The sequence below is a fragment of the Sus scrofa genome, chromosome 11 (assembly GCF_000003025.6).
Source record: "Sus scrofa isolate TJ Tabasco breed Duroc chromosome 11, Sscrofa11.1, whole genome shotgun sequence".
Lineage (NCBI taxonomy): Eukaryota > Metazoa > Chordata > Mammalia > Artiodactyla > Suidae > Sus > Sus scrofa.
In genome coordinates, this window is record NC_010453.5 from 77,314,370 (window position 1) to 77,593,608 (window position 279,239).

Here is a 279,239-nt window from a genome sequence, read left to right on the forward strand (position 1 = left end):
ACTGCCTGAGCGTGGGGTCTCCCTGGACACCCCACCTGGGACTGCCCCTCTTCCTGACCTTGACAGGTTGGGAGAGTCCTGGGCAGGCGTTTTTCGGCTCTCTCTCCCTTTGGGTTTGTCGGATCCTTCCTCAGGTGCAGATGGAGGTCAGGCATCTCCTCGGCAGGACCCAGGCGCGGAGGGAGGTTGTGTGTCTTTGGCAGGAATGTCCCAGGGGGATTCCTCTCTGCCCCTCGTCCCGGGGCCCCCTGACAGCCACGCATTCGCTGCTGGAGACGTTAACCTCCCCTCCCGGCTCAGGTCTGTCTGCCAGGTCTGCCCCCTAAAGTGCTGTGGGTCCTTCTGTCACAAGCAAGCATCTGTCAGAGACACTTGGAGACTCTGCAAGTGTCTTCTTTCTTTCTCTGTTTTTTCTCTTTATTTTCAGGGCTGCCTCCATGGCACATGGAAGTTCCCAGGCCAGGGGTCTAACTGGAGCTGCAGCTGCCAGCCGACACCACAGCCACAGCAATGCCGGATCCTTAACCTGCTGCGCGAGGCCGGGGATCAAACCTGCGTCCTCACGGAGTCAGATTCGTTTCTGCTGAGCCACGATGGGAACTCTCAGAGTCTTCTAATCCAGGTGTGTGTATCTAGTACTGACACTGTATTCTGTTTCAAAAATTAAAATGAGAAAAGATCTATTTTCCCCCATGATGTGCTACATATATATATATAAAATAGCTCTTTTATTAAAGTAAGAAGTCTGTAATGGAAAAACTGCCGCCAACCTCCTAGGAAAGGAAAGGCCCTGGGTTAGCAGTTATTACGACACGTGAGGCTCGTTCACTGTATCCGCATGAGTTACACAAATCAGAACCTGCAGCCACAAAGCGTAGATGTCACCACTACGCTTACGCTGACTTAGAAATAAAAACACAAAAGAGTACCTATAGCACTTTGCAATGAGGTGAGGAACGACCACAAACATTTTTGGGGGGTAGCAGAATTATTCTGGTTAAATCGTAGCAGGATAATTAAAAGAATATTGACCTTAAAGAGGAATTATACAGGACTTCCTGTTGTGGCTCAGCAAGTTAAGAACCGGACAGAGTATCCTTGGGGATGTTTGATCCCTGGCCTCTCTCAGGGACCCGACCCGTCTACACACATCACACCCGGGGTCCCTCCCGAGGGACGGCGACAGGTCTCCTCACGTCCCCCCCCGGGGTCCCTCCCGAGGGACGGTGACCCGTCTCCTCACGTCACACCTGAGGACCCTCCCGAGGGACAGTGACGCCTCAAGTCCCCCCGGGGTCCCTCCCGAGGGCCGGGGTCCCTCCCGAGGGATGGTGACCCGTCCCCTCACGTCACACTTGAGGACCCTCCCGAGGGCCGGGGACCCGTCCCCTCACGTCCCCCCGGGGTCCCTCCCGAGGGCCGGGGACCTGAGCGTGTCTGAAACGCTGCCTTTGGCTAAACCGCTCCGCCCGCCGTGCGGTGACCGCGGGCAGCAGGCTGCTCTCCCACTGAGTTCTGCTGATTCGGCTGAGCTCCGACGGCGCCACGACGGCGCCCGCTCCTCCCGAACCGCTCGCGTTCTCCCCGCCGCCGCGCGTCTCCGCTCGGGAACAGGTTCCCGCCGCCAGCGGGTGACGGGCCCGCTTCTGTCCGCTCTCCCTCATCACCGGGGCCCGGCGGGGCCGCCGTCCCTGTGCCCGGCGCCCGGGTCCTGCGCCCGCGGTCCCCCCGCGGCGTCGGTGCCAAGGGCGCCGCCCTCCCCCCGGGGCCGTCCCGCCCGCGTCCCCGCCGCCGCCCGCCCCTCCCCCGGGAGCCGCGCCTCCGCCGCTCCCGCTCGGCCGCCGTCGGGGCGGCGTCTCCCGGCGCCGGGCTCGGGCGGGGCTGTGCCCCCGAGAGGCCGCAGTCGCGGCCCGGGCCGCGGGGCCGCCGGTCCGTGGAAGCCGAGTCTCCTTAGACGGCGGAGCGGCGCCGGAGGAGGGGAGGCCGCAGTCCCGCGTTCTGACCAAGGGCACCCGGGCCCGGACGGAGGCGGCGGGCGACGCGCCCCCGGGAGGCCGCCCCCTCGCAGGCACCCGCGCTGCGGCCGCGGGCCTGGAACCGGGCGGGCCCTGGAGGCGGGAGCGACCAGCAGTCCCGGGTGTTCCCGGGCCGCGCACCTCACGGCGGGGAGACCCAGGCCCGGCGCGCCCGCCCCCCGCGGGCCCCGTCCCTCCCGGCGCTCGGGGCCCCGTCCCCCGCCGCGCCCTCCCCGCCCGCCGCCCCGCCGGCTGGAGCCCCCCGGCGCGGGAGGCCCTCGGCCTGAGGCGGCCCCGCATACGGGCGGGGCGGCGCCGGAGGAGCGGGCCCTCGGCCTCCGCCCCGCGAGCCGCGGTGGGCGCCCCGCCGCAGGAAGCGGGCAGGGGCCGGTCTGAGGCCTTCGGGACGAACAGCGGCGAGCGCAGAGGCGAGGTCAGCGAAGCCGCCGCCTCCCGCGCCCGCAGCCCGCGGACTCCGCGCCACAGCCCCACGGGCAGGGCGGGCGGCCCTCGAGACGGAGCCGGGACGCTGCCTCCGCAGCACCTGTCCCCCCGGGCCCCGCGGGGACCCTGTCGGGGGCGCTGCCACTGCCGGGCAGGCTTCCGGGTGCTTGGCCACCTGCCGCCGGCCGGGGGCGGGAGGCGGGCGCAGCCCAGCGGGGGTCTTCGCGCCAGGAGCCCTGGACCAGGCGACTAAGTGAGGACGTCCCCAGGCGCTGTCTGGACCTCTCCTGGGGAGGGGACAGTTCCACCCTGGGAAGGACGGGGCTTTGGCTGCCGGGACTGGCGGTGTCAGCGTCCCAGAGGCCCTGCACCCTCTTGGGTCCGGGTCATGGCACATGCAGAGGGCAGCGTCGCCGTAGGGCCTGAGAACCGTCACTGGGGACACACCTGCGGCGCCATCGTCCTGGTCAAGACAGACGTCACCCAGGAGCACCCCTGTGCAGCCTCCCGGTCACGCAGACCAGAGACTGAAGCTGAACTGTCTTATTTGTATGAGACAGTCCAAAAAGGAGTAAAGAAATAAGAGATCAGGCGAGTGCAGAGCAACAGACGGGCAGGGAGTGGAATCTGAGGCCCGAGGAGAGAGACGAGGGCACAGATGGCGCCGGGATTCGGACAGCTGGACGCGGGCTCAGCGGCAGGGCTGTTTACCAGTGGGGCCGCATCTCGGGCACCGGACGGGACGCTTGGTGGCTGCTGACCACGGGACTGTTTTCTCATCCAAGTTTCTTTTTTTTTTTTTCTAGGGCTGCACCCGCGGCATATGGAGGGTCCCAGGCTGGGGGTCTAATCAGAGGTACAGCCGTTGGCCTACGCCACAGCCACACCAATGTGGGATCCCAGCGGCGTCTGCGACCTACACCACAGCTCAGGCAACGCCGGATCCTTAACCCACTGAGCAAGGCCAGGGATCGAACCCGCAACCTCAGGGTTCCTAGTCGGACTCATTAACCGCTGAGCCACAACGGGAACTCCTCATCCAAGTTTCAAAAGAGTGGGGGAGGGCGGGTCACTGGGACCCAGGAGAGGGTCAGTGGCAGGAGGCAAACTGAGGCAAACCCACAGGGAGGGAGCTGGGGGTCAAGGCAGGGGGGCCCCTCCCCAAGGCCCACCCAGGCCGGTGCAGAGCCTGTGGGGCCACCTCCAGGGCAGTGAGAGGGGGCTGGGACGGAGGGATGCAGCACCAGGCCCCGCTGGGCAACAGGCTGCGTTTCCATTTAAAAAAGCAAACGGTCAAATCACCACACCACATGCATCAGGCAAAACCACCAAGAATCCAGGGAAAATCAGTAAAATCTCAATCCCAGAAACACCCCCTCTCGGAACTGGAGCAGTCAAGAAGGAAATGCAGAGACACTCAGGATTCATATAAGAATCAGCGAGTGAGTGGGTGTGTGTGATACTGTTTAATGAAATGGCAATTTCCCAGCTTCTTAATACCAAAGGAGTTTTTCATAAATTGTGAAGAGGAGAGGTCTTACAGACCACACTGACCTGGAAATTAACACTAAGAAGCCACTTCTTAATGTTAATTAATGTCAACACTTTAAAAAACAATTTCCAGATCAAAAATAAATACCTTATAAGTGACTAGTTATACAGAAACTCTTAGAGTGAATATATTTCATCTTAAAACCTTTAGGATCAAGTTGAAGTCATAATCAGAGGAAGTTTTATAGTTTTACCCACAATTACTTTTAGTTTGAAAAGAACAATTTAAGCATATTCATTGTAAGAAACCAGAAAAATAGTTAAAAAAGAATAAGAAGGATTAAATCAAGAGTGATAAAACTAATGGTGATAAAATCCCCCTGAACTAATGAAAATTCCAAAAATTCCAAAAGCTGCTTATTTAAAAACATATTTAGGAAAGACACGTTCGTGGCAAGCCTGACCTTTAGGAAAACTGGGAGGGAACAGACACACTCCCACTTAGGAATGAGAACAGAGACGTGATGGCAGAGACGCAGGAGATGAAACTGTAAAACAATCTGCCCAACTTTTTGTCAGTACATTTGAAAATACGGATGAAATGAATGACCTTGTGGAAAAAGTCACCCACGGAGTGAGCGTGAGCTGGACAGAGAGCCTCAGCACCACATAAGCCTGTTAACAGGCCTGGCCAAGCCTCACCAAAAAAAAGGTGAAAAGCTGCCAAAGCCCGACGACTGATTTGACCAGATACACAGACCGTCCTAGAACAGAGGAGAATAGAGTACTCATCACTTCATAAAACCTTCGCAAACAACCTAACAAAGGCCCCCCCAGACACATGAGACAGTCCTTCCCCAGGACAGAGCAAACACACCAAGTCCATCAGGAGCAGACCGAAGGCTTGGACATAATAGGGACACACACCCTGTGGTCAAGAGGGTTTTATTCCAGAACGTGGGGGTGGGGTCTGCCCCCCGCCCCGAGACTCATCGACACAAGTCATCGCCCTCCACGTACTCGAGAGGAGACGGAGAATCGTGATTTTTATCAGACCTCCTAATCACGAGCTTGGTGTGAACAGAACCAGAGGAAAGCTTAAAGAATATAACACAAGACTCTCCCCCAAACCAGCAGTTGGTATGATCGTAAATGAGGAAATACTGAAAGCGTTAAAGGTGGGAACCGGAGTTCCCTTGTGGTGCAGTGGGTCAAGGACCTGGCACTGTCGCTCCAGTGGCTTGGGTCACCGCTGTGGTGAGGGTTTGACCCCTTGCCAAGGAACTTCCACATGCTGTGGACGTGGCCAAAAAAGAAAAAAAAAAAAAATTAAGATCAGAAACCACTGAAGAGGAGGACAAATTTGACAAAAAATCTTCTGTAGTTTAAAGACACCAGAGGAGTTCCCATCGTGGCCCAGCGGAAAATGAATCCGACCAGCATCCACGAGGATGCAGGTTCAATCCCTGGCCTTGCTCAGTGGGTCAAGGATCTGGTGACACTGCCATGAACTAGTGCGGCCCTAAAAAAGACAAAGAAAGAAGAGATTCCAGTAGAAATCTGGACAGAGGACACAAGTCACAGAAAAAAACTCAGATGATCCACAAGCTTATGAAGAGCGTAACTGAGACCTTCTTGCACTGAAACTGACTTAAAATTAGTCACGCTTTTGTTTAAGTTCAGTTGAAAATGTCTCATCCCATAAAAAATACTGGTTTTAAGGAAACGTTCCTGTGCACGAGGCCGTTCTTGTGCTGGGCTCCACTGCTACCTGACCTTATTTATTTGATTATTTAGCTTTTTGGTCTTTTCAGGGCTGCACCTGCAGCACATGGAGGTTCCCAGGCTAGGGGTCCAATCGGAGCTGGCTGCCGGCCTACACCACAGCCACAGTAACGCCAGATCCGAGGTGCGTCTGTGACCCACACCACAGCTCATGGCAACACTGGATCCTTATTAATCAATCCACTAAGGAAGGCCAGGGATCGAACCCGCAACTTCATGGTTCCTAGTCGGGTTCATTTCCACTGCGCCACGACGGGAACTCCAGCCAGATCTTATTTTGATCAAGGCTGACAGGCACTGGACCAAGTTGCTTTGATTGTAAATCCTTAATCATTATACGGATCCATCAACTGAGGTGTCCTATGGCTTTGAGGGTGCACTCCTGACTTGTGCAGAGACACGTTCTGTCACATCCCACACAGCAGTCTCAGGGGGAAGTTTCTGAGCTTTCCACTCAGAGACTAAAAGGAGGCTGTGGGGCCTGGGGGGCAGCTGCTGGGTGACCCACAAGGAACTTGAGCAAATCTCGCGGCTCGACTCATTTTAAATTCTTTTTTAGTGTACTCCTAACTTCTTTATTTTTTATTTCTAACTTCTTTTCCGACTCATTTTAAATTCTTTTTTAGTGTACTCCTAACTTCTTTAATTTATTTTTTATTTCTAACTTCTTTTCCATGAGCTGCCTCTTTCCAGGTGAACAGACTGCTCCTTCTCCGGTTTAACAAACAGCCATTACTATTTTAAATACCCCATTCCAACTTTAAAAACGCACACACAGTCAAGGAGCCAGCTCTACCAGGGGTGGTTTCCAGGACTGATGCCTGAGGTCCTCGGGATGGAGTGAGGCCATCAAAGGCAGACCGGGCCGAGGTGGGAACTTGGGGTACACAGAGCGATGGCGTTTCCCCAAGGCTTTCTGGGGAGCGATGCCCGCTCGCTGCCCCTGACAGCGGGTCTTGTCCTTGAAGCAGAATGACGCTTGGCTCCACCTGGTCCCTGACCTCCTATGAAATGCTAGTTTTCCTCTCATCTCGTTCGCCGTCTCTGCGCCGGTTTTTGGCTGCTTTGTGGGAGGCCTCTTCTGAGACTTGGCTGCGAGCACCCTCATCAGACAGCGGAGCCTTTGGAGTGGGGAGGGAGGAGGGCTCCCAGCCCCTCTGCAGGACTTAAACATTCGGGACATACACATCACCTGTGTCACTTAATTTTCAACGGCAAACAGCAACCAGGGGGCTGTGAGGCACTCTGTGACGGGTGTCTGAGAAAGGAAGAATCAGCCATCACCTCGGAAGCACGTACGAGCACCCACAGGCTGGCTTACCATCACGGCCATCTGCAACTTCCACCAAAATCACTGTCTCGACAATTCCATTCCCCCCCCACCCCAAAAAAAAAACATCTTACAAAATGAGTGGGCCTGGAGTTCCCGCCATGGTGCAGTGAGATAAAAATCTGACTGCAGTGGCTCAATCACTGCAAAGGCACGGGTTCGACCCCAGCCTGCTGCAGTGGTTAAAGGAGCCAGCACTGTCACAGCTGCGGCTCGGATTCAATCCCCATGCCGAGAACTTCCACGTGCCTCACGTGTACCCATCTAAAAATACAAGAGTTCCTGTCCTGGCTCAGTGGTAACGTACCTGAGTAATACCCACGAGGACTTGGGTTCCATCCCTGGCCTCTCTCAGTGGGTTAAGGATCTGGCATTGCCATGAGCTGAGGTGTAGGCCGGCAGCTCCAGCTCCAATTCGACCCCTAGCCTGGGAACTTCCAAAAGCCTTGAATGTGGCCCTAAAAAACAAACAAACAAACAAACAAAAACAAAAAAAACCCTTCCCCAAACGCATACGAGGACAGACTAATGTAGCAGTGCTGACGGCTTCTCAGCCCTGATCCTGTTTGAGTTTTGCCCGCTTGGCCTGCCCTCCCGATTACGCTGAAGCACGTTCCAGGAAAGACAGAATCCCAGCAAACAGTTCCCGTCGGAGCTTCTAAGCAGCGCACGCTGGTGACATGGAGCCACAATGTTTCAATCACGCTGAAGTGTAGATGCTGCTCAGGCATAGACTCTGTCCCATGTTCTTACCCCCAAGGAGCAGTCATACTGTCCGATTCCACAAATGACCAAATGTTCTGACCTTTGGTGTATTTCAGAGACTCACTTAATGTTTGCCAGCAAATACTCACTCACCATGAAGTCTCTGAGATGCTTTTAAAAAATAGTCCATGGAGTTCCCGTCGTGGCTCAGTGGTTAATGAATCTGACTAGGAGCCATGAGGTTGTGGGTTTGATCCCTGGCCTTGCTCAGTGGGTTAAGGATCCGGCATTGCTGTGAGCTGTGGTGTAGGTTGCAGACATGGCTCGGATCCCGAGTTGCTATGGCTCTGGCGTAGGCCGGTGGCTACAGCTCCGATTCGACCCCTAGCCTGGGAACCTCCCTATGCCCCGGGAGCAGCCCAAGGAATGGCAAAAAATAGTCCGTGCAGGTCGCAGGTTTGATCCCTGGACTTGCTCAGTGGGTTGGGGATCTGGTGTTGCTGTGGCTGTGATATAGGCCGGCAGCTGCAGCTCCGATTCGACCCCTAGCCTGGGAACCTCCATATACTCTGGGTGCAGCCCTAAAAAGGCACAAATAAATAAATAAAAATAAGAAAAAACAGTACACGCAGAGAACAAGGGGCTGCTATCAGGGTTCCGAGTCAGCTGGGTTCGGGAGTGGCACTATAAAGCAGCGGTGACCCGGCAGACGTTCTGACTTCTGTTCTTGGCACAGAGTGATTTTCGTGACACTCCCAGAGGCTTGTGCTTCCTCTTCATTTGGTCTATAGGATTTTCCATATGTACAAAAAGCAATGGGAGTTTTTAAAGAATGTACTTGAGCGTGCCAGAATGGCTATTCTATGGTCATTTATCAACGGTCATTTGTGTGCTGAAAAGGCTTACAGTTATTAACAGGTGCCGGCCCAAAGAAGTTTAGGAAACGATGCTTGTGGTCTTTGATGAAGATAAGCACACACGGACAATACTGTTAGCTGGCAGTGACTTATCCCCCACGTGCCTACCACGGGGACAGGGTGTCTGTAAAACCAGACCACGCGCACGGGAAGTGGTGCAGGGGCGACCAGAGGCCTGGAAGGGCGAGCCACGTCGCAGACGCAAAGTGAGAAGCAACAGTAAAGCCGACCCGCTTCCTGTTCTTCCCACGGACACCCCCCCCGCCCCCGCCAAGGAAAGAAGGCACACCCAGAAAGAAACCCAGTGTGAGTTTTTTATTCAGTTTGAAAAGGACAGTTTAAAAACAGACGTTAGTGACACGCTGAGAACACGGGTATGTCACCGCCATTTCCTCTACCGTCACCAGTTTTTATTACAAAAATCAGAAAAGTAAAAATTCATGACAATATCTGCACAGTGTAACCACTAGTTGCCTAAACAAAAGCTAATTTCTATAAAACCATGAACTTAATGCAGCTTTTTATTAAGAGAGTTGCAAAATTCCCTCAGTTAACTGGATATATGTATATATATAGGTATAGTGGTATATGTTTTAAAGCAGAAAACCCCAAAAAACAAAACAAGGAAAAAAGAAAATGTAAGTCAAAAGAGCCTGTTAAATGTCTTGACCTGACAGTCCCTACAAAGAGGAACTTCCACTACATACAAAGGAAACCGTCGTCTGTGGTAAAAATCCTGGAGACCGGGTAGGAAAGGCGGAATAAAAACACACCCGCCGGAAGTCCGTGCCAGGCTGCAGGTGCTCGCAGGAACTCCAGGGCGGCGGGGGCACCGTGGAGCTGGGCGCCCTCTGCCCTCCACGCACTGTGCGTCTACAAGACGTCAGCACCGGGCAGGGCGCAAAGTTCCCACGAGAAGACTGGGGAGGAGGACCGCTCCTTTCGCCCGAGAGGCCACTGCAGGACACCTCTGTGAGGCTGTACCTGGCACAGGGACAGAGCTGTCGTCTGTCAAATCCCTACAGGAGCGGAAACGCAAAGCTCTTCAAGAGGATGCCCGCGAGCAAAAGGGTGAACTTCCAGGCACCTCGTGGACCGTCTCCAATTTATCCTGATCCGATGTAATTTAATTTGACGAAAGGAAGCGTGGTCCTTCATGGTGACAGTATTCGACAGACTCATCGAGGCTGGCAGGGGAGAGATGAGGTCCCAAGGGCACCCTGAAAGAGGCCCCCCGCCCGGGCTCCCGAGAGAGAAGGGCCAGGGCGGGGCTCAAGTGTCAGCACAGCGCAGGGCCTGGCGACCCTGCAGGGCACCGCTGCTTAGTGTTCGGACTTGGACCGGCTCGGCGGCAGGACTGCTGCGTCCCGGGAGGCGGCCCGGGCCCTAGGAGCCGTGGAAGAGGTGCATGGTGCCCAGGACGGCACTGTCGTACCCCTGCTCCACCTTCACGGAGCTGGAGTGCTCGACCACGCTGCTCAGCTCGGGGAGGCTCTCAGCCGTGTCCCCGAAGCCGTGGTAGTGGCCGTAGCGCAGGTTCTCCCCGAGGTCCTCCGCCCAGGAAGGCCTGCTGGCCACACAGCTGCTCGGGCTCCCGTTCAGGTGCAGGGACCCGCACATCTCGGGGTTCACGCCCGAGCTCTTTGCTGGCTCTTCGGTCCCGTGAACACAGAGAGAACCCTGGCTACTTGGGAAAGGCGGTGCTGGAGCTAATCCACTGCCAATGCCACCAGGTCCTGCTAAGCACTGGTCACTCCTGCTCTCCGTCCCACTGAGCTGTGTCGTGGAGGGGAAGTCCAAATGGCCATTGCGGACACCTCCATTTGTCAATGTGCTCGATACGGAGCTACTGCTTTTCACATCTGCATCAAGAAATACACCTGTCACCAGAATTCAGAACCGGGGGAGGGGAGGGTATAAACGCTGCGTTGCTGCCACCATTTTAAAGGATTTACTTTCTTTTCTTTAAACAAACCAGTTTCTTTTGCAAGGCAAAACGTGGTGCCTGAGTAGATTCACAAATAAACACAACAGCAGCATTTGCCCAGTAAGAGAGGAGACATTTATAAATTTCGTGAGCGCTGGGGTGTCATGTGAAAAAATTTCAGCTGACAAACGTACTGCATGGACAATTCCAACGGCACCGTACCCGCTCTCGGTTTAAGACTACTCCTGGAGGGCAGTTTTAAAATCACCACCCGTGAAAAAGTCCATGAGAACCAAATGCAAGGGTTCCCCCAAAGGGTTCAAATAAAACCAAAAAATGCCTCCAGCTTCTGAGAAATGAAAACAAGAAAGGCAGCTGATGAAGCCTGTGAATAAAGGAAGCTCTGGGCCGGCGAGGGGAGCCAGGAGGGCCCCAGGGGCTCCTCAGAGTGCCTCCCAGGAGTCAGGGAGGACTCGGGCAGGACAGCGCCGGTTCCCTGGCCACGCTCAGACCACACCGTCCCGCTGGGCGACGCCGTGTGGCAGCACTGGCAGAGGGCGGGGAATGGCGACCACAGGAAAAACCGTGAGCCCAAGGATCGCGAGCATCCAGTCTTGGGCCGAGAGCACAGTTCTGGAGAGTTCTTTCTGCCTTCAGCAATTACAGTGACTGTGCCATCCCAGGCTCCACGTCCAAAACCCACTTGGAAAACCGCGGACAGTTTAATCTGCATATATCAACATCCACTAGAGGAGGCTGTCTTATGAGAAAAAGCGTCCTCACAAAACGTCTGGGCACACGGGACCAGGCAGTTGCAAGGTACGCTTGTGCGTAAGGAAATCCGAGGACTAATATCCACGTCCACAGGAATTCACAGAAGGGTACAGAGAGTGCTCTAAAATCACGACTTGCTGCGTAACGTCAAGTTTTACCCCAGCGTGCTGCCCCATTAGAGTAAGGTGTGATTCTCCACCTCGGGAGTGAGGACACAGCTGTGTCTGTCCCCGTGGCCCTGAGACACCCACGCAGCGTGACCCTTCGCCTGGAGGGCCTGCACGCCGCCTTGTCTACACCCTGGACCTGCACTCGGACACAGGTTTCTGCGCGTCCTGCCAATCTTCCTGCTAACAAAAGTCATTGCGTGTTCAGCGAACAAAACCATCTTCTAAACACTCCATGACTCATCAATTTTCTGGCAGTTTAAGTGACACCGTTTAAGAGCTGCTGTCAATTCTTCAGAGGATCTTGGATTCTTTTCAAATTAAAGGACAGCCCTTCTATTTGGTTAAACTCAAGGCTAGAGAACAAGCACTTCAAGGACTAAACATGAGGTAAAAGTAAAAACAAGTTGTTCCCAGGGGAATACCTTGTATGATTTTTTTCAAAAGTAACTTTTCCTGGGTGACAAACCCGTGAGCAGGATGGTGACCCTGACAGTAACAAAGAGAACGAGCCAGCAAGGAGAGAAACTGCATTTTCAGTTGACTGGGCCCCAGAAGCTCGGTGCACTAGACTTTGTCGTTTGATGCTCACTCTGTGTGTGTGTGTGTGTGTGTGTGTGTTGACTGGGCCTCAGAAGCTCGGTTCACTAGACTTTGTCGTTTGATGCTCACTGTGTGTGTGTGCGTGTGTGTGTGTGTGTGTGTGTGTGTGTGTATTTACCACCGCTGTCCGGTGCCCAGTTAGCGTGAGTGAGTTCCACTATGCAATCTCACCATCACGGCAGGTGTAACCTCCTATCACTATGGACATCTAGTAAAAGTCAGCACAAAAACAGACATCCCAGAGACGGGGCCGCACCCCGCGACTGTCTCCGATGCCGCCTTTGACCCCGTCCCCATCTACCTGCCTGGACGCGGCCTCGCTCTCCCCTCGCCCAGTGACTGCAAGGAACCTCCAGCGTCTTCACTGTGTGCACGAAGTCAGAGGGTGTTACAAGTGAAATGATGGAACATACGGGGAAGCTTACGTGGCACCGGTTATATGGGATGAGCTGGGCTTTAATAAAGAATGGCCTTTTTAATATTAGGTTCAAGCATGGCACTAAATTTTACCTAAAACCCAGGGAATTAATGTTGGAAGATGAAAGAGTGATTACTTCTTTTCAAAAGCAGGCAGCGATGCCATTTTTAAAAAAGCTGGCTTTGAGTTTTGTTATTTATCTTTAGCAGGGTCTTTAAATGTATTATCCAATCAGAATTTCCCTGCAAATCTACCCATTTCATTTAATTATTTGGCAAAATGGTGACTTCACCTATCCATATTCTGTGGCTTCTAGAAAGATGTACACATTTTCATTTTAGTGAACAGAAATGATTTTTTTTCATGGACGTCTGGGAAACAAAATACATGATCTTTTATCCCCAGTGAAGAATTTAGGATACAGACATAATAATAAAACTTTAGGAAAACCAGTATCTATTTCCAAATATATTAACACATTAAGAGAATGGCTAAAATGTGGCCATGATTCCCTAAATAAGAGCGGTAGGAAAAAGCATTAGCGAAATGGATAAATCTTTAAATATTAAAAGAAACGGAGCCCTTACTTTCTAAAAACTGAAAATGACTAACAACTACCTTCATATCTAAAAATCTCAAGATACTAAAACTGCATCTTGTGCGACACGGCGCGTGGCACTTTAGTCAACTTGGAGTGAGTGTCGTCGTACAGCCCAAGGCAGCCGAGAGCACCGAGCCAGAGGCCTGGCTGGTCACACGTCAAAGCCAAACCTACTAGGTCTCAGAGTTTACAGCCAGCCATTCTTTTTTGCTGTTTATCGCTTGGAAGTGACCAGCAATAGATGTCTGTCCAGGATATTTCCCCCCCAAGGTCCTATGTCAGAAAATGAAAAATGGGAAATCTTATTACACAAGGCACATTAAGCAAAAGCTTCAAATCAAAAGAAGAAGATTGCACTTATATCTTTCATATCTGTAAGATGCACCAAACCCACTTATCCTTGTGCTACAAACTTGTCCAAGATACGCAAATCACAGCATAACATTCTTTAGAACGCTGGGCAAAGTGCAAAACCTGTTTGAGAGAACTCCTGTCAGAAATAACACGCATACTGGTTCTTGCAACGACAGGGGGTCTGCATTGCTGACACAGTATAAATCTCTATTTCTTTTGGTCCAACGGAACCACCCTCCTGCTGTTTGGTGTCTTCGACCATTGGACCAGGGTTGCGGCCAACAGGACACGGTCCACTCCCACCTGTTAGGACGGCAAACTCTCTATCCACGTGCATCTTGTCAGCCTCGTCTTCCACCTCGCCGTTCAGGAGCGGCATGGAGTCATCCGAGCTTTGAGCTGCACAGAAAACAGAGGCAATTTCAGGTTCCCCGCACCTAGCAGAGACATTCAGACAAATGCTTCTCATGCCTTGGTGTCCGAGCACTGCATGCTCCACAAGAGCCAAACAACTTCATCATCTACCGATGACTGAGGAACTCGGCACACCCCCGAGACACCCTCCCACAGTAAAAAGTCATTTACTTCGTTCCGATGAAAGGTCATGCATTTCAAACTCCTGCTCTAGACTCGCTTGTTGACACAAATTTTCATTTGACAACAGTTATACAACCCAAACATTTCTAAATACTTTTTAAGGTTCAATTCACTCTAAGCACTTTTTTTGGGGGGGGGGGTCTTTTTGCCTTTTCTGAGGCTGCTCCCACGGCACATGGAGGTTCCCAGGCTAGGGGTCCAATTGGCGCTGTAGCCACCAGCCTACACCACAGCCACAGCAACGCAGGATCTGAGCCGCCTCTGCGACCTACACCACAGCTCACGGCAATGCCGGGTCCTTAACCCACTGAGCGAGGTCAGGGATGGAACCCGCAACCTCATGGTTCCTAGTCGGATTCATTAACCACTGCGCCACGACGGGAACTCCAAGTACTTTTTAAGATTCAAGACACTGTAGTTATGCCCTCAAAGTTGTTTTTCATTAAAAAACGACAATTCTTGAACATAAAAACCTCTAAAATAATCCTCAAATTAAAAAAAATTCACTTATTTCACTGACAGAAAGTAAAAGCCAAGATCAGGTCAGGCTTGTCCAACACCGCCCGAACGTGGCTCCGGCCCATGCGCCAGGATGCGACAAGACTGGGAACACGCTCCAGTCGGCTGGGTTCCAAGACATTTCGCGCTGAAGGTGGGCACCCTCTCCGTACCCCGGAGAGCATCTCGGGCACACCTGGCCTCTCCCCCTCGTGAGGTCACACTGCAGAAACATCTCTTGCAAACCCCAGGGCAACCCGTCAGCAGCAGTCACTCCCATGCAGCGTGTGGCTCTCTAGTCCTTTTTTTCTTTCTCTTCTTTTAGGGCCACACCCGCGGCATATGGAGGTTCTAGTATTAACAAGCATGTGTTTTTAACAAAAGTGGTCCTGAAAAAGTCACTTCCGCGCCCTGCTTTTTATTCATGGTTAATGAATGCATCCCATCAACTAAATTCAAAAAATCTTGAAAGCTGAGTAACGATCCACTGTTCGGCTGGACTACAGCTCACCCCCCACTGCCTCAGTAGCTTCCTTTCTCTCCCATTCTGAACATCCTGACAGCCCTATACCTTTGCATGTACTTCTGGTTCTGGTTTTTCTCTAGGGCCACTCCCACGGCATATGGAGGTTCCCAGGCTAGAGGTCGAATCAGAGCTGTAGCCGCCGGCCTACACCACAGCCACGGCCAACACCAGATCTTAGCCACGTCTGCAACCTACGCCACAGCTCAGGCAACGCTGGATCCTTAACCCACTGAGCGAGGCCAGGGATCAAACGCGCAACCACATGGTTCCTAGTCGGACTCTTTTCCGCTGCGCCACGATGGGAACTCCCACTTCTGGTTCTTTACTCAGATAAACAACTGAGCTTTGCAGCTTCGATGGCTTCCAATCAGCGGCACATGAGTCATTTTCAACACTGGAACGTGAATATTGGTTCTAGAGTACTCCGCAAACTGTTGAAACAGTTTTAAAGGAAAAAGTCTTAATAAAAGAGAAACTCGTATTCTCAATGATTAGTATGTGGAAGAAACAGAGGAGTGATCTGTGTGTCCGAGAAAGACCAGACGTGCACAGGTATGAGGCCCAAGACACCCCCCAACAGGGACGCTTTAAACCGGAGGCAACAATCTAAGGACGTCGGTCTCTGGCGACGTTTCTCTTCATCCTCCACAGGCCCCAAATCAGGGACAGGTGAGGCCCCATCCTCACCACGAAAGAAGGCACTTCCGAGAAGGCAGGGGTCAAGAGGCCGCCTTTGAAAAGGGGGAGGGAGGGAGGGCCCAGGAACCCGCTGATAAGCCCTCTCAGCCAGGCCCAAGGCCGCACGGGCCACGCCTCCTTCCTCCTGCCCCGCGGCACCAGAGGGGCTAAATCGGTGCACTGAGAACCAGGGGAGCTTCTTGGGGCAAAGCCACAAACTCTCGACAGAAAAGACAGCCCTGGGGCTGCAAGCACAGAGAGCTCTATGCATCCATGCTCTCGATGCCTGGTTTTGGTTTGGAACTGAGGGCCAGGGTTCTTTGGGGAGAGTGATATTCAGGTTAGAGCTGCAATTTCAGACCCCTGAAGAGCAAGTTTTTAAAAAGGTGCCATGGAGTTCCCATTGTGGCTCAGTGGTTAATGAATGAGACTATAGGAACCATGAGGTTGCAGGTTCAATCTCTGGCCTCGCTCAGGGAGTTAAGGATCTGGTGTTGCCATGAGCTGTGGTGTAGTTGCAGATGCAGCTCAGATCCCAAGTTGCTGTGGCTCTGGTGTAGGCCGTCGGCTACAGCTCCAATTCGACTCCTAGCCTGGGAATCTCCATATGCCGCAGGTGTGGCCCTAAAAAGAAAAGAAAACAAAACAAAACCATGCCAAACCATGATGCCCTCCCTCCTCCCCCCAAACCCAACAAAACTGGCTTCATAAAAGCAGGGACTTTGTCTCCTGGCTCCCTCCAGCCGTGCCCAGCAGCGTTTCATCAATGAGTGAAGTCCAGGCTCTAGCCGCAAAGGGCACACACACAGAAAGCAACGACGACTAAAAATAACTCACCACCTCAGATGAGACCAGCTCCAAAATGAAGCTGGACATGAGGGTGGACCCGCCGCTAGGGGGCCCGAAGAGCTGGTGGCAGAGCCTTTGGGGACGTTTAAAACAAAGGGAAAGGCTCAATACCACTCTAAGGACAGAAAGTGATCCCTTACCCAGGACCTGGGGCACTAGGGGCTCAACTTGGATGCGCTTCCTTGTAGATATGTCCCTTTTTACATTCAAAAATTGTTTTATTTTAAACATTTTTAGATGTGTCTTTTGTTTATACAGTTCCTCACCAACACAAGGTAAAAATGAACAGACCAAAGGCTTTCAGATTTGAGTCGAGAAACCTTAACGGGGAGGCAGGCGCTAGGGCAGACAGCCTGGAGTTTAACCGAGCTCTCTGCAGGCTTTCCCTGCAGTCTTGGCAGCGCAGCTCCCAGAGGACCTGCCCGCCAGGGCATCCAACCACCTGGCGGCAGACCCAGCTGCCCACAGCCTTGCTTGAGCAACGCACCTGACACGGACGCCTTCATGTCACTCCTCCCAGCACCTGGAAAAGGGCTCAGACAGCTGGATGGGGACACTGAGCGTGTAACCGGACGCCCTGAAGACCGCACCACAAGCCACGAGTGAGAACTGGCTTCTCGAATCCTAAGGACAGAGGGTCTGGACTTGAATTCTCTTCCTGTCACCACAGATCGTGCACCTGCGGTGTCTGTCTCACACACCTACTGCCATCGCCAAGGAACTGTTTAAATATTCCACATTGCACCTGAGAAGGTGGCTTGTAGACATTCCAGAACATTTTTCTTCTAAAATCACCCATCTTGATTCCATTTGTTTTAGAAAAGCAGCTCTTTCCCTTCCTCCCTGTCCCAGCTGAAGAGAGAATTACTGGACACTTGTACACGTCTTGCCTTTCACTCTGGCCGCCAAGCAGGTATGGGCTGATGAGGCAAGACTCCAGGACCTGTCAGTGCATATTTGCGACAAAATCATCTAGGATTGGCTCAGAGGAAGCCCTCCCAGCTCTCCCTCCCCACAGGAGGAGTGCCGGCCAGGTGTGGCCACGGCCCAAGAAGCCCCCCCATGCCCAACCTTGGGGGACCAGGGAAGAGGCTTCATTCGGGAAAGTGCCCGGACCACACAGAAATCTGCACACGAAATTTCACTTAAAACTTGAGAACTGAATAAAGCCCCTAGTTGGTTCTGAGACTCTAAAAATAAACTATTTCTGATCAAGCTTGAAACCGCCAGAAGGGCCTTCCTTTGCCTCTGGCAGAGGTCTGCAGCTTTACAGAAACTGTGCCACCAAGGGGTCAACTGTGGAGCATGAGCCTGCCCTGCCCACAGAAAGGCAGGACTCGTACACACACACAGGGTTTTAAGTGCCGGGCACAATTACAAAGATACCTGGAGCTTATGGAAGCTGCCTCATCAGGCTTATTCTAGCTTTGCAGGCAGAGAAATCTCTTAATGGGGAAAAAGAACCCACACAGCGCCATACAGTACGGAGCTTTGGCGAGCTAACAGGTGTCACTTCCTAGTAAGACCCATGCAGTAAACATCATCTGATGTGTGATCCCTGCCAAGGACTTCCACACAGTGGATCCGAGGGAAGCCTGGGCTCCTGAGACGGACGGGTGGGCTCTCTTCCCCTGGGCCTCCTTAAGGGGCCAGTGCGGGAGGGCCTCAGTGCCGACCCACAACCAAGGACGACACCTCACACCCCTTGGCCTTCCTGCTGACCTGGGACTCTGATCACCAGGGAAACGCTGTCCCTGCGAAAGGGGACGGGGGAGGGGTCTCCTTGGGGGATTCCCTCCATCATGAACTGGAGCTGCTCTCTGCTACCACAGAGCACTTTACCCAGACGACTGGAGGTCCTGTTAAAGCCACAACCTTCCCACCACAGCGACCTTGCGAGGGACTCCTTCCTGCCAAGGTCTCAGCCGCGCAGGCCAGTGGCTGGGGAGATTCAAGAGAGCAGGTCAGTGAAGATGCCAAGGACACGGAGGAGCAGGAACACCTGTGGAAAACACCAGGGAGGGATCTGGGCTTTTGTTTAAAGGACGTGGAAGGGAAGGTGCTTCTGAGACAGAGTGCCTGGAACAGAGCGTGCTAGGGCCCAGCCCTAGCGACTCCCGCTGCACCCACCACCCAGCGCAGACGCCGAACCAGGTGCAGGAGGTTTGCTGGACTCAAGACTACAAGACAATCACTTGGTTCTCAAGTGCAGTTCATCCCGATTATACGGACAAAATGCTGTATCTTGAGGGATTAAAACAAAACAATCACTTATTATTAGAACACAATTAGGAATGTTCTCTCTGGTCAAATTTTTTTTTTTGAAAAGCAAATGTTAACCATTTACCGCAAGTCCGAGAACACTAGGGACACACCCAAAGTTCAAGTCTTCTGTAAACGTAACACACATGGAACTGAACTAAAAGGAACTACATTACGGATGCAATTCCTCTCACCTAAGGGTGTGAGTAATCAGCTAACATGTACCACTCACCAAGCTCATTAAGTCACATCCACCCCCCTCTCTCCTGGTCTTTTTAAAGCCTGGTGAACATGAGTAATTAAGATTAAAACCAGGAAATAGAGTCTTCAAGTTCATCCTGGGGAAAGTGTGCCGAGCAACTTCTTACTGCTCGTTTTAAGCTAAGTCATAACGTAGATACTGTTCCCAAAAGGTGTTTTTGTATTAACCACCTAATGTGATAGATGAGATGCTAAGATCCATAATTTACCTATTTGATAAAAAATATACAGTGACGTCAACTGAGCTTCCAAGATCTGGTCTCACCACCGCCTACCAATAGCAACTGTCAACCCAAAGAACTGCAACTTACTGGTCTGTACTCACGCTGCCTCCCCCGTCAAGACGGGTGATGTAGCCAAAACAATGAAAGATTAGAAACTGAAAAGTTTCTCATGGATGGGCCTGGAATTCTTTTCTACCCTGGACCAGTAATGATTTGGACAAGCTTTCAAGGAATGCATCCGTGAGGAACCGTCTCAGGTGCTGCTCCCAATCACCAGGATGCCAAGATGCCAAGTGAAAATCTTACTGAGCAGCTGCAGCCGAAGGCTCGAGGGCCACCTGCTGTTCCATGCTGAGCAAATGGTTGGTAGGTGGGGAGGGAAGCCACCCTCCGCCCAATCCTAGTTATACACTGATACTTCCTCGCGCCGTCCCACACGGACAAAATCCCATCCCGGGGAAAACACTACCCCGGGTACTTTTCATCAGTATCAGCCACACCAAGAGCCTTGGATTTTGTTTTGCCCTCAGAGGCCACGGCCATGTCTCTCAGGTCTGTGTTAGATGCTGATGTCAATGACTGCATCCAAGGCATTTTAATTTTATTTTATTGTGACTTTAGGACCGCACCCGTGGCACACGGAGGTTCCCAGGCTAGGGGTTGAATTGGAGCTGTAGCTGCCCAGCCTACCCCACAGCAACGTGGGCTCTGAGCCATGTTTGCGACCTACACCCAGCTCATGGCAACGCCAGATCCTTAACCCCCTGAGCGAAGCCAGGGATCGAACCCACATCCTCATGGATCCTAGTTGGGTTGGTTAACCGCTGAGCCAAGAAGGGAACTCCAAAGGCATTTTAAAGTATGAACGTCATACAACTTGCTTCCAAAGGAGTTTCTTTGAGCCATACAAATGATCACTGCCCCAAGTTTTCACATCCGTATGGCTTCCAAGGGAAAAAACCACTCCAGTTATCTTGACTGAAAACATTAAGAGCAGAGAAATACTACTCTATGGAGAAGAGCAGGTAATTTTCACACTCCAACGTTTAAAAAGTTTGAGTCAATTTTATAGGACACATCCACCTTTAAGTTAGCTAAGCCAGAAAACCTTCCAGAATGATTTTTCACCCTTATAGCTGATGTACAAAGTTGTATCAATTTCTGCTGCACAGGAGAACTGCTTTTGTGCATATATAACCCACACTAAAATCACCAATATGTGTAACATTAAATTCTGGGAAGACAAACTAGACTAAGTTCAGGTTCAGGCTATGCATTTTTATGTGGCCAGAATATTTTTTCCAGGCACCTATTTTAAAAAGGTGAAAAAAAAAAGATTTAAAATTTCTCTACTTTTACATTAAAAAAAAACTTTTATATGCATACGTTATACAAGGGGGGAAATATTTTTTTTAAACTCTGCCATGAGAACTAAAACCTTATCTACAAAATGAGTAATTCAAATGAGCAAAGCCTTAAGCTCATACATTTACATAGCAAATCAAAACAAGATGCCAGAAACTAAAGTGAAAATGAACTAAAGCAATGTACACCCCCCGCCCCCCTGCACCCAAAGAACGTAAACTATCCAGCTACTGACTAAGAACTGCTGCCCCAGCCACTCGCAGTGGTGTGTGTTACAGGAAAGGAAAAAGGGAAATCTTTCCGCACGGGGAGAAGTGTGCAGGCACGGGGAGAAGGCACCTGACAGGCACATGCCTTTGCACACGCGGATGCCCGAAGACGGGCGGTGGGAGGGCCGAACCTCAGCACTAGCACTTTCTCCGGGGAGGGGAGACAGTGAGGGCCCTGGGAGCAGCTGGGATTTCAGGTGTGTCAGGACGTCAGGTGTGTCGGCTGCCAGGCCAGCATCTCGCCACCCTCGCCCCTGGGTTGAGATCCTTATCTGCAAACTCAAACAAGCCCCGGGTGCGTGATCCTTTTCTGCAAATGAAGAGGCCAGGCTCCACCCCCATCTTCTTCTCTACGGGCATCCAGGAGCGGAGTGGAGCGGGGCGGCAGGGCCGGGCAGCTGGGGAGAGTGAACAGGAAGGTCACCGCACAAAACCAGAGCCTCTGACCCGGTCACAAGAGGAATGCTTGTCTGGAGGAAGCAAAAAGCCCCCGAAACCTGCCTGGTTCTGCCCAGTCACGGAGTCCTAAAGTTTCAGGAACCCTTGGAAAGGCTCTTCCAGATGCTCTAGTAACGAGATGCTGGCCAATTTAACCGACCTTAAAACCTGAAGACACTCATTTAAAATTCTTCAGGTACATCTGAGTCTTTTTAAAAGTTAAGTGACACCTTAAAAAAAAAACACTAAGACTTTCCCCACAAACTAACACGATGTGGACACACGTGGAATTCTTGCACGAAGGCTCAGTGAAGCAAACAGGACCATTCCAGAATAGCATCCAGGCGTTCAACAAAACAAGGAGCACGTTCTGAAGTTTACAGACACACGTTCACATTGAGAATATGATTCTTATAACATCTCCCTAGAAACCAGTCGGTCCACAACTCACAAAGGTTGTGCATTTTAGAAGCCATTAAAGTTCATACATTCCTCCTACTGAAAAGTCCCATCATCCAGGCTTTTACAGTGACCAGCATTTTAAAAGGTGTGAAGCAAATGATACAATTTTATTGACTCCGTAGGGAAAACGTTTTTGTTTGGATACCCTCTGGCTGCATTAAAAAGGCACAGCACTGGAAGGAAGACTAAGCTGACACACAGCAAACTGCAAGTCAGCCACCACTGGCCGCTCAGGTTTTTCTGACTACAGGGTCTAGCTGATTTTATTTTAAGCCAAAGGTAGACCTTGAATTTGTCCTTTGGCAAATCTCACCTGAGCACCTAAGCGCAGCGGGGTTACTTTCCTCATCACCTGTGAAGGGCGTCACGTTTGCTCAATATTCCTCTAAGCTATTAATCTGTCTTCTGATTATATACTTAACTTTTTTCTGTGTATGAAAGGGAGATTTTTTTCCAACTTTAGAGAGTGACTAGGAGTCCTCTTGCGGCCCAGCGCGTTAAGGATCTGGTGGTGTTACTGCAGCAGCTCGGGTGAGATGGATGGATGGCCCGGGAACTTCCACGTGCTGCGCTGAGGCCAAAACAAAAGCAGAGGGACCAGCCAACTCTGCTGATTTATTTGCAAACCCTGAAATTATCTGAAGACCAAAAAGTGGAAAAATACTTAAAACTACAATAACTTACCGTAGCAACGTAGGTCGAGTCAAAGCGCACACCAGGCCCTGCTGTGACACACAGGCTACCCTCCGGGGTGTGCCCTCCAGCTGAGGCCACGCACAGCACAAGGGCCAACGTCTACCTTCCCAGGTGCGAACTTACGATTTACTATCAGACCAACAAGAGTTATAAGCCCAGGAAGATTCACAGGAAAAAAAAAAATCAGGCACGGGGCAGATTTTTTTAATAGTTATATTTCAAACAGGTACAACAAATGAAAACGCTCCTTCAAGGCCAGTAAACCTGGGTGTGCGCAAAGTCAGAGACACACATTCACGTGTGAGCCGTCAACTGCGCTCTCCCATCCTCCCCCCGGGTTAAACGGCCAATCTTCCGGGTGGCCCCACGGGAAAAACGCCTCCGTCACTGCACCAGAGTCCTCCAGGCACAGTGCCCCTTACGTGAAGGAGTCCTGACGAAGGCGCTTTCAGCCGCAAAAAAGAAAACACGTTAAAAGGAAGGAAACGAGCCTGCTGGTGCCCACCCAAAATGTCTCACCTGCGGTTCTAGCTTTCTTCACTCCAAAGGGCTCCGGATCTTCCAGGCATCTCTTGCGATTTGTTCCCACACTAACGTGGTTGGGAAATACACCCGGATGGCCCCCGTTTAAGGTGCCATTGCTATAGAAACGGTTCAGACGACAGTTCTGGAGGTTCAAGAGAAACTGGGTACACTCTTGGAAACCCTGGGTTTGAGCAATGTCTGCCGCCGTCAGGCCACTGGCATTTCTCAGGCTGTACAACACAAAAACACTGAATTACACCCCGTTAGCGTTTTCACCTGGGCTCTGCTCCTGCCGAACTGACTAACTATCTGCAGGTGACACGAAAGAGCATACAGATTTACACAAGTCTTCATTACAGAAAGGTTACTCGTCCCTGCTCTGAAACTAACTTCTCTTTTATGCACATTTGATTACTAGGCAAGATTTGGGAGAAAGTAATTTAAAAATCAATATACTAAACTTTTAAAAAGGCATTTTCCTATTTAACTTCTCAAAATCATTTTTTATGTTAGTCTGAAGAATGTAAATTTACGCTAACTTCAGACTTAACCTGAAACTGAATTCTATATTATCTGCACTTAATTTTAATAATCCATTCCTTAAGCTTGAGTAAAATCATAACAAACAACATGTAATGCATTGTCCATGGCATATTCATTAACAACTGGCTTCCTAAAAACAAAGGCAGCCGGCTCAGAGACAAGCCAGAATTTGCGCTAACATGCGACACTCTAAGTGGAAGTTTAGAAGGGTGTCCTGAAACTAGTGAAATAATTTCTCACCAGACTGGAGATCTGAAAAGTTGAGTGTTTTGCGTGTGGCCTTGCTCGGGAAAACGTGCAGGCTCAGGTTCTGACATTCAGGAGCACCGGAGCACATGGATCCTGTGGAAAGCCTTCCAACACTGACCTAGAACTCACCCCACAGGCCAAGAGTCCCACCACCAAAGAGAATCAACCTCATCCCACAGGCTGACACCACAGACAAGAGAGGTCTGATGTCCTCTGCATTAGCTAAGCTCAGATTAAATCAGGAAGTGGTGGCAGAACACGAAGGACATACCCGAATACGACGCACAGGACAGAAGCAGCTGAAATCATGACCTTAATTAGGAAACAATAAAAACGGAGGAACAAAAGCAACTGAGGCTTCCCTGGAAGACACGAAAATACACTGCAAAATCTGCAGTGAACTAAATCTGCAAAAAGCCAACCAGCCTGTTAGCTGCAGGCTGACACACCGAAACTGGAGAAGCACCGAAGGGCCAAGACAGCCCTCACCTCTCAGCTGGCTCTGCCAGCGGCACCGCTGGGACCACACAGGCCTCCCCTGTCCTTGAGAACAATGCGCAACCCCGGATGTTTGCTTCCTGGGTTAAGGCTCACGAACAGAAGGATTTCCGAGAGAAAGCTACACAATCAGGGACAGACGCCCTCCACCTGCATTTCCAGGCGTCATACTCAGAGGCTGTCCCCAGACATGGAAAACCTACACGCTTCTGGACACTCACTAAGTGTGTTTCCACTTTTATAAGCATGAGGTAAAGGGATGTATCATACATTTTGAAGAAAGGCAAAGTTCAACGCAGCTTGATCAGATCTATGAGATAAGTCTTGAGAAACCCCCAGATCAACAGTATTTTCTTAAAAATATAAGAGAGCTGTGTGCAGGAAGGACCACTGGGAACTAAAACTGATGTTTCAATTTGACTTCATGGCTATGACTCCTGACGAATATTATCTAAAATCTCGTAATACTTTAATTTCAGTATGTGAATTAAACGGTAAGGAAATACCAAAGTTTGGACAGAGTGAAGTCCATCAGTTAGTGTATTCAAAATGATCATATACTTGATTTTTAATGTCAACATGTTACAGAAGCTTAATATTCAAGTAAGTGTGTAAGAGGTTAATTGTTTAAAATGGTGTATTTTATTTTCAGACGATATCACAAGCAAATGGTCCAAAAAGGTCTACTCTTTCAAGAATGTGAACAGAAAAAGTTGACACATGAAAATGTGAAAAAAACTTAACTCTTCAAAATTTGAAAAGAAGAAAAGACCTGGAACATGAGCCAAGTTTATAAAATGATCATTTCTTTAGATAAATATGAACTTGCTCTCCAAAATCAAAGAATACAGAAATGAGAAGCACTGCTTCAAATCAGGACAAAGCAAGGTGGCAGTAAAGACGACTCTCCAGTGGATGATGGACTTGAAAAGAACCGCAGAGACTTTTAAAACGGCACTGCCCACCACAAAGGCCAGTTCACTGACGCAAGCCGCCTCACGGAGCGGGCCCACTTTTTAGCCACCGAAAAGAAGAAAACCCCCAACACACTCAATTCCTTTACTCATAGTTCAGAAATTGAGCAGTGGACTGAGTCAGGGGCGGAAGAGCGAGGTGACCGTTCCTCCGAGGAAAAATCTAACCTTAAAGGGACACAAGCAACAAACCAGTGCCAGTCTGGACGCCACGGAGACGGAGCGGGGTGCCTGCACAGGCAGGGTCTCCTGCCCACCGCCTCCCAGCAGCGAGGCCCAACACGCGCACATCCCGGGCGGGGCAGAGCCAACCAAGTTTCTGGGCGGTGTGAGGTATCGTCTTCCAGACTCAAAGAAGGGCACTAGCGCCAGCCCGCGGGATGTACTCCTCGCGTGTGGACGAGGCAAGCAGGAAAGCAGTCCCCAGCCAGGCTGAACCTCAGCGGCTCCGCCGTGACTCGGAGGGCCTGAAGTCAGGGTGATCCAAAGGGAGAGCAGAAACCATCCCGCCCGCACACGGGCAGCGGTCAGAACCTGGACAACTCAAGGGACAGCGTCCCTAGGAATCACCAGAAACGGACGGACGGCACCCCCCCACCTGGGCTTCAGCTACGGGAGACTTCAGCTGCCTTCGTCCTCCCGTTGCGGGGCCAGAAAGCAACAGGCGACTTCAGTGTTCATGCCCCTCTAAAGCGAAAGGGTCTGTAAGCCCGACTCTGGCGCAGGACAAAACCTGCCACTCCCCTCTCCCAGCTCTTCCTCCCCCACGCCCGTCCTGCGGTCCCACATTCACGCCCTCCCTCGCTGGCCCTGGCTGAACACGCTAACCCTGCTCTGCTCCCAGTCAAACACCTGCAAGTGGCTGCTCAATTGTGTGGTGCACAAAAGCTGGTGGAAAGGAAGGGCTGGGGCCCCCAAGCCAGGGGCAGGTGCTTTTCCTGCAGAGGGCTGGACAGCAAGGACAGTGAGCCCAGGCCAGGCCCTGTCCTTTCCTCGTAGCCTGGAAGCAGCTGCAGGTGGTACGTGCACCACACAGGGCAGCCTATGTTCTAGGAAACCTCTAGGTGTGGGCTCTGAAGTGTGAATTTCACGTATTTTACATGTCAAGGAATAATATTCTTTTGATTTTTGTTCAACCATTTAAAAATGTAAAAACCATTCCTAGTGTATGGGCCACACAAAAACAAGCACTGGGCCAGATTAGCCACAGGTGCCACCGCTAACTCATCCTCCACGCTGAACAGCTGCCTTTCTGGGAGTTTTACACATTATCCAACTCAAACCAAAAATTAACTATTTTTTTCTTTTTTTGCTTTTTTGGGCCACGCCTGTAGCATATGAAACTTCCTAGGCTAGGGGACAAATCAGAGCTGCAGCTGCTGGCCTACGATACAGCCACAGCAACGCCAGATCCCAGCCGCGTCTGCGACCTACGCCACAGTGCAGCTCACAGCAACACCGGGTCCCTGAGCAGGGCCAGGGACCAAACCCGCATCCTCATGGACACTCACTGGGTTAGTTTCTGCTGAGCAGCAGTGGGGACTTCAAAAAATTGACTTTTTAAAAGCTGCCAAATCTATTAAATCATAAAAAGTTAAACAGCAAGAAAAACATCTATAGGTAAATAAACTTCAGGCGAATGTAAAATAAAAGACTTAGCGCATGTGGAAGTAATACAATCATTCCCATTTATTTGAGTGTTTTCTGGTAAATGTTCTAAGTGTCTTAACACTGAATTAGGCAATGTGCTTAACATGAGTAAGGTGAAAACTATCTTACAGTCTGAATTCCTCACACCGTCTTAATGTTTAACAGGCAGAGAGGCTTTCAAGTGTACTATATACATAGAGGCTGAAAATCATGTGGGCGTCTAGGTAGAGACTCGAATAAATGGTACAGTTCTCAAAACACTTCAATTTTAACAAGAGGTTCAGGTCTTCCAATTCATTTTTTAATATACACTTTCCTATTTGCTAAGCATGCTTCGATGCTGATGTTTTAAGAGCTGAAACAGTTACACGGATTAAAATGTACTACCAACCTATTAACCTGCCAAGCTCTCTTCAGTGTCCCCAGTTTACGCAGCTATCACAGGACTTTCTGAGCCCAGCCTTGCTCTTCAGCCCCCAGGTGCTCACGGCCGGTGACCCGGCCTCGGCACCAGCCCTGGCCGTTCCTATCGCCCCAGGAGAGGGGCTGCTACAGACAAAGCTCGTCCCAACTGCAGTCTCTACACGACTGTCCAAAGGGTGATTTACAGTACCTGGAAGACACCCTTCAAAACTCCTCTCGCCAACTGGATTCTGCATGGAAACTGGGATAGTAATCAAAGCGTACACATTTCAAGCTCAATCTTTGAAAAAACATAGACCTGAATGTAGTGTCTTCAGTTCTGTACTCGGCTAAACAGATTCTGCCTGATCTAAAATTTACCTGTGTCCATTTTGGAAAGTGAGAGGCTCCACGTGGGAGGTGCCCGAGGCCAGTGAAGGCAGCTCTAGTTCACCCTTTCTGGTCCCTACGATAGCCATTCGAAAAGTCTTCGAAATGGGCAGAGGTTCTAAAAATTGGACTTCAGTCAACTTGATGTTCAAATTGAGCTTGGCTGTTGACGTTTTAAAACTGACTTTCTTCAGATGAAAGCGGACACCTCCAGATTCTTATTTAGGCCAGTAAAATCAATTTGCTACAACGTGTCATGGAAGCTGTGACAACTGTGTTTGTATCTGGAGACTCTGGTTCCTGTAATGTCCACTGAAACTACGAAGAGTCATTTTGGGAAGGCTACCCATTTTCTCCCAATAGCTCCTATGGTTGCTTCTTTCTTTTTTGCTTTTTAGGGCCGCACCTGCAGCACGTGGAGGTTCCCAGGCTAGGGGTCAAATCAGAGCTCCAGCTGCCGGCCGATACCCCAGCCACAGCAACACAGGATCCAAGCCACGTCTGCGACCTACACCACAGCTTGTGGCAATGCCGGATCCTTAACCCACCGAGCGAAGCAAAGGACGGACCCCGCATCCTCATGGACGCTAGTCGTGTTTGTTACCACCGAGCCACAACAGGACTCCCCTGCTGGTCTTCCAAAATGGGAATGAGAACAGGGGAAGACAGAGAATGATATTTACTGCGAATTATTTATTCTGCTGAATACCTGGCAAAGTAAATCAAACTTTCAAAAATCTGTACTAAACTTCCAACATAAGTGCTTATATATTTTCTGCAGTAAAATTCTCAATAGAATGTTAAAACTTACTATACCCAAGAATGACTCCTCAAGTAACTTTAGAACAAACCCCTATTCTGCTGCCAACTAATCCCCCGTCTATTTTCCACTTAGAGGGTCACAACATCAGGATGTGAGAAGCCAGTCTAGCACGTTTTTCTTTTTCTTTTTAATTTGAAAAACCACGGATCGGGCAACAGCTGAAACATCCTTTTTAGGATCTGCGTGGTCACATCACCTTCGGATGTTTTCTTTTGGTCAATGCCATGTGACAATAAGAGATAACCACAGTTTTATATAAATAATATTTCTGTTAAAATTCTGATCTCAACTATTGTTAGTTTACAAATAAAAAGGTAGATATCATAAATTAGGGTAAGCAAAGCATGCAAATCTAAAGAATCTATATCTGAATTCCTAGATTAGCATTAAAACCAATCACCGCAACAAATACCTCAACAGTATGCCTCGTGTGGAGAAAGGAAGCCATACTGAACATTCAATGCCACAACCGTAAGGTTTTCGGAGAAGCACCTGTGGCAGTTTCAGCAGTTTCTATATGGAGTGCTCCCCCTTTCTAGGATTACTTGAAAAAATCAAGTCAATTCGAATTACGTAGCTGTAAAACATTGACATGTGTAGTTTTTACAGATTCAGAATCTTCCGTGTGATTTAAAACGGGCAATGGTTCATAAAACAGGAAACTTAATAATAAGGGATCACATATTTGCAGGCAACATTTGGGTTAAAATACATACACACACATGAGGTGCAGAAGCACATTTACTGAGCGTGAGCCACTGTCATGTGACCACCCTGACCGAGAGCTACTGCGCTAAAACGCTGCCTTTTCAAGTACCTCTGATCATTTGTAGCATGAAGCCAATTTAATTAGGTCAGTATTTCAACAAAAGTTTAACAGTATGGACTGAAAACCATTAACTCACGATTCTGGTTACTTTAAAATTTGGTATGCTGTATCTCAAATACATTAGTAACTATTCCTAGATGGAAATAAGCAAATACATGGAATCATTAAAAAAAAAAAAAAAAGATTAAAAAAACATTACTAATTTGTACCATTTGTACAGACAAAACATTACAAACATCAAAATTTCTTCAGTAAAAGAAAAACGTGTATTTTTAACCCTTTGGTATCCAAACTCTTACATACATAATTATGAAGACTTTCTTAAATATATTGTTCAGGTAATAAGAGGAAGAAACTATTTTTTAAAGTTTCTACTTGAATACATTTGGTGCCAAGTTTTCATTTCAAGTTCAACATTTCTGAGAATAGTTTTTTATGTTGCAACTGAACCCCAACTATGTTTGCATACATCAAAACATAACAGCATCGTTCAATGGCCTGAAATATTTAACATGCTTCTACCATAATTTGGCAAAGGGAAAAGATAATCTGAATTTTAAAATCTTTGGTTTTATTTGAAAGCACTATATAGAAAAGCAGTGATTAAAAAATATTATATTAAAACCCATATACTACTCAACCTGTCATGACAAGGCAGGCAGGCAGGCCACACGAGGCGGGCGGGCGGGCAGGACCAGGACGCGCAGGATCCGAGATCAGAAACGACTAATCTCCAGAGCTGCGCTTCCGATCAACTCCATGGTTGGAACTGTTATTCTGAAGGGCAAACAGGTGAGCAAATGAAAACAGACTCCCAATTTCAAGCACGAATAAATGTGTACTAAAGTAAACTGGCACATTCTGCCAAGGGCAGAAGATACGAGCCAATCTCTAAGAGTAAATATGCTCATCTTAGGATTTGCCCCGGTGAAAAAATTCTGCTTCTAGGGAGAGTTCTAAAAGGTTGGTCGTAAACAAAGACCTAAGGAAACAATGCCGTGTGAATTCGGAATTTCTCAAAGTGCAGCAAAATACTTTTTTTCAACATCAAAAAAGCTTATTAAGATCACATTTTAAGACTTTTTTTTTTTTTCCTACGGCCAACTGCGTCTGTTTTCTAAATCAGGCAAGAATTTTTTGAGAGTGAGTCACTGAACTTGCTTATATAAGGCTGAGATGCTTCTCCAGCTAACCGATGATGAGAGTTAAGTTCCTCTTGGGATCAAAACAATTAAGTTAAAATACATTAGCCCACTGAAGATCTGGTTACCACAGAATCAAGGAATTCTGCAGAAATGCTCTCCTACAGAAAGCTATGGGACTTTGTTACAGGGTAATTAAACACTGCACCTGTATGGTGTGGTATTAAAATGGACCAGCAACCTGGCCTTAGATGGAAGCAATCCTGCATGGCTAAATCCCACAAATTCCCTTTCTTTCTACTCTGAGGCACAAAAAAACCTTACTGTAACATCTGGGTGATATGGAAACACTCTCTTTATTTCCCAAGAAAATAAAAGAGAAAATTGGCCAAAATCAATCAGTGCCAAAATACTGAAAGTAAAGACAATCCAAGGCTGGAAACGTGCGCTCACAGAGTCATCCGTGAAAGCTTGTCTTACCTAATCAGCAGCAGGTAACAAATTCTCACAGATCTTTCTCCAAAAGCCACGTGAGGACTATTTTATAGTGTACTTATGTGATCATCCGGAAGAAAAAACACAGTAACAACTTTCTAGTGTACACCCTCCCTCCAATCAAAAACCCCATCTGTGCAGCGTTCAGGTCCTGGGTGTCGTGAAGAGCTCAACCGCCACCTGAGCAAAGTTAAGAATGATGACGCTTAACTCATGAAAACTTCATACTTGAGAAAAAATGAGGATGAGAAGGTCTGCAGAGATTTAGATCATTTAAAGTACATAAACGTTGAGTTTGGTCACAGAATGGACACTTAACCCCATGTGTTTTTAGTTTTAGATGTAAACAAGGGCAAGTGACAATGGCAATAATTTGAGCAGAAACAGAACCTCACATGAAAAAGAAAACTTGGCACCAAAACTCAGGATGTAAAATGAGAGAAGAAAAATAAACTCGGCATCAACATACTCACGTGCGGTGCTAGAAAAAGCGCTACGGGCGCACAGCAGCTGACACGCGTTATCTTACAGACGGAGCCTACATTGACAAGTTGGTTATGTAACAGACCGTTCTAGCCAGACCCCTGGCACGCCTGCCCTCACCGATATCTACCCCGTGACCGAAAGAGCAGCGATTTCAGATTTTGACCGCTTATGTAGCAAATATATGTAAAAAGCAAAGTAGGAATTAGTCACAAATTATTAATTACCACCAAGTGTGATAAAATACCATCCAAGAGAGTGTTCCATCCATTCACAGGAAAAGGGAAAATTTCTACTATGTCCTAAATGCTACAGCATGTCATAGTAGAAGCAATAATCTGGCTCACTCTCAACTGGAAGAAAAATAAGTGACTTTAATTAATTCTATGCCCTTTGCGGAAAAGGCATTTTATGTGCTAGGATACACTTTACCGCAGGAGCAGCATTACGGGAAACAAAGGAGATCTAAGTATTAATTTGGGGGAATCAAACTAAAAACGCTAACTACGAAAGTGTGCAGCATTAAAAAGCAATTGGCACTTGAGCCCACTGGCAAAAGTGGCACTTCATCTAGCCGTTAAGGCGGAATAACCACATACGCCGCCACGGCAATAACAACGAGGACTCGCGTTATCTCCGGGCCAATCCCGTAACTCGTGGCTAGCTGGCTCGGGCCAAGCACTCCTCCTAAAACCATCTCCAAGTCCAGCCAAGGGAGGTCGCCACACGCAGGGTCTCGAGGGAGTGGCCCCCCTGAGGAGGGACCACAAACGGGCACTCGAGGCCCTGCCCAGTCACACTTGGTGGCAAAGAGACACTCGAGGGTCCTGTAACAAGGACAGAATCGTAAATAAAATGATCCCATTGTGAAAAGACACCTATTAAAAAAAGGACAAGGTCAGAGAGAGATTGACTGGCTCAAAGGATTACGCGGCCCATCAACGTGAACAAAACTAACCCTCAGCACCAGGAGGCTCAGGGCCAAGGAGAGCACTGCGTAGAAACACAAGTCCCTGCAAAGACCAACCTCTAGTTATTCGTTACTTCAATAAATGACAGTCGAGGACTGGACCAATTATTTCATGACTCTGTATTTTATAACCAAAGCTTCTGTTTTTAAAATTAGAGTTTTTAATTTAAAAACAGCTAAGAAAATGGCATCTATAACTTTGCTTTAAACAATCCATTGAAAATCATCTCAATTTTTTTCAAGCGTCTAATATATTCATCTTATTTTCACATTACCATTAAGTCATAACTACATATGAAGTCCCTGCAATGTAACAGGTAATACAGGTCATATTCGTAACACTAGATTGCTATATAAGTAAATGATCCAAGCCCAAACTAATGTCTAATCCTAGTCATATTTAATGAAACAGAAGCTAAGATACCAAGAAACTAATGACTGCCCCTGGCGTTAGGCCTTGCATTAACTTACATGGTTCTGCTGACCAGGATTTATTTTCAATATTTATTATAATACAGAGTCAAAACAATGAAGTGGAAACCAAAGGGTTAAACTAAGTTAGTTTTGTGGGTTTTATTTCTCCCAAAGTCTAAATTTTCACATTTCCAATTAGAATAAAGTGGTTTATAATTAATTTTTATGAAATATTCAAGACAGTCAAAGTAAAACAAAAAAGCTGGTATTATTTTGGTTATTATAGCTCTATAGCTTACACTCAACATTTAAGGGTGAAAACCGCATCCATTTTGTTAATGCTGTGAACTGCAGAAGAAAAATTTTTATAGTAAATCTTTAAGAGAAAGTTAATACAAATGAATTTAAAACCTAAAATAAATGTATAATGCCACGGCTAATGATTTGCATACAAGATCACATTTATATATGATTAATATACTTAAACGTTAACACTGCTCTATCAAACCATAAACAAGCCAGCTGATATAAAATGGGCTAAAACAAGGATATTCTAAAATAATGCCATCAGTATCAAAAACTCAGTGAGTTTGAAGCCATAGTTTCATTTTACAATGAATTATAAAATCATTAAGTCATAGGCTTTAAAATCTAAGATCGCCTCACATCTGCTAAAAGATAAGGAATTCAAAATTTAGAAAAGCTAATTGCAAGAATTTTTTTGTGCCAGAGAGGCCTGAAAAGATATTCTAATCCAGTTAAAGGCACTCGTTTTGAAATTAAAACTCGGCAAGAAAGTTTGAAGACTTGCCCACAGTGACACAACTACTTCGTGGCCAAGTCAACAATGCCAGGTGTCAAGTTTAATTAGTGACCTACTCTTTCTACACGAACACACTTTTTCTCTCTCTCGTGGCAAGTGTTGTGAGGGCTGCTGTGATTAAGCCCCCTCCTGCTGGTGCTAACTCAACCCACACAACAATTTGCTAACGCCAACTGCTCTAAAAAGCACAGTCATATTACTAACAGTAAAAACAAAGCTCAGAACGTTTGCTCGCTCTAAATCCTGTCGCTAGACACAACACCCGTGACTCGTCTTTGGTTGGCAAGAATAAATGAAGGTACTTACTCGACGTGAGCCCCGTTAGCCACCAGGGCACTGACGCAGTCCAGGCTCCCAGAGCGAGCCGCCTTGTGAATGGGAGTCTCGCCCTCACAGTCCTGCAAAGACACATACGACACACACACCAGTCAGATCCCACAGACCCGTGCATTGAGAGGGCCTCGCAAAGACCACGTGCCACCCCACCCGCTTTGACAGAAACAAGGGGAGCCGAACTCGCAGCCTAACTGAGAAAGGGAGCCGTGAAGAGAAACTAAAGCTGAGGCCAAGCAAGGAGCGTGCTCTCCTGAATTCGTAGGTTTACAACACAAAGCCCCTGGGGCCCTTCCAGCAGGGACAGCAGGTCCACTCTAGGGGCAATTTAGAAAGCGTGTTTCTGAACGCATTTTAGCACTAGCGATTGTCCTCGGACAAGAAAGAGAAATTGAACCCTAACATCTAAGGCCTGGCAGGCCTGCCCACACTCACGGCCTGAGGACACCTGAGGGCCCCCCCCACCCCACCCCCAACGTTCCTCTTCAACTTGGGTCGGAACCACACCCTAGACAGGACCGCTGAGGTCAAAGGGCCCAGAAACCGGGAGGGCGAATACCAGCGCCACACGCAGCCAGCTTCGCAGACGGGCGACCCGGTCTCCGGCTTTCAGCACCAGCTCCAGAGCCCGGCTGGGGCCCCGGGAAACAGGCTGCAGGACGGGAGGCGGGAGCGGACCCAGGGGCCGCCGTGAGGACCGATGCTGTCATGAAAAAAGAATCCCTTTACCCTGGCCCAGTGGGCAAAAGAATCTTGAGTACAATTTCATCCATAAGCGCGCTGGCAAAGAGAAGGTCAGAAAGATACATGGATCAGGAGAAACTCGCTTCTGTGAAAAAAACTGATTGAGGACTTTCTGCCCGAGAAACGGTGACAGGCTACATGGCGCGGTTCCTGAGTCCGTCCATCAACACCCTGGCATCGCTGGACGTGGACCTGACGGTAGAAGATCGACACAATTAAGGGATAAAGGCATGAAGCCCGAGTGCAAGTGTGCGGCACCTGTAAAACAGGCCATTCATAAATTCAGGATGTGAGCAGTTCTGGCCATGGTGCAGAAGAAACGAATCCGACTAGGAACCAGGAGACTGCAGGTTCGATCTCTGGCCCTGCTCCATGGGCTAAGGACCTGGCGTTGCCGTGAGCTGTGGTGTAGGTTGCAGACGTGGCTCGGATCCCGTGTTGCTGTGGCTCTGGTGTAGGCCGGTGGCTATAGCTCTGAATCGACCCCTAGACGGGGAACCTCCATATGCTGCGAGTGCAGCCCTAGAAAGACAAAAAAAAAAAAAAAAAGGACAATAAATCAATCAATACATCAATTCAGGATTTGCTCCTTTAGCAATGCATATACTCACAGGGGAGAGACACTGAGGTTAGGGGTAAAGAGTGGCAGATGATCTAATACCTAAAATATAATATGAAAGATCCAACTGCTTCCTAGAGGGAAAAATAGGCATATTTAAACATAAGCTCAAAAGTGAGGTACAGTTCCAAACAGAACAGCCCCATTTTTGAAGAAAGAAACCCAAAATCATGAGGCTATCCAGGGACACTACTGAACTCAGACTTACACCCAACCCTCGTCTCTCAGAAGGAGAGGAAGTGGAGAGAGGGGGCACATTACAAGGACAAAGGAAAACACACACACCAGCTGCCAGGAAAAGCAGAACTGAGAATTAGATGAGGTTTGCCAAACAAACCACCAAAAAAACTCAAGAAAACAATAAAGACTTTCAAAATCATCTTTGGAACAAAAGAAAAAAGGCTTTCTATCCTATTTCAGGAAGACGGTGGGATAGCAACAGATGTCAGAGGGAAAAAGCAAAACCCACCCTCCTGTTTGGGTTCGACAGGAGATGGTCTAAGCTGGCAAGGGCAGAACACACACTGTTTAAAGAAAACTGTAACCAAGACGGTGAGAGGAAAGAGCCATTTTAAGGTTACTCACAGATCTCAAGCTCAGACCAGCCCTATTTCAAAAATACCAAAGAATTTGTAATATGATTCTAGAACTACCGCTGGCAAACTCTGAGTCATAAAGGAAAGTGGGAGAGGAGCCAGAAATCTGAAGACAGAGCAGTCACCTTGAGTTTTAATGAAGAAAAATCTTATTTCTAATCTAGTCACAAGAAACTAAAGGCAGTGTCAAATGCCAGCACCACTGTGGAAGGGTAGGAAAGAGATGACTTACCAAGAGTGATACCACGGCAGCCACTTTAGAAGTAAAAATAAAGCACTAAAAACTTCCTCTTTGGATAAACTTAGAACACGGAGCCCCAGAGAGCACATGGGAGCTGCACTAAGCCCTCGTGTAAGAGAAGCCTGAACTCAGAATGGGCCGTGACGTGACGAACACGCCGAAAGATCAAGACTAGAAGGGCATCAAAACAAATGTCATCAAGAAAAGCTATGCCAGGTTCAAAAAACTGTGTGCACACACAGAGTACGAAAAACCTGGACCCGGCTTATGCTGGAAACGAGCAAAACTGCCCGGCTCAAGGTGAGCCAACAGAAAGCCTACTGGGGCCTCGGGGTCATCGGTGCCCGTCCCCGCGGTCCACGTGACAGCCAGCATGCCTCACGGGAGGCCCCAGCCAACGGAGGCCCTTGCAGAAGCGAGGCCGGGACCCTCAGACGTGGGACGCGAGCCAGCGGGCTGTTTCAGCACGAGGGGGGCTGTGAGGAGAGCGGGACCTGGGACTCGGGAGGAGGGGATGCCGCAGAGCCCGATCCAGGGCGGCTGGGGTGGGGGCTCGGACCTTTTGTCTGCGGAAAACAGGGAGCTGCTTTACATCACTACGTGGAAGAGGGGCTTCTAGGTTTAAGGAGATCGAAAAGCAGCCCTAGACACTGAGAGATCTTTAGAGCTCTCCAAATTAGGTGTCACGTGACAGTTGAAGGAAAACCACCATATAGACGTTCTATACTTAAACCCTAAACCCGTCAGTGCTGAATGCGAACCACTCCCACTCACGGCCACTCCTATTTCACTGATAAGGAGACTGACCCTCAGCCAAGTCAAGGACCCGCTGGAGGTCAGAGACCAGGCGCAGGACTGCCCCTCCCCGCGGGAGAAAGAGGGAGAGGGAGACACGGTGGGAACCACAGGCACCAGAGCCAAGGAGCAGGCGGCTCTGTGCTTGGAGCCAGGAGAGGGGAGGGGTTGAGCCCACCTCCCGACGCCAGTTCAGCACCCAAACCAGGACCAAAGCCCTGGGCGCTCCCCGGGCCGTCCTTTCCACTCCACCTCTGCCCTCTTATCCCTCGCTCCCCTCTGCCACGTTGTGAGCCGCTGCTTCAGCGCCTTTCCTCAGTGTGCTACAGGACACCCGGCCACTTCTCTGCGCCTGGTGGTCCGCCCCAACCTGAAGCCACACGGCCTCCCGCTGGCCAACTGCTAATGCTAACTTCAACCACACAGATGGTCACAAAGGATTTCAAAGTCGTGCTCTTGCTGGAACAGTTGCCTTCTCCCAATTATCTGCGGAAATGAAGCTAAGGCAGCTGTGAGCAGAGGCGCCAGGAAGCCCAAGCTGAAGGAAGGCCAGACTTCCCTGTTACCGGCTGTGACCCTGGGCACTCCCTGTGGATCCCAGTAAGTCACAGAACCGGCGAAAGCACTGCTACGTGAAGGGCCAGTTATCTACAAATAACTCAGTAAGCACGGATTCCAGTTAGCCTACAGGTAAAGATCTCAAACTCTAATTAAGGCCTCGATTTAAAACTCAACACCGTGTAATTATAACTGGAGAAAGAAAACAGAACAACCCCGTCCCAGGGACAGTCCCTCACCGGTTTGTTAATGCTGGCTCCTGCTTGGATCAGCCAGACGAGGCACTGGGGATGGCCCCCGAAGGCGGCAATGTGGGCTGGGGTCTGGGCGTAACGCGTGGTGGAGACATCCAGCGTGGCTCCAGCTCGCACCAACTGCATCAAGCACTCCAACTTCGAGAGCAGCAGGTGAATGAAACAGGCACAAACGTCAGTACATTATTACATGTTACACAAGCCATCATTCTAGAAACAAGATGAGCGGCACGTTTTCGTTACCTTTTTGTCTGTATAAGAAAACACGCATTCCTTCCCAGTATTATACAGATTTTAAAAGGCTTACTTAAGAGAACATTTTTTTTTGTCCTTAAAAGAGTTGGTGTACACACACAGAAATAAAGTCAAAATGATTGACACTATACAAATATAAATATTTTGTTTTTCCTAACAGAAAAGGCTAAAATCAATGTGACATTGTCAATCACGATTGTTTAAAAAAGCCCAAATCAGAAAAGGCCAGATTGCACCTTCAAAGACTTTTATCAGAGCTGGGCTATGCCACAAGCACACACTACTCTAATCAATAAAGATGTTACAGTGATTGGTAGATAAACCCTTCCCAGGTAGAGGGTTTTCTGCTGCCAGTGCGGCCAAGAGTGCTTACTTCAGGCGCAGCTGGAGCTGTGTCCTCGGGGAAGGGTGTGGAGCACAGGGAGGGGGCAGCACCTCAGCTTTTCAAACTGTTCGTAGCGAACCCCTGGCCCCAAGGGCCTACAGCAGGCAGAGCTCCGGTCCAGCAGGTGACGAAACAAAGACACATGGGAGTGGAGACTGCAGCCAAGCCCCAGGATCGCACTGGCCTCTAGCTACAAAAATCTATCACACTCCACAAAAACTTGGCAAGTGCCTACAGGGTGCCAGGCACACGGCTCCACCCAGGGTGTCCCCAGACTCCGGCTCCCGGGCCGCCCCGGCTCCCCTCCCGGTGCACAATGCGGTGAGTGAACGAGCCAACAATCCTCCTCCTGAGGACTGACCTCCAGCGAAAGGTAAGCAGCTACACTCGGGTCTCACCTGGTGGCTCTTCTCCTCCGCGATTCTAAGCCTGTCCTTGCAAAGGACAGACCGCTGCAATCAACACACCTGAGAGGTGAGCTCTGACTGTCGGGGGCACCGAGATGCTGGCTGACAAAGAGACGCTTCCTCGGCGTGTTTTCAAATACTGCCTTTACCAATGTACCGAGCGAGAAACCACGGCCAGTGATAAGATGGCAGGTCTCAAGTACAACCAAAATGAAACAGATGAGAATCGCTTAGTATGCCAAACGGCCATTAATCTGCACATCAACCGAGAGCTCCCTGGACTCAAATTTGCTACCCGTGGGTTGGATGTAGGAAACCAGGCTTAGAACCCTGCGAAGGTATTGTTCAATACGATTGCTTGTAAACAGCAAGGTGTAATTAGTTTTTAAATAACATTTAGTCCTTTGGGAGCAAACGAGCCTCATAAAAAGGTTCGGTAACTTGTGCAGTTGGCACATTTCTAGGAACACAGCTTGAGACTGGGGAAGAGCCCACAACATGCTGAATCTCCGCCAGCTCCTGGATGGCCGAGCAGAGCGACGGCTTAAGTGCATACAGAGGAGGGAAGTGTGGGCAGCTGGGGACCGGGAGCCTTAGTCAGGAGTCCTGGCCTCGCTTCTGCCCCAGCCGCCTTTCCTCACAGGCTGAAGGACACTTCCTTTGGCCCCTTCAGTGCCTGAGACTCCGTGGCCTTCAGGGTTAAACGCAACTGAAAGCACGGAAGTTAACTGCCTCCAGTTACAACCTTTGATCTCTGAGGTTAAGCTACTGCTTGGTCTCCAACGTTTATTTACTACTCATGTTCCAGAGACTCAAGAAGGGAATTCAGTTGGCTTTGTTTTGTGTGGTAAAACACACCTGCATGAAACTTACATTTTAAACATTTTAAAGCAGTGATGGCTATTTTTAATCCTTAGAAATACCTAGAGGTACCCTGGGATGAGTAAATATTTTAAATGACCATTTGTAATGGGGCTTTAAGCAGAATGTACGAGACAGCCATACTGTGTCCTTCTCAACCAGGATAGGGAGGATCGGAAGCAACAGGGGAGCTTAAAAAAAAAAAGCTGTCCTTGCCTATTAAAAGGATGTTTTTGCCTGTAACACAAGGGACAATAGATGTTGCCAGCTACCTACAGTTTCACGTAAAAATAGAGCGAGACGCACTCAGCAGGGAGCTCCCTCCCCGGCGGCCGGCCCGCCTGGGGACACCTACGTTCAGGGAGAGCAGGCAGGAGGGTCCTCGCTCAGCCAGTTGTTTGCGGAGCCGGATCTCCCAGGGGCCTCGGGCTCAGCCCCGGCTCCGCCAGCGCGTCCCAGAGCTCAGGCCCGGGGCCGGCGGGCCTGCCTCGCCCCCGCCGTCCTAACGCCGTCTCATTTCTTTCACTAAAATAAATCTGACTTCATTTGACCAGGGGACTCAGAAACTGTTTCCCAAAAGTGCTGCGAACGTAGCACCTTGAGCCAAGTAAAGCCACTCGTCAGCCGGGCAAAAATAAATCTAAGATTAATTCCATTTCAAGACGGAAATACACTTCACATTATCCGGCACGTATTTCCGCAAAACCACTTATTTCAACCCAACCGTATCACCACTTCAGAGGGAAAACATTTTGTAATGTCCCAGAACTGGGGGGCATGAACCTTAACCGTTAAAGTCACTTTGGAAAAGCATCGTCAATCTCACTTTGCGACCACTTCTCCGATCGAATGACCCCTCTCCCTGCGCAGAGGAGGCAAATGCTGCCTTATCTTTCCGAGATTTAAAGCTGCACCTCGCTCTTCCCGATTTTAAGATAAACGTCGCCGACGGTCACTCGGGCGACAGTTTACACAACCCCCCAGCTCTGAGCTGGCAGCATCATCACCCAGCACGCCTTCGGCCGCGGCCCCTGGGCCCGGGGAGCTAAGGGCGCTTCCCTCCGGCGCCCGCCCCTCCCTCAGAGCGGCCCCGGCTCCCGCGCGCCGCCCTGGGGCGCCCGGGCCTCCACCCGCAGGGGCGGCGCCTCCGGGAAGCCGGCGCCTCGGGAGGCCGCCCGCGTTCGAACTCTGCGCCGCCGCACTTGCGCTCCGGGCCTCACGGCCTCCGGGCCTCCCGGCGCCAGCGCCGCCGCCGCCGGGCCCGCTTCCGCCCGTCTCCCGGCAGGCTCCGCGCGCCCCTGGGGCCCCGACCCCCGCGCCGCCGCACATGCGCCCCGGGCCCCTTGGCGCGCCTTCGCCGCCGACCCCGCTTCCGCCCCGCGCTCCCGGCACGCCCCGCGCCCACCGCCCTCTCGACCCCCACAGGAAAGCCGCGGAAGATGGCGCCTTAAAGCGCCCGCGCCCACCTTGCCGAAGTGCGCGGCCCAGTGCACCGGCGTCCAGCCGTAGAAGGAATCCTCGGCAGCCAGGTGGGCGCGCGGCGTCTGCTGTAGCAGCGAGCAGAGCGCGGCCAGGTCCCCATCGCGGCAGGCGCGGTGCAGCGGAAAGCGGAGCGACAACAGCTCTTCGCTGGAGAAGCCCGCCTCCACACCCGCACCCGCTCCCGCCGCCGACATGGTCCGTCACCAGAGAGCGCGAGCTGGCGAGCGGAGAAGACGAGCCGGTGAAGACCCGAGAGGCCGCCGCCGTCGCCGCCACCGGAGCACAAAGGATCTAGAGCAGCGCCGCGGCTGCGTCCAGCCGGCAGCCGAGCCGAGCGCGCACGGGGGCGGGGCGAGGCGGGGCGGGGCGGGGCCTGCGTCGGCGGGGACTGGGGCCGGCGCTCGGAGCCGCGGAGCCTGGGGGCGGGGCCTGGAGCGTCGGGGCGGGGCCTGGAGCAGGGGGCGGGGCCCAGGCCCCGTGGGCCGCGTGGGTTCTAGACTCCGGGTTCTGGACTCCGGTCCAGACTCCAGGCGCGTCAGTGTCCTGACCTCCGTTAATAAAAAGCTCCTGGAGAATCAGGTTTGGGCTTTGGGCCCGATCCCCTGAGGTTTCGGCCGCACGCCTTTTATTCCACCAATTAATCTGGTGGTGCGTCTGCGAGCACCTGGGGGCGGTTCCTGCCCCTCCTGACCTGCTGTACTTTTCTGAGCTGGGCTGCACGTTTTTGAGAACCCACGGCCAAAACGCGAGAAACATTGTAGCATGCAAGGAAATACTAAATTGTCTTTCACTGACCGAGGATCACAGATTTTTTAAATAGATTTTTTTCTGATTATGACTTCTACGTGAAAATCATCAATAATTTCACTATCAAGAAATAACCAGTGTTAACATTTACAGATTTTTTATTGTGATTTTCTAACCATGTGGTTTGTTTCACTTGTATATATTCTTTTTCTTTGTGTATACTGCTTTCCTTTTTTGTTCTACAAAATTCTAAATCACAGTGATTGAGCTTTAAGTAGGTAACCAGATTTCTGGGAAGATATTGATGCATAAGATAGTACACTGCAGCATTACTTAATAAAACAAGAAATTAGAAACATAGTGCCTAATGAAGAAAAAATGTTAATTTGCGGTATAAGCATGCAACACAGTCATCTATTCATGCAGCAAACGTGTTGAGTACAATAATGAATGAAACACACTGGGAAATGTTCTAGATACAGTCAACCAGAAAAAGCAGCAAGTATTTCGATTTAGTGAGCAATTACTAATGGATGAGGTGTAAGAATGACACTTAGAATCTGTCATGTATTAGATGAGGCAAGAAAGAAAATTTCAGGGAGTTTCCGTCGTGGAGCAATGGTTAACGAATCCGACCAGGAACCATGAGGTTGCTGGTTCGATCCCTGCCCTTGCTCAGAAGGTTAAGGATCTGGCGTCGCCGTGAGCTGTGGTGTAGGTCGCAGACGCGGCTCGGATCTGGCATTGCTCTGGCTCTGGTGTAGGCTGTCGGCTACAGCTCCGATTTGACCCCTAGCCTGGGAACCTCCATATGCCACGGGAGCGGCCCAAGAAATGGCAAAAAGACAAAAAATAAAGTAAAAAAAATTTAAAAAAGAGAAAATTTCAGTAATTCAAGATATACTTTTTCGTTTGGACCCAAAGGGCAGCAATATGCCTGGTCCACTAGGAATTCAATCATTTTTCTTTGTATATTCCATGCTGCTTTTAATCTGATTATCTCTTTAAGATACATACGCTGGTATTGACTGGTACCCTTCCTAGGAAAGCGGCGTCCCATTTTGCAGAAGGACATAAGCACAGCTTGTCTTTCATAATAACGAGAAGGAAGTACCCTTCCTTACCCAGCATTCTGTGAATGATGAGACTGAGGCAGAGACAGGCTAAGGAATTTGCCCAGGGACAAACTGCATGCCTGTGCCAGAGCTTGGAATAATATCCAGGCCTTGTTCCCAACCCATGGTTAGATTTTTTTAACCTTGGCATTGATTTTGTACGAAGGCCTAGGAAACGAAGCAGGTTACAGGGAATGGATGCTCAGAGTGTCTGTTTCCTCAGCTAAGATGACTTCCTGCTTCCTCAGGCTTCCTGGGATGGAACCCGTACTTGAGCAGCTGTGCAGAGATAGACCAACGTGATGGTGGCTCCCTGAGACGGGCCACGCGGTTGCCGGGTATGAGAATGAGAAAGGAGGTCTGGTGAGTGTTCCTAAAGCCACCCTTCCAAGTGCTTGGTTGCGGGTTTTGCCCAACGTGTCGAATGACGGCTAATGACAGGTTTTCTTAGGAGCTCTTTAGCTTTCCAAAAAGCTGTAGAGAAAAGAGAAAGAAGCGCGGATTCATAACACATTCTTTGTCTTTTATTTGACAGAGCAACCACACATAAGTGACAAAGGTTCCCTTCTTGACCAGACTCTACTCAGGCTCCCCCACCCCCCATATCTGCTAACCCTCCACATCCAACCGCCTTCTCCATCCTCCACCACTCCCTCCCCCCTGCCGGGGCGTCTGCCTTCAGCAAGAATCCTGCCATGACGTCACTTTAGCCAGAGCCCCTGATGCTCCTTTTAGGGACTCTCCAACTCCTGACGCCCCCCTGCTCCTGGGTTGGAGGTTCCCACTTGTCCATGTCGTGTTCAGAGGTCAGTCTGAGTTCTCCCCTCGTCTGCGGGGACAAACGGGGTCTCATGATCCCACAGCAGTGGCCCCTGTACCCATCCGAAGGCACCCTTGAATAAAGTCTGCCTTTCCATGCTTTAACGAGTGTCTCTGAAAAATATTTTCTTTAACAGTTTGAAGTAACTTTTTTCTTTAACCTGAGCAAACTGGAGTATTTGAAGGTATGACTCAAATACGTGATGAGAAACAGGAAGACTCAAAACTCAGTACATGGATTAAAAACCAACCCAAACCCTGCCTTTGGGATTGGCATTGCGTTTCCAAAAAGGGATAGTGTGTGAGGAATTGCTCCAAGGGGCAGGGCTCGTGGGAGGAACGTGCCCTGAGAGGCAGGGTCACACGCTCCGCTCTGTAGAGGGCGGGCCCCTGCTGAGCGCTGCGGTCACGCTGAGAAACGGGACCCAGTGAACCGCGTGTCTCGGGACCTGAGACCCGAGGAAGGCGAGACCAGGGCCTCCCTGTTCTGTCCTCTCTGCTGCCCCTTGTTCCCGGCGCTGCACCTCCCACACGCTGCCAGGTCCCTCTTTGAAGAAGGGCATCTGCTTACACTTGGGCAGAAGAGTCGCGGCCTCTGGGCTGCCATCCGGAGTGCCAGGGACTGCTAGACTCAGCAGCTCTGCAGGCGCGTTCAGCGCGCTGGCTCGTCGCGTCTGGGCTGTGTGCACGCCGAGGCCAGAGAGCCCTCTCTCAGGTCTCGTCTGAGTTAGGCCACCCACTCCATTCACCCTCACGACCTCATCACCTCCCACTGCGGGGGGCGGGGGGGGGGGACAACGGACATTCAGTCCGGGGCCAGCAGCGTCCCCGATTTAATCATTCTCACGCCTCCTCCGTGTGGATTTTCAGCACCTCTGTGCGGACTTTTCTGGCCACGTTGGATCTGTGCTGTTAATACTTTTCTTAAAACCGGTTTACTTTTGGAGTTCCCACTGCGGCTCAGGCTCAGCGGGTTAAGAACCTGACTGCAGTGGCTCAGGCCGCCTTGGAGGCAAAGGGGTGGGTTCCATCCACGCCCCCGTGCGGTGGGTTGAAAGGATCTGGTGTTGCTGCCGCTGCTATAGGTCCACCCCTGGCCCAGGAAGTTCCCTATGCCGTGGGTGTGGCCCTTAAAAAAAACAGGCTTACTTTTTGAGATTTACCAACTTCATTCACATCCTCTTCATGAGCAAAACAGCAATGACTTTGTGGTGCTGTGGCTACATTTCCCCCTACAGCTAAGCAAATACACAGCCAAATAAAATTTGAGTGCTTCCCAAGTCCGCTTCTGTCCTTTAGTGGAGCTCACACTGTGCTTTGGAAACGTCCTCAGAGCCAAGTCCCCGGGTTCCAGCACGGGCTGCCCTGCTCAGCCCTGAAAACCGACTGCGGTTTGCCTCTGCCCAGAGGGCTTCACCTCCGTCATCTCCAGCACCCAACTCCCTCTGTTGTGGGTTGAATTGCGCCCCTCAATTCGTGTGTTGAAATCCTAACCCCCGTACCTCAGGATATGACCTATTTGGAAACGGGGTCATTGCCGATGGAACGCGTTGTCAGGAGGGAGGAGGCTGGCCCCTGATCCGGTGGGACTTGTGTCCTTCTGAAAGGAGAGTCATCTCTGTCTCTCCGTCTCTCCACGACTACCGTGTCCCTCTCACCGGGACAGTGCCTTGTCCATATTAAACCCTAAGTACAAATTTGCTGAGTGACAGCAGGAGACGCAAGCTGGGAGTCAGGTCAGCTGGCTGCTCCTTTCCAGAAAGGGAGACGTGTTGAGGGCCAGGGGTCTTGCCTGTAAACAACATTACGATTCTGGAATCTTAATAGTTGTCCTGTCTTATTTACATCTTGTTAGAAAAGTGATCAGCACGAATGCCCTTAAAATGAGAGAGAAACAGCAAGTGTGTGCTCAGAGGCGTGCTGTGAAAGCAGAATCGTGGGGCCGGAGGGGCTGCAGGAGGGAAGGGAAGCGGCAGGCTGGCCGGCCGGCGCCCAGAGCTGGGGCAGCAGACTTGGGCTGCTCCGGAGCTGGGTCCTGCTGGATGCTGAGAATGGCCACACACGCCTTCTGGCCGCTTGACCTGTAAGTGGGCAACTGCCCAGTCCTTTAGATTTGGTTTAGCCGATGCCTTACTTCCCTAATGTTATCACTGGAGAGAAACTCCCCAGGGAGTCATGGCTCTTATTAAATGTTCCCGGCTGTCCCCGTGGGCGGAGTTGGTGGCCCCTCTGCTGAGCAAGCCAGGAAGTCCCCAAGTGGCCACCCTGAGGCCGGCCCTGCAGGCAGAGTCACAGTCTCTGGGGGGAGGCTGCTGACAGCTGCTCCCTGGACGGGACCCAGGCGCCTGGTGTGATGGGCGGTTAGCACATCTTCCTGCCTTCCCGACACTCCCACCGTGAACTTTGTTCTTTAAGAATGTTCCAGAAACAAGAGCCTGTAGCCAGACAGGGATCTGTTACGGAGAAGAGTTTAATCCTAACCAGCTGATGAAATAACAGGAATTGGGTCATCAAATTAAATTAAAATTAAGTTAAAGTAAATTAATTAAATTAAAATGGAAAGGAATTAGGTCATAAAATGAAAAGTTCTCCCACGAAGCGAGGTGGGAGCAGAAAGCTCCTGTCGCTTGCTCCGAGGTGTCTTTACCTGGCAGACCGAGGCCGGGAGTCCTCTTTCATCCAGCTCGACCGGGGCCCTGCACCCCCTGGTGGGGAAGCGACCAGAAAGTGGGTGCCAGGCCAGAGCAGCGGTGGCCCAGGACACTGTCGCCGTGCCCCCTTCTCCGTGTCTGTGGGCCGGTGAGTAGGGCCAGGTCCTGTTGCTGGGGGAGCGTTTCTCAGCCTCTCCAGCTTAGTCTCCTTGTTTATCACAGAAGATAAACGTTGCCCCGGCTCAGCGAACGGCCCCGTCAGGGAAAGACCGGTCGTGGACAGCAAAGGGCTTTCAGATCGAGAAAGTCCAGGGTCCAGGGTGTTCCCCAAAGTACCTCTACTGTTTTCCCACCAGCAGCAATTCATGCCAATGTCAGCGACCCAGTCTTCCTGGCATGAGGTGTTGCTGTTTGATGTTCTGTTTCTCTTAAAGATGAAATTACAGTGTCAAGCCCCACCCCTCCACCCCCGGGGCCCTTGTTGTTGGAAACTGGCACCCCTCAAGAGTGCCTGCCAGCTGCTGTGAGTGTCCCCTTGGAGCGGGCTGTGCTCTCGGAGTGATGGCCCTGTGGAGATCCGCTCCCTGGGCACTGCTGTCCTCAGGGCCGCTGCTGTGACAGTGTGCTGTCCTGCGGCAGGGAGGCGCTGCCCTCCGCTGGCCCTTCGTCCCCCATGGAGGGTGGCCCTTCCTCTTCATTCCTCAAAGTGCAGCAGAGCGAAACTGTCACTTCGACAGGGGGGCACTTACTGGTTTGTGGTCTGGGGGTGCTGGCAAGGACCTGCTACCCTCCCAAGAGCAGCTGGAGACCCAGGGCCGTTGTCCTCGTCATTCTGGATGAGAGGCAAGAAGAGAGATCCGTCAGTGCTCATGGGGCGCTCAAACCTCTGCTCCTTGCGGCTTAGACAGACATGGGAAAGCAGAAGTGAAAATGACCTACGAGAAAACAGCAGATTATCTTAGGGCGTTGGAGCAGTGAAGGATTTCTTAACAAGATTCAGGAAGCAACCCATTAAAAAAGGGCAGATATAACTACATTAGAATTGATAATTTCATTTTGCTCAAAGATGCCAGGAACAGAGCAAAAGGTAAACTGCAGATGGCAGGAAAGAGCTTGCAAGTCATTCAACAAATAAAGGGTTTGTTTATAGCACATGCGAAGCCTACAAACGAATGAGAGAAAGACGAACAGCAAGAGAAAACAGGCGAAGGACATGAATGGGCAATTCACTGGTGGGAAGTGTCCATACCCAATAAACAGCGAGTCAGGGATTTGCCCAGCCCAGCGTCGGAAGAACCGCAGGTGCTCTGAAACTGGCTGCAGCATCGCCGCCCTCTCCCCTACAGGTACCTTTCCAGCTGCTGGCCCTCTGTCCCTTCAGAGCTTAACTTCAGAGAATTTGCATGGTCACCACCCCCCATTCCTTCGCCCCCAGCACCCCCTGGACTAACTCTGGCCAAGCTGAGCACAGACCTTCATGTCTGCCCAGCCCGGATCAATTCCCCATCCCGACCTTACCTCCATCAGGGCCTTTTTCCCTCGCCCTGATCTCCTGGCTTTGGTGACAGCTCTTCTATTCAAACTTCAGATGCTCCAGGGCCCCAGATCCTCTGTTCTTCTGGTACTTTCTTCCTAGACGGTCGTTGCATCTCAAGCTGTCCAACACTATGCCCATTCCGATGGTCCCTAAACTCACGTCACCAGCCCTGACCCTCCCGTGCCCAACACATACATCCCCTGGCCACCTCTGCCAGGCGTCTCCTCTCATGCCCAAGATGGAACGCTGGGGTCCCCCACGCCCACTGCCCCCACTTGCCCCCGACAGGATTCTCTGTCCCTGGGAAGGACCTGTGGCTGACGTCCTGTACCAGGGTCAATGCTCCACGCCCACACAGGCCCCCGCACGGTCCTGGGGCCCATGTCCGTCTGCTCCCCTCCCACGGCCCACCCACACTCTCCCACCTAAACCAATGTCACGACCTCTCAACGTTCCCTGCCCAGCAGTTAGAGGATCCTGTCGAGATGGAAATCCAGCAACAGCCCTGCCTTAAAAACCTGCTGATGTGTTTCCATTGAATTCAAAATCCAAATGCTACAGATTTGAAAAGGTAAATTTTATTTAAGTTTGATTTATTTAAATTTGAGTGTAAAAACTTAACTCGATTCAGTTATTGGGAAAATATTAAATATTTTAGAACAACCTAAAAAAAAACTTGGGCATGAGTAGCTACTCTTTCTTTCTATTTTTTTTTTTTTTTTTTTGGCTATGCCTGTGGCATGCAAAAGGCACAGCCAAAAAAAAAAAAGGATTGAACCCACGCCGCAGTAGTGACCACACCAGCTCCCTTACCTGCTGAGCCACAAGGGAAAACTTGAGTAGCTTCACTTTCTACTAGAACTATTCTGAAATGTAAATACAGAACAAATATTCCCAATGCAAATTGAATGCTCTGACTGAGACGTGCAGTAAATACAAACACAGTGAATTATCAAAACTTAGTGAGTCAAAGAATATAAAATATCTCGCCAATAATTTTTAATATTGAGCACATATTAAATTTATAATATTTTGGATTCTTTGGGTTAAATAAAATACATTATTCAAATTGGTTTAACGTGTTTATTTTTAGTGTGGCTAGTGGAAACCTTTAAATTCCACACATATACCCCATATTTCATGTCTGAAGGTCAACCCTAGCAGTTTGGAAGCGAATATATCATATATCAGTCAATCAGCACAACTAGTTGAGGTTTTTTCCCCTGTTGAGGGAAGACTAGTGGTTTCTTTGGTTGAGTACCAGGCTTGACTAAAAGACCCATTTTCTTCTTTGGGAACCACTTGTTCAGATCCTTTGCCCATTTTTATTGGGTTATCTGTGTCTTTACTATTGAGTTGTAATAGATCTTTTTATATTTTAGATACAAGTTCCTTATCAGAGTATGATTACCAAAAAAGTCTCCTGTTGTGTGGGTTCTCCTTTCATTTTCTTCATGGTGTAGCTGTCGACTTAAGCTATTCTTTTCAAAGTTGTGGTTAGAGGAGTTCCCGTTGTGCCGTGAGCTGTGGGGTAGGTCACAGATGCAGCTCTGATCTGGCATTGCTGTGGCTGTGGGGTAGGCCGGCAGCTGCAGCTTCAATTCAACCCATAGCCTGGGAACCTCCATATGTCATGGGTGTGGCCCCTAAAATAAGTAAATAAATAAAATTGTGGTTAGAAAACCTGAAACACTGACTTTACCGCAGTAACTGTTTTTAAGTGTACAGCTCCATGGTGCTAAGTGTATTTTCTTTGTTGGACAGCAGATCTCCGGAGAACAGAGGCTCACTCTCTGCTAGACCCTCTGCACTCACTCAGCCGTTTTGTACGCTGTCCCTTCAACCAGGAACCCGTTTGTGTGGTCAGAGTGTTAAACCATCATCCTTTCAAGATGTGCAGACTGCTGTACTGAGAAGCGCTGTAAGGTTCAGAGCTGGACCAGGTGTAGGTCAAGGTCGAGCATCTATTCAACCTACAGCAGGTCTTGAAAGGGCCTTTGTAATATCTCGTCTCACCTGGGGGCAGCGCTGCCGTGTGAACTGAGTACATCAGCACATCCTCACTGGGGAACCGAATGGCCATGAATTTAGAACATTTGGTGAGAAGACCTGGCCCCTGGATCGGAAGGTCTGCTGGGGCATCGGGTCCCCCACAGACCATGTGATGGTGTGACAATGAGAAAGTCACTTGATAACCCCAGTGGAGGTCACACCTCCCTCCCCAGCTCTCTGGCATCACAAAGTACCCTAAGATGTTGGAGAAACACACTGGGCAGAGCTGTGCCCCTCAAAACCCCCAGGCCGAAGCCCTGATCCCCAAGACCTCAGAACGTGGCTGTATTTGAGGACAGGCTCTCCGAGGGAGATTCACGCACGGCGAGGCCGGCAGGGTGGGCCCGAAGGCATCCTGACTGGTATCCTCTAAGAAGATATTTGGACACACCCCAAAATGCCAGGGATGCCCCCGAGGAGGGACCGCATGAGGACACGGGGAGAAGTTGGCTGTCTGCGCCCAGGAGAGAGGACCCAGGAGGAGCCCATGTGGGAGTTCCTGTTGTGGCTCAGCAGTTATGAACCCACCTAGTATCTGTGAGGACAAGGGTTCGATCCCTGGCCTCGCTCAGTGGGTTAAGGATCTGGCGTTGCCATGAGCTTCAGTGTAGTTTGCAGACGTGGCTCGGATCTGGCGTGGCTGTGGCCGTGGTGTAGGCCGGCAGCTGCAGCTCCGACTTGCCCCCTAACCTGGGAACTTCTATTTGCCGCAAGTATGGCCCTAAGAAGCAAAAAGGAAAAAAAAGAAGGAAGCTATGTGGCCCTTGACCTTGGGCTTCCAGTCTCCAGGTTGGGAGAAATGAATTTCTGCTGTTTCAGGCACCTCATCAGGGGTTTACTGTAGTCTGAGCAAACTTAACCCAAGTCAAGAAAGAAACAAAACCAGAAATAACGACACTGACGCATCCCTTTATTGAGGGGGCTGCTGTCCTCGAAGAGGAGGGGCTGGAGACGAGAGCTCTGCTCCTGCTCGGTCTCCGGCTCGCCTGGTGGCAGTGAGCCACGGGCCCCTCTCTGCCTCAGCTGCGATCTCGAGGGTGGATCAAGGGCCTCCTTCTCGGATTCCAACCCTGTCCTGCTCTCCGGTCGACTTGACGACGTCAGGGAGAGAGGCTGGGCTTTTGTCTGTTCTGAGAAGAGCGCCCGGTGGGCAGGTACAAAGGAGAGGCTTCCGCCCGACTCACTCTGCAGCCGCCCCGAGAAGGGCTGTTTCAGAGCCAACTCCAGCCACCGCCACGTCGGTGCCTCGGGACAGGACGTGTTTCTCAGGCAAGATCACGACCTTCCCTGGCCAGCCGCTCTTGAGAAATGGGACAGTCTCGCCTGGGAACCTGAGTATCTCTTTCCAGGCTGCTCATCTCAATGTGCAGAGCTCATCCACAGCCAGAACCCGTGTGGATGAGAAACCACGAAGCCGCGTTGACAGCTGATGAAAGAAAGGTTTTGTCCTCTCCCGGAAATGCCGCTGGGCCAGGTCCCTTGCGGCTACAGGGCCAGTTGGGACCAGACTCCCCGGTGGGAAGGCGGGGCTGGCTCCCAGGGTGCCTCCCTTCGCTCTGAGCCAGGGCTGACTCTGTTCTGATAAACCGGAACGCCAAGGCATTGAAAAGTACCCGAAATCGGGTCACTCTGGGGGTTTCTTCCAGAGCTTTTTTTCTCCGTGGTGATCTTGGCTTCACGCGGGGATGAGGTTTAAAATATTTAAGCATCCTTGGGGTTGGACAGTGGCAGTCAACCAGCCTGGCCACACTGAGGCAGGATGTCAGGCAGGGATCCAGGAGGTTGGAGCCGCACGACTCCCTGGGATGCTGGTACGTCTCCACACGGTAAATGCCAGGGTGCGTTTCCCGAGCCCCCACGAGGATGAAATGTTCTCGGGCGCGTGTGGGCATTCCTGGCACAGGTGCTTGTGTGCCTTGTGTGCCTTGTGTACCTTGCACAGTGCTGCAGCAGGAGGGAGGCATGGAAGGGCTGGCTGGCAAGGCTGCCTGGGCTCTGGCTCTTCAGGGACAGAAGTCACGGTCAATTTTATGCATCACCTTGACCGGCCCACGGGGTGCCCAGATCCTTGGTCAAACATTATTCTGGGCCTTTTTATGAGGTTGTTTCTGGATGAGAGGAACAGAGAAATCTGCAGACTGCCCTCCCCAAGGTGGGTGGGCCTCGTCTGATCAGTCGAAGTCCTGACTAGAATGGATGTCTGACCTTCCTCCAGCTAAGGAGGAATTCCTCCAGCCAGGCCACCTTCTGACCAGGACATCAGCCTTTTCTGCCTTTGGAGTGGGCTCTTCCTGGGTCCCCTGCCTTCAGGCTTGACTCAGACTGGAATCACAGCATCGACTGCAGCTCCTGGGACGGGTCAGCCTTCTCAATCGTGTGACCCAATTCCTTACAATTCTTTACAACCAATCTTTCTATGTTTAGATAAATCCTGTTGGTTTTGTTTCTCCGGAGGCACCCTGATGACCGCACAGCCTCTGAGGTTGCATTTTTTCCCAAGCTCATCCTGGTAGACAATCGACACTGTTATTTTTCAATTAAAAAAACTGTTAGGTTCAATTAAATTTTCATTTTTTTTTTTGTTTAAGGGAAAAAACCACATTGCCTCTAACTTAATATTTAAATAGGTTCATTTTATTTGGCACTCCTTGAATAAATCGATTCTTCTTTATACAGAATGGTTAGAAATTCTATTTTGTTTTTCCTCCAAGCAGCAGGGGTGGGTGAGCAGCCTCCAGGCAGTCCTGGTTTCTCAGTTTAGGCTCTGTTTCCCCTTGTAGTGTCTGCCTCCCTTAAACACATTTTTATTCTTCTTTCTTCTTTCCTCGAGAGAGTCTCCTGTCGGGAAAGAGGAGATTTTCTTGAGAAATTTGCGGTGTTGAATGAGACTGTGTTTCAGAGCCTCCCACGGTTTACTCCCTCAAGTGACCCCAAGCTGAACGATGGGGCCGGGAGGTTGGGACAGGGACCAGGGTGGTGCTGGACTGGCTCCTCTATGGTCCCTGACCCAGTACAAACGCCTTCCTGGGGTCGCATGAGGTGTGGCTCTGACAGTTCAGGTTGGCTGGAAATGGGCGCAGCCCAGGGACAAAGCGCTCAGCAACCTCACCTCATTCAATCCCCTGCACGCAGTGAGGACCTCCCTTCAAGGACCAGGAATCTGAGCCTTAGGGTGTGCTGTCCCTTGCCCAAGGCCACCCCAAGGTCACATAACTCACTGGTGACCTGTGGGGATTTGAACCAGGGTCTTGGTGCTCCAAATCCTGCACTCTCAGCTCCGACCTGCCGCACCCTGCTCCAGCCAGGAGCCAGACCAGCACCTCGGTGAGTGTCAGTGTCCTTCCCGGTGTCACCAGAGGAGCCAGGTGACAGGAGGGAGACGGGAGAAGAGAGAGTCCAGCTGGGGGCGTCCTGAGCTCAGGGGCCAGTCAGGCTCAGGGGATGTCACAGACGCAGGTCAGAGCTCCAGTGGTCAGGGCTGCCCGGCGTGTTTGCACAGAGGGAGAGCGGGGTGTGGGTTCAGGGGAGGAGAGGGACCCAGTGGCTTTGGGGAGCAAAGCCTTGGCTGCAGTGGGGGAGGGGCCCCAGGATGGGCTCTGGCCCCAAAGTCCGAGGCTGGGAGGCCCCCTTTCAGAGCGGCTCCTGGCCTGTACTGGATGACACCAGAACCACTGGGGGTTGAAGCGCCGAGCCTGGGACCCGTCCTCATTGTGGTTAAACCCAGGACCAGAGGGCGGTCTTGCTGATTTGGGGAGGACGGGGGCTCGGAGGAGCAGGCGACAGAAGAGCCCCTGGAGTGGATGCTTTACCTCCCTCCCCCCAGGAGGACGGTCCAGCACGAGGACCCGCCCTCCACACTTATCCGTGGCCCATGGCCAAGGCCGCCCCAAGTTCTCTTTACCTAAAGCCCTTTGAAGACTCTCAATGATTCTTTCCAGAGCTGCCAGGCTTTTAATCTGATAAAGTATTTCTCTGTCCTCTTCTGTAGGAAAAAATTAAGCACAATGATCAAAATGTGGTTTAATTCCAAACTCCAGGCCGTCTGGCGCTGCACCCAAGCTCTCACTGTCCCCGAGTCCCCAGGTCCCATGGAAGCCCTTCAGTCCCCTCCCTGTTCAGCCTCGGCTGGGCTTCCTTGGTCAGCACATCCCCTGGTGAGTCATCTGGTGTTCCAGGTCCTTCTCCTTCTCCCCCCCCCATCCCCGGTGATATCTGTCAGAGTACGACAGGCAGCATTAAGAAGCCAAATACGACACAGCCCTTTAAAACAGATCAAACATGAGGAAGAGGAGAAATTCCATCACGCCCCTTAGCGGACGAGGAAAGGGTTCCAGCCAGGGAAGCAGAGTGGCTGAGTCTCTAAGAGGTTCCTCATGCTGGGCCTGGATTCCACTGTAGAGGGCCAGCCTGGGGGCCCTGCTTTGGAAGCTCTTGGCCTCAAACTCCGAGCTTTGGCTCAAAAAGACCAGGTTATGGGGCGATCATGGCTCAGGTTCTGCTTTGTTAGCGCTCGCTCATGGGTGGGAGGTCTGCAGTTTGGGAAACTTCAAAAAAGCCCAGGAGGGAATTCTCGTGTCTGCTCGGTGGTGTAAGCCCTGTGCACGTCCAGCGTCATCTCTCCCGCTGATCCCAACCAAACTCCGCAGAATTCACGCGGGGACCACCCGAGACTTTGGAAAGGAGAACAGGTGTGGGAATGTCATCCACAGCGGGGTGAAGGGCACCTGCCCGTGCGTGTCTCCGTCTGGCTTTGCCCAGGGCTCAGCCTCAGTGGTGCTGAGCTGCATGGGAACCAAAACTCTAACAGAGGAGTTCCCGTCGCGGCTCAGCGGATACTGAATCCGACTAGGAACCCTGAGGTTGCGGGTTCGGTCCCTGGCCTCGCTCAGTGGGTTAAGGATCTGGCGTTGCCGTGAGCTGTGGTATAGGTCGCAGACGCCGCTTGGATCCCGCGTTGCTGTGGCTCTGGTGTAGGCCGTCAGTTACAGCTCCGATTCGACTCCTAGCCTGGGAACCTCCATATGCCGTGGGAATGGCCCTAGAAAAGACAAAAAAACAAAAACAAAAACAAAAACAAAACTCTAATAGAAACTGCATCTTTCTGGCTGTAGGAGGCAGAATAGGAGCGTGCATGTGGGAATTCAGGAGGGGAGAATGTTGAAGAAACAAGTGTCCTGACTCTTTTTTTTATTTCATTAAAAAATTTTGGAGTTCCCGTTGTGGCACAGAAGAAGCAAATCCGACTAGGAACCATGGGGTCCATGAGGTTGTGGGTTTGACCCCGGCCCTTGCTCAGTGGGTTAAGGATCCGGCGTTGCTGTGAGCTGTGGTGTGGGTCTCAGACTCGGCTTGGATCCCGCGTTGCTGTGGCTGTGGTGTAGGCCGGCAGCTACAGCTCCGATTACACCCCTAGCCTGGGAACCTCCATATGCCGAGGGTGCGGCCCTAAAATGACCAAAAATAAAATAAAATAAAATAAAAAGACCGAAAAAAACCTTTTAGGTACAGTTGATTTACAATGTTCTGTCAACTTCCGCTGCACATCAAAGTGACCTCGTCATGCACATACATACGTTCTTTTTCTCATACCGTCTTCCATCCTGTTCCGTCACAAGTGACTGGATATACTTCCCTGTGCTGTAGAGCTGGACCTCATGGCTTACCCGGTCTGAATGTAACAGTTTCATCCACTAACCCCAAACTCCCAGTCCGTCCCACTCCCTCCCCTCCCCCTGGGCAACCACGAGTCTGTTTTCTGTGTCTGTGAGTCTGTGTCTGTTCTGTAGGCAGGTTCACCTGTGCCATACTTTAGATTCCACATATAAATGATCTCATACGGTATTTGTCTTTCTCTTTCTGACTTACTTCACTTAGTATGACAATCTCTAGCTGCATCCGTGTTGCTGCGAATGGCATGACTTTGTTCTTTTTTATGGCAAGTGGTAATGAATGCCCCAATTCTAGGTACGAAATGCCAGCCTCACCCCGTAACTGGTTTATACACTGGAAACTCAAACCAGCAGAGCCAACATTCCGAAAAGAGGCAGATTTGTACCCCCGCCTCTGAAAGGCAGGACGAAATGACCCTGTGAACTGAAGCAGGTTGATGGCTGCTGAAATAGAAACGCCAACATTCCCCAGGGGGTTAAATCGGAACAACATAGCATTTACAGTGTCTAGGACGTGATACAAAATTACTCAGCTTATGGGGAACCAGGCAAATATCACCTGGTTATGTGACAAAGACCCACTTAGGATGGGCAGAAAAAGTTCTGAAGCATGCTTATTCTAGACTGGGAGCTTGCTCCATTATTTGAGTTTCTCACCTACCCCTGCTGTTTTTATTCCATCTTGTGGTGCGTTGTCTCCTTAAGCGCTTTGTATGTGAATTTCAGGCTCCTCTTTGGCGGGGCTTTTGGCTGGAAATCATGTGTAGCCTGGGTGAGGCTATGTTCCTTCAAAGTGGTTTTGCCTTTGCTTCGACCAGCTGCCTCAGCCGTGTCAATGCCAGGGTGCTAAAGCTGTGTTTGTGTCTCCCCTTGACCAGAACACGCAGAAAGGACCAATTCAGACTCGAAACCCCGCCAACCTGTGTTCCTAAATTTTCAAGCAACATCAAGACAAGTGCCCCACTGGGAGAAAACATCTGCAACACACATCACAGACCAAAGACCAATGTCCCTCTTGTATAAAGAGTTCTTAAAAATCAAGGTGTGGAAAAACAAGAAAAGTTGTCAAGAGATAATTCACAAAAATGTATAAAAATGACCTGAAAACATATGAGCTGTTCCGGCTCATTCATACTGAGAGAAATGTGAACTTCAACGACTGAAATACTGTTACTTTTGCTCGGGAGGTTGGCAAAGATGGAAGAGTTTAATGGCCTCTCCTGCAGCCAAGGCCGCCTGGAGTCACACTGGCCACACTGCAGGCGGGAATTCAAGCAGACGCAGCCTCTCGGGGGGTTAGTCCATTCAAATGCGACCACATGCCCACTCATCTCTTGGCTCAATGATTCACTGGCACTACCTACCCTGAGGCTACGCTCCAACAATGTCTTCCATCTCAACATCATTTGCAAAATATTGGAAATTAGCTGAATGCCCATATGCATAAGGTGGTTGAATAAACTCTATTATGTCTACACCCTGGAGAACAGTATAGCTGTAAAAATAAACTAATGAGGAAGCTTTCTCCTAACCGACAAGGAGTGATTTACTGTATATGTTGTTAGGTTAAAAAAAAGGAAAGTATAGGAGTCCCCGGAGTTCCCGTCGTGGCTCAGTGGTTAATGAATCCAACTAGGAACCATGAGGTTGCAGGTTCGGTCCCTGGCCTTGCTCAGTGGTTTAAGGATCTGGCGTTGCTGTGAGCTGTGGCGTAGGGTGCAGACGCAGCTTGGATCCCACGTTGCTGTGGCTGTGGTGTAGGCTGGCGGCTACAGCTCCGATTTGACCCCTAGCCTGGGAACCTTCATATGCTGTGGGAGCGGCCCTAGAAAAGGCAAAAAGACAAAAAAAGAAAAAAAAGGAAAGTGCAGGAGTTCCCGTTGTGGCTCTGCGGTTAGGAACTTGACTAGTATCCATGAAGACATGAGAGACGTCCAGCTGTATTTAACTGAAAACCATCAGGCTCCGTGTGGAAGTCAAGGAGAGGGACACACCCAGAGGTGCTGAAAACATCAGCTGCAACTGGAACCTTCCAGACACTGGAGGCCGGCTCCCTGGAGAGACTGGGAACTGCCTGAGATGCAGGTTCCCGGGCCCGGCCTGCAGAGATGTTTGGTGGGGCTGGGGGATGTGATTTGAGTCAGCGCCGCTCCCCTGGGACCTGGCCCCAGGCCCCACTTCCAGGACCCAGCTGGGGTCTCACTCAGGAGCCCCAGGAGCTTGGAGGAGCCCCTTTACTTTTGCTGGGTGTTTAGGGCAGGATGCTGGGTCCTCGGCGGCAGGGCCTGGGCACACAGGTCTTTCTTCCAGCACGACGCTTTTCTCCACTCCTTGGGGGCACCCTTGGGCTTACCGTGGGCTCCCCCCAGCCTGCCCGCCCCAGGGGGAGCAATGACTTAACGGAAAGACTAGGAGGGACTGAACAGCACTACGGCGGCATCCTCCTCTGCCAGGAAGGCCGCCTGACTGTGCGACAGCATCTGCAGTGCTCCGCCTGGAGCCCGCCGTCCAGGGTCAGACCCATCAGTAGGGGCGGGAGCTGGGTCCCTGAGCCCGGATAGAGGCCGGAAATCTGCCCAACGGGAGGTGGGAGGTGCCCCTGTGTCCCCTGTGTCGTCCCCTGTCCTCCCACCAGGTCTGAGCTCAGGCTGGGATCTGCCCGGTTGCAATTACCATTTACAAAGAGTCTGTTTTCTTTCTCAGCAGGGAATTGAACTTCATATTTCGTCGTCTTAGCGTCAGTCCGATAATTCGTTTCAACACGGGATTCTTTGAGGAAGAGCATGGAAGAGACGAGGGACCATAAGCGGACAGCTCAGGGACACTGTGATCCACCCCCGCCGTGGCTAACGCACTAGGCTGGCCGCCAACGCGTCTCAGCGGCTCCGGAGCACGTGCTGCGGCGTCTGAACAGACCCCTGACCTCCTCGAACCCCGCTGTCTGGGCCTCGCCAGACGTTGCTCGAGCTCATCCTAAGAACTGGAATTTACATCTGGACGCAAAACGTGGAGAAGATGCGGACCTTCCCCGCTGCTGAACGCAGGCTCAGGCGCTGCCTGGAGACGCCCACCCGCGGTTCTCGCCCTATCGAGGCCCACGGACAGTCCTGTCCTGCGTCTCAGGGGCTGTTGCAGTATCTGTGTATCTTTGGGCCACAGGGGGCTGCCCCGGGAAAGCTCGCTGTGGTGGCCGCCAGCTCTGTGGCCTGGGGCCAGGCCTCTTCAGACCTTCGTGTACCCCGTCAGATGGGGTGGCGGTCACGGGGGGCCCTCCGAAGGCTTGGGTGAGCACCAGACAGGCTGAGCAGCTGGATGCACCCGTCTCTGGGGGCCCCGGGCCTGGAGGCTAAACCCCGACCCCTGCATCCCCGTCTCCTGCACCTGCACCCAGAGACCCCACGGAATCCAGGGAGCTTGGCTCTGCATCTCCAGGTTTGACTCCCCGAGTCTCCGGAGAGCACAGAAACCTCTGGAATGCCGTTTCCTTCCCGCATCCCTGCCGCTGTCCCAGGAGAGCTGGCCTCCGAGAAAGCTGCCGGGACAGGCATGTGCGCATACGCGCAGACTCCGGGGACACGTGCGATGAAGGCTTTCCAAGCGTATACTTTGATTTCTTTAAACCAATTACACTTTAATTAAAAAAAGGTAAATTGTCCAGATCAAAATAAATAAGTACATAATAAAAAGTAAAAGGCATGCTCCTTACACACGGACACGCACTAAACAAAAAAATGTGTACTTGCTTTTTTCCTTCGTTGTGGTCATTGCTGATTTTGCTAGTGGTCTTTGTATTTCAAGAAATGTTGATTTATTTGGATCCAGAATCTCTTGGACTAGAATTTCATCTTGGGAAAAAGCACACAGCACAGTTAAAGCAGCCCTGCAGGACCCAGCCCCGCTGCTCCCCTAGGCCCCCAGTGGATGCAGGATGGAAACAGGGCTCCCGGAACTCCGTAGAGATGGGACTTGGTTTCTAAAGACCCTGGTCTGGGGAGGGGCGACTGCTGCCTCCCCACTAGTTTCTGAGGCCTGAGCTCATCAGCTCCTGGCACAGCCAGCACTGTCCCCAGAGACAGGACCTGGAGCCTGGCCCCGGGCAGGTCACAACTCCCCTTCTGGTCCCACTGCCTCCTGTCCCGTCTCTAGGCTCCCCCCCGCAGCCCCCAGCTGTCCCCAGGCACCAGGATCCTTCCTGATGGCTCCCTCACGCAGCAGCGCTTTCTCCCTTACGCCCTCTGACCCCCTGGGAGCTTTCTGCACAGGAGCCAGGACCACACTCTGGTTCTGCTCTTGCCAGATGCGATCTTGCAGGGCTTCTCCTTGGACCTGGGTGTTCCCATCTGTAAAATGGGGCCAGTGTCTAACTCCTCAGGCTTTTTACAAGCTCAAATGAAACAGTGCATGTAGGAGGCACTTAGCACGTCTGGGACCCTGGCCAGGGCTCCATGAATACCCCGTGGCAATGAGTCCCACCTTTGCTGCCCAGTGGTCATGCTGACCAGCCTGTCCACGAAACGGGTTTGTGCTGACTTGATCCCCAGCTGGGCAACCACTTCCCCCAGAACGTCTGAGCTGTCCCCTTGCCCCCCCGTACCACCTCTCCCAGGGCACCTGAGCTGCCCACCCCAGTACCTCCCCAGGACACCCGGGAACCCCTCTCCCACCCTGAGCTCTCCCCTCCCCGCCTCTCTGAGTTTCTGTCACATGCAGCGACAGTGGCTGGACCCTGTGCATGGAGCTCTGACGCTCTGAATCAACAGTCTCTGCTGTTCTCGTGGGGGCTTATACCCAGAGGCACGTATTTCTCACTTTTAGGTTTCTGCTTTCTCCCTGGGGGGTGCGGGTGCAGTTCCCCTGCAGGGTCAGCTTGCTGAGCCCAGAAAATCAGCACAATCCCAGTGACTCCCTCCGTCCTGACCTTTTCCCGTAGGTGGCTGGCGCTTGGGGCGGTGGCCCTGATGGAGGAGGTGCTGGAGTGGGGCTATAATTCCGCGCTGTGGGGACTGTCGGGCCCGCCGGGAGTGTGTGCGTCCTCATCACGGCCACTCCTTGACCGGGAGGAGCTGGGTGCGTCCTGGACCGCCCACCTGACCTCCAGCGGGCCCTGGAGTTCCTGCACCTCTGACTATCCTCACGCAGCAGTGCTAAGGGCCTAAGACCACTCAGCTCACATCTGCGCGGGGCCCGGGAGTGTGACTCTAGCCTCAAACCAAACCACTTCCTTCCACCTTGTGCAACTTGAGCCAGGTCACCAGGGAGACCCCCAGGGACAGTCGCCCGCCCCCCTCCAGATCCTGACCAAATGTTTGATAAGACAAGGTCCCTTACCAAATACTGCAGCCACATCATCATTCAGATTTCTTAAATTTGCTGGCAGTTCAGTGCTTGAAACTAGGTGGGCATTGTCATTCAGTTTTCTTAACTTTGCTGGCAATTCAATACTTGCAACTAGGGGAGGAATAAAGAACCTTAATCGTTTAGTAGTGGTCATTGAATTTGCACCTACTTCTCTCTAAGCAGACTCGGTTTGGGGGGCCCACCCGCCTGCTGCAGGGGCAGGAACACTGCACGGAGCTCTGGGGACTCTGGGCTCAAATACAGAGAAGGGGAAGAGGAGGACGGAGTGACCCTGCACTCCCGGCCGCGGGGAGGTTAGGAAGCACGCGGCTCCCAGGACCGCTGGGTCCCTGCACGTGCTCGGAGAGCGAGTGAGCGGACCGGGGGCACCCAGTCGGGCCGCCCGCTAACTCCTCTCCACCAGCAGAGCAGTGCCCGGCGGTCCGAGTCCCCGGGAGAGGGGGTGGCGAGCCGGCCGCCAGACGTCCGTCCTCCGCGGATCCCTGACCCCGGCCTCAAACCTTCCTGGCCTCGCAGACGTGCGCCGGCCGTGCGCCTGGGCAGGCGGCGTGGGGGGCCTCTGAGCGCTGGTCCCCCACCCAGGCAGCACCCCTCAGGGCTCCTCCCACTCCTCGGGCTGGGTGTCCGGGTCCATCTCCTCCTCTCTGGGTCAAGGTCAGTCCCTTCCTGAAGCCCCTGGGGAGCAGCAGGCCGACCAGAGAGCGGACAGCCACCCGTGACCTGCGGGCAGGGCCACCTTCCCCTCGCCGCAGGCAGAGCATTCAGGTGGCGTCTGCAGACGCTCAAGTTCCAGCACTAAACCAATGACGGCGCTGATTTTCAAATGGTTTTAATGATGGACAATCTGCATACCAATCGCCTCATCTGCGGCGCGGGGCTTAGAACAATGCGGGGAAGCTGCGCCAGAAGGTCTGCGCTGTGATGACAGTCGCCTCCCAGTGTGCTGACCTTCGTAAACGCAGCAAACAAAAGTACCGTTCTCTTCGGAGGCGACATTAATGAGTCATTACGAATGGATACAGCTGCGGGCGCAAGCACTTTGTTAAAAATATTCCCTTCATTTGTGTCTGTCCCTAATTATGATGGAGGCATTGTGCAGGAGCCCGCCAGGGAGCGTGTGCAGAAAAATATTTATGTTTGCTGATTTGTTTTGTGACATCCGCCCGGTTTCTGAAGCGCGTCGTCTAGTGTAGCTGCTGCGCCGGGCTTCGCCTGTGGTCACCTCTTCCCGACTCAGTTTCCCACCGGCCCCGCGTCCGCGTTTGAGAACCGACGGGTCTTTCTTGGAATTTGCACAGTGCGCTTCCTGGCCACCAGGACAGGCTCGCGCTGAGTTCTGCGCCTGTGCTCTGCTTGGTCTGGGGAAACAGGACAGTGACCTCCTTCCTCAGGGGCCCTGGGCTGCTGATCAGTCCCCTGGACCTGGCCACCAGTTACGGACAGTCTGAGGGCCTGGGCTGCTGATCAGTCCCCTGGACCTGGCCACCAGTTACAGACAGTCTGAGGGCTGGGGGCGAGCTGAGCCTGGGCCGGTGTTAGCCTTGCACGGGCTCTGTGTTGATTTTGTTGGTGTTTTAAGGACGCAGTAGATATGTCGAAGAAAAATGCCCTTATCTTAGCAAGACAGCGTTTATGTGAAATGATAGGATATCTTGGACGATGCTAAAATACTCCAAAAAAACCCAGGTGTGTGTGCATATGTGATTGTGTGTGCCTGTGTAATGTATGTGTGTGTGAGATTGTGTGTGTGTGTGTAGAAAAACAGTGGGAAAGGTTTATGATTGAAATGGGGGGATGGAGTTCTTTCCACTATTCCCTGTAAGTTAGAACTTTTCCATAGTTAACAGTTAAAACATGTAATGCATGCTATGCTCCCATGGAGTATTGGATCTGAAACGTTCTTCACACTTGCTCCATTCCCCGGGAATAAATGGTGAATTCGGGGAGGCACGAAGGCGAGAGACCCTGGGGAAGGCCGGGCCCCCGACTCAGCCCAGGGGGGCGGCCACACCACCCCGTGACTGACCTGGAAGCAGTCTTATGGGCTGGAGGTCCGCTCCCCGCCAGCAGCAGAGCAGCAGGACCAAGAGGGTGGCTGCAGTGTGGGCTGCCATGTTCCTCCGGCCGAAGGAGGAGGCCCCTGGGCTTCTCCCTGGTCTCCAGGACACGGGAACGACCAGGGTCTGTGACATCACGGCCAGAAGCCCGCTGGGTCCTGCCTGTGGGGGTCGTGCCCAGGGTCTGTGCCTGGGAGGGAGGCGCTGGCCGTGGCCTCGCTGCGGTGGAACCGCCTCTTCCCAGCCTGTTTCCTGTTCCGGGTCCCTGCTCGTCCTGGAGACCCTCCGGCTGTTCCCACGGCCGCCTGGAAACCTGTCAGAGATGCAGAGTCCAGAACCCAGCACCAGCCCGGGCCTCCGGAACCGGAATCTGCCTCCTCCCCCGATCCGCGTGTGCGGTGGCGACAGGGCACCATTTCTGGGGCCACGGTGGCCCTTCTGGGGGAGGAAGGAGTTTCCTTCCAGCTCCTCGGGGCCTGGCTGGGTCGGCAGGTTAGACCGCCGGAGCCAGATGGAGCCAGACGGACAGGAGGCGGGGGCACACATTTCACACAAGCTCGGCCTGACCCGGAAGCCTCGCTAAGGCCGCGAAGAGCAGACGGGAGAGACGGAGCGTTTGCGCTGCGGGTTCGATGCAGACGACGGCCCGGAGGACGGCGGATGCTCAGGGCGCAGGAGGTGCGTGTCCGCAACAGGGAAACGCCGCAGGCCTGTCCTTCGGGTCCTTTCGGTGCCTTTGTCTCCAGAGGTGACCATCTCCTTTCCTCTGGGCTGGGGGGCCTCTCTCGCTGGAGATTCGAGCCGTGGTTCCGGGCAGAAGGGCGAGGGAGCCAGAGGCCTTTTCCTCAAACTCCTCAGCTGAAGACGCTGGGTCCGCCAGAGTTTCAGTTTTTAGGGATTCCAGTCAGACGCACAGGAAGAGAATGGAAGCATTCGTTGGAGAGTTGCAGCCAGATACTGGAGGAAATGAGAAAAATTCAGGATCCAGTCCTGTTTTTTTTTTTTTTTCCTCTTTTAAATGTATTTTTTATTTTTACGTATTTATTTTAAAATGATTTTTATTCTCTTTCTCTCTCTTTTTGCTTTTTAGGGCCGCATTGGTGGTTCCTAGGCTAGGGGTCAGATCAGAGCCGTAGCTGCCACCGACACCACAGCCACAGCCACGCCAGGGATCCAACCCGCATCTTCATGGATCCTCGTCAGCTCGTTAACTGCTGCGCCACAGAGGGAACTCTGATTTTTACTTTTTCCATCACAGCTGGTTTACAGTGTTGTGTTGATTTTCTATAGCAAGGTGACCAGTCACACATACGTATATACATTCTTTTTCTCACATTATCCTGCTCCATCATGAGTGACTAGGTATAGTTCCCAGGGCTACGCAGCTTTCCTTTTTTCCAGCTCTGTTGGGGTGTTGCTAGCGTACAGCACTGTGTAAGTTTAGATTTTATATATGCATGCAGCGCAGTTTGCAAGTGGGTAACAAATCCTTAAGGACAGTGAAGGACCAGACGTTAATACACATAGCGACGTGCTATTGTCTCCATTGAAACGTAATTTTCATTTCTATAATCACTCCCGTTTCCATCCAAGAAATCAAAGTAAGCCTAATTTGTTTGTAAGATAAGTCTAGTCTCATTAAACTTGGCCTGATTATTGGCAGAAGTGCGGTAGGAATAGGGATCTTGAGTTCGTTTTGTTGGAACTTTTCAAAAAGGATCTCAGATTGGACTTTTAAAAGCTTCCTGATGGAGTTCCCGTCGTGGTGCAGCAGAAACGAATCTGACTAGTATCCATGAGGACTTGGGTTCGATCCCTGGCCTTGCTCAGTAGGTTAAGGATCCAGCGTTGCCGTGAGCTGTGGACGGGGCTCGGATCCTGTGTTGCTGTGACTTTGGCATAGGCCGGCAGCTGTAGCTCCAATTAGACTCCTAGCCCAGGAACCTCCATGTGCTGTGGGTGTGGCCCTAAAAAGCAAAATAAATAAATAAATCAGTAAAGCTTCCTGAGGGTCAGAAGCCAAGCCAAGGCTCGCCATCGGATTTTGCCCGCAGTTCCTGTAATTTAGGTGAACCTCTCTTCCAAAGGTTCCCCACCTTGTAAAGGTTCTTGGGCCTGCGAGGAAGTGACCTTCGTTAGTCACCTGGTCAGGCTGCTGGAAACCCTGTAAGAAAGACAGGGTTCGTTTTCCAAGGACCTTTAACGGCTCCATAAAAAAGCCTTCGTTCCTTATTGCTGTCTCGCTGTGTCTGCGTCTACGTATGTTTCGCGTGAGTCTCTGCCTATCGAAAGTGGTGCTCTTGGCTACGAATGCCTGGGGCACTCACCCGGGCCCACGCCCCCCGTGGCAAAGCTCCCACAGACAGACGTTTTCCCCCGACTGGAGCCAGTGTCAGAGCTAGACCGGCCCTTGTGGGTCTTACAATTGCGGGATGCATTTCAGCAAAACCCATCAGGGAACTTGGAAAAACGAGGTTTGTTGCTTGTGGGTCCTGGAGGGTACATGGCCACATGTGGTCCCCAGGGCCACTCAGTGAAGTCGTGGGTAGAAAGGGGGAGAAACTGAGCAGACAAACCTGGGGCTCTGCCTTTGCTAGGGGCCAAGGTTTCCTGTGTTTATGCCTTACTGGTGACTTCAAACACAAGAGTGGGGTTAGGGCTCGAGACGGGACAAGCAAGTGCCTCAAATGGTCAGCTACCCAAGGAGTTCCCGTTGTGCATAGTGGAAATGAATCTGACTGGCATCCATGAGCACGCAGGTTCGATCCCTGGCTTCATTCAGCAGGTTAAGAATACAGCGTTGCTGTGAGCTGTGTTGTGGGTCGCAGATGTGGCTCAGATCTGGTGTGGCTATGGCTGTGCTTCAGCTGGCAGCTGCAGCTCCGATTGGACCCCTAGCCTGGGAACCTCCATATGCTGTGGGTGTCGCCCTAAAAAGACAAAAAATAAATGAATTAATAAATAAAATTTTTGTGGCGTAAGCCGGCAGCTGGCGCTCCATTTGACCCCTAGCCCAGGAGCTTCCATGTGCCGGGTGTGGCCCTAAAAGGAAAAAGAAAAAAAAAAGGTCATCTCCCCAGTTTACCCAGGACTTTCTAATAGGGAAGCTTCATGGGTGGGGCGGCCTGGCCCCTTCTCTAGCCGTTTAGCTGGTAACTGTGTCATGTGGCTGGTGATATGTTTATCTGAGATGGATGCCTTTGAAGTGGACGCCTTGGCAATCAAAATCCGAGGGTCATGCACTTACAGGACAAACAAAGACACTTACTGTCAGGAACTTACCCTACAATTTACATTCTCAGATAGGACACCCAGTCAAGGCTTTGGGCTTATAACCAATGTGTCTGTTACAAGGAGAACAGATATTTATTGAACTTCTGCAAGTAACCAGAGTGCCATGAAAATAAGAACACTCACAGTTTCCAATCCTGGAGATATCACATAGGAAGAAAAGATACATGATTCTATTTTGTTTGCAAAGACAGGATTCATCAAATTGCTTTAAGTTGTAGACAGCTTAAGAGAAAAGAGGAAAAGGCCAGGGAATCGAACCCGTGACCTCATGGATGCTAGTCGGTTTCATTAACTGCTGGGCCATGACGGGATCCCCAAGGTCAGGAAGATCTTACTTGGAATTCGATTTGGGGAAGTTGCCCAAAATGTCAAAAATTTGAATACTTGGTTTAAATAGGATCACAGATCAATATGAATCAATAGTTATTTATTTAACTAAAGTGACAATAAAAGGTTTCAAAAGCAAATATGGGCGATAATGTGATCACACAAAAAGCCTTTGCCTTTTCAATATTGGGAAGACTCAGCTTCTTCCTGTAATAACCAAAGACATGATAAAGAGAACGTGAAGTTCACAGAACCGTTGTTCCCTAGGCGGCACAGCCCCAAGGTTAAGCAAGGCCTTCGCAGTGTCTGATTAGGCGCAGCCTGGTAAGCCAGGACTCCGCTGTCCCAGACCACGTGGACTTGACAGACACTTGGGTCCGTTCCCAGATTCTAAGGATTTTAAGAACATGTAATTTGTAGACATGATTATTTTTCTCTAAGCCAGTTCAAATAGAGCTCTTCAAGAGATTTTATAATTTTGACAGTATCATCTCGAGACAGAAAAATGCCACACAAGCATAACATACACAAACACACAGACGCCGTCGGACAGTGATGAGCCCGAGGCGGGCGAGAACAAAGACCTTTGTTTAGGAGAAACATATCCGCGTAAAACCGAAAGACTGTTCCAGGGAAGAGAAAATCAGGGGCGTCTAAAGGCAGAAAGCCACGAGCTTGTTAAAGTGGTCTGGCAAGAATCGTAATTGACTCTGACGGAAGAGAAGAAGCATTTGTCCGTAAGGGAGAGGCTGTCACAAGTTATTCAGGGCAGAGGGCCGATAAGTGTCTTGGTTTCTGGGACACTGTGCAGATCTTTGGGTGCTGCGTCAAGACAGTAAGTGGTCAGAGTTCGGGTTCCACCTGGGCTGAGACACACAGAAGCCTCACCTCCTCCAGGCTCCGGCTTCATCTCAGAGGCTCCCCGTGGGCAATGCTGGCGCCATTTTGACTTTCTTTCACAAAGCAGATCGAGTTCCCCTATTATCAGAGAGCCAGGGCAGACCTACTGCTTCAACCTTTCTCTTTGTCCCACGGGCAGGACAGTTCCTGTCAATATCTGACTTTCTGTCGTACCTGCAGGCACCTTGACTCGGGTGAGAAGGAAGGTGGGCCTTTGGATTACTGCTAGAGCCACAGTCCTGCTTTGAAAAGACGTAGCCAGTAAGACAAGCACTGTGATTTTTAATTCTTCAAAAAAATTGGGGCGTTCCCATCGTGGCTCAGTGGTAATGAACCTGACTAGTATCCATGAGGATGCGGCTTGATCCCTGGCCTCACACAGCGGGTTGAGGATCCGGTGTTGCCGTGAGCTGTCGGGTAGGTCGCAGATGTGGCTCAGATCTGGTGTTGCTGTGGCTGGGATGCAGGCCCGCGGCTGTAGCTCTGATTCAACCCCTAGCCAGGGAACTTTCATAAGCTGCAGTTGTGGCCCTAAAAGGAAAACAAAGGGGAGCGACGGCCACACAATTTCCAAGGGGTGAGGATTGAGGCCTCCTATTCTGAGATCAAATTTGCGCCAAAAGCAGGTCACAGGCCAATGCCTTCAGCTGGGCGTAAAGAACCTACAGTTTTAGGCAGGAGAAGATGCAGAAGAGGGTCCAGAATTTGCCACCCCAAAGATGCCCCTGTGACACTGTGGCATGAGGAAGATTTCAATTAGAGGCAATTGAGAATCCGGCCACAAAGGAAAAGTTCTCTGCCCTCCCCCTTCCCACCTAGAAGCAGGGCCGAAGTCTCCCTTGGCGAAGCTGGCACAACTCCCCTCCGCCCCTGCACCAGCAGGAGGGGCAGCCCTGTCGCCAGAGGCAGAGAGGCAGCCGTGGGAGGGGTCCTCGGAAGCAGATCTTACGAAAGCTCTCACCTTATCTTCCGTTTTTCCCCCACACATCTCAACTCTTCTCCACAATTTACCTCCCTGCTCACATGGTACGGAAGCTCCCAAGTCTAACCACTGCAGCGGGCTTTTTCACTTCTTCTCTGCGGAGCCCTCGTGCATGTAAAATTAAAAACATTGGTAGAATTTGTGTGCCTTTTCTCCGTGAACCCGTCTTCAGTCAGTTTTATTTGCCGGCTCCAGGTACTGAACCTCCCAGACAGAGAAATGCTCTCCCTCCCTGATAGATAACGCACAACATATCTCTATTTGTGCAACTTTCCCTGGCTGGTTGCAACAGGACCTATGAGTTGCAACCTCCAGATCAGGAAATGTCCCTTTGCTCAGTGTCCTGGAGTGACAGGTGAGGAAAGGACCCATCATGCCCCTCTGGGGTGTGGCTGAGTGAGGTCAGGGGCTGTGGTATTGGCTGAGCTGTGATGTCTTTGGGGAGAGGAAAAACTTTTGGTGGAGTCGCAGGTGTTCTGGTCTCACCTTGGACTCTTGATGTTTGGTCCCCAGAGGCACACCCCCTTCCCTTCCCGCACGTGGGTCCTGGCTCCGCAGCGTGCAGCCTTCTCATTACCGACCCCGGTCTGGTCCACAGGCATGAGAACGCCTCCGCCCTCCAGCCTTGCTTCCTGGTGATGTCATATACGGTGATGTGAAAATACGTGACTCCTATTGGTGACAAAGTCACAGTATTGAGGTTAGTTGGCATTTATTTTATTTAAAATTTTTTTTTTTTTAGGGCCGTGCCTGCTGCACATGGAAGTTCCCAGGCTAGGGGTCAAAACGGAGCTGCAGCTGCCGGCCTGCGCCACAGCCACAGCAACACTGGATCCGAGCCGCGTCTGCAACCTACACCCATAGCTCACGGCACTGAACCCACTGAATGAGGCCAGGGATTGACCCCACGTCCTCATGGATACTAGTCGGATTCGTTACTGCTGAGCCACAAAGGGAACTCCTGTTGGCATTTATAATAGAACGAAAAGCTACCTTTCAGGGAGAGGTTAGCAAAAATAGAGGTTCCACGTTCACAGCCCCCTCTCCGACTGTGCCCTTGGACTCCAGGTCAGGAGACCCCCAGTTAGGACAAAACGCACAAGCCGACTGAGGCCCTGGCCCTTCCACGACGGGCAGGCGGCGGGCTCTGGGCAGGTCAGCGTGGTGCGAACGTGCACGGCGTCTAGTGTCCTCCAGGGCACTGGTCGAGGGTAGGCAGCGTGGGACCCAGGCCATCGCTGTCCCGTCTGCCTGGTGGGGTTCTTGCACCTGCTTCCTCGGACCTGCCGTCCACTGCTCCTCAGCAGCGTTCCCGCGCTGGCGGCTGCTCAGAGGCTCACTTTCTGTGAAATGCAGCTTCACCCCTGGTCCTTCTGGAGGCTTTTCCCTCCACCTCCCTCTGCTGCGCGATATGCAGGCCCCAACTTGGCCGCCTCTGGGTTTGGCAGATTTGCAACCTGAGGACGAGTTTGCAGTCCTTTGACTGAGTGAGAAACTTCCCGGTGGCCTCTGAGCTTTGCTCTTTCTGTGGCCTCCTTAAAACGGCCTCTGGGTCCACCAGCTGGGATTCTCCTTCTAACTGGTAGGGGACACCATCCTTTAGCCCAGCAGCGCGGGCATCCAGCCTTACTCGTTTATCTTGTATGGGGTGAAGGGCAAAGGCAGGCAGGAACAGAGCCCGTAAGAACTTACAGCCATGCTGAGTGATTTATGTAGAAAGTACCTGCACGTTTGGGAAGAAGTTTCTCGCTATTTTGGGAAGGAAAATCAAAGCTGTGTAAGAAAACCACATTTTCTCTTATTTGTTTGTTACTAAAACACCTAGAAAAGCTGTACCTTACGCTTCTGTGTGGCTCACAGGGATCCTGGCCTCCTAAACCGACTGGGTGAACAAATCTGCGTGCCGAGGCTGAGAGGTGGTCTTGGCGGTAGAGGGGACGGGAGCCAGCAGTTCCTGAAACGCTCTAGCAACGCTCTCACACCTGCATCCTTGAATTGGAAGGTCAGTGAACTAACTAGAGCCGGCAGGCAGGTGACACTTTTGGGGATGTCTCTGGACCACTCAGCACTCCTGCTGTGTCGTCCCTTTTACCCGTAGGCCAGGAATCACTGGATTTAAAAGTTTACCTGTCTTCCGTGCCTGCCCCGGAGACCTGCCGTCTGGCCGGCTGCCCAGCCAGCTCCCTCTCGCCTTCCTCTGGTCCAGGGCCTCCGGCTCCTGTAGGTGTGGCCGGGGTGGGCTCTCTTGGGGGTGGCCTGCCTGTTGACCCGTGGAAGGTGGGGTCCTTTGTGGTCCGAATTAATGGATCTGGTTCTTAGACAACAAGTCGCTTGCTAAGGAAATTACCCTCTTCGTTTCTGGTTTTGGTCGGGGGCCCCTTGGTCCAATGCTCAGCGCGAAATCACGGTTCAACTATGCTTTGTCTTTCCGCCTCACTTCTCTCTGTGTTTGACACATGCTGAAAACTAGAGAGCCTGGAGTGGAAAATGCGTCGATAAGATAAAAGCGTTTGCAGTTGTGTTCTGACTTTGATTCGTTTCCTCTGTTACTGTATTTCTCGCAAGATTAATTGCATATTATAATGTGTGCTCAGGCCTCTTGGTGTCGCTTCTAGATATTTGATAGCAGGGTGACTGCGTGCTGCTTTGCCTCGCAGGGACCCTGCCATAACTTCTAAAGGTCACTGAATGCCTGAGTTTTTGAGATTAAGTAAATTAAATTTTCTTGCTCATACTAATAAAAATTTAGCTGCATTCCAAGTATTAGGATAAATTATTGTGCTGTCTGTAGAAATCAGCTCTTCTGTTTCAGTGAAAAGCAGATAAAAACTATACATGCAGAGTTCCCTGGTGGCTCAGTGGGTTAAGGACCCAGTGTTGTCACCACTGTGATGGAGGTTTGATCCCTGGCCTGAAAACCTCCACATATTTTGGGTGAGACAAAAACAAACAAACAAAAAAACGCAAAGAAACCCCCACAACAACCCAAAAAACCCTATCCATGCAACGAATCTAATCTGTTCAGTGGTGATGTTAGAATGATGAGGCTTGGCCTGGTCTGGGTAACCTTTCAGCATCGGGCGTGTTCCACACTGAAATGCTGTGGTTTCCGTCAGCAATCAGTTAACTAGATACGGACATGACGATGGCCTCATTCCAGCAGGCGTGTTATTCTTCAAAGCAGTCATTAGCTGCATGTCGATATAGTTTTTGACGAACTGCAGAAGTCTTAATTGTTAAAAAGAATATCAGGTAAATCCGTGAAGGATTTTGATTGTGCTCCAAAGATTAGCTATGTCATCGGAAAGTAAACCGAGACACCTCTTCCCTGCGGTCATACAGCTCGTGACATTCAGCCACCCGCCCGCCGACAAAGGGGACTGATGGCACGTGAGCGACACAGTCCGGCTCTTCCTGACGATCCAGCGCGAGAGCCGGACGCCATCAGCTCTTGGCGCACACCATGGGGCCTGCCGCTGGGCACACACGTGTGCACGTGAGCCCACACATACCCACCTATGTGGACACACACACGCACACCTCGCCCTCAGAGCCTCTCTGGCGGGGTCCCATCTCCTGTCTGTGTTCTCGCTGCCTGACCGGGGCCCCCCGGGGCGCCGCTGCTGGTGGAAGTGTGTCTTCACAGGACAAGCGCTGTTTCTGAGTTGTTCACCACAACACCGCCGGGGACACGTGTTGGGGGGACATTTTTTGTAAAACATGCCATATTGAGTCACATAAATCTGCCTTTCTCACGTCGCATAAATGAAAACTTAGAAAATTAAAAGCAATTATCTTTCAGATGTATTGGTTCTTTGTTTTTAGCCATACTCGTGGCATTGGGAAGTTCCTGAGCCAGGGATTGAACATGCACCGCAGCTGTCAAGGAGCCACGGCAGTGACAATGTCCGACTCTTAACCTGCTGAGCCACCAGGGAACCCTGGTTCTCTCTTGAGTTGTCTAAGGAGAGAGGGTTCACTCACCAGGTTTGGAAGTTTGATTCAGGGTGCTTCAGGATAGGAATTCTTCCGTCAGTGAAACTAAGGCGTTAGACCCTGCATGGTGTTCGGCGCAGAGCTGGCAGGAGCCCCCCGGGGGCCTGTGTGAGACAGGCTTCTTGTGTCCTGATCCCACACTGACCTCTCTGGGCGCCGGGTCCCTCTAGAATAAAAGGGCCTCGGGGCCCCGGCTGCAGAGGTGAACCCCTGGTGAAGTCAGAGCTTCTCGGGAGGTTGGTGTGTGCGTTTAATTTCAGGTAAAAATCCATCTGATCAGAAATCTGAAGCAGGTTCTCTGCTGCACAGCGTCCCAGAAGTGATGGCGTTTCGTGGGTCCAAGAGCAGCTGCCCCAGGCTTTCTGACCTGGGAGCCGGCCTGGGCTTCTCGGGAAGGGTTTCGCCGGACGAGAGTCCCTGTAGGAGCTGCTCTGCGTGCGAAACGCTCTCTGGGTTTGGGGGGACCCTCCCCGAGCTTAGGAGATGCGGAGCAGTCAGGCTGACTGTGGGCTGGGGGGCTCCCCAGGGCAGGTCTCGGTGTCCCTCAGCACGGACCCGGGGCCTGGAGTTTGGAGCCTCAGGCCACAGGGGGTCAGGGCACCTGGGGGCCGTGGAGGAACTCCGTCTGGTCCCCTGCAGACGTCACGCCCACGGTCAGGCAGCCTGTCACCCAGCAGGTCTCGTCAGCCATAGGCGGCAAAGGCTTTGATGAGGGGGTCGGGGAGGGGACGGCTGTCAAGGTCAACCACAGGTCTGCACAGGTGCAGGCCTCTTCGCTTCCTAACGAGCAAACTGCTTCAGGATCTCTGGGGGGTTTGCTGCGGTTATTTGTTTATTTTATTTATGTTTGCTTTTTTTTTTTTTTTTAGGGCCACAACCTGCAGCATATGGAAGTTCTCAGGCAGGGGGTGGAATGGGAGCTGCAGCTGCCGGCCTACACCATAGCCACAGCCACACAGCCACGCCAGATCCGAGCCGCGTCTGCACAGGATCCCGACCCAGTGAGCAAGGCCAGGGATCGGACCTGCTTCTTCACGGATACTAGTCGGAGTTGCTTCTGCTGAGACACCACAGGAACTCCCTGTTGTGGTCATATTTGCTTGTACAGATACGATATAAAAACATGGGCACTGCTCAAGAGTGCACATTGCCAGTTAAAAATCCCACGATGTGGAGTGGGTACCAGAGGCCACCTCCTGCCCAGAGGTGTCACCAAACTCCTTCCCCTCCTGTGTCCACATCTCGGTAATTGTTTTCCTTTCACCTTTCCAAACGTGAGCCTGCGCGCGCGCACACACACACACACACACGCACACGCACATGCGCACACACACACACACAGGCTTCCTGGCTGTGGGAGACTTCAGCGCTTCCTAGGAAGCGGGCACACCCATTCACACCAGAAGATTCTACCTGAGGTTCATTTTCTTCCTGTTGTGCTGGTGTCTGAGCTCTGGCCTCTGTCTGGTCCGTTGATTCCCTGGCTTTTTCCTTCAGGACCGTGTCGTGATACACTCTTGGACCACGGACTCTGCTTCCAAGGGAAACACAGAAACACCGGTTTTGCTGCATTAACTAGGAGTCCGGGCAGATGCCAGCCGGGCCACGCCCGGAGCTGCTCCCGGACGCCCGGGTCGACGGCGGATCTGAACGCCCACCCTCAGCCCCCATTTCTGCCCTGAACTTCGCGTGTTTCCGACTCTCGCCAGATCTTAAAGCTTATTGCTGTAGGTCAACTTGCTTTTGCTCTCCCTGAAATGCAAGCAGCGTCAGCTGCAAACTTAATCCGACTTCCTCCGTTCCTCCGGTGCCTTCATTGCTACTTTTAATTTCTCCTTGCCTTGCTGGGGTCATAGCTCCTTGGGACATGATTCTTCACAGTGAATCTAGCAAATCCAAGTTTTATTGATTCAGACCCCGACTAATGCAGGGGCCAATAGGTCGTATTTACAAGGGTAATTCCTGCCTCATTATTCCAATACCATAACTACCAAATTTAGCTGGATTCCTAATATAGGAAGTGTTGATTCTTCTTCCTTTTTTGTTTTTTTTTTGTTTTGTTTTGTTTTTTTTAAAGGACGTTCTCAGGCGAGAGGTCAAATCGGAGCTGTAGCTGCCACCCTACACCACAGCTCACGGCAACGCTGGATCCTTAACCCTGGATGGAACCTGCAACCTCATGGTTACTGGTTGGGTTCATTAACCACTGAGCCACGAAGGGAACTCTGGAAGTGTTGATTCCTATTAGAGACAGTTTGCTTGACTAATGTTCGAATAATCTGTTTCTGTTAGAGCCCACACTGAGAGTAATCAGTTTGTTTTGCACACGTGACACGTGTGACTCTGGGATTAATTAGACAAGCACTGATTCACGCAGTGGAACGCCTGCCACTCCCCGCACGTTGGGGCGGACTCTGCGCAAATGACCCCAGTTCCATTCAGAAGCTAATAAGCAAGCCAGCCGCTCGCCTGCTTTCCTGGCTTGCCTTTCCTCTGGTGGCTTTGCGCATTTCGTGAGCCGCTGCAACCGTGCAAATTAGGTGGCTGTCGGTTTTATTTAGGTCTGGGAGCCAGGGCCTGTATTTGTCCTGCCTGTAATGACATCTTCGGCGGCTCAGGAACCACGATTTATTCAGGAAGCCCGGAGTTACTAGAGAAGCGAACGAGAGATCAGTGAAGGGATGGAAGCGGTCCCCCCTGAGCACGGCGTCTATTTTTTGTTCCTGACAAGCGGTCCCTCCTGCGGTCTCATGAGAACTTGGGTTGACTTTGCCTGACTCCTGCTTCCGGGAGTCACTAGAGACTCTGCCGAGCCAGGGATCCAGCCGGCGCGCCCAGTCCTCCAGCCTCCCTCCGCGCCCGTGTCCGAAGACGGTCTCGGAAGGAGAGGCCGTGGAAGGAGGGAAACAGGGTCCGAGAAAGGATACGGCTCCCACCCGTAAGAGCCGACGCAAAGCATGCGAACATCTGCCATCAGCCACTCGGGGATCAGCCTTCTGCCCAACAGCTCGGAAGAAATTCACTTTTTAACACAACACATGTTCTTTGTCCCCAGAATGAAAAGTGGCTTATTCTGTTGGTGGTCTTTTTTTTTTTTTTTTTTTTTTTTTTAAAGCAGAGATTATTTTGAGGCTAAAACGACCTTTAAAAAAATTTGGAAAGTAAAATCTTTGCAGTATTCTAGTCCAAATATAGGACGAATGCCTATAGTTTTATCATAAAATTATATATTTTCGCAAGCTTCCATCATAGGTGTTTAAACTTTCTTTCCTCTTGGGTTACCCAAATGCCAGTTTTTGACTATTCGAATGGCAGAGTTTCTTTGTAAATAAGGTCTCTTCGTCCTTTCTTTTTCTTGCTTTTTTTTTTTTTTAGCTATTTCTTGGGCCACTCCCGCGGCATATGGAGGTTCCCAGGCCAGAGGTTAAATCAGAGCTGTAACTGCTGGCCTACGCCAGAGCCACAGCAACGCGGGATCCGAGCCGCGTCTGCAACCTACACCACAGCTCACGGCAACGCCGGATCGTTAACCCACTGAGCAAGGGCAGGGACCGAACCCGCAACCTCATGGTTCCTAGTCGGATTCGTTAACCACTGCGCCACGACGGGAACTCCCGTCCTTTCTTTTAAGAATGAAAACTGCCGTATGTAAGAACCTCTCATGACCAGTAACATTCCCGACAACCCGATACCTGCGCTCCTTCTGGCTGTAAATATTAGGTGTCACCAGGTTGCTTTAACAATAGCTTATTAGATGGGGAAGGTGCTGAAAAATGAAAGTCTAGTCAGCAAGTTGATCTTTTGGGGACCTTATTATATCTTTTTTTTAGCAGCTTTTTTTTTTGGCCGCCCTGTGGCACATGGAGTTCCTGGGCCAGGGCTCAGATTCAAGCCACAGGTGCGGCGATGCTGGCTCCTTTAACACGCGGTGGCCGGCAAGGGATCGAACCCTAGTCCTGGTGCTACGGAGTGGCCGCCGGTCCCGCTGTGCCACAGCAGGAACTCCTTAGCTTTGTGTTTTGAGCCAATTGTAGATTCACATGCAGTTGTAGGAAATAACCCAGAGAAAGTCCCTCTGCCCCCCAGCCCTTTTCCCCCAGTGGGCACATCCTGCCAAACTGTAGCACAGGGTCACGGCCAGGCTATCAAGGCCCAGAACTTTCCCAGGGGTTTCCGCAGACCACGTGACCCCGCATAGACACACCCGCTTCCCTCCTGCCGGCCCCTCCTTGGCCCCCAGCAATCAGGCCACTGTTGGCCAGTTGCGTACTTTTGTCGTTTGGGGAACTGCTGTAGGTAACATTTGGGGACCGGTTTCTGCTCTCGGCCACTGCTCCCAAAGGCCTCACGGCTTGTGCGCTGCTAGCTCTCTCCTGTGCGTTGCTGGTGACTGCTCTCCTAGGACCTGGATGAGCGTCTGTAACCTCTGGCGGCTGTCTGGGTGCTTGTCAGTTTGGGCTGTGAATACAGCTGTTATATTAAACACTGAGGCACAGCTTTCTTTTTTTTTTAGATGCAAGTTTTCGCTTTTCTGTGGGGGTTGCCCAGGGGAGCAATTGCTGGATCCTGCAGTAGTTGCATGTTTCATTCTTATTTTTTATTTTTCTGCCACACCTGAGGCAAGCGGAAGTTCCTGGGCCAGGGATCGAACCTGGGCCACAGCAGTCACAACACTGGGTCCTTAACTGCTAGGCCACCAGGGAACTCCTATTTAATCATTATTATGATTTTTTTCTTTTGTCTTTTTTAGGGCTGCACACCCAGCACATGGAGGTTCCCAGGTTAGGGGTTGAATCGGAGCTATAGCTGCCTGTCTACACCACAGCCACAGCAACGCCAGATCCTTAACCCACTGAGCAAGGCCAGGGATGAAACCTCCGTGCCCACGGATGCTAGTCAGATTCAGTTCCTCTGCACCACAACGTTATTTGTATTTGGTTTTTAAAAGAAGCTGCTGAACCATTTTCCAGAGTGACGCTTTCTGGCAATTCTTTATTGTCTATATGTACTTATCTATCAGTTTTATTAAAGTATAATTCATGTACTGTAAAGCTGACTCTTTTGAAGTTTACTATTCACTCTGTTTTGGGGATAGTCACTAGGTCTCGAAGCCATCTCCAGGATCTAATTTCAGAAGATTTTCATCACCCCCCGAGAGGCCCCCACTCACTATCGGTCACCCCCATGGCCCCTTCCCCAGCTGCTGACAACCACTGATCTGCTTTCTGTCTCCGTGATAGTCTCTCATCGAGAGGAATTCACGCAGTGGGTGGCCTTGTGTGACTGCCTTCACTTGTCGTCAAGGTTCATCTGCAGCAGGTGTCGGTGTGTCTCTTGTTTTCACAGCTCGCAGAAGTCCCCCGGCTGGAACACACCTGCCCCGCCCTTCATCAGGTGATAACTTTTGGGTTATTTCCACTTTTTGTCTGTTATGAATAAGGCTGCTGTGAACACTGTGTACACGTTTCTGGTGCATAGACATGTTTTCAGTTCTCTTGGGTAGGTACCTAGGAGTGGAATTACTAGTCGTACGCTAAGTTTAACATTTTAGGAACTCTCAACTGTTATTCAAAGCAGCTGTGCTATTTTACACTCCAACCAGCCGTGCACAAGGGGTCCGATTTCTCCACCTCCTCCCAACACGCGTGATTATTTATCTTTTGGTGACACAGCGCAGTGGGTGTGGGTGGTATCTGGTGGTTTTGATTTGCATTTTCTCCAGTGACTACTGATGTTGAGCATCTTTTCATGTGTTTATGGGCCATTTGCAGGTCTTCTTTGGACAAATGTCTATTCAATTACTTGGCCCAGTTTCTAAGGAGTTGCCTTTTTTTATTATCGAGTTGTATGAGTTCTTTATTTTTTTGTCCCTTACCAGATATATAATTTGAAAATATTTTCTCTGGCCGTACCTTTCAAAATTCCCAGCAGTCATGATTCTCTGAGTGGTCCAGTTTTTCTGCTTCCTCATCAGCCTTTAGTAATGTCACTATTTTTATCTTAGCTATTCTAGTAGATGTGTCGACATATTTCTCGTGGTTTTAATTTTCATTTTCTACCATGACTAATGACTTTTGAACATCTTTCCATGTACTTATTTGCCATCTGCGACTCCTCTGAATATTTGTATAAAGTTTGGGACTCAGGCTTAGTGTCTGTCTTAGTGAAATGTCTGCATATGCCTTTTACTGACTTTCTAAGTGTATGGCTTTTGCACTATTGAGTTTTGAGGATCCTGTATATATTCTGTGTGAGCCTTTGCTATGTATGAGCCTTGCAAATATTTTCTTCCACTCTGTAGCTTGTCTTTATCCTTCGAACAGGGTTTTCCCAAAACAAAAATGTTTAATTTTGATGAAGTCCAATTTGCTAATTTTTTTCTTCTACGGGAGGGCGTGCGTGTGGTAGCAAGTCTAGGAACTCTTTGCGTATATCCTTTGACCCCAAATATTTTCTATGTGCTCTTTTACCTGGAAATTTTATTGTTTTAAGTTTTATGCTTTTCTGGCCATGCCCACAGCTTGTGGCATTTCCCAAGCCGGGGATTGAACCGTTGCCACAGCAGCAACCCAAGCCACAGCAGGGACAATGCTGGGTCCTTCACTCACTGAGCCACCAGGGGACTCCTGAGTTTTATACTCGGAGTGAATATTTGTATAAAGTTTGGGACTCAGGCTCCGTGTCTGTCGTTTGTGTTGGTTGGGATTTTGCTGCTGGTGTCTGGTTGCCTACAGATGTCTCAGGGGTCGTCTGCCCTCAGGGGTATTTTCAGGTTGTTCTGTCTCCTCTCTCCACTGCGTGTCACTTGTCTGTCCCTGCCAAAGGCCTGTCCTGCTTCCAGGCCCTGACTAAGAAGTCTAGAGATTGGATTGGCCGACTTACCTACTTATGTAATTCCTTGTCTTTTCCATATACATTTTAGAATAATCTTGTCTTATAGCTGTGAAAACAAAAACCAAAACCCCTGCTGGGACCGCGCTTTGCTTTTCAAGTGACTCCACATGCGCTTTACCCCAAATGCTGTCCCTTCGCAGAGGACTGAGGCCCTGCCCGGCATTCGAGACCCACCCACTGGCTCCGGCCCCTCGATGCCACGCTTGCCACTGTCATGATTTCAGTCGCTTTAAGAATGTGTATGCCAGTTAATACTGTCAAGGCAATGCCCAGCAGAGCGCCCGGCTCACCACAGGAAGCTCGGTACTACTGGCTGGTTTAAGGAAGGCGGGAAGGAGTGAATGACAGAAACCTGGGGTAATTAGCTAGAAGATAAGCCAGGCTTTTATTTTTATTTATTTATTTTTGTCTTTTTTTTTTTTTTTTTTTTTTTTTTTTAAGGTCTGCACCTGCGGCATATGGTGGTTCCCAGGCCAGAGGTTAAATCAGAGCTGTAACTGCTGGCCTACGCCACAGCCACAGCAACGCCAGATCCGAGCTGCGTCTGCGACCTACACCACAGCTCATGGCAACGCCGGATCCTTCACCCACTGAGCGAGGCCAGGGATCGAACCTGCAGCCTCATGGTTCCTAGTCGGATTCGTTTCCACTGCGCCATGACGGGAATGCCAAGCCAGGCTTTTAAATAGATTCATGAGAAGGAATCTAATCTTTCTTACTTGTGATGACTTGAGTTTTTTTAATAGGAAATTCATAACTAAATTTAACTTTTAGGCAATTAACTGGAAATAAAAGGATAGAAATTTTTCAAAGAGCCGCTAAGTAGATGATTATGTCACCTTTGAATTAAAATTACTATTTAAAATCTCCGTTCTTAAGCTTCAAAAAGCCTTGAAAGCTATTACCATAGATTTTTTTTTGAAACCTGTGCTTTGGGGGAAGAAGAATGAATCCAGGTTAAAAGATACGTTTTTTACACACCAGTTTTTTAAAAATTAAACTTAGAACGCCTACTTCTACATGCTGTCTATGCAGCCTGTTCCACACCTATTAGTAATTTCAAACAACTGGTAATAGTTGGGAGCAAAGGGTCTCGCGTGTTAATTCTGGCTGATGCCCTGTGGCTGCCAGGTGCCTGCAGGGCGGCTTGGGCCCCAGGGCACTCGCACAGCAGCGGGTTAGCCGTGGCCTCAGCGTGCTGTGGGCTCCGTCTCTGGCCTTGGGCTCCCCTTTGGCCTCCCGCCCGTGTGAGTGGAAGGCTCTGGGGTGTTGGCCCCTGAGGTCCCGCAGATAGAGCTGTCCTTTCTGACCAGGGTCCTAACTCCCGGGGCGGGGAGGGGGAGCCGCCCGGGCCACGCAGGTGTCGTGGGAGCGCATCCGAGGGCAGAGAGCCAGGCGCTGCCGCTTACCCCGCCGGACTCTCGGCCGCCCCTTCTCCCCGCTGACCGCGCAATTCAAAGCCCCTTTGCCTCCGTTTTCCTGCCCTTGGTGATGACAAGTCCTGCCTCGTAAAGCCGTCGGGAGGTTTAAGCGAGGTGACAGGAGTCAGTGGCGGGCACACGTGGACATCCAGGGTAGCCGCCGTTGTCACTGCGTCTCTGGGTTCCCCAAACACCTGGCCTCGCTCTGCTCAGTGCTGCCTGTGAGGACAGGTGCCTTAGGAAGCCGAGGTGGACCCCAGTGGCTCCGTCACCGACATGTCACAGCCCTGGAAAAAGCTCTCAGGGACTGTGGGACAGACAGTCAGCCCCCAAGCCCTGGAGGGCGGCCGGGAGCTCGGGAGCTATTTGGGGTGGGAGAGATGCTGGGTTAGAGCAGCCTCAGGGAGTTCCCGTCGTGGCGCAGTGGTTAACGAATCCGACTAGGAACCATGAGGTTGCGGGTTCGATCCCTGCCCTTGCTCAGTGGGTTAACGATCCGGCGTTGCTGTGAGCTGTGGTGTAGGTCGCAGACGCGGCTCGGATCCCACGTTGCTGTGGCTCCGGCGCAGGCTGGCAGCTACAGCTCCGATTCGACCCCTAGCCTGGGAACCTCCATATGCCACAGGAGCGGCCCAAAGAAATAGCAAAAAGACGAAAAAAAAAAAAAAAAAAAAAAAAAAAAGAACAGCCTCAGTATTTCTGGTTGGTCCTAAATTTCGAGAAGGGGCAAAAGTCAGGGAAGCTGTCAGGTCTTGGTCAAGTCCTGGCCATGGGGAGCTGAAGTTTCCAGACGTTGCGATTTAGCCTCCTGGGCTGTCACTGGAGACAGTCGACCGGCTCCAGGGTTGTTGTCTGTGGTGAGGGTTGGTTTTCCGGGCCAGCTGCTGCAGGTTGTGGGCCAGAGTTCTATTGTTTTACACGTCCTGGCCGTTGTCCATCTGGCTGGTCAGTTTCCCAGTGTGTCTGAGGGACAGAAAATTCTGGGGGGGTCACTAAGTTGGCTTGCGAGACTAACCTTTGCTATTTCTTAATCGAGGCTTAAAGAGAACCTCACATTTTACTTGAACTCCGCAGATGTGCTCCCAGAAGTTTCCTTGAGAGAGCGACAGCTGCTGCTATTTAGAGACTTCCTGTAAACCCACTGCCCGGAAAGCTGAGCTGGTTGACGTGGGACGCGCTCTGGCTACTGGCTCAGACGAGGTGGCGGGGGCAGGGAGGCAGCTGACGGGACGAATGCCCCCAAGGGGTGCGCTGCTCGCCGTCTGTTTTTATGTCCAGAATCACGGAATGGGAAGCAGCAGCGCAAAAAGTGCCTGTTCAGCCCCTGCCCTGGAGAGCATTTATAAATTGTTATTTAAAACGTTCAGCTGAGGAGGTCCCCGGTGGCTCAGTGGGTTAAGGACCTGGCGTTGGCAGATCTGCTGTGGCACAGGCTGGATTCCTGGCCCAGGAACTTCCAAAAAGAAGTTCAGCTGAGGCTGAGACATGATCATCTTACTTGGCAGCTGAGCATAGGGTTAAAACTTTCAGAAAGTCAGATGGAAAGAGCAGCCATGAAGGAAGGGGATGGGAGGCTGTGCCTGCTGGGGTTGCCAGCCTCATCGGAGGCTGGACGGGGAGGAGTGCGGCTGCCTGAGGCCGACGGGCTTGTGGAGACTCCGTTGTGTAGACGGCTCTCCCTGGTCGCCGGCCGCCTGTGCTGCTCTTCTGCTTTTTTTTATTACTCAAATGAATTTATCACATGGGTGCTGCTCTTCTGAACTGGCCACCGTCACAGTTACATTCAGAACCTCTTGGCTAAACACGTTTATTCCTACCTTTTATTGAAGCTTCCGCTTCCTTTGCAGCAGCATCTCCAAGGATTTAAAAAAAAAAAAAAAAACAAAACTCAAAAAACCTCCTTAAACCTACATAAAGATTGCAAGTAGCAGTACAAAAAGACCATTTTTTTCCTGAACCCTTTGAGAGTAAGTTGAAGTCATGATACTCTGTTACCTGAAAATTACCTCAGTGTGTATTTTTAATAAACGCCCACACAACTATCAAAATCAGGAAAAGAGCATTTCATGTTGTGCAGTAATAATTCCGTAAGGTTGCCACGATCTAATCCTCAAGCCCCATTTAGCAGTAACCCTTAAACTACAAGTTTACACTATTCATAGAATCAAGTGAGCACCTTTCGATGTCTTATAAGACGTTGTGATATAAGATACAGAAAAGCGACTTGTTTGATGGTCTCCGCATTGCGGCGAAAACTGTACTCGACGAGGGACGTCATCCTTGCGCACCGGAACCGTGCAAACGCTTGGTGTGTACGAAGGTGTCTGGGGGGGGGAGATGTAATAAAGTTAGCTATCTCCTCTTCGTCACCCAGACGCGGCCCCAAAGGTGAAGATGAAAGGAAAATAAGAAACAGAATTACAAACTCCATCACGTAAAATAGAAGACATTCAGACCCCTGACCCTTTAAACAGGATCTTGACCCTTTAAACTAGGATCCATGAAGACGTGGGTTCAATCCCTGGCCTCGCTCAGTGGGTTAAGGATCCAGCATTGCCGTGAGCTGTGGTGTAGGTTGCAGATGTGACTTGGATCTAGCGTTGCTGTGGCCATGGTGCAGGCCGGCAACTGCAGTTCTAATTTGATCCCAAGCCTGGGAACCTCCATATGTCGCAGGTGCAGCCCTAGAAAAGACAAAAAAAAAAAAAAAAAAAAAAAAAAGAAAAGAAAATACAAAGGAATAATGTAGAGTGATTTCTATGATATTATGTTTATGTGTGAAAAACCCCACCCTAAATAACACTACATAATGTAACCACACTGCATTTTCTCTGAGGATGGATGGATGCAAATGTATAAAAGATCTGAAAAAAAAATCAAAGAGCGTTACTTATGGGGTCAGGGAATAAGAGAGGTACAGATGTTTATCGCGTTACGGTTTCTTTTGAGATTGCTTTAAGATGCACTTGTATTGCTTATGCAATTACAATTTGATTAGAAAGATGTTCATTTTAAAAATAATTGATTCTTTGTCCTGTGGTCAGGCAACAGAGATCACGTCAGGCCAAAACCTTTTACTTAGTCCAACAGACTGAAACTTGCAGAAATGTAAGTGAGGGTGGCCTGACATTATTACAAAACTCTGGGAGGAATCAAACAGCGTCCTCTTCCTCTTGGGGAAGTGGTTAGTGCATCCATGTACAGAGAAGTTCGAGGCTCAAAGCGAGGTGAGACACAGGCTGGGGCAAAGAAAGTTTTGTAACAATTTATTTATGTATTTATTTATTTTTTGTCTTTTTGCTATTTCTTGGGCCGCTCCCGCAGCATATGGAGGTTCCCAGGCTAGGGGTCGAATCGGAGCTGTAGCCACCAGCCTACACCACAGCCACAGCAACGCGGGATCCGAGCCGCGTCTGTAACCTACACCACAGCTCACAGCAACGCTGGATCGTTAACCCACTGAGCAAGGGCAGGGACCGAACCCGCAACCTCACGGTTCCTGGTGGGATTCGTTAACCACTGCGCCACGACGGGAACTCCAGTTTTGTAACAATTTAAAGCACGGTGGGTCCCTGGGCTTCCTCACAGCTCGGTGGCTGGGTTCCCAGATCTGGCGTCACAAAAGAGCCAGGTTGACATGCAGGACGTTTTTATAGCATTATCTGGCTCGGAGGTCACCTCCCATCAATCCAGCCGCACTCCTCTGGTCAAGACTTACAAGGACTGCTCAGATTCAAGGGGAAGAAACTGCTGACCTGAGAGAAGACGTGTCGAGGTCCCACTGATTGGGAAAAAAAAAAAAAAAGCCTGTGGATTGGGAGACGGCGTGGTCATTTTCAGAAAGTATAACCAGCAGCCAAACCGCATGCAAAAGAGCATCTGAAACGTATTCCAGCCCCCTGTGCTTCCCAGAGAGACGGAGACGCGTCATTGTCCTTTGTGAAGCCAGTGAACGGTGAGGCATTTCAGGGAAGGCTTAGCAGCTTGGTACCGTCATGGGCAAGTCGGAATCAAGGACCGTGTTTATCAGCCTGGGGTTCTCGTCTCACCAGAGGTCTTTTGCGTCTGTGTTAAGGGTCCTCCAGCTACGTGTGCTTTTTAGGGCCACTCGTGCAGCATATGGAAGGTCCCAGGCCAGGGGTCCCATCAAAGCAGCAGCTGCCGGCCTCCACCTCAGCCTCGGTAGCATCAGACCCAAGCCGTGTCTGCAACGTACACCCCAGCCACAGCAACACCCCATCCTTAACCCACTGAACAAGGCCAGAGATTGAACCCACATCCTCGCGGATGCTAGTGAGATGCACAACCCGCTGAGCCACATCGGGGCACTCCCTGATTATTCAGTTTTAAGTGCTGTGCCTCGAAGCTCTACCCAGAACAGGCCTCCTCCTGTGACCATCACCACGTCCCAAGATGCAGGGGGATTTTGAGGTCGCCTGCCCTGAAGTCATCGAGTCTCACCAAAGCCGTTGCCCCGGCTGCTCTTTTGTTCCTGGAGCCCGTGTTCACCCCCCTCACCGCCCCGGGGCTCAGGTGTCTTCTGCCTCATGCGACCTCTGAGAACTGGCCACGTTGTGACTGTCCCCCTGTCTTGCAGGGAGCCTCCCTGCCTCACTGAGAGGCGGGCACTTAGGGGGCTGCTCTCTCTGTCCATGGTCATTGCCGGACCCTCACCCCCATCAGCGCTTGTTCCTCTGAGACTGTTTGCTGAAGGACAGCTCCCGCTGCCGTGCCAGCTCGAACCGGATGATGCCAGGCGCTGGCCCGTCTGAAAGGGTGGAGAGGCGCCTTCCTGGGATGGACACAGCTGTCCCCCAGGAAGCGGCAGGATCCCAGCTCACTCATGCTGACGCAGCTCCTCGGCCTCTCTGGCCCAGCTGTCCCCTGGCCCTGGTGGACCAGTGACCCTGAATCAGAGCCTCCTCCCCACCAGCTGGAATGTCCTGTCACCTGGATGGTGTTATTTTCTCTTTGGCCTCCCTGGCCGAGTCCTGTGCCCAGACACCCGCCCTGCGGTCAGACTGCCCAAGGCCTGGATGCCGAAGCTCTTACCTTCGTCCCAGCCGCAGAGCAAGCACCTGCTTCCCTGCGAGAATCAGCCCCCAGCAGGCCGCTTGAGACCAGCCCGCCTCAGCCTGGGGAGTGTCCAGGGTCAAGGGGAGCGGCCCCCTGCCCCCACCTCCACCCAAAGCTGTGCCGCAGCTGCACCCCTCCCGCCCCCACACCCTAGCCTTACCCGGAGGACTTGGGTGAGGACTGTCAGGACGGGGGTGACAGGAGGGGCTCCGGCTTGGTTCCCCCATACACTGTCCTTCCACCTCTGGGTGAGCCCCCCGCGGCCCCCTGCAGGCCTCCTGTGAGGCTGGTGGATCCCAGTCCCATCCCTCAGGCCCTGCTCCCAGGGAAGATGTCCAAGGGCCAGCGGGCTTCTGGAATTCTCATTGCTGCCATAGCCTCCCGCCTCCACGGGGCTGGTGTTGGGGCCCCTGTGCTGCTGTCACGGCCCCCTCCCCCGCTCCGAGTGGTCAGGAGTCCGATCCATGACCCCTGAGGCTCGTATTACTGGTCAGGCTGGACCTGAGGCCAGGGCTGGACCTGAGCCCTAATCTGGGCTTGCTACCCCCTCCTCCCCATCCCCAAACCGCCCCCTGCGTCACAGGCCTGACCTCTGCAGGCTCAGCCAGCGGGGTCCTGATGAGGGAGGGGCCGGGGGGGGGCGGTCTGAGATGGACCCTCAGACCAGGAGCCTCTGGAGCGTCCACCATCCAGGGAGTCTTTCTCAGCGTTGCTCGTCCTCTCTCGGGAAGGGAGAAGCAGCCAAGGCTTCCCTGCTCCGCGTGAAGGCGGTGGCTCCCCCTTTACAGCTCCTGTGGGTTGATAGATGCCCCATTTCATGTGCGCCCAGAACCTAGGAATGTGCTCCTTTGGAAATAAGGTCTTTGCAAAGGAGCTGGAGGTGAGACCCCCCGGGGTTAGCGTGGCCCCAAATCCAGTGACTGCTGTCCTTATGAGAGGAGGCCACGTGGACGGAAGACGGAAGGAGGCGGCCACAGACCACGGGACGCCTGGGGCCACCAGGAGCTGGGGCCACAGCAAGGACCCTCCCCCAGAGCCTTCAGAGGGAGCACGACGGACACCTTGACCTCAGCCTTCTGACTCCAGGACTGTCAGACAACGGATTTCTGCGGCTAAGCCACCCAGTGTGTGGTTCGTTGTTAAGGTGGCCTTGGGAAAACCAACATTCAAGCCAGGGTGCACGTGAGGGTGGGAGACAGAGAGGGAGAAAAAGAGAGAGACACACAGAGAGACAGCGAGGGGAGGGGAGAGAGAGGGAAACTTCCTGGTGAAACCACAAGGACCCAGGCCCTGCTCTCCAGGCCACATGGATGCACCCGTGTCGAGTGACCCTCGGTGGCAGCTGGGTCTAGCACCTTGCCTGCCTCTCTCAGAACCTCATCTTGTGCTGAGTCCCTCCGGGTGGCTCTGCGGAGGAGTCTGGGCTGGTCACTGCGGGGGGGGGGGGGGGGGGGCTCCTCAGGGGACCGGAGGAAGGAGGGGTGCCCGTCCAGGTGAATTCCTCATTTACGGACCTGCGGGGCCTGCGAGGCCCTCAGCGTCCCTTCCAGCAAAATCTGCCCACGAAACCGTTTTCCCGCCTGGGGTGAGTCATCCTTTGTATTCAAGTTACCATTTGTGGTTTCAAAATACTTGAAAGGGAGCAAATCCACCCCGAGAGCTGATTGGAAGTTTTTTCCACTGTAAGAATCTCCCTCCAAAAAGACGTTTATTGGCATCGGGAAGTGGTTTATTTTGGGAGGAGGAGGAGGAGGAGGAGAACAGCTCCAGCACAGCAACGTCTTGAGGAAGCGTTTCCTGGCTCCCATGGGCCCGCCCTTTGCCCCGAGCTGGTTGGAAGCAAGAGACCAGCAGCTGAAATGCCAGCGCGGGGGCGATGGGCACGTGGCCGTGAGAGGCGCCTGGGGAGATGGACAAAGACATACCTGCTTCAGCACCCAGGAACGGGGCTCACCGATTTTAAAGCTATTTAAAGCCGAGAACATTGTGCAGGTCAAGTGGCATTTTTCCTCTGATCGAAGCTGCTCCTGAAAGACACCAAAATGTTTACATTGGATCACAAAGTCACTTCCGGGGGTCTGTGTCGTGTCTTCTTGTCATGAATGCGTTTCTCTGTTTCCGGCCCTGTCTCGCCCCTGCCCCTCGGGAACAGAACCCTGGCAAGTCCTGCACCTGCAGCTCCTACGGCAGTGCCAGGCTCGGGCAGGAGGGCTGCAGGAACTCTTTGTAAACTGAGCTGAGTGAGCACCAAAAATCCAAATGCAACTCGTGATTTAAAAAAAGCTGTGTAGTCAAGTCACGGGGAGCTGACTGAGGAACATGAAAGGAGGTGATCGGAATTATTGAAGGCACTAAGTTGGTCCTTGCGTGCCTGCGAAGGCAAAGTCTGTGATGGACCAGACAGCTTCCACTGGAGAAAGGGTCGTGTGAGCTATGCTGAAACCCAGACACGGCGTGGAAGGGTAATTTCATTAATACATAAAGAGCAATAAAAAAGACAAAGGCACCAGTAAAAAAAAAAAAAAAACAAGGTACAAAGCAGACAGCGCACAATAAAGACCGAGAGTTTGTATCCAGGGGAGCTCCCGTCGTGCAGCAGAAACGAATCTGACTTGTATCCATGCGGATGCAGGTTCGATTCCCTGGCCTTGCTCAATGGCGTAAGGATCCAGTGTTGCCGTGAGCTGTGGTGTAGGTCGCAGATGAGTCTCAGATCCCGAGTTGCTGTGGCTGTAACTTAGGCCAGCAGCTGCAGCTCCAGTACTCTGATTCGACCCCTAGCTTGGGAACTTCCATATGCTGCGGGTGTGGCCCTAAAAAGACCAAAAAAAAAAAAAAAAAAAAAAAATTAGTATCCAATAAGCTGATGGAAAAAAGTTTATTTGGAGTTCCCGTCGTGGTGCAGTGTTTAATGAATCTGACTAGGAACCATGAGGTTGCAGGTTTGATCCCTGGCCTTGCTCAATGGATTGAGGATCCGGCATCGCTGTGAGCTGTGGTGTAGGTCACAGATGCGGCTCGGATCCCAAGGTTGCTGTGGCTGTGGTGTAGGCCGGTGGCTACAGCTCCGATTCAACCCCTAGCCTGGGAACCTCCATAAGCTGCAGGAGTGGCTCAAGAAAAGGCAAAAAAAAAAAAAAAAAAAAAAAAAAAGTTTATTTGCACAAACAACCAAATAAACTATTATATCTCTCTCAATCAAGTTTGCAAATATTGGAGTTCCTGTTGTGGCTCAGTGGTTAACGAATCCGACTAGGAACCATGAGGTTGTGGGTTCAATCCCTGGCCTTGCTCAGTGGGTGAAGGGTCTGGCGTTGCTGTGGCTGTGGTGTAGGCCAGCGCTACAGCTCTGATTAGACCCCTAGTCTGGGAACCTCCTTATGTCGTGGGTGTGGCCCTAGTAAAGACCAAAAAACACAGAAAAAACAAACCCAAAAACACTCAAAAAAAAAAAAGTTTGCAAATATCAGGAGATTACTAACACATATTACTCATAGTGTGGGATTTACACACTGGTGAGAATTTTTACCATCATACCCTCTGGAGAGCAGTTTTGCAATCCTGTAAGGAAGTCATAAAAATGCATGGCTTCCACTTTCAGGAATTTATTCTAAAGAGCTGTATCACTGATGCCCACATTGGTTTATCTATTACCTCTTTAATCTGTGTATTTAAATTAGTGAAGGATGAAAATAACCTATATATCGTACAATAAGAGATTTTTAAAATAAACAATAATACATCCAAGAGGTGGAATACTGTGTATTTGTTGTAGAAAATCTGTATTTTAATCATCCCAAGAATATATTTACTGATATGGCAAATAGTTTAAACACACCATTAAATAATAAAAGGCAGATTATGAATCTCTCTATATAACACGGTCCTATTTTTATATTAAAAACTCTATGCATCAAAGCCAAGGTAAATATGCAAAGTATATACCTCAAGTACTTTGGTGGATAGGGCTTTGGATGTTTTTATTTTATTTTTTAATAGTCAACTCATGGGTAGCATTTATTTTATTTATTTGTTTTTGGAGCCTGGTTGACTTCCAATGTTGTGTTAATTTCTGCTGCATAGCAAAGTGATTCGGTTACACACATACAGAGTCTTCTTTAAGATATTCTTTTTCATGACGGTTTATCACAGGAAAGTGTAATTCCCTGTGTCATGCAGTAGGACCCTGTTTATCCATCTCATACATAATAGCTGACGTCTGCTCACCCCAACCTTCCACTCACCCTCCCCCAACCCCCTCCCCCTGGGCAGCCACAGGTCTGGTCTCTATGTCTGCGCGTCTGTTTCTATTTCATAGGCAGGTTCATTTGCACCATATCTTGGATTCCACCTTTCTGACTTCACGTAGTAGGATCATTTCTAGTTGAATCCCTGTTGCTGCGAGTGGCATTATTTTGTTCTTTTTATGGCTGAGTAGTATTCCGTTGTATATATGTACCATATCCTCTTTAGCCATTGAATGTTTTTATTTTATATTTGGGATGTTCTGTTTAAAGGAACACTTTTACTTAAAGAAAACTATAATTAAAAAAATTAAGCAGTGATAGAGCAGTCGTAAATGAAATAGGAACTAAAGTTGCTCTTTAGTGATATTTAGGGAGATGACGGAGGTAGTATCGAGAATGTTCCAAGACTGTCTTGGTTCCCACGCTCACGGGTTCCTGTTCTTTGAAAAGCAGCTTCTCTGAGTGTGGGTAGATCAGTCTGACCTCTGTCCTCCTCAACCGAACAAGAGCTCGAACAAGAGCTGGGCTCTAGAAAACTTCCACCATTGTCTCTGGAAGAGGTTCAAGGACTGGGTGATTTAGAGCTTTGTCACTTTGGGTAATTTTGAACAAGGACGATGTTCTTTGCTTAAGTTATGCAGATGAGTTCTTTGCTTCAAGTTCTGAGATGAGTCTCTCTGAATGACTTAATTTTTATAACAGGGTCTCTGGGCTGTTTTCTGCCGGGCCACTCTCCCTTGGGGGGCACCCTGTGCCCTGTGGTCTCCCCCTCTCAAATCCCAGCAGCACCCTTACCCCAGTTGTGACAATAAAAATGTCTCCAGACACGGCCGACGTCTCCTGGGGGCAAAATTGCCCCCTTCACCATTCAGAACCACTGCCCTAAAAGGTGCATTCATTTCTAAATAGAGAAGCAGAATTATCCATTTCTTTACCGAATTTGCATTCCATTTTCAAAATCACCCCAATTTTCTAATACTTTCATCTGTTGACATATGCCCTTTAGAACATTATGTACATAGAATCAGATGGAAAGTTACAGAACCTCACTAAACACATATTAGTAGGGAATAAACTCCAGCCTACAGTGATGGGATGAGGTTACGATTATTTACTCAAGGTACCTCAAATGCAAGATTTTTCTGGCAAAAAAAATGATAGCAAATTAAAAAACTCGATGGTAGTCTATGACCAATGTTTTTCAAGTCCAGGAAAAGCCTCCCATTCTTGATTTTGACCCGAAACACAGTGGAAACCGGTGTCCTTTCTCCCCATTTGGAAAGGATGACTGGACGAAGGGCGTGGGGGCCTTCGGAAGGCCTGCTGGACACCTGCAGACGTTTCTCGACGCTCTGGTGCAGGGCAAGGGCTCTTGAGAGGTGCTGCATCGTTACTCTCCATAGAGAGAAGCACCTTGTTAAATTTCCTATCGTCTCAATAAACTCCCTTCCAGGGTCATGTAAATGAGCGGCTTGGAGAAGCAGCCCGGGAGTTGCGGTCGTGGCTCAGCGGTAACAAACCCGACCAGTATCCATGAAAATGAGGGTTCGGTCCCTGGCCTCGCTCAGTGGGTTAAGGATCTGGCATTGCTATGGCTGCGGAGTAGGCTGGCAGCTGCAGCTCTGATTTGACCCCTAGAACTTCCACATGCTGCAGGTGTGGCCCTAAAAAAATACAAAAGACAAAACAAAACAAAACAAAAAAACCTGCAGCTCAAATAGAGCCTTTCCTTGGGCCTGAGGCTGACAGCCCACATGGTGTGTGCTTTTAGGAAAACTACCTGCAGTCTGTCTACACCTGTTAACACTCTTGGGCTGGAAGGGCCACACATTCTGATGCGCTGGGAGCATCCCGCCGCAGTGACCTCTGAGACCCCAAAGCTCTGCTTCCCTCCAGAGGGTGACGTGGCTGCCGCTTTCTGTCTCACAGGCTTTGCTCTCCGTGTAGGATGGCACACCTGGGCTCCGCCTGGATCCACCCTGACCCCCTGCAATGGGGCAGGTCGTCCTCCTGGCTCCACTGCTGCTTGAATGTCTGGGGCTCTCTGTCCCCTGAGGCAGTCGGGCTCTGTTTCTGCAGCGAGAAGAGCTGCTGCAGCCCGGGGGTCGGGCCTGCCCGCCTGCATGGTTCTGGGCTTCTGTTTGCTTCTGAAATTCCCCGGAGGCACTTTGCAGGGGAGGCTATAGCTCTGAGCTGGTACAGACATAACCGATGGCCGGCGTTCCCATCAGGACCTCAAACTCTTCCGAGAAGGATGCGTGTATAAAGCCACCAACTACCTGGAATCTAGACGCCCGGCCGTGGCTGGGGTCCAGCGGCTTTAGGTCACCTTGGCTGGTGGAGCGCCTCCTCCTCCTGGTAAAAATCTGCTCTGTTCTTTACACTGAAATCGTTTTTGACTGACGTAGGTACTCCTAGCCGACTCTGTCTGACTTTATGCATCTAACCCTCACCCACACATCACGGTAGAAAAGCTTCCAAAGAAAATTGAATTGATAAAATTTGCCAAACTTCTGGTCCAAAGTGACGTGTTCTTGGGAATGTGAACGCTAAACCTAAAAGGAGGAATGGATATTTTAAAAACCCCAAGTTTTCTGGATATTTCGTGAATACTTTCGGGACAGCATATGAATGATCTCCTACCTCAAAGAATCCTCTTGCATGCCCTTGCTTTTTGCTAGATGCCAGTCTGTTCTTAGATACTAACTCGGCCATTCGGTCAAAAAGAAGCCACACTCAGTAAATTTTACAGCTTTCAATATCCTGTTTCTCAGAGGGAATAGGGTAAGTCCCTCCTGCCTCTTTAACTCTGCTTAAAAATATTCACAAGTGACTTTGTGTGACATTATCTTACCATTATTAGCTGGAAAGGGTGGGATGACAGCGAAGATACTGAGGGGCCAGAAATACGTGAAACCAACAACATTTAGGTGAAAACCTGCAGGGAAATTGGTTGATTCTGGTCAAACAACTAAAATTTTAAAACAACCAGTAATCATTCATTCCAGCTTCAAATGTACTGTTGAATGCATTTTAGCATTTAAAAGATGGGTTTAGGGACATAAACCCTGGAATAGCCCTGTCTCTGGGGAGGGGACCCTTGAAGTAGCAGGATGGCGGAGCGTAGCCATCGTGTCACCAAGCCAGCAGGGCAGTTGGGCAGGTTGTGGGATACGACCTACCCTCCAGGTAAGGCCCCACACGGCAGCTGTTGATTCCAGAGGATGGAAAGGCAGCCTGGCAGACACCATCCTGACCAAGTGGCCGACGTTGGCGCCGCAGCAGGGGTACAGATGGATGTCACATGGCACCTAAAGAGCACAAGGACACCGTACCTCCTGAGGCACCTGCTCAAGGAGCCTAACCCAGGGTCTGGTCACGGGGACTGTGGGATGTCCCCCAAAGTGACCCACCTGTAATCCCCCAAACGTCAAGCTCGTGTCACAGTTGAGGACAAGGGGGATGGAGGGCGTTCTGGGCGGAAGAGATCGGGAGGCCCGAGACTGGCGTGCGTCTGGCCTCTAGATCCGGTGCGTTGTCCTGAACAACAGAGGGATCTGGGTGAGGCTGTCAGGGGAAGAGTCGGGCCTTCTTGTGCTATTTGGGCAGCGTCTCTATACGCTTGGAATCGCTTCAGAATACTTTAAAATGGTACCGAGATGACAACACCGCCCAGGGCTGCGGGGCTTCACGCGGGAGCCTGGCCGCCCAGCACGCTGGGCTCGGTCCGCGACTCACGGGCTGGGTGACTCTGGCGGCTGCTCAGCGCCCCAGAGGCAGCGTCTTACTCCCTGCCCGCCCCCCAAAGGTGGCGCAGTGCTCAACCTCCCCGTGGGGTTTTAGGAGGACGGGGTGTGATGAGCTCCCCAAGAGCCCACTCCGTGGCTCACACAGAAAGTGCTCCGTGAACAGTGACCGAGCAAGCAGGGGACCGTTTTCCGGGGCTCTGGTCCCCAAGCGCCACGTTCATGGTCTGGGAGCCTGGAGGCTGGACACCTGCATCCAGGGCAGCGGCGGGAGCTTCCTTCTGAGGCTGCGGGGCAGGGTCTGCTCCAGGCCACGCTGCGGCCTCCGAGGTTGCCGGTGACCTTGGCGTTCCTCGGCTTCCGCTGTACCCCCCCATCTGCCTTCGTCTCACATGGTGTCCTCCCTGGACACCTGTCGTGCTGGATAAGGGCCACCCTGACCCCCGAGGACCCCACCTCAACTGGTTACACCCCCAAACACCCCATTTCCAAGTGAGGTCACCCTCTGAGGTGTGGAGGCGGGGGGGCAGTCAGGACTTGAGCACGTGGATTTGGGGGCACAGCTCAGCCAAGAAAAAGAGAAAACCAGTCCTTCTGTGGATCTGAAACTCCAAGAAGTTTTTGCAGGAGTGACAGTTTGTCGCTACTGGTTTGATTGTGTAACGTTGCACAGAGCACTAGCGGGGCATTCTGACCTTTCGACAAACTAACTAAAGTTATTTGTGTTTCAGAGAAATCTGTGATGGTCACTTGAGCTAACTGGGGACAAGAAATACCATGAGCCGGATGTCACTGGCCTAGAAAGGGGTTTGTACTCCTGAGCGAGAGGGTCGGGTGGGCTCTTCCAGGCTGTCTTCTTGGAGGGTTTGCTTCCGTCTAGGGCCAGATGGAGAAAAAAGCCAGGGTGGAGTTGAAGGGTCAGGGAAGTCCCTGGGAGCCTGTGACCTGGATGCTGTGTGGTCCGGGGGCAGAGGGCCTGGGCAGCTGCACCCCCTTGGGGGGAGACCCGGGTTCTCCAGGGGTGGTTGGGTGTCTCGTTTGGCCAAGGGTCAGGAGCACTGCTGCATCTTAGAGATGCTCTGGCAGCACCATATTCCTCACCCCTCATCCCTCTGAGACTCCTGGTGCAGGGCGGGCCGCCAGTAAAAGTCTGCTGACCGCCTGAGGGAGCGAGACGTCCGATTCCCTGAGGCTCTCAGTGAGACAGTCCTCACTATGCTTTGCTTCTAAAACTTTTTTTTCTTTTCTTTTTAGAGCCACACCTGTGGCATATGGAAGTTCCCAGGCTAGGGGGCAAATCGGAGCTGCAGCTGCCAGCCTACACCACACTCAGGGCAGCGCCGGATCCTTGACCCACTGAGCGAGGCCAAGGATCGAACCTGCATCTTCTTGGAACTAGTTGGGTTTATTCTGATGTGCCACAATGGGAATTCCGAGCACTTTGTAGTAAAATAGGAAGAAGAGACTATTTTCGGGGTGATGGAAATGTCCTGTTACCTGACAGTGGCCGTGGTTACAGGACTGTTCACCTGTGGAAACTCATCACGTGATACACTTACCATTGGGGTGTGTGTGCAAATCCTAGATCCGTAAATCGCGCCCCAAATCACAATTGACCTTTGAACAACACGGGTTTGAATGGCACGGGCCCACTTGTACGTGGGGTTTTTTTCAACAGTAAACGCTACAGGACCTCGCTGTCTGAGTTGGATTGGATCTGAGTGAGTGGAGCATGAATTTTCGACTAGGTGGAGTGGGTCGGGGGTTGGTGCCCCAACGCCCGCATTGTTCAGGGGTCAACTGTACATATACGTATTTATAACAGAACGGGGGCTGCTGTTGATCACACCTGGGAATCAAGGAGAACTAGAAGCTCTCCCACTTTGAGTTCACGCCCCCGAGTGTTCCTTGCGGTGGGTGGTTCTGCTCTGCGCCTCTGTCCTGGCTTGGCCCTGCCTCGCCCGGCCAGATCGGGTGACACGCTCGGCGAGGCGTTCACGGGGCCCCCTTGGCGGGGCCAGCTGCCTTCCGGAAGCTGCAGCTGTCACAGCTGCTGCCCTCCCTCCGTGTCCCGGGTCCTCATCCTCTCATTCATATTTTCGGATTCTTCACCGTGTCCCTGAACCACCCTGGTCAAATCAGGTCAGCCTGGAAGAACTGGTGCTCGTTCTCAACCGCTCGTGAGAAGATTCCGAGACGTGGCTTCACCTGGGCTCCACTCCCTGCTTGCTGCTCCCTCTGTCCCCATGTGGGGCTGTCACCCCATATTTTTAGGACGCCGTCTACATGACAATGACTCACGTCGTTTTGAGCTCCTCTGGTGGGTGCGGGGCTGAGACCGAATTCCTCTGTTTCATCTTAAAGCCAAGCAGAGAGCACACAGACTCTTTGGACGGAAAGATGGCAGGTGAGCAGTTTATGAGACACAGCTTGTCCCGAAAAACGGAAGCCACCACGCTTTCTCTCTTCCCTTATTACAGACACACTTTCCCGATCACCTATAAACATACACACAGCCTGATTTTACTTTTTGGCCTTGCTGAAGTTCCCGGGGCCAGGGATCAAACCTGTATCATGGCAGTGACAATGCTGGGTCCTTAACCTGCTGAGCCACTGGGGAACTCCTATGCAGCTTTATTTTATTTAATTTATTTATTTTAATTAATTAATTAATTTTTTGGCTGCAGCTGAGGCACGGGGAAGTTCCCGGGCCAGGGGTTGATCCTGCACCACAGCAGCAACTGGAACCGCTGTAGTGACAACGCTGAAGCCTTAACCCACTTCCCCACAAGAGAACTTAAAATGCAATTTCATTTTAAATCAAATATGAAATTCATGGTTGGGGGAAAAGTCTCCAAGATGCTCTGGATGCTGCAGTCAGAATCAGAGAACGTGAGGCCAACTTTTGTATTATAATAAATTGAAAACCCGAGAAGTCGTCATTTGCCCAAGATACTATAAAATGTGATATCATGTCATTGATTTTAAAGCTCTCAGCTGACACAGGAAATAAGACAAATGAGAACTGAAAAGGGGAAACATGAACCATCGAGCCTGACGCGTAGTAGGCGCTCAAGGAAGACGTGTTAGATTGTTACTTAATAAATAGACACAAGGAGTTTCCATCGTGGCGCAGCGGAAACGAATCCGACTAAGAACCATGAGGATGCGGGTTAGATCCCTGGCCTCATCAGTGGGTTAAGGATCTGGCGTTGCCGTGGGCTGTGGTGTAGGCTGGCAGCTGTAGCTCTGATTCGACCCCTAGCCTGGGAACCTCCATATGCCGTGGGTGCGGCCCTAAAAAGACAAAAGACAAAAAACCAAAAAACAAAAAACGAAAAACCAGAGACATCGAGATGAGAGAATAGCTTAGTCACCACCCCAGTTGCTTTGGCTCATCTGAGTGTTGACTCTAAAATAGGGAATCATATTTCTTGTCCACAAGAAAATGCCAATTTATCACCATAGTTGCTTATAAATAGAAAAATGAGATAAGAAGATGCAAAGCCTGGCAAGACGAATCTGAAGCTCTTTGTGTCTGTCTCCTGTACTTTGCCGTTTAAAATCTGTTTCTAAAATCTCTAGCTTCCTCTCCTTGTCAGGAATAGAATTTAGATCTGAAGACACATGCAGACGGGGAAGCTCTGCTTCCACACCAGCCATGCTGGGCGAGGGGCCCTCATTGCTCGGATCCGAGCTCTTCTTGCCTCATCATCTGCAAAGGCCTTCTTTCGAGGCAAGGTCGCAGTCGCAGGTCTTGGGCTGGGATGTGAACACATCCTTTGGAAGACACAGTCCAGCCCATGACCGCCTCACGGGGCCTCTGGTAGCTTCCCCTTCCCATCCAAGTGTTGACCCAGGCCCTGGTCCTCTCCTTCTTCACAGCCCCAGGGGACCCCCGGGACCTGTCACATCCTTTCAAATCCTTGGAAATTCAAAGGCGTCGTGGCCTATGTGAGGCTTCCTTGTTCCCCTCAAGGCAGCTCCACCTTCTCCTTTTCTGTCCAAGCTTGAGAAGCGACTGCCCCCTGGGGGTCGAGGGCACTGGCACGTGAGTCCTTGGTGAGGGCTGGCACTTCCCACCCGGCCACCTGCCACGCCAGCTCTCCTCTGGTCACCTGCTGTTCCTTCCAGCGATGTCAGGGAAAACGGGAATGGGGGAAACAAGGAAAGGGAGACGAAAATGCACTGAAAGCAAAAGGCAGGAAGACACAGGAGAATAAGCCTTTAAGCAGAGAGCAAGAGCAAAAATACCGCAAACAAAACAGGGAAGGAATTCAGGAAACAGTTAACTAAAAAGGCCCGCAGGGCTGGCTTGTTAAAAATAAGCATAAAGCAATAAGCCAGTCACAAAAACACAAGCCCTGCGTGAGTCCATGTTTAGGAGGCCCTGGAATCGTCAAGCCGAGCATTACCCAGCAGCAGATCGCAGAACAGAGCGGGAAGCAGCCCCCTGGGCGGCTGTGTGTCCAGCGTGGGGGACAGAGGGGCTCGGACCACGAGACGGTTTAAGGAGGTACGGAGATGCTCTGAAACAAAGCTGCAGCCGTTGGAGCTCTGTCCACTTACCAAATATCATTTTTACGACTCCAACCTCCTTTTCACCTTTTCTACTAAACTTCAACGCTGATTCATACATAGCTCCTACGAGCAAAGGTTGGCAACCGCCAATCCAGTCTCGGCTTGGTTCTACCTGCACTTACTGCTGGCGGCCAATAGGGGGTGTGAATCAGCTTTATTCCCAGTCTGCTCATCCATGTCCTAAAAAGTCTCTCAAATTTCACACTTACTAAAGCAGAAATGTTCAACTCTTTGACTCTCATAGGACTTTTGTCACTCTCGTTCACTTCACCTATGTATTCTTTAGTCTCAAAACTAATTTTCCTAAGAGCCTACAAACACTTTAAAGGATATAGATGTATTTTAAAGTCAACATTTAAATGAAACAGCATATGCGCAGAAAAGTTCACAAAACAAAAATGTACCGCCGGAAGAATTTTCTGAAGGCAGCACATCTGTGGGACCATGGGGGCCGGATACAGAATGTTTCCCAGAGACCAGACCCTTCCCGCTCACTGCCTCAGTGAGGGTTCCTGTGACGGGTTTCATCATAGGCAGGCTTGCTGTTCTCTTAAAGAAAAAAATTTTAAAGTATAGTTTATTTACAATGTTGTGCCAGTTTCTGCTGTACAGCAAAGTGACCGGTTTTACACACACACACACACACACACACACTCCCTTTCTTATGTTACCTTCCGCGGTGGTCTATCCCGGGAGACTGGATGTGGTTCCCTGTGCTGCACAGTGGGTCCTCAGTGCTTATCCGGTCTAAATGCCATGGTTTGCATCTCCCAGCCCCAACTCCCCATCCATCCCCCTCCCTCTCCGCCTGGGCAACCGCAGTTCCGTCCTCTATGTCTGTCAGTCTGTCTCTGTTTGGGAGACAGGTTCGTCGGTGCCGTGTTTTAGATTCCACGTATAAGGGATATCACGCGGTGTTCGCCTTCTCCTTAGGCTCGCTGCCCTTAAATGCTGTGAGTCGAATCGCATGGTGTGTCTGGGTCTTCCTAACGTTGTGGTCACGAGGTTGCCCGCGTTCTGGGCGAGGTGGTGCTGCGTGAGGTTTGCTTCGTCTCCGTCTTTCGGCTGCTGTGACTCTGCTGCTGTGGACATGGGAGGACCAGTATCTTGAGTTCCTGCTTTAAATTCTTTGGGACGCATGCCTAGAAGTGGTCGTGCTGGATCCTATGGTAATTCTGTTTAATTTGTTGAGGCATCAACGTACTGTTTTCCACGGTGGCTGCACCATTTCGCATCCCTGTGTAAAGAATTCTAACGGTGTGGCCAGGGCCTTTCTTTTCTTTGTTTGAAGGTTTTGAATTATAGGTTCAATTTATTTAATAAATATAAGGCTATTCAAATGACTTCTTGAACGGGCTTTGTTAATTTTAGTCTTTCATGTGCTTAGTCCATTTCACACACGTTATTTTGCATGTAACTCCTCTCTTGCTGTTCTCTCTGTGAACGGGCTTCTTAGTGCTTTGCTGGTGCTTGTGGCACCCACAGCGAGGCATCTTGCGATTCCAGGTATTCAGACTCTCAGGTGTTCAGAGAACCAGAGGCCTCGCTCAGAAGGTGATACCAAGAGCAGAGCCAGGTACCTCCCTCCTGAGAGCAGCCATGCAGCCGTGTGGGGGCCATTCTCTTGGTGCCCAAGCCTCAGTTCAAGAGGAAACGAGACTTACACAGGTGACACCTGGGGCAACACAGATCCTAAAAGGCACTGCTATCTTTGCAGCAGCTCTTAGGGGTGGTTCCAGCATGTTCTGATCACACCCTGGTCACCTTGTTGGTGGGGGAGGACCCCTGCCCTAAACACTGCACAGCAGCCCCCTAGTCAGTGCCGCTCACAGGGTGGCGGTGGGGGTGGGGTGGGGGACAGTACGCAGCGCGCAGGGCCACACGGAGCTGCACGCGGGAACAGACCAGGGCCCGAGAGAGGCAGACACTTCACTAACAAGAGGGTGGGGCCCCCTGGTCCCCGAGGTGGGGGCAGGATGACTTGCTTGAAGAACCCCATGGGCTGCAGGGAGGTTAAGGACGGGGGGTGCGGCTGCTCCAGCTGAGGAGGAACTCTCGGGGTGGGGAGGCCTTCCTGCCGGGGACGGGCAGAGGGCATGGCTGGGGAGGACCCGGCAGCTCACAGTCCGGCCTTCCGGGCCCCACGCGGCTCTGAGGCATGGAGGCAGCACGTGGAGTTTCAGGGCCTCCCGCACTCACGGGCCTCCCAGTCCAGGGGCACAGAGTCATTTCCATCATGAGCAATGTTGCCTGGTGACACAGGGGACACTTGGACAAAACTGTCAGGGGAGCAGAGCTAGGAAGTTAACCCAAGGTCCCGTTTCCCCAGTAAGGGAGGAAGCTTTAACCCATACGCTGACCGTTGTCGCAGGCCAGCAATAGGAAATACTCGTTCACAGACACGTGCGTGAAGTGAAAAGTGGAAGAGCCCCATCTGTCTCCATCACTTCCAGAATTCTTTTTTATACTTAATACTGTTATTACAATTGGTATGCTGCACTTTTTCAATCAAACAGAATCTAGAATAAATGATGACACCTACAGCTTTTTAAAAATCACATTTTAAAATATGTACTGTTGGAGTTCCAGTCGTGGCTCAGTGGTTCACAAATCCGACTAGGAACCATAAAGTTGCAGGTTCAATCCCTGGCCTTGCTCAGTGGGTTAAGGATCTGGCGTTGCTGTGGCTCTGGTGTAGGCAGGTGGCTACAGTTCCAATTAGACCCCTAGCCTGGGCACCTCCATATGCCATGGCTGTGGCCCTAGAAAAAGACCAAAAAAAAAGACAAAAAAATAAAATAAAATAAAAATATGTATTGTTATTTATATATGCATTTTGTGTACAGAGAAGTACGCTAGAGTGACTAATAAAAGTTTTTCTAATATAAAAGCATATTACATTAAGATAAATTCTGTGGAGGGAGCATTTTAGAAATGCAATTTTAAGGGGAAAAAGTAAAATGTGAAATTAGAAAAACTGGTCAGCTTATTTTTAAGTGGATACGGGTCGGTGTGAAATTTTTATGGTTATAGAGTCCATTGAATACCATTAAAGGAGTGACCTGATTTTATTTTATTTATTTTATTTTATTTTATTTTATTTTATTTTATTTTATTTTATTTTATTTTATGTTATGTTATTTTATTTTTAGGGCTGCAGCAGTGGCGCACAGAGATTCCCAGGCTAGAGGTCCAATCTGAGCTGTTGCTGCCCGCCTACGTGATTTTATGTTTAAGCCAGTGTTTTAGATACATTAAAAAATTACATCCTTTGTAACTATTTCAACCTCCAAAAAACTTTTAGAAATCAAATGATAAATTTGCAAGCCTACAATAATTTTTTTATGAATCAAAATATGTGAAAACCATTGCTCTGAACGCCAGCTTACATCTGGCTTGGTGGCTGCGTTTTGCGGCGCGACGGGGCCGGTACCACGTACTTCAGCTGCTGGCCGTGGCGGGGATGCGCGTGTTATTCTTGAGTGGCTGACAGGCGGGCTCCCAGGCTCGGGACGGCCGTGTGTGAGCCTGTGTCCGATGCATCCATTGTTGTGTAACAGTAGACATTAGCCTGAGGTCAGAACAGTGAACACCCCTGAGATGTAAGGTGTGTAAGCACCTGGAGAACGAATTCAGTGCCAGTGAGGGTGAATTTCAAGTCTTACGCTGTGAGTCTGGGTTTTGGAGAACGGGCTTACTAATACATTGCTCTGTAAAAACAGGGGCACACGTTTTCTTTCCTTTTTTCTTTTTTTTGCCTGCCCCTGGGGCATGAGGAAGTTCCCCGGCCAGAGGCTGAACCTGTGCCCCAGCGTCGACCCAGGCCACTGCAGTGAGAACGCCGGATCCTCAAGCTGCTGTGCCACGGGAGGACTTCCTAGGTGTATCCATCTCAGCTTGATATCCCCATTATAAAACTGTCCACACACAGGTACACACCACGCAATACTATTAAGCCACAAAAAGAAGGAAATTTTGCCCTTCGCAGCAGCATGGATGGACGCAGAGGTGATCCTACTGAGGGGAGAAGCCGGACAGAAAGAGCATCCTCGTGGGATGGACTTCTCCGTGGGGTCTAAACTAGCGACACGCGTGAGAACTTACTTACAGAGTAGAAACGGACTCACAGACTTCGAAAACGCTGCCGAAGGGAAAACGTGGGTGGAGGGGGGACCGGGCTTGGGGACCGGCACGTGCCCGCCCTCGTACAGGGAACGGACGCTCGCCGGGACCCGCTGCAGAGCACAGGGGACGCTACCCAGGCTTGTGGGCGGGAGGGAATCTGAGGGAGAGTGGGTGCGTGTGTGTGCACGCCTGAGTGCCTTTGCTGTACGTGGAAGGTAACAGCACACCGCCAATCAGCCGCACTTCGGCACAACTCAAACGAGAAAGCCCAGAGGCACGTAAAACCACAGGGAAAAACGTGTCCCCATAGCTAGAGTTTTTCCTACGGAATAGAAAAGCGCCCCCCGCCCCCGGAGGTGGGAGGTGGAGAGAGTGGATGGAGAGGTTCTGGGGGTGCCCGGGACAGCGCGCCATCCCCAGTTCATGGCAAACGGCCAGGAGGGGCCAGAGGGCGGGTGTGTGCCCTTCACCCCACCAGCCACGAGCTCCCGCTGGGGCTCCCAGTCGACCACCCTCCAGCCCAGGGTTGAACCCTTCACAGGGAAAACAGGGAGGAGGCCCATTTGCAGACCCGGCCGGGGCGGAGCGGTCTCCCCAGAGGGTGGTCACTTGTCTGTAGAAACTTTGTTTGAGACCTGGACCCAAACTTTCAGGACCAGAACCCAGAACCTGGCCGTGCACAGGAACGGCGGCCCCAGCAGGGCAGGCCTGCCAGGGGCACCCTCAGAACGCCAGCTCGCTAACAGGCTGGACAGGTGGCGCCTGGGGCCTGGGCACGGGCCCCTCGGGTCTTCTCGCCGGCCTGGGACAGCTCTTGCTCCCGGGCCCACGTCCCAGCCTCGGGCCGCCCTCCCATGTGGTCAGAACGCTCTTTTTCACAGAGAAGTGTCTGCAGTTTATTAATAAGCCGGCTTCCGCAGGACGGAAACAGGAAGCGCCTTTCTCCTTTCTCTCGCGGCCTTTCAGCATCTCTCTGCCCTCTCTCTGAGCCGCAGATCTAGGGCAGAGGGCGTCGCTTTTCTGGTTGCTGTCAGGTGCTAACAAAGAGTCACATTTTTTTTTTTTTTTTTTGTATAAAAAAACCCAGTCCACAGTAATATTAAGCCTTCCATTTCTCATTCAGCTGGAAACGTCTCTCCTCCCCCAACCCAGTCCCAACCTTGACCTGGGATTTTTTGGGGGGAGGACTGGCCTTCTTATGAACTCCCGCCTGGATCCCGTCCCCTCTCCTGTCCCCTGCTGTTCCCGGCTCCTCCTTCGGCCAAGAGGACAGGGGGGAGGCGAGGATGGGACCTCCCGCCCGCAGCCGCTGGTGTGCCTGTGGCCTGTTCCTGAGGCTCAGGAGGGGCCCACAGACCTGCTCCTGCTGTCCGCTCACCCCTCTCAAGGTCTGCTTCACAGGTGACCCTTTCAGAGGCACTAAGTCTGAAAACAGGTCCTCGTCCACCCTGTCCCATTCCCCAGGTGTGCATCAGCTCTGCACCTGTCACGGTACCCCCGGGCCCCAAGCAGGTGAAGTTCTGAGGGCCCCCAGCTGCTGTCTCTGGCCTGGAGTAAAGCCCCAGCCTCTCTGCTTGGAGGGAGGAGAAGGCCCGGCCTCCCTTCCAGCCGGCCCTTCTCTGCTCTCTGCCTTGCAGGGCTGGAGAGGACGGGGTGGTAGGACCCTCGGATCAATACAGCTGCTCCTCGTTCCTCCCTTGGCCTGGCCACTCTCAGCGGGCTGAGCGTCCCGCCCCGCACTTTGCTGACCTCTGAACTCATGTGGGATTGTCCTCGCTCTTTGCGGCTAAAGTCTCTGGCTGGGCTCCGACGGGGTGTCCCACCTTTGGGACCCTGTGCCAGCCAGGGTTCCACCAGGAGGGCTGTTTGAACAGAGAGGCGTCTAAGCGAGGGCCAAAAGGGCAGGGCAAGCACCTGCGCCTGGGGAGAACTTCTCCCCCTCCCCTCCCCACAGGGATGCTACTCAGAGCCCCAGCCTAGGGGACCGCCCTGCAGGCGTCCCAGCGCTGGGACAGGTAGGCTCCCTTGGGAGCGAGGCAGTTCCGCTCCGTGTTCCCGAGTCCGCAGGCACCATCACGCAGTGGAAACCAGGAGTGTCTCCCAGCCTCAGGGATGGCTGCATGCACCTGCACAGCGCCAGGTGTGGTCCCTGCTGCCCTTTCCCGGTGGCCAGAGCCGTGCTGTCCGTGCTCTGGCTTTGTTTCACACACACTAATTCCCAGCCTGCACACTCACCATCCATCTCACCCACCCCTCTGCCAAGCTCTTTCCCAAGGCTGTGGACTTCTTCCTGCTTCTCAGGTCAGCAGATGCTGCTGCTGTGAAAGCATGTCTGTACCTTCTCTCCTTCCCTGGACGTGCTTCCTTAGCCTCACCCTCTACCCCGGGCCATCGCCACCTCCGGGGAAGCCAGCTGGCACCCACACCCGTCTCGCTGGTGCACCGCTGCCCAGCCTGGGCTCTCCGCCTCTCCTCTACACCCCGCCCTGTCCTTCTCGGAGCCCGTGGTTAACTCCCCATCGGCTGGACTCACCGCTCCAGCCGCGTGTTCTCACCTCTGCTGTGAAGCCACGCTTTAATTCATCACCTTTGTCTCGACTCCGTCTCCTCAAGCTGAGGGAACTCCCTCCGTCAGAACTGTTCTGCCGGGAGTGAGGCCTTTACACACAGGGCCAGTTTGCTCACTATCCAGGCAGCATCCAAATGAAAGGGAGCATTTGGATAAGCACACAAGGCCTTGTTCCCTAAGAGACGCCTCTATTTTCCATTGTCCATAATTTGCGGTTTCTGAAAACTGGGTTCTGGAGTTCCCTGGTGGCTCAGTGCGTTAAGGATCCAGCATGGTCACTGCTGTGGTTTGGGTTTGATCCTGCAGGTTCTGCATGCTGCAGGTGCAGCCAAAAAAACCCCAAACCCCCACAAAACTGAGTTCCAATTAATCAAGCCCATGATTCATTTAATGAGCTTTTTTTCTGGAATAAGTCAAAAAAGACAGAAAACGGAGCAATTAAAAATGTATCCTTTTGGAAGGAGACATTACATCCCAAAGGATGAAGTCATTTATAAAACAAAAAAATTTTCATGTAAGATGGATTTTGTTGCCCCTCATAAAATATGACAGGCAGCTAATTATGTTCCAAAGTATTTGTTTGTGGGTATCCACTTCTGTTCATTTTCAAAAAGTACTTCTTCAACAGAAAAAGTGTTTAATTTTTGCAGGAAATATAGGTTAAAAAAATCAATGGGTATTTAAAAATAAACATCAGAGCACTGCCCACTTTTAGGGTCAATGTCTATTTCCAGCTTTACCACAGATGCGCGGAGCCCTGGCACCCAGCCACCCTCCTGCCTCTGTGTTTTATATGTATTTTATATATCTTCTGTAACGTCCAGGCAGGGCACAGGGCACAGCCCTCACTGGTGTCGCCAGGGTGCGTGCACACGGAGGAGGAGACGGATTTGCCAGACATTGTGTTCTAAAAGCCTTGTCTGTTCCAGCCTCCTACGACGAACACAAATGAAAATTATCGGAATCGTTTCATCTCCGTGCCTGTTGCTTTTAGGCAGGATCACCAGGCACAGGACACGTCAGGCGTGCATGTCTTTCTCAGTCTTAGTCTGAAGCCCCAGGAGACCCTGCAGGACCCCAGAGCCCTCTGCACTTCTCTGCCCCGAGGAGGGGTTTCTGAGCTTCCATCAGCTCCGCAAAGGGCTTCTTAACCCGAGGCTGTCAAGAAACCACGTGCAAAGCCTGCCTGGGAACCCCGTCTAGTGTTCCTCCCGGAGGTAAGACAGGTGGGGCGTCTCTCACGGGCAGCCCAGCCCGGGGAGGCCCTGGAACCAGAGGGGAGTTGACTCCCTGCCCCACAGACTGTGCTGCTTCGTTTCCAAGAACCCATGACAGAGACTCATGAGGTGCAGGTGACACATGAAGGGAAGGCGGTTACAGGACGGTGGGGTGAAGAGAGGGTTGGAGGGCAGGGATTATTTATTATTATTTGTTTATTATCAGTTATTATTATTTATATTATTTCTATATTCTAAATATTGAATATATTTATATATATTCTCTATATATTTTAAATACAAATAAAGTTCTAATGATAGTTTAAAGTAGCCAAACCGATTGCAAAATATGGGCGTTCAGGGTAAAAAAGCAGGGAGAAGGCAGAGAATTCCAGGTGCTCTTTGCAAGTCTGGGGTTGAGGGCTGGGGGGGGACAAGCATTCCCAAGGTCTCATTTCATGGGGGGGGGTGAGCAGGAGGGGACAACAGTGCACGTCGGTGGGGAAACAGAGAGTCACGGCATCTGTCTTTCAAAAGCAGAGAAAACAGGTCTGACAATGAGCCAAGAAAGGAAAGACAACCATTTATTAAGTGCAAACCATGCTGCAATTTTTTAAAATTTAAAGAAACAAAGGACAGGAGTTCCCGTTGTGGCTCAGTGGAGACGAACCTGACTGGTATCCATGAGGATGTGGGCTCGATCCCTGGCCTTGCTCAGTGGGTTAAGGATCCCGTGGTGTGACTGTGGCCTAGGCTGGTAGCTGCAGCTCCAATGTGACCCCTCGCCTGGGCACTTCCATAGTCTGGCCATAAAAAGCAAAATAAAACAAAATAAAAATTAAAAAATAAAATGGGACCAAAAAATTGAGTGAAGAGACCTTTGAACACACCAACAAACACATGGAAAAGGAAAATAGAAAACAGCAATGTCAAATAAAAAATAACTTATTTAAAATAACGGGAACAAAGAAAAGTCTATCTGTCAGTACACTAAATGTGAATGGATTTGTTTTCTTATTTAAAAAAAAAAAAGACCCTTCCATGAAGCATAAAAAGTAAACCTGCTTATGCTCTCTACACAATTTAACTTCAGGAGACGAATAAAGGCTGAAAATGAAGATTCCAGGTAAAGAGTCATAAAAATAGGACTGGAAGGATAGCATCAGACCCACTGAAAACAAGGGTAAAAGAAGTAAAATCAAGAGGAAGATGAACATTAGGAGCCGATTCAAGCCCGATTTACGAAAGATAAAAGTTTTCAATCAACCTGCGCTTTGAGCATCTCATACAAGATTTTGTAAGGATTTGAGATTTAGGGAAAACCAACATTAGCAGTTACACCTTCGAGACCTGGACAGATCCAACAGAGAAGGTGGGGATGAGACAAAAGCTCAGGGGTCGGCGTGAGACTCCAGGGGACGGGAGCAGCTCCGGAGCCTGACCCCGTGGTGGTGACTCCGGCTGGAGTTGACAGACGCAGCACGAAGGTACCTGTGAAACCCGGCAAAATCCAAACACTGTCTGCAGTTTATACCGTCGTCAGCCCCCTCGCTGGACTGCCCTCCGGCTCCGTGAGACGTTTTCACCGAAGGAAGCTGTGTGAAGTCCACACGGGAGCTCTCTGGACTGTTTTTGCAACCTATTTAGAATAAATAATTTTATTCTAAAATTATTTGGAGTAAAAAGGTCTTTTTAAAATATAGCACAAAAACCTTACCTAATAAATATAAGCATATAATCTCTTGAGCCAAGCGTATTCATCCTTGTATGTTCATGGGACATTTAAATCTTAGCAAACTTTGAAAAGCAGAGATTTAAAGGCTCCATTGACTAACCATGGTCAGTGGCCAACAAACGCTCAATTCTTGTTCATTAAGAGATACATTCCTATGAAAGAGCGGATCAAGGAAAAGTGCAAATCGCCTTGGAAGCAATGAAGAAGGAAGTACTTTCTAATAAAACCCATGGGGAGCTCCCCCTGTGGCGCAGGATGTTAAGAATCTGACTGCAAAAAGAATCTCTTTCTCTCTCTCTCTCTCCACACACACACACACATATATAAAACTGGGTCACTTTGCTATACAACAGAAACTGACAGAACATTGTAAATCAACTATAATAAAAATAAATACTCAAAAATAATATTGAAAAAACAAGGCTACCAAAAAAAAAAAAAAAACCCGACTGTTGTGGCTCGGGTCGCAGTGGAGGTGTGGGTTCACTCCCTGGCCCCGCGCAGTGGGTTAAAGGAGCCGGCGTTGTTGCAGCTGCGGCAAAGGTCAGGTGGCTGTGGCTCAGGCTCAGATGCAGTTCCCGGCCGGGCATTTCCAGGTGCTGCGGGTGCAGCCGTAAAAAAGAACAAGAACAACAACAACGAAACCTCGTGGGACAGAGTGAAAGCCGTGTTCAGAAAAAAAAATAAATAAATAAAAGGGTAACTAATCCCTCCTCTTGGAACATGAGCAAAGGCAGCGGGAAGAACCACGGCGGATCTGGGCGTCAGCCCACGCCAAAGCCAACACGGCCAAGCCCAAGTTTCACTGCTGCTGGCAGATGGCGTAGGACCCAGGGCCAGAGACCGAGGCCCATGTGACTCAGCCGAGCAGAGAGCACGGCCCCTGGTTCCCACCAGGACCCCCTGTTCCCAAGTCCAAGGCAGTGCCGGCTGGGCTGGGGCGGGGGGCACGCACGGGTCATGGCTGAGGAAGAGGAGCCCCAGTTTACAAGCCCCGATCTTTAAAGGCACTCTCAGTGAGCCCACCCACACTTTGCCTCGCTTTTCTTTTTGTTTTTGTCGCTTCATAGGGCCGTCCCTGCGGCATATGGAGGCCAGATTGGAGCTACAGCTGCTGGCCTACACCACAGCCCCAGCTGGGAACGTGGGTTCCAGCTGTGTCTACAACCTACACCACAGCTCAAGGCAATGCGGGATCCCTGACCCACTGAGTGAGGCCAGGGATTGAATCCGCATCCTTGTGGATACTGGTCAGGTTTGTTTCCCCTGTGCCATGATGGGAACTCCAACTTTGCTGTTATTTTCAACCTGCTGGTCAGCAATCAACTTCGTCCTTTGCCTCGGAGGGGACCATGTCTCCATCTTTGAAAGGCTGTTTGGTCCCGAACACTCCTGAAAAGGTAGAACAGAAGCTGTCACTACTTCCGCTCAGATATTCAGAAATGTGAGAGCCTCGCAGACTAACAGCTCCCAACAAGGACACAAATGAGAAACTTGGGAGAGGGAAATAAACTGAAATGCATGAAATATATTTTTCAAAATCCATGAATTCATCATGATAACTTAAAAAAAAAATCACTGGTTTCCTTTGAAGGAAGCTGGGTCATGACATTGAAAACTGGTAAACGCAGAAAATTAGCACTTACCGCCTGTCCAACACAACGGTTCACACAGCTGACACGAACAGGGCTCCAGGGATAAGTACCAGGGACTGTCAAGCTTGTCCCCCCACCCGACCCCACCCGAAGTCTGGAACCTGGGAGGGGGTTACGGACGGCTGCTGGGACCAGTGAGGATGACGGTGGACCCGTCATGGGTGTGTTGGGACGAGTCTGGTGCCGAGGCAAGAGACACCCTGAGATTTCGCGTTTGCTCTGATGTCGAGTGACAGGAAGCACGGCCTCTGGTGGGTGTTTCCGAGCCACGATCCTGCTTGTGGGTTGACCTTTCTCCCCTCAAAGGTAGGTTCAAGTCTTAACTCCCAGGGCCTCTGGACGTGGTTTACGAATGGGTTTGCTGGATAATTCGATGTGAACCAACAATGGCCTGCTGCCTGGCTCCAGCCCAGCTCCTGCCAGGGCGAAGGGCAGACAGGGCGGAGAAGCTGGCCTACCGCCTCTGTGCACAGATGTGTGGGCAGTGCTGGGTGGCTGGGCTCCTCAGTGGGGGTCTGGAAGGGGCGAGATGGGATGAGGGGTTGCCAGGGAGTAGGGAAGGGCCTGTGATCCCCTCTCAATCTTTCAGGGAGCATCAGTAAAGGGGCGCTTGGCAACCGGTGCTCAGGTGGTGTCTGTAGCTGAGGGCAGCCAGGCCAGGCTCTGCCTGCCCCGCCATCGCCCTGCACAGAGGGCCATGGGCGGTGTGGACAGTGCGGTCGTGGTGGCGGGGATGGAGGTGTGCAAGAGACCTGCAGCGTGGACCCCCTCTCACCCACGGCCGAGGCTGCTTCTAACCCAATGCTGGTGGCAAGTTGGTTAGGGCAGAGCCCTGCATCCTGGAGGGAGAAGCAACCCACCTTCTGGGTAGACACCTGTAGGAAGCCAGCTTGGGGACAGCCTCCTGCAGGGCTAGGGGCCTGTCTTTCAGCGTGGCACACATGTTGAGCCAGTGGCTTTTAGATGGTGACGTGCCCCCCCCCGTAGCTACATAGCAGCATTACCATCACGCCCAACGGTCCAGGTGGGGAGTTTGCACCTTCCGCTCTTGCAATTCGGCAGTAATGAGAGCAAACAGGAATCTCGGGGAACAGCTACTCTCGACTCAACACCCTTCTGGTGATAGAGTCTCCTTGGGCACAACACTCGATGGAGCTGATAACTGCCCAGTTTCCCAGCAAGTGTACAGGGCGAGGTTTGGACCACGGGTGGGCTGTGTCCGTGCTGGAGCTGCAGAGCCCAGGCTTGAGTCCACCTCTGCCACTTTGCCACCTGCTAAATGGGGACGATGAGAGGAACTTCCTAAGACTGTCGCAGTGACTGTGCCACGCAATGCGGGGAGCTGTGACCGCCGTGCACATGGCCCTTATAACCCAGAATTCAGACTGCCCTTTGAATCACTCTGCGTTTGCATTCGGAAAGAAAACTTAACCACTTAATTCGAAGCTGGGAATAAACACAATTCATGATTACAAAAGAAGGACTCCGCAAGAAGGCAGAGGAAGAGGTGAGCTAAGCCTGTGGGTTTTTTTAATCTTCGTGTTTTCTGGCCTTTGTCACCAATTGCATTAACATATGTGCTTGGCACAGAGCAAGTTCTCTGTAGGTGACTGCGAATGCTGTCTTAAATTGCCCCGGGCAGTCATAGCCCGCAAACAGGCAAAGTGCACACTGGGTCCCTCCAAGGAGAGACGCTCCCTTCCTTAGAAGATGGTGTGTGTCAGCCCTCCTCTGAAGAAGTTTTTTCGTGGCTTAGCAGTTGGGCGGCTGAGCTCTTCAGCTCTGGCCCATTCGGACGCAGCCAGGTCTCTGACTGAGACCTCTTGCTCAGGGCCAGTCCAGCCAGGTTGCTTGTTTGGACTGAGTGAGCTGTCCTCACCGTCCTTCCTCCGGGATCATCTGCCCAGATCCAGTTCAGGCTCTGCTGTGTTCCTGACCTTCCTCCCACAGTGTCTGAAACAGCGCCATCAAGTTAAAGCCGAGTGGCTCCAAGGCTTCCGGTCGGGGAGAGTGGGACCACCGCATCCCGGCCGGTGAGGTCACGCACGCGGACGGGCCTCCCAGCAGAGGGCACGCGTGACCCCGGCCGCGCCACGCTCCGGGGCGTCCCTGTCCCCAAGGATGGCAGCAGCCTCAGGAAAATCAGTTCCTCCCCGAATTAGGCCCATCTGGTCACAGATTTAATTATCGTTGTGTTCGGTAATTATTGGCTTGCAAGGTAGCTGAGAGAAGCAAACGTCTCGTTTTCAGCTCCCCCCGCCCCCAACCTCTTGGGGAAAAAAAAAAAAAAAAAACCTGGCAAAAATAACGTTCATGAATTAGAAGATAAAGGATTCCGGGGCTTCCGAGGAGGGAAGAGGCGGCGGAAGGGCCCGACGGCGAGAGGAGCCTGGCTGGGCTCTCGCCTCAGAGGGGGCTGCGCTGGGGACCCGCCGGGCGCCAACGGCTACGGGCGCGCGCGGCCCGGAGGGTAGGAGGCCCGGCGAGCCCTCCCCGGCCGGCGGGCTGTCGCCTCCTGGAGGTCACCGGGCCCTTGGGGCGGGGGCCCAGCACCCGGCGGCGCAGGTGGGGACGCGCGCGCACAGCCGGCCCGGGTGCGGAGGGCGCACGGCGGCGGGCCCGGGCGGGCGCGGGGGCGCGTGTGCGGCAGCCGGGTGCCGGCGCGGCCGGGGGTCGGGGGGCCGGGAGGCCGGGGGCCGGGGCGCGGGGCCGCTCCAGCGCGGCGTCTTTCTTCTCCTCGCAGTGATGTCATCGGCGGCAGCGGCTGGCAGCCGGGAGGCGGCGGCGGGGGCGGCGCCGGGCGGCCGCCGCAGGTTCATGTGCATCTAATGAAAAGGCACTTGACAGTCGGCCAGGACGCACGCGAGGGAGCGCGAGCCGGCCGGACCGCGGCGCCGCCCGAGCCAATCGCCGTCGCCGGCCTCTCCATGGGCGAGCAGGAGGAGGGGGCGGTGGGCGCAGCCGGCCGGGCCGCGGCCGCTCCGAGGTGAACCGCGCCGAGACGGGCTCGCGGCGCGGGGAGGCCGGGCGCGCCGCCGCTATGAATTCCGCCGAGCAGACCGTTACGTGGCTCATTACCTTGGGGGTGCTGGAGTCGCCCAAGAAAACCATCTCGGACCCGGAGGGCTTCCTGCAAGCGTCTCTGAAGGATGGGGTGGTCCTCTGCAGGCTGCTGGAGCGCCTGCTCCCCGGGACCATCGAGAAAGTGAGTGCCCCCCGGCCCGCGCCCCCGCGGCGGACAGGCCCGGGCGCTGGGAGGCCCGGCGGGAGGAGTCCGGGCGGTGGGAGCCCCGGGCGGTGGGAGGCCTCGCGCCCCACCTGGCCCCCGCCGCGGCCCGGGATGCGCGGAGACGCTCGGGCGCAGGGTCGCCGGCGCCGGCACCTGGTGGCCGCGCGGGCCGGGAGAGCGCCGGGCGCCGCGGAGCCCACGCGCCTCCTTTGTGCGCGGACCCGGGAACGCGGCCCGCGCGGGGGGCGCGCTGGCGGCGCGAGGACCCGGTGGCGGGATCCCGCTCGGGGCGCCATTGTGTGCGGTGGCCGCCGGGGAGGGGGCCGGGCCGGGTTCAAGGGGAACGGCCGGGGGGAGGCCCGGAGGGAAGGGGAGCGCTCCGCTCTGCCCCGCCCGGAGGAGGAGTCGCCCCTCTCCGCGACCCGAGCCGAAAACCAACCGCTCCAGCGCCGCGCACAGCTGCCTCGCAGGCTTTGTTTGAACAGCTTTTGTTGGTGGTACCGTGTGAGAGTTTCGCCCTCTGTTTAACTGACCGATTGCGGTGCGTTTTTAAAAGATGCATTTATCAATAGCCGAGGGTGGGCTGTGAAATGATTTGCTGCCCTCCCCGCGGAACAATTCCCCTGTCCCCAAGCCCAGATGGCAGGCGCAGGAAAGCCCCGGCGTTCTTCAAGTCTGGCATAAGATCCTAGATTTCATTTTCAGGTTCCTACCTGATTTTAAACAGAGCCCCTAGTCCTGGAGACGTCTCTTCTATTGCCTGGTGGTTTCCTCGGGGCTGGAGTGTGAACCTTGACCACAACTCTGCGAGGGATTCAAGTTTGCTTCCTCCGGCTCCGTTGACTAAGTAGGGGCGAGCGGGTAGAGCGGCGGATCCCTGTACTTCAAAAACACTGCAATTCTATCCTAATTTTTTTTTTTTGCCAATACATAATCTTAATATCAGCAGTTACTTAAATGGTTTAAATGTAGAAATTAAAGTGCAGACTAATGAGAAATACTATTTAACTTTGAAAAATGGAGTATATCGGCCCAGCAGCACAGTATTAATTTGCTAATAATAAAATGTTAATTAGGTGACTTTAAAAAGTAAAATGTTTAATCTTTTTAAGTTTGCTCATGTTCTGGCATGGCATTTTAAAGGTCAGAAAAGATTTTATGTGATATGAGTTGTGTATACATATGAGTTTTAGGTATTTTCTTACTTGCAACATATTTCGGAAAGCAGAATCTGCATTTTAGGATGAATAGCCCTGGTCTGTCTGTCCAGGAAATAAAAATGGTGCTTCTAAATGAAGCTGATGTCACAATAAAATTATGATTGAAGATAGGAATAAGGAGCAGGAGCTAACTTTGAAGGCACAGAATACTTGGTTGTTATCTGGATATCAGGACCTCTAGTAATAAAAGACAGATGTTGAAACGCATTGAAAATGCAGGCTAACTTTACCAAAATGGGCTTATGTAAAAAAAATGGTTCCATTCCAAGAGTGAAGCTTTGAGAAACTTCAGAGGCTATTTGACCAAAACCTGTCATTGTTGATGCATGTGTTATTTGGCATATTCGCTGCGTGCCTATTGATTGGCAGACCTCAATAATCACTTTCTTTTAAATTGTTGAACGGTTTTCTTAGAAAACCATAGCATTCCTTTCACCTCGGAAACAACAAAGAGAGGAGTGAATAACATGTTTAATGCGCAGAAGCCCAACGGAAACAACCCAACATGTCCTAAAACTGGTCATTTGGAAACTTCTTACAGTGCAGCCAACCTTTTACCCCCCCGCCCCACCCCCCGCCCCTGACTTGTTTGTCTCAGAGGGACAATCTCAATGAAAGTTCAATATCAAAGTAGCACATTCTCTGTGGTACAAAGGTAGGTTTGGGGAGTAAAATATTAGCCATTCTCTGCCTCTAAAAACCCCTGGGTTTTAGAAGTCTCACGAGCCCGTTCCATTTCCTCAGAAGAGTATTTATTTGAACTTTCTGATGTTTGTATATGCACAGCAGATAGCGTTTGCCAGAAAGCACACGCGGTGAACAGCTTTTGCTCGAATGTTGGAATGTTAGTCTGAGGATGTTTTTCCTTCAAAAGGAACATTTGGGAACCTCACTGAGTATTCCTGTGGACGCGAAAGGATCTGAACTTGACCTCAGTTTGCCACATCAACACACAGGAGACTGGTTATCGGGGTGCAGGCAGCCTGCAACTTAACCTTTGCAAATGCACAAAATTTAAAACAAACCCTCAGGCTGGGGAGAGCATAGCGCAGAATCGGGAGAAGGTTCGGGGTGGCGCAGGGCTCCCATGTGCCTTTTATTAAGAAAGCATGTCCTGGTAGGTCTTGTGCTCGATGTTGGCTTGTTCTGTCTTAGGGCCGGCAAGAGGCTGGAGGACTAAACGGGAAGTTCGTCTCGGTTCAGACGGTTCTGCTCATTTTAAAAAGCATTCTGTTGAGGTTCCCTGCTTTCTTCGGGGGCAGGGGGTCCGACAGGACAAGAGGGGCTTATAGACTGTACACCAGCACTTCAGAAGACAGACCCGTCTCGTTATTGTCCACGATGTGGGGAGAGGAGGGGGTGTTACTAGTTCCCCCAAGTTTTGTACGAGGCTCTTCTGCTTTGACTTTGTCTAGTAATGGCTGGGATTTTGCTGACCTGCCCACACTGCTTGCGTCTGTCATTCCTCCTGTGATGAGAAACACACGCAGGCCACGGGAGCCAGGGAGCCCCGCGAATTAACACTTTAAACAGCTCTGGACTGGCTGGTCAGAGGTCGAAATTGAGAGACAGTGATATTCCCCCTCTGAGCTTCTGCACCATTAGGGAGACACAGTCAAATAGTGGAAGTCACACCAGGCTGCTTAATTCTACTGGTAAATGCAGCAGGTGCAGTTGCTTGCATCACCGTGAAATGTTCAAGGAACGTGGTTCTTCTCTCGTTGCCCAGGATGACAGAACACCGTAAGCGGTCACGTGTGGCCCCGGAGATGCCACCTGTTGGTATTAGTGGAAAGCAGCCGAAAGTCAGATGCCGCCCTCTGGTCCTGCTGGACACCCTGGGGGTGCATGTGCATTCAGACTGGTCGAAGCTGTCGGGCTGTGTCTTAGCTTCTCAGGGCTGTGGCAGCAAAGAACCCCAGCAGGCACCCCCGAGCGTCAGCCTCTCACATCCTGGAGGCGGAGGTCCCACATGGAGGTGGGGGCGGGGCGCTCCCCCGGCAGGTGCAGGGATGTTCTGTCCTGGCCTGTCTCCCCACCGCGTCTCCTCTGTGTCCAGACATCCTGTTATAAGGACACCAGTCCCTGGACGAGGGCCTCCCTCCCAGTGTGACCTCAACTTAACTGATGACCTTGGCAGCGACCTTGTTTCTAACTAAAGTCACGTTCTGCAGCCTGGGGCTCAGGGCTTGACCGTGCGCATCTCCGGGTCCCAGCCAGCCCACAGCAGGTGGCATGATAAGTTGGAACCAAGTCAACTTCCTAAGGACCTACCTGCCTGCAGGGGACCAGCTGCTGTGGGAGAAAATGAGACCAAGACACATGTTCTCATGGGTGTGCTGGTTCAGGAGAAAACAGCTGAAAACGAGCGCGGCGTGGGATGGAAGGCAGGGAGACGTCCGAGCCGGGCGTAGACGGAAAGGAGCGAGGAAGAAGTTGCTGGAGGGGCCTGCGTCCGAGCTGCCCAGCCTCTGACGCGTGTTCTGACACGTGGATTAGAATGTGGTTTGTAGTTCCCAGACTACGATCTGGCAGCGTGAACTGATCTTCCACGGGCTTGTAGAAAATCTTGGTGAATTCTGATGCTGTGTCGGAAGAAGACGTGGCTTTTTCCTAGTGGATTCCTGACCTGCCTTCTGCTCAGTCCTAGGATTCTGGGGCGGGGCGGGGGTGTGGGAAGGAAAATGAAGACCTCATGGCCGCTGGGCTGTAGTTCTGAGCGCCCACGGAAAGAAGTTTGCCTCTTTCGAGGCCCTTTTGCCCTGAGAAGGGTGTGGTCAGCAGCGGCAGTGTGGTGTGTGTCGGGGGTTGCCTTCAGGACGAGCTGGTTCGAGAGGCCAGCGTTCTGTTGGAAATAGCTGGTGAGGTACTCAGAGAGAAAAGCCATACGTCTTGTTCTTTTAAGGAGACTTCTTCAAAGTTTACAAACTGAAATATTGGCTGTATTAAGTTGCTTCTCATGAATCTGCTTAAGGTTTTGGAATGGTTTGTTTTGTAATAATAAACATCTGTTTTTGAAGCACGTGACTTTCAAGGACTGTCTCAGCCCTGCACCAGGGTGATTCTCGTTGGGGTTTTAGGCCCAGAGAAGGGGATGGCTGTGACTGTGTTGGCTGGCTCCTTCAAAATGAAGTGAGCACACATAAATTCATTTTAAATCGGGACCACCTCCAGTGCTGTCCTGAGTGCCAGGCTGGACGTGCTGCAGCGTTAGCAGGGCTGGGGGAGGGGCTGCAGGCTGGCCTGCAACTGCCTCTGGGAGGGACCAGTGTCTCTGCTGTCCCGGGACCCTTCTGTTAATAGCGGTGACACCTGTAGGGGTCTGCCCTCTCCTTTCTCTTTTAAAGAAGAAAAGCATGCGCGCCCTGGGTGGTGGGGGCCGCACTGGAAAGTGGTGGCACTCGGCTGCCGCCCCACAGTCACCTCGAGACTCCCGTTTCACAGGTGAGGACACTGAGGCCCAGCTGTCCCCCCCTCCCGCCCCCGCTAAATCAGAGGCGGTTCCTGCTTCAGGAATGATGGCTCAGGTGGGGGACCAGACGTGGTGGCCGTGGTGGACACAAGAGTCTGCCATTCAGCGGGCGGCAGAGGGGGCAGGGGCCGCGTGGGGGCTGCCGGGAGCTGCTCTGCCTGGCTGGGCGGAGGGGGCGCCCCCGGGGACAGCTGGTCAGCTCTCGCTCCGGCATCCAATAACCCTCGTGGGGCTCCCGGGCCTTCCTGGCCCTGAGTCTCCTGGGAGCCCATCTGTGCGCCACACGTATGTGAAGGTCTGCCTGCAGGCCACTTTTTCGGCGGGGCCGGCGCCAGCCCCTTGGACCGGGATCACATGGGGACCTGTCACTGTCGGGAGAAGGCGGCAGTGGGCACTGGGCTCCACCACGGGCAGCACCAGGGGCCCGGAGAGTCCGTGGTCCTTCCTGGGGTGGTGGTCCCAGGGTATGCTCCAGAGTCCCCCACTTGCTGTGTGACCTCGGGCAACCGGCCTAACTTCTCTGCGTCTGTTTCTTCCTCCTAAAAACGAGATGAAGGGCTCCTGTCGGGGGGAATGGCCTGCTGCGGCAGCAGGGTCGTCATGAGGGTGAACGAGCAGTTCTGCGCACGGCCTCGCAGGTGCTCGTGATTTCGTGGATCAATCCCGAAAACGACGCCTGCTCCGCCCAGAACCGGGCCGGGATTCGAACCTAAAGGCCATGCGAATTCGGGGACATTTCCTTATTCTCACAGCTGGGCAGAGTCCTGCCGCCTGAGGAGGCTGGAGCTTCGCCCTTCCCACCATTGTCTGGGGCGGGGAGGGGGACCGGGGAACTTGGCGTCCCGGGCCCTCGGTTCGTGCCAGGTTCCTGCGCAGCTGCTGAGCGCACAGCTGCAGCCTCCCGGGGGCCAGAGGGCTGAGCTGGGGGCTCGGGTTTCGGGTGTATAGAGTTGCACGCCGGGGGAGGGCCAGGACAGTGAGGGCCCGGCAGCCCGCCTGCGTCGCAGAGGGGGGCCTTGACTTCTGACCCCCCTTCTTCAGTTCCATCACGTTAGGTCAGGGGCGTTTATTTCCTGGTGGTTTTATATTTCGAAGCTTGGCTCAGAATTTTTAAAGTTTTCCGAACAGGATTGGTAGTTCTCAGCCTCGCTTTTGTGGGGTGCTGCTGTGTCTGCCGGCCTCGAAAAGGCGGGCAGAGAGGGTGGGGCTGTGTACGCAGGTCCAACCCATTTGTTCAAAATATTAAATCTGATGTTATCACATTCCTACTCTGTGCACGCCAGTGTACACTTCGTACACTCGGAGCCACGCGTACACGCGTACACATGTTCTGTGCCGCCTTTTCAGGCGCATCGTGAGAGAAACAGTGTGGTGTGCAGTGCGAAGCACGTGCGACTTCTCCGGGGAAGGAATTCTCAGGGCGCCATCGCACCCAAACTCATCGTTGGCCGGTGTTGTCACCAGGGCAGCGGCGCCCGGCTGTGCAGGCGGCGCACGGCCTAGGGAGTCACTCACACTGTAGTCTAAGTGAAAGGCGTTTCTGGGCTGTGCTGGGGGAGGGCTCGGGGGCCGTGGCCGCGGGGTGGGCCTCTGTAGGCGTCAGGCCCGTCTACGCAGCCCATCGGAGGAGGGTTGTGGGAGGTGATGGACGTGGCCCCGATTCTCCCTGCTTCCCGAGCCGTGTCCCTTGTGGAGTGACGCTGCCGCGCTTCCCGTCGAGAGGTGGAGCCTGTTTCCTCCCTTCTTGACTCTGAGCTGGCCTCCGCTTGTCCTGGCCCGTGCGATGAGGCAGAGGGGACAGGCCCCAGTTGCTAGCGCAGGCCTTAGGAGGCCTTGTGCGTTTCCCCACCCTCTCAGACGCGGGCTCCACTCCAAGGACAAGCCCAGGTCCCGGCGCCGAGCGAGGCCACACGGCCGAGAGCCCAGCTGTGCCCGCTGAGGCCTCCTGGGCCACCTGTAGCCCGCTTACCCCCGTTGCTGCAGAGAGCCCAGCCAAGGGCAGCAGAGCCGCCTCCGGCCCAAGGTGCACCGCCAGCGCCTGCTCGCTGCGGCGCCACCGAGGTTTCGAGGCCGAGGTGCTGCAGCCTCGCTCTGCAGAGGTCGGGTTCAAGGCTGGAGAAGAGAAATGGTGTTTGCGCACAACTTCAGTGCTTTTTGAAATACAATTTTTATTTTTTCCACGCCAGCCGATTTACAGTGTTCCGTCAATTTCACCTTTACTTATTACACTTTCAGCAGCTTTTTAAAAAGGGGCCCAAAACATTTCTGTCTTTTCTCTAAAGAAGGTGTATGTCATTCGGAGCCAGAGAAGAGGGGCCCTTAAAGCCTCTTTCAGCCTGCGTCTCATCGTTTTAGTCTGACCCAGGAATCCTCATTGCCAGGTTTGCTTTGAACTCGCAGTTTCTGGCAGGGACGTCCTGTGCTGACGGTGTGACTTTGCTTAGCAGCCAAACCGAAGCCCTTCGGCTGGTCTAGCTCGGGATGGCTGGTAACCGCCTGGCCTGTGATGGCCTTTCTCCCTCATTTCTGAGTGTCTCGTGCTACGTTCCTGCCAGGAAGGCACTTTCCCACCGACTCTCTGGGCATGAGATGGTCTGAGTTCAGAAGCGACTTTTAAGTTCCGTCTGCAGGTAGCAAATTTGTTCTGAGATCTTTCGTCAGAAATACAGATTTTTCTGAAAAAGCCTCCTGCTTCCTGAAGGCCAAGAGACTACGATGCTGCCCCTCACTCTGAGGAAGAAGGTCAGAGGGCCTTTGGCAGAAACTTGGGCGTTTCAGCGGAACCGTCCTGGCGCCCGAGGCCCCTGCTGCTGGCTCTCCCTCGGGAGCAGCGGCCTCGGGGCCGCGTGGAACCTTCTTCCAGGCTTCGTCCGTGGAGGGACCGTGGGGGCGGTGTCCTGTGGTGCTGGAGAAGCGGCCTTGTTCGGGGATGCTTGTAAGACATTGATGCTGCTAGGAGGTTTCTTCTCACGAAAATACGAGATATTCTGGTCATCGTTCTCTTACTCATTAAGATATTTTTGTCCCTTTTGAAAACAAGCTCCATAAATAGAACGGGGTTAAATTCCCCACAGGCTTGTGGCAGAGGTTAAGCTTCCAGAAAGTACCACGCTTTTCGGCCGTACTTTTAAGGGCCAAGAGGCTGGAACTGAGGTTCTCACAGGCTCCATCAGCGCACGAGAAACGGGGAGGTTTCCTTCTCACTCCTCTGCCCTCTGACACGGCACATTTACTGAGACCGAATGTGAGTTGCTGCCGTGTCAGGAAGCCAGGGCTGCTTCTTCAAAGAACTAGCAGTAGCTACATTTTGTTGGCCGAGTCTTAAGCATCCTGCGAATAAATTGTTGTACGGTCTTCTGGGAGGCAGGGAGCACTGAGCCTGCGTGTGACTGAGGACTTGTCGTCTCTAAGAGAGCATCCACCCCAAGAAGCTAGAAAGTAAGGGCAAGTGAAACCCCACGTGAGAACAGACAGAATGGTAAAGAACAGAATGGGAGTCAGTGAAAGGGACAGAAAATAACCAAAAAACAAAAACAACAAAAACCAAAACAACCCAAAACCCGAAACACCAACAAAACCAAAAGCTGGTTCTCTGAGAAAATCCATAAAACGGATGAGCCTCCACTGATCAGGAACGAAGCTCCCCGGGAGGGAAGACCAAGTGATCAGTACGAGGCATCCCCGTAGATTCTACAGACACTTCAGGGATAATAATGGGATGTTCTGGGAGTTCCCTGGTGGTGCAGCAGATTAAGGATCTGGCTTGTCTCTGCAGGGGCTCGGGTCGCTGCTGAGGTGCAGGTTCGACCCCTGGCCCGGCACAGGGGGTTAAAGGATCTGGCGTTGCCACAGCTGTGGCTCGGCTTCAGTCCCTGGCCCGGAAACTTCCATATGCCATGGCTGTGGCCATGAGTTAAAAAAAAGAGATGAACATTTTAATGCTGATAAATTCTGTATCTTAGATGAAAAGTGCAATTTCCATGAGAGGCACACGACCAAATCTCATGCAAAAAGAAACGGATACTTTTAATTCCTTATCTACTACAGAATATAAACCTGTAGTTTAAAAGATACTCGTAAAGAAAATTCTTGGGCAGCTGGCCTCCTGGTGAATTCTACCAACCAAGTAGAATGTGTAAGGAACTCCCAAGACTCGAGAATAAGGAGACAATCCAATTAAAAAAAAATAGGCAAATGGTTTGAGCAGACGCTTCACCAAAGAAAATATGCTGATGACAAACACATGAAAAGATGCTTGACATTGTGAGTCGTTAGGGACACGTGACTTCAGACCACAGTGAGATACTACTACTGAGATGCCTAACCTATTAAAAGACCCATCCTACCAAGTGTTGGCGAGGAAGCAGAGGAGCTGGAACTCCGTCCGCTACTGGCGGGGCTGCAAGATGGTATCCCTGCTTTAGAAAACGGTCAGTTTCTTGAAAACCTAAACATACATCAACCAAATGATTGAGCACTTCCATTTCTAGGTGTTTACTCACGAAAATGGGAACAATATGTCCCTACGAAGTCTTGTGCGCAAAAGTTCACAAATGTTAGTAACCAACTGGACGCAACCCACGTGTGTCCAACTGGCACGTGGACAAAGAAGGTGTGCGGTTTCCGTGGAACATCACTCAGCAGTAGAAGGGGATGCTCTGTAGCACGGGGGGAAATTAGGCTGAGAAAGGAAGCTACGGAAAGGGTTCATACTTACGTAAAATCCTGCAAAAGGCAACACCACCGGAGTGACCAAAAGTAGAGCAGTGCTTGCTGGAGACACTCTGGGGACACCAGGAGTCCTTGGGGTGGCGGGTGTGTTCATTTTCTTCACCCTGGTGATGGTTTCACAAGTGCACACACGTCAGAACTTCTCAAATTGTGCACTGTAACTCTCGTGTCTCAGCGTGTATAAGAGGACGGCAGTCACCTGGGTCCTGTGGGCAGTGGCACTTGCATTCGTTTTCCTGCCCGTTGTCTGCTGCTTTGGGACATAATTGTTCAGGAAACAGGTGTAGAATGCAGACGTGCAAGTATACCTGGATCCACTGCCTGAGAGCTCATTCTCCTGTATTTATCTGCTTATTTTTTTCCCATCAGCTCTTTAGTGGGTATCTGCTAAGGTTCAAGACCTGTGCTAGGACCCTTAGTGATTAGCAGAAAGGCGCTCACAGACCATCCAGTGAGGAGAAGAACCTGAGTGACACTGTGCAGATTGGTGGCTTTGCGAGCGGATGTGCGCGCTCTCCGTGCACCTGAGACAGGCGTCTGAAAGTGTGTGGCCAAGGAGCCCGCCTCACACATGGCAGGTGGGCAGGTGCCACCTCAGGGGACTTGGGTGGGGCTCTGGTGGGGGGAGGACCGGGTGTAGTTAGAGCAAGAAGTGGGGAGCTGCGAGGGCAGCAGCAGGGGTCTGGAGCCACGTTTAGTTTTGAAGGTTTTGCAGAGTTTTAAAGGGAAGAATGATAGGCTTAGCTGCGCATTTTGAAAACAGTGTCCCTGACGTTCCAGTGTGGGAAACGGATCAGATGGGGGCGCAGAGGGGCTCCGGTTGCTGTGAGCCCTTAGCGCCGCTCCTTGGAGGCGGCCTTGGCAGGGACGCGGAACCAGAGACGCGAGGATGGAGCTGGGAGCACGGAGGGAAGGCAGGTGGCTGGGCTGCTGCTGGCGCAAGGTGGGAAAGGCTGCTGGAGGAACTCTGGCTTCTGGCTGCACAACAGGCTGGGTGGCGGAGTCACCGAGTGACACGGAGTCTGGCCTGGGGCCTGCGCTTGGCACCAGGGGACCGGGAGTGGATTCAGTGCCCAGGGCGTTGACTCGGAGCTCAGAGAGGACCCCCCTGGGCTGGGCTGTGCCTCTGGGAGTCACACCAGGGAAATGAGGTTTCTGGTGGGGAAATTACAGGTAAGCACTCAGGAGGGCCTCGGGGACTCGAAGGTGGCTGGCCTGGGGGGCTAGGGAAGGTGGCAGTTACGTCAGGAGAGGGCGTAGTGACTGGAAGTCACTGGAAGAGGATGACCGATAGGCTGCAAGAGCTCAAAAGAGCACACCTCAAAAAGCCTGGAGTTCCTGTCGTGGCGCAGTGGTTAACGAATCTGACTGGGAACCATAAGGTTGCGGGTTCGATCCCTGGCCTTGCTGAGTGGGTTAGGGATCTGGTGTTGCCGTGAGCTGTGGTGTAGGTCACAGATGCGGCTTGGATCCCGCGTTGCTGTGGCTCTGGTGTAGGCCGGCGGCTACAGCTCCGATTCGACCCCCAGCCTGGGAACCTCCATATGCCATGGGAGCGGCCCTAGAAAAGGCAAACACACACACACAAAAAAGCCAGAAAGTCCCCAAGCCTTGGCGATGTGCTTGGAGGGAAGAGGCCACTCTGCTGATGGTTCTGGGCAGGCTGGCCAAGGGGCCAGCCTTGTCATTCTGACTCTAGCAGGGCGTCTCTGCTCAGGTGAGGGGCGAGGGTGGGTTCAGGACAGACGGGGCAGCAGTGGACACGGAGGCTGCGAGTTGAGAGGGTTCCTGAGCGTGGATGATGGCAGGGCACCCAAAGAGAGACCGTTGGGTGCTGGACTGTATGAAATTATAGCATTTTTTTTTTTTTTTTTTTTTTGCCTTTTAGGGCCGCACCCATGGCATATGGAGGTTGCCAGGTTAGGGGGCAAATTGGTGCTGTAGCTGCCGGCCTACACCACAGCCACAGCAACGCAGGATCTGAGCCGCGTCTGCAACCTACACCACAGCTCACGGCAACGCCAGATCCTTAACCCACAGAGCGAGGCCAGGGATGGAACCTGCGTCCTCATAGGTACTGCTTTGCCGCGGCAGGGACTCTGTGATTTTTTTCTATTATGATATTTATCAACTCTTGAAAAATTTGTTAAGAGGAAGTTGATCTTCGGCTGTTTTTTTCTTGATAAAAGAGACTGCAGAAAACTATTCCTTTCAGTGGCTTCAGGGAGGTGAGGCCTCTTAGGGATGTCAGAGTTTAATTTTTTATAAAGTTCAGGTTCAAGTGGAAGACTGTTTTATAATTTTAAGAATATATATGTGTCTCTCCTGGGATTTGCTTTCTCTTTCTCATTTAGAAAATGCTCACAATTAGGAGTTCCCGTCGTGGCGCAGTGGTTAACGAATCCGATGAGGAACCGTGAGGACGCAGGTTCGATCCCTGGCCTCCCTCTGTGGGTTGAGGATCTGGCGTTGCTCTGAGCTGTGGTGTCGGTCGCAGACGCGGCTCGGATCCCGCGTTGCTGTGGCTCTGGTGTAGGCCGGCAGCTGTAGCTCCGATTTGACCCCTAGCCTGGGAACCTCCATATGCTGCGGGTGCGGCCCTAGAAAAGACAAAAAAGCCAAAAAAAGAAAAAAGAAAAAAAAGAAAATGCTCACAATGAGTTGTGCATCATGGTCCATGAGGGGAGACAAAACTAAGTCAGGTCGTGTTTACTGGGAACAGCGTTCCCGAGTAGCCACCGGGAATGCACGCGGGGTCTGGCGTGGTGCGTTCTCTTTGCCGTTCAGAGCAATGGAACCCGCCCGTTCAGGCTGACCACGTGCGGGGCCTGGAAGGCCGCCAGTTACTTTCTCCCCGAATCCTTCTTCTTCGAGAGGTTGGTGGGAAGAGTGTGATTGGGGGGGTGGGGACGTTGACGGAAGAAGTGTCTGTCTGTGTGTCCCCCCCCCAACCCCCCATTGAGGAGCTTATGGCCTGAACATTCCTGGGTTGGGATGGTTTTCCTTGTCTTATAGCTGGAAGTGGCATAGCTGCCCAACCTTAGTTTCTGAATGAACATTTTTACAATTTCATGTAAAAATGGTAGTGAAATTATTGACTTCATCATTAGGGGTACACGCATTTCAAGCTGTTTTTACGTGATGATGGGCTTCCTGTTGTTGTGTGCCTTTGGCTCAGGTGGCTGTGTGGTTCTTACCCCTGAGTGTGCCCGAATCTCCTGGAGGCTTCACCCCAGAGTTTCCAATTTTGTAGGGCTGGTGGGGGTTGAGAAGGTGCACTTCTCACAAGCGTGCAGTTGTGCTGGTGCTGCTGGTCCAGGGCCCACTTGAGAACCCTGAGCTCATCAGCCCAGCACGTGGGCTATCAGTCTGTAACCCTGGACCCGGTCAGACTGCGCGCCAGGCCCTTCAGAAGACAGGAGGTGTGATCGCCTGGGGGTCTTTCCGCAGGTGGGCACAGGCTGCTTGCCTACCTGGATGTGTCCCCACCCCTGCTTGAGAAATTCCCTAACTGAGTTCAGGCCTCTGAGTTCAGGACTGAGCAGACCCCACGGGCTTGCAGGGGTGGAGAAGCTTGGAAAGAAATCCTGCCCTGGATTGGAAGGGGCACTTGGAAGTGATCTGAAAAATGGGATTCCTCACTTGTTTCTGTACATCTAGACAATTCCTGCATGAAATACAAGAGGATCACAAGCTTTAGTAAGGGCCACGCTTAGGCCGTTTGGACGAGATTTGGTGAATGCATTGTTTAAATGGAGGCGCTTAGGAGAAATCCGTGAAATATTCCAATTACGGTCGGGAGGAACTCGAGCTAATTAAGACGACGTACTCAAGGATGCAGAGACACTCGTAGGTGAGAGTTTGCTCTAAAACTAAGGCTTTCTGGAGTGCCTGTCGTGGCTCAGTGGTTAACAAATCCATCTAGGAACCGTGAGGTTGTGGGTTCGATCCCTGGCCTCGCTCAGTGGGTTAAGGATCTGGCACTGCCGGGAGCTGTGCTGTAGGTCGCAGACGTAGCCTGGGAACTTCCATATGCTGTGAGTTCGGCCCTAAAAAGCAAAAAAAAAAAAAAAAAATAATAAGCCTAAGGCTTTTAAGCCCAACATTGTAAATCAACTATACGTCAATTAAAAATGTAGAAACGTAAAAAAATAAAGCGATGCTACCTATAAAAAGCCAAACAAAAAACCCTAAGCCTTTTGTGGGGAGAGGGAATTCAACCACGCTGCAGGGTTGTGGGGTCTGCAGGTGTCTGGGGCCCGGGTGAAAAGGCTCTCAGCGTGGAAACGGAAGAGCCCACTAAGCTGTGGGTCCTTCTCGTGCTGCTTTCCAGGGGCAGGGGGTCTGTGGTCCTTCAGCTGGGGACCGTTTTCCTCTGAAGGTCAGCAGGAGTCTGTGGCCCTCGCTGGCCTTCCGTCAACCCCGAGGACTTGTGTCTTGATTTCATTCCGGTTTATGCGTTCGAGTTCGGTAGCCAGTTAAGACTTCACTTCGACGCTGGATATGGGAGAAAACAGAGACAACTCCTGGCAAGCTCCCCACCCCCACCCAGTCTGGTCACAGGATGTTGCCTTTCCAGATGTCATGGCTGAGGTGAGCTTCACGGGTGGCCTCCTTCCAGCCGATGACGCTGGAACCAGCAGGCAAGGGGTTTCAAGCCACCATCGTAAAAAGGCTCCGAAAGGCAACTAGAAATTCTCTTGAAACAAATGGAAAAAGTAGGAAATAGGACGTTCTTTCGGCAAAGAAATAGGACTTATAAAGAAGAAACATCTGGAAGTTATAGGTCTGAAAAATAGAATAACTGAAAGAAAGCTCACTGGTTGGACTCAGAAGTCGGTGGAGAAGACAGGAGACAGACTCCGCGAGCTGTGGACGCAGCGGCATCTGCTCAGCCCGAGAAGGAGAGGGAGCAGGTGCAGGAAGGAGCACGTCGCCAGGGCCACGGGGATGGCAGGCGGGAGGGCGGCAGCCCCGGCAGGGCCCTCCTCTCTGCCTTCCTTTGCCCCCTGTCCCCCGTGGCTCCGCTCTGATCGTCGGAACCACACGAGGTTTTCATCACCTTGTTGTGGCCCGTGTGACACTTGGGACCCCTCTCACCTGGGCAGGTCTTGGGGGCAGGATGTTCCTTAGTGACAGAGAGACGGACGTTGAAACCAGAGTGCTGGCTCTGGCAAATGGAGCCCTGGATGCTGAGCGGGGCCCTCGGAGAGCTGGTGGCAGCCGGGCGGGGCCGAGGTAGCAGGATGTACCCGGTGGTCGTGACAGGAAGAGCTTCAGGGCTTTGCGGTGAAACCCAAGAGCGTCTCTTATTTCTCTGTGTGATTTTGTCCACGGTGATGTTTCCAGGTCTTTTCGGCACAGTTCCTGTCTGAGACACTCAGTTCTCGTGCTAGAGCAGTTCCGTTCCCATTTGGGTCTAGGTGCCGTCTGAGTCACCCCCTTCACGAGAGGTGCTAGAACCCGGGGATCCCGGCACCTGGTCAGGGTCCCGGACAGGCCCTCTATGTATCCACGCGCTCACTCGGCGCAGGGCTGAATCCAGGCCAGGTGCTGAGATGTGACTCCGAGTATCCCCAGAGCCGGGAGGCGTCCTGGACACGTACACAGCAGGTTACGCTGTCTGCAGACAGTGGCCGGTGCTACGAGAAAACCGGGGGAGGCGTGGGGTGCCAGCAATCACGGGGGGCTGCAGTTTCACATCTGGCGGGTCGGGTAGGCAAGGCCGAGAAGCAACCTCTGAACAAAAGCTTGCTGGGTGTGAGCAAAGGCCTGATGTGACATCTGGGAGAAGGGGTTCCAGGTGGATGGAACAGCCGGGGCGAAGGCCCTGAGGGAGGCACCTCCCCGGCGAATTCTGGGGTGAGCACAGGCCCCTGGGGGCCGGGAAGAGCAGCGGCCGGCCGATGAGGTCGGTGGGCGCGAGGGAGCAGACCGTGCTCGGCCACCACGAGGACTTCGACTTAGGCAGTCAGTGGCCTTTATCTGCAGGTTCAGGTTTCCAGGAAAATTGAGCAGAAAGTATGGAGACTTTCCTGACACCCTCCGCCTTCTCCTCTGGTTGGCGCCGCGCGTTCCTCTTGATGCAGCAATACTGATACTTTCTTAAGTCAGTTCCTTCGCGTATGTTGGCTTCGCTCTGTGTCGTGCAGCCTGTGGTTTTGGACGCAACCTGTGTCCAGCAAGCATCACAGCCACGCAGGACAGTTTCCTGCACTGCCCCCCCCACCCCCCCCGCCCTCCCCCTGGTCCCCAGCAGCCACTGAGCCTTTTGCTGTGGCCAGTTTACCTTTCCCAGGGTGTCCCATGGAACCCCGCGGTGTGTGGCTGTTTCAGGCTGGCCCCCCTCTGCAGTTAAGCCTCCTCCACGTCTGGCTGTGGCCTGATGGCTCATCTGTTCTTCCTGCCAAATGATCTTCCACTGTCTGGACGGACCACAGTCCCTTTACCCATCACGTGCTGAAACACATCGTGATTCGTTCCCGCGCCTGGCAATTGCGAACAAAGTTGCCACGAACGTTTGTACTCAGGTTTTGCGGGGACATCCGTTTTCAGCGCGTTTGGGTAAATCGGATTTACCAGGAAGCTAGACTGCGGTTCCTCCGGGGAGAGGACGTGTAGCTCTGCGGGGAGGTGACCTCCAGCGCCTGGGCAGGTTGGCATTCCTGGGCGGTGTGGGGGGGGTTCCTGCCGGCCCCGGTCCTCGCTGGCACCTGCACCATCGCTGTTGGGTGGGTGTCATTCTGACGGGGGTGCAGAGATGTCTCACTGTGGTAATTTGCATTTATGCCCCTGATGCCACATGACGTGGAGCATCTTCTCACAGACTTAGGTGCCCGCCGTCTGTGCATCTTATGTGGTGGGGAGTCCGTTCAGGTCTTTTGCCCATTTCTAAATTGGGTTGTCTGTTTTCTTACCGTTGAGTTTTAGGAGTTCTTTGTATGTTTTGGGTGCAAATGCTTGACTGGATGTGTACTTTGCAAATGCAGCACTCTCTTCCAGGCTGTGTCTCGTCTCTTCGTTCTCTCCCAGGACGCTGGCTTTTACTCTGGTGAAATGGGGAGCTCTCGAGGGTTCTGAGCAGAGGCGTGATGTGACGGGCAAGTTAGAAATTTGCAGGGGCCTCCTGAGTGGGCACTGGCAGCTCATCTCCTTTTAAATTTGCGTTTGTTTATCTCTTTGGTAGCCTTATCTTTAACTGATGAAGGTCTATGTTTCTAAGCGATTTTTGAAACCGCACTTCCCCCGCTGCACACGGCTGCGCATCTCATTCAGTTACAGCCCTGTCTGTTTCAGCGCATGCTCTGCAGATACTGAAGAGTTTCAGGAGCTGTCGATCTTTTTATCACTCTCGCTTAATATGAAGTCTCATCTGGCTTCTCTCACATAAGAGGCTTGTACCGTCTTTTAAGGCGTGGTCACCTCCGTCCCCGGCTCCGCCCTCTTTCCCCGGCTCCGCCCTCTGCGGGGGGAGGGGGGACTCCTCACCTATTTTTGGAGGTGCACCCAGCAGACCAGCAGGTGTCCTCGCTGTGTTCTCTCTCCTCCTTCAGGCTTCTTTGTCTTACGAAGGCTCCCTTTTGCTTCCCAGACTCTCCAAAATCAGCCAGCCCTCCCCACATGCCGACAAGCCTCCCACTTGCTCCTGCGTAGGTGAAGAAGGTGGTCAGTGTCCAGTCTTCTGGTCCTGAGGCTTTAACTTGCCTTAAATGCAGCTTCTTGGGCTGTTTAAAATGAATGGCAGGGAGTTCCCTTCGTGGCTCAACCGTTAACGAACCCGACTAGGATCCATGAGGATGCAGGTTTGATCCCTGGACTCGCTCAGTGGGTTAAGGTTCCCATGTTGCTGTGGCTGTGGTGTAGGCCAGTGGCTGTAGTTCTGATTCCATCACTAGGCTGGGAACTTGCGTATGCTGCAGGTGCAGCCCTAGAAAGCAAAAACAAACAAACAAACAAAAAACAGATGGATTCTTTAGTGGGGAGGGTGCTGCCGGAGCTTTCGCTGTGTGTGGGCAGAGGTGGGGCGGGAATGGCAAGGTGGATGGGCCGGCCAGGGAGGCAAGCCCCTCCCAGACATCTGGGGACATGGGTTTAAACCGTGCAGTTCCCGCCGTGGCTGCGGGCATGGGACTTGACATCCTAACCTGCGGAGCTCTGGTCAAAGGTAGGAGGCTGAGTGTCCGTGAGGCAAAGAGCCGCCCTGTGACATCTGCCGCCACCAGGGTCCCATGCAGAGAGCAGGCTGCACGTGCTGCTGGGGCTGGGCTCCCCCCGCCCCCACTGACGCTACAGGGCACCCGGCACCTTCCCACGGAGACCACAGCCTTCTCCTCCGAGGGCCAAATGGACAAGGCCTTGCCAGCCACTCTGAACTGTGTTCTGCACGAGAGGAAGTGGGAGCCGAAGGACCAGGAACAGGGTGGAAATTGTGCTCAGGGAGTAAGCAGTGGCTCAGTTACAAAGCTCGTGTTCCCATTGGGCCGAAGGCTGAGAATGAGAGGAAAAAAGGTGGCCGTTCCGTAGGAACAGGTGAAACTTCAGTTTAGAAAACGCTCTGGCCACAAGACCCCGTTGAGTTGTCTTCTGAACGAGTGCTCTTCTGTCTTCCTGTATCAAGATCCTTCAAGGAGCAGCCTCTGCTTGGGAAGGATCAAGCCTCTAACAAGGCCCAGCCCTCGCGCCTCTGCTGCCCGGGGGCCAGCACAGCCGCACGGGCCTGTGCCGTTTTCCAGACTGCTGTCACTTGACAATTAATACACACCTGCCTGACCTGATCGGGCACTACGGAGGGAGCAACACACAACTGCCGGGGAGAAATTCAGCCTGGGCTACCTGGGGAATGTCTGTGCTCACATTTAAAAAAATCCATTTTTGGCATTGGTGCGACGTGGGGACGGTGGCCACCACCTCTGAAGGATTTTACCTGTGCTTCTGGCATCTGTGGGAACGGAGCCTTGGGGGACACACGAGCTCATGTAAGCCGTGCCGTCCTGCACGTCTGGGGCGGCTGAACTTGGCGCGCTCACGTTTCTGACTGCCCTCTAGACTCGGCCAGCCCTGTACTAACGGAAAAGGCATCTTTCTCTTTCCTCGGGTGACTACGGCGTCCGTTCGGGAGCTGGGCTCTGGGACACGTTGAAAAGGAAAGCAAAAGACAAATGCACTTTGTGGAAGGCTTCGATTTCTTGCAGCGAACTGCTCGTGATCCCAGGTTCCGGCTCCGTTGGCCGGTGTCAGCCCCCGAGCCTCTGGCTGCAGCGCGGGCGGAGGCTCCCGAGGAGCGTGGCCGATTTCTTGCAGCGAACTGCTCGTGATCCCAGGTTCCGGCTCCGTTGGCCGGTGTCAGCCCCCGAGCCTCTGGCTGCAGCGCGGGCGGAGGCTCCCGAGGAGCGTGGCCCCTGATTGGGAGGCAGCTGCACCCGAGTTAGAATGAAGCCCTGAATTTGGTGTCTGGCAGTTTCCGTGGTGTAATCGTTTCCACTGTGGTGGATTCCAAGCTACCGATGCGACGATAGCGAGCGCAGTTGGGGCGGGAGCAGGCGGTCAGCTTATCTCCGAGGCCGTGTTTGCTGCCCCGTGGGGCGGCTGCCAGCCTGGTTCCTGCGAGGGCCTCTGACTGGCTGAATCCCACCGGCAGGCAGAGAGCGGGGAAGCCTGGGGGACACAGCCTCGGAGGCCGGCGTCCCGGTGCGGAGAGCAGGACGGAGCGGAACCCAGGCACCGGGCTCTGGGGTAGGGCCATTTCTCCAGCCTGTTTCCTCATCTGTAAACTCCCCCTGACCCTGTCCACACTGGGTTTGCACGCCCCTCTGTGCTCAGTGAGTCAGAGGCCTAAGTGGATAAATCTTTCAGTCCCCTGTGCTGTCTGGGGGCCTGCACCCAGGAGTGTGCGTCTCATGGGGAGCTGAGGTCTGTGCAGAGGCCCAGCTACAGGTGGGGGCAGAGGCAGAAGCACAGGTGTTCAGAGGTGATTCTTCTTTCTTTTTTTTTTTTAGGGTTGCACCCACGGCATATGGAGGTTCCCAGGCTAGGGGTCCAATCGGAGCTACAGCTGCCTGCCGGCCAACACCACAGCCACAGCAACGTGGGATCCAAGCCACATCTGCAACCTACATCACAGCTTAGGACAACAGGGGATCCTTAACCCATGAGCAGGGCCAGGGATTGAACCCAAGTCCTCATGGATCCTAGTCGGGTTTGTTATTGCTGAGCCACAGCAGGAGCTCCAGAGAAGGTGATGCTGTCGCCGGGTGATGAGGCTAATTTGATGGCACACACCTGGGAGACCTTTCCTGCTGTGCTGAGAATTTTTCCCAAAGGGGAAAAACGATGTTTCCTGGCTCACAGTCCAGGTTGCTGACCCTGCTGGTTCTCTGCATCCCGGTACCTCAGTATTTTCTGGGACCTTGTCAGAGACCAAGGCCCCGGCCTGCTGGTTAACGTCCGTGGCAGCCCTAATATCTGTTCCTCCAGGTGGTCCCGATGCATGTGTGCGTTTGAGAAACAGCGTTCCCAAATCCATCAGATGGGGGATGCCGAGCTCGAGGGCGCACCCCCAGCCGCTGCGGGAACCCGGATCCCAGGCCGTTGGGTGTTTCCCAGAGGTCAGAGGCGGCCACTCTCTGCTCTCCGTCTTCCTTGCGGTGGAAAGCCTGCCTTCTGCTCCATGAATGGCCTGCCTTCTGCTCCATGGGCCTGTTCTTCCTTACGCAGTTCCGGAAGCTGAGGCTCTACACGCTTTCCGAGTCAGAGAGAAGCAGCTGCTTGAGCAGGCACTTTATTTGGACCGAGGGTGGAGCTGGCTGTTCCCGGCGTGGCGTGGGTGACGGACAGGAGCTGAGGAGGAGGAAGCTGGACAGCAGCGGGGGTCTCTGAAGTGACTCTGCTTTGTGACTCTGTTTGTAGCAAGTTCTCAGAACATCGGACACACCCCTTTATCACCTACACGGTATAAAGGCCGAGTTTCAAAGAAAATCACAGCAGTGTGGGACTGTCTGCCTGAGCAAAGTTGTTGGCAGGAGAGCCTGGAGTTCGATGGTGCGGAAAGTTGGGGAGAGGGATTCTGGAAAGCGAGTGGGCAGCTGGTCCCAGGGCCAGGGCTCCTCTCTGAACACACCTGGAGCGTCGGGTGGGAAACTCGCTGTCAGGCTGTGAAGCTTCTGGTGGCTGTAAATCAAGCTGCTGTGCGCCTCCTCGTGCGTGGCTTTTGTGGACCTATGTGCTCGTCTCTCTTGGGTAAATACCTAGACGAGGAATGGCTGGGGCTCAGGTATGTTTATCTTGGCAAGAAACTGCCAGTTTTCCCAGCACAGCACACTCTACTCCCGCAGCCCCGCCAGTGGCCCCAGAGCTTCCATCCTCGCCTCTTTAGTCGGGGTTGGGCAGGGTTATCTGTGCTTTTAATCTGCATTTCCCTGACGACTAATGGTGCTTGGCACTGCCTCATGCGCTCGCGTAGCGTTCACACAGCTTTAGCGTCACACGAGGGGGGCTTTCAAACCTTTCCCTGGGTAGCATCGTCTCTCCAGTGTTTCTTCCTTTGCTGTTTCACCTGTGACCTCCGCTGCCCTGACTGGTCTCCATCCCTGCAAAAAGGACGGGCTTTTCCGATGTCACACCTTTGAAAATGCAGTTCCATCTGCCTCTTCACCCTTCTGGCCCCAACTCCGCTTCCCAGTGGGCTGGTGAAGCCCCTGGCCCTGCTCTGTCTGTGCCTCCAGGTCCTGAGTGCACTTCTCTGTGGGTGTACTTGCCACGCGGCGGGGCAGCTCTTCCTCACCCAGGGCAGGGCTGTGCCTCACTCTGCTTTGCAGGCATGGTGCTCATCACATGATCTGCTCATCACATGACCGGGGATCTAGGTCCAATATTGTCGACTTCATTTATTATGCATTTCATCCTCCCCACAGTCCTGGGACCAAGGCCTTTAATTGAGGACATGGGTATAGATGGAGAGAGGCAAGTGGCTTGTTGGTGTGTGTGCGTTACAGGTTTAGGATACTATTCTGGCTATACTTTGACTCTTACCATTCTCCAAACAGGTATGTGACTTTAGGTAGAGAGTTCAGGGTAGTTTCCAGGGAATCCATTTCCATTTCCAGATCCTAAGTCTGCATCTGCGCGCAGCTAAAACTGACTAGCCGGAGAAGGTGCTGTGACCAAGGAAAGCATCACGGGCTCAGGGGCCCGCCTCCCCTTTCACAGGGACCTCCTCCCACTTCTCCGCAGGTGCGCGCAGCAAGGCGGGAGGCCTCCCCACAGTGCCTCCAAGGGTGGAGGTGCTGGGAGGGGGCGACTCTGGTGACTTCGTGTTGCACTCAGGGATCTACTTCTTGGCTTTCACAGAAATCAAAGGAGACCCTAATCAAGCTGTTAGCTGCTGATTTTACATTTTTATTTATGACAGATTATATCTGGACTTTGGCAGTGTAATTCAGAAGGCTTCAAAGAATCAAGTTACATCCCAACAAAACTCCTTCTATTTCCATGTGCTTATTTTAAGAGGGTTTCTCAGTGTTCGCATAAAAAACTTCAAGATGGGAATAGAATTGGTGCTGGACCATATCTCCTTCCAGCAATGAGACAGTCATCCACGGGCAAATGAGCTAATGAAAAAAACCCGGTACATCTCATTAAGACACATTTCTAGGAGTTCCTGTTGTGGCTCAGTGGTTACCGAACCCGACTAGGAACCATGAGGTTGTGGGTTCGACCCCTGGCCTCGCTTAGTGGGTTAAGGATCCGGCGTTGCCGGGAGCTGTGGTGTAGGTCGCAGACACGGCTCGGATCCCACTTTGCTGTGGCTGTGGTGTAGGCCGGCGGCTCCGATTCAACCCCTAGCCTGGAACCTCCTGATGCCCCGGGTGTGGCCCTGGAAAAGACCAAAAAACCACAACATGCATATTTCTAAATAAAAACTTATATTTTATATTTAATAATGTTCATCAGAAACGGATACATATTTCCATCATTTCTGGACTCACACTAGTTGTTTTACTTCGGAAGAGAAATGATGGGATCCACGCGGGTCACCGTTTTAAATGTGGGGGTGCTCTCACCATGGGTGGGGTTCATTTTACAAAGTCACCACGGCCACTGAATTAGCAGCAAATGAACCGCTACTTCTGGAGAAGTACAGGGTGAACCTGCTTTGAGAGTCTGCTCACAACATTTGGCCAACCCATCAAAACACAATCTTACTGTAAGTGCATTTCTATTCAAAGACGGCTTATTTAACATATATGTATATTTACAACTGCATGCAGTATTTCTCTATAACAAAACACTGTCTCGATTACAGCTTTAGGTAACATTGTCCGCCATAGCGAGATGGTTCTAATTTCCTCTTCTATCCTGTCCTAGACACAGTACACACACACACACACCCCATGTACTGTACAGTGTAATGCAACAAAGCAAGCCCTGAAAAAAGCATTGTGCAAAGGTTAAATGTTTAAAAGTTCACGGAAACCACCTTCCTGGTGATGGGGCGGTGCATGGTGCGGTCGGATCTCCTGACCTTGGCCGCTCCGTCAAAGCCAAGGGAGCGCGGTGACGCTCCTCGGGCAGAAGAGTAAGATGTCAGTGTGGCGGCCTCTGGGGTCTGGCACTTCTACCCCCCAAGTTTGGCTTTCACAGCTTGTCGACGGTGTCAGCAGCTTTCCCTCCCAGACTGGCTGGAGGAATTGCTTCAGCCTCATCCACTCGGCTTTTTGCCTCAAATCTTTACGCCTTTCCGAGTAAGGGATGAACGTGGTGGAGGTGAGGCGCTTAAATGTGAGGCTGCAGTCAGGCGTAGGGTCGCACTTTTCCACGTCACTGAAAATTTTTTCCCACGCAGAATTCCATTCTGATATTTTGGCTGCTGTGAGGGGGATGATTCTTGGAGTCTCAGGCTGACTTTCACCACTGTCCTTGTCATTGCTGACTCCATTGATTGTTTCGCCGTCTCGTCCAGGTCCCTGTTGGTGGGTTCCACTGCCACTTCTGCCAAAGTTTCCTCCACGCTGCCCTCCTGCCTGTCGTTGAAACCTTCTCCACTTATCTGTTGTGCAACATACGTTATGTTTCTCACACTGTTCTTTACATTTTCTGTGACACCTTCAAACATGTTTACACAGTCTGGCCAAACGTCTCCCCGACAGTTATTGGTAGCAGCCTGCTTGACACTGCCCCGGCTGTGCTGATGTAATCGATAACACTGCGTATGGCGATGGACTTCCAGTGGTCCAGGAGGTCTCCTTGGTAGCGCTCCGAGCCTCGAAGGCCTTGCTGGAAAGCTCCCTGGTGTTGTGAGCCTTGAAGGCTGTTGTGACAGCTGATGGAGGGGCTGGATGAGGGATGCTGCGTGTGGGGCAGGACAAGAATGTCTGTGCTGGGTGGGCATTTTCACGTTCTTCAGAGCAGTGGCCTGGAGCACTGTCCAAAATTAATAAAAGCCTGAAGGCAAGGTTTTCGCCGTGGAGATATCGTTCAGCTTCTGGGATGAAGCAGCTGTGGAACCAACCCCAGAATATTTCCGATGCCGCCCATGCTTTTTTGTTCCATCTCCAGTGCACCGGCACACAGTTCAAGTTTTCCCCTCTAAGTGCTCGTGGGCTTTGCTCTGTGTACCATGAGGGGTTTGCACTTAAAGTCACCCTTGGCGTTTGCACATGATAGCAAGGTTACATGGTCTTTAAAAGAGTTAGAGCCAGGAGCTTTGGAGGCCATTTGCGTCACCTAGGTTCGTTTGCCAACGTTCTTAAAAAACAAGTCAGTTTCATCAGCGTTGAAAACCTACTGTTTCATATAACCCTTTTCATGTATAATGCTTTGCAGGTATTTCTTAAAATCTTCTGCAGCCTCCTGATCCGTAGAGCCTACCCTGCCTGCAAGTTTAGCATTTTTCACGTGGTGTCCCTTTGAATCGTGCAAGCCAGCCTGCACTAGCTGAGAAGGGTTTAACGTTTTCTTGACCCTGGGTGACATGACCATACCTTTCTTCGGCTTTCAGCCTCACAACAACGCTGTTTGCTACGCTCTTTTCATTGGTTGTCATCTCGTGAATCCACAAATTTAACTGCTTTTCCATCTGTTCCGTAGCTGCATCACGTGCTACTTTAGCGCTTTCCGGAGCAGCCTCACGAACCGATCTGTGGCTCTCCTCTTCCTTTTTCTGGATGCACCGTATTGTTGACTCGTTAACATCGAATTCATGGCCAACAGCACTGTAACTCAGGCCGGAAGGAAGCTTATCCAACACGTGTTTTCTCTGTAAGGCACATTACAGCCTTCTTGCGCTTGGAAACACTAGGCAGTGCTTCAGCACTACGTTTAGGGGCCATTTAAAACTGAAATTACCAAGAAAAAGCAAAAAAAAAAAAAAATGTGAAGAGTGTGATACCAGTAGATAGAGACAAAGACAGTTGCTTACACTGAGCTGCAACAAGAAGGCACAGCGCAGTTTTGTTCAGATTCAGCTGGGAACGTATGCAGAAGGCAATTCAGATTGTTCTCCTACTCCACACGTCTATAAATGATGGAGGAAGTGCTGCAGACACTGATTTTGGGGTCACAAAGAAATTATATCCAGGAGGTGAATTTGTAAATACAGAATCTGTGAATAATGAGGGTTAACTGTATTTGCATGCAGAAGCAGGATGAGGGAGAGGCGTAAAACAGACCAGAAGGCAGCTTTGGTTTTGGCGTTCCACTTGTAAGTTCCACTGGGGGGAAAAAACAAATCTGTTCAGTATTTGGAGGGAAATATGTTGGCACTTCTAATCATTTTTAAACTCTAAGGGGAAAAAAGTCTCATTTCCTCCCTTTGCACTGCTCACCACGCTGGTTTTGTTCTGTAATTTTAGAAAACCTGAATACTTTGAAATGAAATCAGGGGCTTCCTGAGAGGCCCGATGGAATGTAATTTCCCTCTCGAGGACAGGAGAAAGATGGCCTGAACGTCCTCAAAAGCTTGAGTTCCGGATGATACTTTACTCTGATGGCTCCGGCTGCTCCCTTGATTGTTCTGTGCAGCTGGGACTGTTTCTGGTTTCCTTAGCTTCTTGCCTGGGGAGGCTGGTCGACAGCTTTTGCAGATGTGGCGGGTGATCCTTACAGGCTCGGTCCGCCAGCCTAAGACCAAGCACCAGACAGTCTGCAGGAACCCTCCCTGCTCTTCGCGCCGTTGAGGGAGGCTGCATTCGCCAGTTTCTCCCCAGCTGACTACTCGCTGACGAGTAACTGGCTATTTGGGTTAATCACTCATGAAGCACATAGTCTGTTCGGGGAAAGAAAACACTGCACTGTAATCCCAACACGCACAATTTACGTTGCTAATTACTTGAAATCACTGTACTAGAGTTCTAGCTCCACCCTCTCCGAGACGGAGGCGGCGAAGAACCGAAGAAACTCCAGGTTCTCGCCAGCCGCCTTCGTGGGAGCTTAAGAGGCCGAGGCCGAGCTTTCCAGGCCCCTCTGGGCGGCGCGGGCGAGGTGCGGGGAGGAGGGGTCCGCGCGTGGGCCGGGCCAGGTGTGCGGCGTCCGAGGGCGAGCGCCAGGTGCGGGCAGCAGCAGGCCGCGCCCGCGAGGCGGAGAACCGGAAGGGGTCGCGTGCGAGCCGGGCCGGGGCGCGGCGTGAGGACGTCATTTCCGGCGCCGCTCCACTTCCGGGAGAGGGAAGGGGCCTGAGATTGGTGCAGCCCGGAGGAAGGAAAAAGGGTGAGGAGAGGCGGCGGCCGAGCGGGCGGGCGCCGGGGGCGGCCAGGGGCGCTCCGGGCCGCCGGGGCCGCCCTCCCTGGTGGCCCGCGGGGCCGGCACGTCCCCCGGGGCCGCGTCGGGGTCGCCTCGGGGCGCGTCCGCGGCCTCCCCGCGGCGCTCAGCGCTGTGCTCTGTGTTGCAGGTCTACCCGGAGCCCCGGAGCGAGGGCGAGTGCCTGAGCAACATTCGCGAGTTCCTGCGAGGCTGCGGGGCGTCTCTGCGCCTGGAGGTGAGCGGGCCGGGGCGGGGCGGGGGGCGCGAAGGCGCGAGGCGGGCGGCGCCCGGGGTCCCTCTCGCGGGTCCCCCCTGGTGTGAACGCCGTCTCAGGGCGACGAGGAGCCCCACATCTTGCCGCTGCAGTGGGGAAAATTGGTTCCAGTAGCTCGCGGTGCAGGTGACAGCACATTTTCGAGAGCCTCCTTTCTGCCTGCTTGGTGCCTGCCTCAGGGATTCTCGGGCGCCGGCATCTAGGCCTGGGTCCGCCCTCGGAACCCCGAGCGGGTGACCAGGCGGAGCCCGGAGAAATGAAATGGGCCCCCTAGTGCTCCTGGTCTCACTCCTTTTCTTCCTTGGACCAGAAATTAGGTGGTTTTTATTCTGGCAGTTGATGTTCAGGTGAGGGACTTGCTAACCTAAGGATTGGGCGGGTGTCGGTTCTGTGTTTTCTATTGTTTCGTCACCGCTGAACACAGCCGCTCAGTGACAGGTCTTTGAAAAATGTTTTTCATCTTATTTTACCAAGTGTGAATTTTTGTTTCTTTTTGTCTTTCTAGGGCCGCATCCGCGGCATATGGAGGTTCCCAGGCTAGGATTCAAATCGCATATGTGATTTTTCTTACTCCTGGGGTGGTGCTTTAGATCATAAACCTAGCTAACTTAGCTTCCTTTTTTTTTTTTTTTTTTCTTTCCTTTTTTTCTGTGACTTAGAGGTTAATGCGCTTGTCGTCTGTTGGGGGATTAGATCTTGCCTTTTCTACCTGTGACGTTAACATTCTCAGCCTTTGTTTCCTCATCTGGTAGCTGAGAAGAATTATACCAAAGCTCCTAGATAGCAGCAGATGAAAGTACCTTTGAGAAGCGTTTCCACTCTAGAAGGACAGCCTCTTAAGTTTCTTGGAAATGAATCTAGAAGTCTATGAGGGAGGTTGGATGGAAAGCTTGTCTATTGGTTGAAATTTGATGGAAATTAAAGTTTTTATGAATGATTGTAAACACCGAGTTGGTGGAGCTTGGTGTCTCGGAGGAAGTCATGTGCAGGTAATGGAAAGTGTTTAGAGGTGACCGTGGGTGGCGTGGAGATGTGGCTGTTTCCGAGTGGGAGAGACGTTGTTTCAGAAAGGTCTTCCGCTGGATGGGCTTTGTCTTTTTTTTTTTTTTTTTTTTTTTTTTGCTTTTTAGGGCCACACCTGCAGCATACGGAGGTTCTCAGGTTAGGGAATCAGAGTATTGGAGCTGTAGCCGCTGGCCTGCACCACAGCCACAGCAAAGCAGAATCTGAGCCATGTCTTTGACCTACACCACAGCTATGGCAATGCAGGATTCTTAACCCACTGAACAAGGCTAGGGATCTAACCGGCAACCGCATGGTTCCTAGTCGGATTCATTTCCGCTGAGCCATGATGGGAACTCTGGGCCTTGTCATTTTATCGTTGAACTCCCCTATTGGGCTGTGATAATGAATGCATGTAGCAGGTTTTGCTTTTTCTTGACTGCATGTGTGGCATATGGAAGTTCCTGGGTCAGGGCTTGAATCCAGAGTGCAGCTTCGACCTACACAGCAGCTGTGGCAAGCCAGATCCTTTAACCCAGGCCAGGGATCAAAACCCTTGCCTCCACGGTGACCCAAGCCACTGCGGTCCGATTGATTCTTAATCCACCCAGCCACAGCAGGAACTTCCAAACTATTACGTTTTGTTTATTTGTCATTATAGTAAATTTGAAACTCAGTTTGCACATTGATTATAATTTGACAACTTCAGTTTAAGACTTTTTAAGAAAGTATTGTTTTAAAGAAAGTTGAGTGTGTAAAACAAACAAACAAACCTGAAACACTTCATCGTTGGTTTTCTAAAGGTTGCTATGGAAATTTTTTATAGCAACTCTTTTTTAAAATAGCTTCTTTAAAGGTGTGGTAGAAGCGAGTTCGTTCACTGATGTATCCCATGCATCTAGAACAGCAGGTACATGGTAGGCTTTCAACAAATACTCGTGATTGATGGTGACCTTAAAGTCGTAGTCGATAGCATATGTTTCCTTTTAAATAAACCGATGATGAGTTGTTTTGTGCTGTTTTTAAAGAATACCTTTTCTGGTAAACTTAAAACAGAGGCAAGTTTAGTTAACATTCTTTCAAGCTCAGTCACTTGAAACTTTTAATTGCCTAATAGGTTATCATAAAGAAAAAACACATCAAAAAAACCTCATTCGTTGTTGAGTCACTCTGAAAAAGGAGCTGTGTATGGTATGGAGCCAACTTGGGCATCCAGACTTCCCTCCTCCGTGGCGTGAAGGCACAGGCCTGATAACAGAAAGACGGCTTCACATATGGAACAATGTGGTGGTTCCCAGTATTTTTAAAGAAAAAGACGTGGAAAGGGAGTGCGGAGGGAAGGGCTTTGCTCTTTTGGAATCCTTCTAGCTCTGCACGCTTCATTTTCACAAAATCTTGGAAGACGAGAGACTGATAAGAAAGCTTCTGAAATTATAAGCCTGAAACTTAAAATTGATGGCTTGAATTCTAGACTAGTTTCTGTTCCATCTAAGTGTCAAGGTGCTTTTTTCCAGGGTCAGTTTAGACTGATTTGTGTTTGTGGCAGACTGTCTGTTTTTGGTATATGTTGTAAACGATCCTGAGACGTCTTAAAGGGAAGAGGAACTGAACATCGTGGCTATCAGTTATTTTAATGCACACACCTCGTAATTAGCTGGAGAAAATTAAGTGCTTAGCCTCCCGCGAGTTGTTCTGATGGTGAAAGATGTTTTACTTTGGAAGCAATATTGTAAGTTTGCATTTGTTGTTAAACTTTGGGAAGAGATTTAAGTTGGAAAACATTTTTAAATTTGGAAAATTAAAAAAACTTCAAAATTGGAAAATTGCCTTTAGGAAAACAGCACATGTAACTTAGATGATCCTTCATTTTTCTTATTATTTGTTTTTTTTTTTTTTGCTACCCAGCAAGCATCTTGACTTTTTTGTTTCCTTAAATAGTATGGAATCTGATAAGAATTTAGGTTTTTCCCCATGTTCCTAGTGTTTCTACTGGTGTAATAAGGTAAGATACGGAGTTCCTGTTGTGGCTCAGCAGATTAAAAATCCAATATGGTGTTTGTGAGGATGCAGGTTCAATCCCCGGCCTCACTCTGGGTAAAGATCTGGCGTTGCTGAAAGCTGTGGTGTTGGCCACAGATGTGGCTCAGATCCGCTGTGGCTGTGGCACAGGCCTATAGCTGCAACTCCACTTTGTCCCCTAGCCTGGGAACTTCCATATGCTGCAGCCGTAAAAAGGAAAAAAAAAAAAAAGATTTTATGTAGAATGACCCTGTTTAGAACTGTCTGTGCTGGATGATTAAAGCTGGAACTTTTCTGGAAAAATCAAGTTTTTCTGATAAGGAGCCAGGCACTGATTTTCTCCCGCTTGAGAATATTATACTTGAAAACCCTCGTGAGTCTTATCATAGCACTTTCACGGGAAGGAGACGCAGCCTCACTCACCCATTCTCACTGTTACCCGCATGGACGTGAGACTCCGAGGTGCTCTTGGGCTTTTGAAGAAGTGCCGGTGTGGGAGCCCATGTCCAGTTTGTAGACTCAGCAGCTCATGAGGGGTGGGTGAGAGTCTCGCTGCTGGAAGTGCCAGGTCGCAGAGAGCCTCGCTGAGTGAGCTGGCCATGTGGAGCTGGCGTGGACCCTGTGTTCAGACCGAGTCAGGTGCTTCTCCCAGGGCTGCAGGCCGCCTTGCTTCCCGACTCCTCCTGGGGAAGCTGGTGGTGGGACTGCAGCCTCCCTCTCTGTGCTCATCCCTGCGGTTAGAAACATGGGTAGCAGTTTTGAATGAACGCCTGTCTGAATGACCATGGCTAAGCCAGAGCAGACAGGCTTATGTGAGCAAATTGTGCCATAGTTGTTTATTTGAGCTTAAAACTATGGGAAAAAAAGGAGTTCCTGTCGTGGCACTGTGGAAACGAATCCAACTAGGATCCATGAGGATTCGAGTCGGATACCTGGCCTCTATCAGTGGGTTAAGAATCCGGTGTTGCCCTGAGCTGTGGTGTAGGTTGAAGATGTGGCTTGTATCCCACGTTGTTGTGACTGTGGTGTAGGCTGGCAGCTACAGCCCCAATTGGACCCCTAGCCTGGGAACCTCCACGTGCCGTAGGTGCGGCCCTAAAAAACACAAAAGACAAAAAAAAAAACCGAAACACCCCAAAAACTGTGGGGAATAAAACCGTTCCCTCGACTATGAGACTGTTTGGGAGTCTGACTTTCGTTCTGCGAGATGGTTTTGGTGGCTCTTTAACCTTGGTGTCTGCTTTGCAGGGTGAACGGTGGACTGGTTCACATCACAGATAGAAGAGTCTTTGCTGACTTTGGTGTTGTCTTATTTTTCACCTGGTTTTTAACAAACTTGTGTCTGTGAGCTAAGAGCCATTGCTTTCTTGGACCTCTACACCCCTGTCACCCTTGGTAGCGGCTGGCAGCGTCTCAGAGTAATTTTTCACAGAACACTGAGTTTGTGCCACTTCCCACCGCAAGCAGGTGGTTCTGGGGCGGGTGCTGGACGGACGGCTGGACGCGCGCTCACTGTGATTTGGCATTTCAGTGAACGTCTCCACCTCAGCCTCCCAGCAGCTTGCTCGCCTCCTGGCAGTTGCCCGGGGATGGCCAGCTTCTGCTTGGGAGCGAGAGGGTGGCACAGCGCCGTGGCCTGACCCTGACCGCTGGGGTCTGTCCTGCTTGGCCATCTGGGGTAAGGCATCACTGTGGTGTTTGCCCTTTGTATGTGTCCTGGGATTAACTGAATTAGCACCCGGCTCTCAGGACAGTGCCTCACGTGTTTGCCGTGCTAAATAGAGAGTGGCTGTTACTGTTACAGCTGTCTCTCTTTGTTTTGTAGTTCGAACAACATTGGTAGGTATTTAAAAAGAAAATCTTTAGGTGTTCCTGCTGTGGCACAGTGGAAATGAATCTGGCTAGTATCCGTGAGGATTGGGGTTTGATCCCTGGCCTTGCTCCGTGGGTCGGGCGTCCGGCGTTGCTGTGAGCTGTGGTGTAGGTCGCAGGCATGGCTCGGATCCTGCGTGGCTGTGGTGTAGGCCGGCAGCTGCAGTTCCAGTTCCACCCCTAGCCTGGGAACATCATATGCTGTGGGTGTGGCCCTAAAAATCAAAGGAAAAAAACAACAAACCCAAACTTCATCCATACTCACTATATAAAATTCAGGAAATAGGAGTTCCCGTCGTGGCACAGTGGTTAACGAATTCCACTAGGAACCATGAGGTTGCGGGTTCGATCCCTGGCCTTGCTCAGTGGGTTAATGATCCGGCGTTGCTGTGAGCTGTGGTGTAGGTCGCAGACACGGCTCGGATCCCACGTTGCTGTGGCTCTGGCGTAGGCCGGCGGCTACAGCTCCGATTTGACCCCTAGCCTGGGAACCTCCATATGCCGCGGGAAGCGGCCCTCGAAAAGGCAAAAAGCCAAAATAAATAAATAAATAAATAAATAACATTCAGGAAATAGAGAAATGCAAGAAGAAACTAGTATATAATCATACTATCTAGAGAAGATACTAGGGTTCAAATTAGTGTGTGTTTTAGTTTTTTCTCCCCTGTGCCCTTGGGTAAATATGCTTTGAAAACATCCTGGTAACTTAACATGGTGACCGTCTTCTCACGTTAAATATCTGCCTGCTTATTTTTAACAGCTTCTCCGTTGTTTGTGGTGCTAATCCCCGTGTTTTGGATGTGGAGGCTTCTGGGTTTTCACCTTGGAAACAGTAAATTGTGTGACGGGCACTTCTGTGCAAAGTCCTCCGTCCCAGATTGTCTTGTAAGCAGCGGTTCCCTGCTGGGCCAGCGTTAGGGCGAAAGTGGGGCTTTGCAGGGTGTCGAGCCCGGCTGCCGCGTTGTCCCCCGGGGCTGCTTGCGTCCCTTCGCCCGCCGGGGCGGTGGCCGCGAGCGCACCTCTGCAGTCTGTCTGTGCCTCCCTGCACCTGCGGTGTTTCTCTTTCCCTCAGGAGAGGGGGAGCCTCTGGGGACAAACATTTTGGCTTTTCTTTCTCGTGTGGTCTGCAGTGCCCGCGTCTCTGGGTACGTGGTAACTAAAGCACATGCGACGCACTCATGATTTCCTGCCTCGGACTCTCGAAGGAGGATGTGAAAGAGAAGCTGCTCAACTCGGAAGCAAAAGCGGACAAGCTTCGGCATTTGCGGAGCTCTCTCACCAGCGACCCCGGCCTGCTGCTGGCCGGGGCTGGTCTGGGGCCGCTCTGGCGGGAGCACGTCTCAGACCGGGCGCAGAGGTGCTGTTTCCCTTGGCGCAAGTGAGGAGGCTCTCATTCTCTCTCCTTAGGGTCGAAAGAGAGGAAGAGGGTGTCAGGTGGGCTCTCCAGGGTTGGGCTCAGCGGGCGGATGCCAGGTTGTGGGAAAGAAAGGCCTAACGTCCTCCTTCTAAAATGCTCGTCTTCCCTGGGCGTTTCTGAAGGACGGAATCTTTTATTAAACTTCTTTGTCCTAGTCGTCAGTTTTCTTCTGGGTTTTTAGCCAAGCCTATGCTCGAGATTTTGTCCAAAAGAATACTTAAAAATACTACTGAAATAGCCGAAACATACTCGTGCGGAAACCTACGCATGTTGATGCAGGCTTCAGACGGACTTGAGGCAGAGACGAAAGGCTGCGGTCCTTTTCCTGGGAATGAGTCGCCCCTCGCAGCTGCTGCCGTGGCTGGATTCAGGTGGGCGGACGGCTGAGTCGCTGCCACGGCTTCGTGTTGGCGGTGTGTCTGGGGCCCCAGGTTCCCTCTGTGCTCCTGACTTCACGGGAAGCTGGAAGTGGTCGGTGATGACGCGGTGTTTTCTGACTGACTCAGTGAGTAAACTCTTGGAGCCGCTTTATTCATGGTCCTCCCGGAAGTTGCCTTTGGAGGAAGTTGAGAGAAATTAAGTAAGTAAAACGTCATTTGGGAGATGAAAGGCATAGTCTGAACATCTCGTAGGTGCTTATGAGCGGAGAGACTCAGTTTCTGCTCTGCGGCTGTCCTGGTGTTTCAGTTTTTCCTGGCAGGAGGGGTCCGCGTTCGCCCCCTGGCCTGCAGTGCGGAGCCCGGCCGGCCGTCCTGCGGGAGAGCGGCCCGGCCCCTCTGCGCCCAGGCCGCTTGTCCTCCCCGGAGGACAGGCCTTCCCTCAAGTCTTCGGGTGCCTCTCCAGTAGGAATGGAACGCGAGCCGCATTTGTTACCTTCAGATTTCCAGTAAGCGCTTTGAAAGAGTAAAGAGAGGCACGAAGCTCGTTTTAATAATAGTAACACCGTGTAGCTGTGAGTAGTTAACGGAAGCATTGTTGGGAGTGTTCACTTTGTTTTTTCAGGTTAAGTCTTTAAAATCTGGTGTGAGTTTCTCCGCTCACGTCATCTTTCGCTCCGAGTCGGCTGCTTTTCACACGCTCAGGCCCACAAGGCAGGGGCCCCCGCAGTGGCTCGTTGAGGCCGGGGCGCCCGTCAGCCGGTGGTTAAGTGGGCCTGGCACTTGTGGGATGACTTATGTGCGGAGGCGTCTCATGTGCTTCGTCGTAACTTCCCACATGCCCTGCGGAGAAGGGAGGTGGAGACCCGAGGCCACAGCCTAGCAGGAGCCCGGCCTCGCCTTGTGTGCAGCCCGGGGCGGGGGGGCCCCCCGGGCGGGACCAGCGAGCCAGGGACCGAGAGCCGACCCCAGGGGCCTTCTCAGGAGGGCTCGGTGGGAGCAGGGCTGGCCTCGCCCCACGGGGCTGGGTGTCTGTCAGGTGGTTGTCCGCAGGGGCATTTAGCTGTAAAATTCTGGGCCTCTGGGAGGGGCACGGCCCGTGCCAGCCTTCGCTGTCCCTTTCTGCTCTCAGGGTGTTTCAGTGACAGTGTATGCAGGCCTGGGGGAAGGTGGCAGAGCTGGGTTCGGGGCTGGCGGGGAAGTGGGGCTGAGTCCTGGCACCCGTCTTCCTTCAAAGCCTGGCTAGCTCCTCCGGCAGGCGGGTGGGCCCGAACCATCGCAGCCACAGCCGCAGGACCGCTGCCTCTGGGCCACATGGCTGGAGAATTGGTACCCGGGCAGCGGCTGGTGGTGTGGGCGCCTTGGGGACGCCCAGGGCACGCTGTCAGGGCGCATCTGGAGCTTCTTTCATTCCAGGAAGACGTGTGCGTAGCTTTAAAAGAGAAGTTGTGCCCTGAGCTCAGAAGGAGCCAGAACTCCGGCCTCTCTCGTCACCATGGCGGGGTACCCCGGGCACTCGCCTGCCATGGCTCCCGTTCTTTCTCTTCACCTCGTGCTGCCAGCGGTGCATTGGCCCACGTCCTGCTGACCTGTCGTGGGTCCCTGATCCTTGTCAGAGGGTCGGGTCTGGGAGGGTGACCTTAGTGGGTGGGGCTTCTCACCACTTGACCCCTGGCCCCACTCATCCCACGCCCCCAGGGCACCACGTGGGACGCCCAAGTAGGGCTGCTCCTGGGCCTGTCCCCCTTGTGACATGTCACCCTCTAGATGAGAGACCGAGCTCCACGGTCACGTGGTGCGGTCACCCAGCGGTCATGGGGCTGGGCGCCCACTGGAGCCTGGGCCCTGTCCATGCTGTGTCCACTCGCACTATCTCCTCTGCCAGGCCGGCGGACCTCGTCTCTGCTGCCACCGCCAGCGTCTTTGAGTTGAGTTTGCTTCTGCCTTTCTGTAGCACTTTGAACCCAGTGTCCTCACTCGTACCCGTGTCTCTGACTGCCCACCGCTGGACGCAGGTGCTGGGTCCTCCATGTCCCAGGTTTCCATGTGCCTCCCCACGTGGACCGGCGGGAAGGGGCTCAGCGTGTCCAGAGTCCCAGCCGAGCTTCTCCCACCGCGTGCTCACCTGTATCCCCTTGTCGCCGCTCCCTCAGCCTCTGTCCCTTCCCAGCTCAAAGGGCCTGGCTTCGTGAACCACCTCGCTCGCGTCTGACTCAACAGGTGGCCTGTTTTCCTCGGGAAGTGGATGCATGCGGGCCGGCTCGAGGGCAGGGGCCCCCAGCTGCACAGCCCAACTGGCCGGTCTGCTTTTCCAGGGAGGCTCTGGGCCCTCTCAGCCACCGTGGGGTTTTGACGTCAGAGAGGGCCTGAGCCAGGCCAGAGAGCTGGTCTGGCGATTCTCTAGCTCTGGGGTAAGAGGAGCTGAGGACGTCCTGCCTCCACAAGACAGGACGGATGCTCCGTGCAGCCACTTTTTCCCTCCCTCCGGCCTGTGGGCTGATGGGTCAGCAGCATCCAGAGCTTTCTCCGACCCTTCCACAGGGACAGGAGATGGCCCGGGCCGCATGGCGGGGGGCGAGGGCAGCCCGGACAGGGCGGGCATCTGTGCATCAGAGAAAGCTGTGTGCCCTCTTCCCGCCCTGTCCCAACATGTGCTTTCTCCTGTTGCAGACTGTCGCAGCCGGGGTGCTTTGCCGTCAGCTCAGCTGCGGTTGCCTGCTGCCTCCCGCACGGGCTGTGTGCGGCTCGCCTGTGTGCTGGGCTGCTTGGGTTGGCTCTGCTGGCTGCACGGCCTCTCACTGGCCTCAGGTGCATCGTCACTGGCCTGGAGTTGGGTCTCTGTGTGTGAAACATGCGTCGTCTTGAGTATATAAGGTCGCAGGTGCGTGTGCCATGCTGGCCAGATGGTCGGCCCAGTGCATGACTGAGGGTCCATGCGCTTGTTTTCCGGGAAGGCCTCGGGAGCGGTGAAGCGGTGTCGGCTGTGATGCACAAGCGGGAGTGTGTGAAGCTGGGGTCAGGTGCACGTGTGGCCCTCAGAGTCCTGAGGTGCTGTGACTGCCTGGTTCTCTGGCCATGGGACATTCTAGGACTTGGGGTCCTGCCATTTGATCTCATTTCCCTCTTCCGATTCCTATTTCCCACCCTTTTAAGTCTAGTAAAATGGATTTCTCTGAATATCTTTTTACTTGTCACTTTTCTGTTTTCATTTAAAAACAAATCCAGACAACCCCCATTGGTCTTGCAGGAAGGGAACCCCGTTTTCCTGACAGGCATTTCCCCATTGGTTTTGCAGGAAGGCGAAGGCCCCTGCTTTTCTTCTTGCCCTAAAACAGCTTGTGTCCCTGAGGAGTTCCTTTTAGGCTTGGGAACGAGCGAGAGGAGAGGTTCCCAGTTCGTAATTACAAAGCAAAACAAGTCCCGAGGCCTTTCGGGCCATATTTAGATGTGAAAACTGCATTCGGTATGTTTGGAAAGGAACTGTCCAGCCAGAATATGCATGTGCTGACCTAATGTCTGCGGGTGTGTATTGGGTATTTTCTCTGGCAGTTTAGAGGAACCGCCTGGTCCTCGAATTGAGACGGGACATGGTCTTGCTTCCTGCCACCCACTGGCATCTTCCCTTCGCTCTGAGGCTGTTGAGGTGCCTGCCCGTGCCCCTGAGGGAAGCTTACACTCACCTTTGCTCTGTAAATGGAACAGGGAAGCTTGGATGAAGCACCTCTGTGTATAACACGGTTTACTGAATATTTTAAACCTGTTCTGGGACCACCTGCCCGGAAAGATTCCTTTCAAGATGTTACGGCTGGTTGACATGGTGCTTGGTCACCCAAGACCTCGGATGGAGGACTTGAGGTTACTGTTGCCTGGCGTCTGCTAACACTGTATCCTTCCCGCAGCCCAGGGATTGAGGAGGCACTTCTCCTTTGGAGTCTTACTGTTTCAGGAGTACGTTTGGTAGGGCTTTAGTTGCCGTGGGGGGGATTCCTCTGATGAATCTGGGCAGAGTCTCTTAGAAACCTTCTGGAAAGGAGTCACGGTTCTGAACGCCCTGAAGAACATTCGCAACTCAGAGGAAGAGGGCAGAATGTCGGCACTAACAGGATTTGGAAGACGTCGCTTCCAGCCTCATGGATGCCTTTGAGGGTTCAGGACTTCAGTGGAGGGATTAATTACAGACGTGGTGGAAACAGCAGGAGAACCAGAATTAGACGTGGAACCCGAAGCTGGGGACTGAACTGCTGAAATCTCATGGTAAAACTTGAGCAGATGAGGAGTCGCTTCTCACGGATGAGCCCCAAAATTGCTTTCTTGAGATGGAATCTGCTCTTGGTGAAGATGCTGTGGAGGTTATTGAAGTGACAGCAGAGAACGCAGACCATGACAGACTTCGTTCACAAAGCAGGGACAGGACGTGAGAGGATCGACCGCAGTTTTGACCCGAGTTCTGCTGAGGGTCAAATGCCTTCAGACGGCACCGAATGTGACAGAGGCCCGTGAAGGCGGCGCCCGTGGATGCGGCAGACGTGGTTCTTGTCCTGTTTTAAGAAACTGGCCCAGCCGCCCCCGCCTTCAGCAAACACCCCACCCCCGCCGCCGCCCAGAAAGGTCGGCAGCCGTGGGCATGGAGGCGGGACCCTCGGCCCCCAGAGGAGATTCTGACTTGCTGAAACCTTGGCTGATGGGCACCGTTTTTCTTGGCCGTGGAGTATTTTCAGATGAAGATGCGCACGTTGCTTTTCTTGGACGTGATGCTGTGTGCACACTCAGCAGCCAGCAGTTCACTGTAGACGTTTCACACACACTGGGAAACCAGAACACGTGTGGCTTTCATTAGTGTGATGCTCCCTTACTGCAGTGGTCTGGAACTGGACCTGCAGTGTCTCCAAGGTGTGCCTACAAGAGCCGGTCACGCTGTGCACCAGCAGCCTGAGAGCCGCTGCTGGCCGACTGGCCCCTAGGTGCCAAAGGAGCCACAGGGCGCCTTGTGCTGGAGACACGGCTGGGCCTGGTGCTCGGAGGAGCGGGGCGGAGAGCTTCCGCCCTGGGTCTGCTTCCTCATGCACACTGAGGCAGAGTTGGTGTTCGGATCCAGGTTTAGAGAGAGGCCTGAACGCCACGTTTAGAACTAAAGGCCAGCTGGAGGAAGCCGGCGGCGAGGCACTGCTGGAGAAGCGCTGTGAGACGCAGGAGGGTGGGCGCCTGGGCGATTGATTGGTCTTCTTAGGAACCATTTAATGGCATGTCTGCAATTCATGTATTTTGAGTGCTTCATGTGTTGACATAGATGTAAAAAATCTGACCCACGCGACTGAGGAGGGAATTTACTTAAGACTTGGGGCTTAATTGCAGAGCGTTAATTTTCGGCACTCTGCCCGCCACCGTTTTGGGTGTAATGCATAACTTAGCTAAAGCCATTCAGGATAATGAAGGCTTTAGAACTGGAAAATACAGGAATTAGAACCAGTGAATCATTAGCAACTTTGTTTAAAGCTTGAATAAATGCTGTCCTTGTTGCATTTGCTAATTGTTTAACTCCTAGTGGTGAATTTATTAAAAATTGAAGTTGCACAACTGTGTGGATTTTGTGTGTACTGGTTATGATGTACAATGCATTTTTTGGTCATAGATCCTGGCCAGAAGTTTGAAGAACATCAGACGGAGATGTTGGAAGGACCAGGAAAGACCAGGCAGCCCAGGAGATGGGACGTTTGTGCCCTGAGAGTTTGACGTTGTTCCACCTTTAGATTTGACGTCTCTCTGCCGGGAGCAGACCTGGGAACCTCCCTTCTTGTTTTCCAGCAGCTTGTTGGAGTCTTAGCTCGGACCCTGCCCCTGGGAGAGGAGAATCACCTCTTACCTGCCTGGGAGACTTTCTTGGGTGACTGCTGGGCCGTTCAGATGGCACGAGGTGTGGGACCCATGGACTGGAGCGTGCACTGGATGGACAGTGTTGTAAAAATTAAGTGTGTATTGCACTGTGAGTGGAGGACGGGGGTGTTTCCCCAGCGATGCTGGTCCGTCCACACAGGGTGCATGAGCACCTTCCCTGAGCCTTGTCCCGAGGCGGCACAGGCGCAGGTGTCTGCTGGAAGCCCTGCGGAGTGTTGGGTAGCACCTGCCGGCAGTACGCGGAACTGGGATTACAGGGCCGTGGCTGCAGCTCCTGCAGGAGGGACAGTGACGCGGGGTTGAGCCTCAGACAGGAGGAGACCCTGCGGTCGGCCGGGTGGGCAGACCCCTGGGCGGGCAGAGGGCCTGCCAGGCTTCCTGCTTGGCCCCCAGGCTTCTCGGGGTGGTTTGTGGAGTCGAACCACCAAAGCCCTAGGTGCGGTGAGTTGTCCTAAATAGGAATTAAAGGGGAATGGTGGCATTCGGGGTCCTGACTGCATAGGGGTTTGTGGTGACCCGGAACCTCGAGGGCAGAGTTCTGGTGCTTTCTTGGAGATCACAACAGGCTTGAAGGGAGGGACGCCTGTGCGGCGCTCAGATCTACCCGACCAGGTAGAGAGCTCAGGCCGGAGAGCAGGCCAGCGGTCACATTGTAGTCCCACCGTGTCCCTGCGCTCACGCTCGCAAGCGCATTAACTGGTACTGGGGTCGAAGTGAGTGCACAGTGTACATAGACTGGCAAGTAGACATTAAATGGAGAAAGGCACTAGATTTTATGGCATGCAAGTACTGGGCCTAGTTTTTTAAAAAAACAAACATGTTCTCAATGAAAATACTTGGTCATCAGCTTAATTTTTTGGCTTTATTTATTTGTAAATAAATGCAAATACTTTCTCGTTTCTCACCGTGACAGCTAATTCTTACAGTCTTGAAGCCAGCCGCCGGTTGCTGGCCCTCCAGCTCCCCCTGTCTGGCATCTGTTTCCTTTTCAGCGTCCGGGGCTTTTGGCTGCGCTGGGCGGGCGGGGCAGGGAGTGTGCCTGCTGCATCTCGTGTAGGGTGGCAGGTCACCGTCCCTCTGCTGTCTGCCGGGCGCTCGTTCTGGTTCCTCCTTGTGAATGGAGCCCGCTGGCTGGCCTGACCGCGGAGCTCGCGGGTGGCGGGAGGCTGGCCGGCTGCCCTCAGGTGCAGGTGCGGCCAGGGACAGGCCGGGAGCCGTGGGGACGGACCCCGGCCCCCATTTCCTCGCCCTCTACCCGAGGGGAGCGTTCAGGCTCTGAGGTGGAGTTGGAGCTCTTGGGTTTCACTCGGGTACAGTTGTCCCTCCTGTTCTCTCCGGGCCGGTTCTGTGGGCCTGGCAGCACCTCGTTTGTCACTTAGGCCAGGAAGCCAGCACAGGCAGCGGACTTTGCCTGAGTGCTTGGCGTCTCCTGGAGGACGTGCTGTGCCCTGTGGTTCCCTGGGGCTGGCGGGCCCTCCACGGGGCTGCCCGGGCTCCTTCCCAGGGCTGTCGAGAGCACCTCCTGGTCATGAGGCCCCAGGAATCCCGAGCCTCCGCCGCGGTGCTCGTGGGCCCCTGCTCCCGCCTGGCACTGCAGTGGATTCGTTCTTCAGGACTGTCTTTCCACGCTGCCCCTCCTGTCATTTCAGCAGGATCAGGGGAGGGATGGCAGGCGACATGTCTGCATTTTATCGTCGTGAAGCCTTCTCAAAGTTTGAGTTTGTAACCACTTGGTTTGAGTGTGAAAATTCACGCGATGTACTCGTCGAAACGTCGGCACCGTGACTGATGGTCAGCATCTGCCCAGATCCCTCCTCGGTCTGGTGCCCGTGTGGCTGCTTTTGAAGGGCCCGTCTCACTGTCCCTGGGAGACGGGACCAGGAGGCTGTCACAGGCCGGTGGGGTGCTGCATCTGTGCTGGGTGTGTCTGCGAACCAGCCCTGCTCCTCCGGCGCTGCCCCCTGACCCCTGTGTGGCGGGGGGAGCAGCAGTGACTGCTCGGACTCAATCCTTTGTCATCTGGAACCTGTCACGCTGTCCTTTGCAGCCTTGTTTGGCTGTTTGTGAATTAGGTTGGCACAAGGTCTGCGCAGGGCCCCCGCGGCCTCAGCAGGTGCTTCATCCCTCTTCTTCCTGTCCTCATGGCGCTTTGGCGTCCCTGGCCAGATTTCTGTTTGGGGCAGTGGCTCCTTTACGGAGAAGGAAGGTCAGCGGCCCTTTCACTGTGTCAGCTGTCTTGCCCAGCTTCTCGGGACTTGGTTCTAATCCTCCACCCCCAGCCCTTCCTGGAAACTAACTAAAACTTGTCTTGTGTAGCTGGTCCCAGTCCTAGAATTTTGGCTGTTGATATAGTGGAAGCCACAAAATAGAATATAACTTAGCTGTCGTTTTAAACTGAGAGAAATTGGGGGCACACTGGGTGAAAGTGCTGTGTATTGATAGACTCCGTCGTCAAACTTTAATTTTATCCCTAGGGTGTGAGAGTAGGTGGGATTAAGTACCATGTCTGCAGAAGCCAAGAGAGTGAAAATTCCCTGCTGGCTCTGGTTCCCATCCCCCAGCCACGTGGACCATTTGCATTAAGCTTAAATAGCACAACTTACTTAAGATTCATTTTTACTCATCTAGTTCTAAAATCACACATTCCATTTGACACCGTGGTAGGACAAGATTGTATTTTTAAACTGAGAGCCGCACTCCAGAACTCTGCCTAAGGCAACCATTTCGTGTGCAAAAATAGCTTCTTCGTAACCTCCTCGGAGAAGCCGACCTGGCCCCTTGCATTCGGAGTGGCGTTAAGGCTGCGCGTTGAGAAAGCGCCGTGGGGCCTCGTTGCTGTAGGGCCTCTCCATCGGTCCTGGGGTGGTGGGAAGAGGACGTCGCGCACGCCTGGCCTTTTCTCTTTGGGTGCGTTGAGGGGCGTCACCAGCCGGGGATGACATTTAGGGCGAACATCTGCTTTTGTCGCGTGGGTGGGGGGGTGGGGGGTGGCTCGGCTGTGGTGGGGGTGGCGTGAAGGCTGTTGCAGCGGAGCGGGTTCCTTCGCGTCGTCTTACTGGTCCCGCTGGTCTGCACGGGCCTGGGCCTGGGCTGCCCTGCCCCCAGCACCGCGTCCCGCGCTTGTGAGCTCGGCCAGAGGCTTTTGCGTGCTGTCGCCTGGGCCTTGTCCACGTCCGCTTGCTGTGCTGCCTCTCTGGCCATGTGGTCACGACTCAGGCAGGCCAGGAGCAGCTGAGGTGGTGGTGGCCTTGGTGGCTGGGGCCGGGGGCTGGCAGTTGTGTGGCCTTATGGGGAAGGACATCCTTGAACCTTCAGCCCACACTGCGGAGAGTAGAGTCGAGAGATGGCCTGAAGCTCCTGTCGCCGGGCTGGTGGTTCTTGCCTTTCTTCTTTCACAGCGGCACCCGAGGCCTGCGGAAGTTCCCGGGCCAGGCGCCGAACCCAGCTGCAGCTGCAGCAAGGCCGGATCCTGCAGCCCTGCACCGGGCCAGGCCCTAACCCGGGCCTCCACAGCGACCCGAGTCACCGCTGGCCCAGTCTTAACGCACAGGCCACAGCGGGACCCTCGGTCTTGCCGCCCCTGACCCGACAGCCCCGCGAGCCAGTCCTGTCCTCTTTTCTTTGAGCCAGTTTGAGGGGGGTTCACTTGGACGACTCCTGACTCACAGGGCCTTTGTTACTTGAAGTGCAACACGGTCTGTTTTGCGACGTAGCCTTTGCTTTTCCGCTTGCTTATGTGGAAGAGACGGTTGATTTCCAGCACCGTCCGTGACTTTGGAAGCCGAGGCGAAGCAGACTCAGTGATGTGTCGGATCTAAGGGTTGGCGTCTTCCCGTTGCCTTTGGCGGCCGACACCGTAGGCTTGTCCTGCCCGTCCTGTGTCCATCGCCGACACGGGGTTGCTCTGCTCTGAGCATCCTGTTTTATTTCGGATCCAGGCTGATGGAGCAGTGCCAGTGCGGGCCTTGCCGTTCTTACAGGGCAGACCAGAGAGGCTGGCTGAAACACCGGTGCTCAGGCTTCTGCTCGGGGCTGGCACACGTCGTCCTGTCCACTCTGTGGGGACCCCGGGAAGGCCTGGCGGCAGATGGGGGCGCACCGCACTCTCCCAGGGAGGGGACTTCTTGGAGGCTGCAGTGACCTGCGGTTAGACAGGGAGGCTGGACACGGGTGAACGTAAGCCTCTGATTGGTCAGCATCGGTCTGTTGTGTCTTTGAAGGCCCTTCATTTTACATCAGTGGTTGAAGCTTTCCTGAAAACCGCGGTGGTTCTTTCTGTCTTTCCTTTTGGCTGCCCCGCAGCATGTGGGGTTCTCTGGCCAGGGATCAGATCTGAGCTGTATTTGCATCAGATGCTTTTAACCCACTGTGGGCTCAGACCTGTGTCCTGGCGCTGCAGAGATGCCACCAATACCGCTGTGCCCAGTGGGAGCTCCCGAGGTGGTTATTTCTGCTAAAACACAGTCCTCTTTCTTCTGGCTAGAGGTTTGCACGTTGGAGAGCTTGGCACAGGCATGCACCCGCGGGCACCGTGACGGCATCGCCCTGCCAGGTGGGTGCTGGTGCTGGTTGGCGGATGTGACAGCCTCATGTTCCTTTGCAGGAAGGTGAGCCCTGCTTATTCCACGTGTCAGTTCGGGAACAGAACCTGACGTTAAATCTTAATAAGGACCAGGTCAGGGAGGATCTTTTAGCAGGCCGCTTGGTGGTCCTGCTTAGCCCTTCTAGAGATGTGTCACTGGCAGTGTGTTCTGGGGTCAGTGGTCAGACTGTTGGGTGCTTTGAGGACCTAGTTTCTCTGGCCTCTGCCGGCCGGATGGGAGGCATGCTAGGCAGGCGAAGCTGCTGCCGCCTCTCGTGTGGCCACCAGCAGGGTGGGCGGTTGCTAGAAGCCCCTTTGCATGATTGCAGCGGGGCCCTGGATGGAGAGCATCCGTCAGATTTAACTTGTTTTCCTTCCTGTGGCCAGGAGGCCGCCCCTTCTGCGGTGGCCTAGAAAGGGCTTGGGTGGTGGCCCTCTTGAGCAGCGCCCCCTGCTGTCTGTGCCCGCCCCACACGGGCCTCGCTGGCCACGGGGTGGACTGGCGATCGTGCCCCGTGCAGTCGGTCCCGAGTCCCACTATTCATTTTTGAACCTCGCATGGGGCTGCTTCTTGCCATCGTCATTGTCGTCCTCATTCCCATCTGTGGCCGGGACGCCCCGGGCCAGAGGGCTTCAGTGAGCTGGGTAGGGCTGTGCCTCTGGGGTGGCCTTGGAGTTCAGGGCTGTCTGCCTCCTTCCCGCACGGCACGACCGCCCCCCCACCCCCCGAAGGCCGTGACCGCGGAGGCAACGTCTAGAGCTTTTCTGTCCCGCTTTACCCTCCGGGTCGCTTCCGTCCTGGCTTACGTGTGCCGTGGTATTTGCTGTATTTCGTTATGTGCTGTTGTTTCTTTTTTTTTTTTTTTTTTGTCTTTTTTTTGCTATTTCTTGGGCCGCTCCCGCGGCATATGGAGGTTCCCAGGCTAGGGGTCTAATCGGAGCTGTAGTCTCCGGCCTACGCCAGAGCCACAGCAACGTGGGATCCGAGCCGCATCTGCAACCTACACCACAGCTCACGGCAACACTGGATCGTTAACCCACTGAGCAAGCGCAGGGACCGAACCTGCAACCTCATGGTTCCTAGTCGGATTCGTTAACCACTGCGCCACGACGGGAACTCCAGTGCTGTTGTTTCTATCGAAAGTAAAATATTGAAATGAAGCCGATACATTTCCTATTACAGGTTGTTTTGGTGGAGAATGGCAGAAGTTTGAGAATGCTGGGTGATTCTCCTCACCTTCAACCGAGTGTGAATGGGGTGCGTTTTTGGTGATAGACTTTGCCGATCGGATGGGATCCGGGTTCCCGCCTCTCTGTGCTCGGAAGGGGTGGTCGTGGGTGCGAGGCGTGAGCCTGGGGGAGGGGCTTGTGCACTGCCGTCTCTCAGGGCTGCCCTCAGCCTCGCTGCTTGGCGGAGTGTAGCCCGCTGGTCCTTCCTTTGAGATTCCAACCGGCTGGTTTGGGTCTCGGGTCTCTGAAGTCCCGGGTCTGAGCAGGTGCGGCTCCTCCTGGAACCACGTGAGGCGAGGCGGGGCAATGGAGGCGAGGGCGCTGCCTGCTGGCGGTGGCAGGTCCCAGGTCCCAGGCCCCGCGTCCCGGGGACAGTGTGCCCTGTTAAGGAGACTTTGCAGCCTTTGTCTGCACCCGAAGGTTTTTCTGTTTTTGCTTCTTGTTAAGTAGAACCCACTTCGGAAGTAGTCTGTTCTCTTTCTCTAGAGAGGCGCTTTAGTCAGAGCATTTTATTGACTCAGAATATGTGTTTTTCCCCTCCCGGTCTCATCTCACTGTGAGTTTCCTGTTGAGAAGTGAGGTGTGTGTGTGAATTTACTTAAATTCCGACGTCATGGTGGAGCCCATTGGTGGCCATTTCAGCCAACCAGACGCTTCCTGGTATCCACGTAAGAAAGATATATAGCTCTGGAATAACAGGAAACTTGGGTTTTCAGCATCCTGTTTTTCTGGGGTTTGTGACTCTCTGCCTCACCACGATGAAGGTCAGTCGATGCTTTTATGTACATTTCTTTGTGCAGGATACTGCAACTTGAATTTTCCGAGCTCTGGAATTGGAACCTGAGCTGAAAGGCACGCAGACCGCTGCCTCCCGCATCTTATAGGAGAGGGCACTTTTCCATTCTGCGTGGAAGGCAGCTGAGGCCTGTCGCAGGTCAGCTCTGATAAAAGAGCATCCAGCCCGTTAGCAAGTGTCGCCTTGGAGCTGGTTTTAAATCGCAGACGTCAGAACGCACGAGCTGCCGTCTGTGTTACAGGGTGACTCTAGAGACTGTTCTCCGGGGCGTCTGTGTTCGCAGGCAGCGTCTGGCCTCACCCCTCGAGGACTGAGTGCGAGGCGGGGGCTCGGGCCCCTGGGCTCCCGCCTCTGCCTTCGCGGCCCCTCTCTGGACTGGGGTTCGATGGCCTCCTTGTGGAGGTGGCTTTTCAGCACCTGGATTTTCTTTCTTTTGCGCGTGTGTAGACAGACTGCCTCGGGATGGTCTTGACTCATCTCTCAGGTTAGGACAGTGAACTGGAGACTCGGCGACTTCAGACCTGGACGGCTCTTCCCGGCTGCTCTCCGTGTGGCTGTCCTCACGGTGGTGGCTGTCAGCACGCGAGTGGGTGGCTGGATGGAGTGGCCATTTACCCCCAGCCTGCATTTCCTCTCACTGCGTGCTGGCCTTTGGCTGCTTGTGGGTGTCGGGAAGCTGCTGGTATGGTTGTCACAGTCCAGGGTGCCACCCGCACAGGGAACTGACGTTGTGGCCGTGAATGAGCTGGGAGTCCATTGGGGGGCAGGGGTTGATGAGTAAGAGGCGGCTGGGCTGGGGCTGGGGGGCGGGGTGGGGGGAGGCGGGAGGCAGGAAGCCCGGGTTCCTGGCAGGATGTGAGTTGGAGGAATCACCGAATGGGGGCGGTGGTGGCAGGCGGCCTGGGGAGGAAGGCATTCCTGGGGTGACTGTCACCGTGGTTCATTGCGGCCCCGGCAGGAACCCAGCGCAGTAGCACTGACGCACAGGAACCCGGTGCACACTCTGGCATCTGAGGACACCTTTCTGTTAACTGCCTCTGAGAGCATTTCTTCGTAATGTTTCTGGCACAGAGTTGTGGGTGACTTGACGGTTGAAGTCTCTGGGTGTTGCGGAGAGTTGTCCAATGAGCAAGACACGTAGCCTTCAGACAGGATTTTGGGGGGTGAGATGTGTTTAGCCTGGTACCTAGGCTGGCGGTGCTGTGTCCCTCAGCCCCTGGGGAGGGGCGGTGGGGAGGGCTTGGGGTGTGTGGGCCCTGACTGGTCACGTCCCAGTCTGGTCTTGAGGTGGCCACGGTCGCAGGAGATGTAGACTGGACAGCTCTGGTCTGGCCTCGGTGCTCTGCCCCAGGGTGGAGGTGCCCGAGGCTAGGGTTCCCCTTCTGCTCTCCTGTCCCTCTGATGTCTGCCTTTCCCTTTTGCTGCTGTCGGCATTGGTGTTGGCTGTGATTGGGCAGGAGACCTGCAGTCAGCCTGCCCTGCGGCTGCAGCCTCCGCCTAGGGAGAGGGGCCTTCCCCACAGAGGGCAGCGGTGCTCCGGGGACGAAGGAGGGCGGGCAGGATGGGCGGTGCTGCCCAGGAACTGGACGCAGGCCCGGGTCCTAGTGGCCCTGTGAGGGAATCTGCCCTGGCCTCCTGCCCACCTGGAAGACGAGCCCCAGGTATGCCGCATCCTTTGGGTCTCACCTGTGCCACCAGCTCGTCTTCCTCCTACGCGGCGGCGAGAACCTCGCTGTCCTGCCCCGAGCACGAGCCTCTGCTAATTCTGCTTGTTCACTTTGCCTTTCAGACGTTTGATGCAAACGATTTGTATCAGGGGCAGAATTTCAACAAGGTCCTCAGCTCCTTAGTGACTCTGAATAAAGTAACAGCAGGTAAGTCTCTTTTACTGAACTTGAGGGGAGGGAAGACAAAGGGGCAGAAACTGGCTCTTCTGTTAGGGAGGCAGAATGAACATGGCAGAGTTCAAAGAAGGGTGGCGTTCAGCTGTCGGTTGTCACTTTTGCCGCAGTATTCATCTCTCCGCGGTGAACAGAACCGTCCTCTTGGGCGCTGGGAGGCAGCGGTGCCTTCCCTCCGCAGCAGAGGTTTCTCCCGGAAATGCTGCAGAGAGGAAGCCCCGTGCTCTTGGCCGTGCCCCTGGGCTGTCCTGGAGCCAGGAGCACCTTGCTCTGGGTTCTTACTCTTACTGAGTCTCTGCTGATTAAAGCTCCTTTCCAGCAAGCAGGTCTGGAGGCTGTTTTTGCGGGGTGGCCAGTGGATTGGCCTCTGACGGACACACCTCCCTGGGCCAGGTTTCTGAGAGCCGAGGGCACGCGGGGCAGGTGGTCACGCCCCCTCGATGGACGGGGGCGCACGGAGGTGGGCGCCCAGGCCGCGATGGGGACCCAGGAGCTGTGTGCGCTCCTCGGAGGGGCCTCGCCTGCCCCCGAGCCCGAGAAGCTCGGTCTCGGGGGCTCTGTGGGTCCAAAAGAAGGAACTCGTGGCCCCTCTGTGTACAGACTGTTACCGCGGGTTTCAGGGGAGCTTAGACCATGAGGGTCTCTTAATCACAGAACTTAAGTTCGTCTTGTCCACGTCTCTTCTCATCTTCCTGCCTGCCCTCGAGTGGGGTGCACACACCTCCCTGTGTGGGGTTGGGGCTGCGGGGACCGTCCCCGGAGCTGGGAGGCCCATCTGGGCGCTGCCTTGCTGCCGCCCGCCGTCCTGGGCCCGGCTTTGCGTCGGGCTCCGTTCCCGTCGTTTGCCTTGGGCTTGAGGTTGGGGCTCAGGATCCTGAGGATTTCGAGGGCCCAGCCTTGGGGGACACACTCAGTTAGGGCCCAACCAGGCAGGTCTAGGGAGGTGTGGGGTCTAAACCCGGGGTGGGCAGAGGAGGGGGGCTGCGGGGGCGCCTCTAGGACAGACACTGGCACTCACAGTCGTCCTGCCACCTGACCAAGTCCTGGGCATTCTGTAAAGGTGGTTGGTTGGGCGGGGGTGCCGCCTTCTCCAGCCTGCGTGGTAAAGTGACAGCTTTAACGGGGACAGACCAGTGGTAAAGAAGAAGGCCGTTAGGTGCCAGCAAGTGTGACGCAGAGATAGAGGCGTTTACACTCGGTGACCGGATTTCATACGAGAAAAGCCACGTGGGGCACAGGGTGCAGCCGGGGCACGTCCTCACCACCCGGCCATCTGCGGAGTTGGACGCGGGCTGTGGCGCTGCTGTGCTCGCACTTGTGGGTTCGTCCGCACGGGGTGCCTGGACCCCACCCGAGATGCTGGGGGCAGCAGGTCTCCTCTGAGCCTGGATGCCAGTTAGAGAAGGGGTCGGGTGAGAGGAGGGAGCGACAGGGCGGCCTTGCGCAGGGCTCTGGTTCTCGGAACGCTCCGTGATGAGGTGGAAACGTTGCAGGTGACAGGTGACATGTGCAGGTGAGGCTGGGAGCTGTACCTCCCGGGCCCAGGCCATGTCGCTCTCACCCCCCCCCCCCCGCCGATGCAGAAGGATTTCTTCCGCGTTCTCGATTCCACCGGGCGCGCTGGGCATGGGGCGTGATGTGCTGGACTCGTCAAAGACCTGTTGCAAAGTCCTGAAGTGAACTTGGTCCTTTTCTCTTTGGCTTTTAAATAAAATGTTTAAGCCGTGTCAGGTAGAGAAGTTTTTGCTTTTGTATGTTTTAGCTCCTGCTCGATTTCAGCTCTAAGTGGCTGACTCGAGTGTATGACGGGGTGCCTGTTGCTCCTGGGGCCTGAGGGCCTTCTCGAGTCCCTCCACTCCTGACACTTAAGGGAAGCCACCTGTGTTCCCCGGGCCAGCGGACACATCCTCAGCTTTTACTAGGACGGGGGAGACTGGTAGGAGGGAAGGCGGGCCTGGGGAGACTTGCCTTGTGCTCATCCATCCTGGACTCGGCAGGCAGCGCTGGGGCAGCGTCCGCAGGTGTCCTTTGGGAGCTGGTCTCTGCCTGTCATTGCCCGGCCTTGGGCACACTGTGGTAGAAGGCACCGCGGCTGTCGCTGCAGCACCACGCAGGGCCTGAGAATCGCAGGGCCTTGTGGAGCTGCCCTGGCGGGGATTCAAGACTGAGAAGTAGAGCTGGTTTGGGGGCAGCGTGGAGCAGGGAGGGAAGCCGAGGGCAGCGGCTGCTCTGCGCGGGAGGAGCCTGCTCAGCTCTGGGCCAGGCGGGGACTGCAGACCCCGCGGCCCGCGGCCCGGGTGGTTGACAACAGCTGGGAGTCCCAGGTTCCCTGGCGGCCCTCAGACTTTGAGGTGTGGGTAGCAAGGCAGAGTTTTATAAGGCACCGCCTGAGCTAGTCCAAACACATCTGCCAGAGAAAGGGGGCCCGGAGACCCCCAGTTTGAGGGGCTTTTTGTAGGAGCCCTCGTGTAGCTTTAGGAAATTGCTCAGCACATGCGCATCTCAGAACAGTGATGTCCCGAGGAAGCTCTCCTGGCCTCATTTTAAAAAAATCACACCACTTCTGCCAAGCAGGTTGCTGACCCGTCCATGCCGGCCGCCCGTCCCCGTTAGGGTTGCGTGTTCTCCTGAGGAGGCTCCAGAGGCAGACCTGAGCCTTGGGTGCCGTTGCCCCGGTCCTTGCAGCAGCTCAGTGCGGGAGGCAAGCGTGGCCGTCCTTGTGCTGAGCTGAGGCGGCGTCCTCAGAAGGGCTCTGGTGGCACAGTGCCCGGCTCCCTGACTGGTTTAGGCAAGACTCCTTTCCTTCTTTGCAAAGTCCCGCTTGCTGCTTATCGTGGGCAGTGCGGTCCCAGAGGGTCGGGGGCCAGGGACGTGGTGGGACATGCCTTGGGTGGCGACCTCCTGAGTAAGTGTGTAGGAGAGGCTTCGTTTTTTTTCCCAGGTGAAGGAGGAGTATTAAAAACAGCCACAAACGCTTTAAAGACTCATAGCATCTTGGCTCGCGAAGAGCAGGTAACTAGTTCCGTGCAGTTAATTTCTGGAAGGCGCCTGGGGCTGTGCAGGCGGGTCCGCGGCGGGGACCTGCCCCTGGTCTCCTGCGCGGGGCCGCCGGGCGGCGTGGGCGTCTCAGCCGCTCTCTTGACTGTGCCCCCCTTGCAGACATCGGCCTGGGGAGCGACTCCGTGTGTGCCCGGCCCTCGTCTCACCGCATCAAGTCTTTTGACTCCCTGGGATCCCAGCCTTCGCACGCTCGGACTTCAAAACTGTTCCAGGGCCAGTACCGCAGTTTGGTAAGTGGGCGGGTGGGTGCCTGAGACTGGAGTGTGTTGGGGAAGCGGGCGCGTGTCCGGAGGGATGCACCCGCCTCTCTGGCGGGTCCCCGGGGCGGGAGGGTGTCTGCCTTGGCTCCTTTCCTCAGGTCGGACGGTCGCCCGTCCTCCCCTTAGCCCCGCATCCCGCTTCATGACGGCGTGGATTTTGGAGCTTGTGTTTTAAGATGCGTGAGTCTTTATCTGGAGAGGTGCTTGAAAAGGCCGCTGGCACAGCGGCTTCTTACCTGCTCTGCACGCGTGCGCAGAGGGCGGGATCAGAACCCCATGTGCAGCACGTGGCTGATGCAGAACCTGCAGGCGGCTTGGGCTGCCCTCTGCCCTGAGCCGGGTGCCGCGGGCGGGCCCGCTGGGCTGAGCTGGGGCCCTTGAGGTGAACGGCACCCGAGCGTCTTCCTGCAGACGAAGTTCCTGGGCCGCCCGGAAATGAAGACGCGTCTGTGTGTCCGTCGGCGGGGGGCTGCGGAGGACGAGAGCGGGCTGCGCGCCCCCGCGGGGCGGGCGGCTCCTGGGGTCCGGAGCCGCTGGCGGCCTGGCCCGTAGCCTGACCGGCCGGTGCTGCCGAGGCTCCGTGCAGCGTCTTAGTGAGTTATGTTACGTGAGAGAAGCGGGGAGCTTGTAACGTCAGCCTGACGAGGGCCGTCCCTTTTCGAGTCCTGAGGGACCACGTTTCTGCTTTACCACAGAGGGAGTATCGAGCAGACACAGCTCGGACCCGGCGAGGCTGTGGCTGTGGTGCAGGCCGGCAGCTGCAGCTCTGAGTCGACCCCTAGCCTGGGAACTTGCATGTGCTGCAGGTGCAGCCCTAAAGAAAACAGCAAAAAATAAATTAAAAAATGAAAAAATAAATAAATTCCTCTTGCTCATCCAGCACCAATCTTATACTTACTATGATCTGTCTCCGCTCGCGGAAGCTTCACCCATCCCTCTACTTTGTGCTTGAAATTCTCCATAATTCAAAAATTCAGCTAAAAGGCGGCTTGTAGATGGTTGGACATGGGTTTTGTCATTAAATGAAGATCCCATTAAAGTCGATGTGGGCTTGGCAGTTGGGTGAGGCACTGCGGCCCGGAGCAAGGCTCTGCCCCTTAGGGGAGCCATGTCTGCGTGGCGGCTGCTGTGGGTCCCTGCTCGTGGGGACCTGGCGCCAGTGGCTGTGACCCCTCCTTGCTCTGTCCCAGGACGGACGTGCCGCCTCGTGACGGAGGCAGGGTTGAACCCGTGGTGCTCCGATTGCACCCGAGTGGGAGTTTGAACTTCTCTCTTGGGCTTGCCTGTTTCTTCCTGGTCCTTCCCTTCTTGGGGTGGTTTCTTTTTTTTTTCTGGTCCTGCCCGTGGCCTATGGAAGTTCCCAGAGGAGGGATCAAACCTGTGCCACAGCAGTGACCCAAACCGCTGTAGTGACAGTGCCAGGTCCTTAACCCCTTGTGCCGCTCGGGAGCTCCCGGGGTGGTTTCTTGGCACCCCCGTTCCGATGCCTGTGCTCGGTTGAGCTGGCGCGGTGGCCCTGAGCTCAGGGACGTGCCTCTCCCCAGCTTTCAGAGCCAAGTCAGCCTGGGAGCCCATGCTGTCCGCTGGGTCCTGCTTTCTCTCGTGTCCCTTCTTAGTCTCCACTGCGGTCAGCGGAGGCCTCTGGACTTCCTTGCCCTGGTCTGCCTTCAGCCCTGTCTGCGACTCCCACAGAGACTTGGCCCCTGACGTGGGAGTTCTCGCTCCTGTCGCCCTCCGTTTAGAGGAGACCTGACTCGGCCCTGGAAGAGTTTCTTCTCCTTGTGGCCTCTGCCTCTTGGGCCCGGGCGGCCGCAGGCCGCTGAGTAACCCAGAGGCATCCCGGAGGCAGGCAGGACGGCGTATCAGAGTGTGTCATACACGCTCCGGTTGAGTGTTTGCGGTTTCTCTGTAAGAGGAGCATGGAAGATACTGTGCTGCTTTAACTGCCCTGTTTCATCCGTTCTAAGACGTTGAGATTAAAAATTAGCGTGAAGGTAGCACGTGTCTTACTGTTGGAGGTGTGTCATAAATGACACTGTCGGTGGGATGTAGAGTCGGGGGCGCTGTCTGGCCTCTGGCCCCTTGTGTTTGACGAAATGCCGTGTAAGGAAACGGAAGCTTAGAGAAGTCAGGATGTTTACCAAGGTCCCGGGACGGGGCAGCAGTAACGGTTAGAGCAGGGATTGGGGCTCTCACTCCCCGCCAAGGGTTTCTCGTCCTGTGCCCGAGATTGGAGGTGCTGTTAGGGGACGGAGGAGAGGGTGGGGTTTGTGTGAAGATAACACTTGAGGATACCCTGGTTTTGGATTATTCGGATGCTTCAGGACAGTGGCTAAAATAAATGTGTGCTACAGTCACGGGGCCTGGGCACCGATGGGCCATGCCCGTCGGCCTGTTAGGGTCGCGGTGCCAGAGGACGGCGTACGGGCGCCCTGTCTGGGGGTCACTTCCTGGCCACTTTCCTGCCATCATGTACGTTACCGATGTGCTTCGAGGGCGGGGGATGGCTTGATTAATTTTTGGCCTCCACGCATTCCTGTGAAAGCTGCCCTGAGATCAGGAGACGGGACTCCACGGCCGTTGCCTTTGTGGCGTCTGCCGCCTGCATCTCTAACGGCGAGATGCACCCGGTGCCTTGGGCATTTGGCGTGAGCGGGATTCCACAGCACGGGCTTAGCACCTCGTGTTTCAGGAGGGCGTGGACGGCCCAGACGGATGACTGGCTGGAGTTTCAGGCGAGCTTTCAAAGAAGGGGAGGGAAGAATCCACAGTCAGTGATCGGCTGGTGACTGAATCAACCTCCAGCTTCGCGTGATGCAGCAGCAGCGCAGGGAGCGCCCCGTGGGGCTGAGCATGCGTCTGTGTCCTTGCCCTGCCTCTGCTACCTCTGTATGGCCTTCGGTGTGGTCGTGCCCACAGACAGGGTTTGTGGAGTCAAAGACTAAGGGGTCTGGACCGGCTGTCCCTGCCTTCCCCCCTCTCCTCGGATGCTCCCCACCCTGCCCTTCCTGTAGCGGGGTGTCTGCCCTCTGCCTTCCCTCCTCCACCACGTCCTGACCAGGGCACCGACGTGGGGGGCAGGCCGGCCGGCAGTGGGCTCCCGGGCAGGGCGACCCCAGGGGCTGCTCTGCGCCCTTGTTTGTTCCGTGTTGAGTTTTGATGCTGGATCTGTCACCGGATCGGCCCAGAAAGGAGGATGTATCGGAGACCAGGGTGGATGGTGGAGGGGGACGTGGCTTGCAGAAGAGAACCGACCCAGCCTGTGAGTGCGTCACGCTTCTCCCGACACGGGCCCGAGCTGTGGTCCAGCCACCCCGAGCCCGAGGGGGCAGAAGCCAGCCAGAGGGCTCGTGCCGCCTGTGGAGGAGAGTTCTGTATTGACTGTCCTGATTATTAAATGTTTAAGGTGTTGCGTAAATATTTAGTGCGTTAATTTGAATCATTCAGTAAGCCTTAGGATTTGTAATAGTGTGCAAAGACATGCATGAGTAGGTAAACATGCATGAAATAGTTTAGTAATTATATCAGCTCTTCTTTTTGATGTCCTGCCTGAGCAGTGTTTGTGCTTTATCATTTTATCTTTTTGTTTTTACCTAGTTTAAAGAAAATTTAAACTGGGTAATTCTCCAAGACTTGCTATTAGGAAAAAAAGATAAGAGACGACCATTTTTCTGTCGATTCTTTAGGTATTTGCATATGTGTCTTCAAATAAAATGCCTTCTGTAAAGCTTGTGTGTGTGTTTTTTGAAGTGTCATCACTGGCTTGCCCACCGAGGAAGTGGGGGACCAGGCTCTTCCTCTGCCCCCAGCTTTCACTTACCTGCGTGAGTGCTTCTGGGCCCCTCGCTTGTGGCTGAGCCCTGTCGTGGCCGTGTCAGGCGGCTGTTGGTACAGCACCCTCACAACCCGGAGTCTAGCGGGGCCACGGCAGGTCTGGGACTGTTCTTCCTTCCCAGCGACGTCTGTGGCCCGTTGCGTCTTCTCTGTCCCTTTTGTAGGTGGCAGTCCTGGCCTTTTGCCTTTTAGGAAAGAGTCTTCTTGGACATTCAGCGGGGCCGGAGATTTTGATTTCCTCTCCCTGGGGCATTGCCTTGGACCCTCTGGTCCACAGGAGGGTCCCTTGGTTGCCAGCCAGGCTGTGCCAGCTGCCGCCTTGGAGACGCCTTTCGTCACTGCCCTGCAGACTCCCTCTTCCCTGGGTCAGTCTCCTGCGCTGCTTTTGCTGTTGTCCTCGTGTTTTTCTTGGTTCCTCTCCCTGCTGTGAAGGGGACTCTCGTACACTAACTTCTCGTGCAGGGGCGGATCAGGGTTTGCGGGTCTGGCATGCCTGCAGCTGTCTTTTATTTTCTGAAGTTACGACGGGGCTTGGTCCAGATTTCTTCAGGCTTGTCCTGTTTGGGGCTCACTCAGCTTCTTGACTCTGTGTATTTGTGTCTTTTGTCACTTTGGGGACATAAGTGACATGGTTCAGCCGTATTTCTTAGACGCCTCTTTAGTGCTGCCCTCCTTCTCCTCTGAGACGTTGGCAGTTCCTATCTCAGGTCTTTGTCATTTTCCACAAGCCCCTGGGGCGCTTGTGCTTTTTCGCTCTGTCAGTTTGAGGAAATTTTGTAAGGTCTGTTTCATTTCTGAAATTGTCTGTTTTGTGCAGCTGTTTTGAGAGTGCTTCATCCCAGTGTTGCGATTTGCATCTTTACTCAGTCAGTCTCTGATCTCCTTGTTCTCGGAACGAGGGTCGTGTTGAGTCTGCTCTGGGCGCCTGGGCAGATGCTGGACCCTGCTTCTTCAGTCTTGCATCGTAGCAGGCAGAGCCCCCAGTGACTTGGTTTTGTGCAGCCTAGGTTGGAAGGCTGTGCTTCTAGTGACAGCTTAGTTTCCTTGCAGAGGTGCCTGGTCAGACTCATTGACCTGCTGTCCCCAGGGTTCCTGCTGGACCCCTGACACTGCTTCTGGGCAGGGGTCATGGAGATGCTGGGCCTGGCTCCTCCTGAGGGCAGCAGAGGGCAGGGGACGTCGATGTGGTGGATGGGGCTGCCTGCTGCCGCCTGGGGTGAGTGGACGCCAGACTCCATGCCTCATCTTTGCCAAGGTTGCTGGTGCTGACGGAGCACCAGTGCCTGGTGGGGCGCAGGACCCCCTCTCCGGTCCCCTGGGACACCTGGGTGCCGGCTGAGTGGCTCGTGTGCTGTCCCTGGGTATATGACTCTGCCCGCTGCCCTTTTCCCGTCCCCTTTGACCAGGAGGCTTTTCTTGGGGATTTTTTTTTGTTGACACCTGTTGGCAGTTCCAAGTGGCAGACCTCCAGCACCAGTCTTGGGTGGACGGAGAGGCAGAAATTCTAGCCCATCTCCCTTTCTCTTCCCACTTGTCAGAGATCTGCAGTTAGGGTAGGTCTCTGAGAAAGATGGTAGATGAAAATGAGGCACCGTTTCTTTCCATCAACTTGGCGAAAATAAAGATGGTTGGTTGGCAGTGTCCAGCCTTAGCGTCTGGAGCAGTGGGAACCCTTAGCGCTGGCGGGAACATCGCCTCGTGCGGGTCGGTAGGTGCTTTTCAGAGGGGAACTTGGAAATGGGTGTTAAGATCTAAAATGTGGCATCCATGTCCTCTGGCTGAATTTAACGCATCAGCTTATTTACAGGTATCTTCAAAGAGCGATGTGCAGACAGTCCTAACGCAGCCTTGTTTGGCGGTAGAAAAATGGTGGGCACAGCCTTCAGTCTCGTAGCGGAGAATTGGTTTAGTGCCTGTGGCAGTGCTGTCCCGTGAAGTGTGGCGCAGCTGGTTAAGACTGAAGTCGCCAGGTCTGCTGGAAAAATGACCCCGTGCAGGAAGTTGTTGCCGATGGTGGGGAGGTGTGTGTAGCGCGATATTCTGTATGAGCGTATGTGACAGCGTGTCTGTGTTTGTGCGGACACAGCACTGGCAGGAACGAGACCGCTCTAGCTGAGGGGCGGGCCGCCTCCGGGCCTGGGGCCGGGCCGGGGGTGGTGGCGCCCAGCGGGCGGAGCCTTCGCGGCGTGGGGTCCGGGGGGGCGGCGTGGCCACCTTCCTCACGCGGCGTCCCCCCTTCTCGCCCTCGTAGGACATGAGCGATAACAGCAGCAGTCAGCTGGTGGTGCGAGCCAAGTTCAACTTCCAGCAGACCAACGAGGACGAGCTCTCCTTCGCCCGAGGGGACGTCATCCACGTCACGCGAGTGGAGGAGGGCGGCTGGTGGGAGGGCACGCTCGACGGCAGGACCGGCTGGTTCCCCAGCAACTACGTGCGCGAGGTCAAGCCCAGCGGTAGGCGGCCGGCAGGGGCGCTCTCGGGCTGGAGGTCGGCCCAGCGGTAGGCGGCCGGCAGGGGGCGCTCTCGGGCTGGGCGGGCCCTTCCTCTCCGGATCTTTCTGTCCGGAGGTGGCGCGGGGGAGAGGGCCCCGCGGCCACAGGCGAGCCTCTTCCTCGGTCCACGTGAGCCGTTTCTGGCGGAGCCTCCCTCTGCTGCCTTCCGTCCTCGAGGAGCATTTCATCTCAGTGGCGCCCCTTCCGTAGGAGGCGGGCACGGGCCCCTTTCACGGCGGGTGTCCGGCCTTGGAGGTGGCCCTCTCATGCCAGTGTCTTTCATTTTTTACGTGGGGCTGTTGCCAGGCATGTGCTGTTGAGTAGTTCCCGTGGTTTCCTTTGCCCCGATGCTCGTATTTTATTTTATTTTGGCCTTGTTGTCTTGTCTAGGGCCGTAGCACATGGAGGTTCCCAGGCTAGGGGTCCAGTCGGAGCTGTAGCCGCCGGCCTCCACCAGAGCCACAGCAACGCGGGATCTGAGGCTGAGTCTGCGACCTACACCACAGCTCACGGCAGCGCTGGCTCCTCAACCCACTGAACGAGGCCAGGGATCGAACCTGCGTCCTCATGGATACTAGTCGGGTTCGTTAACCACTGAGCCACGACGGGAACGCCCCAGCACTAGTATTCTGAATTGCATCGCTTTCCTCTGTTTTTTTGCAACGATGTGACATTGTCTTACTGACGTAAGCATGGATTTCAGAGGCTTATCTCATTCTCAGAGAGGCAGTGGTCCTTGGCACGGCTTTCATTTCTGCTCAGGTGGGATCTGTACCTGTGGACGTGAACGTTCCCCCTAAAACCCCGGCTCTGGATGTGAAAGTTGTGTCACACCCGCCACACGGCCTCTGTGGAGTGTGCGCGCCATCCTGCGTGGCGTCGCTTGGGGCAGTGACCGGCTTCCCAACACGCGTGTCAGCGGTCCCCACTCCATGCAGTGACGCGAATGTATGGACAGGAGGCTGGGGCGGAGACGGCGGCTTTCACAGTGCGGTTGTGGCGTCCCCCCCCCTTCTCCCGCCCTCCTTCTCTCCCTCCCTCCTCTCCCTCCCTCCCTCTCTCCCTCCCTCCTCTCTCCCTCTCTGTCCCTCCCTCCCTCTCCCTCCCTCCCTCTCCCCCTCCCTCCCTCGCTCCCTCTCCCTCCCTCTCTCCCCCTCTCCCTCTCTCTCCCCCTCCCTCCCTCTCTCTCTCTCCCTCTCTCTCTCCCTCTCTCTCCCCTCCCTCCCTCTCCCTCCCTCTCTCCCTCTCTCTCTCTTTCTCTCTCTCCTTCTCCCGCCCTCCTTCTCCCCCTCTCTGTCCCTCCCTCCCTCTCCCTTTCTCTCTCTCTCTCTCCCTCTCCCTCCCTCTCTCTCTCTCTCTCTCCCTCTCTCCCTCCCTCCCTCCCTCTCCTCCCCCTCGAATTTGTCTTCACGTGGGGCTTGGCTAAGGCTGCCCAAGGCCAGCGTCCTGCAGGGGAGGCGGGTGGCCGAGGGCGGGAGGGCGGGGGTGTGGAAGGGGCCGCCTGCGACCTGCCTCCTGTCGTCTCTTGAGGGGCAGGTGCTCTTGGGGTGCCGTCTCTCCACTTCCACTTCCACCTGGAGAGGGTGGCGAGGAGGGGGCGGGGCCCCGGGCGAGGCCGCAGGTGCTTCAGGCCTGGGACGAGGGTGTTGGTGGACTTGCTGTGAGACGCTTCCAGAAAGGAAGAAGGGGTGTAGGAGCACCTCAGCGTCGGCAGCTGCTGCGGCTGAGTAAGAGCGTGGGGGTGGGGGTGTTGTGTCTGCTCGTATATGTACATCCATGACTGTCTCTAGGACGGTTATGGGTAAAACAGGGGCGGGAGGGACGGGGGTAACATGTGCAGACAAAGGCTCAGGAGTGGGAACAATTTCAAAGTGTCGCTTGACGGGAAGCCGTTTAACTGACTATGGAAACCTGATAGGAAGGTGCACTGGGGACCGGGGACCGGGGACCGTGGGCCTGAGCCCTGCAGAGAGCAGGCGGGAGGTGACCAGTGCTGGGCGTCACAGGCTGGGGACAGCGGGAACCGGACAGGGGAGTGGGGGTGGCGGTGGGCTCTGTGCCCAGGGCGGAGCAGCACGGAAGGCACCAGGCCACAGGGTCGGTGTGGGCTCCACGGGGTCAGTGCGGCACAGCATGGTGGCAGGGCGGCCAGGGGACACACAGCAGGGCTGGGACGCTCTTTGACAGAACCGGACAACAATGAGTGACAAGAGCTCTTGCTGTTCCCAAAAGAGGTGGGAGAAAACCTGTGACCGTTGAATCGGGAAGTTGCCGGTTCGGGGTTGCTTTTGCCTCCCGAGCTGCCGAGGCACCGCCCTGTGTGTGCGTGTGCGTGTGTGTGCATGTGTGCGTGTGTGCATGTGTGCGTGTGTGCATGTGTGCGTGTGCGCACGTGCATGTGTGTGTGTGCACGCTGGGGTGGGGAGGGGCGGGCTCTGATGTGTGGACTTGGTGCGCTGCTTTCGTCCAGGCCACAGAGCTCGTCATTTCTGGAAAGGGACGTGGTCCGCCCGCTGCCTTTGTTTCTCCCGAATGTCCCGTCGGGCTGCCCCGCTGTGGCTCTCAGTCCCCGTTCCGCTGCTGCCCTGGGCCGCCCTCCCTGGAGTCCACCCCGCAGTCCTCCCGGTCCCTGCGCTGCCACCGGACACCTGAGCCTGTCCACCGAGAGCTTCACTTTGTGACTGTGGTTGGCCGTCCTAGAGGCGGTTGCCCTCTTCCAAGGGCCCTGCTGCTGGTGTCTGTGTTCTCATTACAGGCCCAGTGTCTCTCTAGGCACCTGGAGCCCCTGGGACCACATCTCGGGGGCTGAGGCTGTCCTTTCCCCACCGTGGGTCCGGCCCCTCCTGTGTTTTCTCTTTACACCGTCTTGGTGGTTCAGCTCCTCATGCCTTAGGTTTTATGACTTGTTCTTGGGGCGATGGTCGTTTGGTGGGTACCTCTGCCCTGGGGTTGAGAAGTATTCCTACGGAGAGGGGTGACATTGGCTTCCTCAGGGCTCCCAGAGAGCTTTCTCGCCCACGGCAGATGGGGGGCGGGGGGGTGGCCTTCAGGCTAGGGCTTGGCTACTCACGGGCCACGTCCCCATCCTTGAGTGGCCAGCATACCTCCCCATCCTTGAGTGGCCAGCTTCTCTGGGCTGGTGGACAGAGGTCAGTAGACTTCTTTTTGCAGCCCTGTAGGTCACCAGGAGCCCTGGGCTGCCTTGTGCTGCACTGGTGGCGGCTCCCAGTGCCCCCAGCACTAAGTGCATCTCCTTTACTTTGTGTGCTGGGGGGTGGGAGGGGGGTGGGGGTGGGTCCTTTAGATCTCTGAGGTTAAACGCTTTTTAATGTTTACTGCAAGACAAGGGGACATCCCTTATCCGCAGGCTCAAAAGATGCTCTGTTCCATCCTCACCGTGTCCCCACCTCATCGCAGGGAGTGGCATCTATTTTTAGCTGTTGGATGGGCCAGAGAGTGTCTTGTTTTTCTTAGGATGCTAGGAAGGCTGAGTATTTTCTAATGCCTTGCCTGTTCATTTCCTTTGTTGGGAATGGTCATGGCTTCACCTGTGTGATGCTGTGTCAATACTGCAAAGCTTTTTTTGGTAGAAGCGCTAGAGGCGCAGAGCCCAGGAGTCCTGTGGTTCTGGTTGCCCTACACCACTGCTGGTGACTGTTCCTGGAGCCTGGACCTGAGGCAGACACACCCACCCCCCAGGACCAAAGACAGACAGACGCACCCACCCCCCAGGACCAAAGACAGACAGTTTTCTTCTGTTGTTGCTCTGCTTGGGATGACTTGTCCTCTCCCGTGGCTGTCCCTTGAGCCAGACCCTATTTGTTTAGAGGGCCTTTCCTTCTGAGTGCGCTGGAGCTGTCCATACAGTCCGGACTGTGGCTCTTGATGTCTTAATGTTGTTCTGTGTCTGCCAGTGTTTTCTCGGATTCTGTTGTCATTTTTCACGCATGCTGCACGCCAGAGCTGTACGTGTCGCTTACAGATGAGGGGGATGGGTCGCAGGTTTTCAGCCGCAGCTGGAGGAGTGGCCGGGGAGGCGGCTGGAGGGCCTCTGCTCCCAGGGGGCTGACATGGTGGGGGGGGGCTCGGCCGCCTTCTGGCCGCAGGCTTCGTCCTGCCGCCTCGGGGTGGTGGCTGAATTGGGGGCCAGAGCCGGGGCCGTGCGGGGCCGCCTCGGCTGTCCCTCGGATGGTGCCGTAAACTGCCTTACGTCTTGTTTCAGAAAAGCCCGTGTCACCCAAGTCGGGAACCTTGAAGAGCCCGCCCAAAGGATTCGACACGACTGCCATTAACAAAAGCTATTACAACGTGGTGAGTAGCCACCCAGCAGTGTTCCTGGAGAAGCGCTGTCCTCTGAGCGTCTGCGGGGCTCAGCGCTGCCTAGCTCGACGGCCCCTCGGAGGGCTCCCGCCCCTCACCCGCCCCGTGCCAGGATCACCAGTGACGTCCCGCTGCGTTTTCTCCGGCTTTCTGTGCATTTTGTAGCGTTCTTTTGTTTCTGTATGGATGTGTGGAACGGTCCCCGTTCTTGTCGCGCTCCTTGCTGGTGCCGTCATTTTCCCGAACAGTTTCGAGCCTTCGCCACGAGGCTTTAAAAGGTGCGTGATGGGGTGCAGAGGCGTCGTGTGCCTCCGAGGCTCTCACCCCCACGTGTGGCATTTCCTGCTCATTTGTGATCCAGCGCCGTCTTCCCGGGTTGGGCCGTACCTACCAGGGCGGGAAGGGGAGGAGAGCGCCCCAGGAGCCCCGGGACTCGGGCGCTTGGAAAGCGCAGCCGTTTGTGAGCTTCGAAGTGCCTGAGGCTTTAAACGCCATCGATGGGTCGCTGACCCAGGCCTCCCGTGTCTCACAACCGAGTGCGCTGGAAGCAGGAGAGGGCCCCTCCCCGGGGGAGGGGGGGGCTGTCAGGCCTGATGCTTCCTCAGCCGCCTGCCGAGGGCACTCTTGGTCCTTTGCTCACCCTCGATGGTTTTAATCTTCGGAGTCCGTGAGACCTTTGGAGTTTTGAGGAAAACTAGCCGCTGATGAGTGCTTCTTCGCGGCAGCCCTCGTGTCCTGAGCGTTTCATTTTCGGTGCTTTTCTCAGGAGGCAGTGCAGGGTCGCGGTGGCCCGGGTGAGGCGTCGGCCCAGGGGCCTGGGCTGTGCTCGGCCCCTCAGCACGGACCCTGCGTGTGTCCCCAGCCTCACGGAGCAGCTGGGCCTCGGATGTTCATCCATTTCCCAAGGGCCCGTGGGGAGCTCGCTCTGGCAGCAGTGGTGGGGGGGCAGACCCCGCCTTGTCCCGTAGGTGGTTTCTCTGTGACCGCCTGCTCTCTGCGGCTCGCTTCTCTTCTGCCCCCCGGTCCCCGAGCGTCAGGCAGTCCCTTCCTCCCTCTGCCTCGTCCGGACTTGGGCTTCCGCTGGAGCACAGCCTGACCCCGAGGGCTTGGGGGCACTGCCTTGCCTGCCGAGCTGGCTCTCCACACCTCCTCCTGCCAGTCTTGTCGGGTGTTGGTTTCCAGGTCATGGCCCTGCCTTAGGACACGTGTGCTTTTTGGTCCCTAAAACACGTGTCGCGCGTGGTTTTCTGCCGTAGCCGCAGAAGGGGCAGTCAGAGTCCCTGTGCGTCTTCAGGGTTTCACAGCAGGAAAGCGTACCTCGCGGAGCTGCCTCTCCCCGCGTCCCTGCGTGGGCCACGGGTTTCTTTCCTGAGGGCGGCGGAGCTCCGGGGCCGAGTGGAGCAGCCTCAGTCCGGGGGACGTCCCCAGGGGGCCTTGCCTTCCGTGAGTTTGTGTCTCAGCACTTGGGTCAGAGGAAACAAGTTGGAGGCGGCAGCTCTGCTCCAGCCCCCGGGGTCCTGCGCACGCCGGGTGTTTGGCGACCCCGGGTAACGGGGTAACGTGCTTTCCGGGACGTCCTGGCGGGCGGTTCACTTACCTGTAAGCCTCTTCCCAGGGAAAGGGTTCCTCTCGAGAGCTCCTTCTCTAACGGCTCCTGCCGGAGAGGGTCCCACGTGCTTTTCTCTGAAGTTCCGTCAGCACGAAGGGCAAGCGTCCTGGCTTCCAAATTGCTTCCAAATCGCTGCGTGCCCAAAGCTCTGCCAGCAGGGAGCGCGTGGTGCGTTATTGGTGCTGCGCGCAGCAGTTTAGAGAATTCACGGACACCTCCTCGTGTGCACGCTCGTCTTGCCGGAAGAAAACCGGCGAGTGACGAAGCCAGGAGCCAGGTTCAGCTTCCCTGGATTCCGTGTTTAGAATTGTCCCGGGAGGTGAGGTGCGGGTTACAGCACACGTCGCCGAAGAAGAGAGGAGAGATGCCGGGTTAGACGCCTCCCCCGTCCTCGTGTCGTTTTGTTCCCCCAGGGACCTGCCGAAGCACGAACCATGTAGCCCCCCTGAGAGACAGGGACGCTCCCCAGGAGGTGAGAGCGGTGTGGGCTGCTGTTGCAGGACAGCGACACCGAAGACCCGGTCTCCGCCCGGGGCCACTGGCGAGCACGGGCGAGGGGCCTCGTCGGGGGACAGGCATGCCTGGGGGCGCTCTGGTGTGACGGCCGAGACAGGGCAGAAACACGGGGGCTACGAGGTGGTTCCTCCTGACCTGTGGCCGTCCTTGGGGCGACCTGGGCTGCCCCCCGTGCACGTGCTGCAGGCGGCGGGGTCCCGCGGGTCCCTGTCCAGTTTGTCTTTCCGTCCTAGGCAGCGAGTGATCCCCACTGACCTTCGGGTGTTTGCTGCTGGTCGCTCTGGCTCGGGTCGGATCGGGCCCCTCCCATGACGTTTCCTTTGTGTCGCGTCTTTCAGGCCCTGATCTCGCGGGGTTGTTCACATGGTCAGAGGCAGGCTGTGCCTGAGTGGTTGTTCTTTGCTTTCCATTAGCTCTGTAGCGTCCTTTCCTTCAGCTCTTTGGACATTTTTTCAGAAGACTGATCGTTTTAGAGCAGCTTTAAGTCTGCAGTACACGGAGAGGGGGCTAGATTCCCGCCCACGCCAGCCTCCGCCGTCCCCAGCGTCACTCACCAGATGGGGCAGTTCAGGAAGGAGGAACCTGCACGGACACGTCCCGGTCCTCCCCGGTCCTCCGTGTGCTGGAGCACTCACTCCGGCTACGCGCCGCCGCGGGCCGAGCCTCAGGCGCCGGGAGCGTGTCCCTGACTGTCGCGTCCGTGGTCTCCTGTTCCTGCAAGTCCCGTGCGCGTCTGTTGGCTCCTCCCCGCACCCCGAGAAGCCTCATCTTTTTTACTGTCCCAGAGGTGGGGTCTTAGAGATTGGAGGCGTTTCTCTGGGATTTACTCTGGGCGCCTACTTCAGCGCCAAGAGGTAAGTTTCCCAATGTTGGGGTCCCCCATGACTGTGTCCCCCGGGGTTTTACCTCTGGGACTGGTCTGCTCGAGCCTCCTGCCTGTCACCGGTCACGGCGCAGGTCTCCCTACCCCAGCGTCTCTGCTCCGGGCACTGTGACCCCTGGGTCGTCGTCTCTCCCACCTTGGAGGCAGTGGCCTCAGTCTGTCGGGCTGGAGTGGCTGCTTCCTGCCCCTCACGCGGCGGACCGGGAACTGCGGGTCCCTCGCGGAAGCCTGCACCGGGCGGGCGCGGGTCGCCTTGGCTCCCAGGGAGTCCCCTCCTCCTCGAGCGTGGGTCTCCTGTTCTTGGCTCCTCGTGTAGCTCGTACCTGGTCACTGAGAACTGGGCGTGTTACAGGATGATCAGCGCCCCGGATTCGGAGCTCTCCTCCCCCTGGGTGTGTTGTTGTGCCTTGTTTGGGGACTGACTAACCCTGCCCTTGCCCGCCCGCCCCCCGCTGATGAGCAGCGCCCTTCTTCTCACGTCTGGGCCGCAGAGTCTGGGGCTGAGCCAGCGGCGGCGCTTGCGCGTGTGGGCTTCACGCTGCCCAGGGACCTGTGAGTGCTTGGGTAGTGCACTGAGGCGGGAGAGCTTCTTAAAGCTTAAAAGCAATGAGTAAAAACAAAGGCATCCATCAAAATTGGTGAGGCTCTGTACAAGTTTAGTAAATTCTGCCTTCAAACAGTAGAAACCGGTTAATGGGAACATTAGTTGCGTTGCAAGACACGTGACAGCACCCCGTCATCCTGACATGCACGCCAAGATCAGGGAAGCGGCAGGGATGCGAGTTCAGGGAACAGGAAGTGTGCGGCCGGCCGGCAGTGCCCTGGCTGGGCGAGGCGAACGGAAGCGGGGCGTTCTCTGCTCTGGGGCTGGTGGTCTGAGGTCCGGGTACCGGCGGGGTCGGGCTTTCTGTGAGGTCTCTCTTCCTGGTTTCTGGCGGGCTCCCTTCTGTCGGCTCCTTACCTGGACACGTGGACAGGGTGGGCTCTGGGCTCTTCACCCCTCGTGCTCGTGACCGCCGGAAGGGCCCCCTCCAGACAGCTCCTCGGGGGATTTCGGCTTCAGCATAGGCGTTTGGGGAGGATAGCTTCAGTCCCCAGCACTCTCACAAAAGTACCGTAATTTACCGTAACCACTTAGCAGTGTGGTACGTATGCAGCAGGCAGACTTAGAGACAGAGCGTCTTGAGTTCTTTACGATGGAAAAATGTCATCCATATAGGGCTTCTCAAAAGCGACATGGCAGCTGTTTATGGAATTTGGGGAACACTCAAACCCTTCAATCTAGTAATTGTACTTCTTGAAATCCACGCCAGGAAAACTACCTGAAATGTATTCAGAGGTGTTTGTGCCTTCAGACATAGAGGCTTTATTATAGAGCAGTACATTGCAAGCAACCTCAATATGTAGCAGAACAGAAATGGTTAAGACACCAGTGGTCCATTTGTTTGTAATTTCTAAAGATGCACGTGAGCTTTAAAAAGCATCAATTTTATGTTTTCATCTCAGGTGCAGTAAGCGCAAGGTGTGTGATTTGATTATGTAGAGGTGTTGGCATAGGAGGTAGAAGGGCGTGAGCCAGGGTGGTTTTCTGTGGAGCGGCAGTGTTTCATTGCTGGATCAGGCAGGTGGGAGAGACATGGGGGGCGGCGTCGGGACCCGAGTCTGGACTGTGTCCGCTGGGGAGGGAGGACCCCACCACTGTGCCGGAAGGGTCGAGTGGTTTTGTGACAAAGCCAGCCAGCACCGTGGACTTCGCAGTCGCAGTGTTTTTAGCCTTCGGTCCGTGAATGGTCAGCAGTGCCCTTCCTCAGGTGAGGGGGTCGGGGTCGGGCTTGGTGGGGCGTGCCTGGCGGAAGCCCCCTAGCTGCCTGCACAGTCACGTCTTCGTAAAATGACATGGGCGATGCTGGCCTTGGCCTTGTGTATTGGTAAGAGGACTAGCAGTTGGTCTTAAGGTGCCTGGTGAAGCGCTTGGCCCTTGAGAGGCTTTCCTGGTTTTTAGGAAGTTTTTGGGGTCTTAGGCCTCTCCGAGGTCACCGTACAGGCCTCCCGTTTGAGGAGTAACTACCGGGGCGAGCTGTAGTCACGGGCGACGGATCATGGGGTTGAAGGAAATGTGCTGTGACCCGTCTGTGCTGGGCAGATTTGACCTTGACAGAAATTAACTGCACCTACAGCAGACACCTTTCCTGCTGGAGGTTGGGGACGCCCGTCTCGAGTGGAATCCGGGGGCGCCCCCCCTCCCAGGAGGACGCGGTGTTTCCTCAGCCACCAGGAGAACAAGGTTTCTCCCCTGTGCTTCGGAAGGAGGTGGTCCCTGCTGCGCTGTCGGCACTTGTTGTGTGGGGGCAGCAGGTGGCGCTGTTTGCTTCCGCTCCCGAAGCGTGGAGAGGCAGGGTGGCTTTGTCTCCGAGCGACTGCCCGTGTGATTTCATAGGCCATCTAGTTGCAGGAGGTGTACAGGACACGTGCGTCTTTCCTGAAGCGCTGCAGCCAGTTTGCAGGGACCCCTCCCATGCCCCGGAGCACACCTGCGCTGTCTCTGCTCGGCTCCCTCTGCATGCTCAGCCAGAGAGGACCTGGGCCGGGTCCACCCTGACTCCGAGCCCTGGCTTGGCTCCTTTTCTCGCTGCTCCCTCTGCTTCTCTTGCCCAAATCCAGACCGCCCGGCCTTCCTGACACCTGCTGCCTCTGCCTGGGCCCCCGTGACGATCAGGCCCATGGCCTCGCGTGCCTGGCTGGGGCAGCTGTGCCCTCCTCTCCTGCACCCACCCACACGCATCCTGGCGGAGGGGGTCTGCTGGCCTCTCTGACAGATTCTGCTCCCACTGTTTTATACGGTTTCCTTGTGTCACAGTTTTCAGGTGGTCGCTTGCGGAGCCTCAGACCTAGAAATACGGTGACGACATGACGCCTTTTAAAAGGCGCAGTAGCATGAATGTTTACGTGGCTCCCCAAACCCTCTGAGAGTTACCGTTGCTAACTATGAAGAAGACGCAGAAACCGGGAGTAACCAACCCGACTAGTGTCCATGAAGGTGCGGGTTCGATTCCTGGGCTCACTCAGCGGGTTAAGGATCAAGTTGCGCCATGAGCTGTGGTGTAGGTGGCAGACATGGCTTGGATCCTGTGTTGCTGTGGCTGTGGTGTAGGCCGGCAGCTGCAGCTCTGATTCAGCCCCTAGCCTGGGAACCTCCATATGCCGTGGCTGTGGCCCTAAGAGGACCAAAACCAAACCAACAAACAAAGAATAGGCAGAAATCAACAAGCTAGTAAAATTGCCTCTGGGGGTGGGAGTGACACATGGCTTCTGGCCTCCGGCTCTGGGGGCAGCGGGCTGTCCTTCCTTTCTCTCCATCGTCTGGCAGTTTTTTCGTGGCTCGTGTCCTTCCTAGTATTTCTTGAAACCTTAGGTACTAAGACTGGGATGGGAGGGAACGTGTGATGGCTACGTTGCTGGTGGCTGGGGGTGAGGGGTTAGAGTAGCTCTGCCAGCTGTGAGTGTTTCCTGCCGTTTCTGAACCAGGCTTATGTTTTTGAAATTTGGTTTTTTGTGTTTCTAATGTATTACTGCATCTAGATCCAGTCTGCAAAAAACTTCTTAATGGTACTGCTTCTTATCTGTAAACTGGTTGTTTGCTTCTAAAGCACTGTCACTGCCATACAAAGTAGAACATGCGACACCCCCCAAAATTTGCAGAGGAAGTTGTGACCCGTGTAGGGCGAGCTGGGTGCCTGGCAACGAGGCCCGAGTCTCTGTGGTCTGCAGAGCCCTGAAGCCGTCCTTTGTTCGGCTCTGCTCTGGCGGCTGACAGTTCAGGGATTGTCTGTGTGGCTCGCCCGACGGCGTCCCCCTGTGTGGCACCATTGTCTGACTGTGCTTGGGCTCCACGCCTCATGCCTCGGGGAGAGCTGGTGCCGGCAGAGTGCGCCGGGCCGAGTCAGGGCGGCGCCTGTGGGCCGGCCACGCGGTTCCCGGGCCCCCGCTGTGGGATGGAGAGGCGGCCGCGCCCCAGGGCTCATGGGGTCCTGCAGCAGCCAGAGCGTGCGCACGTCTGGAAGCGGGGACAGGTGATGGCTGGGCAGGTGGGGGGATGTGTGGCCTCCTGGCACAGGGGACGGTGGCGCCAGCATGGCTTCGCTGGTCTTGGTCGTGGGTCTGGAAAAGCCGAGTGTAACTGGGACCAGCTGGGTGGGGTTACGAGAGACGCGGTTCAGCGTTGGCTCTGAGGTGACCTTGACCACTGATGGTTGAAACCTGCCAGCTTGGGAGACGCTCTGGGGCAGAGGCGTCCGCGGCCTTGTTTCCGGCACACTCGGTGGGGAGCCTTTGTGCCTGCGGGCTTGCCTGGCACCGCGGGCGGGCGAGGGGCTGCCACCCGCTCCTCCTGCTCCCACTCCCAGTCCCGAGGCTCCGCTTATGTCGCGCAGGAACCGTGCCTCTGTTTTACACAGTGGGCGAGAGGTTTTCAAGCATGTTGCAAGCAGTGCTGCAAGTGGTTCCTAATATTGGTGATGAAGACAGGAAATCATAGCATAATTTCATTGCGCCATTAAAAAGGACTTTCTGTGCGTCTGTGACAGATGTAATTTTCTTGCGTTCAGGGATCCGTTTTACTTGGCTCACTCATGTCCCTTCGAAGGGTAAGGGTGGCGGAAAGAGCAGTTCCCAGGGACGCGGTGGCCGGCGCTGGGCTGGGCCTTCCAGTCCCTTGACACCGGGGTGGGGAGGATTTCTTTGAAGGAAGCGTTGAAGTCGTAAGATCAGCACCCATGGCGCCCACAAAGGCGTGGAGTCGGGGCGGCCCTCCTCCCTCCCTGCCCGGCCTCCGTGAATAGGCCCATTGAGGGGCCAGGCCGCGGTTGAGAGAGACAGACCCCGATTCTCAGCATCCTGCGCAGTGGGGTGTGTGGGTTAGTGAGGCTGGCCGCCTCCAGAGTGCGGGGCCCAGCCTTGCGACAGCAGCAGCCGGCTGGCGGCTGGTCACGCCGAAAGCACGGTCACCTTAGTGATTGCGTTTTCTTAAGCGTTTAAACACATATTTTGATTATCAGACATCGAGGAGAGAAGACTGGGCGTTGTCGTGTGTCTTGACTCTGTCGTTTCTTCTGCGAGATGCGCGCAGGATGACGCGCTAGTTAGGAAGACAGTGCGTTTCCGGGCCCTCAGAGCACCTGCACATCACGCTTCCTGCCTAGAGCAGAGCCCGGCTCTGATAGAGTGGGCTGAGAAAGGCGGCTGAGGAGGGCGTTGGCCGCGCTCCCCCTTGGCCTGTAGCTGGAGAGGGCTGCAGGCGGGGTCCCATGAGGCTCACTTCCCGGAGCCCTTTGGTTTGGGAGGAGTTGCTCCCTGCACTCTTCTCCACCATCAGAGGAGCGTCTCTGGAGGTTGGAGCTGCTCCCGTGACGCGGGCGCTTGGCTCGGTGCTGGGCACGGGGTCAGCCCTGGTCCTTGGTTGGAGGCCCGCCTCCACCCAGGCTCTGCTGCTCCACCTGCAGCCCCCGCGCGGCCTCGCTCTTGGCGATTGCAGCTGGAAAGGCCAGCTGTTCTGCACTGGCTCTCTCAGGTTTTAGGAGCTGTGAACTGATTTGGGCTGTATTTGCTCTAGGGCATCGGGAGACGTTTTAAGTGTAAGGTTGATTTCTAACTCTTTTCCCAGCTTTAAAAACAACAGTGGCTGCTTAAAGCTTGTTTTATACTGGTAGACCTTTAATTTGTAATAATGGATGACCTGAGATGAGTAAGCTTCATGTTTTTTAGTTTAGTTGTTATACTTTTCACATGTCAAGATGCATCGGTTTTAAGGGTGCCGTCCAGTGCGCTTTGGCAAGCGTGTGTATCTGGGTGACGATTGCTCAGGTGACCATCCAGAGCGCGGCCGTTCCTCCTGCTCCTTCCCCGTTGTCGGCCTGCCCCCCACCCCGATTCGTGCCTTCATATATTTGTCTCCCTGTTCCTGGACTTGCAGACGGCTGGGCGGGGCTCCTTACAGTGAGCGGCTTCTCTTGCAGGGCGCAGCGTGGCGGGCACTTGTCTGTGTACCCTTGCCGTCGGCCTCTCAGTGTTCCCTTCTTTCCGCCTGCATATTCTTGGCCTTACATACGTGATGGTCGAGTTCGTTCCAGCCTCCTTCTAGGTATGCCTCCGTCAGCCGTGCTTGGCGCTCAGGTGAAGTCAGCTGTGGAGCCTTGCTAATAATTAGTACGTGGATTTAGTAATAATCCCTGGTCACGGGGACTGGCAGGAACGAACAAATTCGTATTACGTAAAAGCAACAACGTGGATTGAATCGCGGTGATGAACTTTCCAAAGCTTATACGTCTTAGTGTCAATAATACGTATTTATCATATATTGTAGGTGCTACAGAATATTTTGGAAACGGAAAATGAATATTCTAAAGAACTTCAGACCGTGCTTTCCGCTTATCTCCGGCCTCTGCAGACGAGTGAGAAGTAAGTTAGGGTCACTGGGTAAACTGGAGTAGCTGCCACCTTGGCTGGTGCTTGGATTTTCAGAGAACAGAGGCTGGGACACCGGCACAGGATTCAGCAGCAGTCTGCCGTAGACACAGGCAGCTAGTTTCTTAGGTGTGGACTTGAACCGGGCCCTGGGCGGGGAGGGGTGGGGCAGGGAATGTAGGTCAAACTGTTCCCTTGGTTTCACTGTTGTTCTTCTTGCTCTAGGTTAAGTTCAGCAAACATGTCGTATTTAATGGGCAACCTGGAAGAAATATGTTCTTTCCAGCAAATGCTTGTACAGTCTTTAGAAGAATGCACCAAGTAAGTAAGACGCTAAATGTTGCAACGTTCAGATTGATGTCAGTGGTTTTTAAAGGGTCAAGAGAGACGGACTCTTAGAATTCACAGTTTTGAAGTCGGCACCTAGGTAATCGTGGGTCTTTTAGGCTTATCACCTTTTATAGTAAAGCTGTGTTCCAGACTGTTTTGGTAGGAGGGCTCTACTGGCCTCCAGAGGAAGGAGAGGGGCCTTCCTCCAGTGGTGATTCTAAAGGCCAGGGGGCCGGGGGATGACGGGTGAGGAGCCCCTGGCAAGGGAGGAGGCAGGGCAGGCGGCAGGGCCTGGGTGCCTCACGTGCCGCCCTGTGCCGAGGGGAGCACATGCTGGGCTGTACCGACAGGGGCGCCTTCTGTCCCTTGTGTGTGTGTACTTGGTTTTTCTGACGTGGGTTTTAGGTCATTCAGAGCCAGAAACACCCAGTTTGCTCGGGGCCGCTCGTGCATTCTGTGCTGATTTATTCAGCACGTGCCGCACATGCTCGCTGGACAGACGTGAGCCCTGACCTCAGGGAGCGCAGAGTCCGGGGCAGGAGACGGATGGTTAAACCGCAGAGGTAATCACAGACCACCGTGTGGAGAGCTCTGAAGGAGAGCCGGGCACCGCGGGCAAGCGGGATTAGCCAGGCCGAGGCCGTGCCAGCCACTCCGCCGCTGCTGCCCCACGGTCGTGGTCACGCCCCAAGGGACTGCCCACTCCGCCGCCAGCCCCGCACGGCGGCCGCCTCTCCACGCTTCCACCCAGCTCGCCGGTGATTTGCTTTGCCTCAGAACTCAGACAAGTGGCTTTACTTGTGTTTGTGGGTTTGTTAAAGGGCCACAACTCGGGAGCAGGAGCCGGGGGGAGGGGCGTGGGGGAGGCCGTGTTGCTCCCTGCCCTCTTCCCCAGCACCTGCAGGGCTCCTGCAGCCCGGAAGCTCTGGCCCCCGCTGTTTGGGGTTTTGGGGAGGCCTCTTCCAGAGCTGGGCTTGATGGAACTAGAGGTCTCCCTGGAGGGCTGGGGAGGGAGGGCGGAGGTTCCAGCCCTGCCATCCTCTGGTCGGTTCCCCAGCCTCAGCTGCCGGGCGATGTTGCGGGTACTTAAAGGGGTGCCCTGTGGGTAACAGGAGACAGCCCTGTCACTTGAGAGGTCCACGGGTTTTAGGAGCTCTGTGCCAGGAGTGGGGATAAGATCAGGTGTGTCATTAGCTTCTATGGGAGGTGGCTCTTGACTGTGGCTGATGCCTCGGGACAGTGGCCTCGGGGCAGTGGGACGTCTCAGGCCGGGCCGGGCACCTGGTGGGGTGACTCCCAAAGCTCGGCCCCACGCTTCCTTTGTGGCAAGGACTGCCCCTCTGTGCGTGGTCTGGAGGAGGGGGCCGGTGGAAGCTGGAGAAATGGGCGTATTTTGTTACTGTTTTGTTACGGTTCTTTTCCATGTTTAAACAATACCAGTTGTCTTGCAAATCACTGAGCAGCAACCGTTTGGTAAAATGCTTTTGTGGAAGGTTAGTAAAGCGACTTCGCTTCACATCGAACGTCATTGTGGTTGGAGTTTCTGGAATCAAGCGTGCTCCCCAAGGTCTCTGCAGCTTGTGCCAGCCTTGCTCCCTGGGGAGTGGTTCAGCCTCTCTCATCACTTGCTTCTGCATCCATTCATCCACCCAGCCACCCATCTCTCCCTCCATCCACCCATCCACCCACCCCTCCCTCCCTCCACCCCTCCCTCCCTCCTTCCACCCATTCATCCACCTGTCCCTCCGTCCGTCCACCTGTCCCTCCCTCCATCCATCCCTCTACCCATCCATCCTCCCTCCAGTCTCCCCAGTGCACGGGTCACCCTGTGCCCAGAGTTCTTGTAGCTTGTGCACTTTTTCATGCATCCTTCTATCCTGAAAGGAGTTCTCTTTCTTGTGGTAGCGGCTATCCTGCCCTTGAGCTGATACTGTCCCGGCCCAGGCTGGCCTTGTCCTTCTTTTATCCTGCGTGGACCTCCTGACCTGGCCCTGACCTCTGGGTGGCCCTGAGTGTCCGTCTCTCTACCAGCCTCTTGTCCAAGCTCTGCTCAGAAACTTAGGGTGGTCCCTGGCTATTTGTGTTTGTTCACAGCTGTCTTGTATGGGCCACCTTATGAGGGAGAGCTGAGCTAGGAGGCCAGGACCTGAGCTGTGGGGGTCCCTCCCCTATGGGCCCCACCCCCCGTCTCTCTGCTCCTTCCCTCCTTGTGCCTCAGCTCAGAAAGCAGGCGTCTCGCTGCCCCTGGGGGCCGAGAAGCGACCCCCCCCAACGCTCCCCGTGGTTGCCTCCCTCTGCATCTTATAAAATCCAGGTGCCTTCTCTGTCTTATATTCAGTTTATTTTGTACGCGCTTCCCATTCTCCTGGAAGCTCGCAGTCACTTTTAAGTAGGACCATTTCTTGCTCTGTTTTCATCTATTCCCAGCGCCTGGGTAAGTGGGCGATGTTGGTTTGTTGAGTCAGTGACTGTTTATCCTGCCGGTACACAGAACCGTGACTCAGCCCCAAGGGCTGTTAAAACCCACTAGGGGCTCACGCTTGGCAGGAGGCTGCAGGCAGTGCAGGTGCCGGCTTCCTTCCGCTTCCGGCCAGAACAGGTGAGCTGAGCAGCAACTCGGTTAGAAGCGCATGCCTGTTGCGGGCTGATGGTCTTGGGCACCGAGGGCACTCGCCATGCAGGTGCCATTGGCAGCTGAGCGGCGCTCTGCCACCTGGGGCCTCTCCTGCTCTGGACTCGTCCTTTTCTCACTTAGCCATGACGGCGCCGAACCTGCCCTCTCTCCCTTCCCCACCACCTAATCCCCTCCAGTGCCCTCGACACAGGCAGTCACGGCATGTGACAGGAGAGGAAGTCTCTCTGGACCCTCCAGCTCTCCCTCCGCCCTGCGCGGGGTCCCGGGTCCCGGCTGCAGTTCTCCCGCCCCCAAGCTGACACCCGTCGCTCCCTCCTGGGCTCCAGGAACGTCCTGAGAGAGCAGGGCTTGGTGGTTCACCCTTAGGTGTGGCTCAGATGGGCACAGACTGGTGGGAAGTGCCAGGGCTCCGTGTTGTCCCAAGGTCCTGTGGCTGACTGCTCGATTCTGGACCTCTGAAGCCCTGTGCGCGTGCGCGGTTGGGGTCTCTGGTGCCCCTTGGGCGCGTTCCACGCGGAGACCGGACCTTCAGTCTGCCGAGTCGCGTGAGCTTTCCTTGCCTTTGCTTCTCGTGTTTCTGAACCTGGAAGGCTTTTCCTGGCGCGGGTCTGCTGGCCTGGCCTCCTGATGTTGTCTTTCTGCCCCGTTAGGCTGGAGGGTTCCGGAACTTCATTTTCCCGTTTCCCAGTGGCGGATGTGCTGTCATTTTAGTTTCCGGAAACTCTTTAATTTCCGTCCTGAGTGTTCTTCAAAGCATCATTTCTGTGTTTTAAATGGATGGAGCACCTTCTGTTACTTCTCTCAGGGTCAGTTGCAGTTCTGTGAGTGGTTTTCTGCCCCAAGAGTAACTGCTCCATTCTTTCCCCTAAAATCCCCCTCTTGTTCTTTGTCATCCTGTTGTTTTTCCAGAAGCATTTGGTGATCTGTACGTCGTCTTCCACTTTGGATGGCGCCCTGAGCGCTGAGGGGCAGTGCTGGCCGCTGTTTTGCTGGCCACCGCGGTGTTCCTGGTTCTTGGTTACAGTCTCTCTGGGTCACCTTCCCCAGGGAGAGGAGCCCTTCGGCTTTCCTGCCCTGAAGCACCCGCTCCTCCCGGAGTGCCGGGCTCTTGCCGGGGGTGGGGTGGGGGGTGGCTGGGCCCTCTCCCGCCCCTTTTCAGTGCGAGACCCCTGCTGCAGTCCCTGCAGCGACCTCGAGGTGAGCAGAGGTGAGAGCACCTGCTGCCCAGGGGCCTCCCTGCTGGGCGTGGCCTGGGCCCCGGGTCCGAGCTGCCTGCCGAGTCGGACTCTGCGCCACCTGCTTCTCAGCTTCCGGAGTTGGTGCTCGTCGTCGTCCTCTCTTTTTCGTCTTTTCGGTCCTTCTGGAAGAAAGGACCGCAATCGCTGGTTAGAGTGGGATTGGCAGGAGAGGAGGGCCTCCGGGCCGCTCTGGCTCCAGGGCCCCCACCCCCGGAAGGGAGAGCCGGTGGTTGTGTTTGGTCAAGTCCCTGTCTGGATGCCATGTGTCCTGTCTCTCCTTACGCTGCAAAACGGGAGGCTTCCTGGCGTCTGCTTTTCTCCTGCCCAAGGAGGCCTGGACCCGTGCACAGGCCCTGGCGTCTGGACGTGGGAGGAAAGGACGGCTTAGCTCACTGCCTTGTGGCGGAGCGGCTTCCGAGGCCACCACCCCGCTGGCGCCGGTATAGGAGCAGGTCGGGGCCCGTGCATGTCGTCCTGCAGGGTGCACAGGGCCCTGCCGACTCCCGTTTCTGTCGGCACTGGTCCTGGGACTCAGGACGGCTCCCCTCGTGTCACCTGTCTGCAGGGTGCCCGAGGCCCAGCAGAGAGTCGGAGGCTGCTTCCTAAGCCTGATGCCGCAGATGAAGACCCTGTACCTGGCGTATTGTGCCAACCACCCGTCTGCAGTGAGCGTCCTCACCCAGCACAGGTGCGTCCGGGGCACTTGCGGGGGCGGGGGAGGGGGATGCATCTGGGGCCCCCTCCCCCAGAGCAGCTCTTTCTGTAGTCGTACCTGAATCGCAGGGCTAATGTCCACTTGTTTATTCAACACTGACCCTCGAAATGCGTGCCCGGGAACTACCGCTAAGAAGTCTCAGAAGTCACTCGTGTAATGGACGGTGGCCGAAGGGGCCGGGCTGGCAGGTGACGCCTCCGCGTGGGGCGGACCTGGGTCTACAGAAGCATAGGCGTCCCTGCCCAGTGGGGACTGGGTTTTGTAGGGAAACAGGAAGTGGGAGACGGTTAGCGTTTGCTTTTCCACCTGAAGCAGGAGTAAGCCGAGGAGACCGAGTACAGGTGGTTCCCTGGGGTGGGGGGCCTGGGGGGGCCTGGGGGCCTGGAGGGGCCTCGGCCCTCAGCCAGCGCGGAGGCTCCACTTCCGAGGGCACGCTTTGGGAGTAAGTGTTTCGGGAAGATTCTTACGGTTTCTTTTGAAAACGGCAGTTGACAAGTTTTTTAACCCATAAATGGAAAGATTGTGTCAGTGGCATCGAGGTGAATGCCTGCTGGGAGGGCCTTGGGGACAACCCCCCCCCCCCAGTCTTCTGCCTGTTGGCCCCGGGGGCTGTGGGCGGGAAGCAGGACGTGGGCAGAGCGCCTGGCGCCGCCCCTTCTTCCCTCCGTATCGGCCCGCCTCATTCTCTCGATTTCCCGCGGGCTTAAGAGCGGAAGGATTCTAATCTCTTTCGTCGGGTGCGGTGGAGGCCCAGCCCCTGGGTGCAGCGAGCCTGGCCGGGTGCAGCGCGGCGGGGAGCCGAGGACCAATATGCCTGCCATTGCCCTCCCGCCCCAGGGGCGGCAGGGAGGCGGGGAAGCAGGGGCAGCGGGGCAGCAGGGGCTGTCGGGGCACCTGGCCGCGCTGGGGGGTGGGCACGCGAGCGAGGGGCGGGGAAGACGCTCTCGGAGTGCTGGCACGGCCGCCGAGATGCGGGCGAGCGGGTGGCAGGCGCGCCTCAGGCCGCCGGCGCCCTCCTCTCTCCTCACCCTGTTTTGGTCGGAGGTGGATCCTCGCGGGGGGCTGGGCAGTTGGGGGGACTGATTCTAACCAGACATGGGCCTCATGGGTGCGAGGCTCTGTCCCAAAGGTGGCATTTAAAGTTCCCTGGAAAGTTGTTTCCCAAGCTGTGCCCTTCACCCGCGTCTCTGCTGCTACTTAACGCCCGCTTGTGTCGCAGCTGAACCTCAGCTTGTGTCTCTGCGTGGGGCCCTCTGCCCTCCCTGAGCCGTGTCCCCAGCGCCCTGGCAGTGTGAGCCCAGAGACGGAGCTGTGGCAGCGGGATGCGTGCCCTGAGCCCCCTGGGCTCTGCAGGTCAGACCCGCGGCCGCAGCGCAGGCGTGGAATCGAGAGCGGGCTCCTGGGGGGCTCGTGGCCCGTCAGCCTTCACTTCGCCTCCTGGGATCTTAGCTTGTAACCGCTACCTTGTGGAGGTCTTAGAGCTGCCACGCTTAGGGCGAGATTAATCTGGGTGTGTTTTTCTTTCTTGAATATTACTTTTGAAGGATTGATTTAAAGTAGCATTTTGATTTTAAAGTCTTATCTGCGGTCTTAACGTTGCTTGCGTTGTGGTGGTTTGAGTTCTGAGTGTGAATCTTGAGAAGGTACATTCAGAACCACTGGTTCTGTTGCGTCAGCTGGTTGGGACCTTTTGCATTATCTTGTGACAGCAGCCAGCATTAGGGCGCGGCTGCCTGTGTTGAACGGGTTCTGGGTTCGTGACTTCCGCTGTGGTGTGACTTTTGTTTTCTCCGGTGCTTTAATTGCCACGCTTTTCCTGGCTGCCTGATAGTCCCCTGAGCGCCTGTGGCCACTTTGCAGCCCACAGTGTCCTTTCAGTAAATGAGGGGACAGCTGAGTAAGGATTTCCAGCATCAGTAGAAATTAAGCTGAAAGAGCCTTTGTTTGTCAAAAAAACAAGTCATAACGTGTCGGGGACAGAGCTTGATCCGCAGCTGTGACCCTGGCCACAGCCGCTGGCCCGGACGGAGCTCCTGGGCGGCAGCGTGCGCGGGGCTGGGGGCTGGGCGGCGGCGATGGGAGCCTCGTCGCGTCTGCCTGTGCCCCCGGCTCCTCATCTGCGTGTGGGGATGACTTTCCGCCTCACTGTTGTGAGCGTGAAACGAAACTGACGTGAACCTGCTCTTGCACGTGGAAAGCCTGAGTCCTTGCGGCTGTGCATGGCTGCGTCGCGCGGCCGTGTCCCCTGCGCTCTGGGGCCTGGGGCCGTCATCCGAGTGTCCCCTCTCGTGCTTCAGCGCCTTCGGGTCCCAGACGCTCGGATTCTGCTCCGGCTCGAAGAAGGCAGCTCACACGGGGACACGCGCGCGTGAGGGCCTCTCGTGCGTGGGCAGCCGTGCTGTTGCTGTCCTGCACGTGGCTCTTCTCCTGGGGAGCGGTGGCATGCACCCCGCGTGGTCGTGTTCCGCCGGCCCTTCTGAGCTCTAACCGTGGCCTCTTCTCTCCCGCGGGGCCGCTCTCGGGTCAGCGAGGAGCTGGGCGAGTTCATGGAGATGAAGGGCGCCAGCAGCCCGGGGGTGCTCGTGCTGACCACCGGCCTCAGCAAGCCGTTCATGCGTCTGGACAAGTACCCCGCGCTGCTCAAGGAGCTGGAGAGGCACATGGAGGTAGGGCCGCGCCCCGCCAGCCCCCCACCCCCACCCCTCCCCGGGGAGAGGAGTCCGGGCCAGAACCGGCAGGAGGGCTCTGCCAGCGGCCTGTCACTCAATGTTAAGTCTGAAGTCGTTTTTCCCCTCTCGGCTCTGTCACCCACTGCTGCCGACAGAACAGTTCCTGGTGGCTAGGAAGCATCAGGCTGATGTTTAAATAGCACTGAGCCGTCACTGCAGGAATGTGGGGTGAGCAAGCGAGTAATGATAGTCACGACAGGATGACCGTATTTGCAGGTATCAGGCTGCGGGCTGGCAGAAACGGGGGTTCCGGTTCCGGGCGTGGCTGCGGCGAGGCGAGCTGCCTCCCAGAGGGCAGCGTCCGGCCTGCTGGGGCCGGAGCGGCAGAGGCTGGACCAGCAGCCAGGCGGTGCGCTGGCCTCCTGCAGGGTGGGGTCCAAGTGACTGTCCACCCGCTCCCTGACGCCCTTGAAGCCGGAGGAGCAGCACGCTGCTGCTGGGGAGAGTAGGGCAGTGCCAGGGTCAAAACTGTGAGCCCGTCTGCAGAGAGTGCCTTTCTAAGGCAGCACTTTTCCTTATGAAGCTAATAGTGTGTTTCTTTTCCTCAAAGGATTATCATCCAGACAGACAAGATATTCAGAAATCCATGACCGCCTTCAAAAACCTCTCAGTAAGTGACTGAGCCCCATTCTGATTCTTTTTCCAGTCAGACACTTTACGGCAAATGAATGCAGAGAAGTTGTTTAAGCTGGGTCATAAAAAAACTGCTTGTGAATTCTGCTCTGGGTTCACTCTGATGACTAAAAATACAAGCGTAGTCGCTGCTCCATGGCCGGTAAACTCTCAGCCTTTGCTGGAACGTGGGTACCAGAAAAATGAGAATTATTTAAATTTTTTGAAAGGTACCTACCACATAATGCTGTAGCTACTTAAAATGACTTAGAACGCATGTTGAACCTCTTTCCACGGTGTCTTTCGGGACAAAGCGTGAGAGGGAATCCTGGCGCTTCTTTCTGTCTGCTGTCATGGGGTCTTGCCGACTGTTGCTGGAACGTGTCCCCTTTTTTATATCACGAGTGGTGCTTTTCCCTCTCGGTCTCTTTCACTAGGAAGATGGGAAGATGTTTTTCGTGTGCAGGTCACAGTTCTTCTGAGAGGGCCGGGTTTGCTCTGCTTTTCTAAAACAGTCTTGTCGTCTCGGAGCGGTCGTGGGTCTCTCTTGCCCTGACTCCGCACGTGGGAGTTCACGGTCACTCTGCGCAGGGCTGGGCTGTCCTGGGACGCGAGATGCACAGCGTGACAGCAGGATTCGGCTCTGGCCTGCCGTCCCCTGGCACAGCGTTCTGTGTTTCTCAGGCCCAGTGTCAGGAAGTACGGAAAAGGAAGGAGCTGGAGCTGCAGATCCTGACGGAAGCCATCCGGAGCTGGGAGGGGGACGACATCAAGACCCTGGGGCACGTCATTCACATGTCCCAGGTCCTGATTCAGTGCGCCGGCAGCGAGGTGAGCCCCGGAGGCCGGGTGAGCCCCGGAGGCCAGGTGAGCCCCGGAGGCCAGGTGAGCCCCGGAGGCCGGGTGAGCCCCGGCAGCGAGGTGAGCCCCGGAGGCCGGGTGAGCCCCGGCGGCCGGGTGAGCCCCGGCAGCGAGGTGAGCCCCGGAGGCCGGGTGAGCCCCGGGAGCGAGGTGAGCCCCGGAGGCCAGGTGAGCCCCGGAGGCCAGGTGAGCCCCGGCAGCGGGGTGAGCCCCGGCAGCGAGGTGAGCCCCGGAAGCCGGGTGAGCCCCGGAGGCCAGGTGAGCCCCGGCAGCGGGGTGAGCCCCGGCAGCGAGGTGAGCCCCGGAGGCCAGGTGAGCCCCGGCAGCGGGGTGAGCCCCGGCAGCGAGGTGAGCCCCGGAGGCCAGGTGAGCCCCGGAGGCCAGGTGAGCCCCGGAAGCCGGGTGAGCCCCGGAGGCCAGGTGAGCCCCGGCAGCGGGGTGAGCCCCGGCAGCGAGGTGAGCCCCGGAGGCCAGGTGAGCCCCGGCAGCCGGGTGAGCCCCGGCAGCCGGGTGAGCCGCAGGCCCGGGCTGCTGGCCCAGCCTCGCTCTCACTCCAGCGTCTGCCTTGTGCTCTGCAGCCATTCGATTTCCTGGGACAGAGGTCGAGTTGAGAGCTGCGTGCAGCTTGCATTAAATTTGTTTTCTAAGTGCTTTCTAGGGCGCCTCGGCCACAGCCGTCAAGATCGTGAATCCTGTAGAATGTCAGGCTTTCACGATCCTGTGATACACAGTTTTAAAGGAACGCCAGACGATGATAGCATTTCATGGGCCGCTGTCCTGTATCGGAATTGGCTGTCTGCCCTTTATCTTTGCCGCCTGTAAAAGCGGCTTCCTGCGCTGGGAGAGGCTCAGCTGGTCGGGACCACGTGACCTGTTTAGACCCGGCCACGATGAGCCACACTCAGCCTCTCCAGCTGAAAGGGTGCCCAGGCAGGCCTGCAGTCCGAGGCTCCCTCGTTAGGAGGCCCGCTTGGCAGGCGTCTGCCGCAGGGGCACGTCTGCCCGGCAGGAGCTGCTCCCGGCGCCGACATTGCGGGGAGCCTGCCGTCTCCGTGGTTTAGATCATCACACTTTGCCGTGACGGAGCCTGATGGGCGCTCGATTTGGGGAATCACGGTTGTCTTAGGGGTTTGGTCTAAGTGAGAGATGAAGCCAGACTTTTAGGACAGCCCCACACAATGAAAATTGAGCAGTCTGTCTCTCTGTTCACAGGAGTTCCGTGTCAGCTGGGTCCCTAAACAAGTGCCTCTTTTTGAATTTTACTTTCCCTTTGTGAAAAATAAAGTGACCAAAATATGCTGGTGACCCATTATCAAATGTGAGACTCTCAGGACAGCAAGAAAGCTGACCCTTAGGCTCACCACGCCTGTTCCTCCTGCCTGTCGGAACTGGACTTGGTACCACAGGAAAGGCTGACTTTCGAGTCTGCCTCATTGATCAAAAACCCCAGATCTTTCCAGAAACGTTTTTTACATCCTATACTTTTAAACCATTTTAAAAACGTATGGTATCGTTGCCCGGAGTGCTTTCTTTGCGAAATAATTCTGCAAAGCACCGGCGGACGGCGCTCACAGAGTGACTTGGGTGACGGCCACGCTGCAGAGCCTCGTCGGGGTGAGGCTCTGGGCCACTGGGCTTCCCAGGGCCTGTGCTGAGAGCAGCCTCCAGCGCTTCTTCAGCTGCGGCAGCCTCTTCTCCAAGGCCTCTGCCTGCAGCCCTGCCCGCCTCCCGCCGGCGTCCCTCTGTGGGCGGCGTCTCACGGCCGCTCTGGCAGTGCTGCCTGCCTTTCTGGATTCTTGGACCTGTTTGTCCTTGACTTGTGGTCTTGCCTGTTGCATCCTTGAAGCAAGTGATTTTTAACCCATAGATCATGCTCTTAGGTCTTCCGTGTGAATTGGGACAGATGGAAACACCATGGGGTTGACGCGTCTGGGTTCTAGGCGGGTGCCGGGACCTGTCGATGGACGGGAATCCATTCGGCGTTCTGTCCTGCCCTCCTTCAGCTTGCGGGCTCCACCTGGCCACCCACTCCCACAAAAACTTTACGAGATCTTTTCCTCCATTTTCTGGCAACCACAGATGAAAAACTTCAGCCTAGTTGAGAGTTAACGGCAGAGCCAAACTCCTTAACCAGATTTTATAAGAAGGTGTCACATGGACTACTTGTGAGTCTGAGAATACAGCCTTAGTTTTCGTTTAATTTATCTATTGCACTTGGCAGAGCGGAGTATCTAAACAGGAAGTATGCTGTAGTATTGCATAAGGCCTAATATTTGTCCTCACATTTGTAAACATGCATTTTTAAAGAGTTACTTGAATTTGTTCTTTTCCACTAGGAAAAGAACGAAAGATACCTTCTGCTCTTCCCAAATATCTTGCTGATGTTGTCTGCCAGTCCTAGGATGAGTGGTTTCATATATCAGGTAAAACACGTTTTAAATTTGTATTTGTTTATTGAGAATCTGAGCAGCATTTCCAGGCTTGCATGTCTGCGTTAACGTCTGCAGGCGTCTGTGTGTGTGTTGTGTGCAGTGTCGTGTGCCCCGCGTCGCCTTCGGGTATGTGCACACGCCCCCACCTGTGTGTCCCCGGGCCTGCAGCGTAGGGCCCTTGTGGTCCCCTGAGCGTGAAGAAGGCAGCGGGCGGAAGTGTGAGGCCCGCCCCGGCCCCACCTGCGGTCCTGGCCGCACGGTGGGCGCTGCAGCGGGCTGGCTTGGCGGGCGGCGCAGCCCAGCTGGCTTGTGAGCCGAGTGCCACCACGAAAGTCATGGGTAGCATTGGTGGCAGCAAGTGACGATTTAGCCCTTTTATTTTTTGTCGTTTTCTCGGGTTTTCTTTGTGGGGATACGGGAGCTGACTGAAGAAGAAAGTGCAGGGAGAGCTTTTCTGCTTGTGACACAGATTGAAAGTGCAGCACCGGGTGCCTGGGCTTCCTCTGTGCGCGTGCTGGTGTCTTCGGCACGGCTCTCTGCCCTGCCTGTGTGGGGATGGAGCTGCCGCCTGTCCGCTCAGGTCTTGGGCCCAGCTGGTCACCAGGTGCTGCCCCATCCCAGGTCGCCCTCTGTGTGTTCTGAGCTGCGTCTCTGCACGCGCAGCACACCGTTTGGGGGGTGCCCGCAAGAGCACCTGCAGGTTCTGAGTCCAGAGTGTCCGAGGCTTGTTTGCACCTGCACAGAAAGCTTAGCTGCCCAACAAGGAGTTGTCAGCACACAGTAATTCCAGGAGGAGCACTTTGAAATCATTAAAGCAGACACGCACGAGCAAGCCCAGAAAAATGACACCTCCTAATTTGTAAGCCTGCTGCTGAGCTGACCTCTGGCTTGAGGGAGCACCTGCTCCGGTCCCGTGCTGGTGGCTCCCACTGTTAGCTGACCTTGGTCCTTTTCTGTCAGCGTCCTCCTGTGTCGTGCTTTACACCCCAGGAGGCAGGGCGGGGCCTGCTTTGGCCTGCAGAGCGTGCCCTGGGGGCCCTTTCCCACCTGCGCGGGTTCCCGGGGGTCTCCCAGTGCTGTGACCCCCATCCGCCGTGCGGTCAGTGTCCATTTCTGCCCTGTTCTCCGGTCTCTGTTGGGCGGGACTCAGTCCCACAGCTCTGTTTCCTTAGGGCTTCTCTGAGCTCTCGGTCCCCCTGTGGCTTAGGACCCTGGGCAGGCATGCGCAGTGTCCGTCCTGATGAGGGGCCTGCGTGGGGCTGCCCCGTTGGCCCCGGGTGGGATGGTCCTTTGCCTGGAGGGAGGGGACCACTTCATGCACTGAGAGGTGTTGGGCGGCACCTCTGGTCCCCGCGCCCCCCTGCCCCGCTAACAGGAGCCCGCAGTCCACCTGCTGGGAGGCCTGCGGGGCGGCTCGGCTCAGCCCTGGTAGACCTCCCGGCGCTTGCTTGGCCCCACGTCCGCCTTTGTGTTGTCTCACCTGTCATGGCCCCTCTGCAGCCGTCTCTGGCCTCCGTGGACGTTCCCACCCCTCGCCAGCCCGGTGCTTTCAGGGTAGACGGGTTGGCTGCTGGTTTCTGTGCCATGTGCAGTGCTCGGCACGACTGTTGCCTTCCGGTCTGGTGGACGGCCGTGGGTAACGGGTGGACTTTTCCTCTCGTTCCGCTTTGTCTCCTGTTTTGCCTGCAGACGTGGCACTTGCTGGGCATCTCAGTGCACATCTGAGCTTCCTTTCGATAAACAGCATCATTGAGAATAGCTGCCAGAGACTCTGGTTCCTTCTTTTTTATCACGATGTGTACTGCCCTTGTGTCCTGATGTGTGTGTGTACAGCAGCTCATGAGGTGAACCTGTTTCGTTCTGGTTTGCTGCCCTGCGCCTTTTCGCCAGCTCATTTCATGATCACGCCATTACGATTTCTTACTTGACATGGAGGTTTTTGTGTTATACATGATCTAAGCGTTTTTGCTCTGCGAAGATAGTTTTTCTGCCGTTTCTAAAAGCATTTAATATTTCCTTTATTAGCTGTACCTTCTTTACTAGAAAAGCACTAATTGTTTTTTTTTTGTGGGGGGGTCTTTTTTAGGGAAAGCTACCAACGACAGGAATGACAATCACAAAGCTTGAGGACAGTGAAAATCATAGAAATGCATTTGAAATATCAGGTGATAGGCACAGACGTTGCGGATGCATCTGTCATGGTGATGAGGGCAGCTCCTCTCTGGGCCTCTCGCTGCCCCTTCCGCGGGCCGAGCAGAAACCCTGCTGACCCTCTGTGGGGGTGCGCGCACGCGTGTGTGTGTGTGTGCGTGTGCGTGTGCGCGCGTGCGTGCTCTGCCAGCTTTCTCGTGTCAGCCTGTGTCTCTCTCCAGGGAGCATGATCGAGCGGATCCTGGTGTCGTGCAGTAACCAGCAGGACCTGCACGAGTGGGTGGACCATCTGCAGAAGCAGACGAAGGTCACGTCCGCGGGGAACCCCACCATTAAGCCTCACTCCGTGCCGTCTCACACCGTAAGGGCTCCCGCGCCTCTGCCCCCACAGCCTGGGTCGGCCTCTCGCGTTCAGTGGCCTGCAAGTGGCCGAGCGCTTTCAGGCTCGGTCGGCATCTAGATCAGGAGAGCAAATAGTGCCTGTGAGACGGCCTGGTTGTGCTTCCTCGCGTGCCTGTGCACACACGCGCGCAAGCACACACGAGTTCGCGGCACCCAGACAGGAAGCTGCCTCTGCCCAAAGTGAGCTTCGCAGACGAACTTAGGGGGTTTCAACCAAAACCCTGGGATCCACTGGTCCCTGGGGGGCTTTTTGAGAGTTTTAATTGTATTTATTAAATTTCATCAGAAAAACCCCAAAACAAATATTTACGGGGATGAAGAGGACCAGAATCATGTTGAAGGCATTAAGATGTAATTTTTGACGCATTGCTTTGGTTTTAAGACATCTGTATGTTCTACTTAGAAAAGCCCAACAGCTCCTTAACTTTGCGGGTGGTGGAACGTTTCAGGCTACATGAGCACCAGGGCGTCCGTGTGCAGAACGTCTCTGTGCTGGCGTTTCCTGGGTGCGACACCGGCCTCTCTGGCAGACCGTGTCGACGAACCAGGCACCCTTCTTGCACGTGGCTCAGGACCACGGAGCATTCCCGCTGGCGGGCTCTCCTGCCGCCCTTGCAGTTGGTTAGGCTCTCTGCTGGGACGCGTCCACCACGCAGTCCGCATCCATGGTCGCCGCCCTCACCGGTGAAGTTTTAGCTCCGGGTGGCGGCCGTGGCGTAGCGTGCTGGTCACAGGTGCAGCGCAGAACTCGAGAAATTTTACTCAATTTCTCTCAACAGTTTTGGCGGTAAACTACTCATTTGCTTCAGGTGATGTTTGATTTTGGATGGCTGCGCCGCGTATCACTTTTCCATACTTAGAACAAATGCGAAAGCTGCTCAGCTGTCACGGGACTAGATTTGTCCTGAGGCCGTGCCGTGTCCGTGTGTGTGTGTGTGTGTGTGTGTGTGTGTATATAAGGAGGAAAGGGACGTGCCCTCTCACCCCGATTGTCTGGGACAGCCTGAAGTGAGCCTTTGCAAAGGCTTGTGTCCGGTTCCACGTGGCTCTGTGTCTGGACCCTGGCCTCCCCTGTCCCTTTTCCCATCACCCGGTGCCAGGGGAGCAGAAGCCGCCACTGCTTGGCGTCGATGTGTTGTGTGTCGTTCTCGGGGGTTCTTGTCGGGCTTTGTGTCCTGTCCCTGTGGCCTGGCGGTGTCCAGCTGGAAGAGCACCCATTTCCGTAGCAGGAAGGGCTCCTCTGCGGACCTTTCAGGTAAGGAGAGAACAGGACGCTGTCCCTTCTGTGGCCTTGTTGCTGGACAGGACGTGGTGCAAAGTGGTTCTGTCACAAGACAGACAGTATTTCGGGCTGTTTGGGCAACAGGGTCTCTGTGACAGTTGTAGCCTGCTCTCGTCACGCAAAAGCAGCCAGTGGTAGGACTAGGCCTGTGTCTCAGGAAGTTGGTTTCCCTGATTTTATGGCTGTATCTATGGCATGTGGAAGTTCTTGGGCCAGGGATTGAATCCGAGCCACAGCTGCAGTAATGCCCGATCCTTTAACCCCCTGTGCCCAGCAGGGGTCGAAGCTGCCGCCTCGAGCCTCTGCATTTGGAGGAACCCGCTGGGCCGTGGTGGGGATTTCAGGAATTTTCTTTGTTTTTTTTTTTTTTTTTACAAACACGGGGATCGGTCCCTAGTTTGGCCGAGCCCGGGATCAGCAGGCAGTGAGCAGTACAGGGCCGCGTGTTGCCTTCCTCATCACCACGCTGCCCGCGCAGGGGACGCCTCCTTTTGTAAGACTCGGGCATCTCTACCAAACGGAGTGCCTTTTCGCAAATGTGACTCGGTGGCGATTAAAGGTGGTGGGTGGCCTGTCTGGGTCTGGCCCCCCAGCATCCTGCTGTTCGTGACCCAAGCTCGGCCGTGACCTGAAGCAGGGCCAGGGGCACCGGCTCCCCGCTTGGCCCAGGTGGCCCAGGAACGGAGTGCCCGGAGGTTGGGCGAGGTGCTCGGGATGCGGGGTTACCTCCCTGGGACGGTTTGAGCGGAGCGAACATGCCGGGCGGGGGTCCTCTGACGGTGACCGGTGTGTCTGCTCTCCCCGCCCTGTCCTCGCAGCTCCCCTCCCACTCCATCACCCCGTCCAGCAAGCACGCAGACAGCAAGCCGGCGCCGCTGACCCCCACCTACCACACGCTGCCCCACCCCTCCCACCACGGCACCCCGCACACCACCATCAACTGGGGGCCCCTGGAGCCTCCGAAGACCCCCAAGCCGTGGAGCCTGAGCTGCCTGCGCCCCGCGCCGCCGCTGCGGCCCTCGGCTGCGCTCTGCTACAAGGAGGTGAGCTCCGCCTCGGCCGCGCGTCCGCCCAGGGAATCCCCGTGTTTCTGCCGCGACTTGAAAGATAGATGAGCTGCTTGGGGCCTGTGAGGGGTCTGCCTTCGTTCTTGTTCCTGCTCCGAGGTGCGGGGCCCGCTCCGTGCCCCTGGCGGAGGGGCCGTGTCTGTGCCCACAGGGCCAAGCTCAGTGCCCACTGCCTGGAGGCCAGGGAGCACTCCGCTGGGTGTGGCCACGAGCTGGCGGGTCCAGGGGACCGGACAGCTTTTCTCTGTTCGTTTTAAATGAACGCCTAGCGGCCGACAGAGGAAAATCAGGAGTGGGGGGAGGGGCGCTGCCCACCGGCCGAGTGCCCACCAGCTCACGGCGTCACGGCAGCACCGCGCCTCTGCCCGCGGGCCTCCCCCTGCAGGGCTTGCTCAGCACGTCCTCCCCCTTCTCCCCAGGATCTTAGCAAGAGTCCCAAGACCATGAAGAAGCTGCTCCCTAAGCGCAAGCCCGAGCGGAAGCCTTCGGACGAGGAGTTCGCGCTGAGGAAGAGTGAGTGCGGGCGAGGGCCCGGGCCGGCAGGCACGGCGTGGGGACGGGGTGGCGGCTTCCTGGAGTCTCGGGCGGCAGTCAGCGCCCAAGCCACAGGGCCAGCGATGGACGCTGCCGTACCGACCCCACAGCCCCCGTGTGCCGCAGAGCCCAGGCCGGGTTGGGACCCCGTGGCCGGGGGCCCTGCTGTGGGGCCGGCCTGAGCGCCCCCGTGCCAACTTGCGAGGAGCCAGAGGCAGCCTGGCCTTTAGGCCCCGGCCTCTCGGCCTCCCACACAGAAGATGCTGGCTGGACCATGTGGGACCAAATAGAGTCATTTCTTGGTGCTGACGCCTACCTCTGGGCAGTGTTGGGCCTGCCCCGTGTGTGTGTGTCCTACCGTGGCAGATGGTGTGGAGGTTGTTGGCACAGCTTATAAACACTTCGGCCTTCCATCCTTCCTGCGTTGTTTTTTCAAAATGTATAGGTAGGATCTCAGAGAAGGGGAAAGCCTAGTGAACAGAAAACAGAGTGTAAGCCCCGACGGTGTGAGGTGTGCTGGGCCTGAGGGTCTGAGCCTGTACACGCCTGTGACCTCGCGGGCCGGTGGAGCCAGGCTGGGGGAACCCACGGTTTACGGTGGAGCCGTCGCACACGTCCTGGATCGCGTCCAGCAGGACTTTCCCGACGAGAGGAAGTGCTGCTGCTGACGCCTTAGCCCCCTTGGTCAGGTGGCCCTTCCAGGGGTCACTCCTCCCTCCCAGATGAGGCTGGAGGGGACTTTTCCATTCCGGATTCGCTCGTGCTCCTGAGGACGCGCGTGCGTTCTCGTCTTCGTCAGGGGATGTGTGAGAACAGGAGTTTTAATTTTTTTTTTGGTCTTTTTGTCTTTGTTGTTGTTGTTGTTGTTGTTGCTATTTCTTGGGCCGCTCCCGCGGCATATGGAGGTTCCCAGGCTAGGGGTCGAATCGGAGCTGTAGCCACCGGCCTACGCCAGAGCCACAGCAACGGGGGATCCGAGCCGAGTCTGCAACCTGCACCACAGCTCACGGCAACGCCGGATCGTTAACCCACTGAGCAAGGGCAGCGACCGAACCCGCAACCTCATGGTTTCTTGTCGGATTCGTTAACCACTGCGCCACAACGGGAACTCCAGAACAGGAGTTTTAATTTTCACTTCTTTTCTTGTGAGAATGAGCATTTTTCTTTCCTACTGTGTCCTCTTGTGAATGGTTTGTTCCTGTTTCGTGCCTTTTTTCACTGTCAGGATAGGGCATCCTGTGCCTTGGGGGTGAGTGAGGCAGCTCATGTGTATTTAGCGTAGGAACGCTTTGCCAGATAGGTTGCAGATAAAAAATACGTAGAACAGGAGCTCCCGTTGTGGTGCAGCGGGAGCAAATCTGACAGGTGTCCATGAGGATGCAGGTGCGGCTCCTGGCCCTGCCTAGTGGGTCGGGGATCTGGTGGTAGTGTGAGCTGTGGTGCAGGTCGCACATGCGGCTCAGACCTAGTGTGGCTGTGGCTGTGGTGTAGGCCGGCAGCCACAGCTCCAACTCTGCCCCTAGCCGGGACCCTCCATATGTGCGGGTGTGGCCCTAAAAAGACAACACAACAGCAGAAACAAACAAAAGTCCTTTAGGATGTAACTGTTTTGTGACTATTGGAAAACACCTGTAAGCTGTCCCTGTCATTGGTTAATGATCCGCATTCCTGGGTTACCTGTGCTGGTTGTTTCTGGCCGGTGACGTGTCGTGTGTCCTTGCAGGCACGGCTGCGCTGGAGGAGGACGCCCAGATCCTGAAGGTCATTGAGGCTTACTGCACCAGCGCCAAGACGCGCCAGACGCTCAACTCGAGTGAGTGCCCAGGGACGGCCGGGGCCCCGGACTGGCTCGGCTGAGCAGTCCGTCCCTCATGGGGGCGCATCCTCGGCCAGCACCCCTGCATCGTGGGGATGGGCCTGAGCTGTTCAGTAAAAGAGCTGATTTCTAACAAGCGCTCCACTGGGAAACCTTGAGGTGTAAGGGCCGGCCAGATTTAGAAACCCTGTCAGGCTTAGAAGGCAGTGGGGGGAGTCTGTCAGCTCAGAGTGTGCCGGTGGTGTGTTGGTTTCTGGCTACTTAGAATTGTTGCCAAAAACATAAGCCTAGGCCATTCCTTTTGTGGCTCAGCTGTAACGAACCCAACTACTATCCATGAGGATGCAGATTCGATCCCTGGCCTCGTTCAGTGGGTTAAGGATCTGGTGTTGCCGTGAGCTGTGGTGTGGGTTGCAGATGCGGCTTGGAACTGGCGTTGCTATGACTGTGGTGTAGACCGGCCGCTACAGCTTCAGTTGGCCCATATGCCGCAGGTGCGGCCCTAAAAAGAAAAAAAAAAAGCCTAGAGTAAGTTCTTTTAGCCAACTCCCCCTTTTAAAAATGATTGCATTGAGAAGTTTTTGAGATGGGTACCATTGAATTCACCTGCATCTCACTGGGCGCAGTGTCTTAGGTGAAAAAAGTCTGTATCTGTTGAGTGAACAGTGAGAAGAGGACGCTTTTCTGTTTTAATTTCCCCAGCATTTGGGAGTTGAGCACAGGGTGGCGAGGCCTCAGATGGGGTGTGCATGTGGTTTGTTCAGGAGGAGGCCAGAGCTTCCTTTGCTGGCGCTGGGGGCCCCGGTGTCCCCCTCCCCATCTGGAAACTCGTTTATGGCCAGGAGTTTATGTGTCCACCCGTGATGACGCCCTTGGATGTTCGGTCCGTTCTCTGGTGAGAAAGCCTGTCCCTGGTGACCAGTCCGGGGCAGGAGGACCTGGAAAGGCCTCACCATGGCGTGAGTCTGCAGACGATGGAGTGGTAGTTTTGTGACCGTCCTTGTCATTTAAGACGCGACTGTTCCATGCAGTCACTAAGAGACAGGATGCTGAGTAACAGGCTGGGAAATGTGACCGTGGTTTTTTTCGGTTTTGAATTTGAGACTTTAAAAGAATTACTCCTCTCAACTTCAGCTATTTGAAATGAAATTTTAAGCTGATGGTCGTCTCACAGAGCAGAACGGGTGATGCCAGCGCTGCGTGTGTTTCTTCGTGCAAGAGACGGGGCCCTGGTGTACGCAGGTCTCATCTTGGTGTCTGTGTTGTGTGTCCATTTCTCCTGCTGAAGGAAAGCACTGGCCAGTGCATGCACTTTGGTCTTTAGTCGATCTTATGGGCTGAGCACTCTGGGGCCCCCGAGGGCGTGCAGTTGCAGCTGGCCTCAAACGTGGCCTTCTCAGGGGCAGGTGGGGGAGATGGGTCCTCGGTGCTGGAAAAGGGGGTGGAGCTGAGATGTCTGGAGACGGATCGGGCAGAGGAGCTTTCGGTCTCGGATGTACAGTAAAGACGGCGGATCTGTCTAACCCCAAGTCCACCTCCACTCAGGATGCCAAGAAGGCTTCATCGGGCAGGCGGCTTTGGTAGCGATTCCTTGCTCAAGGATGTAACGGCTTCCTAGACAGTAGGGATTTAGGCGAAGAAATCCGAGTCAGCCGGCTGCTTGCCCTTGTGTGGTTTGGAACAGCTTTACCTCTGAGACCAGGCACAGGAGGAGCCGGTGCTGCTGTGCGGAGCCCACCCAGGTGCCCACCCACTGCTGCCGGGCCAGTGTCACTGCTCACCGTCACCTGCCACATGGGCTCCTCTCTGTTCCCCACGTCCCTCCGCCCTTTTCCTGCCGTAGAGGCGTTACCGTCGCGTCTCCCTTTGTGCTGCGGGGAGTGTCCGTGTCAGGTCGGTGGCGTTGAGCAGATGTGTCCCCTCCCCCCAGTCCCTCACCCTGGCCAAGGGCTGGTGAGCACCCTGGGGCTGGGGATGGGCCCACCCTGCGGCTGGAGGAGCCAGGGGCAGTGGGCCTGTGTCACCCCCATAAGGTAAGTTTGGGACCCCCCCCCCTCTTTAAAATGGCTTCTGCTGATTTGGATGGAGTCTGGCAGAGAGCCTGCTGCAGAAGTAAGTCACAGATTCCTGGGAAGTGTTTTGCACTCGGCGTATCCACAGTGACCCTGTAAATGCTCCCAACCGAGACAGTTTGTTACTCAGCTGTGCAGCAGGCTTGCTCACTGTCACATGTCTTCAGAATGTTCTTGTGGACGTGAGCTTAATTTGTCATAAAACGATGCAGTGAGGGCCTAAGAGCAAGAGTGTCACAAAGAGCAGTTTGGAGATGGTTCGGGGACTTGGGTTGAAATAGTAATTGCTCTCGCTTTACTCTGAGGGTTGTGCTAATTAATGAGCTCGTTATTACAGTCCAGCCATGAATGAGGAGAAATGAATGTTGTTGCATTTTTTAACAATATTTTCTCTTTCCCTTCTCTTCCCATCACCTTTTGCTTTTGTTTTCACGTTTTGGTTGTGGCTCTTCCTGCCGTCCTCCCGCCCCCCCCCGCCTGTCCCCCCCCCCTCCGCCCCCGCCCCCGCCCCGTCGTAGCATGGCAAGGCACTGACCTGATGCATAATCACGTCTTGGCTGATGATGACCAATCAAGTCTAGACTCCTTGGGTCGTCGCAGCAGCCTTTCTCGCTTGGAGCCCTCAGACCTCTCGGAAGACTCTGACTATGACAGTGTATGGACAGCCCATAGTTACAGGATGGGCTCGACCTCTCGTAAGAGCTGCTGCTCATATATCTCTCACCAGAACTAATGCACCTCTGAGCTGTTCTTAACGATGCCTGTTGTACTGCAGCCTGCTTTTCTTAGATGTTTCCTTGCTGTTTCCTGTCTCTTTTATGTGATATTTTAACAACCTGGAGAGCGTTTCTGATGTTTCCCGTTGTACTCTGTGCAGGCCGACTTGCCGTCACCGACTGTGGACGGGAACGGCGGGTGCCCGCGGCCCGGGCCTCCGGGGGGCAGTGCGGGTCTTAGAGCTGCACGTGGTTTGGTTCTATTCTCAGCGTAGCGACTGTCTCGCTCTGTGGATGCAGCTGTATGAGCATGTCTGTGTTTTGTACTGGAACCACACGGGCGTGGGAGCCAGGTGCCAGCCACACGGGGGAGACTCGGCCCCGTACAGGGGTCTAGACGGTGTGTGGGCCAGACACAGCGACCGGTGGGTGAGGCGCGTGAGGAGAAACCTGCCTTCAGGGCCGAGCCCAGTGCAGCCGAGGCCTGAGCCGACTCAGGCCCCGGCTGACCACGAGGGGCCTCTGGTGGTATGGCTGGTGTGGGCTCCGGGCCTGGGCAGAAGCACCCCCGGCCGAGCACGTCCACCCACCACGGATGGGTGTCCCCAGGTCCCCACTTCTCGGCAGGCCAGACGCCCACTCGGCATCACCCCAGACCTTGCTCAGGTGGAGACGTGTCAGGCTGCGTCAGGGCCGCCTCTAAGCTTACCTGAGGGCTGAGGGCACGGCCTGGGTCCCGGCCTGGCCGTCCCCCACCGCCACACCCCCGCCCCTGCTCCCGCCTGTGCTGGGACGCGCTGTCTGTTTCTAGCCACCCGCCACAGTGAAGCCCCGTGCAGCACCTGGTGGCGTGTCCCCCACGTTCCCGGTTGTGACGGGTGTGTGTCCCTGGAGTAAGTCTCCCCTGAGCATGTCTCAGATTTGGGGTTTGCTGGGAGGAGACCTCCCTGCCCTCACCCCCCGAGTTCTGCTTCAGGAAGACCTGCACGTGCCACGTCGTGTTCGGTCGTAGCGCCCGGTCCCCGCTGGGGAGGAGCCCACGGCCATGTGGAGGGCTCCGAGCCAGCGTCCGGGAGCTCCAGGCCGTGGCGATAGGGAGAGCCGTGTCCTCCTGCCCGCGGGGCCGTGTCCTCCGCCACAGCCCACGCTCAGCCCCGCGCTCAGCGTCCTGACCTTGAGCGCCAGGCCCTCCGGGCGCAGCCTCAGCGCCGCGTGCAGGGCGGGCTCAGCAGGGGCGGGGGCCCAGGTGGTAGCTCCCCAACGGCTCGTGCCCTCGGAGGGTTGGAGGGTTCGTGGCTGTGTGTCGACCAGGGTAGACGAGGGTGAGAAAGACGGGCGCCTCGTCCGCAGCCCGGCGCTGACACCAGCCGAGCAGCACATGGGCGTGGAGACACGCCGCCTGCGCGGCTCACGGCCTCGCGCTCGCGCGGTGGCTTCAGGAGCAGTTCGGTTTGAGGTCCTGTCCCGCCCAGTAGGGTTGCAGCTTCTCTGGTAGCTCTCGTTGGCTTGGAGGCCGCGATCCCGGTGCGAGCCTTCCGGGCTGCGCCAGGCCTCCGCGCGCTCGGCGCCCTCCACCTCGTTGCCGCACGGCCGCTGCCCTTGGATGCGCCTCGAGCACCAGGCGCGCTGTCTTTGCGGGCGTCCCGAGGAGACGTGCTCCTCGGTGCTCTGCACCCCAGTTGTGACCTTTTCCCGTAATCCCTTTTAGTCCAGTTGCTGCCTTTTTGACGATGATTTTTGTTGACGCTAAGGTCACTGCAGAGCAACAGCCTGGCAGTTTGTTTGGATGTGTTCTGAGGTCTGGCCCCAGGGGCTCTTGTGACCTGCTGGCAGTATTAGTGCCACCAACTTGCAGACGGTCTTTCTGGGCAGTGGTGACGCACGTCCTAAGACGGTGTTTCTCCTCTTGTGCAACTTGGGCCATGCCGAGGTCGCACCTTACGTTCATGCAGCTCTGTAACATCTGCGTGTGCCGTTGCTAGTATTCTCACGGGAGGTGGAGACGCGGAACTAGAAGGTAGGTGAAAGCCATCACCAGGCCCTCTGCCAACGGCCTAGGCAGTGTTCCCATTGCATTGACATTTGCCACACGTATCTAGGCTATATTAATGACGTGTTTTGCATAAAACTGCTAAAACACAGTGATTTGTAAATAGTGGTGTAAGACCCTGGAAAAACTCGCTATCTTGTTGTGCTTTTTATCTGTGACCGGGAAAGCCATTTTCAGCAGGTGGCTGCTGTCCGAGACGCAGTTGGATGTACATCTGAATGTTGCCTTGTACTGTACAGTGCGCTGTGACTGTTTGTGGTTGCATACGGCAATGAAGTGTTTGTTTTATATAAAAAGACATCTGTTATGTACAGTTGAAATAAATTTTGCATTTGCTAGCCTGTGGCTTTTAATATTTGTTGCCTGGGGGCGGGGAGTAGTGTAGTTTGCAGGTCAACACGGTCGGTTTGCTCTGAATGTCGTAACCTCCAGAGGAGGGCTGGGCAGCAGAGCAGGTTTTAGCTGCCTGACCGCAAAGCTTGCACTTTCATGGGCTGCAGATGTTCTAGGCAGTACAGGATCACTCTTTGTATTTTTATTTCATTTACTTCCTTCTAATTTTTTTTTCTTTTAAATAAGGTTTCAATCACTGGGAGGTTTGTCTTCAGAAAGAGGAGTTCTCTTTTTGGGGGGAGGGAAGGGCTGCATAAATGGATAAAAGGCCAACCTTGAGCGTTTTCTGCTTAGACTCAGGTCCGTGTTTAGTTTTTGTTTGCTAAGGCGCATGTTCAGCTGCTGAGGAAAAGCAAAATAAAAAGAAAGGAAGAGAAGTACCTGCGGCAGGTGCGGGTGGGGCCAGAACAAGGTGCAGATGACAGACAGACAGGCCTTCCTTCCCCACAGAGGCCCTCGGGGTGTTTGTTTGTTTGTTTGTTTTAAGAAAAATGAAGTCTAGTCTTGTCATAGCCGTAAATAACAGCATTTTATTTGGGGAGAGGTTTTATTAAGTAGATTTTTAAAAATGTAATGTTTTATTTCATTCTGAAAGTCTCCATTGAGTGTAATTAGATGCAGATTTTAGAAAGCTCACGCATTTAGGAAGTCACACGGATTTTGCTGCACGTGTACTTACCGGGCTGCTGGCACATAAGCAGCTGTCCTTTTCTGACAAACCTACGCTGTGTGCGGCTTTTAGCGCAGCCCCTCATGCGTGCACAACACAGTGTGCCAGCCCTGGATTTGAGAGTCGCTCGTCACCAGATGAGGCACGAGGTGGTGGTCCCACAGCCAGGACGGCCCCGAGCCTGAGGCCTGCTGGGCCCCCTGTCCGGGAGATGGAGACGCTGCCTCCCCGTGTCTCTCCACCCAAGGCCACCGTTTTAGGGGACAGGGTTATGAGCCCGTGTCCAGTTCCTAGGTCACACTTCGGAGCGAGTTCAGGCCTCCGTGTCAGCTCCCTCTCAGCCACCTGGCGCAGAGCGACCCCTGCTGGTGGCAGTGCAGACTGTCCTGTGGTGGGTGGTCAGCGGTGGGTGTTGGCGGCTGGATTGCTGCTAAGGTTACTCCATTGTATTCACCCCTGCTGAACAGCCGCAGAGCCAGCCGGAACTTGCGTGCGTGTGTTCGCGGACACACACAGGGTTATAGGCCTGCCTCGTGCTCCTCAGACCGTTGTTCAGAAAACTGCAGAATGTCATTACTTATTGATGTTGGGCTAAGTGCAGCACCCAGACCGATTTAGGAAATGCCGAATTCAAGTTAAATGGGTATTTTTACCGAAAACCTTAAGCATGCTAAGTGTGCACTGTGAATCTCCAGGAAGTGGCCCCAGCGTTCAGCGTTCTCCAGAATTATGTGGGGCAGAATTCCAGTTATGTCTTGGAAACACAAAACTTTGGGAAGCAGGTGCTGGAACTTTCGCAAACATGCTTAGCTCTGTCTCCACCCTTTTAGAGGATTTTAAATAAAGTTCTGCTGTTCAGTTGATTTTTTTCCCAACCTACTTAATTCAGAGGACATGTGCTGTGATATCTTTAAGGAGACGAAAATGGCCTTTGGGAGAGCTTGTTACATCTGTCTGCCTTCTAAAACTTTGTTCTTAGAGGAAAACCAACGTACGTATAAACCTGGCTGGAGAATATTCCTTTGTTGTTTCATTGAGAGACTCTCGATGTTTTTTCAGTCATTTTAGGAAAATTTGGAAACTAGGCAGATGATTGGCGCTCATGGATTTCTGTCTGCTGACGAGCAATCTTCATTTACAAGCCTCCTGGCTCACCGTCCGATCCGCCAGCGGTGTTTGCACCCTGGCACGCCTCAGGAGGCAGGCAGTGCCCTCTGCCTGTGGGCCTCAAGCGCCTTCGCGGGAACAGGCTGCCTGCCGCCTCCTGAACCCGCCGGCCCCGATGCCCTCAGGTTACACAGGGCCTTGCAGGCTTCATGTTCACTTGGGGAAAGCCGTCGGTGAAAGGTACCTTTTACTTCCGTCCCCGGCACGGCCGCAGCGGTGGTTGCTTTGTCGCTGTTTTACGGGCCAAGGAGCCGAGGCTCATGGTTCGCTGTGGCGCCTGGGTGTGTCTCAGACCCAGGGCTGTGGACCCAGGAGCCCCGGCCCCTGCTCAGCAGAGTGCACGTCCCCTGCGCTTCTGCTGCTCCTGTAACGTGAAGAGCTCGGTGCTGCAGACGCACAGTGTCCTAGGTTGCCCTGGGAGGTGCAAAATGAACTGAAAAGAAATGCGTAGAATTTAACCTGCGTAAATGCTCTTAGGTTAAAAAAAGAAAGAAAGAAAGAAAAACACATCTTTTTTCACCCTGTGGTCCTTTCGCTTGTTCATTCAAATATATGTGTCACAAACTGAGTGTGACAGACACACCACCGACCGCTCATGATTTGACAGTAACCCAGCGACGGTCTGGGCGCAGAGCAGGTAGCAGCGGGGACCCGCAGGAGCTCAGCGCCCCGACCTCACCCACCTGCTCCTCTTTGCCGGGAAAGCCGAGAGGGGCCTTTGCGCTCTGCACGTCAGGCACTCACCCGAGTCCCTAGGAGCCCTTGTCTGTTTTTAAGGAAAACACACAAGCTCACGTTTCCTGAAAAAACGTAGGGCACATTGGCGTCTGTGGTGGACGCACGGGGCCTTCTGGACCTCAGAGTTCTGGCCCTGCTAAGCCCTGTGCTGCCCAGGGCTGTGGGTCACCTGCAGTTTCCTTCTAAAGCAGTATTTCCCTGTGGGGCGCGGATGTCCCAGAAGCACCTCCCATTGACTGAGAAAGTTCTAGAAGATAAGGGCCTGCAGCCCCGCACAGAGGCCCCTGCAGCAGGCGGCTGGCCGGTCACTGGTCAGCGTGATGAAGTCTCTCAGGTCACGTCCCTTTCCAGGCCCTTGTCTTGGAGGTTGTCGCCTTCTGTCTGAAACGTTGTTCCCTGGCCGGGCCAGGGGAGCCGAGCGCCGCCCTCCCTCCACGACGGGCCGGCCGGAGCCGTGGCTCCAGGATCCACGTCGGGCGTGAACAGGGGGCCGCCAGCGGGCATCTCTGAAGCAGGACCAACCCATTTCAGCCCAAACACCAGCACTACAGCAGCTCGCCTGGCTCGTGACGAGCCGAGGACACGTCCGAGGGCGACCCTGGAGTTCTTCTCGGGCGCAGAAAAGCGCCCTCCTTGGCCTGAGACGCTCACGCCGGTGACACGCAGCGGTCTTCACACCCGAGCTCCCTCGGCCTGACCCTGTGGAGGAGCCGGCCGCTTCCTTGTTCTGTCCAGCTCCCTGCGGCCTCGCACCCCGGCCTCCCGGTGCAGGGCGGGGGGCGCGGGGTTTGGATGCCAGGCCAGGGGCCGGCACCCGCGGGCCTCTTCCCTGTAGCGCGCGGCCCCAGAGGGGAGGGCTGGAGGCTCTGGGCCTCGGTCGTCCCTCTTGTCATCAGGCCGTTGCTCGTCCTGTTCTGCCAGAGGCACTTGAGCTTCTCGTAAAACACTGGTGAAACTGTGAAGGCCTGTCTTGAAAACACGTGTGTCACGCTGGCTGTCCCCACGATGTCAGGACGCACAAGTGCCATCCTCCAGTGAGGCAGCCTTAGGAGGGCAGAGCGCAGGCAAAGCAGAGAGAACGAGACCAGGCAGCTCGAGCCGCCACCTGCGAGATGAGCGAGCGTGTCCCCCACGGCAGGTGTGCTGCTGATGGGACGAGTGGCTCTGCGGCAGCGCCCCTCACAGGCGTCTGGAGGTCCTGTGTCCGTCCTCAAATGCGCATCCATGTCATTTTTCAAAAATGCATATGATGTCTGTTAGGGCTACGGAACTTAAACAGATCCTCTTCCTGTGCGTCCTTAAAGGAGACTGGCTTCTCACTTTCACCTCTTGACATGATTGGGTTTCTCAGTCGATCTCTGAGGTCCCTGTTTTGCAGTCCATGTTTATTGGGCGGCTGTCCTGGGTAAGCTCTGGTGCTGGGTCTTGGTTCAACGTTGTTCTGACCTTGTGAACAACTTGCTGCCCTTGCTGTTGGGGGAAAGGTGTTCAGGTTCCAGGGACTGTAGAGTTTTCGTAGGAGAAGCGAGTGATGACGCCCTCTTTCCGGACCACGTTCTGCCCCGCCATCAGCTGGCGCTGTGAGTGAAGTGTTTTCCGTGCCCGTTCCTGGACGTGGGAAACACTCGGTGTCCGTGAACTGCGTGATCCGACGGGAAGTTACAGTTCATGGGATGACGGGGCACAGAGCTGAGTCATGTGAATACTTTTCCCCCAGAGTTTGCATATTTCCTCCGAGATAGTCGGGGCAGTGGTCAGAACTTCAGCTCACCGCCTGTTGAAAATGTGTGGGGGTTTAAAAAATCCCCAATCCGGCTTCAGGGCCTGAAGCCAAATGAACGGCGCAGGACCTCGTGTTTCACACGCCGTGGGTCTGCCAAAGGCTGGGCTCGGTGGAGGAAGCCGGCGAACGTTGCCCTTCTCGGTCTTATTGGGAGGGTGTACGGTTTTTAACCTGCTGGAATTAACACCGGGGATTTAGGATTGGTAATTACGTAGCTTGCGTAGTCAAGTTCTCTTCTCCTTCGGCCGTGGAATTTACCTGGGGGTGTTTTTTTTTTCTTTCAAATAATGATAGGTTCACGCAAAGAATCTGCCCCACAAGTTTTGCTTCCGGAAGAAGAGAAAATTATCGTGGAAGAAACTAAAAGCAACGGTCAGACAGTGATAGAAGAAAAGTAAGATGTACTCCGGTGATTTACGGCAGGCACGCGGTCTCTGGGGGAGCGCGGGGTGCTGGCCTTGGGGGGGTGGGGTGGGGGTGGGGTCTGAAGGGACGTCTTGGCTGGGCCTGTGCCCCGGGCACGGAAGGCCGCCCGGCGCGCAGACCTGGCTGGGCGGGCGGCCGCCTCTCCGCCCCTCCCGGCTCAGGAGCCCCCCTTCTGTTTCAGGAGCCTCGTCGACACCGTGTACGCGCTGAAGGATGAGGTCCAGGAGCTGCGGCAGGTGAGGCGCCCTCCGCTTTTCCTCGCGGTGTGAGTGGGGGCCTTCGGAATGAAGCGAGCTGCCCGAGCCCCGTGAGCCCAGGGCGAGCCTGGCTTTCGGAATTGGGATTTCAGAAGTAGGTCAAACAGTTGGTCTTTTGTAAATGTGATAGCCCGGAAAGGAATCCTCGAAGGGCCTCATTTAAACGCTGTCTTCGTTGCGCTCTTCGTCATAACCCATCCCAACTTGTGTCGGAGGCGTCGTGCCAGACGCCTGAAACTCTACCATCTAGTCGCACATCTTGTTAGGTACCCGCCGTGACATTCTCTGTCACTTTCTGGTGTGAAACCATAGCAACAAGTCAATTAAAGGAGTTCCCGTTGTGGCTCAGTGGTAACGAACCGGACTAGTGTCCATGAGGATGCGGGTTGGATCCCTGGCCTCGCTCAGTGGGTTAACGGTCTGGCCTTGCCGTGAGCTGCGGCATGGGTCACTGATGCAGCTTGGATCCCCTGTGGCTGTGGTGTAGGCTGGCAGCTGCAGCTCCGATTTGACCCCCAACCTGGGAATTTCCATGTGCTGCCTAAAAAGCAAAAAAAAAAAAAAAAAAAAGGTTGGTTAAGCGTGGTTACCTGGCCAAGCAACCTGGCATGTTTGTGTATTTGTGGGTACCGGTGGGTGTGGTGTCTGAGGGGGGAGGCCGGGGAGAAGCCCGAGCACAGCTTGGCCTGGGCTGGACAGCCCGCGGGGGCCCCTGGCCACACGCTTAGAGCTGCCCTCGGCCATCCCGTCTCTCCCGCCCTTTGGGGGCTTCCTGCCGCTCTGTTGTGCGGGGGTCCCGGGGCGACGGCAGGGCACAGGCTGGCGGCCCCTCCCCGTCCCGTGTGTGGAGAAGGTTGTTGCACACCTGGAGAGTAGGTAGGAGGGACGCGAGGCGTGTCCCTGGGCCTTGTGCCGAGCCCCTCGCCCTCGGTCCGGGTGGAGACGCCGGGCCTGCTCCGTCTGTGCTTTGTCCTGCTGCCCGGGAGCGGCCGTGCGTCGCAGCCGGGCCGAAGCAGCGCGGGGCGGGTCCGGCGAGGCCCAGGTCCGCAGGCGGGGAGGTTCATTGCGTGGGGTCCGCTCACTTCCAGGACAACAAGAAGATGAAGAAGTCTCTGGAGGACGAGCAGCGGGCCCGCCGGGACCTGGAGAAGCTGCTGCGCAAGGTGCTGAAGAGCATGAACGACCCCGCCTGGGACGAGACCAACCTCTGAGCCCCCGCCCGGGGACACGCGGGACCCGGGGTGGCAGGCTGCAGGGCCTCCCGCCTCCGCCTCCGGGGTGTGGATCACGGCCGAGCCGCCCCAAGGCCCACGAGAGGGGACAGACGCAGGGCCAGCCGCGTGCTCTCCTCTCGGCGGCTCAGCTCCTCGTCCACGGTCGACGCGCTGCCTGCCGGACGCAGGCCTGGCCTTCCAGGCTCTGCGGATACGTGTAAATGCTCCCCACACGCTTCCTGTACATGCCCCGTTGTGAACGCGTGTCCGTGGTGGTTATACCCGGGCTGATCCCTGTGCTAGGAGCCCCTCCACTAGCCTCTCAGGTCCCTGCGCTGGGGCTGGGGCTCCGGCTCCCGTCCAGGGGTCTTGGGGCACCTGCCCTGCGCTCCACAGCAGCGGCCACGGCACTCTGGAGACGCTTCCCACGCAGGCCCTGTACCTGCAGACGCACCTTAGCCCCCGAGAGTCTTCTGGGGGGCGGTGTTGGGTCACCGTCGTGCAGTGCTCTGGCCGGACCCAGGGGAGTCTGGCCTCAGCCCTGAGCCGGAGTCACGTTCGCCACCAGTGCGCGGCTCTGTGTGAGCCGTGAGCGTCAGGTGCACCCACTGCGTGGGGGTCTGGCAGCCTGATGGGCAGGCTGGCCTGCACCTCCACCAGGCGCACTGCTCTGTGCCCCCTGAGAGAGTGAGAGCCTGTAAATAAGTGTATTTATTACCCGGCGCTGTGGCTTCCGGGCCTGGCCAGGGGTTCTGTGTGGGGCTGGTCTGAACCCCAAGACCTGCTCTCCGGGGCTGCAGCGGGCAGCCCGCCCTGCAGTGTGCACTGCGGCCGGAGGCATCTTTCCTCTGGGCGAGGATCCAGCAGCACGCATCGTCCAGTCCCGGAGCCATGCAGGTCGAACCCCTCCCAGATGGCAGGGGAGACACATGAGGAAGCTCCGGGGGCAGGACGGCGGTCACAGGACCTCTGCTCTCCCCTTTGCTCTTCGGAAGAGGTCTTTTTATGAGAGCGAGAAACTTAGAGAACAAGTGTCATATCTTTACAAACCAAAATCACAGCTCCGGGCACGGGAGACCTCTCAGACTTCTGACCCTTCAAGGGGCCCAGCTGTCCGACGTCCATGAACCGGGCAGCTCAGAGCAGCTGGTCCTGGGTGTCCATGGGCCCTGTGGGCCCCGTCCCACAGCGTGGAGCTCAGACTCCCCTGCCTGGTGGCGCTTCCGCGGCTCGGCCCCGACCTGCCCGCAGTCGACCGTGTAACCAGGACGGCGGCTTCCTGCCTTGGCGCTGTCCTCGTCGCCGCGGGGGCTGGAAAGCGTCGGCCTCTCCCCCTTTCCCGAGCCCTTTGTTGCCGCGGTGGTTTCAGGGACATGCGAGAGCCTGCAGGGGAGCAGGTGGATTAACTCAGGAAGCACGTTCGTCACCTGATTGCCCCACACTGACGGGCAGCGTTGCCACCAGCGTCCCGGGACGGGGCTTCTCCAGACCTGCCTTAACCGTTGATTCTCGCATCAAGGGAGACGGTGGGGGTTTTTACTGCCCCTCCCCCGGAGGGTGAGCTGCGAGTCGCTTGCATAACGTGTTACTTTTTTCCCCGAGGATCCAGGGCTTGACTGAGCTTTTTAGGGCGCAGAGAAGATGGACCTTCTAGAAACCTGCCCGTTGTAAACAGACTGCGTCTGTGTCTCGGCACCTTCTGGGGCCTGGGGGTGGCCGGGCCACTCTGCCGCCCAAGGCACCTCTGCTCCCGCCTTGCGTGGATGTGGAGACAAAGCCATTTCCTCGCCAGGGATGCGCGGCCTCTATCGTGCGCACCCCCTGCCCCCAGCCTGTGGGCTCCTGATGCCTCTGCGTCCTCCGTCCTCGGGGACACGCAGGGCCCCCGTTTACAGCTGTGGGGACACTTCCCGACACACGCAGTTGGTGGCCTGGCACTGACCACTCATGCTCCATGGTTGTAATTATTAAACTATTTTTCTTATGGTACAAACATGTCACTTTTTCTGTGACGCGTTTTTCTGGGTGTGTCACCTTTACATTTTCTTTTCATCTATTTTTAAATTGGGGTGTGAATTTCCATCACTGGGCAGATCCCATCTTAGATTTGGAATATTTGAAGAGAAGTAAAATTAGAAGACCAAGTTTGGGGGAAGGAAACGGAAGGAGAGGCTGACGGTGTGGCCCCCGCTTGGTCTGGAAGCTCAGGGGAGCGGGCCTGGGCCTCCATGAGTGAATGCGGCTTTCCTGATCCCGTGGGTCCTTTGGGGCTGTCGTGCGGCAAAAGAAAGTGGCTTGTCTGATGAAGCCCCCCCACCCCCACCTAAGGGAGCGGAAATCCAGTGCTCGGGGACGCCGCCAAAGCCAGACGAGGTGGGCAGAGGGTCCTGGCTCGTCTCCCCCAGAACCCCCACCCTGGACCCGACGGCACAGTTGTCGTCATCGCCGCGGTTTGAGGAAAGGTGCTGTCGGATCACGCGGCCACGTGTCTGCCGTCCTGCATCAGCTCTTAGGGACACACGTGGTGGTACGTGTGTCCTGTGGACACTCCTGTCCGTCCTGCTCTCTGTGTCCCTGTGGTTCACCTGCCGGGGGGGGGGGCCTTGCTGGGGAGGAGCTGGTGGCAGCTGTGCACCTGTGCGTGACGTACTTTCTGTCCCCGGGGTCTGGGATTTCCAATTTCTACTTTTTTTTCTTACTTTTTAGGGCTGCACACTCAATATGGAGGTTCCCAGGCTTGGGGTCAAATCGGAGCTGTAGGCTCTGGCCTACACCACAGCCACAGCAACGCCAGATCTGAGCCGCGTCTGCAACCTACACCACAGCTCACGGCAACCCTGGATCCTTAACCCACTGAGCGAGGCCGGGGTCGAGCCCACGTCCTCATGGACACTAGCGGGGTTTGTTACCACCGAGCCATGGCGGGAACTCCATTAGCTCTCCCACCCCTCCTGAGCTCTGTGATGTCGGGGTCCTGTGTGACCTCACAGCGGGCTGGGCAGGCCTTCCATTGGCTGGAGCAGTAGGAGAGGCAGTGGCCAGTTTCTTGTCTGATCCGAAAGCTGTTGTCCACTCGGCCTGTGATTCTGAGTGAGACCCGTGGCTGGAGCTCAGCCGGGGACGTGTGCGACGGGTGAGGCCCGGGCCCCCTCGGCCCGGCAGCTCCCTTCCTGGCGCTGACTACGGCTTCGGCCTGTCCTCGAGCCCCCTGTGCTGACCTGCTGTCCCCAGGGCCCCTTGACCCCTCGCCAGCCTGCAGCTGCGACGATGAGATATGCCCCGGAATTCAAGAAGTCCCCCTCGCACCTCCTGAAGAAATTTGCAGGTGAGGCGGTGGCGGGGGGCGGGCTGTGAGCCTCGAGCCCGCGCAGAGGAGGCAGGCGGGCGCGGGCCGAGCGGGTGACCAGGACACGTGCTCCCAGACGCCCTGCAAGGCTGCACTCCTCCCGCGGAAAAGGCCCGGCCCTCGCAACCCCGTTAGGGATGGTCTCCGGGTCCAGTCGGGCCCCACAGCCCCGCGGCTTCCTACCCCCAGTCATTCTTCAGGGAGCCCCTCGTAGGGGACGCCCCGGAGGAACCTGGGGACCCGGAGCTCCGCACCACATGGGATGGAGGGGCGGGGGGCTGCTCTCACTTCCACGGAGGAAACCCTTCCCAGGAGTGTCCCAAGGGGTTCCCGCCAGGGGGAGGCGCTTCCCCCGCCAGGACCCAGGCACCTGTACCCCATTCTGTCCGGGGAGCCCTGACGTGGCCACAAGCACCTTAGCATCTGAGACCACGTCCGCTCTGGACTCTGGTCCTGAACCCACGTGTCCTTTGAGGACCCAGGCCTCCTGAAGCCCAGCCAGGGCCAGAGGGGGCAGAGGGACCTGGGGGGTGAGGGGCCGGGCCCCCGCGGACAGCGGGGTGGCTCCGCCCCCACACTTGGATCTGGAAAGATGGTGCAGGACCAGCGGGGTTAGGGACCCGAGAGGACGCCCGGGAGGTGTGGTGGCTCTGGGGTGTCCCGGGCCGAGTCCCTTTTCATTCCGAGTCTGCAGGCAGAGGTAGAGAGGTGCCTGCGGGCAGCGGGGGGCGCAGGTCGCGTGCCCAGGCCCGCCCCCAACTGCTGGCCGTGGCCCTCGGACCCCAGGTTTCACGGCCTCACTTCCAGTGGGGGCGCAGGGAGGGTCTCTGAGGAGGGGTTGCTGTCGCGTTCCTTCAAACGAGCTAGAACTCAAAGGAAACACCCCGAACCCCAAGGCACCCCCCCCCCGCCCCCCGCAGCCCAGACCTGCAGGGAGCTGAAGCCAGCACCGCTCACGTCCCCCCAGCTCTGCAGGGACCAGTGCTTGCCCGGTGAGCGCGCCCTGTCAGCAGGCCGGCTCTGCTGCTGGGGTCCGGCTACAGCAGGGCCTGCTGTGCGCGGGGTCCCGGCCTGGCGCCTCTCATCCGCGACCACCCCGCCATTGGTCTGCAGCAGCGCATCCTCAGCAGAGGCTGCCCCGGCCTGTCCCGGCCTGTCCTTTCCTGCCCGGGGAGGCCGTGGTGACAGGACAGGGCACCCGGGGTGGAGCGTCCTGGGAGAGGGAGGCCAGGGCTGGAGGGACAGCGGGTTTCGCCGGAAGCCCTCATCTGAGGGGCCGAATCCCCTGGGAAGGTGGGGCCCCTGGGGCTCAGGAGGGTGGGTGGCCCCCCTCTGGCCCCAGGCGGACCTGGCCTCCTGCCCCCGGCCGCGCTCAAAGCTGCAGAGCCCGCGCTTGCCCGGACCTCAAACGCCCCGTCCCTTGGCTTCCACGTTGCGGTTCTGAGATACCAACCAGCCCCGTGGATCATTTTACCTCGCCATGTGCGTAGACGTGAAATAATCGGGCCGTCCCGCCTGGACTCCCAGCCACCCGTCGTGTCAGACCTTTGTTTGCCGTTTCCTTTGTGTGGCGCCGAGCCTGGCGAGCTCCCCGCCGAGATGTATTATCTCCTCCGTCGCTGGAGGACCCTGCGTTATTCCCTGTAATTAACTTGACGTTATTTTGTTCGGAAATCTCATTCCAGACCTGAGTTTCAAAGTGAGGTCTGTAGGAGGCATTATTAAAACCATCGCACACCCCACACACGAACCCGTAAGCTCCCCTCCCGTCCTTAGAGTCGGGGGCGGCGTTCTCGGGGCAACAGCCTGTGTGTCTGCTTTGCAGTGTGTGACATCCCTCTGTACGACATATGCGACTACAACGTCACCAGAGACCGCTGCAAGGAGCTGGGGTGCTGCTTTTACAAGGGCGTCTGCTACGAGAAAGCCGTTCCCTGTGAGTAGGGGGCCCGGCCCCCCCGAGGGCCACACCTCCTCTGGCTGGACAGGCCCCTTTACCGTCCCCTGGTCCTGGCCCTGCTCGGCGCAGCAGGGAGAGAGGGCTCTGAGGGTCTGGCGATGGACTTGGGCCTGGAGGACGCCCACCCCGGGGGCCATGCTGTCGAGGGGGCTGGAGAGCCCCCTGCTCTGGGGGTGCGCGGGGCTGGCTCGAGGGAACGGTTCTGCAGAAGCAGCTGGCTCGGGCCAGGCCCCTGCTGCTGTGGGAGAGCTGAGACCTGAGCAGAACACGACACGCCCCTGACACGGACCTGCTCCCGTCGCTGGAGCCCGGCTGTGCCCGGGGTGGGGGATGCGGAGGCGGCAGGAGCTGGGGGAGGCCGCACCCTGTGGGTCAGGTTGGGGCGGGCCCCCAGGAGAACGGCTCAGGGGGCGGGGAGGGGGTGAGCTGGGACACCCCGAAGCCGTGCGCTCTGCAGCTTCCGCACCTCGGCCCCTGGGATCGTCGAAATCCGTATTTCCAAACCCTCCGATTCTTCCTGACGATTTTGCCCTTATGTGTCTTTTTGAGGAACCGGGGTGGGGGCTCCAGGCCTTTGGGGAAGGGGTGAACCAGCCCCTGGACGGGGCAGCCTACATGGGATCTCACTGCAGAGGCGGGACATGCCCGCAGACGCTCTGATGCCCCGGGAAGCGCGTCTCGGGCCGCCACCCTCCCTCCGCCCTCGGCTCCCCGGGGTCCCTTCTCCCCTCATTTCTCCTCTGCTGTCGTCGCAGCTGGGCTGGGCCCCCCATCCCCCAGAGTCTGCCTGCCTTCTCGCTCGTGCCCACTGGGTGGCCAGACCCCCGCACGCTCAAAGCCTCGAGCTGGCTCCTTCAAAGACGCATCGTTCTGGGAAAACAATCCAGGTGCCAAAGCCTTGGCATGGCCCAGGGTTGGCACCTGTCTTCCCTCAAGGCGGAGATCGGGCGCTTAGCGCAGAAGAGGAGACAGTTTGGCTTAAAAAGAGGCCAAGAGAGGAGTTCCCGTCGTGGTGCAGTGGTTGACGAATCCGACTGGGAACCATGAGGTTGCGGGTTCGATCCCTGGCCTCGCGCAGTGGGTTACAGATCTGGCGTTGCCGCTCGGATCCCGCTTTGCTGCGGCTCTGGTGTAGGCCGGCGGCTGCAGCTCCGATTGGACCCCTAGCCTGGGAATCTCCACATGCTGAGGGAGCGGCCCTAGAAAAGGCAAAAAAAGACAAAAAAATAAAAAGGTCAAGAGGTCACAGCGAACGCCCCTCGAGGCCGGGAGGGTTTCCTGGGGACGTTTCTCCTTCAGACCTTGCGCAAGGCTGGGGACCAGACCTTGCTCGTCCACCTGCCAGCTCCACACCCCACACCCCTCCCCCGGTGCCCGAAGACTGAAGCAGCTGGAAGTTACCTCTTTGGGTTACTGTTTTCATTTATGAGATAAAATCCTCATAGCATAAAAGTCACCCTTTAAAAATTGCCTAATTCAGTGGCTTTCAGCATATTCTCAAAGCTGTGCGGCCGTCACGCTGTAACTTCCAGAACATTTTCATTATTCCAAAGAGACCCGGACCCACTGAGAGGGCACGCCAGCCCCCAGCAACCGCTGCTCTGCCGCTGTGGACCTGCCTGCCCTGGACGCTTCCTACGAACACAGCAGGTGTCAGCACATTCCTTCGCATGGATGGACCACGTTGTGTTTATCTGTCTGTGTGTTGATGGACATTTGGGTCGTTTCCACTTTTTAGCTCTTATGAATAGAGCTACTCTGAGCAAATGTGCACAGATCCTCTTGGGTAGTTACCTGGGAGATTTGTTGGCCCATGTGTTAATTCTGCTTAAAAAAAAAAAAATGTCTTTCGGCCACCCGTGTGGCATGCAGAAGTTCCCGGGCCAGGGATGGCGCCTGCCCGTGGTAGCGACCAGAGCCACAGCAGTGGCAGTGCTGGATCCTTAGCCCACTGAGTCCCTGGGCGCTCCAGTTCTGGTTTTCAATGTTTGAGGAAACATCCAGCCACCTTCCAAGTGGCTACACCGTTTTACACTCTGCCTGGCGGTGTTCGAAGCTGCCGGTTTCCCCATATCCTCACCTACACTTGTCATCCGTCTCTGATGAGATCCGTTGCAGTGCCATGAAGCTGTATTTTATTGTGGTCTTGATTTGTGTTTCCCTGGTGAGCAACGACGTCACGCTTCTCTTCACATGCTCATGGGCCATTTGTGTTATCTTTTCACTGTGCCGACCTGTTTTCTTTTCTTAAAGTTATTTCTGTGTGTTTTGTTCTTTCTGATGTTATTGTAAATTGAATTGTCTTTTCAACTTTATTTTCAAGTTGTAAATAGAATCATCCCAGGTGTATATCCAGTAGTATTGTTTTTTAAATTTTTTAATGTTTATTTTTTGCTTTTTAGGGCCCCACCCATAGCATACGGAAGTTCCCAGGCTAGGAGTCGAATCGGAACTGCAGCTGCCGGCCCACACTGCAGCCACAGCAACGCCAGATCCGAACCATGCCTGTGGCCTACACCACAGCTCACGGCAACACTTGATCTTCGACCCCCTGAGCGAGGAGGCCAGGGATGGAACCCGCGTCCTCATGGATCCTAGTCGGGTTTGTTAACCACTGAGCCGTGAAGGGAACGCAGAATTGTTTTTTTATATTGATCTTGTAGCCTGCAAACTTCTTGAACTTGTTTATTAATTCTTCTTATTTTTTAGCTTATTCCTTAGGATTTTCTACACACATGAGTGTATCATCTGTACAAAGCGAGAGTTCTACTTCTTCGTTTCCCATCCGGACGGTTTTATTTTATTTTCTTACCGACTTGCCCTGCTGAACTCAGTGAAATCATGGGTGGAGGCCGAGGGAGTGGACCTCCGTGCCTCATTTCTGATCTTTATAGACAGCATCGCACCGTCAGGTACGGTGGTAGCTTGGATGGCATTAGGTTAAGGGAGCTCCCCTACCTTTCTAGTTTTCTCAGTGTTTTCATCATATTAGGATGTTGGATTTTATCAAACTCTTCTGCTGCATCCATTGAGCCCTCGGGGGTGGTCTTTATCTCCCATGTCGATTTGAGTTATTATCTGGGAGACGTTTCTTTCATCCCAAAGGACTCCCATTAGTATTTCTTATGAGGAAGCTCTGCTAGGGCTGAATTCTCTGTTTGTGTTTATCTGGGAATGTCTTAATTTCTCCTTCAGCTTTGAAGGATAGATTTTTGAAGGATAAGTTTATAAAATTCCTAGTGGACCGTCTGTCAGCACTTTGAATATTTCATCCCATTGCCTCTGCCCTCTAGTTTCTGATGAAAATCTGCTGATGATCTTAAGTTTTCCAAAATTCCCATCGTGGTGCAGCGGAAATGAATCCGACTGGGAACCATGAGGTTGCGGGTTCGATCCCTGGCCTCGCTCTGTGGGTTCAGGATCCAGCGTTGCTGTGAGCTGCGGTGTAGGTCACAGATGCGGCTCGGATCTAGCATGGCTGTGGCTGTGGTGGAGGCCGGCGGCTGCAGCTCCGATTAGAGCCCTAGCCTGGGAACCTCCATATGCAGCGGGTGCGGCCCTAAAAAGACAAAACAAAACAGAAAAACTTAAGTTTTTTTACTCAGGGCATGTCGCTTCTCTGTGCGGCTTTCAAGATGTGTCCAGGTGTGGATTTCCTTGGTTTTATCCTGCTCGGAGTTCACGCAGGTTCTTGGCTACGTGGATGAACATTGCTCAAGTTTAACCAGTTTTTGACATTTCCTCGTATATTTTTTCTGCCTCTCTTTCTCTCCTCTTTCCCTCTGGGACTCCCATTCTGCATGTTTGGTACACTCCATGGCATCCCACAGATTTCTGAGCTTCTGTTAACTTTTCTTAAGTCTTGTTTTTTCCTTTCCGTTGCTCAGACTGGACAATGTCAATTGCCTTATCTTCAAATTTGTTGATGCTTTCCTTTGTCTGCTCAAATCTACCAATGAGGAGCTTTGGTGAGATTTTTCACTTCTGTTGTACTTTCAACTTCAGAATTTCTATTTGCTTCCTTTTTTAAGCTAAATAACTTTTATCTTTTTATTGGTATTCCCTGTTTGGCGAGCTATTCTCATCCTTTTGTTCTTTGAACATATTTAAAATAACTCAAGTCTGCCTAGTAAGTCTAACGTCTAGGCTTCCTGAGGGACAGTCTGTACTGATGGCCTTTTTTCACGCATACAGCCGTATTTTCTTGTTTCTTTGCACGTCTCTTCGATGTGTTGAAAATCAGACATTGTAAATAATGTAACGTCGCTACTCTGAACATCAGGTTCCCCTGCATCCCCAGATCTCTTGTCATCGTTGTCCCTGTTCAGCGTTTCCGAGCTATTTCTGTAAAGTCTGCGTCCTCCGTGGTCGCTGGAGACTCTGCTGGCTGAGCAGAAGTCCCCACAGATACATGCAAGTGGCCTCTGCGGAGGCCTCTGTGCGTCGGGCTCACCTTTAATGCTCAGCCAGGTAGTTTCCAGCTCCGCCGTAAATGCCACTTCACGCCTGCTGCAAACCTCATGGCCAGCCCGCAGTACGTGCTCGCGGCCCTCTCTCAGCCTGGATGTGCCTGTTGCCTTCTAGGGTCCATGGAATACGCTGCAGCTTCCAAACCTCCCCGTGGACAGATCAGCACCCAGGCTTCCCCCTTAAGCTTTTTCGTCAGCCAGGTATTTGCCCCCACCTGCCATCAGCCACCTCAGCCGGCACGATTTTCAACGGTTGCCTCTGATTGCTTTTGGCAAACGGCTGAGGGAAAGGCTGCTCACAGTGCACGAACTCCAAGTCGAGTCAAAGAAAGGCGGTCTTGCAAGTGGGGCCTTCCAGTGACGCGGCAGGGGCCCAAGTAATGACAGCTTCGTGGGCGCTTCAGACCTTCTTTGTCCCCCCAGCAGCGCCTGGCTGCCGCTCGTCACCAGGATTGTGGACTCTTGGCTTTCGTGGCGACCCTGGAGCTGGAGGGTGGGCAGGAGAGGTGGGACTGCGGCACGTGAGGACGTCCAACCATCGCTGTTCCTACCGAGACTCAGAAGTTCATCAGGACAAACCGATGGCGGCAAAAGCTTTTGGTGAATTTCCAGCGTTTTGGAAAAGTTTATCTGGTGCTTCTGGCCCTTGTTCATTGCTTTTATGGAGGAGGGTACTGGGGGCGGGGGGCCGCCTCCTCTGTCATTTTGGTGAGGCCCCCCTGACTGCTGATCCTGGGCTTTAACCAGTTCTGTCCAGTTGTACACAGTCGGGTAGCGGGAGTTTCCACGGGACAGGGTGCTTTTCCCTTAAAGGAGTCTGTCGCCCCCCACCCGCCTCATCGTAAGTTTAATCCCCGCGTCATTTCCACATCACCATCGTGCTCCAGAGACTTGCCGAGTCTCGGGTTCCCCGCCGTTCAGTGACCTGTCACCCTGCTGCGTCGCAGCAGCTCGCTCCTGCGGGTGGGACAGGCCCTCCTGAGGCCGACTGCGTGGCTCTGGGTGGTGGTTGGGCTGTAATTTGCTGCCTTTTGCACAGGGTCTCTGTGTTGCTTTGTGGGTTTGGAAGTTTGCCTCACACACGTCTCACTCTTTGGAGAGCAGCCAACGACGACAGGGCAGCTCGCTTCCTGTCCATCTTGAGGTTTAGCATCTTAGGGGACCCTGGCGTCCCAGGTACCGACGTAGCTTGGTTTTTCTGAGCCGTTTCCCAGGGGGGCTCCTGAAATCCCAGGGCACGCGAGTTTGTTCCCTCCATCTTGTGCACACAAAGACACAAGTCCTGGGCCTGGCCTTTGGGCACGAATGTCCCCGTTTACTCACGTCCTAATGACACGGGGCCCTGATGGCGTAAAGCGGTGGCGCTTTGGACCCATCGCGGGAGACTGCAGCCAGCAAAGGAACAGGGAGCCCACACGCCGCTGCTTTTTCTTTTTTTTTGTCTTTTTTTTGCTATTTCTTGGGCCGCTCCCGCGGCATATGGAGGTTCCCAGGCTAGGGGTCGAATCGGAGCTGCAGCCACCGGCCTACGCCAGAGCCACAGCAACACGGGATCCGAGCCGTGTCTGTGACCTACACCACAGCTCACGGCAACGCCGGATCGTTAACCCACTGAGCAAGGGCAGGGACCGAACCCGCAACCTCATGGTTCCTAGTCGGATTCGTTAACCACTGCGCCACGACGGGAACTCCCTGCTGCTTTTTCTTGCTGCTGCTTCTGTCCCAACCCCAAGCGTTTCCTCGTGCCCTTTTGTAAATGTTGGCGTGTCAGACACGGTTTAAGTGGGAGCCAGTCCTCTGGCACCTGTCACTCGTGTGAAAAATGAGCCTCATTCTTTACAGCACCTTAATTATTAGTGTCCTCGAAGAATCCAGAAAAGAACACAAACTCCAGCATTTTTGGTCCTGGAAGAGGACTTCTGTTCTGCAAGTGGGCCTGTCGTTTTTGCCCGGAGGCCAGCATTAAGCTTCCTCCCGTCCTTCCAGTTGGAAGACGGGAGCTGCGCGGGCTAGGCCTTTTCTCCTGACTTCTCCGAGCTTGAGAGGCAGGGCCGTCCGTGGGAAGAGTCTGGGCAGTGAGCCCTGCACCGGCTTCCCGCTGTGCCCTCGAATTATTTTCCGTCTCTTTGGCGTCTTGCTCGCTCGAGGCGGCGCGGGAACCTCTGTGCTGTGTAAGTGGTGGTTCGGTGACAGGGTATCACGACTTCTTTGTGCACGAAATTCCGTGTTATGAAAACCTTTCACCAGCTCCTTAAATTGGCTGGTTTGAAGTGTAGATTGTGTTACGGCATAATCTGTATTATTAAGAATATGAACTTGGGGAATTAGCATTAGGTCTTTGAGAAGGAATTGGGAATTCAAAGAGAATGACTTGCCTTCAGTCTTCAGTCTTGATTTAGGAAACGTTATGTAACCTGTCATCTCTGCCGAGTGTTTGACTCCAGCTTTTCGTGGGACTTGCTGAGGCAATTTCAAACTTTTGTGTAACTGTACTTGGGGGAGGATGTGCCAAGACCCCCCCTCAGGAACACGCTTCCTTCAGCTGCTGCTGTTTCGGAGGGAGCACCACCCTGCAGGTGGTTGCCGACAAGTCCTGGGAACTGCTCGTAACCCGTAGTGTCCACAGCCCAGCGACTATGCCGAGTGAGGCACTGAGGTTCGGTCCCTGCTTTCAGGACGAAAAGGAGGAGTTCCTGGGAGTTCCTTTGTGGCTCCGCAGGTTAAGAGCCCAGCTAGTATCCATCCCTGGCCTTGCTCAGTAGGTTAAGGATCCAGTGTTGCTGTGGTGCAGGCCGGCAGCGGCAGCTCCAATTCAACCCTTAGCCTGGGAACCTCCATATGCCGCAGGTGTGGCCTTAAAAATGAGAAGGAAAAAAAAAAAAAAGTATGAGTTCCTGCTGTGGTGCAATGGGATTGGCAACGTCTGTACAGCGCCAGGGTGCAGGTTTGATCCCCGGCATGACACAGTGGGTTACGGGTCCAGCGTTGCCGTAGCGCCAGCACAGGTCACAACTGCGACTTGGATCTGATCCCTGGCCCAGCACCTCCATGTGCTGTGGGGCGGCCAAAAAATAAAAAAAATCTGAAAAATGAAGGACAAAAAGTACTTGCACATATAAACATATAGACGATTGAAAACTAAATCGTTGACTGAGCATGTGTCTTCAGCGGGACGTCGCTCGCATGTAAGTTCTGACGTCTTCCATGAACCAGGTCCCAAAATCACCCTCAGAGACACATGCCCCTGGGACTCAAGAATTGGAGGCTCGCCCTCGTGTCCCTTCCACGCTCCGGGTTCCCTCTCCGTTTCAGGCTTTTTAAAACATGCTTGCGGTGCTGTGCCAGTCTCTGCTGTGCGGGAGAGCTGTGCGTTCACGCTTCCACTTGGCTTCCCTCGAAGTCATGAGCTTCATTTCAGGTGCGCCTCGTGCCCAGGCCCTGGAACCCCCTGTATTTATCTGTCACTGTGGGACATGTTATCCAAAGCCTAGTGGTTAAAACACCAGCTGAGAGGCTTGGCTGGGTGGCTTGGGCACGGGGGACCCGTGAGACTGGAGCCAAGCTGTCGGGAGGCTGTGGGCGTCTGAGGGCTGGCCTGGGGCCCGACGGTCTAATCAGCGTCAGCGCTGACCTTGGTAGGAGGCATCTCGTACCAAGGTCGACTCGCGGGTCCTCGTGGCGGGAGACGGTCTTCCCCGGAGTCAGCAAGATTTGGGGGTCCTGTCCCCACACCATGCCCCTGGTTCAGAGGTTGGCCCCATGCACTGCGGGGGCGTCTACACCGCGGTGTAAATACCAGGAGGTGAGAGTGACCTGGAGATTCGCGGGTGAACCCAGGGAAACACTCTTCCACGAGAGGTATCCCTGAGAGAAACCAGTCAGATGCTGAGAGGAAACTTCCAGCGATTTCCGAATCCGGTCGCCACCAGCGGGGTGGAGGCTGTGTCTCAGCCTCTCCCTGCGGGCTCCCGATCGTGGCGTGCCTGCTGTATACGCCGTCACTGCTCCCGGAGCTCCAGCACTTTAAGGAAAGTGAGCCTCTGTGTTCCGCCCTGAGCGCTTTGGCTCCAACCCCTTGCAGCTTTCTGACTCCAGCCCCACATCCCCGACCCGGTGGCCTCCCTGCGTCCGGAGCCCGGGCAGTGGACGCAGGTCCCGGGAGGCGGCTTTCTCTGCGAGCATCCTTACCTGCTGTTGTGGGCTGGATGCGTCCCCTGACAGGTGCTGCAGTCCCCAGCCTCTGGAGCCCATGGCTGTGCCCTTATTTGGATCAGGGTCTTTGCTGATGTGACGACTTAGGATGAGGTGGTGCTGGAGCAGGTGGCCCTAACCCGGTATGACTGCTGTCCTGTGAGAAGCGACACAGACACAGGAGAAGGCCACCCAAAGCCCGTGGCACAGGGACGGTGGCTGTGTGATGATGGAGCCAGAAACACGGTGTTGCATCTGCTGGTCAAGGGAAGCCTGAAACCGTGGCAGCCGCAGAAGCTGGAAGAAGCAAGGACGGCTCCCCCTGCCCAACCCCCCAGGCCTACAGAGGAAGCACGGCTCCCCCTACACCTCGGTCTTGACTTCGGGCCTCCAGAACGCGAGACAATGCCTTGCAGCTGGTTTTAGCTGCCCGTTGTGGTGCGGCCTCCGTCACCTGGGTGGCAGCCGGGGACACTGTTGCACAAGCCAAGAACATCCCGTCCGAGGGTGTCCTTACTGGTTCAGAGGGGGAGGAGGTGAGGGAATTGAAGCACGTCCGTCGCTGGAGGCTGTGCCCAGAGCCCAGCGATGGTGACAGTGATGTGGTGGCGGCCGCAGGCACCCAGGCAGGACCTCCTCGAGGCCCCGTGCTGGCAGCGAGCTGGTGTTCGCCCTTTCAGTCTGACCCCAGGCTGATGAAGAGAGCAGACAGGACAGAGCCGGAGGCGGGGGCGGGGGTGGGGGGCAGGGGGACGGTTTGGTCCTAGGGCCTCAGTGGGGGTGCTCACGCTGACCAGGCCAGGGCTTGAGGGGGGAGGGCCAACCTCCCAGTCCCCGGCCTCCCCCTGCCCCGAAGTGGAGGAGGCTTGGGGGGCAGGCCCTGCCCCTACCCCCGCCCTGCCCCGCCCTGCCCTGGGAGCCTCGGGGGCAGGGGCGCATCCCCAAGAGTCGCCTGAAAGGCTCTGCCTCTCCCGTTGGGGTTTAAAGACGATGCGAGGGGCTGGGGGCTGTCCGGGAAACTGGAAATCAGGCCTGTGGGACTCGTCCTCCAAGAAGCGTCTCCTTATGTTTGGGGACAGTTCACCTGGGTATGAGGGACCACTTCCTGGAAGTGGGGGGCTGTGCGGCCCCGTCACAGGCGAGGAGCCGAGTGCTGCGGGAGGCCAGTCTGTCTGGAGGGCAGACAGACAGACGGACGAGGGAGGCCCTCCGGACTCTGTCCTCGCAGACCGCGCCTGAGCGCTTTGGGGCGGGGCGGGCGGGGCGGCGACGGGGGAGCCCGTCGGAGGGCGAACCGCACTGTTTGTGTTGCAGCCTACGTGCAGTTCTTCTCCGTCTTGATCGTGCTCGTCGCCGGGGCCTTGGTCATCACCATTATTTACAGGTCGGTGCTTCTGCCCTCAGACCCCCCGCAGGCCTGCCCGGGGAGCGGGGGGGATGCGAGCCAGCACCGCCAGCCCAGCGCGTCTCCCCCGTGCTGCTCTTCAGAGCCACCAGGCCCTCACCCCACCCCAGCCTAGGGCCAGCGAGCCGTGTCTGCAGAGCCCCCCGTGTTAAGGGCGAGGGCACCCGGCCAGGACCCGCAGCTGCCGGCTGGCCACGGGCAGGATGGCACCCGGCCCCTCCCTCGGGGCCCCGCGCCTCGGGACGTGAGGAAGAGCCGCTGAGATTAGTCGAGTCACTCTGTCCAACGACGCGGAAACCCTTTCCTTCCTTGAGTGGCGCCGGTGGTGGCTTGGCTGCGACCTGCACGTGACACACACACGGTGCCCACCCTCCCTCCTGTCCTTGGGAGCCCGGGCACCGTGTCGGGGTGTCGGGAGCACCTGTAGGAAACTAAATGGGCACCGTTAAGGGGAAGCTTTTATCTCGGCAAACACACGTGCGGACCAGGAACCCCACGTGTTTAGGAGCCGTCTTGGCTGGGTCGGCATCGTTCTCATCCTTAATTTCTCTGACTGGTGAAAACGCTCTCCGTCAGAGTTGTCCAAGAGAGCCGGAGAGAGAAGGAGGTCCCCACGGAGATTCCTCTGTCGTCCAAGCCCAGCGCTAAATCCGAGCCCGCGCCCCCGGGCGAGCAGCCTGCGTCAGCGGCGTCGGCGGCGTCCAAGGTCTCCAGCTCCGAGCCGGAGATGCCCTTGGAGGGCGAGGAGGACGGTAAGGCGGCGGGCCGGCCGCTGTCCACCCCCGGACCGCCCGCAGAGACCCCGGCGCCGGCGCGGCCTCCCCCAAGCCGTGCTTCTTAGTTTGGACGGAAGTCTGATCGTCCGACGGGGCGGGAGGGGGGCTGGGGGGGCTCTGCTCGTAGCGGGTTTTCCTGTCCACGTCCACAGGCAGCTCTCCTCCCAGACACCGCCTCCCGCCTTTCTGACCCCTCTGCGGGCGGCCGGTGCAGGGGTGTGGGCGGTGGGGCGGGGCGCCCGGGTTTCCAGGAAGCCTGTCTTGTTGCCCACCCTCGTGGGCGGCCTTGGCCAGAGCCTGGCAGCTGGGTGATGTTACCCACGTCACCCGGCCTGACCGTCCTGGGACAGCAAGCGGCCTGCCCAGATGTCGGATGCGGCCCCCAACAGACGTGTGGCCCGGTGCCCGCCTTCTCAGGGTGCTCCCTGCGGGTGGGTGTGGCCACGCCCTCACAGGAGCGAGTGGGTGACTCAAGGCAGCGAGACCACCCACCACGCTCGCTTTCCGTAAATCACAGGAAGTCTGTAGCCGTGTTCACGGGCCTTGAAGAAACTCCCTCGGGACTGCTGGCATTTCAATCAAAATGCCACTTGTTCTTGCTCTGTTTTAAACCCAGTAACACTGACACTTGCAGATGAAGAAACTGAGGATTGAGGGCGAGACGGCGAGCGGGTGCAAGTTGGCAGAAATCTCCGAAGAGGCACAGCTGGCCACAGCTGTGAGATGTGTGATGGAATGACTGCCCATGGGAAAAATAAAGGTATTTTGAATGCTTTGTGTGCTGTGGTGTTACCCCAGGCCGGACGCTTGTCTTAGGAGGGAGAAAGCCTTGGGAGTTGAGACCGTGTGGCTCAGCAGCTCACGGCACCGATGCAGCCCTGTCACCGAGGCCCTGCACACGGCCGCACGTCCATGTTCACCCGGGGGCTGTCCCGCAGCCCCCGGGAGGTGGGCCTTGCCCAGCGGCAGCAGGAGTGTCCGAGGCCCCAGAACCATCACAGCGCCCCTCAGAGTTCTGTGACAGGAGCATGTGGGCAGCGTGAGCGACACATGCCAGGTGTGGGTGCTGCCAGCCCAGGGAGGCGTCTCTACACTGGAACTCGCGTCCCCAGAGCCGCGCAGCGGAGTTTCTTGGATAAGAAAGCATCACATAGACGCCCCTGGAAGCCCTCATCTAGTTTCTAGCTGGTAGATTCTAGCGCGAGTGGACGTGGGCAGTGGGTCAAGGTCTTGCTGCCGCAGGCTCCCTGTGGGGTTCGAGGCTTAGCCTTCCTCCTGGCTGGCGTCCTGCGAACCTGCGTCATTGCCCTCGGGTCGGGCCGGGCCAGGTGTCAGCGCGTGGTCACGAAGGCCCGGACAGTGGGTGTTTTAGGCTCCGCAGGCCCTGCGTTCCGACCGCCCTCCAGCTCTGCAGGTGCAGCGTCGGGGCAGCCACAGGTGGTGGAACGGCATGGCTGAGGCCAGTTGCAGTAAATCCTCACTGCTGAGAAGAGGTGACGGCTGTGGCCGCCGCCATTCCCTGGTCCTGAGACGCTGGAAGTGCATTTGGAGGCCAGTGACCTGGGACCTGTGACGTCCTTGATTGTCTTCAAATAAGACGGGGGATCCCAGGATCCCAGCGGGGAGCGGGTGCGCTCAGGTTCTAAATTCGCGCTGTCTGGAGGGGCACTGTTCCCTCGGGGGCCTGGGCTGGACCACCCTGAGCAGAGATGTTGAGATTAAATGCCCTGGAGGCAGCCCATGAGCCCCGGGGGGGGGCACACCTCCCAAAGAGCTTCTGCCTTAAAGGGAAATGGGTGGGGCCCCTGGGCCATCCCCCAGACTCTGAGCACCCAGCTCCCGGTGGGCCACATGCCCGGGGGGCCGGGAGGCGGGGCGCTGCCTACCTGGGATGCTGAGGCCCAGATCCCTCGCTCTGGCATGGGTGTGGGGTGGGGCTCAGAAGCCCACTGAGCAGCCTTGAGGGACTGGGTGAGGTCTGCCGGGCGTGAAGGGGTGGGGTCTGAAGGCCAGGGGCGCCCTCCTGAGTTCCCAGGGTTCAGGCCGCCGCGGGATGTTGGGTTGGCCCCACACAGCAGCTCCCTGGGCTCCACTGCAGCCCAGTGACCAGGCGGCGTCAATAACATTTAACCACTTGTGTGGTACGTGCTGTGGCCCCAGGCAGATCCCAGGTCCCATCACCCCTTTAACTTGCGAATGAAGGATGGGAGCCCTGAGGCCAGTGGTGGCTCTTTCTAAAAAACGCTGCCTGTCCTGCTGCTGCTGGTTTCGGACCGGGAGGGGTGGGGTCGTGGCGGAGTCCTGCCCCCGCCCCTGGAACTGCCCTGAACTGGGAGGGGAGTGGCAGCTGGGCTGGTCTCACACCCTGTGCCAGAAGCAGGAAGAGAGAAGTGACCCCTGCGTGTCACTTGGGTCCCAGGCAGAGGACGCTGGGATGGAGGCAGGCGGGTTCTCAGACATCGTTCTGGGAGAAGGAGGACACAGTGCCCGGCAGGAGCCTTCGGGCTGTGACCTGAGTCCAGCCCGGCCTGGGGGGCAAGGGAGGTGGCTAGTAGGTGAGGCGCGACCCGCTGCCGAGGGTCCTGTCTGGGCAGAGTGGCTCGGCCCCCTGCGTGCCTCTGCGCCCGCCACCGGACCAGGGCCACCCAGGGAGAGCGTGGTCTTGGCTGGAAGGCCAGGGTGCATGCTGGGGTGCTGTGGGGGCAGGGAGCTCTCGGGAGCCCCACCCCTGAGGCCCAGCACGTGACTTCTGAAAGGGGGACCCGCGTTGGCTTCGGCCACTCTGCTGCTCAGGCTGCCGTGGAGCCACACGGGCCGCCAGGCGGCCTGGCTCAGGCTCAGGGCGCCGGGTGGGTTCTCACTTCCTGGAGCACCTGGTGGGTGACAGGCCTCATGGGTGGCCAGGCCGGGAAGCTCCTTCCTTCTCAGGGACGAGGGGGCGGTGTCACCTTTGAAAGAGCAGCCTTCCGATAAACTCCGTGGAGCCAAAGCTTTGTGGTAAAAAATCACTTGGGAGTTAAGAAGAGAAGAAGGTTCTTGGTGCAGCAGCTCCAGGGTGGGGCCTGGAAGGTCCGGGGCCGCTGTGGTGACGGAGGAGCGAATCCGGGCTGCCCGTCCACGCAGAGGGCGGATTGGAAGCCGGGCCGTTTCCCTGTATTTAAACTGAATCAGCCATCGCCCGACGACTTGATGAAACCGACGACCGTGAAGTGGGCTGTCTGTCTTCCTTTGTAAGTGATGGTGTGAGTCTGGACACAACCTGCTTTGTCGATGTGCACGGTTCCAGGAATTCTGAGCTTCAGAGAAGTTAGAAAACGTAGTTCGGGAAGCCAGGCACGGCCTCAGCTGGTGTCTAAGGGTTAATTGAGATGACTTTAATTTTTTTTTTTTTTGACTTTACTCCGAGGGTAAATCACACGGATTTTCACATGCTAACCCGGACTTTTCTCTCCAGGGTTAATCCCATTTGGTCAGAAGGTATTACCTGTCTGTGTACTGCCGGAGCCTAACCTGTGAAACTTATTAGGAATATTAGATTTTCCTTCTCCTTGAGTTTCCTAAACTGTGTTTGATGGTTAGAGTAACGATTGCAACCCTCTTAGACTGTGCTTCTCAAGGAACCGTGGGTCTAGAGGACTGTGTCCCAGATGAGAAGCTGCGACAAGGGCGCAGTGAAACTGCGGTGTGTGCTTTCCAGGGGATAAGAGGGGAAACGGATAGCAATCAGCAATGACTTGGGTGGCTCTCAGAGGCATCACGTTGAGCGAGAAGCCAACCCAAGAAGGTCACACACCATGTGATTCCGTGATCGGCAGACTTTTCCAGCAGCCACGGGGCGCCCTGGCGAGGAAGGCGGGCGGATGGAGGAGAGGGCGCGTGACGTCAGGGGCAGCACAGGGGACCTTTGCGGTGCCCAGTGGTTCTGTTTTGGTTCCGTGGTGGCCACGTGAGTGTCATGCGACACACGGTGTGGAGACACATGCGCGCGCGTGCGCGCGCGCGCGCGCACACACACACACACACACACACACACACACACACACACACACACACACACCGGAGCAGTGTCACCTTCCTGGTTTTGGTTCTGTGCCTCGGCCACATAAGATGGAACCCCTGGGGAGGTCTGGCTGAAGGGTGCACGGAACTCAGGCCCTCGAATGCTGTGATAAACACGGCCGCACTCGAGTCCCTCTGTGCCTCAGACACGTGACAGCATCAGAGCCTCGTGCTCCCTGCAGCGGGGCTCTGCCTGTCACCCTCCCACACAATCTTTTATGTTTTTAATCAGCAATGAAATCTTTAACAAACACCAAGCTCCCCGCAATAGTTAGCGTTTCCTTAATTATCCTGCATCTTTTCTTTTGTGCTTTCTTTTCAGTCTGATCCAATTTTGCAAAAAAGGGCTTTCCACATTGATGACTGCTGCACCCATTATATGTGAGCTAACTTTTCATACTGATGAGGCTGATAAAAAGATAACATTTTAAAAGACTCTTTGGTCATGGACTGGAGACGCCCCTGTGTAAAAATTCTTCTGTCCTGTGACCCCCTCTCTCCCCCAGGACCATTTGCCCGACCAGGACCAGGCTCGATTGCTCTCCAGATAGAAAAATGTGGCATATTATGCACCCCCCCCCGTTTTCTTTGTTCCCTTCCTGTAACTCTGCTTTGACTCAGTTTCTGAAGAAAATCTGCAACGCAGCCCGGTGCCTGGAATGTTGCTCTTTCCCTGTCTCTCTTGGGCTGCGAACGGTGAGTTCCCAAGCGCGACGTCACTCCGTGCACTTGACCCGCCCTCTTCATCACGGCTCGGGTCACGCCTCGCCCAAGCTCAGCTGGTTTCTATTTCCCAGTTTCTAAATTTATTCCCAAATAATTCAGAATGGGTGGACTTGCACGGTAACTGCTTGGTGAAGAAATTATTTTAGATATTTTACTAATGAAGCACGAACCTTGCAAACTAAGATCTGCAAAGTGCTGTCAAAAACATTTGCTTATTCAAAGCCTGTCTAGTGCATGTGGCATAGGAAGGGAATCTGGGCGACTGTGGAGGCGGGTTTGCAGTGACGTCTGATTGGGGCAGACATGAGATACAGAGCTTGCAACGTGGAGACACATGCCGTGTACAATAAAAGAATTATTATTGTCGTTTGTCTCTTTAGGGCCACACCTGTGGCATATGGAGGTTCCCAGGCTAGGGGTCAAATCGGAGCTACAGCTGCTAGCCTACCTCACAGCCACCACAATACAGGATCCGAGCCGAGTCTGCGATCTACACCACAGCTCACAGCAACGCTGGATCCTTAACCCACTGAGCGAGGCCAGGGATGGAACCCACAACCTCATGGATCCTAGTTGGATTTGTTACCGCTGAGCCACAGCGGGAACTATTGAGGCTCCCTCAGTTTGAACAAGCAGCCATAGGTTTGCTGCAGCGAGCTGAAAATGCAGCAATAGACAGGAGAGAAGTAAGACAAAATTCCTGCCCTTTCTGAACTTGTAACTTAGAGGACCACTCAGTAAATAAGAAAAAAATTGCAACCTGGTAAATCCTGTGACAGAGGTGTGGACGCACAGCTTGGAGAAAAAGCTCATTCCGAGGTCACTCCCAGCTGCCCCCATGCCTGCATCGGGTAGCTGCTGCTGTGTAACAAGCTGCCTCAAAGCACACTTGAGCTGCTCTCTCGTCTGCCTATTCCTGAGGAGGCTACTTGTACTGAAACTGAAGCCCCAGGGCTCCCTGGCTGCACTGGCTCTTCTGGGCTCTGGGAGCGGCACCAGAAACTCTGTCTTCCTAATTCTGGATTATTTTCCTCAAAGCAGGCTCCATGGTGTATAAGTTGGAGGCCAGGGCGAGCACAGTGGGAGGTGATAGAGCCGGAGGCCACGTCCTCGAGGCCACCGTGGCTTTGTGGGTGGGAACCCCCCACCCCCACCTGCAATCCTTCTTTGGCTGGTTCTGATTTGCATCCTTTTGTTATCATAACACCATAATCAGAATAGCACTTCCCTGAGTTCTATGAGTGGGTCTAGCAAATTCTGGCACATGAAGGTGGTCTTGGCCCCCCAGTGTGCAGCCAGCTGGTCTGAGGTGTGGGTGGTCTTGGACTTGCCCCAGCTTTTCTGCAGCCCACCGGCTGCGGGGGAGAGGGGTCGCCTGGGACAGAAGCTGAGACTTGCCATGATGGCCAGGCCTGGTTTGTAAAAGCCCAGAATGAAGAGCCCTCACCAGGGTCGCCGAGCGGAGGGGGTGGGGACCAACCTCCAATCTTGGTGCCAGGGCCGCGCTGCCCCTGCAGGAAAACATCCCAGGTGACATGCTGGCAATGATGCTTTCTGTTCTGCGTCCCGAATTCCGGACCAGATGTGTTCTTACCGTAGAAGACTCCATCCCTCTGTCCTGGGCGGCGGGGCGACAACCCTCATCCTGGAGGAACAATTGGCTTCACAATCGGCCCCAGCACGTCCTGACAGATTACGTAATGATTCCCATTGTCCTCACTCATCTAAGAATAAAAACACTTTCTTCTGAAAGTGAGGCGGCGTGCCCTATAATCTGATCTTTTGATGAAGCAAAGAAAAGCTGATGTATTTTTAGATGCTGAACTTGCTGATAAGGCCTAATTTGGCTCCAGCGTCTGCACGCGCCCGACGCGGCGCGCCCGCTGCGGTTCTTTGTTCCGCGGGTATCGACACATCACGCCCGGTCCCGTCCCCCCAGAGGACCCCTGAGTTTTCACAGAGAAGTCACGCCAGAACGTTTTCTTAGGCTCAAAACTCTCCCTTCCTCACACAACCTCTTTCCGTCCGGCTTTTCCTCTGCTTGTTTCTAGCTTGCAAACCGATTTAAAAACACAAATCCCGTTGCTTGCCTTGGTGGAGTGGTTTTGGGAATGAAGTGGAGGTCTTAGAACAAAGGCCACCCCGAGTCCCTCGGAGGGCCTCTCCTCCCTTCCGGAGCGCGGCTGGACTTGTCTGGACGTGGGGAGGGACCAGAGCAAGCGGCCAAGACTCAGGAGTCCTTGGTGGGGACCAGAGGGTGTTCCTGCCGGAGACAGGGAGCAGGTCAAGGCTGTGGAGATGCGAGGTGGGGCAGGGAGCACCTGCTGTTTGGCCTGGTACCCCGGGCAGTGTTTCATCCCGAGAACAGCGCTGATCAACCCTTTCGGATGAACAAAGGAACCAGTTTCCATGTCACGTCTGCACGTGCCAGGGTCTGGGTGAGAAGGAGTGAAAGTCGGAGCTGGCTGGGGAGGCAAGGGTGGGTACCACTGCCTGGGGAACATCCTTGCCTTGTACCTGATCTAATGGGAGAGCCTCAGACTTCTCCCCAGTAAGTGTGTGTGTGGCTGTAGATTTTTTTTTTTTTTGTAGCTATTCTTTTTTAAGTTGAGGAAATCCCCCCTCTGTTCCTAGTTTACTGAAAGTTTTTACCACGAGGGGGTATTTTGTCAGATGCTTTTCTGCATCTGTTGATAGGCTTGTGTGATTCACCTTCTTTAGCCTGTTGATGTGCTGGTTAGTTGCTAGGCAGGTATTGAACCAGCCTTGCATTCCTGGGATAAGTCTCACCTGGTCATGGTCACTTTATTTATTTATTTTTTTGTCTTTTTAGGGCCACACCCATGGTATATGGAGGGTCCCTGGCTAAGGGTCAAGTTGGAGCTATAGCCACTGGCCTACACCACAGCCATGGCAATGCCAGATCAGAGCTGTGTCTACAACCTACACCGCAGCTCACAGCAACGCCGGATCCTTAACCCCCTGAGAACAGCCAGGGATTGAACTTTCGTCCTCATGGATACTAGTCAGATTCGTTTCTGCTGAGCCACGACGGGAACTCTCTGGGTTTGGAAGTTTATAATTTGATTTGCCTTTTCTCGTAGACAGAGGTTATTCAGATTACTTATTTCTTCTTGTGTGAGTTTGGACAAAGTGTATCTTTCAAGGTTTTGGTCCATTTCGTGGAGGTCATCAAATCTGTGGGTATAAAGTTGTTCGTGACGTTTCCGTGTTAACCTTTTCAGGCCCCGTATTTCATTTATGATATTGGCCACTTGCTTTATTTTTTTATATCCGCTCTTTGACGCACCCTCAAACTCACAGAAAAGTTGCAGTTTACAGTAGAAAATTTTTTTCTCCATGGAACCATTTCAGAATAAATTGTCAGCGTAATGCCCCTCTTCCGAATATTCTACTGTGTGTCCAATAACAAAGATTTTCTCTTACGTAACCACCATCCGACTCTCAGGATCAGGAACTTAACTGCTGCTTCTGCCATTTAGTTCTTGGGCCCCATGCAGATCTTGCCCGTTCTCCCACTATGCCCTTTATACCCCAAGGCTCTGCTTCAGCACCTCTGACCCTTCTCTGTCGGGGCCTTTAGCCCCGTAGGCTTCCCAAGGCTCTGGTGGAAAATCCACCTTCGGAGGCTCCAGACCCGCCGCTAAGCGCGAGTGCTCTGGCTGCGGGTCTCCAGTGATGACGCGGGGGGGTACCTCCCACCTCCGTCTCCCAGGACTCGTCTTTGCCCAGCCCTTGCTGGCGGCGGTCTTCGGGCATCGCTTAAGACGACCTCCCCGGCCGGATGCATTTCACGCTCCTCTGTCCTCTCCTCAGCCAGGGCTCTGTGCGCGGGCCCTGCGGGAGCCCGTGCACGTCCTCGTCGGCCTCCCGTTTCCGCACATGCCTCTGTCCGTCGTTCTCACCCACATGGGCTCCTCGCGGCCCAGCGGCTGGAAGGGCTCTAACCTATTCCTACGCTGTTCACTTTGATGTGCGAATTCTCTCTAGTCCTGCCAGCCGGCCCAGCATCTCTCGGCCTGTTGCCATGGTTCTGTGAGGATGGTCCCCCCTCTCTGCCGTGGCGCAGCCCCCGGGTCCAGCCCGGGGATCAGCCACCTCTCCCAGGAGCCCTGGGGCCTTCCGCAGTTCCGCCTTCACACTTAACGTGTGAGATGCAGCTCCACCCACTCGGCTGGGAGGGGCGGGAGCTCATCCCTCACCCCTCAGGACGAGACCGCTGCCGCGTCCCCTCTGTGAGGGCCATCGTTGTCCCCAGCAGCTCTGGGGACCTGCTCGGGGCCTCGTCCTTCAGGGCGGATGTCCTGCCAGTTACCAGGCCCTCTTCGTGCCGCGCTGTTGTTTCTCTCTCTCTCTCTCTTTTTTTTTTTGGTTGACTTTAAGAAACCCGCTTATCTGATCTGCTTCAAATTAATCCCCAAATGTTGCTTTATCAAACCGTTTGTTGCTGCAGCGGCTGCTGACGACGGATGGACTTCGTTTCTTCCCCAGCCTTTAAAGGGCCAATCGCCATGGCAACCATATCGCAGAAAATTGCTTTGTCTCCTTAAAATACCCCTCAGAAAAAGGTCATTCGCCATCCGCATTTTCCGATTAAAACCGGCAGTGTGGGCAGAGAGGAGAGCCCTGCACTCTTCCCCTGTGCCTCGTGTCTGCCAGGAGTCATGCCATTTCAGGGGACTCTCAGAGCAGCACTGCGGATTGAGAGCAGAAAGCATTTGAACGCTGTGACATGTGCACGTGTGTTTGTAAATTGGAGATATATGTTTATTTGGGCCGTGGTGGCAGCGCGGTTGTATTGGCTCTTGAAGATGAACCTTGTGCCTTTGTAGCTCCCAGCGTGGGTGGGATTGAGACAGGTGCCCTGCTCTTTGGCCCTGGAGGGTCCCTGGAGCCAATGGGAAAGGCGATCCTGCGGGCAGAGTGGCCCTAGGGTCCAGTTCCCACCGGCTCTGTCGACGGGCGAGGCGCTAACTCTGGGGTCAGGACAGAGCCCGCGGCCCGTCAGGCAGTAACACGTATGTTTTGTTGTTTCCCATTTGACCTCGAGATGTTTATAGGACAGCTCACTGGCTGTAAGTTTAGTTTCTTCAGCATTAGAGCCGTTTGTGCTGGGTTCTGGGGGCTCAGTGCTCCGTTTTCTTTTTTTCAGGGAGGAAACAGAAGCATAGAGGTGCCTGTGTCTCAGCTGATTCCTCTCCAGATGGTGTTAAAAGTTGCACCTTGTATCCTGTGCTGCCTCTTTCTTAATAATTACCTTCCGGCGTTCCTGTTGTGGCGCAGTGGAAACGAATCCGACTACGAACCACGAGGGTGCGGGTTCGATCCCTGGCCTCGCTCAGTGGGTTAAGGATCGGGTGTTGCTGTGGCTGTGGTGCAGGCCGGAGGCTACAGCTCTGATTAGACCCCTAGCCTGGAAACCTCTGTGTGCTGCAGGTGTGGCCCTAAAAAGACAAAAGCCAAAACCAAACAAAAAAGCCCTTCCCCAGATCCACGCACAGTGCCGTTTACCCCGCACCTAGCGCTCCGTGGCCGATGATGAGATCCCCGCCCTTCCCGCCGCAGCTACGGCTTCGGGGGGACCTGGGGTTTCCTGTCTCCTGCACGGCTGCTCACGTCGGCTGCAGCAGCTGTTCCGCCAGCGCTTTCTGTGCGGCTGGTGCTCTTCCACGTGCCCGCTCCACGCCTGGTTTTCTCGGCAACCCAAGGAGGCGGGTCCCATCCACAGACCCGTGAGAAAAGGTGGCAGGGAGGGTTTGAACCCTGACACCCTACCTCCGGCATTGTGGCTGAAGGGGTTTTGTCTGGTGTGCACGGACGCACTGTCCTAGAGGGTCAGGACGTGCTCCTCACAGCCCCCGCCCTGCCGTCCCCTCTCCCAGCTTCTCGCCTGGGTCACTGATGGCTGTGCGCTTGCGGGATGCCTGTCCCTGCACCCCCCCCGGCCCCTCCCCTCCCTTCCCCCACCCCCTCCCAGCCTCTGCCCTCCCAGCCCCCAGTCCTCCCAGCCCCTGCCCTCCCAGCCCCCAGTCCTCCCAGCCCCTGTCCCCGCCCCCCCCCGCCCCGGCCCCTGCCCCCATTTCCCAGGAACAGGGGTCCCCAAACTGCCAGCACTGTTTCCATCCTCAGCGAATCAGGAAAAACTCCATATTCCAGGCCGCCCAGTTGTCCCCAGGTGTCTTTCACATACTGTTTCCATCTAGGGACAACCAGGGATCTCACATTAACGGGCCTCTAACCCATCTCGTCTAGGGGGCACCACTGCCTTTCCTGCCCTTGGGGCGTCGGCCCCGCGGTGTCCAGGGCGCCTGTCTGCCTGTGGCCTCACAATTCAATCCAGGTAAACATTTCGGCGGACAGCACGAGGCTGAGCTGTGGGCCCCTGTCTTGAGGCATCGGGAGGGTGCGCGGCCGAGCCACAACTCCTTTTTTGTGTCGTTAACAAACTGGAATAGCATCCATGGGGACGCAGGTTCGATCCCTGGCCTCGCTCAGTAAGTTAAGGATCCGGCATTGCTGTGAGCTGTGGTGTAGGTTGCTGATGCGGCTTGGAACTTGCGTTGCTGTGGCTCTGGCGTAGGCCGGCGGCAACAGCTCTGATTAGACCCCTAGCCTGGGAACCTCCATATGCCGCTGGCGTGGCCCTAAAAAGCAAAAAAAAAAATTCACCGTGGACTCAATTACTCTTTTTTTCCTTTTTTTCTTTTTCTTTTTACAGCTGCACCTGCAGCACATAAGAAGTTTCCAGACCAGGGGCCAAATCTGAGTTGCGGCTGCCGGCCTACGTCACAGCCACAGCAACACTGGATCCATAACCCACTGAGTGAGGCCAGGGGCCCAACCCACATCCTCACAGGGCCAACGTGTCCTTAATCTGCTAAGCCACAGGGGGACTCCTCAATCACTCTTTTTAATTCGATCTACTGTAATGCATTATTGCATTATTATTTTTTTCATGACCTAATTGCCCCAGGTCTGGCCGGTGGGAGCCTTGTCAGTCAGGCTCGGCACTTTCTGACTGGCCCCCGCTGTCTTTAAGGGCCCCTGACTTCCAACCTGAAAGGTGGCCCCTGCTGGACTTTCTCTGCCTGAGACCTGGGCTGGGCTGGTTTTCTAAGGAAACTTGGCTGTTTTCGTAGGCAGTGGCGTTTATAGTCAATGACTTGCCTTGTAGACGGGCTCATTGCTTGTGGGGGGTTGTTGCTTCTGGCCCTTGGAGGGGACAGGCCTAGAAGTCACACAGTCACGCCAACACGCCGGCTCAGGCCCACCCCCAGGGCCGGGCTCGTCCCACGCGTGGGTCTCCCTTCTCTTGCGCCGGCTTCTGGGTTCCCACAGCGTCCCCCACTCCAGCTCTTTGCCCTGTGCTGCAGCTCACGCGGTCATCAGCGTCACCCCCTGCCAAGGACCAACTTGAAAAAGCCCAGATGTCCTCGCAGGGGTTGTCTCAGGGCTCATCGCACACAGCGTGACGCGTCAGAGAACCGGCTTCAAGCTTGGATCCCTTTTCCTTCTGAGAGGCTGTGTTACCAGTGTGAAGTTCCTTTGCTTCTGTGGGTTTCCAGTTCTAGCGTGTGATGGCTACTGTCATGTTGACTTTTTAAAAAATATGCCAACCCTTTACCTGCTTAACAGACAGAGCTAAGACAGGCCGGAAAGACAGAAGGATGAAGACAGTGTAGTCAGAGACTTCTGATTCCACATCCCTTTTGTTCGCTTCCCAGCCACTGGCCCCTTGGGCAAAATTTTTGGGGAGTTTAGGTTTACCCTCCTGGGTACATGTGTGTATGCGTGTGTATACATTATTCTATATATTTCTTATTACCTTCTTTTTTAGAGACCCAAAAGGTAGTACATATGCTTTTCTGTATTTTGCTTTCTATTTGTTTATTTTGTGGCCATGCCTGGGGCATGTGGAAGTTCCCCAGCCAAGGATCGAACTTGGGCCACAGCAGTGACTTGAGCCACTGCAGTGACAACGCCAAATCCTTAACCCGCGGGGCCACAGGAGAACCCCGTGTTTTGCTTTTTAAACTTATATATCCTGGAAATCACTCTATGTTAGCTCATTTTTTAATTTTTTTTTTAATGTTTTTTGTTGTTGTTGTTGTTGTTGTTGTTGTCGTTGTTGTTGCTATTTCTTGGGCTGCTCCCTCGGCATATGGAGGTTCCCAGGCGAGGGGTCCAATCAGAGCTATAGCTGCTGACCTACACCACAGCTCACGGCAACGCCGGATCCCCAACCCACTGAGCGAGGCCAGGGATCGAACCCACAACCTCATGGTTCCTAGTAGGATTCGTTTCCGCTGCACCACAATGGGAACTCGCTATGTTAGCTTATAATGTTTTCCTGCTTTTAACTACATAATTGTATTTATATATGTTATGGCTGCTTTATGTGGCTATACCATGGTTTACATAGCTAGTTGCCCATGGATGGGCCCTTGGATAGACAGCAATTACAAATCCACACAACGAGTGATCTTGGGCATGGCACTGGGAAGCTATAATTTTCGAGGCGAATTCCTGGAAGAGGGATTTCCGAGTCAAAGAGTAAGTGCACGTCTTTCTTGGGAATTGCCAAAACCCCTCCTAGGTGGGTGCCTTCCCCTCAGCCATGCGCTAGCTTCCCCCAAACCTGCCCACAGGGCGTGTGGTCAGCCTTCTGAGTCTCTGCCAGTGTGAGACGTGAGAGGCCCTTCTCGGGGTAGTTCTAATCCGTGGCTATGAGGGAAGTCGAGCCTCTTTTTCCCTGTTAAGAGCCTCTCGTGCATGGTTCTCTGTGAGCCAGTTGTGCTGCTGTGCATTTTCCGCTGGACCCCCATCTTCCTTTGCCTCTGTCCTTGCCACCTGCGTGTCGGAGTCTGTGAGACTGTTTGGGCATCTCCACCAGCACGTCTCTTGTTGTTCGACCTTACGGTGCTTTCCAAAGCTTGATGATACGGTCATGGTAAAGTCAATCAACTGTTGCTTTTACTGGACCTAAGTCACGTCACAGTTTAAAAAGCTGTCTTTCCCTCGTTCCCTAGGTCAAGATTAGAAAGGAATTTACTCATATTTCCTTCCAGAGGTTTCCCACTTAGCTCGCTGATGCATTTGGTCTCTCTGCTCTGGCCCGTGGGGTAAAGTGTGGACCCGTCTCTGCCTTTTTCAAAGAGCCGCCCAGTGACCGCAGTGTCTTTGATTGTCATTGTCTGTCCCCAGTGATCCGAGACGCCACCCTTGTCACTCTCTCTTGCGCCTCTGCCTGGACTTGATGTGCTGGTGGTCGGTCTGTTCATTTGCCGAGATGACGGTCTTACTCTGTGGCCTTTTCAGTCTGTTTTATTTTTATTTTTTTGGTCTTTTTGCTATTTCTTTGGGCCGCTCCCGCGGCATATGGAGGTTCCCAGGCTAGGGGTCGAATCGGAGCTGTAGCCACCGGCCTACGCCAGAGCCACAGCAACGCGGGATCCGAGCCGCGTCTGCAACCTACACCACAGCTCACGGCAACGCCGGATCCTTAACCCACTGAGCAAGGGCAGGGACCGAACCCGCAACCTCATGGTTCCTAGTCTGGATTTGTTAACCACTGCGCCACAACGGGAACTCCTCAGTCCGTTTTAATATCTGGGAGGATTCATCCCCCTCACCCTTCTGCTTTTAGAATTTTCCTCGCGGCTATTGCCTTTGAATAATATGCAATAATAATGACACTGGCAGCTTAATTTTAGAATCAACTTGTCTAAGTCCAGACTCAAAACGCACTGGGAGTTTTGCTTCAGCTTTGTTGCATTTTTCCCATATTATCTCTAGGAGGTCGATGTATTTATAATGTTGAGCTATCCTGTCCAGGAACAAAGAATGTTTCTGCATGTTCAAGTCATTTTTGTGGGTTTTTTTTTTTTTTTTGGAGTGGTTTGAAATTATTTTCGTATAGATTTTGCCTATTTCTTGCTAAATTAATCCCTAAGCACTTTATCCTTTTTGTTGCTTTTGTTCTACCAAGTTTCTCTTCCACTACACACCCACACACATGTGCTATTGATTTTTGTGGATTCATTTTACATGCTTCTTTTTCTTTTGAATGCTTTTATTGTTTTTGCTGTTTTCATTATTGAGTGTCTTTGGTTTTTTCCAAGTATATTATTACATCGTGGGCACACAAAGTTTTAATTCTTTCCAAATTTTTAACCCTCTAATGGCTTTTCCTTGTCTAATTGTATTCCTCATATTTTCAATTCAGTGTTAAAAAGCAGTGTAGATGCTGGGGATTCTTGCCCTGTTTCTGATCTTCGTGGGAAATGTATCTACGGTTTTCCTCTAAGAAAGACAATGACCTAAAGGCGGCTTTTCCATCTCTGTAGGTACCTACACGCGTACGTGTGGGTATAGGTATGTAGGTACGAGCACGCATACGTGTGGGTATAGGTATGTAGGTACACACACGCATACGTGTGGGTATAGGTATGTAGGTACACACACACATATGTGTGTGGATAGGTACACATGCAGATTCGTATGTGTGTGTGTGTGCTTAGAGAACTCTTACAGAGTATTTTTTATAAAAAGTAATTGTTGAATTTTGTTGAAGTCTTGTTTAGTATTATGGAGAAAACCATATTTTTTCTCACAGCTATTGTTAATGTGGCAAATTATATTTTTAATGGATTTTCTTTTTTTTATTTTTTTTTTTAATTTTTATTTTTTTGGTCTTTTTGCTATTTCTTTGGGCCGCTCCCGCGGCATATGGAGGTTCCCAGGCTAGGGGTCGAATCGGAGCTGTAGCCACCGGCCTACGCCAGAGCCACAGCAACGCCAGATCCAAGCCGCGTCTGCAACCTACACCACACTCACGGCAACGCCGGATCCTTAACCCACTGAGCAAGGGCAGGGACCGAACCCGCAACCTCATGGTTCCTAGTCAGATTCGTTAACCACTGCACCATGACGGGAACTCCTGGATTTTCTAATATTGGTCCAGCCTCACATTTCTATTAAGTTCTATTCAGATGTGACGTACTATTTCTTTTAATGTTTTTGGATTCTCTGTGCTAATATTTTATTTAGGATTTTTTGCATTGATATTTATGGGAAATAGGGGTCTCTGGTTTACCTTTTGGTGCTATTTTTATTTTAGATGTCAATATTAGAGTTGCCTCAAGAATCTGAAAGTTTCCATCTTTTTATATTCTGGAACAATTTAAGTAACATCGAGGTTATCTTGTATTTGCTTAATAGAGTCTCTATGAGACCGTCCATGGTTTTGTTTTTTTTTTAATGAGCCAGTTCTTTAATAACCTTCTGTATGTAGTTTGTCTGTGGAAGTCAGTCTGTTTAAGCTTTTCTACCTTTATTTGTGTCAATTTCAGTAAATTTTATTTTCCTAGGATGCTATTTGTTTCATTTAGATTTTTAAATAAATTTGTGTAGTATAGTGAAAAAGTTCTTACGAGTTTAAAAAAATTTTTCACTATAATTTCTCACTTTTTAAAATTTTCTTGATCAGGCGTGTTATAGAGTTACCTGTCAATTTCTTCTAACAGAAATACCGTTTTGATTCGTTTAATGGTTCTATTTAACATTCTGTTATATTCTACTAATGGTTCTGCTCAATATTCCTTGTAAATATTAAATAAATACAAATTTAGTTTATATTCTGTCACATTTGCTTTTAGTCTTCCTACATTTTTCCTTTTGCTTTTCTCTTGGTTTATTTTATAGCTATTTTTCCAGCTCTTGAGTTGGGAACTTAATTCCTTTATTTCTCTTCTTTTATTCTATTGGTGTATATATATTTTAAGTTATAAAATTTCCCCTGGTCACTGTTTTGATGTAATATATATATATATATATATATTGCTTTTCAGGGCTGCACCAGCAGCAGCCCTAGGCCTGGGGTCGCATTGGAGCTACAGCCGCTGGCCAACACCACAGCCACAGTGACGTAGGATCCGAGCCGCACCTGTGACCTTTACCACAGCTCACGGCAACGCTGGATCCCCGACCCACTGAGCGAGGCCAGGGATCAGACCAGCATCCTCAGGGATACTAGTCAGATTCGTTTCTCTTGAGCCACGAGAACTCCATGTCCCATAGAGTCTTGTATGCAGCATTTTTCTCATCAATTTTTAGTAAATCTGCAATTCTTATTTGTACTTTTCCATCAATTGCTGTTTCTTATACAGCTCTTTTTCATTTTAAAGAGAAAAGGCTTTTTGGCATTTTGTTTCTGTAATCTAGCCTCTTTGTGTCTTCCTGAGGGAGATTTATGTGCGTATTTTATTATTAAACTTTGACTGGTGGCCAAACGCGCTGAGGGTCTGGGACTGTCCTGCGCGCGCTGGAGGAGCGGCTCCCTGTGCCCGGTCGCGCGGCTCCGCGGGTGCTTTGTCCTTGGCCTTGCTCTGGGAGCACACGTCGGCTCCTGCGGTCGGGGACCCTCCACGGCACCTCTAGATCTTCCTGCGGAAGGAAGGCGGTCCTAGCAGACACGTCCTCATCAGGAATTGCTGCCTTAAGCCTTCGAAGTGTCCCCTTCGTCTGCTGGCTTTCAGCCTGAACCCCACACGGACCCCTCCCAGCCCCGCGTCGCTGTCGGCGGCAGTCGCAGTCTAGCTGGGTGGCAAAAGGAGACACTTTTTCTAGGTGCCTCTCCCATCCAGCGCGGCGTTCGTACGTTGTGGCCACTTGGAAATCTTTCGTTTTCGGTGTTAGGTTTGGTCTCCACCGGGTAATGTTATTAAAGGCTACAGTTACATGACGCATATTCTGTTTCCTTCTTTTTAAATGTTTTGTTTTCTTTCTTTTCTCCGTTTCTTTGGTCACGGGGAGGCTTGTCTCTTTGTGCTGCTGGGTGTGCCAATACGCATCCTTTTCATCATGATTTTGTCTTTCCCCCCTTCCTTCAGCATCCCCTGGGTTTTAAAAATTAGCTTTACATATCTGCTGACTCCCACAGCGGACCCACCGGGTGACCTACCTGGAAAGTCACTGTCTGACCCCACGCAGGCTCGCCGGCCCAGCCTTCGAGACTGGACCCTGCCCCGCCCCCAGCCTGGCCCCAGAGCGCCCTTCGCCCTCTCAGGAGATCGGAGTGCTCACAAGGACTCTTCCTCCTCGTCTGTTAGGCTGGGGCTCGCACCCTGACCCCAGCTTTGAGGTGAGACACTCAAGGTCCAGGGTCGTGGTGCGAAGGGGCAGAGGCCCAGGGCCCCCATTTGGGAAGTCCAGGGGGCAGGGCTGACCCCAGGCACAGCCGCCCTCTGGCCTGGGCGGGGGAGACACATCCTTGGAGGGGCTCAGGCAGACCCCTCTGGGATGGGGGCAGGGGGCGGGAACCCCACCGCCGTTCTCTGCTTTTCTTCTTTCAAAACATTCGAACCGGAAATAGATGTTAAAATTCCCGGATCAAGCTTTGAATGCTTTGTCTCTCATCTTCACCTCTGTTTTTGTCTTTGTTATCTGGATAATTTTCTCTATTTCTGTTCCTACAACTGAGTTGGAAGAAAGTCTCCTAACTTCTCCTAACGTTTGCCTCTCATGGCATCCTCTTCTTGGTCATTAAAGCACCATCTCAATTACCAATGCTGATTGTACTTTAAAGAATGTTTCCTCGCTCCTTTTCCTAGTTCCTCTTTTAAGTGATTTTTCCTTTTTCCGTTACAGTTGGCTTGCAGTGCCCTTTCCTATTTCTATTCCCTCTGAGTTAGTTCTCTGTTCCTTTCTGGCCCTGGATTTTATGTTGGAGACCTTTCCCCACGTGCCTGGCGGTGCGGATACGGGATGTCTGTCTGGAGGCTGTTTTCGCGGCTGAGCCTTGCGGGCTGGCTGTGTTTGGGCAGAGACACTGCTGTTTGTTGAGAGACCCATAAACCTCTATTGTCTTTTTCTTTGGTGTGTGAATTTTCCCAAGACAAGGGGCTGTTGGAAAGGATGCTGGCGTCTCCTGTCTGGCGCGCGGCTCTTTGCTCTCGGTGTGCGTGTTGGCGTGTCCCAGCTACTTCTCTAGTCCCTCGTCCCAGAGTTTATTGATTCAGCGTCCTCCGAGACTGAACGTCCTGCCCTCGGCTGGAGTGGACAGGGGGCTGTTTTCTGGCCGGGGAACCAGGGAAGGGATCTGTCCAAGCGTGTCTCAACAAACCCTGTCCTCAACGCCCCAAGTCCCTACCTGGGGAGACTCAGTGTCCCCAGTTCCGGAGCCTTCCAGCCATCCTTGGGGTGAGTCAGCCAAATTGGGTGGCCTCTAAGTGAAGATACTTAGACGTCACCATTATTTTTCTCTGTCAGTTGCCATTATGTATCTACTTCCCATCCTCCAAAAACACGCTGATGTCTTGACTCTGCTCTCCATGCCTTTTCCGTTCTGCGTGGTGTGTCTCTTTTCTGTTCTTTCAGGATGAACTTAGTGTCGAGGGAGCAGAGATAAAGGGTGTTTCAACCTGCCGAGTTCAGCCAGACGCTGCTTTCTGTGCTGCCCTTAGTTAAGCGATTCCTTTATTTTATATTTTTGCCTCTTGAACCCCAGCTTTCTCTTTTTTGACTATCTGACAAAGGTGTTTACATTTGAAAGGTTGTCCTTTGTTGTTACAAAAGTGCTCCCTGCCTGGAAAACTTGGACCTTTCTCAATGAAAACAAAAATGTGTTGGTAGGATTATTTCTCATGGCGTAAGTGTGTGTGTGTGAGTGTGTGATGTACCTACAGGTGCAAGGAGCGGGAGGCGGAATGATGGCGGAGGATCCAGTGAAGGAAAGATCAGACAGGCAAGTTTACCAAATGCCCACAGCGAGGCTGTGGCGGGATGCTCATTTGCTCAGAGGCGTGTGTGTCTCTGATAGCAAGTTGTGCCCATGACATTGTGTGCCAGCGTCTCCCAGGGAAGGAAGGACCTGGAGGCTGCCCGTGGATGGGAAAGCAGCTGAGATCCAGGGCGGCCGAGGACGGGACGCACCATTTCTCTGCACAATGGCCCTGGTGGAAGGTTGTATATAAGGTGGCCTTATTAAAGTGACAAGGCAATTTAATTCCTTTGTGCACGATGATTCTACTTCATTGATTTACAATGGGAAGGATATAATTTTGCTAGTGTTGGCAAAAAGCTCAAATGTCAGCCTTTTCAAATTGCCATACTTGCCTTGTTCAGGATGAATAATGAATAAGTCACCTTTTGTCTACAGTTAAATATTCTTGAATAAATACAAAGGACATAAAAGACATAAATGATTGCCTGATTTATATTTAAAATAAAGATCAACATTGTGATAAACGGTTGAAAACCCTGTGTGTGCCGCGTGTGACTTTCCTGCTAATGACATTATCCGCGAGGGGGTTCCAGGCATAGACTAGTGGGAGCCGCCCGCTTACCTGGGTGCTGCCTCCAGCAGCTCCACCAAGGCAGCCTGGGTCCCCACGGGCAGCCTGGGCTCCACGACCCCTCCCCATCCTGCAGCCAAGGCCAGTGCAGGGCAGAAGAGCGAGACCCCCAGGTCATCAGCGGCAGGGGGGGTGGGCCTTGGAAGTGCGGGGTCCCGCTGGATCTGAGGGCTTGCCGTTTGCCATCTTTGGAAGGGCTTTTGAAAGAAACACTGCAGAAGAGCAGGAAGGCAGATTCCGCTGGAGATGCAGCAAAGCCTTGGTTGAGTAAGTGGCCTGTCTATGCTGGTCTCGGCGGCTGCAGAGGCGAGTGGGGGCAGAGAGAACCTTCCACGATGAGCAACTACCTGCACTGCTCTCGGGGCTAAAGCCAGGTGTCCAGCCGTATGAAAATGAGTCGATGTTTATTAAGCAGGTGTAGAAATACACGTATCAATCAGGGACCAATTATCCGTAGTTTTCTGGAGAAACGAAGCCAATAGAATGTGTATGTCTATAGTTATATATATATATATATATATATATATATGTATGTATATGTATATGTATATATATGTATGTATATGTATATGTATATGTATATGTATATGTATATGTATATATATATATATATATATATATATATATAAGAGAGAGAGATTAAAGGATTAGTTGCCACGAGTGCATGAGTGTGAGGCTGGCACGTCTGAACACTGCAGGGCAGGCTGGCAGGCTGGAGACTCAGGAAGGGGCTGACGCTTCGGTTCAACTCCAAAGGCCGGTGGAGGGCAGGTGTCCCTCCTTCTCAGGGGACCTCAGCCTTTTTCTTTTAAAGCCTTCAACTGATTGGACAAGGCCCACCCAAGTTTTGGAAGACGATCTGCTTTGCTCAGAATCTGCTGGTTTAAATATTAATCGCATCTGAAAAATGAGAGCCTGGGGCGGGGTGGGGGGACACAGTCGCCAGTTCCGCCACCTGTGACAAAGGACAGGGGGCTCTGAAGGGTTCCTCTCCGCCCTCAGGTGGCAGGTGACTGACGGGCGAGTCCACGTTGGGCGTGCAGTATGTGGCCTTGTGCTTCCATTCCCGGGGCGCCCAGGCCTCCCCGAGCTCCCCTGAGCTTGGCGGCATGTCCCGGAGACTCAGTGTCATCTGCCTGACTGGGCACAGGGAGGAGCAGCGGTTTCAGGGTTTCAGAACGTGCGGGTGGAGCCCGTGCTGCCAGAGAGACTGTGATGTCAGGTCTCAGGATGCTGCCGAGGGCAGGTGGGGGCGATGCAGAGCAGGACCCGGGACCCGTGAGAGCGGCTGGTGGGGCCTGGGCCGACACCTGGACTGTGGGACAGAAGGGAAGGGCCGGCCCGAATCGGGGAGGACAGGCCAGACCCGGCCGGGGAGCTCCCAGGGGGACCGCCATCCTCCTGCTCCTGCAGACCCCACCCGTCCTGCTGCAAACAAAGGACCCAAGCCCATCGCGCATAGAGACGACACTTCCTGCTTCTGCGGCTCCTTTCGCTCCCAGATGTTGAGCCACGCTGCAGACAGGCGTCCTCCTGGCCCCGTCTCTGGGAGGACAGCTGTTTGGCAGGAGTGGCGTTTCTTTCCCGGATGGAAAATGGGGACATGAAGAACCGAGGCTGCTTTCTGTGCATCCCCACGGGGAACGAGGTGGGAACCGCGGGGCTGAATAGGCCGCTGGCCCTGGGGAGCCAGAGGGACGGCTGGGGCAGCACGAGTCCTCTCGAAGGTGACCAGGAGGTCCTGGGGGAAGGAGGGGAGGCCCAGACCCAAGAGGGCCGGGCCCTGCATCAGCGCTGTCTCTGCAGCGTCACCTCCTGCCAGCAGCTCAGGGAGAGCACAGGGCAGTGACAACGTGACCTGACCGCAGCCTAACCACCCGTGCTTGTGGCTTCCGCCCCTTTTATGATTTCATTTAACCCTGACAACATGCCTGGGGCTAAGGTACCTCGGTCGCCCCGCTTCCCAGTCAGAGCGATAAGGGACAGAGAGATGAAGAAACCTCCCCACGGTCACCAAGTTTAGAATCCCAACCGTTTCTACCACCTGCTCTAAGACTTCTGCATGTAGCTGTTGGAAACACACCTCCACCTGTGCACAGAGCTCTGAATTCCCAAGTGTGTGTGTGTGGGGGGAGGTTGTCCCAGGCTCTAACCCCAGCCGGGGTGCTGGGTGCTGCGGCCCCTCTGAGCGAGGAAAGCGGAGGCAGTGTCTAATGGGAGAGTCACGCTGGAGAAACCAAGTGGCTTGAGAGAACCCCACCCAGAGAGGCTGGACAGACAGGTGTGGGTGGTTGGGGTGATGCAGGGCCAGCCTGGGGGTCTCTCCAAGCCCTGGATCAGGAGCCTTTCTGGGCCACGCTGCCAAGGCTGGAGTTCCCACTCTGGCAAAAGGGTTAAGGACCTGGCATTGCTGCAGCTGTGGCATAGGTCAGTTCCTGGCCTGAGAACTTCTACATGCCACGGATGTAGCCTTAAAAATAGGTGCCAAGGCTGAGGTGGTTGGCCAGGGGGAGGGGAGAGGCGCTGTGCTCTGCAGCCTGGGGAGGGGTGCATGTGCTCTGCTTAGGGTCGTTAAAACACTCATAAAAGCTGTGTCCCCAGCTCGCCAACAGGGTCCCAACTGCCCTCACCTGTTTTTCTACATGAACCGGTCCATCTTTCAACACACCAAATGCCTTGAACAACTCCGCTTCATTCAGACTAAATGCAAAACACATGGCTAGAAGAATTTTGTTTATTTAAAGGAAAAGGAGCTTTGCCACCGTCAAGCTTTCTGGTTCCATTAGGTTGGACACAAAGCAAAATCCCCTCTCGGCCTTCTCGAGCTCCAGCCCTCGAGGAATGAACCTGGACCCGCAGGCACCCTCTGTGTGTCTCCCAGCCTCGCTCTGAACGCCCTTCCTGATCTTTGCACAGCCGGCCCTTTCCCCCCGTTTGAAAAGCCCTCTCACCCAAACACCCATCACACGGGGCTGCGTTCAGTACAAGCCCATCCTCCATCAATTGTCTGCGGAGCTGCGTGTAGTGGCTCTGCAAAGAAAGTGCAAATCCAGGGCACAGCCTGTTAAAGCCTTATTTGAAATCACAGAGGAAAATTACTCCCAGACGCAGTAGATTTCAGAAATCAGTAAAAGGAAAGACAACTTAAATACACAAAACAAAAATCAGCTCCCCTGGCCCAAGTTTTTAATCTTGATCTCCAGGCGAGGCTCCCCCAGCCAGGCCTGCCCGCCGACCCCCGCCCCTCGCCCCTCGGAGTCGGGGCCTCTGGGGCATCGTTTGTTCACAGGGCTCCGGGCAGGTGCCTCGAGGTCTTCCTCCCACCAGGTCCTCCTTCTCCACCGCGGCACCTGGGCTGACCACTGGCCTGCTGGGTCCCCTGCATGTGGCAGGACTGTCCTCGTCCCAGTCCTAAGCCCCATCCTCGTCCTGCGCAGGTCTCATGTCTTCCTGTCCCTCCTGGAGCTGCTGCTGCCCCGCAAACACGCCCAGGCTCCCTGCTGGGGGTTGGCAGGGTGGAGTGGGGGTAGCCGGACCAGCAGGAGTGGTGCCAGCTGATGACCGTCGTCCCCAGAGACCAGACGTGCCCCAGCTGCGCCTTACCCAGTGCACGGGCTCCCCGAACCGAAACCTAAATCAGCAGCTGTTGTGCCAGCTGCCGAGTTCGGGTGGTTTGTTTTGCAGCAAAAACGTGTCATGACAGGTCACCTGCCATGTAACCCCAGGGCAACGATCGAGGTGCAGCTGGCTGGTGTCCGAGATGCAGAAATGCTCCTGCTTGACTGGTGGGGGCCCCCCACAGCCTCCTGAGTCCATGCCTCTGCCGGGGCCCCAGGTGGGGGTCACAGCCAGCGGGTCGGGGCTCAGAGGCCTATCGCTGCGTCACGTCTCCCCGCTTTGGTCCGCGGGCGCCCGGCTATTGCTGTGGAGTGTTTTGATGTCACTTGTGAGTGTCGGGCGGGGTGGCATCTGCACAGCGGCCCGCAGTTCCTTGCTGGGTCAGCCTCCAGCTCTGGCTATGGGGGGCTCCCCACCTCCCAGCCCAGGCCAATCCCGGCTCCTGCTGCCCCCCCATGTTCTCTAAAGTGTCCCACTGGGAGATAAAGGCCATAGCCTAGAGAAAGCCCCTCCCATCGTTGGGGCCAGAGCTGGGGGAGGGCAGGCTCCTCTGGGGGTCTCTTGTGTTGACTTGAGTTTGGGGGTCTGAGCTGGAATCGCGCTGTTGGGTTGCAGCGTGAGCCCTGGGTTTCTCACCTGTGAAAGATGCTTCTGTGCCTTGTAGAGGGGATGCTGGGCCTCCAGAGGGCAGAGGGCAGGCTGACCTTGACCTCAGCTGACCTTGACCCCCAGCTGACTGGCAGATTGGGTTGGTGAAACACCGCACGTGAAATTTGTCCAGAGGCCCTGATTGTCCCTCTTTCGGCTTCACTGGGTTCTTGGCAGCTTGGCCCCCGTGTGGTCTGGGTGATCCTGGAGCCACTGCCCCTGTGGGCTTAGCCAGGGCCCCGTCACGCTGCCCGGGGACCTTTCTGGAAGCCGCCTACCCACGTTAGGCTGGAAGCCCCTTCCTCACCGAAGTCTGCCGCAGGCGGTCACGTCCCGCGGCCTCTCTGAACCATTTTGCTCTGCCCTTTTCTCCCTTGTTTCTCTGGAATGTTCCTCCCGCTGGCAGCTCGGCCTTCTCCGCGTGGAGAGAAGGCGCTGCCTTTCACCCACCCCCGACCCTGGTGGCTTCGCCTCCCGTTTAGCAGCTTCAGCATCACTCACGCCCGTGCCCTGCTGTGGGGACGCAGAGCGAGTCCGCCGCGTTCTGAGCGCAAGCGGGTGTGCGATGAACTCGCATTCACCCTGGTTCTGGTTCTGGCTGGTTCCACAGCGGCCACCCATCCACTCGCAGTCGTGCTGTAAGCGGGGGCGTAGGCGGCTGTCTGACCCTGGGGGTAACATTTTGATGCCGCAAGGGGGATGTTTTCAAGTCGGAGCGCAGCTTCCTTCCGCGCCCGATGGAGACGCGCACTCCCTCCGTGGAGATGTCTGCGGCCTCCTCCCGGTCCCCGAGCCTCTCCTGGGCCCTCGGCCCCCCAAGCCCCGTCCCCTGCCTCTGGCCCGTCTCCCTCACGTGTCTGGGGGTCTCCCAGCCCACCCCGATGTGTCCTCGTGTGGGAGCTTTATTTCTCGGCTCCTCCTTCCCAAGTCGCCCCTGCTGTTTCCCCGGGTTTTGTGCCTTATCTGGACGCGTTCTTTTCCCGGAACAAGAGAAGACCCGTAGCTGGCAGCTGATGGTGCTCAGACTGGACGTGTGTTCAGATCCAAGGAGATTCAGACCGGATGTGACCCGTGGGCCTGGGTGAGCCTGCTCCTCGGAGCCGCGTGAGGGTGTGAGTCGGGGTGTGTGGAGTGCGTTCTCTGGGGAAGGGGGGACCCCAGATATCAGGCTGGGGTGTGTTCTGCTGTGTCTCTACATGGTAAGGGTTTGGCTGGTCAGACAGGGCCAAGCCCCCCCACCCCGGTGGCCCCTCCAGGTGGAGAGCCTCTGAAAGAGCAAGGGGGGATCTGGCACCTCTCCTGCCAACCGCTGAGCGGAAAAAGGCTGTCCCCTCCCTCGGCGCCTGGTTGGGGCCTCAGCCCAGACTGGAATCCTCGCTGGTGGCCCCCTGGGTCTAGGCTGTGGCCGTGACAGCGCCGGTGGGGGGGGCTGAGCCCGGTAAGCATGAGCTGATGCCCCTCACACCCCTTTGGAAATGCATCCTCCTGGATCTGAGGCGCCTGGACTCACGCGACAGGTCTCACCCGGTGGTACCGGCGAGGGTGACGTCCTGGCCAGGTCCAGCTGTCCCTTGAGGCCTGTCCAGCTGCGCCATCCTGACCAGCGCGTGGCAGGGCTGCCCGCTCATGTCTGCACTTAGAGAGGACTCTGGGTTTCACGCTGTAGCACCCAGAGGCCAGGCCTTGTCCCCACAGCCATGGGGGGGACATGAGATGGGACACAGTGTCCAGGTCTGGGCCAGCCATGCTGGCCTGCCGGGCTGATGGGACGTCCGCCCAGCCGAGGGAAGTGGCGCTGCCCCCACCGCTCCTGCTCTGCTCTTTACAGGCTCAGCCTCATGGCACACAAGCTTGTTCACTGCGAACCCTCTCGACCCACCCTAAAAGGCGACCCCCGCCAACCCGCCGGGAACCGACCTTGGGATGGTTTGGGCCCTTCAGGCCCCTCCTCGGACTCCAGGAGGGCAGAGGGGCTGGGGACCGAGCCAACCTCGTGCCCAGGTGTGGACTGATCCCAGGACACGTCGCTGCTGTTAGCACATCCTGGGTGAACAACCAGCGGCCCCGTGGCTGCGTGATACCATGTGCGGCTCGCCTGCCTCATGTGTTCTTCCCGTTAAAGGAAGACTTGTCCCCAACCCCCCCTGCAGCCACAGGACTTTCACTCCGAGATGAGGGTGTGCGTGGTGGGGGGTTGTGGCACATAGCTCTCGCCGGGGACTTCAGTGGCTGTCCTCTGGGCTGCGTGGGCGCGTCTGTGGGGCGGCGGGGGGCGTCAAGCAAGGACAGGTCAGGCACATTTGGGGGCCTGGGCCCCTTTGGGGGCTGTGCAGTTGCAGCTGACCTCTGGACTCCCCCAGTGGCCGCGCCCCCCCCACCCCACCCCCAAGCACCCCCTAAGAGGCCTCGGAGGCCATCAGGCCCATCCCTGGAGTGATACTGCTGGACGAGATTCAGAATGTTTTGTCAAAATCCAGGGAGATTTTCACTTGAAATCTCTGAAATGAGGTAATTTACACCCTGGTTGAGTCTGGCTCATTTTCTCACTGTTTTATATATGGAAAGAGGCTAAAACGGCTCGTTCGCATCTGGATTCCGGTTTTCGGATGTGCATGATTTTTTTTTTTTTTTTTTTTTGCTATTTCTTTGGGCCGCTCCCGCAGCATATGGAGGTTCCCAGGCTAGGGGTCGAATTGGAGCTGTAGCCACCGGCCTACGCCAGAGCCACAGCAACGCGGGATCCGAGCCGCGTCTGCAACCTACACCACAGCTCACGGCAACGCCGGATCGTTAACCCACTGAGCAAGGGCAGGGACCAAACCCGCAACCTCATGGTTCCTAGTTGGGTTCGTTAACCACTGCGCCACGACGGGAACTCCCCGGATGTGCATGATTGTGAGAACTTGTGAGCCAGCCACGCGGGGCAGAGTCTCTGGTTTCTGATTAATTGGAGGAGGGAGAAAAGAGGAGAGTGGGGGCGGGGGTAGGTATGCCATCAAACCACAGACAAAGCATCTGGATTATTATTTTTGGTTTTAATTTCTTCAAATTAAAGGGTAGCTGGTTTACGGTGCTGTGCCAGTTTCTGCTGTACAGCAAGGTGACCCAGTCAGATGTATATACACCTTCCTTTTCTTTTTTTTTCTTTCTAGGGCCTCAACCGCGGCATATGGAGGTTCCCAGGCTGGGGTCCAATCAGAGCTGCAGCCACCGGCCTACACCAGAGCCACAGCAATGCGGGATCTGAGCCTCATCTGTGACCTACACCACAGCTCATGGCAATGCCGGATCCTTAACCCACTGAGCAAGGCCAGGGATTGAACCTGCATCCCCATGGACACTAGTCAAATTCGTTACCACTGAGTCACAGTGGAAGTTCCCCAATTGCTTTCTCATACTCTCTTCCATCATGTTCTGTCTCAAGAGACTGGACATGGTTCCCTGCGTGGCACAGCGGGGCCTCCTTGCTTCTCCAGTCCAAGTGTCATCGTTGGCATCTGCTCACCCCACCCTCCCATCCCTCCCCCTGCCTCCCCCTCCCCCTTGGCAACCACAAGTCTGTTCTCCACGTGCGTGAGTTGGTTTCTGTTCTGTAGACAGGTTCATTTGCGCCACACTTTAGATCCCGCATATAATAAGTGATCTCATGTGGTATTTGGCTTTCTCTTTCTGACTTAATGCATCATACTTTTAAAACACAAAGGGGAGAAGATAAAAGCTGGGCCGTGAATGAAAAATGGAAAGTGATTCTGTGCTGGTGTCAGTTTCAGATTTCCTTCTTGAGCAGCTGACAGCCATCAGGTTAAACAGCAATGTCACCCGCTTCCTCCTCAGCTGGCGACTAAGGAACATCTGCTGTGACACTGTCAGGCTTTCGGGAACTATCTTCCCAGGTCCTTGGAGGAAACAGTGGAGGCCGAGACCCGCTGGGCGGGGTGACAGGGGCCTCGGGGGCTGGGCTCCTGGGCGCGTTCCCCGCTGGACAGCACGGTTCTTTCATCTCCGCCACCTCCCGACTCAGAACCTGCTCCGGAGTTTTGCTCCTCTGGGGACTCGAAGTCGCTCGAAGGGACGGACGCTAAGAACAAAGAGTCACAGGACGTTGCAGGCCCTCGGAGGCCTGGGTGACTTTCTGAACCACATAAAAGGGCTTATTGATTTCCGGTGGTTCTGGGCCTGCTCACCGGCTCTTCTCACTGGGCAGAGCGTCTGCGTCTTCGCGTCTGGACCTGAGAGACCAGGGGAAGGTTTTCAGCTGCGAGGGGGTCACCTGCGTCGGGGGTGGGGGGCAGGAACGAGACTCAGGGCGGCTGAAAAAGCGCTAAGTCGTTTGGAAGTGTAACTGGGACCTCACGGTGTTAAAGGCCCCTCTCTTTTCGGTAAACAGACCCGAAGCATTTGCAGTCATGGGGCCCTCTCACTCTGATCCTGAGTGTTTGGCCTCAGCCAACCGTGATAAGCGCTCAGATTCCAGCTTGCTGGCCCTCAGACCCGTCAGGGTTCAAGGCGTTTCATCCTAAAGCTTCATCAGCACCTATGATGCATTGGCTCCGTGAACCCAGGACAAATGAGGCAATTCCCGGGCCTTAGGGAGCGTGGAGTTTAATGAAGACTCCGAGCAGACGGGCCCTCGAGCGAGCGGCAGGCCTGTCTGCTTTTAACGCTGATCTTTCTGGCTTTCTGAACACAGCAACGCGGGGACAAGCTTCCTTCCATGTCCGGTGCTCTGTGCTTGAGGAGGACGCCATGGGTCAGGCCGGGTATGTCCTGTCCGTGTTGTGTCACCCGTTGCCCCTTGAAGCTGGGGCTTGTTAAGGGCCCAGAAACATCCCCCTCAGTTCAGCTTTAGCGAGCGCACCTGAGGGCAGTTGTCCCAGGCGTGGGGCTGCCTGGCCGAGGTTTGCTAACGCCCTGGTCCTGGTCGCCAGCCGGGCGAGAGGGAGGGAGGGAGCTGCAGCTGCCGAGGGCACCCTGTGCTTTACCTGTTGTGCAGGTGGGTTCCTACAATACGGCTCTCCCCTTCTCTAATCTGCTCACCTGGTCACAGCCTTTTTCTGGCTTAATGAGGACAACGGGTCACCTGGGCTGGCGGGTCCAAAAAGCAGATTCCCAGGGCCCTAGGATGAGGTGGACCCCAGACTTCAACTTCTGAGAACGGATCATGCTTGATGGTGAGGTTGCGGTCCAAGGCCCACTGGGAGAAATGGCCCCGCTGTGGGGGCCGGGGGGGCACCCAGGCTGCATGGGCAGGCGTCCAGGGCTCCTGCAGACCTGCCTCCCTGGCTGCCCGCTACCTGGGGGCTGCTGCCACCCTCACTCCCGCCCCGGCCCTGCCCGGGGCCATTGCTGCCTCACACCAGCCTGGAGGGTCACCTCCGCTCCACCTGCAGGCCCGGCGTTCCCCGAGGCGCAGCTCTGGAACCGTGGGCTCTGGCCTGCTCCCTGTGGACTAGAACTGGTAATAGTAGGTGCTCGCCAGTGGTTCTTGGTTGACTGAATTTCCACCTCGCTGCTCCACTTCGGCTGCGCCTCCGCTCGCTCCGGCCACCAGGATGAAGCACCGCAGCCTGGGCGGCCTGGATTCTGGCGTTCATCTCTCCCAGGTCTGGAGCCTGGGGGTCTGAGGCAGAGGTTTCTCCTGGGGCCTCGCTCCTGGCTCGCAGACGGCCACCCCCTCGCCGTGTCCTCATTCGGCCCTTCCTTGGTTTGTGCAGGTGCAGGGAGAGAGAACCTCCTCTCGGGAGGCCACCAACCCAGCAGGTCAGGGCCCTGCCCTGGCGACCTCGTTTGACCTTAAGTGGCCTCTGAGATCCTGTTTCCAAGTACAGACATACTGGGGGTTAGGGCTTCAACACCTGCGTCTGGGGACGAGTTCAGTCCCCTGCAGCTCTCGGGACGTGACCACAGACGGCCTCACGTCCAAAAAGAATGAAGCAGATTCTCATGCCCGGATTCTGTATCTGCGCGTTTGCCTGCTTGCCCAGAGTCACTGGGACCCAGATTAGAACTCGGGAGCAGCGCGGTCCCCCGTGGATGGGCTGCTCGGGTGCTGAAGAGTCTGATGTGACCAACGTACACGGCCCCACTCGGGCCAGATCGGACGGTGGCCGTCGACCGTTTTGGTTCTCTCACCACACGTGTGTGCCCTTAAAGTCTTAGAGCCACGTTTCGTGTTTTGGGTGGTTTTGCTGTTTTAATGGCCCCACGTGCTGTGCTGAAAGGCCGTCTGCTTTTCCTAAGTCCAAGAAGGCTGTCATGTGCCCTCCGGAGAAAGCGCATGAGACACACGAGCTCTGGCGCCTGCGTCGTGCTGCTGCGGCCCTGGGTTCCGTGTTAATGAGTCAACAATAAATACGAGGTAAGGTGTCTTTAAACAGAAACACACACGAAGAAGGGCTGTGTGTTTATTGCCTGGGGGACGTGCGGTGGCCAGAGGCTTGCACGTTCCCAGGAGCCCTGGTCCGTATTTGCTAACGCAGGGTTCACAGTGACTTCATAGGATTATTAATGCCAAGAAACCCTAGGGGAGGTGCGACTGGCCGTAGTTATGTGGATTTGAGTTGTCAACCCAATCACTGCTCAAGGCTTAGATACCTCTCAGCACAGGGACGCTGGGCGGGAGCTTGGCGTTTTCCTCACGAGCTTTGACACCAGCGACGCAGGGTGACAGAGGTCACACAGAGTGACGGTGGGGAAAGTCGGGGGAAGGACTTATCACACCTGGAATTCTCCCTCCTGCTGAACGGGGAGAGAGGAGAGAACGCACCTGCGTTTCATCGGAAATCGCGGACTTTGAAAAAGGGAGCGTCCGACTGCGGTGGTTTACTCTCTTTGGTTGGTTGGTTTTGCGAATATCAGCGTTGTTCCCCAAGAAAACACTGAACCGGACACATCTTTGCCTAGAAACCCAGATGCTGCCGTGTAGACGTCAAGCGGAGAGACTGGCCCGTTGGCCGCTAGCAGACTTGTAAGGCATCGTTTGGGTTTTGGCGGGTCCGATCCTGCCTGCATCGTCCCCGTGGGCAGGCCCCCAGGCCCTGCAGCGACAAGTCTTACACAGTGGACTCTCCTTGCTCGATGTCAAGGGCAGCGCCTGGGGCCGTCCCGCCAGCTTAGCCACTACCGCTCAAGTGTCAAGGGCAAGGGAAGTGCCACGCATGCACAGGAAGACGTTTTAGCCACAACAACCTGTGTCCTTTAAACATTTACCTTCAAACTGCTCTTGTGAGCCCCTGAGCCCCTGCCAACGCCACACCTGCCTCCTCGGGGAACAGAAATGGGCCCTCCGGCCGAGCTCACGCTCCAGGGCGGCCTCAGGACGGACGATCCAGGGGCGAAGCGGGCATCGCGCCTCCGGACACAGGGCCACTGTTCACAGCAGCGCGTTTCTCCCACGTTAAACGTGAGGATGGAAAGACGCTCCGGTCGGGGTGGGGGTGGGGATTCTCCTCCCGGCGCCCGAGTCAGGTGTCTACATGCTAAGAGCACGTGAAGCCCCGACGTGGACGTGGACACCCCGTCCGCCCTCAGCCCGGGCCCAGAGGTGACAATGCCTGCGTGAACTTTGTCCCTGGGTGTGTGTTTTTGGAGCGTGCCGGGTGACATTCAGCCTCCGCATTCGAATTTATGATAATTCCGAGTAAATTGTGGTGCAATAAACCCTTCAAGCCTGTCTTTCTTGTGAAAGCCGGAATCAATCAGCTGCGGGCTTTTTTGGGGGCTTTTCAATGTACGGTGATCATTTAGACTTGACGTGTATTGTGAGGCCTCCGCCTGCCTCCTCTCGCTGGTCTGTCATTAATTCCAGCCTTTGCTTTTCGGAAGTACAGTGAAGGCTGGCTGAGGAATCAGTGCCCTCTTCAGCTCTGTTATTGCACAAAATAGCAGCGCAATAATTTTTTGTCAATGTTTTACTCTAAAAGCTTTCGACGTCAGTTTTGAAAAGGAAGCAATAAAGCCCATTCAATGGTATGAATAAAAATCCTTTGAGGGTTAGGAGCAGGGCTTCTTTTCTTCAGCTAGGAATCAAATTGGAGCTAAAATGAAATTGAGTTTTCTTATGAAAATAGCCTTTGTTCCTGGGAAGGCTGGTAATTCATAAACAATAACCTGCTCTTTTGTGTGGATAATAATATATTCATGTTCTTTCAATAGGGTAAAAGCCAGACCTAGTGCATTATGGTACAGTAGCAACGGCAGAAGGAGCTGGCTGGAGCGAGCCTGGAGAGGAACTGTAGCATTCGGGCACGCGGGCGCTCGGCAGCCTCCAGAAATGGCACTTCGCTTGCTCTGTGCGCCGGCTGTCCTCGTCCGTTTGTCGCTGCTGCACGATATTCGGCTCATTGTGGACGGGCTCAAGCTGTGCTCGTCGCTGCCGCGGCCGTGGAGGCTGCCGAGACCCCACCTGCTGCCACAGGACGGCCGTGATTCTTCGGAGCAGCTTTGCCGCCACGGGGACAGCAGGGTCCCCGAGCCGAGGACCAGACGGGCAGCTGGACGCCGGGCGCCGGAGGTAGGCGGCTGGGTCCCCCTGCAGGAGGGGGTCCCTGGGCGGCGTGGGGAAGGGGGGGCTCGCCGGCACAACTGCGGTGCCTTTGCTGTTAGGTGTTGGCGTGGACCATAGAGGGTCTGCTTGTCTGAGCCGCAGTGACTTCCCCAGGGTCACAGGTGGGGCCGCGGCCGCGCTGCCTGGAGCCGGGGCGTGTGTGTCGGCCGCTGGGGCCGTTGCTGGGAGTGACCTGCCGCTGGGACTCGGGGGTGGGGGGTGCTGGATGGCCGCCTACGGATTCCTCTGGGTTGTTGCTACCTGGGCAGAGGAGACTTGCTCTGTCTCTCAAGTTGGTGCAAAGTTACATTCAGGGGATTGCAAAAACCCATGCCAGCCCCCCCTGAAGTTTTTGCTGTGCTTGTGAAAATAGCCGGGTGTTCCCGGACCCAGCCCCGGGGGACGAGGCCAGTCAGGTCGGGGGCGATTCCCGGAGGGCGTTTTCTGCCGCCGCCGCCGTGTCCTGCCGCCTGGAAGAGTAACGAGGCGTGAACACGTCCATTGGGTCGCCGCTCCTTCCTCGCTGGGCTCGGGCATCATTGCTGGTTGCTTTTCGAGTTCCAGTGTCTTGTCTCTGAGTATAGCTCAGAGGACACACGGGAAGAGGAAGGAGAGAAGGAAAAGCCTTCTGGGGGCTGAGGAGCGTGCAGGGCTGTGTGGGCAGTGTCTGCCCTGGCACAGTCATGTCATTCTCGCCGGCGTTTGGTTGTTTGGTGGACGGCAGCAGTTTCAGTCTGGGTGAGCGTTTTTGCTGAGGATCCTATGAGGAAGGAGTATTTTTGGAGGGTTCTGCAAACTCTGTCCTTGCTTCAGAACCGAACAACACAGAAATTGAAATGAAGGCCACAGCGTGTGGTCACACACCACTAAACTTGGCCAGTTTCAGGAAGGCTGGACCGATAGAGAGTGAGCCTGCCCCGCGGAAACGTCCAGAAAAGAGACAATGAGAGGAGGCTGGGTTCAGGGCTGCTCACAGGTGTTTCTGTGTTGTTTTGGTGTTTTAACAAGGGAATCGCAGGCTTCACAAAAGGAACTTTTAAAGGCGCAGGGGAAGCTGACAGTTGCGACAACCTATGTCATTATCCAATTAGTTTACAGGAGTGTGTGTTTGGATGCTTTGCTTAGCACACCTCTGTGTGTTTGCAGCTCGCACATGCATTCCTTCCACCGAAGTCTTTCAGAAGGAGGATTCTAGCTGTGCTTGCTCCACGCTGCCGGAGTCAGTGTTCCATGCTGTTCAGTCTCTGCAGCACCTCCTTTACATAAATGCTGATTTTGAAATCTCTTTCGCGTTCATTTTGGGGAAAAGCCAGCCAGGACTCTGTTGGCGTTTTCATTATGCACTTTGTCAGGAAAACCCTGGCAGATGCCTCCCTGCTTTCTCCCCCCGACAGAGCTGCTCACGCGGGGTCGTCATTCTTTCCCTCAAGTTAAGTCGACGGGAAAGAAAAGACGGCTAATTGTCAAAGAATTAGCTTTCAACTTCATGTAAAAGAAACGGGAAAGAAAAGTTCGTGGGGTGTTTTTGCTGTGGAAGAAATGATGAAAAAAGAGACTTTATTCAGGATGGAAACCCTTGATCAGGTGTCACAGCACATTTTTCACCCTGAAAACGATAATTTCCTGCATTTTAACTATTTGGTGGCCTTGAATAGTTAGTTCTTCTGTAAACTCCTGTTTTAACTTGACGTACGTGCTGCGGCTTTGTCCTCCGCACCTGAGACGTGTGCTGAGGAGTGGGGTGGGGGAGGGGCTTCCGTGGGGGGGAGAGACACCAGGGGTTTCCGTGGGGGGACCCCAGGGGTTTCTGTGGGGGGGGACAGACCCCAGGGGTTTCTGTGGGGGGACCCCAGGGGTTTCTGTCAGGGGGGACAGACCCCAGGGCTTTCTGTGCGGGGGTCCGGCCACGTGTGTGGGAAGGTCTCTGCTCTCGAGCCTGGTTTCTCGCTCTAGTTACTTAAAAAGGGAAAAGCGAGTGGTGAGGCCTGTGCTCCGCGTGGCACTTGGATGCTGTCACGGGTGACTTTCCAGGGCACCACTGTCACAGGGCAGCCCCTCCCGGCCCAGAGCTCCAGTCAGGCCGTTGGGAGCCTGGTGGGTGCCCGGGCCGAGAGGGCTTCCGACGGGAACTGGAGCCGGGGGGGTTTTCCACCAGGTAGCGTGGGTGTGAGGCGTCGTCTGTGGCGTCGCCAAGACAGAGCAGGTGTGCAGGCAGCCTCCTCTTGGCCAGCACGGAGGTCGCCGAGGTCAGGTCACCCTGGCTGCCCGGCATCCACACTCCAGACCATGCTCTGGCCTCTGTCTCAGGCTGGTTGGGAACGAGCGGCTCGGGGTGGGGCGGGGGACGTGGGGCCAGGCAGGCCTTCACCCAGCTCTCCCAGGAGAGGCCCCAAGCCTGTCTGCACCTCCTCCTGCAGCTGGTTGGGGTCCCGGCTCTGGATCCGCCAGCTCCTCCCCAGGAACCTTCTCAGCTCGTGATTTGTGGCCACGTGGCCTTCGTCCCACTGTGGGAGGTGACACTGAGTCTTTGGCTCCAGCTGGCGACCCACCAGGGCCAAAGGTCCCCCACCTCGTGCCCTGGGGCCGCCTGTTGTTGGCCAGTGTGGGGGTGGCAGGAGCTTGGTTTCTGTGGAAGGGGGGAGGCGGACCCCCCACCCCCGCCCCTGCGAGCTTACCTGGAGCACAGGGAGCAGCTCACCTGGGACCACTCCGGGCAAGTGACCCGGTCCTGGGTGGGAGGCCCCATGGCGGGTCCACTCGGGCGGTTCCTTAAGGCGAGACGCCGGCTGACCTGGCCTCCTCTGGTGACTTTCCAGCTCTAAGCTGATCATCGGGTGGAGGAGGGGCTAGAGAGGGGTGCATGTCACCAGGGAAACATCTGTCCCCCCACCCGCCGCTTGGACGTGCTGCCTGTCACAGCCTGTAAATTGGAGGCAAATAACACGGACCGATGCCGAGCTGAACGTCAGTGGCGTCCAAGGGCTTTCGTTACTTATTTTCACGGAACTTCTCTCCCAGTTACGTCATTTCAGCCTTTTCATCCCCGATTGTCCAGTGACGTGTGGTTCCCTTGGCCGGACTAGGTTTCCTACAAGGAAATATCAACTCTGTAAAAGGAATGTTTGAGTGGATATTTCTTACTTTTCAGGGAATCAGAATGTAGATGAAAATGAACGCCTTGATCAGTAGAAACAGGACAAATAAAAGTGGCGGAGAGAGAAAACAGGCAGGTGTTTTTCCCCAAAGGACACGATGCAGGTAATTATCCATCAAGACCTGCGTCTGAAGGGCTTCTATTTTTTTCCTGTTTTATTCTCTGCCACTTGACCTCCCTGAGACTTTGGGGGCCTGGGGTAAGCGCTCGTCCACGGCTCTGTGGAAATCCTGGCTCTCGGGTCCAGGGATCGGGAGAGGCTGCCACGACTTCGGAGACGTCCTTTCACCCTGCGCTGCGGGAAATGCCGAGCTCGTGGGCAGATGACGGCTTCTTGCCCCTGGAGACGCGCAGGGCATCCAGATCCATCTGCACTGGGTTCCCGTCCCCAGCACATGTTTCATTACCCTAATGGCTGGCCCTTCCTCCAGCTTTTCCTGAGCAGTGTCAGGTTACTGAAAGACCAGCCTGAAACGATGCAATCCTGCCCTGCGCCCCAGGTCTGGTTTCTCCTTAGTGAACACGACTCAGAACCGCAGGTCTCTGCGGGAGTTTGTCGCGAAGGGGAAGACGTTTTTAAGCATTCTTTAGAAAGCACTGGGAAAATTCTCAAAATATCATTTCTCTTTATTTTGAAAAGCTCACATGTTTTAGGATCTAATGATGCTATTGGAACTCTGGGCCCCGGGAGAAAACATGCAGTTGGTGGGTGTCTGATAATTCCAGAACCATCTGGTGTGCGTTTCCAACATGGAGAACATGGGTTTCCTGCCTCGTGGTTTTGACGGTTAAGGACTTGCGAGGGCGGTTACTTCGGGACACAATGGTTGGCATTGTCGTTAGGGTTAGTTTTCATTCTGTTCTCAGAACTGCTTCATACGGCAGGAATCTTTAATTTCAAAGAAAATGTAATGAGGTACATTCCACAACATCAATCATCTATCCCATGGGTTTTCCTTACATAACGGTGATTGAGTTCAGCTAGGAAGGGTTTCTGCTGTTATTCTTGGGCTCGAACCAAGATTTTGAAAACATAACTTTAAAGGGAACATAGCTGAGCGAGGCCTGGAGGCGCCGTGATTGCCTCCCTGGGCATTAGGTAACAACCGGGCAGTGGGCAGTGACCCCGGGTTGTGTTCATTCTTTAAAAGTGTATTTTAGGAGTTCCCATGGCGGCTCTGTGGGGTAAAGATCTGACACTGTTGATCCCTGGCCTTGATCAGTGGGTTAAGGATCCACAGCTGCAGCTAGGTCAGAAATGCGGCTCTGATCTGGTGTTGCCGTGGCTGTGGTGTAGACCTGGGAACTTCCATACGCCAGAGGTGTGGCCGTGGAAAGAAAGCAAGGAGCGGATTTTACCTTTGCAAAGGCACATCTGCGTTTTCCCTCCCTTGGGTTTGTTGCTTATTCGAATCTGCCCCTTTTCTGTTCCTGATGCACTACTCCGCTGGGCCTTATGTTGTGTAGCTGAAAATAAAGGAGTCTGTTGTCCCTGGGTCATTTAAATCCTGATACCCTTGTTTTCAAGGATGACACACTCAACAAGCCAAAAGCCAAGCAAGGTGGGGTCCCGACCCTGGTATTTGTGGGGCCCAGAGCGGGGGTACAAAGGGTGCCACAAGCCTCAGTATCTCAGTTTCGAATCAGTCTCATAGTGGGTCTGCCCGTCCTTGACAATGACCTGCAGGCCCGGTTTGCAGAACCTGGTAGGTTCTGATAAGTCAGCTCCAGGGCCAAGGCCAGCCGCTGCACGAATCCTCCACGGCAGCAGCCCAGAGCAGCAGTCCCTGCCCTCTTTGGGAAGGCGACGCGGGGAGTGGCCCGTGCAGGCCCAGGAAGGGGGCGTGTGTCTGGCGCCCTGGTGTGGTGTGTGGGTCCCATCCCGGTGGCATGCCACTGTCCAGTGTTAACGGGGGAGCCTGTAGCAAGAGCCTGTGAGGCGTGCGGCTGAGGCAGCTGCCCTCAGGCCCTGGTCCACAGACAGAGGAATCGGTGCCCCCAGCTGCGCACGTCTCCAGCCAACAGCTCCATCGTGGCGCCCATGGCTGCATCTCCGCGGGGCGGCACAGTCTTAATAACGGGATGGGTTTACTCTACTCTCACGAGCGCTGCTCTCTGTGAAGCCTTGTTGTCTTTACGATGGTGTCGGTCAAGTTCGCCCACAGCTGGACTTGGCTGAACCTCAACTACGTCTGGAATTTAGGCCCAACCCACCCAGAGAGCATGGAGGTACCTTCGGCTGCGGGCAGGAGAGCAGCGCGGAGACCCCGGGGTCCGCCTGCCCGGATGCAGCCGGCATCTCCAGCCCACCTGTCGGAGCTGGCTTCCCCACCCCTGAGGTGGGGTGGTAATGAGATCCGCCTCCCAGGGCTGAGAGGGATGAGCCGAGCTGAGACCTCGGAAGTGCTGAGAGTCAGCCGGCGCGCGGACAGCTCTCGGCACACGCTGGCGGCCGTTAGTGCTGCGTCTCAGGTGCCACTCAACCTCTCTGCAGGCGGGGTGTCTGCTGTCAGAGCTTGGGTCTGGTGAGATGTGTCAGCAACCCGACTGACTCTTCAGCCATTGATGAATTATCTGAGGGCCTGGTGACTTCCTGAGAAGGAAAGGATATCTGGACTGACCCTTGTGAAAGTCCTTCTCCCAGAATCCGCTTCCCTGAGATGCTCGAGGAAAGAGGAACCATGACGTCACTGTCTGGACTCTGCTGGTCGGATCTTCAAAGCTGAGGTGCGGCACAACCAGCATCTGGGAGCCATAAGCCCCATGGGCACCACCGAACGCTGGAGGCTCAGAAAGATACAAGCTGTCTGGGGTGAAAGGGACAAAACATTTTCCCTTAAATTCTAGGTGCAAACAGCCTTTACAGAAAGAGGATGATGGACCTGAAATCTTTACCCCCTTCCTCGGAAGGGGACCGCCTCCATCTGCATCTAGCATCAAACCCAAACCAAACGTGCTCTCAGCACCGTCACCTTTCCTGTTACCTCTTTAAAGTGCCTCCCTTGTTCCAGACACACGGACCCCCCTGCCCCCCCGACCCGGGCCAGACCTCAGGGCGGCCCTCCCGTCCCCTCAGCTTCCTTCAGGAGGAGAGGCTCTCCGCAGCCTCTGCTGTCTCTCTGGGTGCCAAGCCCCTTCAGAGCCGGGCCCTCGGGACCTGCGTGCCCATCGCCCTCCAGAAGGGCACACAGAGCTTGTCCGGTTCTGCTCCTGCTGCCCTGGCGTCACCAGAGAGCCTGGTTCCTTCCCTCCAGGACTCTGTCCCAGGACGCTCTAAAAAGTGCTCTTTGCAGGAAATGAGCAGTGGGTGCTCCGTGACCTGGGCGAACGGGATGGTGTGCCATCTTATGGATCTGGGGTGAGGCGCTGCGGCTTGGGACGCTGGCCGGACTGCAGGGGCTGGAGCTGCCTGGCGGCCTTGGAGGCGGAGGTGGAGAAGCCCAGGCCTCCGGGTGTGGGGAAGGTCGCCTGGGGGTGCGGAGGCCCCGTCTCCTCCTCCCCCTCCTCCCTTCCCTGCCTGCCAGGTGGCCTGTGAGGGGCACGGGCGTGCTTCTTACCTTCACACACCTAAGAGACTGTCCGGGTCGCGTGGACGGCAGAGACCCTCAAGGGCGCTTACATTTGCCCTGTTGAGAAGCCGAGCCTTAGGGCCGTAGGTGCCCCATGTCCGTCTCTGCTGGAAGGGATTTGATGCTCTTACGACAGGTGTAAGGTATGGCTGTCCTCACTCACTGTGGGCATTTGCCGCAGCGTCCTGCCACGAGAGTCGTGGCACATCCGAAAAGGGCAAGTGAGGAGTTTCAGGCCAAGAGTTCTTTACGAAGGGGTGGGCAGGGCTGGTGGCGGGAGTGACGGGGCAGCCCCCTGCCTGGGCCTGGCGCCAGTGGGAACCTCTGGCCGGCAGGGAGCGTCCAGAACTGTGATCTTAGCAGGAGGCATGCAGCCCAGGCTTTCAGTAAATAAACACCCTGACTCTCTCTTTTCTGGAATATTCCAGTTTTCTTCAACGCCTCTCCTTGGCTCCAGAATCTACCAGGAGCGAGAGAACCAGGAGACAGCATTTATACATGACAACGGTTTCCGGGGCCCTGAGGGAGCAAAGAGGATGGGGGGGGGTGGGGGGCTGGGAAGAGCCAGCATGGGACTCGTTAAAAATAAGACAAGAGATTTTAGAAAGATGAAATAAAGTGAACCCAAATATAGATTCAGGGGCTACAAACCGTGTCTGCTGTCAGCCCAGCAGCAGAGGCAGGGCCAGCCCCGATCTTCTCTCCACACCCCCAGGGCACTTGGGCACCCGTGGAGAGAGAGTAGAGGACGCATGGGGTGGGGAGGGTGCTGGGAAGGTTCTGGAAGCCCATCCTCATCTGGAACCTGGGTGGGTTCTAGCCAAGACCAAGCGTAGAAACAGCCTGTCACCTGGGGCTAATGGCTTCCTGAAAAGTTCCAGCCAGCTCTTCACAAATACATACTTAAATGACATTTCCGCAGCTTAGGGTATTTGTTTATACGGACAATTTCATCCAATAGAATTAGCCACGTGGCTCGAGCAAATGAGGTAGGTTGGAACCTGAGTGATAAAATAAAATCAGCACAGTTTCACTGTCTTTTTTGTTTTTTAAAAACAGACGTCACCTTACAGTTTCTACATGCTTCGAAATTGCCATTAAAACTTTTTGTTACCATAGAAAATGGTTCCCATAGTCATTAAATTTCAAATATCTATTTTTCTTTATAAAAGTGATATAATCTCATTATAGAAAATTAAAAAATACTTGAAAAATAATAAAAATCATCCAAAGGCAGCTGATCCTAATATCTGGGGGTAATTCTTCTAGTCTTTTTTTTCCTTTTTGATCTGAAGTCTCTTTGCTTTCAGGCAAGAAAAATGAGAAAAGCCCCAGAGCCAGGCCATCAAGAAGCAGGTACTCCACTCGGATGGTCTCTGGCCTGGGGGTTTTGAACTGCTGGTCTGTGAGCGCAGATCTGTCCTGCCCCTGACTGCCCCTGGCCTGTCCTTTGAGTCCGAGAACCTGCCCTGTTTAGCCAGGTTTGCAAAGGAATAAGCCCTCCTGCCCGCAGCCAGAAGGAAAAGTCCCTCCCGCTTTTGGGGCGCCCTGAACCTCCCCACCTGAGCTGTGTTTTTTGACACAGCTTCCTACTGTACCTGCTTGCTTCCTCGCATGGTGAGTGCGGCCCGTCTTTGCAGGAAGAACTCCTTTTGCATCGGGGGAAAAACGGGGTCTCGGTGCCGGAGGCAAAAGCTATAAGATGTTGCCACTGACTGGTGGCGGAGGTCACCGAGAGGTCATGACCCCGGATGACCCGCCAGCTGGGCGTGGGCCACTGGAGGCCCGCCCCCGCTCGGGGGCCTCGGCCTGCAGGCTCTGCCCAGCGATCCCGCCGCGGGGATGTGTTGCGGCCCTGAGAGCCAGGCGGCTGCGCCTGAATCCCGCTGAGGCCTGGCGGGGAACGTCTAGCCTCCGGTGGGCGCAGCGAAGGTCCTGCTTCTCCCACCTGCGCCACCAGCCCGCTGAGCCCCCTTCCCCCGCCTCTCGCTGCCTCCGCGTGCGGGGCCCCGGGGGAACCCCAAGGAGGCAAGGGACACCGACGGCAGGCTGAGCGGCCACCGCGGAGGGGACCGCGCCCGGCGCCGGGCAGAGCGGGCGCCCGTGCCAGGGCAGGCGGGAGGCGGCCGCGGTCCGCACGCCCGGCTTTGTCGTCGTGTGTGTTTTGTCTCCGCGAAACGCTGGGCTGGGGAGGGTCCTGCGTCTCCCCGCGGCCGCGGGCGCCCGGTTTCTCCGACGGCGGTGCCTCTGCTCTGAAGCTTCCCCCGGAAGAAGGACAAGGCTCGTCCATGGGGACTGGTCCCTGCCTCCGAGGTGCCAGCGGAGGCCCGACCCGGCGAGTGCGGTCACCGCCCTCCACGCGGAAGGGACGACACGCAGCTGTCACCTCAACGGCTTCACAAAGGCTCCCGTGACATTCGCGACCGTGTACAGGTAGGGCTTGTCTTTGTGACTCAGCTTCGGTACCGCGAGCCGTGGGCTTTCTAACGGGGTGGCGAATTCCCCACCTCCCTGGTGAGAGCCCGCCGTCCTGGGGGCCGGGTGTGCCCTGGGTCAGCCCACGGGGTGGGGTGCGGATGGTCCCCGGTCCTGCTCCCCCCTGGGGCCTCTCCTAGTGGCCCTAGCTGGAGTCACACACTGGGGTGCGGGGAGGGATGTGCGGGGTGGGGGCGGGGCAAGAACGCTGCAAAACGAGGGCAAAGGGCAGGACAAGCGGGGTGTTGCCCGAGAAAAGGGGAGCGTGGTCCTTGTGCCCGGATGGGGCTGCCCGGGCAGCCAGAGGGCAGGGAGGTGACGCAGAGCTGAGGGGGCCTGGGGGGTCCCCGGTGCCAGAGGCGGGTGAGCGCTTGGAAGTTCTCGAGGCTGGAGGGCGGAGCAGAGAGGGGCCATGGGCGGGGCTGCTGCTCAGGGGGCGTCCCCATCCTTGGGGCCTGTGTCCCGGGTCCTCTTTAGAAAGGATAGAACTTTGTCACCAGTCTTTTCGACAAAGATGCTCTGCTGGACTTCATCTGTCCCCAGTCTTAAGAGGCCTGGGGGCTGGGGCTGGGGGTCTGGCCCCGGGGGACGACAGGGGCGATGGTGCGTGTGGCTGAAAGTGGCGCGGCTCTTCTGAGGGTCTGATCACCCACGTCAATCTGAGGGCCATGTGTGGGTCACCTACCACCATCTAGGGACTCAGAGAGGTCAGCCTGGTCTCTGTTCTGCACCCCCCACCCCCACCCCCACCCCACCCCCGGCCAGTGGACAAAGTTCTCCCTTCCCACCCGCTCCCCAGGCCTCTCGTGGGCCCTGCCCTACAGAGGGTCTGGGCCGAGGTCCCCAGACACGGGGCAGGGGCCCAGCAGGGAGCCAGCTCACAGCCGTAAGGGTGGTGAGGCAGGGTGCTAACGGGGCCTTTGGAGCGTGGGTGCTGTGAGGAGGGGCGAGGAGGCCAGGGCTTGCCCTGCACAGAGCAGACTTGCGGGCTCCTGGGCTCAGGGCAGCCCCAGCGCCTCTGCCCCTTCCCCCTCCAGGCTGTGCCCAGGCAGGTGGGCGGGGCCTCTCCAGCCTCAACTGCGACCTCTTGCTGCCTGTCCAGCGCCCCTGTGGGTTGTCTCCTGGCCGCAATCTCAAGCCAGCTGACCAAACCACCAGGGCTCTGGGCCCAGAGAGCCTTGCAACCAGGGGGTGCCCCCACCAAGAGCGGCTGTGTGCCCAGAGAGCAGCGAGCCCCTATATCATAGGTTTTGCGTAATGAAAGCCCACAGATGCCCAGGAAGCAGTTTTGATTGCCTCAGTGTGCAGAGGAAGAAGCTGGGGCTGGGGGCTCCCCAGCTCATCCAGAGTGACACCCCAGCCAGGCGGAAGGGCAGGGCGTGGTTGGCGTGGCCTCCACGGCAAACCAGCCACCTGGAGGGGCTTTCTCCATCAGCCGGCTTTGCAACAGTGGCCTTTTGTTGAACGAAGAGCAGCAGAAGTCACCATGGCTACCAAAGCCCTAAGTGCCGCCACCACCGGCATGCTGGGGCGGATGCTGGGGAATCCCTTCGAATGCGGAAACCGGCTCTCGAGGGACCCAGAGGCCGGAACCTTTAGCCACCTGCCCCGCGTGAACGCAGTGCCCTCTGCGCTCGCGGTGCTTGATCAGTGTTTACTCGCCCGTCTTCTTCCCTTCCCGGGAGAAAGAAACTCTGGGCCCTGCGGACCAGCGATTTTAACTAGGGCAGATGAGCTCAGGGAGGAAAGTGAGCTGTAAGGGGGCGTTCCTTCTAGAAACAGTCATTTCGTACTCGTGGGTGGGGGCCACAATCTGTGCAGCCTGAACAGCCTCCAAGTGTCCTCACCCCTTGCGGTCCGCAGTGCCGACTTTGGGTCCACGTCAGCGGGAGAATGTGTCATTAAGGCGTTGAGGAAAATTCTAGGTTTTCCGCGGATGGAATGCCATGAAATTCCTGAGCAGTGGAAACCAGCTGAAGGCAGGATGAATGAACTATCCCCCAGAATCTCTATTTTCCTCCTACAGTAATATATTAGGTTAAACGAACACATCATGAAAAATCGGGTTCCAGGCTTGACATAGCGATGAAAAATAAGCCAAATGGAGCCGAGGAGGGGGTTCAGGATCAGTTGAGGGGAAGAGGGCCGGTGCACGTACGCGTCTTGCCCGCACCTGAGCGCCCGGCGCCTTCTCTGTGGGTCCTCCTGATACAGGTGGTTTGACTGGTGAGGTCGTCAGAAAGCTTGAGGCGTAAGATGGACAGGAACTGGGAGTTGTGACGGATGGACAGCCCATCACGCCATGTTCTGTCCCCTGCCAGAGTAGGTGGTGTGAGTTGGACTCTTCCCTTTGGAGGGGGCGCGTGGGGAGGGGGGCCACGTTGGGTGGCAGCGTTCTGCCTTTGCCGGAGGTCAGTCTCTGCTGCCAGGCGCCTTCGTGATGCGGAAGATGTGAGCCAGGGCCCCTGCCTGGAGCCCCCGGGCTCAGGGAGGCCAGGATGCGCGTTAGGTGAGCTGCGTCCAGGCCCAGGCTCCAGGGCTGGAGGCCGTGGTTACACATGGACAGCATGTAGTGCCCATGGCATGGGAAGGGGCAGGGGGTCTCCCGGGAAATGGAACCAGCAGGACGGATACACATCTCTCTCGCATGTAAGGAGGTGCCGGGGACCAGCGGTCCCCCAAGCACAGCAGGGAGATGCGGGGACCCCTCGTGCCTCTCCCGGCAAAGGACCCTGGAGGAGTCACGTGGCTCCTCCGGCCAGGCCTCCAGCTCCGTCCAGCATTTGCCGATTCCGCGCTCCCGCGGCCCATCCCCCCAAGTTTGGTCACAGGGCTGCTCAGCCTGCTTGGTGCCTCTGAAATCAGTAGCAGAGGGAACATGCAGGATTTTCCCAGCCGCAGGCATGGGGACCAGGTAATCTGCTCACAAGACAATAGCAGGGTTTCTCCTCTGTGGTGCCGGTGGGACAGCAGGGCGGGCGGGTACAAAGTGGAAACGACCCTGGACCAGGGCCCCTCCTCCCACCCATCCACTCCCAGCTGTGACAGCCGCAGGCTCTCTGCACAGAGTGGCCTCTCATCGTGGAAAGGGAGCCCTGGGAGCCCCGTCTGTGCCCGGCCTGCTGCCACCGGACAGGAGAGCTGCCTCTGCCTCTGCGACTCTCTAGCTGCTACATACGGGCTGTGCGATGTGCGAGGCCTTTGTAATCCTGCATGGGGGGTGGGGGTGGGCTCAGTGGTGGTGGGAGCAGCAGAATCTTTTAGGCACCGGACCCCCTCTTCCCCACGTGGTTACGGAAGAGCCTGGTCTGCACTTCCGCCTAAAGACACGGTGTTTTTCTCAAGTGCGGAAATTCTTATTTATTCTTCCCCAGTGATTCAAAAGCTAGAGCCCCTTTCTCCAGGAACAGGTGTGCCCACCCCTGACTTTGCTCACCACTGGGGGGCTCAGAGACTGGCTGAAGGTCTCCCGCGGTCCGAAGCACGTTCACGGTGCCCGCGGCAGTGTGGCATCCACCAGGCGCCTCTACGGGAAAGGGACATTTCACCCCAGTTAATGAGTCATTTTCGGGGAGGTGGGCGGAGTCTGGAAATACTGTTTCTCACTCAACTCTCCACTGCTTTCAGCATCTTTTAGTGTTTTTCTCCCCACCATTCCTCCTATATTGATATTATTTCTATATCATTAGTAGATATTATCGATAAAGTAAGATAACAAAGAAATACAGTATAAGGGCAAATCATGTCAGGCAGAGGCAGACATGGGCGCTGTACTGTAGGAAGCGCTTTCTCAGTTCCTTGGTGTATTACGCAAGGACACTGGCCGTTCCAGCCACGTCTCTAAGCTCTTTCATTTGGAGGCTCTGCTGCTTTGCAGTGCTCGGGCGTCGCTTCCGCTGCTTCCTCGGATGCTGCATGGCTGCTTCTCCCCGTCCGCTCTGCATACCTGGTGACCGGGACGGCCACCTCCAGGCCAGGCCAAGTTCCTCTTCTCTGTGAACCAGTCTCTGCCCGCTTCCCCAGGCATTTGATGGCTCTGTGGTGTCTACTGCTATTGGCTCCTGCACCTTGATAGCTCTGTGATACCCACTGCTATTGGCTCCTGCACCTTGATGGCTCTGTGATACCCACTGCGATTGGCTCATGCACCTTGATGGCTCTGTGATACCCACCGCGATTGGCTCCTGCGCCCTGATGGCTCTGCGATACCCACCGCGATTGGCTCCTGCACCTTGATAGCTCTGTGATACCCACTGCTATTGGCTCCTGCACCTTGATGGCTCTGTGATACCCACCGCGATTGGCTCGTGCACCTTGATGGCTCTGTGATACCCACTGCTATTGGCTCCTGCACCTTGATGCCTCTGTGATGCCCACCGCTATTGGCTCCCACCCCTCGCCACGCCTTCCTCACTTGCTCCCTTGCAATCCTCCCAAGTAGACGGTCAGCAGCCTGAGAGGCTGACTTTTAATCGTCTTTAAATCTGCCCCACCTGGGTCGGCACCTGTACACAGCAGACGTTCAGTACGCTTTGCTGGATGAAAACTTAATGACCCCCTGACTGAAAGAAGTTATGGAACAGTGTCAGCTGAGTGACAGCTGTTATTAGAAAATCAACCACTTTAAATAGACTTTAAAAGGTCCATTCGCTTCCTTCGTGGAGAAACCCATACAAACCACCTCCGGCGGAGGAGAGGTTGTTGGGTGATGGACTTGTTTTCATGACTCGGGCGCCTTCACGTATTAAATCATTTAGAACCACCGCCGGTCGTCTGAACACACTGTCTTGTTTGTTTTTCATAGATAATTTGCTGCAACTCAATTCTGAAATGGTCTTGCGAGACTTTAGGCAATGTTTTTTTCTGGAGTCTGGTTAGGATGTGTCAGGCCAGCCTTCTAGGCCCTGGGCTCGGAGGTCTTTGGACCCAGGATTCCCCTTTAGTCTTCCTTACTCCTCGGAAGCCATTGTGCCCTGGAGCTCGTTGCAGAGTGAGCTTTCCTCAATGGCTTACTCACAAGGTAGGTTTGGATAAGTTCCTTAACTTCTCCAGGGCTTGCTCTCCCCTCTTTAAGGTGATAACGGTATGCACATGGACCTTCACCAGTGGACACCTGAGTGCCTGTGCAGGTGGGGGTGTGCCAGCACCCGTCCCTGGAAGGCTCAGCCCAGCGGGGTCGAGGAGGCATACACGGTAGAAAAGGCAGAACCCGTGCTGTGTGGGAGGATGTGGGCAGGTGTGCCCAGAGGCCCTGCAGGCCCGTCTGGTGGGGCTGGGAGAGGTGTCACGGGGGACATCGGCGTCATGGAGGGGCTCAAAGGACAGTTATGATGGCCGGCAGGATGCGGTGGACAGTCGTGGCCCAGGCCCGATGCAGGGTGCTGGACACGCATCCTCTCGTTCAGTGCTCACAGCACTTCTCTGAGGCTGACACTTCCTATTATTGCCCCAGATTGGGGTGGCCCCAGACCAGGGTGGGGGAAGGGGCTTGGGAATCCTTCCAAGGAAAGTCCCCACTCAGCTAAGACCTGTGAACTGGCTAGAAAGGGCTGGGTCCGGTCTGTTTCACGAGGCAATACCTTTGAACAGGTTGTGCCGAGGACTCGGAGGTGAGCAGTGGGGGCACAGCCTGTTTGGGGGTGAGACGAAGTCCTCGGGGGGAGTTTGGAGAGTGAGGGCGGAAGGGTGGCAAGAGGCGAGGTCAGGACAGTCAGTGAGGAGTCACCACGGAGGACCCTGCTTTCATCCTGAGAAGCTGGTGTGTCATCTAAGACCAGTGAAGAGCCACTGCAGGAAGATACATCTTCTCTTTAGACGGAGCACGTCCACCATGGCGTGACCACCAGACAGACGACGGGGTGAATGGGTGCATGGGTTGGTTGGATGATGGGTGAGTGGTGGATGGATGGTGCATGGATGGGTGATGGGTGGGTGGATGGATGGGTGATGGGTGGCTGGATGATATTTGGTGGATGGATGGATGGGTGATGGGTGGTGGAAAATGTGTGGATGGGAGGTGGGGAGTGGGCTGCCCCCTGGAGGCAGGGTAGTGAGGAAACGGCTGCAGACACAGAGGGCTTATGCCGAGGAGGTGAAGGAGGAAGACCCAGGCAGCAGAGGGCTGCTGGTTGCGTCAAATGCTCCCGGAAGTCAGGTCCAGTCTGCACAGAGGCCACTGGATGTGCCTGCCAGGGAGCTCTTGGTGAATTGAGCCGTGACGCCTGTGAAACACTGTCTAATGTTGAGGCAGGGGCTCAGCAGGTGGGCGTTCTCCCTTTTCATCAGCA

General features: G+C 54.6%; 4 protein-coding genes and 4 long non-coding RNA genes across 26 annotated transcripts; 4 read left to right on the forward strand and 4 right to left on the reverse strand.

The window, feature by feature from the left end:
- ANKRD10 (ankyrin repeat domain 10) lies at nt 8,986-41,680 on the reverse strand. Of its 3 annotated transcripts, none has more exon segments than NM_001244616.1 (6): nt 8,986-10,549; nt 13,835-13,930; nt 23,176-23,411; nt 34,173-34,264; nt 37,992-38,144; nt 41,381-41,680. In NM_001244616.1, coding segments are annotated over 6 exon segments (1,263 nt in total). In that variant the 5' UTR covers nt 41,591-41,680; the 3' UTR covers nt 8,986-10,073.
- Nucleotides 42,229-47,649, reverse strand: LOC110255863. The gene is made up of 2 exons (XR_002336774.1): nt 46,725-47,649; nt 42,229-43,732 (listed from the first exon to the last, which is right to left on the reverse strand). It is a non-coding gene; the product is annotated as an uncharacterized LOC110255863 (long non-coding RNA).
- On the forward strand, nt 43,480-44,182 carry LOC110255864. The gene is made up of 2 exons (XR_002336775.1): nt 43,480-43,621; nt 43,794-44,182. It is a non-coding gene; the product is annotated as an uncharacterized LOC110255864 (long non-coding RNA).
- On the reverse strand, nt 52,930-63,973 carry SPACA7 (sperm acrosome associated 7). Its single transcript, XM_021065920.1, has 6 exons — nt 63,371-63,973; nt 61,315-61,434; nt 59,730-59,831; nt 58,660-58,755; nt 54,219-54,299; nt 52,930-53,155 (listed from the first exon to the last, which is right to left on the reverse strand). Exons 1-6 carry the CDS (start codon nt 63,945-63,947, stop codon nt 53,070-53,072), a joined length of 1,062 nt encoding a protein of 353 aa, XP_020921579.1. The 5' UTR covers nt 63,948-63,973; the 3' UTR covers nt 52,930-53,069.
- On the forward strand, nt 63,840-73,382 carry LOC102168075. The gene is made up of 3 exons (XR_002336776.1): nt 63,840-64,079; nt 69,503-69,604; nt 70,765-73,382. It is a non-coding gene; the product is annotated as an uncharacterized LOC102168075 (long non-coding RNA).
- On the reverse strand, nt 107,347-112,730 carry LOC102167979. 3 transcript variants are annotated; one of them, XR_001298415.2, is made up of 3 exons: nt 110,158-112,730; nt 109,760-109,903; nt 107,347-108,663 (listed from the first exon to the last, which is right to left on the reverse strand). It is a non-coding gene; the product is annotated as an uncharacterized LOC102167979 (long non-coding RNA). The 3 variants fall into 3 exon arrangements; XR_002336778.1 differs by having other exon boundaries at nt 107,347-108,415; nt 108,612-108,663; nt 109,760-112,730; XR_002336777.1 differs by having other exon boundaries at nt 109,760-112,730.
- ARHGEF7 (Rho guanine nucleotide exchange factor 7) lies at nt 112,983-216,632 on the forward strand. 13 transcript variants are annotated; one of them, XM_021065922.1, is made up of 22 exons: nt 112,983-113,371; nt 139,701-139,787; nt 160,803-160,887; nt 164,074-164,204; nt 170,320-170,521; nt 174,783-174,871; nt 184,247-184,341; nt 184,573-184,668; nt 189,116-189,238; nt 191,793-191,931; nt 192,545-192,604; nt 193,291-193,437; nt 195,804-195,890; nt 197,986-198,064; nt 198,272-198,411; nt 200,553-200,777; nt 201,221-201,314; nt 203,059-203,148; nt 205,742-205,918; nt 213,035-213,134; nt 213,348-213,402; nt 214,512-216,632. In XM_021065922.1, the coding sequence occupies exons 1-22, from the start codon at nt 113,207-113,209 to the stop codon at nt 214,632-214,634; spliced, it is 2,589 nt and encodes an 862-aa protein (XP_020921581.1). In that variant the 5' UTR covers nt 112,983-113,206; the 3' UTR covers nt 214,635-216,632. The 13 variants fall into 13 exon arrangements, with proteins under 13 accessions (XP_020921581.1, XP_020921584.1, XP_020921583.1 ...); XM_021065934.1 differs by lacking the exon at nt 205,742-205,918 and adding an exon at nt 163,856-163,926 and having other exon boundaries at nt 113,015-113,371; nt 214,512-216,624; XM_021065929.1 differs by lacking the exon at nt 112,983-113,371 and adding an exon at nt 139,417-139,519 and having other exon boundaries at nt 214,512-216,624.
- On the forward strand, nt 217,489-240,931 carry TEX29 (testis expressed 29). Of its 3 annotated transcripts, XR_002336779.1 has the most exons (6): nt 217,489-217,962; nt 219,809-219,919; nt 229,918-229,987; nt 230,585-230,760; nt 231,401-231,544; nt 240,743-240,931. XR_002336779.1 is itself a non-coding variant. In XM_005653830.3 (5 exons), the coding sequence occupies exons 1-5, from the start codon at nt 217,905-217,907 to the stop codon at nt 231,436-231,438; spliced, it is 453 nt and encodes a 150-aa protein (XP_005653887.1). In that variant the 5' UTR covers nt 217,489-217,904; the 3' UTR covers nt 231,439-231,559. The 3 variants fall into 3 exon arrangements, 2 of the variants coding, with proteins under 2 accessions (XP_005653887.1, XP_003131145.1); XM_005653830.3 differs by lacking the exon at nt 240,743-240,931 and having other exon boundaries at nt 231,401-231,559; XM_003131097.4 differs by lacking the exon at nt 240,743-240,931 and having other exon boundaries at nt 231,419-231,559.

Excerpts from the sequence above, each read along its gene's own strand:
- ARHGEF7 (XM_021065922.1), top strand. The coding sequence starts at position 113,207 with ATGAATTCCGCCGAGCAGACCGTTACGTGGCTCATTACCTTGGGGGTG. Across the intron at positions 160,888-164,073 it reads TCTGAATAAAGTAACAGCAG|ACATCGGCCTGGGGAGCGAC; the intron begins GTAAGTCTCTTT and ends CCCCCCTTGCAG. Across the intron at positions 164,205-170,319 it reads AGGGCCAGTACCGCAGTTTG|GACATGAGCGATAACAGCAG; the intron begins GTAAGTGGGCGG and ends TCGCCCTCGTAG.
- TEX29 (XM_005653830.3), top strand. The coding sequence starts at position 217,905 with ATGAGATATGCCCCGGAATTCAAGAAGTCCCCCTCGCACCTCCTGAAG. Across the intron at positions 217,963-219,808 it reads CCTCCTGAAGAAATTTGCAG|TGTGTGACATCCCTCTGTAC; the intron begins GTGAGGCGGTGG and ends TCTGCTTTGCAG. Across the intron at positions 219,920-229,917 it reads CTACGAGAAAGCCGTTCCCT|CCTACGTGCAGTTCTTCTCC; the intron begins GTGAGTAGGGGG and ends TTTGTGTTGCAG.
- ANKRD10 (XM_021065100.1), bottom strand. The coding sequence starts at position 38,132 with ATGCAGTTGGTGCGAGCTGGAGCCACGCTGGATGTCTCCACCACGCGT. Across the intron at positions 13,931-23,175 it reads GAAGAAAGCTAGAACCGCAG|CTCAAAGCTCGGATGACTCC; the intron begins GTGAGACATTTT and ends TTTTCTGTGCAG. Across the intron at positions 10,550-13,834 it reads AGAGTTTGCCGTCCTAACAG|ATGTGAAAAGCAGTAGCTCC; the intron begins GTGGGAGTGGAC and ends TTCTTGATGCAG.
- SPACA7 (XM_021065920.1), bottom strand. The coding sequence starts at position 63,947 with ATGTGTGCCCCCGCCTCCTGTCCGTCTGGCTCCATCTGGCTCCGGCGG. Across the intron at positions 61,435-63,370 it reads GCCCATAAGACTGCTTCCAG|TTGCAAGTATTGAATTGCCA; the intron begins GTCAGTCACGGG and ends TTCCTCCCCTAG. Across the intron at positions 53,156-54,218 it reads GAGTCTTCAAAGGGCTTTAG|GAGACTCTCTCGAGGAAAGA; the intron begins GTAAAGAGAACT and ends CTTTCCCGACAG.